At 40.5% G+C, this 288,358-nt stretch overlaps 2 protein-coding genes across 3 annotated transcripts; one reads left to right on the forward strand and one right to left on the reverse strand.

Annotated features, from left to right (window-relative positions):
• Positions 1 to 50,440: 50,440 nt before the first annotated feature.
• SHISA9 (shisa family member 9) lies at positions 50,441 to 226,731 on the reverse strand. Of its 2 annotated transcripts, XM_063414593.1 has the most exons (5): positions 226,483 to 226,731; positions 225,053 to 225,652; positions 217,898 to 218,025; positions 70,370 to 70,525; positions 50,441 to 53,071 (listed from the first exon to the last, which is right to left on the reverse strand). In XM_063414593.1, exons 2-5 carry the CDS (start codon positions 225,574 to 225,576, stop codon positions 52,704 to 52,706), a joined length of 1,176 nt encoding a protein of 391 aa, XP_063270663.1. In that variant the 5' UTR covers positions 225,577 to 225,652; positions 226,483 to 226,731; the 3' UTR covers positions 50,441 to 52,703. The 2 variants fall into 2 exon arrangements, with proteins under 2 accessions (XP_063270663.1, XP_063270661.1); XM_063414591.1 differs by lacking the exon at positions 226,483 to 226,731 and having other exon boundaries at positions 225,053 to 226,116.
• Positions 226,732 to 243,730: 16,999 nt separating this feature from the next.
• Positions 243,731 to 283,101, forward strand: CPPED1 (calcineurin like phosphoesterase domain containing 1). The gene is made up of 4 exons (XM_063414096.1): positions 243,731 to 243,996; positions 253,975 to 254,193; positions 269,017 to 269,439; positions 281,817 to 283,101. The coding sequence occupies exons 1-4, from the start codon at positions 243,930 to 243,932 to the stop codon at positions 282,038 to 282,040; spliced, it is 933 nt and encodes a 310-aa protein (XP_063270166.1). The 5' UTR covers positions 243,731 to 243,929; the 3' UTR covers positions 282,041 to 283,101.
• Positions 283,102 to 288,358: the final 5,257 nt, after the last annotated feature.

Raw genomic sequence — 288,358 nt, forward strand, 5'->3', positions numbered from 1 at the left:
GGTGACTGCTAGGAATAGCTATGCCAGAACAAATGAAAAATGTAAAAATAATTTACTCTGCCAGAAAAAAAGTTTATATGTTTGACTTATCTTCTTCTCTTAACTACTGCAGTACTAATCCAAAGCACAGATATTTCTGCCCTTTGGATGCAGTTTATGTGGGTCATAGATTGAGTGTTTAGGCTTCCAGTTTATTTTTTGGGTGTTGGGGATTGGAAAGTTATTGTGTGTGTAAGGGGAAGGCATTTTTGTAGCAGGTGCTATGTCTGTGCATGTCCTCCCTATCTCATTTTACAAAAAATAATCTGGGTTGCTTGAGCTCAAATATCCATCTAGAGAGGCCAGCAATCTCTGTAAGTGGTGCAAAACCTCGACATTACTCTTAGTAAGCATTCTCCTTAAAATGCAATCTTATTTTGGAGGGGAAAAAATGTTACAGTACAGATTTTTGTTACCACAGGCAGCGTCAGAAGCAAGAGGCCAGATCCAATCAAATGAAGTAAATGGAATTACCCTGAATTTACTCCTGTATAAGTGAGAGCTTGTTTCAAGCCCCAAGCTACATGAAAATGATTGCTGTTCTCTTTGCCCATATGAAAGCTGACATAAATACAACCTACAGTGAACTTATTTAGCAAGTGATAGGGTACATTTTTTCATCATGATTGAAAGGCCTTAAGAATTCAAGTCTCAGATGCACGAAAGTATAAAGGTGCCTGAGCTTTGTTAAGATCAATAGGAATTAAATGCTTAAGTGACTCAGGCCTAGGTACCTGAAAACATTCAAGCATTTTTTAGCAGCTCAGGGATCATAGTTCTTTCTTTTCAGTGCCGCCCTGGTGGTAAAATTTGATTTCATTTTTAAAAAATTACCTATGAAGCACAGGTGATGAAAATGAATATCAGAAGTTTATTTTTTAGATTAATGTATTTTACAAGAAATTAATATTTGAGTATTGCTAGCCTAATACTAAGTGAAATTTTATTACAGTTGTAAACTTCACTAGTATCTGTTTGTAAACCTTGCAAGTATCTGTAGGGGTAAAAGATCTGAAAACTAATTTAATTACAAGGATGTGGGACACCTGCAGTCAGTGAGGAGAAACCCCACACAGACACTCAGGTGCAATTGGAGAACAATGGTCTTGTATTCAGCTGCTGTATTATAACTTCAAAAGCATCCAGTACTTCATAGCTTGGGGGAGTTTGATTTTTTGCTCCCCATTGTAGCAGAGTCAGAAGAGGTTTTGGTTTTCTATCAATCTTATTGAAACCTTTTCTATGATTTCAGCCTACTGAAACTGAAACAGTTCCTTTTCTGTGTTGCTTTAGATGCTCTTTCAACACTGCTGTGCATAAAGATTAGGAGAATGCCTTTAGAAACAAGCCCACATGGGTTAGATCAATAAGAAACCAATAGGAAAACAGCATTGTTGTGATCTGCATGTTCCAAAACACGATGAGGAAATGTGTGCATCCAACGATGAAGTAGCTTGCTAATCAAACAAGTGATATGTGGTTTATTTTGCTCCATGTTTTTTTCAAGCTATGATGATTAGATATCAAGAAGGAACTGGAGGTTTTACAGATACTAGATTAAATAATCCAGCAATTAATATCTGGTAATTTTAAGTTTGAGTTGGGCCTCTGAATTATGATTAAGTATGTAAACCTATTAAAATTTTTATATATATACTTGAAGAGTATGCCAAAGATTTAAATATTGTGGCAGAACCCAGCTCCAATGGGTATAGAAGTATTTGCTGTGTACCTCCCATTCTAATAAATCCTTCACAAACAAATTAAGCCACAGCTAAACTGTAACTAAAGCCAAATGATTTGTGGCCCCAGCAGTGTTCAAATCTTCACATCTCAAGACACTGTGGAAAATGTAACTCCAGCTGAAACAGTAAAAAATATTATTCAGATCCAATGGTGGATAAGCAGTGGAAATATTTGAATTAGATGGTTTTCAAAAAGAACTGGGGAAGGTTTCTGCCCCCACACTTTTACCTTAAAACATGCAGTGTAAGGTTCAGCAGCTCAAGGCTTGACATCTGCCAAATTTTCGGGTTTGATTTTTGAATTTGAGCTTGAATTTTTGATTTGTTGTTATAGGTTCTCTCAACTGACTTCTCTTCTGTTGGAGCCTAACAAGCACCAGTGGGGAAAGAGGGTACAGATATTTTTCCATTTGCAGTTTCTGCAGGAGATATGCTACCACATTAAATTGGCACAAATCTCACAGAAAACACCTAAGGTAACAAAGAACACTTAATCATACACAGCACCCTATAAACTAATACTTGTTGAACACCAGTAGATGCCATGTCCAAGTCTTTCTGTCAGTCCAAATGGTTCAAGATGAGCAAATTCTGTTGCTGTATTTCAGAGCTTCTCCTTATAAGTGATTGATGCTTAATAAGGCCTAAATTCGCACCCCTATGGGTTGGGGTTATTCCTCAGTTTTCTTAGGTGCAGCTGAGAATCAAAATTCAAATAGTTAACAAGTCCCTAAAATTTAATTATTGCCATCTAATTGTTTTTACTTGACTTCTCTTGGAAGGAATTACAGCTAAGGGAGTGAAAGGCTGAATTCATAACATTGAGCATGATTGTCAACTTATAAAGAGCTTTTGGGTGACCAAAATATCACATAGCTGTAGCTGGTAAAAAAACTTCATCTTGTGCCACCTTTAATGTTTGATGCACTTTTCTCAGATGTAGACTAAACTATATTACTGTCATATATACCTTCAAAAGAACCACAAAAGGCCCCAGTCAATCAGGCCAGTGGAAACAGGAATCTGTTTTTTGAAAGGGAAAGTTTGTGCATAAAGAACTTAAAGGTGCTCAGTGGGTGAAGCCCTATTTAGGTGTGGTTTTTACTCTCTAGGACAGAGGTATAAACAGTTTGCAGTATAATCACCAAAGTAAAGGGAACAGTCCTATCAACATGTGTGCAGATACGGCACCCTCCAGAGAGGTTTAGAAATCTGATTCCTGTTCTGTTCCCGTTCTGATCTTTAATTGCATGCTGTTTGTCAGAATCTGGGACAAACTTAGAGCTGAAGGCTCAAGAGGAGGCTTGTATTTTTTGTTATTGTTAATAGGAGTATGCAGGGATATTTTTATGTACAGCAAAATCTAGAATGGCTTCTCAAAGCTTTGAATTCTGATTCTTTCCTGATGCAAAGTTTAATCTGTTTCTAATATACAGTATGTAGATTTCTAAAGCCTTTAGCAAGTCTAAATGTTCCAAAAGATATGTATAGAAAACAGAGATTAATCTGTGCAAAGAGGAATCCTTTAGAATGTAACAGCAGGGAACTACAGGAAGCATTTCCCTGTGTTACTGCACATGCTGCTGCCTCACAAGGCTTCAGGCAAGTTAGAAACTGTGATCGAGAATGGCTTCATGGAAATCCAAAAAGATAGGTACAATCAATGTCACTTAGTAACAAATCAATTCTACAAAGACCAATGTTCCATTACTTTATTGTGTCTAATTTGTTTCCTACATATTTGTCATCCATTTGCATTCTTAAGCTTCATTGCTGTTGGATTTATTACTGGTCTAAGGTCCCTGCAGATATTTCTCTGTACTTCAGGATCACTTAAACACAATGAATAAAATAGAGACAGACAGTTTTTAATACCATTGAAGTGACATTTCATTCTGGGCTTTGGCCATACTCCTATTAGTCAGATCTGTGTGCCCTCATGTCGTTTCTGAGGGGCTTATTAGGCAAGGGGCATGACTGGGACTCCAGTTATATGTAAAACCAGTTTAAGACTTGCCTGGTTTTTAGCAAGGAAGCAAGTTAAGTTTTATAATCTTATCTAATACTAAAAGGTGTATAAAATTCCTTCTGGAAATCCTCTGCTGAAGTTTCTGTGCATCCATAAATGGCTGTGGGAGGCATCCTTTCTTACAGCCTGTTCCTGGCTGCTGTTTGCTGCTGTTAGATCTGCTGTTCCCTGACACAGGGGGCATGATTAGGAATTCCCAGTGCACAGCCAAGCAGTACAAATGATGCTGCTTCTGGGCACCGAGAGCAGTCTGATAATAAGGACACCCTGCTCTGCAGAAATCTCTCCATATGGGAATTGTTCTACCCAAACTGTGCTGGTATTCCATTTCCAGTGTCCATTTCTCCATTAGTTGCAAACTGTTTGCTTTCCTAGGGGACGCATCATGTTTCAGTACTTCAAAATTATGCATGAGATTTACTGCTCTATGAAAACAATGGTTATTTGCTCCTCACAAAACCAGGAGTCCTGGGACTTAGGTGATTAGAGGGTTGCAAGGCTGCTTTATCAGCCATGTTATAGGCTGAGTTACTGCCTTCAGCTGTATCTGCTGTTTACAAATACTTGTTTGCTTCCATGTTTTCTGCTGCTTTTTAATCTCCTTTTTATCACTGTGTCACTAAAATCTGGTTATGCCACTCTCCTCTAGTTACACATTTTCTGCATCTCTTGATTGGGTAGTTGTAATAATACTATTTCTGTGTTAATGGAAAGCAACTTTTTTATTCTTTTTCCATTCTCTGTCTCCAAAAAGCAATTCTGTTGGGTTTTTATTTATCTCTTGCTGCCACTATTTGCATTTTACTGGGAGTTATTTCTAGATTTTCCTCCTTTTTTTTATTTTCCCATTCTTTTTTTAATCAATATAATCATCATCATCAGTCAGCTCCTGTGAATAGGAAGCTCTTTTAATCCATTGCTTTTTATTGAAACGCTTTCAGTTTGTTTTAGAAGGTATTGTTCCTTGCCTTTGGATTTAGAAACAAAGAACACTAACATCTGTTATCAAAAAAATGCTTTATTGAAGATTTGAAACAGCTGTTGAAGTGTTAGAAAGCCTTTGAAATCTTAAATCTCTACTTGATCTACACTAATTGAAAATCTTACCTATTTTTCAAAAACATGAAAAGCCATATTGCCAGATTTAATCCTTGTCTTAGACTGACAGGAGTTTGTGACTGTCCTTCTGCTCAGTGAATTAGTTCATTCTGTAACAGGAATTATTGGGAAGGCACCTCTTGGGCATGGTGTGATGAGACTGTACTGAAAGGTGCAGGAGGACTCAGTGATCCCATCACATGTAGATGTTAACCCGACACTCGTTCTCCATATGTTTCTTATGCTCCTTTCCATGAAAAGCTCAAAGATACTCAGTCATCCAAATTGTATTTCCCAATCTTGATTAACCTGTAAGTCTTTCATTGGCTATTCTCTCTATCTGTTCCTCACACAGGTCTCCTGTGTCAGCTTTTTTCCTTTTAGCATGGAATCATTCTGTGTTTAGAAAGCAGAAGGAGAGTTTTTGCATTTCGATTTAATTTGATATGACATTTCGACTATCCTCCAGGATAGTTTTCTACTGGTCTTTTAAAATACATTATCAGACTGTAGCATTAATTCATTACCTTAAATAATAAAATGTTTAAGTTATTTACTTTTTTATCATGAGGACTTTGTACTTCCTAGAACTGGGAGTTTCTTACAAGAAAGCAATCCACAAGAGGCGGTGGCATTAGAGCTAAGGCAGAACAACACAAAATTAATTCCCACGTTAGAAAAAAAATCTCCAACTAGGATGAGACTCATAGGATGAACTATTATTTTAAGTATGCAACGAGAAGAATCTGCTTGCTTAACTTGTAATTTTGGGGGATACTTTGTTATTCCTAAAAATTTGAAAACAGCTTGTGGATTTTCATGCAGCGTGTCCTTGTATAGGCATCCAAAGATACCTTGTGACGATTCAAGTGTTAATAATACCTGTAAGGTGCATCCAGCATGGTTGAGTGCACTGAATGTCTTGCTGCAGAGAATGGCCAAAGCTCATATTAAAAGAGCAATCAGGTCAGCTGGCTGAGGTCCTGACTTGGAGCTGGTGGCCACTGAAAGCTGGAGGAAGATCTGTCACACCTGAGACTGGATGCATTATGTATTTCTTAAGAATGTGTAATTAAATTCAAATATTGTAAGTTTCTTACCCTGCTCACATGAATCTTTGTTTATGAACACAGCATGCTCAGGCAAAGGGTGGCAATGTAAGGTAATATATGTTGTGGATGCGTTTAACATATCAAACTTCACAACTCATAGTGTGAAACTTCAGTGTGGTGACAAAATGTCTAACAATAAGTGCTGAAATATGACATCAAAAAAATCCATGACTCATATCCTGCTGGTATTGGATCCCATTTTAATGACATTGCATCTATTGCAGTCCCCTCTCTGCAGTCCTGGTCCCAGGTTACCTTCACCCATAGCTGGAGCAGCCTGCTGATAAATATTTCCTTGCCTCTTACTCCAAACATTGATAGTCTGTTGAAGTTCACATCGTTTCCAAAATGCTTGAGCTCCTCTGGGAATTGAATTCACAATAAAAATGTAAATAAGTCCAGAAGTTACATTGAAAAACATACTAGGAACAATTCATCTGTATTTAAAGCTTGGTGCTGCTGTAGCCTGGCTTAGGGCCTGCAGTAGGAATAGCTGATACCAGTGGCAGAGAGGGGGAAACAGCCTCTGGCACATGTCCTCTGTGTCCTGTTGCTTCTCTAAAGCATACCAATGTTCTATGGTCACAGATGTCATCAGAAAGGCTTTTTCTCCCTCAGCAAATACTTTTTGGGGAAAAGCAGTTGAAATCACTGGTGACTGGGAAATTTTAGCCTGAAGTAAAATACAGACGAGGCAACAAGTTCTGTTTTCCTTTCTTGACTGTGTTACATCAGAAATATGGTAACAGTCATTTGATTAAATAGAAGGAAGGTGGGGATAGGAAACAATCTGAAATACAATGGACCCTATTTTAATCTGAGATTGTCCTGAGAAGAAATCGGTTTAAGTGTTAATTTGAAACTGCAGGCTGACAAGGTGTTCCAGGGGAACCTTTGGAATCAGACACCTGTTTCCAACACATTTTCAGTGAGAATTTGATACTTTGCTATCCTGTTGTATCTTTGGATGTTTTATGGTTTAATTCTGTGCTATCTCTCTCCAGATTTGTTACAGGGTTGGTATTTTCAATTTTCCTTCATAGTTCTTGGTATCCATTATTGCTGGTCAGTCGCAGAGCTGGTATTCTGCTGTTGCCTTTAATAGCTCTATTTTCTCCTGGTCTTTGAATAAACTACAGGCTCCCAGATCTTGCTGAGTTCTTTTTGTTCTCTACCTCTTCCTTTGCCTGACTGTATACTAGACAGAAGCTTCCCTCCCTGAAAATGAGGTAGCTTGCAGAGGAAGAACAATTTTCTTCTCCTCATTAGAAGTTTCCACCTGATCCAGTCATGGTCCAAAGAAATGTGATTTTGTGCCATAGATCAGTAGTTTTATGTATTGTACCCCTTCAGGTGCATATTCTGAGGTGTCTGTAGTATCATGGATTCAGTCTGGGAATGTGCCAAGGCTTCCCATACTTCTGTTTGTGCATTTGATATGTCTACTTTAAATTGTTAGTTTTGAACTTCGGTGTCCCTGTTTTCTGCTATCAGCTCCAGTAATGTCATTGTGTTTTCTTTGGTTGGTAGCAGGAATCCTCTGTGAGGCACTGCCTTGTCTTTGTTCTCCATGCAGATTTAAATCTCAGGCATTAGAGACCAGTCTATGGAAAAAATGCAGCTTAGAGAATTGTTCTCTGATTTGACACAGGAAAAGCTAAAATCTAGTCAAATAAAAAGGAATCAAGTTTGATTCAATCAACGTATTTCAAGGCTTTTAAAAAAAATTAACTATGATAATTTGGTATGTCTATTTCAGCCACAATTTCACAAACTTTTTCTTTCTTAAACAAAAATTTCCAAGAACATAACTGTTATGCTAAAAGGATGCCTTTTACACCTTCAAGCCCTGTTTTCAAGGAGAGACATTTAATTTTTTTTTCCAAACAGAGAATTTGGCTTCAATTATTTGGTGTCTTAAATGAAGTTAAAATATTTCAGCCAATATTTCAGACATTCTAAGCAACTGTAATTACTTTCTAATTTCTAGTGTATGTTAGGGGCTGATGCACTCAAAATGCAGTTGGTTTTTTTAACTTTCATTTTCCTTTCCTTAAGGGAGTTAGTGGAGCTGAATTATTCTGAATATGTTTATCTCCCTTAATGATAGTGACTAGGCATAGCTGCAGTGTTAAATAAGTGGGTAAGAATATTTCAAGAGCTTCTTTCAGGGAATAGATGAGAAACATGGAATTATATATGGATTACATGTGAGCTCTTTAAAACTTCACTTAATTCTACTCCTTGTCATTTCAAGTCTGAACAATGGCAGAAGCAGTGTTAAGTCTTGATTGTAAATACAATTTGTATAGGTAGGATTTTCCTTTGTCCCTTTAACTGAAGTATTTGTTCTGAAATTCTTTGATGTGGCCTAGAAACCATGACCAAACGCAGCTGTGTAAGTGCCCGGACTGTGCTGTTTTATAATGACTGAGGTCACTCCATGGACCCAAGAATATTGGACTATTCCAGTCTCACAGGCAGTGATTTTTTATTGCTGTGCTTCCTAACAAGCCTCTGATTTGCCACTATAAAGATTTATATCAACTGTGTAAGAAAATAATTAGTTAATCACTTTGTATTTACAAAGCTTGCATTTATTGAGATAATGTTCAGTGCTGCCTAGAACATGGCACTGACTGTTTTATCTCCTGCTAGTGGGCAAAACAAACACCTGCAGAGGTGGGCATAATTTAGCAGATACAGGGCATCAATATTTTTGCAGTAAAGGGAGAGATTTTCCAGTCTGTCAGTCTTGATTGTTTTTGTCACAGAACACATGGAAAGAATATAGTTCTCCAGTGAACAGCTTTCAAAACAATTTTTATTCTGTCCCTTCAGAGTGTCTTCAAACTGTTTTGGATTAGTGACATCTACAGCTTTATAAATGCATCATGACTTGAAATCTGCACGTTGTTAAGATTAGATTGACTGTCTGTTGAGGTCAGACTGTGCAAAAGTTTCTTGCATATGACCTCATACCCTGAGAGCAAAATATTCTTAATGGTTCTGAATGCTTCACAGCTTTGGCACCTCAGCCCTGCATGTCTCTGATCTTGGACCCCGGTGCACATAAAGCAGAAGGCAGTATCTCATGGGTGAGTTATGTGGCACTTCTGTTCATGTCTTACTGTGTAAGAATCTGCCTGAAGAGCTGCTCTTTAGATTTGTCTTTGACAGAGCCTTTGGTGCAGTGTGCAGCGCTGTTGTTAGCACATAGGAAGCCTTGCTTGTACTTCATCTCTGAGCAGGATTGGCAGGCAGAGCATGACAACTGACAAACCAGTTAAAGGTGACATCTGTGAGTCAGGCAGTCTAAATAATCATGCCCAGCCCCTAGCACGTGTATGTATTCTTTGAGATAACCCCTTTTGAAACAGCATCTCAACATCAGTAGGAAAAATAGACAAGCTATGCTTTTTGTTCTTTCTTTGCCTTTATCTTTCACTTACCTTCAGCAGTTTTTGATACTTACTAGTGGTGTCTAGAAAGATTCTCTCAAAGCTTTATTTTTGTAACATTTTCCAGCACCTCTTTCAAAAGGAGGAAATAAGCAAGGTGATGGAGTTGAAGGTAAGGCTGCTGCACATTTAGGCCGTGGGATTGGCAGGGACTCGGAGCAGATCCTGTCCTGTTGCACCCTGGCAGCTGGGCTATTCTCACCTGTGTCTCTGCCCGTGGATTTTAGCAGTCTCTGTGCCAAATGTCCAAGGGTTACTTCTCCCCCTCAGGGGGGAAATACAGAAGGACATTTAATAACTCCTGCCTTCCAATGACAACAAGCCCTAGAAGAATAAACTCATGCATTTTAGGTAACCTGGGCAAAAATATTATAGAGATACAGGTGAAACCTAAAGCCTGGACACAGCCATAGCACAGCAGTTCTTTATAGAATAGTCCACAGTGATTTGGATTTTAAAGAGTTGTAGACTACTAGTTTACTAGTAGTCTGCTAGTAGTCTACTAATGTAGACTTTGTTTCTAATTCTAGAATCTTCTTCAAGCTTGGTTTCTTTATTTTTTTTCCTAGACTTGTTTGTTTTTGCTCTGCCTTTCTTACTGCGTTTTTCCTTTGGACTGTCTCTTGTGTTCTAGTCAAACTGAGAGATGCTCCAGATGCTTCAAATAGCCTCTCCATGACTCTCTTGGCACATTAACCCCACCCAGCAGGTTTGCCTGTGCCTCCCACCCAGGGAGAACTTGGCATACTGATACCTTGTGAAGCCAATGTCAATATGGCCAAGGTATCCTTTGAGCCAGAGCTATTTATGTTGCTTCCTTCACTGGGGGCAGCATTACTTCTCACAGTCAGTAAATCTCAGCCGTCTGAGTGCTGGAATCTAATTATCCTGCTCTATTCAACCAGCTGCTACAAAGAGCTGCAAAGGAGAATTCCCTTTGGTACACAGGTTTTGCAGAAGGGTTCATGTTTCGCATAAGTAACAAAGAAGCTCAAACACACACCCATGCTGGGAGGTAGCATGAAGTTCTGTAGGAACTATGACACAGTTGTGTGGATAAGCCAGCACTGGTTTTACTCAGACTAAAAGGATTATTGCTGATGGGCTTTGGCCTGAAACCCTCCAAATGCTGCCCTGAAAATTTAAAAACAGCCTCTGACCCTTGGTGTGTGGCAGGTTGTGTACCTCACTGTCCCATCCCGTTGTAAGTCCGTGTGACACGTGAGGCGCTGCTAGCTCAGCTGCTGTGGTGTGTTTTATCAGCCTCTGTGACTGATTTCCAGGGAGGCTCCAGGTTGTTCACATGACACTGTTAAATATCTGGGTTAGCGAAGAAAACAAATTCCACTTCTGTGCAGTGATGCTGAAGGCACTTTTCTCTGATGCTGTAAGTGCTCCAGTATATGGAATTATTAAGTTTTCTGGAAAAAAAGCCCAGCTTCTAAGACAGGAGGTTTGGGATGGTATTACACAGCTGTAGAAGGAAATCTGCTCATTGCCCTCACTGGATAGAACTGCCAGGTATAACAATAATTTTGAGCATCAGGAATGTGTCTATTGTGTTTGTATTCATATATCATCTTTTTTACTTTCACAAAAAGAAATACAAAAAAAGCCCCAGCTGGTCTCTGCCATAGCTCTGTTACTGAGCAGTGAAATCATTAATTTTCTTCCAGCTACTGGCAAGACTGCTTAAAAAGTGCTTTGCACAGTCCCAGGTGGGAAATGAGGAATCAGAAAGTGGATGGAAATCAGTTCTTTGACACAGCAGTGCTTATTCAGAGTTTTCGATATAGAGGGCTCAGTGCATTTCATTTATATCTATTTGTGCTGCAGAAGGTGATCTGAAACCTGTGGTTGGAAATCTGCTGTGAATCAGAATTCCCAGCATCAGCTTTCTCCCAAAATTTAAATGAATCTATAATAAATCAATTTTCTTGGGAATAAAAACATCAAATGTTGGCATTTCTAATTAACAAGGTGTGTCAGTTTTTTAAAATTTAATTGTCCCATGTCTCTACCAAATAGTCTCTTACAGCTGTAATACTGTTCACTTGACACCTCATAAATAATAATTTTCACATGAGGATCTCTGTATGGAAGACTTTTCAGGTTATTTGAATGAATTAATGCGTAAGAATTTTATGCACTGCAGAGAAATGGGTGAAATTAATACAGAGTTACTGAAGTCATCAAGAAGAACTATGTAACTTTGGTAGTAACTCGATGTTGTCAGGCAATAACCTCCCTTCTGTTGATATTTTATGTAATTGGGTCAGCAAACAAAGACTATTCTGTTTTATAGGAGCTCCCTATGTGAAAGCAATTTGCTGATTCCCTTTAGGTTAGAGAGAAGAAAGTAAGGTTCAATAGCAATAGAGTGACTTCCTGGCAGTTTGCATGTGCATGCAAGTTTAAAAAATAAACACAAACAACCCCAAAGAACTCTTATCAGGTGCATTCAAAAATCCTGTTTCCAAGAGGTGATAAGGCATCACAATTTGCCAGAAGTTACATGCTAGGAAGGTTCAGTGCATTTCTGAAGTTAAAAACATAAATTCATGTACAGCCAGATAATGTGGAGTAATTGAAAAAAGAAAAAACAAAACCCAAACACCCAAATAAAACCCCAAACCAACCAACCAAACAGAACCCAAACCCACTTGTTTTCCTTTGTAAATGCTTTCTCTGAGTTCAATAAGCAGGATTCTCTTAGGAGAAGCGCTGCTGCCTAATCACTGTTGCAGGCCCTCAAGGAGAGCAGGAGTGTTGCAGTGTGGATGAAAACCAGGCCTGGGCTGTTTGGATGACTGGAGCTAAGCCCTGGTCAGAACCAGAGAAAAGAATTCCCCTTCTCAGGAAGGGTGTCCTGCCTGTGAGTGTGCTCTGACAGAGCTGAGTCTCCAGCAGTTTAGTGAAGGGCTCCTTTCCTTGGGGGCAGAAAGGATGTGAAGCTGGGGCTGTCCATCTGTTACTGAGGTGTTCTGCATTCCCCAAGCAGTGACACAATTGCATTTCCTGTATTTTTTTCCCTCACTGAGAGAGGACTGACCTCACAGATAACATATTTGATGTGGGCTTGGCAGGAGGGAAGGGGTGGGGCAGTAGTGCTTGGTGTACTTGTGTGGTGGTTGGTTTGTTTTTACACCCTGGTGTCCTGCTACTGTATTTTCTCCATTTTCAGGAGGTTGGCTAAGTGCAATCTCAAATTCCTGAGGCAGGCATGCTCTGAGTTTCCTCAGGGATATTTCACTTGCCCAGACTCTACTCTGTAAGCTTCAAGTGTATTGCACTTTTTCTTCTCTAACTACCTCCCTCATGCACACGCTTATCTAGTTCTGTTCCAGACAGGTTTTGGATTATTTTAGATTAGGTTTAGCAGTAACTAACCTTTATTTATCCCAGGAAACTGGCTGCTAGCTTAAGGCTGCATATTGCAATGAACACACCAGCTAATTTTTTGCAAATTTTCTTTATCCTCGGGACCAAAGCTTGAGGTACCAGGCATTCTTCTGTTTACTTGGCATATGTGATGTGGGTACATTTTTATTGCCCACATTCCACCTCTTCATTAGTCTCATTCTCTGTTTTCAACTAATTTAAAATGTCAGGATCTGCCATTTCTCTGCCAATTTCATGATGGCCTGCACTGGCAAACACCCTGAATTGCACTACAGTCATTTCTGCAGGTGGAGAGGGCAAAGTCTCCTGAGGTTTCTTTTGGATGATGTCAGTTTTGGTGTTTGAAAGCTGTGTATTGAAACTTTATTTTCTAGCTGTCTTAATCTCCAAATAATTATTTGGGATGGAAAGAGAAACCTGTGACTGAAAGGGACCTATTTTTATAATTAAGTTCACTCAGTAAATGTGATGTTTTGTTAATTATATTTTATAGAACATACAGTTGTTTTGTCTGTTCCTATTTCTTGGTGGTGTCCAAAATAAGGAAGCTCAGTTTGAGGTCTAGCCATGAGTGACAAACCAAAAAACAGTTTGGTTTTTGCATGGACCTATAAACTTCTGTAAAACTTCCAGCAGCTTGCCGTGCCCAGGAACATCTGAATTAGAAACTTTCTCAGCTTGGCATGTGATATTTGCCATTTCTGCTTTCCAACTAGGCTGTTTTTTTAACATATTATTTTTGCAAAGTTTTTTTATTGAATTGACTAAAAATACTTTAAACTTACCTATCAGACCTTTCTTTTCACTGCCTCTTATGTAGCTGTACACAACAGCACAAGGATTTGCACCTTCCTAGGAATGGGAACCTCCTTTATTCTGCAGTGAAAGTACCCCAGATGTGCAGTAGTGGTAACTGAAGAACATTACAGCCACACAGGAATTCTCACACTTTGGAAATCCAGGGGTTTTCCTGATGAAAACCCATTGCTGTTGAGGCATTGCAGGACAAGGAGGGCAGCAAACTCTCCTGTTATTTGCTGAATCTTGGTGTTAATGAATTGTGTGCTCTTATAAAATAAGATAATGCTCAGGCTTGCAGTTAGCCAGCTCTCAGCCAAAATCAAATTTCATGCTGGTCTGGTGTGGCAGCCTTGCAGCAGAGATCAGCTGTGAACCTTACTACCAACACCACATGCTGAGATCCCTCTTTCATGCAAATTATGACTTTTTCTGTGAGCAAGTGATAAGCTTTTTCAAACATGGTAACCCAGCAAATAAAAAGCCTCTGTATTCACTTGAAGGAGTGACTCTTTCTGTATGCCATTTAGTGACCTTAATTTCCATGTGATTAAATATTGATCTGTTAAAGATTTCACTCTGATGGGTGACAGAGAAATGAGGGACAAGCAGGAAAAACTGACACATCAGTGCTGCAAATGAGCTCATTTGAAAAGTACATGAAATAGATTTCAAATTTCAGCTGAATTGTCTTTCTCTTCCAGTTAAATTATGTTGTATTCTCCTTGTTATTATTTTGTTATAAAGATGTCTGGATTTCTGATTAGGAAACAGTTTCTCAAATACAACTTGACTGAAGTATAGATTAAAAATAACTGAAGAATCCCTAGAAAACTTGAGCAATCTAATGTGTCCTCTGATGCTTATTACACATTAAGTATCTAGAGAGCACTATTAGTACTTCATAAAGAACCAGTATTGGCAGAGATGCCAAAATCTCAAATTTCTTATTGTCCTTTTATCCTCAGGTGTGTTCTCCCATAAAATAAAAGTTCTAATGAAAAGGCAAACACTTATCTGAAAAATGTGAGCTTTGGACATGTATGTGACAACACCTGCAAAAACTCCAAAAATGCATCACTGAGTGGGGCAGAATCCATCAGGGGGAAATGGCTCCAGCAGCTACAGGTGGAGATTCAATGGTGGTGTTTTACTTGAAGTTCTGAACTAACATGAACAGAATGATCATGTACTCTGAGCAGCTGCTCTTTGACAGATGTAATTTCTGATATTTAGTTACATACTGCCATCAGTTGTGGCTAGTTGTAAATTGTAGAGCGGTATAGGCTGCAAAGGGCCTCTGGAGGCCCTTCCAACTCTGTGTAAAGTAGGACCCCTCACATTCAGCCTGCAAACAACCTCTGTGCCTCTGCATGGCACAGGCAGAGTTTGGCACTTATTTAAACCTACAGAAAACACTTGGCCTTGATGCAAACTTGTAGCTTCCCATAAAGTACTTTTGTGCCTGACCTGGTCTAAAACTGTGTGGGATGAACATTCAGGCATTCACATGTGTATTACTGGAGTTACTTTTACCTCCATGTTTGTATGAAAAACATCTTTTCAATTTAGGTGTGAATGCAGCTCTAGCACAATATAAATCATGTCAATCCCTGAAGTTCATCCAACATGGACCAGAAGTATCAGCATAATCACACTGCTCCTTATCAGATTTCAAATATGAAAACATGATGAGGCAGAGTATAGAATCCTACTGTGTGGTAGAATATACTGTGAGATGAAACTGAAGAGGTTACTATGAATGTAGATTAATTCCCACACCTATTCCAACAGAAATCAAAGCTTAGCATCTTTATTTCCCATCTGCTTTTGAGCTGACTCTTTTAGCTCTAGTCAGGAGCCCCTAATCTGGCAAGCATGGTGTCTTATATATTTTGTCATCCACATGAAGCTGTGAGCTAAAATCAGGTATAACTTCAGTGAAATTTGTATGTACTGTAGCAGGTGCCCCAGTTCAAAAAACAATGTGTTTGAACAGACCTTTGAAGCATCTCTGGCAGTTACAGGTTAGAATGTCACGACCACTTTCTATGTAAAAGGGTCCTCAACTGAGTGATTTGAAAACACACGAGAATTGCAATACTAACAGCAACCACAGGTGATTTTGTTCAGACAGTTCAATATGTTTCAAGAGCATCATACCCTGGATGTTTTTCCCAGTGATCACATGCACTAAAAATGGCTTAAATCATCAGCACAGCAGCTTGTGGTGTAGCTGTGGTTAAACACAGGTGAGCCCAACAGGGTGGCATTTCCTCTGTTTCCCAACACATCACAGAGGCTGCTGAGTGAAATGAGAAAGCTGTCAGCAGAATGGAGGGGGTAACATCAACCAGAAAAAGCCAGTCAGCACAGAGGAGGAGGTGCAGTGGATGGTCAGCCAGCTGGCCTGTGTGACTGCCAGTCTGAGGCTGTTTTTACATCTTGCTCCTGGCAGCAGCTTTGCTCCAAAAGTTATTTTCACTTTGAATCACTTCAACTGTGTAACAAACTGCATCGTGGGGGACAGGTACAGTGGCTGGGGCAAAGATGTCAGAGGGACATGGCCACAGAGGAACATGGCCACAGAGGGACATGGCCACAGAGGAACATGGCCACAGAGGGACATGGCCACAGAGGGACACGGCCACAGAGGGACACGGCCACAGAGGGACACGGCCACAGAGGGACATGGCCACAGAGGGACACGGCCACAGAGGGACACGGCCCCTTGGTGGTGGTTTTGCCACCGGGGAGCCTCTGCTGTGCCAGCCCATCCTGTGAGAACAGCAATGCAAGCACTGAGCTCTCTGCAGCAGCCTCAGCAACGCTTAATCTCTGCACAGACAGCCTTATTGTTAGGGTGGTCTCAATTTGGTTTGTCTAAATTACAGTCAAGGTGAATTAAGACACATGAAATGAGTTATTTAAATTCTGAATTAAACCAACTACATCGTTTTATGCAATTTAATCAATGTCCTTCATACTCAGACACTGAAATAGTTAGCTTTTCTAAGATCTTCAAGTGCTGTGCTGGAACTTTGAGTCTGAGAACTCTTGTGGGGTGCAGTATTTGGGGAGTACAAAGGCAATATCTTTCTAAAATCACGTTGGCTAAATTTAAATAGTTCATATATTACCTTTACACACAAATGCCATATTGAACAGGGCATGAATGAATGTATTGTGAGCTGACAGAAAGTGTTTTTTATGCACCCAGAGAAAATGACCAGGAGAAGTTTTTGTGTCCACACCAAGGGCAAAGCTTTCTGATGAATTTTATTATAGTTTGGAGTGAATAGAATTCTGTTACCAAGGCTGAATATTTTTTGGTAATGCTTCAGGGCAAGGCTAAGAGATCAAGATAATGAAGTTTAAAAATTAAAAATGTTTTGATTCCTTCATTGGAACTGAACTGAATTGTACACTTCAGTTTTAGATTTAAAAGAAAACTCTGTAATTTAATTATATCCTCAAGAAATTCAGAGAACTCAGTTTTCAGAAGCAGGAGGGTTACTATAATAAAAATTATTTTAAATGTATACTATTATATAGTTTCCCTTTGATATAGAGCTTTGATTTAGCCAGATAGGTTTTCTGATTTTCTTATAATGTAGCAAATTTAAAATTACTTCCACTATTGTCTGCTTGACCCTTGCCTCCTTCCCTTGCCTATTATATGTGGTAATCAGAAACTAATTGCCTCTGCATTGTCATCATTTCTTCTTTCTTTCCCTTTCTCCCCTTGAATGTATTCTAGCACTTGTAGGGCATGTACTCAACAAGGTGAAGGGAAAAATGGAATTAAGTCTATGATGCAAGGTTCCACAGGGGCTCTGCAGGAATTTCCCCATGCACTAAACTGATTTCTCTCCTCGTGTTCCTCTTGCTTGAGGGAACCTTGCTAAGGTCTCAGCAATGTCACTACAATATCTGTCTTTATTAGAAAACAACAAGAGAAGATAATTTAAATGAGAACAAGGTAAATTATGGTAAAAACAACTTGAATGCTTTGACATGTGTTATTTTAAAGGATTCAAACCCAAGCTTTATTACTTAATTCTTTTACTGTGGCACCTTGTTTGATGCCAGAGTGTTGGAGTAGGGCATGTGTGGGTAGTCAGTTACTACTGAAATCACTTGCAGTGTACAGAAATCTCACTTAGAATGAGCTACAAATTCGAGATACATGTTTTTGAATATCAGTCCCAAAGTGTCCTCACAATGTCCCTGTGAGTAATGAAATGTGTAGAGACATTGGGTTTTTTAAAGCAAGGATTTGCTCAAAGCAGTGACTAATAGTTCAATCTTTGTAGATTCTCTCTCAGTTATCTCACAGCAGTCCTTCTTTGCTTTATTTTGTGAAAATGTTTGCACTTTTTCCAAGTGAGAAACTCCTTTTGAGAAAGTATTTTCCAAAGCCCTTTGTTTTGAGAGGTTATGTGAACTGTAAGCTTCAAATGGAAACCTTTCAGAGGCTTTTACACCTGCAGAATGTTTTCGTCACTGTTTTGCAGGCTAGAGTTCATACTAGTTTTTCACACCAGAGTTCAGTCATTACAGGACCAAGAACAGAACAGACACTCCTTTAGTGCTGACATGTTTTTTCTTAGAAGGAATTACTTCATAAATTAAACAGCAAACCACCTATGTTTTGTGTAATCTTTTCCTCTTTTGGGCTTGTTTCACCCATCTGATATTGGAAATAAGTTCAGAACTATCTTGAGCTCTCCATGTTGTAGCTCACTAAACATCATTATACAGTCTGAATCGGCCCACCCTGGGCAGCTGCCTGGCTGGGTTATAAAAGCCACCAGATCTCTTGCCAGGACATCTCCTGCCAGAGGGTATTACCTGCTAACTGCTCAGACAGGGGATTTTTGGTTCTGGTTTCCTTCCTTAACAAACACAGTGAAGGTGTTAAGCCACTGGTTTGTGTAGTTTTTTCAGCTGCATCAGGAAGTGGAAATAAACAAAAGATAAATTAAACCATAAAGAAGAGAGATATGAGGAGGTTTGTTTTTTTCCTAGACAAGAGAAACATTGAAAAGAGTGATTCATTTCTCAAGTCTTTGCAGAGTTCTGATTCCCAATAGTTGAGTTAAGATTTCCCACTGTGCGTGTTACCTCCAAGTAATGCTGTTCATATGCTGCCTATGGTGTTCCTACCAGTGATATTTTCTTTTGACATGTGCAGTGTTCCCAAATCCCCGGTGACTAAGATAGCCAAGCACGACAGTTGTGTTTTAGGGACATAAACACCAAACTCAAAGGAGGGTACTGCAATTACAGTTCTTTTACACCAGAAAAATCTCCCTTCCTCTAAGCTGGCAGCGGTTGATTTAGAGGTCAGAGTTAGATTTTAGTCCTTTCCTTTACACTTCCAGTAAATATTCTCAGTTTCTAATACTGTGTTTTTATCTGTATCAGCAAGCTTGGTTTTTAATCAAATATGGACATAGCTGACTTGAATTGCCTCAAAACGCTGTAAAATGTTTATGACTTTTTGATCTTTATATCAAAATCCTTGAATGTGCTGATCATTTTTCCCTTGGGAACCATTTTCTTCCTGCAGTAATGAAGCCTAGGAAGTTGCTCTCTTTTCTCTTCATACCATCCTAACAGCTGAGAGAAAGGGAAGCTGTCACTAGGTGATAGACTTCTGCCAGACTTGACTGCCAGTTGAATCTGTGATGTGCTTCTATGCATATTTTTTCTGTGTTTTTACCTAACATTTCACAAGCGTTGTGTTGGAGTAAACTTTAGTGTCTGTGTTGAATCTGCAGTTACAATGCCAGCTTACATCTGTGATCTTCGAGGCAGTGCAGATTAAACAAATACATTCCTCCCTGCAATCCAGTGCACTGGATTATTTGCAGGTTCCTCAGAGCTGTTCAAGGATCATTCATTCCAGTTCCATTCCATTCCATTCATTCCTGACTGACTTCCACCCTCCATCCCCTCCAGGTTTTATGAAATAATTCACTAGAGACAAACACGGACTCTCCCCACAGGACGTTGGTATTTTTCATTCCTTCAAATGATCACTGAAGTGAGTCTAAAAATTCTTTTAACACAGCAGCCCTGGCACAAACCAGCAAATTTCTGTTTCTGCCATATGGCAATTAAAACTTGTTTGGCCAACCAGCTGCAGATCACCCAAGCCTATCGGATATTGATGGAGACATTCACAGAAAATCTGAGTTAGGCATGTTGTTCTGAAAACTTTAGGTGAAAATGCAGCAGAAGATTGGGAAAGGCACCTCTATTAAATATTCAGGACCTATGAAATGATATGCTGAATATCAGAGAATTTTCCTGAATCAGAGCTTAAAATGTCTTTTTGAATGGTTTTATAATAATAATGAGAGTCTGTGCTGACATCTATAGTTGATAATTGTTTTGAAGCCATAGTCTATCACTCCAACAGTTTTCTCATTGATAGTCCGCTTTTCAAGTTGAGGAGGAGGATTAGTGGATAATTTCTAAAACTATAACATATAACTATAAAAATATTATTTCTTATCCATTTTCACTCTATGCAATAATCTTTAATTCATCCTGATCTAGTATTTTCAAAATGCAGTTTATAGATGATTCACAGTAGTCCAATTTCATTTTAACATTTAAATATCTTATGTTAAATGATATCACTTAAACTTTTAAGCAACTTTCTGGTAGTTTTCTTGAGTGTTAATGCAGTGTTTGCATGTAGGATGCGTGAGACATTTTGTGTTTCTCCTTTGAAATAGTTTGTGAACCAAGTTCTGTCTGTATATGATTTGTAGTGCTGAAAAAGATTTTGGAAATGAATTTCCATTTTGTTGTGCAGAAGTAGAGAGAAGGTGACAGCTGGACACCCATTCTACCTGCATCTGGAAAGACTCATTAAATTATTCCAATATTTGTGAAATTTAGCCTTGTCCCTTTAGGTTTGGTGACCTTGGCAATGATCACAGCACCAAGATGTTCTGATTTACTCCAGCAACAAAGACAGGAGTGCTTTGGAAAGTATGAGGAAAGAAAGGGCAGTGCAATTGACACCACTGTAATATATAATAATAATTAAGAACATAAAATAACGTATAAATTATGTAAAATGGAAGTAATTTTTTATCTTAACTACTATTGTTACCTTCTGGTGTCAAAATAGAGCTTGGAAAAGAACAAATATTCAGATAAACTTTAATCAAGAAAACATTTTCATATTAAAATACTTTCATGTGCAGCTCAGATGTAGAGGAAAGCATGTATTCTAGTACTATCAGCATATTTGAAATAATTTGAGTAATATTTCCTTAGGTATGTTTTGTCAGAAAAATTTCTATTCGGTGTTCTGAAAACACCACTGATTACAAAATTCCCTGAAGAAGCTGAGCTGAAGTACAGCATAATGACTGGGAGCTTGTAGGCATTTCCAGTATTAACCTGGAGATTGTCAGTGAAGCAGTGGGACGGTCAAGTTCCCAAGAAGTGAGAATAGGACTGATGAGTGGAAATCACCTGTTCCAGGTAATATCCAGAGCTGGTAAAAGAAACTTCCTGAATAGCAATTTTTAGTGCCTGTGACCTCCTCATCCTCCTGCCACCGAAGAGCTTTCAATAGCCTTGGAATATGCTACAGGAACAGCAATTTTAATACTCTGTATTTTAGCATATTTGCATATTTTAATACTGTATTTTCATACAAAGGCATTTCAATAATAAGTAAATGTGATATTATGATAGATTATTACTGTGAGTTATGTTTTTTTGATTACTCAAAGTGAGATGACAATGTTAAAAAACCAACCAACCAAAAAACTGAATAAGTTTTGACAGGGTAAAACAGCTGAAATATTTAGTGTGAAAACAGATTAAAGAAAAAAAGCAAAAATTACTCCATATTAGTAATCCTAGACATGACTTATCATAAAAGAATCCAAACAAGTGGATGGAAATCTTGAGGGGTTTTATTGACTCCTAGAGTTCTGGGTTTCTATTATTTAACAACCTCTGCTTTGTGGACTGTAGGCAAATTAAAAGTACTTTTCAGTTAACATGAACTGGTGAACTTTACCAACAAAAAGAAGGAATTAGTCTAGTTTCTTGTTAAATGTTTAATGTAGCTGTAGTAAGCTTTCAAGGTTTGTTATCCATTGCACCAAAGAAATGTCTGGGAACAGTTTGTGTCATTACAGAAGAAACAGCATCACATCAGTCTGGGACTCCTTCCAAGGGCACCTTTCAGGTTTTGGGCTCCACATCCTCCCTTGCCAGTGGCAAATGGGAAATAGCTGTGGTGAGAATCTCCCTGCTTACTGAGGTGGGCACTAACAAATCATCAGTGCCAAGACTTTCTGTAAAGGAATTTGTGAGGCAGGGAATATTCCCCACGTTCTCTGGGAGCAGGTCTGGCCTGCCCTGGGGAAGGCTGGGATTTCCCTGTTAGCATCACCTGGTAAGGGAAGACAAACACAAAGGAAGCAGGAGGGTCACAAAATCCCAGGGTTTTCTATCCTAACCTAGTGCAGTTTAGTAATCACTCCTTACTTAGAATCTGGTGTAGAGATAGAAAGTAGGTCAGAACTTAAAAAATACTTTCTTTGCTTGTTCCCAAATCAATGAAGATTCCTTTTCTGTGGTACCCAACTAACCAGAGTCATTGGATGAGCTGTCTTTTTGCTTCAGAAGAAAATTCTACCTCTCTCTCCCAGTGCTCTCGGGTCTGACATTACTTTGCCATGACATAAAATCTTCCATTTTCTGCTGGGCAAATAAAGCAAATTCTCCAACTTCCATCAGAACATGTGCATGAATGCTGGCATATCTAATGTTTGACACATTTGTTATAAACAAAGTAGCAGATGTTACCTTACCCACGTATATTAGTTCATTAGAGAGCATATTTATTTCATTTTCATTTTTAATGTTAACTCTTATGTGCACTTTTGCTGCTAGCAGAAAAGACAGCATGGCTTTAAAGCTAATGCTTTATGCTCCATGTTATTTTGCCTCAGAGGTTTGGTTGTTTTATTCTTTTTCACAAGACAGCAGGTCTGCTTTTTCCTTAACTCAGAGCAAAATAGTGTCCTTAAGTGTAATCTCGTTTTTGACCTGGTTTTGCTTAAACATACGGTTATGAAATGTGTTTATATCTTACATATATATATATTTATATAAGGTGTGAAAAGAGGAGAAAAAGGAAGTTTGGAGCAGGGAGCTGGACTAGATCCTCTCAAGATCCCAGCCTGAATTACCCTGTGGTCTGTCGGAGGTGGCTTACAAATCCTGGTGCCACAGGGAGTCTGAGTTAATGAGTCACTTCTGCATCAAAGTTTGACTCAAGTCATCCATGAAATGGGTTCATTGGTGCTGCCTGAGGGCACGGCTTTGATCCTGCAGCCCCTGTGCTGAGGCCTCATCCCCTGAGCTCCTCCAAATGACACCAGCCCCGCTGCCCCAGCCTGGGAGCTGCTGCACCCCCTTCCCCTGGAGCCTCTCCCTGACCCTAGGGCTGTTCTAGAGGATTTCACTGCTAGTGGGGCGTGTGTCAGCACACCTCACCCTAAACTGTCTTACCCTAAGAACAATTACTTGGGTTTTAGGCTCATAAATCCATATACTTCCACAATCTGCTGCAAGAAGCTGTACCTAGGAAATGGCTAGTGAACATACAGTGATCGAAACTTCAATTCTAGTTGATGAGATCTAGTTATGACTTCTTAATTATGCGGTATCAGCTGTATTTTATCTTTGAAATTTCTCTGTGAATCATCCATGTAAACTATTATTGCCAGAAAAATCTATTAGGAACAAAGTACTAAACAGTATAAGATTTACCAGAAGTTATTCCTTCAGTGGGTTAAAAAATAAACCAAACACTGTATTTTTAGTTTGTACAGTAAAGAAATCATTTTTCTCCATAAAGTAAATAGTTATCAAAACATAAAAATGGGTTCTGCTTCCTGAGCATTGCCAGTGAATATGGTTTGGCTGCAGTGGTTGAAATCACAGCTTGTTTCCCGCTTTCCTCCTGTCTGCCTGTGGATTGGGTACGTAAGCACACAAACATTTTTGTTGGGTTTGTGTTTTCTGATGCTCATTCCCAAAGGTGATTCCAAACTGAGGCTGTAGACATAGCTGTGAATATACCTGTATAATATAAGAGCAGGATGCTCTTTCAGCTGGAGTTAAATGGAGTTAACTAGATAATGATCAGAGCCTGTTTTCTTTGCTCAGGAGCAAGAAAACCGACCTGACACACAGAGGGGATTTTATTGTACTGCAGCAGTTCAATTACTGTGGGAATCACTTGAATACGTCTGTGTTTAGTTAAAAATGAAATCTTGATTAAAAGCAATCAGCAGAGTAACAAAACTAAGGTACACAGGGAATTGCAAAGTAGAGAAAGGATATAAATCTTCTTGCACCTGTAAATACACAAAATACAACTCTTGCAACTCATTGTGTATACAGTGACTTCAGAGGCAGATTATCATCACATGTTGGGTACAACAGAGGAATTCCGGGGCTAGAGCTTTGTAGAATGCCAAACAAAGTTACCATGGCAATGAATTTATACATCAGTTTAAGACAAAAAGATTTCATTATTTTAGGTCTGTAGCTGATGATTCTGTTCCAGGAGGTGCCTTCTACATCAGCATCAGGAACAGAAAAGCCTTTGGTCATTTTTTATTCACTATTGATTGATTCGGATAGCTCTTATCCAAACTATTCTATAACATCACAATATTTTATCCTACTCTAAACTGAAATTGAAATTCAGCCAGAAAGTACTGCATGAAGAAACAGAGGAATGTCTGTACTTCTAACTTGAAATTGAAAACTGTTTTCTCTTATAGTTAGAGATGGAAACCTCTGAGATACTTTGACTAAAATGAGTAATATAAAGCTGCAGTTTAATCTGTAGCCAGGGAACTACAAAATCGTAGTTTTCAATCTATTCAACAGTATTTGTAACCAAAAAAATTTACTCCCTTTCATTCTTTTTGTCAAACACTGAATGACAAACCTTCTACATACCTGAGAATAATAAAGACATCTCACAAATTTTAGAACCTATCAACAGTTTTTGTATGATAACTCTTAACTGCTCATTACCAATCTTCTCTCAGGAACAGGCTCTATCTTTTTTCCTCAATTCCTAGTTTTGAAAACAGGCCTAGAATTTTACATACCATTTTGCACTAGAGTGTATAATTCATCCTATTAATGTTCTCTCTTCATTCTTTTAATTACAGTTTAAAATTTTTATCTATATTCTAATTTCCATGGAATTAGACATGCTAATCCATCCTTTAATAATATGTTTACATTTTACTTCTTTCAGGATGGGAGTAAATTTAGGTGCACTTTAATTTATCTTTCAGTTCTGCATTTTCTGAAATCTGCATTGCAGATTGATATCTTTTTGAATATATGCATAGATATGTACCTATATAGATATGTATCATAACAGGCATACTGAGGATCAGTGAAACCTCAGTGTAGTTCTACAGCTCCTCAGGCATTATTTCTTTCAGAATTAATTATTGCTGCTGTCACTGCAGGGTAATAAAAAATACTAAATGGATGTCTTAAAAGCTATTGGTATTGTAGCTACTCCTGGAAATACCAGAATGTATTCCCTTGCAGCACAGCAGGGAATTGAGTCTGGGACAGCTCCCTGTGCCAGTGCCACAGTGGTCACCTGCCCAGTGTTTGCCCATCCTGCAGGATGTCTCCGGCCAGCTCCTGAGCCCTGTTTTTGAGTGCATTTCTGCCCCAGGATTAGGGGTGATTATTAATAGCTGCACCTAGACAAACCTTCTGTCTCCCAGCAGTCTGAACTGCCCCCAGCATTAATCACTTTAATGGGAATTCTGAAGCCATGTATTAAACACATCCCTTAACAAAACAGAACGCAGGAGCTGCTGCAAAGGGTCAGGCCTGCTGGACGTGGGTCCCTCAGCTGTCACCAAGTACAAGACACCTCTCAAGAGCCATTGGGTGTTCAGCTCTGAGGGTAACACTGCTTTCAGTCCTGAGACTGATTATTTTGTATCTGGAAGTGCCAGGGTCTGTATCTCTATTCTCTGTTTAGCTGGCATGCCTCGTTAGGAACAGAAGCCGTATGTTAACGCGTGATTGTTTCAGTTAATGCCAGCTCCCAGGAGAGCTGTGCTGGTATGTCCTGGCTTTTCTTCATTGATTGCTGCAGAAATACCAATATGGAAGGTATTAAACACCAATTCAGCAAAGTACTTAAGCAAGTATCTTCTTTTATGTATATGTGTGTAGTCACTCTCAGCCATGTTGTTCATAGGTGTGATAACTTGCTGTACCAGTACCAAAGCCAATGTTTTAAATCCCTTTTGTGACAAGGCTGCTGTTTGGGGTGCAGAGCTCCTCTGAGGAGTGCTGCAGCAGTTTGTGGCACAGTTCCCCAGCTCCCGTGCCCCAGGTTAATGTGCCCGTGTCAGCGCTGGCAGGCCAGGGCTGTGTGCACTCTCTCCCTTCTCTGGTGACAGGCTGGCACCTCCTGTTAAGCTGTGCTTGTGAGCGACCTCTGTGGAAGGTCGAGGTTGACAGCTTGGGGCAGTGATGTCTTAAGCTGCAAAATTCCTCCAAGGATATGTCAGTACTTAGAGAATGACCAGGGAAAGATAGGAGTGATCAGAGCTGTAGACTGAGGGCTGTTGTGTAAGGAAGGCCTTTCCACATTTTTCAGACCCTGCTTTTTGACACCCAGCACAGCAACAAGCATTTGCAGTTAGAATATGCCTTGTACCTTTTGCTTAGGCTCAAGGAATTGTGTTCTGCTAAATCTGAGCTCCAGGATCTAGCGCAACAAAGTGTGCCAGGACATCAGGTTGCTACTTAATATGACTAAAGTGTGGGATTCAATTACTCCCTAAGAATTGGATTTTTTTATTTCCCTTTTTAAGTTACAGGGGTGATCTGCAGTCCTGCTTTTAATTTAGAGCTCTGCTTTCTTATATTAATTTTCTACATTTTGCATGCTTTTGCAGTGAGGAGCTTTTGCATATTTTTCTTAATTTTGTTTTTAAAGAAAAAAATGTGGTAAGCAAGGATAGAAGCAATCATTCTCTTCCTCAAAGGGGTAGGCAGCAAGATAAGTCTCCACATTAAAGCCTAAATTGTAGTATTGCAGTTATAAAAGACAATGAGCCATTATAAAATCTTCAGGAGTTGACGACTGCCCCTTTTCCTTGAAGCCTCACTAATTGTACTAGATCAGACCCGTGAGGCTGAAGCAAACAGATTGTCTTCATGATGGACAGACTCCCTGTTGGACCCTGACACAAAGATCTGCTAAGCCTTTGGTTTGGCAAAGTTCATTAATAAGGAGGTAAAATCTGAGGTATCTTTAAAAAAAAATAGTAAATCATAGAGAAATGCCACAATCACTGGTTCACAGAATGGTTTGGATTGGAAGGGACCTTAAAAATTATCTTGTTCCAACCCCTTCCAACTTTTCCTTCTGACACCTTCCCCTGAGAGTCTTCAGTGCCACTGTCACCAAGTGTTCCACAGTGCCAGCCCAGCACTGATCCCTGAGGAATGCTGCGTGTCCTGCCCTCCACTCAGTGTCCTCAGCTCTGAGTGAGACCCTGCAGCCACTTCCTCACCTAAGTGACCCCATCAAACCCATGTCTGCCCACTCAGAGACGGGGCTGTCCTGGGGGACAGTGACAAATGCTTGGCACAAGTCCAGGTAGATGACATCAGGTGCTCTTCCCTTACCCACCAATGCTGTAACCACATTGTGGAAAACATGAGCATATCCATGAACTGTTCCCATTTGTGTGTGTGCTCTGTGTTTTTCCAGCAGTTCTAGGAGCTGTGAGAGGCACAAGATTTTGATTACAGCATTATGGTTGTACACACATCACCTCACACACTGTTGCACCTGCCTTCCTGCCAGAAGCAAGCTTTGTTTTCCAGGGGGAGTGAATTAATATCTCAGACTATCTCACTTTGCTTTTAAAATTATTACCTAAATCTAGTTTCCTGTTCCTTCCTTATATTGTTCTATCTTTGATCGCATCTATATCTGGGGAAAAATGGAATGGGAAAGATAGGGATTTAATTAGTGGTGATGGCCAGAGGGTATAGCTGTCATCCCCAGAATGAATGGCTGCTTCCCACGGTAGCAGCAGTGCTAGCAAAATTGTATCACACAATCTATCTACCTGTTGTTATTATTATTGCACTGGGAATTCCCATGTGTGTTGATCACATACTTAGCAGGTGATTGATTAGTCTGCTGCAGAAGTACTGAGCCTTTTCACAAACGTTTTCAGTTTTTTCCTTTGCAGCCCTTCCATTTTGTCACATCTTGTTTCCTCTGACTTGGGCTCTGGAGAGATCTGTACAAGCCTATGCAGATTAGTTTTGCCACTAATGCACAAGTCCCCTGTAAGTGATCTGTCCTTCCATTCTGACTCAACTGCTGCATTGTTTTCAGTGAATTGAAAATGAGCTCTGCTGCTATTTTCTCTTCAGTAGGGATGCACCTTTCTAATTTCCTGTTAGAGAAGTTGTTTATTAAAAAATCTGTCTGTTCATTATTTGTGCTCATGAAGGTGGAGCACCTTCATATGCAGAACATAATTAGCACTTGGAATTGTTTTGATCTAGTTTTCTCTAGGTAAACTCTTCACTAATAGAAGGTTTCTACTGGTGAGAGAGCTCTTTAAGACTCCTGGCATCAAAGCCTAACTAAGTGAATGTCATTCAGCTGGGTTTTCAGTGCAGTGCAAATAATTTGAAATACCTTTCCCAAACACCGCTTTTTATGCTGATTTTGCTTGGGGTAATTTGGAGGGGGAGGGGAGAGAAGTTATGAAATGCAAAATATTTCGTGAAGAAATTAAATAACTGAAGCATAGAACTTCTCCCTCAGTTTGAGGTCTTTATAGTAAAGTGACACACTGAAAAAATCCTCTTTTGGCTGCGTATTAAGATAAGGAGAAGCAAATGGAAAATATCTGTCATTTGAACAGCTGCAAACATCTTAGGAAATGTTCCTTGTGGGAATCTGTCATCTGTTTCTGGTACCTCAGGTGGTTGCAGTAGCTGCTCTGAGGCAGCTCTTTCATTTGCTGACCTGCCCATCACACCCAGCTCCTGCAGAGGCAGGGAACAGGACCCGGTTCTCCATCGGGGACCTTGGCCGGCTCCGTTTCACCACGAATGCACATCAGGACTGGGCACCTACTGACAGCATCAGACACAACGTTTTGAAAGCTGGTTGTGTATTTTATCTGTTACTGGTAATTAAACAAATCTGATTTAGTGACCCTTTGAAAACCAGACTACATTTTCAGCTGCTGTGTTATAAATCTCTACTTTTTTTCTAATGTTACATTTCTCTGACTCCCAGAGCTCTGCATTCCATGTTCTTCGTTCCACCTCATTTCTAAAGAGTGGAACAATCTTCTTTATGTTGCTCTTGCTTTGCTGAAAGTTGATATGAAGCCAGATCCCTTCAAATTGTTACATTCATATGATAAAAATATGTAGAAATACACTCATAGACTCCTGCTCCAGGCTGTATTTTTGGATCTGTAGAACATATTTGAATATCAACCATGTATCTTCCATTTAACTATCACCTTTATTTAATTTCACTTAAACAAAGGAGGTGACAGCGTTAATCTTCCATATTGATTAACCAGACAGAAAACACTTTTTCACCTGATAGTGAGGTGGCAGATTTATATCCAGAGAATGAGTACTGATGTGTTTAATTTGCCTCCAAATTGAACTGATAAGGTACAGATTATACAGACCAAAGCTGGAAGTTAATTCTCATAGGAGTCCTCCTTGTTCAGACCAATAACAAAGACTTCAGACCACTGATAGTTTGGTGGATTTTAAATATTATTTCCACAGGTAAAACAAGTGGTTTCCACACAAAGTGAATAAATTTATATATATATATATATCCATCTATACACATGTATATATTTATACATATGTATACACTTTGCATACTTCTAAGATTTTATTCAAATTTCATTTTACTAGCAATGTAATAAAATATACAACTATCGAATTTTGTTTAAGTCTAGGCTATTATTCTCTCACTGTGTATTGTATCATCCTCAAAGAGGAGCAGGCATCTCCAGGAATAAATGTGTACCTGTGCCAATGGAACGTTCAGCCCCCTGAACTTGGAATTAAAAAGAGCACCACCTGATATAGTGTCAATAAACAATTTGCAGAATTGTCTCCCTCTCCCATAACACAGAAAGTCTCCCATAACATGCAAATTAGCAAATGCAATTGAAACAATAACATGGTGTCTGAAATGAAAAGAGAGTAAGAACTATAATCCTTAACTGATCCATTATCACTCTCCCCCTTCTGTTTAAGCCTCTTTGCTGCAATAATCAAATCTGCAGTTAGTCACTGATAAACACACATCGTAGACTAATTCCATTATTTTCCTGCAGGCCCCAGAAGTACCTTTTGACCATGATAGAACTCGTCCAGTGATTGACAAGGGTTCTGATGGCTCGTTTCACAGCTTTTTTGCATCTTAAGGGCTGAATTGCTGGAGGCAAAAGCTATGCAGGGAGAAAATCGAGCCTTATCAGTGCTTCCCAAATCCTTGTTTGGGTTTTTCCTCCTGAGCTTCTGCCTGCCTTTACTGATTTAATTAATGCCTCTCTGTCCCCAGGTTACATACCTGCTGACTTTAAATCTGTTGCCATTTATCCTTTATTAAAGCAACATTCTATGCCTGACGATTTGGCTGACAGCAATAGAACTACTGCCAAACTCCCATTCCCATCAGAGACCCTTGGAAACAAGGACATTAGATTTTTATTTTTAATGAAAAGGGATAAAATTTGTCTTAATAGTTTAAATATCCTGAAGCTCTTTAGAAGGTAATTAACTTAGATTGACTCGGACATTCTTATTTCTCCTTTCATTCATGTCAGTGTTGCTTGGAAAAGAAACTCTTCTAAAAGAGCCACTTGCCTCTGCTTGTAATGGTGACATTAAGGAAGGTATCCAGTGGAACTTTAACCTGAAACTTGTTTCTCTTGCTCTGCATACCTTGCTTTGAAGCTTAAATTCACATCGGTTCTCAAATACTGTCCAGGGGCTGACCATCTGCTAGAGCAGAAGGGGACCTGCAGCAAAATGGAGAGGAAATCATTACCAGCCCTGTGAGATTCCTGACACTGGTGAAGATCCATTGTGCAGCCTGATTTGTGACAGTTTGTCTCCTTCTGAATATATAAAAAAGGGTCTTTTAGCTATTATTTTTATTTTAAAACAATGATGTACAATATTTTTCATTAGTGCCCTGTAGCTCAACAGATTAATATCTATTTCCTCTACACAGTTGTCTGGTCTGCTGTGACTGCAGTGGGGTTTTTAGTCCTTTTCAAGTCATAGATTAGCTTTTTTTAAGATAAATGGACCTCTGCATAATAGATTTAAAGCTATTGATGAACCTTGCTCCTCTTAATGAATTCTTCCCGAGGCTGTAGAAGCAGCCTGTGGGCCCTTATGTGTCTGCAAGCCACGAGAGAAGTTCTGGGCTAGGATCCTACAGGAGCAGTTTAGGAGCCAGCACGTCCCTGCCTGTCTCCCTCTCTCTGTGCCTTTCCTCAGCAGTTCTGTTCTGTACTCCTCTCTCTGTAACCTTAAGCTGTAATTCAATTACCCTACAAAATGCACAAGTTTTCATTTACTGACTGCTAAATGTTAGGATAACACACTAATAAATGGATGTAAAAGTCCCATAAAGAACAGTTAATCTTGTGTTTACAACTTCATTTTAGCCTAAATCCAACTGATCCTTTAAAATACTCAGAGGGCATCAAATGAAATTAGCAGGAGGTAGATGCAAAGGAGCTTATTCTTTATACAATACAAAATGGTACAGAATGTCTGTCTGAGGGTATTGAGAGTTCCAAAACTTCACATGTGTAAAAAGTGACTGAGAAATATAATGAAAGGAAAATAATCCAGTGGGGATCTTTAAATAGGAAATGCCATAGCTGACTCAGAAGAGCCTGAACTGCAAAATGCTGGAGCCCAGGGGAGCACAAGTTCATTTCACCTGCTCTTATTCTGTTCTCAGCCTTGCTCCTGCTTTGGAGATTTTTACCCATTGTGACAGATGAGATTCAGGGTGATCCTATATTATGCTTCTTTTCCTATTTAAGTGCTTTTTCCCCTTGACCCTGTCTTTCTGTTGGACTGCTTCTGGATTATCTCCTTGGTTAAACATTTGCCATCTATAATGCTTTAATAATAGGTTTTACTCTGGATGTATTCATTCAAACGTTAGTACTCTAGATGGCACAGGTGTTTCTGTTGAAATTTTTATGCCTGATTTGATTTAATCTTTTTAACAATGTTTGTCCAAGATTTAGCATTTCAGTGAACAAAATTAAAATTAACCTCAGCGTTTGAAAACTAAGTTTGGGAATCCCATCTGCCATAAAATTTTTTTCAAGCACAGCAAGTTTTGAAAGCATTGAAATGCCAGAATTATGGCTTTGCTCCCTAAGATTTGTGTCCTTTCCTTTCTTTTCTTTTACTGATCTTAGACGTTTTTAAGCTCCAATTGTAGCTGTATTTATACTTTTGGAAGATGACATGCAGCTAATCTGCTGTGATCAAAATTGTAAGAAATTGTCTGAAATACACTGAATAATTCCTGCAAATATTGATGTAAAGTCTCTGACTTCCTTTTCCCCCACTATATTTGGGCATGTTGTGGAACAGGTTCTCAGAATCTTCTAAATAAGTATTTTTGTCATTGTAGAAGGATTTTTAAATAACACAAAAAGTCACCTCAGCTGACATCTAACAGTGTGAACCAGATTGCCGTACAAATAAACAGGGAAACAAGTACAGCTGGAGTTAAAAAAGGGAAAAACAAAATTATAAGTTGAACTCTATATATACTGTACTGCAAATGAAAGCTTTTAGAATCCTTTGATTCTTTTGAAAAGTTTTTTGTATTTCAGAAGGGTTGAAAGAAGGCTAAATGGGTATGACCTGCTTTCATCTTTATGAAATGGGTACCCTGCTCAGGTATTAAGTGTGCCCATGGAGACAGGTTCAGATATTAATATTGTTGTGTCAGGAGCTGGAGTTAATTGTACATTTATCAAGACAAAACTATAGGCAAATGTTGCCTGGATATCAAAACAGAACACTATAGGGAAATGCTGTTTAAGAACAATTGTTCAACTCAGGTGTTTGGGGTTTTTTAAGTTCAGATTCATCAGTCTTAATTAAGCAGAGAAAGGAAGATCTAATTTTATCATATGATAACTTTTCATTTTTAAATTTAGAAAATTAAAATACTTTGAAAAGTTTAAATGCCTGGAGCAGAAATATTTCAAAATTATTTAAAAAGTTTTCTAACATGCTGAATCATAAGTAATTATATTTAATAAGCGAAAGTTAGAGTCTGCCTTTTCTTAAAATCTAGTTTCTGCTCCTTGTCTGGTGGAGGTGGAAGAGCAGAGGGAAGCTGTGTCCAGCTCAGCTAATCTCTAGAAATGTGGCTGTGGTATGGACTGACAATTTAATTAATGCCTCTCTGTCCCCAGGTTACATACCTGCTGTCACAAATATATCCATCCATTATTCTGGGCCTGCCACTGCAGATTCCAGTGTGGTTTTCTGGGGATGGGGTGAGATCTTTCTGGCTCCTGCACCCTCAGCTTTGCTGCTGTCTTTTGTTATTAACATTGTCCTAATGGCCATATGGGAGGCAGACAGCCTGGATGAGCCCAAACTCTGCTCCATACAGAGATGCCCATTTGGAAGAAGACAAACAGTGGTTTTTTTGTGGTTTGTTTTTGTTGGTTGTGTTTACTACACCTGTTGTGGGCTGCTCTGTTGTTTCTGTCGTGCTGAGCCTCCCATCCCCTCTGTCCTGGACATGGAGCACAGGTTCCCTCCCCAGCCCAGCTGCCTCAGGCCACATTTTCTGCTGCCAGGGCTCCTGGCAGTTTCTGTCCCGGTGCCTGCCGTGCCAGTGTGGTGGATCAGGTCCCAGGCTGACACAGGGCTGCAGTTCAGGTGGATCACAGCACGTATTGATAATCTGCATTTGCAGCAGCTGATATCTCCCAGGGTTTAGGCCTGATCCTCTGGCTCTGGGTTTGGCACCAGGGAATCACTCCTTGAATGTTGCTGCTCGCTTGGGTTTGCTCCAAGTCACGGCAACACGCTGACAATGGCAGATTAAATTGCCTTCTGTTCCTTGTTACAATTTTCAGTTAATAATCAACATGCTGAAGATGTGGCAGACCTGGTTGATGCCTCTTAGCACCACTGACCTCAGTATTAGATTTCCCTTGGCACAAAGGGATATGGATTTGTGAGGGTTCTGCAATCATTTATCTTCCTAAAAATCACCAGTTTTTCTGATACAGTTTGAAGCAATTTCAAAACTCTATTTAAAAGAGGCTTAGGGTTCCACTGGCAATAATGCTGGGTGTCAAGGCTGAGGCACGTTGGCAGAATGGAATTTGGAAACCCTTTTCTCCCTGCATTGTGCTCCATTCTGGCTACTGTTATAAATCGGCTGGTTTAATAATCATTCGTATTCATACACACAATAAAAGGAAGTGCATCTGACTTCATCATTTTAATTTTAGGGGTTTTTTGTTTCTAGTTTCAGATGCTTCCTTTATCTTCACTTAGTCTCTTCATTTATATTCAGAGAAACCCCATTCAAATCCAGCAAGCAATTACACTGTGGTGTAACCATGAATAATATTGCTGTTTACACACACTTAAGATCTCTCATTCCTTGACAGGGAATGATATGATGTAGATTGATACTGTCTATTTTTTAAAAAGTTCTATCTGACTCGCTATCCATCTTTTTAGACATTTATGAAAGATCTGTCTTCATTGCAACCTTCCATTAACTGAAGATCATGTTTTATCCACTCGTGTATTCTGCCACTGCTCAAAAAGCTGGAGGTGCATGCAGGGTGCACAAAGTCACTTAGAGAAAACAAAGAATGGAGAGAAAATCACGGAGAGCTCATCTACAGATAAAGTGTGGAAGTGAAAACATGTTATTAAGGGCAACCTTCCATCCTTTTAAAACACAGAACCAATACTGAAATCAAGAGCAATCTCATATCTAAAAGCTTACAAGCCTCAGATGGCTCTAAGTCATTCTTGGGGGACTGTTGAAACAAGCTGTTTACCTTTATTATTAGTTACAGAAGAAAAACAAACAATTTTTTTTATTTTTTTTTAATGACTAGAGTGAGCATGATTTCATGTCTTCTACTTGAGGGAGCTCCCTCCAGCAGTAGACTACAGGTTTTCTTTCAGTTCAGTAGCCAAAAAAACAATTTTAGAAAAATCTCACTCTGAAATGAAACTTCCTTCCTTATATATTTTTTAGTGGTAAACCCCTTAGTCTGCAGCAGTTTAACAGAGAATGAGGAGACTAATTAATGCTGTAGTGACAATTTTCTCCAGTAAAGAAGTAAAGATTGCACTTCCAATCTGAAAATGGATTTGTTTAGATTAAATTGTTACTACCAAAATGAAAAATTCGTACAAATTGACAATTATGGAGAAACAGGAACAAAAAGTTAAGAAATTATGAAAATCTATCAAGATCTACTAAGGGATCCCAAGTCATCTTAAGTTGCTCAGGCCTTTCAGAACCCACCCCTTGCTACCAGTGACTGATTTTGTTTCAAAAACTGGCATTAGCTATTGCTAGAGCTTGAAAAAACTTTCTTTTACTTGCTCTCTATTTTTGCAGTCAGAGATTTGCTTTCCCTTTTTTGTTTGGTTGGTTTTGTTTGGGGTTTTTTGTTGTTGTTCTGTTTTACCTTTTCAGAATATTTAAGGAATGGCATTTTATTAAAAAAAAAAAGAGAAAATATTTAATAATAAGTCTGCAACTGTCCTACAACTTGGTAACTTCATTTGCTTCGAAGATACAGAGCATTGGAAAAGAGAAATGGTACATTAGAAATGGAGAACTTCATCTGCAAGCTAGGATTTTCTACTGTATGCTATTTTAGATTATAAATATATACATTTATGTAAATTTATGTAAATAATGAACAAAACTAATGCAACAACAGCTAGCATGTTAGGCTACAGAATAAAAGGTTTTGGGCAATTCCTCTTTTTGTTGAGGTTAGGACTGTTACTGCAAGAGAAGAAAGTTGCCAGAGAAGTCAGTCTTGGGTGGAACAGCTCCAGCAGAAGGAGCTCAGCAGGCTGTGCTGTGGGGCTGGGCAGTGCAGCACATTCAGGTGTTGTTATCCTCTGGATCTGGATGTCCCCATGGGCTCAGGGTGTGGGGCTGGGCAGTGCAGCACATTCAGGGTTATCCTCTGGATTTGGCTGTCCCAGGGGCTCAGGAGGTGTTTGGGCCCAGAGCCCCGTGCCATAAATGCTCAGAGCAAGTCCAGGTGTCAGCCCAGAGCATCCCCAGTGTCGGGGCAGGTCAGACACGGACAGAGCCTCCCCAGTGCCCTGCTGGGCAGAGGGGCTGGCCCTGGGCAGGCCAGGGGCAGTGCCTGGGGGGTGACATCTGCCCACAATGCTGCCTGTTTGGAGTTTAACCCCTCTGAAGGGCTCCTGCTGCTACCCGTGCTGAAGCATTCGACTCGTTCCTTCTAGAATTGACAATGATTCTTAGACTGTTGATCCAGTTTATACTTCCAGCAGTTTGTTTCTCTTCAAGAACCAAGCTTGTGTATACAAACTTCAAATTATGATTGCAATATTCAACAAAAATCACCAATTTCCCTGTGAAATGGCTGAATAATTGCTTTACATTTACATTTATAAATACTAAATGACCTATTGCATAGTTTAATGAGATCAACAAGCTATCTCTACATTGCAGACTGAATTGTAGGGGTGCTATTTATATTTTATATCTCATTTTATTCAACCAGGTCTAGAGTGTTTACAGAGTATGGTTGTCTGTGGTGGGTGATACTAGCACAAACTAAACAGATATGTGGCATTACTTTGGCACTGTCTGTCAAGGGAGAGGGATCCTCACCAGGAGAAGTGAAAATAAAAATCTGGTTTAGAGTTCTTTCAACACACTTCACACTTTACCAATAAAGACCATAATATGGGTTTACAATGATTCTCATATAAACAACATTAGCAGGGCAAAACAGTGGCAAAGTAAGTATTGAGAGAAGGTAGAAAATTAGTGGCCCAACTCATTCAAAGTTTTATGCTAGATAATTACTTTTTTTTTAGATGCATGTTTGCAATTACATCTGTAGTTTCTGTTATTTAGGCCAAAGTGTTTCACATTTTAAAGATAAAATACCTTGAAGGAAACAATTCAGCCTAAGAGTTGTTTTTGTTCTAATTTTTTAGAAAAGGCTTTAAGAGATGAAAGGGATAGCATTAAAATCACTGCTGCTGCTAATTTGAGTTTCCTAGAGAGGTCTTCATTTGCTAATGGTGAACTCACTGAGGAAAGAATTAACATGCTTGGGGTTTTTCTGTTGCAAATGTGAGATCTTTGCAATTAAATTTTTAAACAGTTTTTCTACTTCATCAATAAAAGTATGTATAGGCTTTGTAAGTATGGCTTTGGGCTATGCTCTTTACGTGCTCGTCTGTATTGTTGATATAAATGCAACTTGCATTTATTTTATAGTGCATTTTCTCTGTAGTGGGTTAATACCAATAACCTGGATTGCTGAGCCTCCTGACAGGGGAGAGAAGTCTCTTTTGTGAGTGTCACTGGCTTTTAGAAATGTCTCTGTGCAGCTGAGAGCCTGATGTTGGCAGCAGCCCACAGCTCCAAACCAGGTCAAAAAAGTGAATCCTTGCAGAATGAACCCCCAGGGCGTTCTCACAGAGCACACGGACAACCAACAAATGCCATAGCAGGAGTTTTAAAAATATTATTGACATGCCTCTTGTGCCAGTGCCTACAGAGGTAATGTTAAAGAATTTATTCATACACCTTATGATCTTGTCATAGGAAAATAGAAAGACTTTTTCATGCTGTCCCTTGTAGGGTGATGGCAACATTTCCTCAGCTATAATTTAGAGTTGTTTTCAAGTTACAGACATAGCAGTGCATAACATTTCCTATTTTTTCCTCATACGTTTTCCTTGTCCCTCGAATCTTTCTCAGAGGAATCTTTGTAGATGAGTCCATCCTCTGTGGTGACTTAAAAATAGCTGATTATACTTTAAGTTATTCAGTTACACTTAGAATCAATCTTTTGTTAGTGGGATTTGGGTTTGTGTAATTTCTGTGTGCCAGAGCTATAGAGTTTCATGGTTTTGACATTGTTGCAGTCTGACTAATTTATTTTGAAATCCTCCTCTTTCCGTAATTTTCTTTTTTTTTTTTCCCTGGGAAAGCCCACTGATTTAACTAATGAATCCAGCACTGATTTCTGAACAGCTGCTAATAATAAGAAAATTGTCTTGATGGTTATTCTTGACTCTGGAGAATGAGCATGAAAGCAAGTTGTTGGGGGGTTTTTGTTTGGTGGTTTGTTGTTTTTTTTTTTACTTTCCAGGATGTTTGGCTTGTTTGGAGAGCTTTCATGTCAAATCCCTTTTATCTGTAATTACAAAGCATTATGATTTCATCTTGGTGCCAAGGGACAGCAAATGCCTGAAGGGAATAGTAAAAGCCCATTTATTTATCTTAAGGCCAACTTCTGGTCATGGTGACATCATTGCCTAAATTCTCAGTGAATTTATGTTTGGAGCTTTAACCCTGTGTGTGCATGCCAGGCCTGCCTAGAGTTTGTCTATGAACTCTGCTGGGAGCAGCTGGGAATGTATTCCTTTCCTTACCTTTTCCCCTTAAATAGTGTGGGCTAGATTATTTGGCCCAGGAAACTGAGAGTCAGATGACAGATAGGTTGTTTTATACAAATAACTGATCTTTTAAACTAAACTAATTAACTTTTTAACTGAACTGATACCAGTGAAAACGAACTGTTTCATCCTGAATGATGGAGGAAGTCCAATGGAACCTGTGGTTTTTGGAAGCCCCATCTTACTTCTTGGTTCAAAGCCTGTCCTACCGCCCTTCTCTGTTCTCTTCTGCCCTTTCAAGTGCTTTCACGGAATTCAGAGTCATGATTTATTCAGACTGTAGCTCTAAGCTGACTTGCAGAGGCAGGTTCTTCCCTTACCTCTGAGATCACGTCATCTGTGTGGGATGTTATGTTGAAGATGAGGATTTTGACCTTTTAAAAACTGTGGCTGGCTGCCAGGGAAGGACAGCAATGAAAGAGCTCCCGTTAAATGTAAAAGTGAAGTTGATATTGGTAATGTATAATAAGACAGTTGGAGTAGTTTGTGCCTCGGGATTCTTTGTTCCCAGACAGTCTGTAGCGTGTCTGAATATATGTGCTTTTAGCTGCTGTGTAAATCTGTCTAGGCAACATTATGCACTGATTTGCAATTGCAGTGTAACAACACTGAACTTGGGGGAAACAGCAGATACCTTTATGCTCCTAATTACAGCTTTCATCTGCTGCTAACTCAGAAAAGGACGTGAGGAAAAACTCATTCCTAGGGAAAAAGTCTTTCTGCCCCATCTTTGGTTTCGGCCTTGAAGAGAAAATAATAGGAGAGCTGTAATGGCCCTAGAATGGTCCATCTTTCTTCAATAAGAGTTCAAAAATATCTAACCATTCTTGACAGAATCAGTTCAACGGTTCTTTAAAATCATTTAGCAATGGAAACTCCATAGCCTCTGTATATAATGCATTTCATTGCTTGTCATTCCACGCCATTCAAAAGGGTTTTCTTCTAATACTTGACTAAATAGTGCTTACACCAACAAGAGGTTTTTTCCTGTCTCTAGTGGTGTACATTATTTTATTCTTTTCAGCGGCTCTTTGCATAGATATAATAATGTCAGCTAAAACATGATTTGTTGTCAGTTGCTGACTACATTTTGTCTTCTGAAAAAAAAATCCTCTGTGTGTTTTAAATATCAAGGGATCAGTGTCAGCCTCAGTGTTTATGTATGTCACTCCTTACCTGCACTGCCAGTGGTATGAGTGGAGAAGCTGAAAACTCTCAGAATAACCCAGGCTGGAAGGGACCTTGAGTGGACACCTGGTCCAATCTTTAATGGAAAAGGGAGCCTAGATGACACGATCCAGGACCCTGTTCACAGGTCCTGAAAATCCAGGGATGGGGATTCTGCCACATCCCTGGCAAGGTTGCTGCAGTGTTCAATTGTTCTCACTGTAAAAAAAAAAAAAAAACAAAAAAAAAGGTTTATTTTATTGAGATGAAAACTCTCCCAATGCAACTTGCACCGAGCTGCACCTTGCCTTCTCCATGTGGCTCCTTGTGAGAAGACAGCATCCATCCCTTTTTAGCCACCCTTTAAAGTACTGGAATTCTGTGAAGTTCTTCATGAGCCTTTCCTTCTCAGGGAAGGTTAGAATGAGACCTAACTCTTTCCATATTCTAGACATGAACACTTTTATCCTCTTTTCAGTGGCTCTATTGCAAAATATGTAATCTGTACATGACACCTCTCTTTAATTATCTGTTTTGCAGCATAAAAACCTGCAGTTTCTTCCATTGTTTTCCTGTTTGTTTTCTCTACACCTTTGCTTATTCATACTGATTGTTTAAGTAATAACAGGTTATAATAACCTTTACTGATTTTTTTCTTCCCTGATACTTTCCAGTTGACCTTTGTACCTCTGGAATAATGATGGCCAAGGCTTGGCACAATATCCTAGCTGAGGCTTTATTACATCTGAGCAGAGTGGGAAGATGGTGATTTTACTGTTTGACCTATCTGAATTTCTTGACTCATGGGCAGCTTTTACAGTGTCAGAATTCCAAGCCCTGTGTTTTGCAATTCTGCTGCCTGAACTGTTATTCTGAAACTTGTCTGTCTATGCCCTCATTCCCACCTGTCATACAGAATAACGGTGTGTGTGGTACTGTGCAATATCCTCAGTGCTCCACCCTGTTTAGTTCATGTCTCCGTGCTATGTGCTGAACACTTTTGGATTCCTATATGGTTTTTCCTTTTTTTAAGCTGACAGGAGGTACATGTAAATTTAATACTTTTCCTCACTGACTTAGGCAATGAAACATAAATGCATTTTGATAGTTTAAAGCAAACTTTTGAAGAATGTTGCCTGATTCCTCTGTGTGGTTTATTATAAGGTTACTGATAATTGTGTTCTTCCATTAGGGTCTTATTTAATTGAACCCACATTTCCCAAATTTATTATGAAAATGACACAACCCAGAATAAGAAATCTTGATAAAGTATATGATATCTGCTGCTTCTTGCTGTCTTTTGAATTGGAGACCTTACCATTAGAAATGAGCCATCAATTTTTAAGATGTCACTGAGTGAACTCAGGGCAGAAATCTGCACCTCTTATCAGGAAGCTCCGGAGAAATCCTCTCTGCTTACCAACAAAGCCCCAGAAGTGCCTTTCCTGCTAACATTCCAGTTGGTCTGAAGTTTTGGATGAGAACTTTATAAAACAGCTTTCTGGCAATTCTTCTGCTGAAAGAAGAAGACAAAAATTTATGAAAGCATTGAGCTCCTTTGTATTACAACTTCAAGCCTTACATGCAGGGATATGCAGAGAGGAATTAGGATTCTGGGTGTATATGAAATAGTCTCCCAAGGGAAACAGGCATGTCATGCAGCTTGAGAGATTGTACAGCTTGAAAATAGTAGAAAACACGATATGGAATCGTATGCTAGGAGATAAGATGCTTTTCTATTCCCATCTCTGCTTCAGGGGTTGAATTGGCAGCAAATTCAAAAACCTTTACTAGGCAACAGAAAAGATCAAGAAATACAGTATATGCATAGCAGGGCTTTTGGCAGAACCGAGTGTATGTCCTAACTGGATAATAGAAGCAGGGGCTTAATGCAAAGCAGGCACTTTCCAGATGTCTTGTGTTTTGGGGTTCTTTTTTAAGATCTCATCCCATGTCTCTTTTGCAGAGTCTTTACAGTTTTATATAGTCCTGTCCACCTATAGGACAATTGTTTTCTGACCTCTAGTTAAAATGCTTTTCTCCAAGAAAAGCCACTACCACTATTATTTTTCTGGCATCTATTCTTGTGTAACATATGGATATGTCCCTCTGCGGAGGTTGTGTTGTCTGTCTCAGCTGCTATTCCACATTGATAAAAATACTGGTTCTCTTCTCACTTGTATATATTAACAGCTTGGGTGTAAGTGAACATATATGCCACAGGTTCTGGAGACTTATGATCTCCAAGAGAGAAAAAATACCTCTGTTTATTATGGTGTCTCTCATGTGGTTCCCTTATGCAGCTGACAAAGGGGAAATTAGCAGATGGTGTAAAACTTCTCCAGTTATTAGCAGGCAGCGCTATCAAGTCTTTATGTTTTTCTTTACTGCAGCTAAGTCACTTCTGAAGTTTTGTAATCTTTCTCTTTATCTAGTGGATTTCTTTTTGATAATCTGGTTTTTCCTCTACTTTGTTTGACGACAGGAACATGCCCATTCCGACATTAACAAACCCCAAATTTACCAGCCAAACAGAACCAACCAGCCAATCCCCAGAGACAGTGCGGAGAGAAAGGAAAAAACATTTCACCTTTATGAAGTAATGTCCCCTGGCTCCTTAACCATATCAATGCCAGCTCACTTCTGCTGGTGTTGGTAGCTGCTCCCTGGGGAGTGTTCTGTAATGCTGACAGTGTTAACAAGAGGAGTTGCACACCAGGATGTCTTGCCCATGTTTTCCCCTTTTTTTTTTTGGTTGTTCTTTTCTTGTGTGTTTATGTGTAAATATATATCTGGGATACAATATGAATTCCTCCCATTGTCAGATTAGAAATAGAAAAGAGTTTTTAAGGCTGTTGATTATTGTAATATTTTACACAGAATAGCAGTTTGGTAGCTCTCTGTTTTTTTCAGAAGCTTGACTTGTCCTCAAAGGTCACAGTTGAAGAGAGAACAAATGTAATAGAACATACTGGAAAGTCGACTTCATCTTTCCCTGATGTTGTTTAAATGCATTGGCTGCATTTCAACCTCTGTAGTATTCTTGTATGAGAAAGTATTCTTACACAGTGGTTGTGGCTGGAATATTATAGATATGGGGAATGGGATTTGAGCTGGTGAAACACTCAATATTTGCCCTTTACTGAACTGTAGCATCTCCTCTCTTCTACCTGTTTACTCACAGTCCATAAAGACACAATCTGTTTGAAAATACACGTGTATTGTCTTCCTATTTTGAAAGGAAACATGTCTAAAATGGGAGAATAGATTTTACAATGGGTTATATAGCTTTTAAAAATGTAAATTTTTATATTATTAACCTGTCAAGAAAGTGCAACCCCAAAGGTAACTGAACAGTGATTATCAGTAGATCTGGGGGTGATAGGAAAATTTCCTGCTAACACTCCTCCATACTGCTGTCTTTGGAGAATATTTCACCTAACAAAATTATCATTTAATAAGAAAATACTACATTGTACACAGTGAAGAGCAGCCTGAGGAATACCAGTATTTATTGTGATGTTCATTTTGTGTAGAAACATGAAAAATATCTTGGTAGGTAAGCAACTAAATATTAACTAAAAGTCAAAGAAGCTAAAGATTGTGTAACATGAGGGGTTTGAAGAAGCTAGGCAGAAATTCCTAAGGGAACTGGGGGACTGAGACTCAAAATTCAATGTATTTTGCTGCTGTTTGTAGAAAGTTGTAAGATTTATACCTGGATTCTGACTTTATGCAGACTTCAGTATCCTAATGGCTGCAGTAGCTGTCTTTCACAAGGACTTTGAATGTGCACATTGAAGCCAAGCAACAGCCTGGGAGTGGAGCCCTCCCTACTCATTATGAGCTGTGTCAAAGGTACAAGACATCCAGGGAGATGAGATGAGGTGAGATGCTGGCAGGATAACTGTGATTTGCTACAAGGCAATGTTGCAGCAGTTATTTTGTTGAGCTGCAGTCTCAGCTGTAGCTCAGTCTAGAAGATCTGTGCAATCCTGTGGTGTATCTACTACATTTCCTTTTCTATACCATTTAGTTGGTGTCAGGTTGAGAAAAATCACCTGTAGTGGAGTCTAAAAGTTCTGCATATCAAAGAGTGAATGTGTGTTGTCTGTGGGTTTTGGTTTTCCACACGCTGACAATCCTGCCACTAACTCAGCAGTGTGGGCTCAGGGCCTTTGCTGTCACAGTCATGCTGTACAATATTGTGCCACTTGCTGTTTTCAACAGGGCACCTTTGTTATAAGCACTCTCAGCATTGTGCTTTTTAGATTCATCTTTTAGAACAGAAAAAAAAAAAGACAAACCCACAAAAACAAACTCATAAATCACTGTTAGTAAAAACCAGAACAGTTTGCTCTGCATAGGCAGGCTTGTGCAGAGTCCTGTGCATCACAGCATACACATGCTGTCTCTGCCTTAATGAATCCTGGCAAGTTGCTCTCTATCATCCTTAGTATTATTCCCCAAGCAGTAATGGCAAAATACATTACAGCCCTAAAGGACACTTTTCATGGCTAAACTTTAGACTGTCTCTTTTTTAGAATGTCACATTCTTTCGTATTTAATTTTCAAATGCAATAAAGTAAATTAGGGACATAGATCCCATTTTCAAAACTGAAATAAGGCCCCTAAAATGTAGTGGGGCAGTTAGGTGGATTTTCCAAATCAGCGTTACCCTTTCATGATGTTGCAAACACAAATGATTTAGGGAGTCAAGCTCCAAAGCTCCAGTGGTGTAAGGTGTGTGTGTGTGCAGGCAGGTGTGCACAAAGCAGGGCTGCTCCCCAGCACTGCTGCTTTGGCAGGGAGGCTGAGAGCCCAGGCGGGGTGTGTGAGGGGTGTGTGTGAGGGGTGTGTGTGAGGGGTGTGTGTGTGTGAGGAGTGTGTGTGTGTGAGGGGTGTGTGTGTGAGGGGTGTGTGTGTGAGGGGTGTGTGTGTGAGAGGTGCTGTGTGAGGGGTGCTGTGTGTGGGGGTGTGTGTGAGGGGTGTGTGTGTGTGAGGGGTGTGTGTGTGAGGGGTGTGTGTGTGAGGGGTGTGTGTGTGAGGGGTGTGTGTGAGGGGTGCTGTGTGTGAGGGGTGTGTGTGAGGGGTGTGTGTGTGAGGGGTGTGTGTGAGGGGTGTGTGTGAGGGGTGTGTGAGGGGTGTGTGTGAGGGGTGTGTGTGTGAGGGGTGTGTGTGAGGGGTGTGTGTGTGAGGGGTGTGTGTGTGAGGGGTGTGTGTGAGGGGTGTGTGTGAGGGGTGTGTGTGTGAGGGGTGTGTGTGTGAGGGGTGTGTGTGAGGGGTGTGTGTGAGGGGTGTGTGTGAGGGGTGTGTGTGAGAGGTGCTGTGTGAGGGGTGCTGTGTGTGAGGGGTGTGTGTGAGGGGTGTGTGTGAGGGGTGTGTGAGGGGTGTGTGTGAGGGGTGTGTGTGTGAGGGGTGTGTGTGAGGGGTGTGTGTGAGGGGTGTGTGTGTGAGGGGTGTGTGTGTGAGGGGTGTGTGTGAGGGGTGTGTGTGTGAGGGGTGTGTGTGTGAGGGGTGTGTGTGAGGGGTGTGTGTGAGGGGTGTGTGTGTGAGGGGTGTGTGTGTGAGGGGTGTGTGTGAGGGGTGTGTGTGAGGGGTGTGTGTGAGGGGTGTGTGTGTGTGAGCTGTGTGTGTGAGGGGTGTGTGTGAGGGGTGTGTGTGTGAGGGGTGTGTGAGGGGTGTGTGTGAGGGGTGTGTGAGGGGTGTGTGTGTGAGGGGTGTGTGAGGGGTGTGTGTGTGTGAGGGGTGTGTGTGAGGGGTGTGTGTGTGAGGGGTGTGTGAGGGGTGTGTGTGTGTGAGGGGTGTGTGTGAGGGGTGTGTGTGTGAGGGGTGTGTGTGAGGGGTGTGTGTGAGGGGTGTGTGTGTGAGGGGTGTGTGTGAGGCGTGTGTGTGAGGGGTGTGTGAGGGGTGTGTGTGAGGGGTGTGTGTGAGGGGTGTGTGTGAGGGGTGTGTGTGTGAGGGGTGTGTGTGTGAGGGGTGTGTGTGAGGGGTGTGTGTGAGGGGTGCTGTGTGTGTGAGGGGTGTGTGTGAGGTGTGTGTGTGAGGGGTGTGTGTGTGAGGGGTGTGTGTGAGGGGTGTGTGTGAGGGGTGTGTGTGAGGGGTGTGTGTGAGGGGTGCTGTGTGTGAGGGGTGTGTGTGTGAGGGGTGTGTGTGAGGGGTGTGTGTGTGAGGGGTGTGTGTGAGGTGTGTGTGTGAGGGGGGTGTGTGTGAGGGGTGTGTGTGAGGGGTGTGTGTGAGGGGTGTGTGTGAGGGGTGTGTGTGTGAGGGGTGCTGTGTGTGTGAGGGGTGTGTGTGAGGTGTGTGTGTGAGGGGTGTGTGTGAGAGGGGTGTGTGTGTGAGGTGTGTGTGTGAGGGGGGTGTGTTTGGGGGTGTGTGTGAGGGGTGTGTGTGAGGGGTGTGTGTGAGGGGTGCTGTGTGTGAGGGGTGTGTGTGTGAGGGGTGTGTGTGAGGGGTGTGTGTGTGAGGGGGGTGTGTGTGAGGGGTGTGTGTGTGAGGGGGGTGTGTGTGAGGGGTGTGTGTGTGTGAGGGGTGTGTGTGTGAGGGGTGTGTGTGAGGGGTGTGTGTGTGAGGGGGGTGTGTGTGAGGGGTGTGTGTGAGGGGTGTGTGTGAGGGGTGTGTGTGAGGGGTGCTGTGTGTGAGGGGTGTGTGTGAGGGGTGCTGTGTGTGAGGGGTGTGTGTGAGGGGTGTGTGTGAGGGGTGCTGTGTGTGAGGGGTGTGTGTGAGGGGTGTGTGTGAGGGGGGTGTGTGTGAGGGGTGCTGTGTGTGAGGGGTGTGTGTGAGGGGTGCTGTGTGTGAGGGGTGTGTGTGAGGGGTGTGTGTGAGGGGTGCTGTGTGTGAGGGGTGTGTGTCAGGATGGCTGCAGGAGTTCACTGGAGAGCCGCAGTTGTGAAAATACCACACAGCTCTCCTGACCTCTTCAAAGGGGTGGTGGAAAGCAGCTGCCAGCTTGCAAAGCCAGTACTGATGCCATATAGTCCAGTCTACCTTTATGTCTTTCAATTGCATGTTTTATTCACTCTTAGTACATGAGAGAGTCAACAGGCTGCCTCTGTGCCCAGCAGCTAGTACAGTCTCCTGCAGGATTAGAACTGCCTTGTAAAGAGGAAGAAAAGCAGCCATCCTTGAGCTCTCTTACCCCTGTAATGACAAAGCAAAGCCTAGCTTCTCTTCACCAGTGGCAGAGAAAAAAAGCACAGTTAATTATAGAATCATAAAATGGTTTGGGTTGGAAGGGGCCTCAAGGATCATCTAGTTTAAACTCCCTATCCGAGTTTTTGTGATGTTTCTGTTGCTTCAAGAAACAATATGTATCAGGTAAAGCGCTCTTTCCTCTGGGGATTAATTACTTCAAGGAACATATTCACTAAAATTGGCCAAAGTCTCTCTAAAAACAACTACTGTGATCCAAATGTCAGTGTTAGCCCCAATCTCAGAGAGTGAACTTCAGGCCAACTGCAGTAAGAAGTAGAACGTGCTCAGGGAGTGTCAGTGGCTTCACTGACACACTTGCTGCTGAGGAGGACTTGTTTCCTTATCAAATAGTGCTGCCACATAGTTCAGTGACCACTTGAAAGCCTTCAGTGAAAGGCTTGTGATAATTAATGGTTTCCAGTTCTTGTTTGTAGCCCAACCTCAGATCAAACAGCAGCAACACTACCTCACGTTCTCTCTTGATCTGAAATAATCACTTTTGATAACATATTCTTCTCCCAGCCTTACATATTGTGAGAGATGCACACAAGGCTTGGTGTGCAGGTTCAGAAGATTAATTCTGCCAGCACATCAACCCCTATTAAGAGCAATAATACCTCTTACCATGTAAATGCAAAAGTTGCCAAGTGAAGGCAGCTAGAGTTGACTTAAACAGACAAGATGCAACTGTGTGTAGCAATGTATTACAAAATGCATAGACAAAAACTGGATTATAACTCTGAATTCTAGCTTTACTAATAAAAATTAAAACCTTTCACAGAATGGTTGCTTAGGGATGAAAAATTAGCTTCAAGTTTCCTGCAGAGAAAGAGACATACAGAGCCTCTTCATGCATCCGTGAAGGACCTGACTTAGTACAGCAGTGGTTCATGAACTGAGGTCCAAATTGCACCTCATTCTTTTCTGTTATGTGAAATGGGAGCAATAGATGAGGATTCTGAACTTATCTCAGCCTCAGGTTAGTCTGAATCCAAAGCTCCCCCTTCCCTGAATAGGTCCCTTAGCTCTGAAGGTGAAAAATGAAATTTAGAGAGAACCTTGCTGTTGAACACTGCCATTATCTTGTTAGAAGTGTGGCTGTGGGATGAGAAGGGCCTGTTCAGGGAGCATGGCCTGTTCAGGGTTCTTTATTTGGCAGATTCTGACATAGGAAGAATGCCCAGAACCAGGGTCAGGCTGTCACAAAGGGCTGTCACTGGGGACAAATACATCTCTTTTACGCTTTGCTAACATGATAGGGCCTGCACAGCTGAATGAGCTGTGCCAAACTCTTCATGGTGCACCTTCTGCAGAAGGGTTTGCTGCATCCACCAGTTGCATTTGTATGACAGCAGTTTGTACAGATATGGGGTGTAACCAGTACCCTCATTTGGTCCTGGCTTTCATTAGTGCACCTGGATGGGTAGGAAAGGCCTGGTTTCATGCTAACGTTACTGATTAAATTGTCAGGTAATGAGGACTCAACTAGTTTGCAGGCTGAGCAAAATTTGAGTCTGGAAATGTCTAAAGCATGAAGCATGAACTCCAAGATTGTTTTTACAGACACTTTTCAAAACAGAGCTGTATGACTTTCCCACTGATAAAAATAACAGCGTTCATTTTTGGTAATGTGGTACTCACCTATGATCACATTTTCAGCAGCAGATGATATATGAATTATATAGTTTAATACAATAATATTGCCTGTCATAACTGTTTTTAGCAAAATAAAATTATCTATGCCAAATAGAAAGATGATATAATTACAGTGAAGACTGTATTTATCACTGGAAGTCCTTCATGTATTCAAGTATAGAGACCAGGATTAAATAAAGTGCTCAGGATTGTGTGCAAAAGGGATTTGTGGACTAGGGTTATTTATTTAGTACCGAAAATTCAATAACCATTCTATAAGAACAGAGCAAAGCATGAATCTTTTCCCAGATCTATTAAAATCTAAAGTTGTGAGTTGTGGAGACACCTCGTAGTGGGAAATCTCATGAGACTTGATCCTCTGTTTATATAAGCCATCACATCTCCAGTTTGTGTAAGCTAAGGATCATGCTCTAAAGATTTAGTCATGAGGAGAGATGTTTCCAGGGTAAAGGGCTCTAAACCAGAAGCCTTTGGGCTTTTAGACTCCGTAGCTCTGTGCAGGAACATCATCCTTTCTTGGCAGTGCACTTTTCTGTTTGTAGTCAGTGCCTCTGTGTTGAGATCAAAGAGCCTCATGGAGGAAATGCTGACGGGAGCCCAGAGCCGTTCTTGCTAGTGGTGTCAAAAGGGTCAGGCTGTCGTAGGAGAAAAAACGTATGGAAATACAAAATCCCATTCCAGTGGGTTTCCTTTGGAGGTTTTAATGTACCTGAAAGAACAAAAGGTATGCTGAGAGACTTCGACTTAGCAAAGCAGCTGGCCCTTTTGCCATCTGTGATTCCAGTCAGGAATTTGCTGCTAGAAACAACACATGCATGGATGGGCTGGTGGTGGAGCTGTAACGGGAAGCTGTGTCTGCTGCAGGTGAGCCTTGTGTTCCACTGAGCTCCCCAGGCTTCCCTGTGGGCTGCAAGGCTGCCCAGCATTTTCCTGGCACTGACCAAACTGTGTTGTACCTGAGGCAGGGAAATGCTCCTCTAACAAAAAATGGGGCTTTTATGAACTATTTCCTGGCACCCATAAAGGTGTATATTGAAATGAGATTTTTCTACTGTATAAAAAGCTAACTCTGGAGACTTTTGGATTGATGTTTTGCCTCTGATAATGTGTCATGGCTTCCAGAGGCTCATAAACTGTCTGAAGAGTTTGCACCAGGTCATGCAGTAAGTGGATTCTAAAGCTGAGTTTCCTGACTCCCTGTTTCCTCTTCTGAAATTTATTCACTATCATTTTAGCAAAGAAAGAAGAAGCTACCCAAGCCCTCTCGAAGGTTCTGTCAGCTTTACGAGCCATTAGCACTACTAAAAGCCTGTAAGGACTTTCTTTTCCAGCAGACTTGGTACACAGATGTTGTGTACAGGATCCTCTCCAATGAACATATAAAAGTTTTGAAGCAGTATCCATCAGTGTTTCATTTGCTCTCGCTGGGTAGTTGCAATCCTTGGACATGTCTGAGGCTTGTTGCAGAGCTTGTTGCTTATTGCATTCATGAGGATCAGCCCCTGCCCTTGGGCATGCTTATCTTCTTCTTGTTGTTCCTCAAAACATTAATTAACTGATCAAATGCACAAGGTGTGTGTGTGGTGCCTGGAGACTTACAGGGCACGTGGAGCTTTGCAAGGCCAGCAATCCCTGTGTATCTGTGTTCCACTGCATGTAACAGGCAGCCATAAAATCACACAATGGTTAGCCCTGGAAGGAGCCTCAAACACCACCCAGATTCTCTGTAACGCAGATAACACCAGGGTGATTCCAGAGAACCCCTTGTTCACACTGGCAAACCATCCTTTGTGCTGACTGCAGTGAGATGTTCCAAAAGCTCAGTTCAGACTCAAAAATTGGCCCAGTGATACAACTTTAGGAATGAGCCAGCAAGTTGGATTCACTTAGAATCAGTTTTATTGCCAGGTAAGAAATTCATAGTAATATAGTGAATACATATGTTTACAAATAAACATTCTTAAAAAACAAACAAACATTTTATTGTAGGAAGTATTATTGGTATCATAAACTCTGTAGTTAACAAGTATTAACACGGGTTTACTTACAGAACATACAGTTACTAAAATATTTCCACATAAAATATGCTCAAGTTACACGAAACCTGTGTGAATTAGAGTGCAGCTGTAATGTGTATCTAAAGCATATGGATTAACAGCAACATTCCATAAAGGGTCAAATTAAGTCAGCCAGTTGTGAAGGCAATAAAGATTAAAGGAATAAAAGTAAGATAGTGGAGAGTCTGGGTTGTGTGCAAAGTATTTTTCTTGTGGGCTTTGTCCACTTCTGATAGTCTTAAAACATAGGATCATAAAATTTAGCAGCACGCTTATGGAGAGATACCGGTGCTCTCAGGATGCAAATCAATCTTGATATAGCTAAAAAAATGGTATCTCTATTTAACCAGATTTCAAAATCTTAGCCCTTGCATCCTTGACTAAGCAGAAGCACTGACAGTCAGTTGAGTACAGTAAGAAATGTGCCACTTCCAATTCTTCTCACGACAGTTCTCACTCCTCCCTGAATACTCTTCCAGACCTAATCTCCCGAAGAACTGACAACTGGTGAAAATGCAGCTGTAGTAGGACAGCTAGCTGGGATTTAGCCAAGTGACTGGTGTTGGGGAAGGGCAGGAATTTACTGAAAGGCTGAATGCACTGCCTGCCATCCCATCCCAACTCTGTCTCTGTGGATTTGCTGACGCCTTTACTGGCCCAGGACTGTGAGTTTGCTACCAGTGCCCAGTTCAAGAGTGGTTTTACTCACACAAACAAGGCATCCTGCTCATCAGAACTACAGTCAAGACCATGAGTCCAATTGTTTGTTTAGTTTAACCCCAGATCTCTGATGTTTGAGGCTGGACCAGCCTCTTCCACCACACAGCCCACCAAGAGGGAACGCCACTAGAGAAAGCCAAACAATAGAGACAATATACCAGATAACATTTACTTGAACTACAGAGAACTGCCATGGCTAAAAGCAAATACAAAATGAGAGACTAGAGGGGAGAAGTTGAAATTGGGAAAATGAAGGGGCTAACTAAATGGTCTTGACTGTGCAACCACTGCATGGAGATGTAGTCCAGTTTCCTTTTGGAACAAACAGAGGAGGCTGAACAGGGCAGAGCCCTTGTCATCCTTAGCAAAACATGAGGAAATAGCTTAAAGGAACAGAGGGGTCACTTTGAAGAACAAGACTGTCATTGAACAATAGTAATACAGTAAAGGCACCACCCACGCTTAATTTCAGTCTGAAGAAGTTGAAGATAGGCAAAACATTTAGGTGAAGAAAAAATCCTGACAGTCTGCAAAGTGAGAATTGTTACCATCTGCCTGAAAACAGGAGGACTGAGAGGGAATATTCTGATGCCCTTTTCCCCCCAGCAGCTTTCTGTGTCATATGAAGTGTCTCTTCATATTTTGGAGGTTCCCAAAAATTTCAAATCAAACGAAGTAAACTGAAATGAAATCTTCTGCTATTATCATCCTGCAGAATTCTCTACCAGCCAGAAAGGTCCCATATGCTCTTAATCATAACAGTCTTCATAAATTCCTTGTGAAAGTGTCTTTGTCCCTTATTGTATATATATTTTTTGCGTTCTCTATAGGATGCTGTGAAAGTACAATATTAGATGTTAGGGATCATACCAAGATGTTTGCTCTCGGTTTTTCACAGGTCTAGTGATTATTAATAGGTTTTATACAAAATTCCTCTCTGAAATAATATATTACAGTATATTGTTCTCTCTCTCTTCCTGTGTCTCAAGGCAGGAACATAGTGTAAATGTTTAAGCAGACATAAAGTTTCTCTAGATTGTGCTACTTCTCATCATGGATTTTAGTTTCAAGTAAAAAAATTTAGTCACACGGGTTTGTGTTCCATTGTGAAATACAAATGGAGTTTATAATTCAACCTTCAGTGTGTATTGCTGAATGGTATTAACCCACTCTTCGGCCTACAGCTGGCTGGATACCAAGAGCGTCCAGGTGGAAGTTCCTTCCTTCTGTTTCCTCTTCTTTTTTTGTTTTACTTCCTATTTTTAATTTTTTTTTTTGCCTTTCGGTCGAGTGTGTTGTGTATACATTTGCGTGTGGTTTTTAAAGGATTTCATTAGAAAAAAAAAAAAAAGAGAAAGCAAACAAACTCAAACAGTTACTTCTGTCTTGCTGTTGGTTATGAAGTATGGCTGTGGGCCCAGGTAGTGCTGGCTGCGGGTGGTCAGCGGGTCACTTAGCGTCGGGTCTCCCATGCCGTGCTTGCCCTTGTTTGTGAAGGCGTGCCGCCGCAGGGACGGGTCGTTGGGGTCCCAGGTTTTGTAGTGGGAGTTGTAGCCCAGGGGGTGTGTGTGTACCTTGCCCATCCTGGATTTGCCGTTCTGCCGGGTGAGCCCGCTGTCGATGGTGTAGGCGCGCTCCTCGTCCAGGCGCACCGGGTGCAGGGGCAGGCTGCCCTTGGCCGCCAGCTCGGCCAGGTGCCGCCGCTTGCTGTAGAAGTCGTCGTTGACTTTGTCAGCTGTTGGGATCAAAATAGGGGAGGGGACAAAAGGAATCAGTTGGACACGAGAAAAATGGTGAACAGTTTACAGCAGGTCTTACACAGTTCCATCTGCAGACCAGAACATTTACAGGTACATCAGTAAGAGAAATCCACACCACCTCCCGGCCCTGATTTTTGCTCTGGAGGAGAGTTTTGGATGCCATTGTGCCAGGCTTTCATACATGCAGACAAAACCCTGTTGCCCTTGAAGAAAAGACAGTCCCTGCCCCAAATCAGTCAGATTGTGCTGACATTTACATTATGGGGAGAAATCCTATGAGTCTCATCACTGTTCATGGCACACAGCACAGGAAATCCGGGCAGTCTGCAGAAGTACACGGCCTTTCCTAGGAGCACTGCAGCATCTTGGGTTGCACTGCTGTGTGAGAGCACATCCCTTTAAATGCAAAGTGACCTGTGGGTGTTTAACCCAGCCAGCTGTAATGTCTGCTGGTGTGTGTTGAGGTGGACCCATTTTTGTTCAATAATGCCTCAGGGCAATATTAAGAATGGGATCTGTTCTCCTAAATGGTTGGGAGTTCACTAATGCTTTATGGGGTTGAAAATACTTGGGGTTGTTGGAGGTTGGGTATTTAGCCTGTGATTGTACAGACCATGAAAATCCTAAATTCAAGGTTCTGACATCATTTTCTGGGGTCAGTGCCACTAAGAAATACAGCAACCGCCCTGCCAACAAATACTGCATTGCAGTTCTCAAATCAGGATTTTGCCCTCTGTGATTTCCTAGGCAAATGTCTTCCAGGGCACGCTTTTGCTCAAGTTTGATGTTATTGCTGGCATTCATTTGGCCTTGCTTGAAAGTAGGAACCATGCTTAGGAAGCTAAAGGCATTCTGCAGTAATCCAGCAACTCATTTCAATTTTGAGATTGAGGTTTAAGGGAAGCTTAACTGAATTTCATTTTTGAAGATCTTTCCTTTTATGTAAAGGGTGTTTATTTTCCCCCTTCAAAAATTTAGATGTTCATTTAAGATAGTGCCAAATACGTAGATCAGCTGGCGCTGTGTTAATCAGCAGTGGTGTGCTTGGAATATATATTGTGTCAGCCTGGATTTGACTTCTGCTGTGCCCTGGCTGGATCCATCCATTTTCCTTGAAGCCATGCCATGTAAGGCTTCTCTGCACAAGTCTGGTATGTGTAGCTGTCTGTACAGCTCAGCTTCTCTTGCCTTCATGAGGATTTTTATTCCCTGCACTGTTTTTTGTGTCGCTTCCCTCTTTTGCACTCGCCCAAGTATTCCTGGGAGGCTTTTGTTGCACTTTGAATTTTCTCCCTGTCTCTAGTTCTGAACTGGATCTTTATGCAAGGCAGAGAAATTCCCAGGAGCATCATATTAATCTTCAAGATCAGGCTTTAGCTGTGCATCCCCCTTGTCCTGGCCCCTCCACAGGGAAGAATATTACCAAAGGCAGTTGTTATTTATTATCTCATGACATTTTTTGTATAAATGACTGTGTAACTGGACTCTGCTCTTAAATGCTTAATTTTGTCATTAAAGAGGTGTTTCCTCTCCAATGGACTGAAATTGCTCCTTTCTGTGCTGTCAGATTGGGCTTTGTGCTTTTCCCCCAACTCCATCTGTTTCCTTTTCCATTGAGTGAATGGTTTTCTATAGCATACAGGTGTCTTCTGCTTGAAACAACTCACAGAATGCAGATAATGGCCTGCTCTCGTTTCAGAGCAGGGTGTGCAGTTGCAGTCGCTGATAGACCTGTCATGTGTTACAAAGAGACTCTGTGAAGCTCTGCTTTGATTTTGGAGTGAGTTGTTTCATTTAGAGAGCTGTAATCTGAATAATCAAGAATTTGTACCTATTTCTCCCTGAAAGAACTATTTCCAGTTCTGCATGTGGCTTGTCCTTTTAATTTGTTAATATTGCCTGAATGTCACAGAACCATTATGAATTAAAACGGGGTGGAAATGCATTTGCATTACTATTATCTCATTAACCTGTTATCAATAATTGGAAAAAATGGTTGCAGAAAAGGCACTGTGAATATTCACACAAGTCTTCATTTTTATAAATTTTTACATCAAAGGCACTGCAGGCCAGCTGTTAGAGCAGTGAGTTTCCATCTCCTATGACTTAGACCTTGGCTATTTTTGAAAAGTCATACGAGCTTATATAATTTAAATTCAACACAGTTAATTATGTCCAGCTTTAATAGGGATACATTTGTATGCTTGTTTCACATTTAAATTAGTTTAATTTGCATACAAAAATTAAAAATTTAGCTAATCTAAGAATAGAAGAAATGTATAAGTTTGTAGTTTTAATTTTGTCTTAGTTAGGTTGCAGCTATTTGTCTTCTGTAGCCAAGATCTTTAATCAGCTGGAAGGTAAATAATTACTTCACTTTCTAGAAATAGCAGTGGTGATCCAGCTATGTAAATAATGACCAAAAATTGCATAGGTTTTTATTGTCTGGCTTTTCTTGCCATTTTTCTCTTTGAGGCCACAACAAGCTCAAGCTACGTCCTCAGTTTCTGTTATTTTTTTCTCACTTGTACCTTTTCCCACTGCAATGGTCCTGGGTCTCTGAATTTTATCAGACATTAGATATGCTACTGAGAGCTCCAGTCATATCGAGGATGTCCTACAGCAGAGTAAATTGTATTTCTGGTGTACATAAAGAAAACCTTCACTGTTGAAAGAGGGAGGAAGAAATCTGCCTCACAAAGACTGTGCCTCTGACATGTCTGAAGTTGGTTTGGCTCTTGTTTATGCCATGTTATAATGTCAGATTTTCAACTCTTTGTTTCTTATGGAAAACCACACAGAAAATGAAGTTATTAATTCTGTAAATTTGGTTCCATTAAAGTTGCTTTAACTCACACAGTCCATAGTCCCTTTCTAGGGACTTCTCAGCAGTTCTCTGGAAACTGGGCTTGGAGAGAACAAACCAGGACGTGAACTGTGAATCCTCACGGGCAAAGTCAAGCAGAAAGCTGGCAAACAGCTGCCAAGGGCTGATTTTGTGTTTTGTGTGGCAGTGCCAGTGTGGGAGAGCTGCTGATTGTGTTTGTCCAGGTCCAGGAACGCTCTGCAGGCTCTCCTGAGGACTCTTCCCCGTGCCCAGGGGTCAGTGCTGGCAGTGAAAGGGAGCCCTGCACTGAGCATTTTAACCTCCCTCAATCCTGTCTTCTTTCTGCTTGCAGAGCAGGTGTGCACATAGGCACAGGTACCAAAAATGGGGAGGAGGAGATTCCCTGGTAGCAAATATGAGCAAAATCAGCAGTGATGGAACTGAATTGTTCAGTTGTTCAAGAGGGCTTTTGGCAGCTCTTAGCACCGTCCTTGTTCTTCCGTGCAGGTTTCACAGCAGCAGTGGGCTGTGCCCTGTGAGTGACCTGATCCTACTACAGAGTAGAAACAGGGCTTTTAACTTCTCATTTTCAAAGCAGAAAATATTCAGAACAGTAATATTGAGCACGGTTTTGTAACAAATGTTTTACCAAGAAAAGTATATTAATAGTATCCTGAAGCCAACTACTTTAAAAATCAACTGTGAATCTGAGGGAGTTTGTTTTTCTTCTTAAGCAGACCCTATAAATATGTTGTGGACTTCAAACATCCAAAGAGATATTTTGGAGTTAGAGGATGGATTTGTTATGTGACCTTAGGTACATGACTCAACTTCCCTCTGCCTCGGTTTCACCTGCTGTAAAATGAGCTGTTAGCACATTGGAGGAGGTACTTGTGTTAGGAAGTTGAATTGCTATTTGTAGAGTATTCTGAGAGTTTGGATGAAAGGTGCTATAGGAGTGCCTTTTGCATTGGCTTCAGTATCTTGATCAGTAAAAATATGACTTAAAGATATCACTGTTGTGTTTGGAAAAGGAGTAAAGAATTACAATTGCAACATTGCCAAATAATAATAGAGGAAGGGCTTTAATTTTGAGTGTTATTGTGTTCCTTCTTCTTGGTAGCTAATTATAAAAATATTCTTAGTTTCAATGTTTCTGTAAGGTACTGCACCCATAAATTTAGTTACCATTTTACTGTTCATCTGGAAAAAAAAAGTTGACATATGAATATTTTTCCCAACATTAAATGTGAGCCTGGCATGACATGGAAGTTTCACATCTTTCTACATAATCCATAACAAAAGCATGGAAACCAGCTTGCCAAGTAAATACCGTGGATGAAAATGTGGTTTCTTGACTATCAATGGCAAAAATCCTTGTGGCTGCCAAAGGGCCAAAATTTCTCAGTGAGCTTATTTGAATATAAGCTCTATTTGAGAGGTGTCCCAGGAACTATGTGATGTTCTGTTCCCCAGTTTAAATAGTCTTCAACATCACTGTGTAAGCACTTGTGGCAGAGTCATGTGGCCATGTCTTATCACTGTGAATGCTTTCTTTTTCTTGTAAAATATTACAGGGGGTTTAACTCCTTGTCTTACTGATCATGCTCTTATCTCTGTGGGTCCATAACGTGGCTCTGAATACTCACACTCCTTCTTACAGCTGTGGGAGAATGCAGAATCACGTCAGACTACTCAGTCCTACAGCTTTTGTGAAAACAGGCTCCTAGGAGTGGGAAGAAGCCTCTGAAGTGAGAGAATACACAAAGGAGTGAGCCCTTATAAAAGGTCTAAACACATTAAAAAAACAAAACCAAAACCCCAAATCAAAACTTCTGTGTGAGCTTCCAGTCATGTCAGAAGCCATAAAAATATGTGGGGACACTGCTTCTCACAGATGTTTACAGAACTGTTTGTTATCTGAATGTATTTAAGAACTAGTTTGTGAAATGCAGAGCTTTACTCTAGCCAAAAAGACTGTATTTCCCCCGAAGGGCTAGAGATGCAGAAAGCAAGGCACTGGGAAGTGCTGGGACAGGACAGCAGTGGAATTGCTACAGTGACACACCAGATTAGAGCTGAAATGAAGTGGGTCTGTTTGTGGGAGGTTTCTCTGTGAGGCTGGCCCTGTGTGATACACTGCAGTCTGTACCAAGGCTTTGCTTCCACAGCCACGAGTTTGCTGAGGTGATGGTGTCATTACCTGAAGCTGTGGGAGACTTATATTTCTCTAAGTAATGGAAGTGAAAACTCAAGGAAAGACAGAAGGGTAATGAATCCTGACTCACAGACAACATGAGAATTTTGCCCAGGGAAATACTGGGCTGCTGCCCCTGGTGGTGCTGTTGATCCTTTCAGAATGTGTGATTGCTTATTCATTTGCCTTTCCAAGCTAGCATCTAAAACAATGTGTTCAAAGGCTTCCAGGACATAAACCAGCTCTGTGTGAGAGTTCTTGCAGCATTTCATCTGCAAATCAAAGAAGTATCATTTGTACACTAGCACAAGTTTATTCTCGGGTGAGGGGAAAAGCTCACACAGACAGAGGTTGTGTTAGCTGCCCCTAGGTATGAACTGGATCCAATAAATTCACAGAAAAATGTGTTCCATACAGTAAAACAAATAACTAAGGGCCTGTGTTTTGAATTAAGGGACTCACCAACTATCATGGACCAGAGAAAAATTTGCTCTGCATAATGTGAAGTGGGTTGGAAAACAGAGTTCATGGGGAAATTTCAGCTAGACCGGATTCTGTGGGTAGAATGGGGAGCGGGCAGGACGATGTGAGAGATCTGTCTGTGGCCAAGAGAAGGGAGTGTGGTTATTTCATGGCTGCTCACTGTTCTCATCTCATAGGCACTGGCATAGATCTATACAAGTTGGGGCATTTTTAAACCCTACTAAATTTCAAGAAAGGGCAAATGCCATTTAAAATCATTTTTGCAGCCCTCCTCATTCTGAGTTTTGGAAACGCAGATTTCAGCCTATGGCCTGCATTGATTTTTGTCCTAAGTATTTCTTCATATGTTTTCTTCTAATACCATTTTGCCTTTATTCAAGACATTCTGAAAATGAAGACTATTTTATGTCTTTGGATTCTTTCCCATGGTTTTGATTTCCTACTGCTGACAGAAGTAAAGAAAAACACATAAAGCATAGAACCCCACATAATTTTTGTAGAACCTACTTTTTGTGGCTCAGTGTTATTCGTCTTCTGGCCCCCTTTACCACTTCATCTATTGACTGATTTCTTACAGTGATCTGGAGAGAGACCAAGCACGAGAAGACAAACCACATCAACCTTTTCTTCTCAGGCATTGTTTGAAAAGAGCTTGTCCACCTCCAGACACAAGACTACATTTTGTTTTCCCAGTGAAATAAAATTATTTCAAGATATGAGACATGAAAAAAAGATAAAAATGTAGGCCCAAACATTTCTTCTCCTCTTTTGATTATTTTCATGACAGTTTATGAAAGGCTGAGGAGGCCAGAATATTTCTGGGTTTTGAGACACATTAGGATAGGAATGTAATTAGAGTGGGTAAGTGAAGCCTCCAGTCTCAGCAATGCTCTCTAACCCCACAGCAAGCTCTGCTGCCCAGCTGGGAACTCTGGGGCAGGTTCTGATGAACTCCTCAGGCACCACACAGGATTTTTGCTTCACCAGGAGCAGGGCTGCCCTTCCCTGGAACACAAGAGCAGCCTCATGTCTGGGAGCAGCAGTGCCCCTCCTCTGACAACGTGCCAAAATGCACAGCACTGCAAGGTCTGGTTGGTTCTTTCTCTTTTTCCAAATGTTTATTTACTGTGTGAGTTTAGGCAGGTTTCTCCTTGGACATGTAAAATAGATTTTCCAGCTGGGCTTTGTATACTTGCCTGCATTGATTTACATAGTATTAAATTGCAATATTTATGATTCAGTTTTGCCAAGTGCTGCAGTGATATTGTGATTTGGTTTTGATCTAAACACTCCAGACACTCACATTCTGCCTAACCTAGGGACCAGTGGCATGCAGATATTTGAATCTAACCAGCATAAGAAAAACAAGACTTTTTCTGACTAACCAGAATATAGGCTCTGGTAACCTGCAAACAAATGGTGACTGATTCATGATAAATTAACATTAGAATTGTAAATGTTTTCAGGAAGCCTGAAATCCGTGGCATGCAGATAGACAAAGATCACACTGCTTGGTTGTATCCTCCAGTGATTTAACGTTTTAAATTCAAGCACCAACATGCTAAACTGCTGGTTCAGTGTTGTACAATGAATGATAAATTTTAGAAGGAAGTATGAGCACCAAGTCTATTCTTGATCCAAGGGATGAAATTGTAAAATAAGTTTAAGAGAATTATGTATTTAAATCCCTGAGTTTTCTTTGAAAATGCAGCCAGTGGCTGTCCTGTAACTGTAAATGTGTTTTTTCTTTATTTTTTTTCCTAAAGGCCTCTAAGCTTGTGGTTTTCACAGCATCTACAATGGCAAATAAATATGAAAAGTTCTATGGTGAAATATTTATTTCATTTTATCTCTTTTAAGCATATTTATCAGGTTTTTTTTTACTAGAAACCTTATATATGGTATGAAAACTTGCCTTTTGAAATACAAACTACCCAAGGAGTCATGCTGTCATGCTTAACTTCTGCATAAAGCATGACTGCAGTATAAACTGATTTAGGAAAGGAGGGTTTGGCTTGCTTTCTAAAAATGCTGTCCAAAGCCAAAGAGGTTAACACTTAGGAGATTTGCTTAAAAGGCTTCTTCCACTTCTTCCTCTGGTAATCTTGCTTGCTTTTTCACTGGGTGGTTTTTAATGCTTCTCAGGATAAATCTGATTGTGTCAGAAGTTTTGCAACGCTTCCACACATCAACAATAATACGGAATTGTTTGTAACCTTTTTTGGTTGCTGAGGACTCTCTCTGTAAGGGCAGGGCCTCCTCAGGGTGGCAGGGGTTGCTGCAGGAGCAGGGAGCAGAGCTGAGCACCCCAGCCCTGCTCCTGCAGCCTGCCCGGGGCTCTGCTCCCGGGGCTGCACACGGGGGACGTGGGGCAGGCAGAGCCGAGCCCGCCGTGTCCTGCAGGGGTTCAGCACCTGAAAAAGCCTCTTTGGTTTCCTTCAGGTGTCAATTTACCCCATCTAACACTGACTGGAAAAGCTCTGCCATTCCTGGCCATGTTTATTTGTAATAACTGTTCTTAGCATGAACATAATTGAATTTTCTTTTCACACGTTGCTGTCGGCATTCTTCTGTGCGCTCAATTTTGTTTTCAATTTTAATACTTTTGATTGATACTTTTGTTTCTTTTAGTATACTGCTGGTTATAACTCTTATACCTATGTCTGAATCAGCCACAGATGAGCTGAAAATACCAGATGTGATAACATAGGAAGCTGCATGAGAACACAGACAACCCAGTTCAGAGTATGAACACGTAATTAAGATGCGGTTTTAGTGCTGAAATAAACTTGCACTTTTATGCCTTTCAACTGCCATCATACTAGATTTATACTGTTATTTCTCAACATGAAGAAAGGCCTACAGGCTTTTTGAATTGTACTGGTTAAATGGAGAAAAAAAGTCCCAGTGATGTAATAGATTTTTTTTTGCCTAATTTATTTTTATTCAATCTGTTTCTTAACTGCTTTAATTTGAAAGGATTTTCAGTAATTGTTCCGGACTGAAGTTGATTTTTTTCCCCAAAATAGTTCTGGCATAAGTTGTTTCTATTAGAGAATTATCTTTTTCTACTCCCTTCTCAGGAGGAAAAAAAAAAAGTATTAAGTAATTTCATAGCTATACTTATACATATTGAGTCCTGGATTTTTCTTCTCCTTTTCCTGTCTCCCTCTTTTTAGACTCTGTGGCATTTGTATCATTAAACTCTTGAGCGTGGCTGCCAGAGGTTTCCAGACCAGAGATGTGTGTCAGACTGAAGGAGCTCGTGTTCCCTGGCAAGTCCCAAATTGCCCTGTCAGTGGGAAATGGATTCTTTGGGTTTTCCTGCAGCTTGGGCCGAGTGAAGGCAGAGCAGCAGCTCTGAGCAGAGCCCTCAGTGAGGCAGCAGCACCAGCCCAGGAAGGGTTGGAAATGCAGCTCCCTGCCATGAACAGTGAATGGTGACACACCAGACTGAAGGGGAGGGCACAGCTCCTCTCCCCCTCCCCAGGAACTGCACTCGTATCAATTGCAGGGGGAATGAGCAGCAGCAGTGCTGAGCTGCAGCCCTGCCATAGCCTAAAGAGCTTTGCAAACCTTCCCACCACAAAGCCCACCTGTTGGACTTCAGATTTTCCACAGAATGGAACCAAATGATATCTTTGTGGTGATTTTTTTTTAATGCTGTAGTATCATAATTACTACATATCAGATATTTTTTTCAGCTTCTTTTTTCCCCTTATCCTTCCTCAAATAAGCTGTTAGGGAAGGACTTTTGCAGAAATAAACTGTGCATTGCAAATTATGTTACTTCTCTTCCTCCCTCCACACCTCAAGCCCTTTGTTATTCAAGTAGGAATAAAGCAATGGTCTCTGTGACTTTTATGTGTGTAATTTCTGAAAAACATGTTTACTGTCTTTAGACCCCCTTAGCAGAACCAAAATAGCAGACAGATAATTGCTGCTGTTTATATGATATTTCTAGTAAGGGATTCATTCCTATCAGTGGTCTTACTGTCTTTTGTGTTCATGGGTAATCCTGAACATTGTACTCTGCTTCTAACTTATATCCATGTACAAAGCTGAAAAGTCTTAAAATATGATATCACAAATTAAACACAGGTATGAAACTCTTCCTGCAAAAGCATTGCCATATATTACCTACAAAGGTAATAGTTCAGAGGGGAAAATGGGTGGAGTATGTTAAGAGCAAGCAGTGTAATGTGGAGGCTCCATGGTGGGAACTGTTAAAAGCCACACTTCAGATTAAATCTAGATTTGAGTTGGGATCCCACAGTGTTCCTATTTATCTGCAAGTATTCAGTGTTGTTTTCATATCTTTCGGATCAATCTCTACGCTTAAATAATTGATAAAAAAATGTGCATTGCAGAATGAGAAGTGTGTTTATATTGTGAAATAAAACAGTTACAGAGAGAGATTTTTAGGAAGGGCTGCAAGTGAAAATGCTCAGCATTGTTAGGCTTTGTCATCGCGTGAGCTGAGCCTTGTTTTTATGTTTTTATTGGCTCACTTTTATTGCCTGAGCACAAAGTTTCACTCATGTCTTCACATCACTTAATGTGTAAAAAAATCTCATGCATAATTCATCAGCACTTCACAGAAATAGGTTGGAATAACCCATGCTTGATTTAGATTTACTTGTTTTCTTCCTGGGGCCGCCACTGATCTCAATGGATGGAAATAAACCTGGTTACTGTAAGCTCATTACCTCTGAAGGCTCTACCTTCCAGGCCAGAAGACAAGGAAAAGACAACAAAACCCCATTCTCTAGCAGTGGGCTGGTTTCTGGTACTCTTATTTTAGATCTCTCCATCATATCTCATAAAAAGGAGAAAATAACTTTTTGTTTCATTTTGATTCATTATCGCATAATAATGATTTTAAAAATCAATTTGTTTCCAGAGAACCAACCTAAATTTCTGTGAAAGGGTGTGAGTTCTCTATGGTGCATAACTTTATGGAATGTGAAGTGGTGTTTATAAGTCCAACTTCTATGAATGATTGGTAAAGATTTAGTTTTCAATATTTTAATGTGCTGATAAAGAAAGAGGCCTTTTTTTGTGGTAGGGAGCATAGGTGCAAAGAATATCAACATCAGGATCAGAATTAGCATGCACAGATTTAAATTTGCTCTTTTGGCATGAAAAATTGGTTAAGATTTAATCAATTCTTAGGAATCTTCTTTAGCCATTCTGAAACCAGGGAGTGGACCAAGTTCAGAAAAACCAAATTCACTAGGTGTGAGTCCAACCCACAGAACTAAAAGTTTAAAGTTTAAACCCAAACTAAATACACCTCAAGGTCAGATCTTCTTTCTATCCCAAGTTCATTGTGTTGCTAATGTGTAAGAAATGAGCCAGCATAGATGGCAGTGTTTGAGAGATTCCTCTTTTGGTGCTAAAACTGTTTCTTGTCAAAAAAGGACTGTTTGCATTTTCCTTCCACCTGCCACGATGTCACTTCTGCCAAGACCAACATATCCCTAAAGTTCCCAAATCCATCTCTTTGCTAAAGGATGGAATGGGCAGTTGCTGCTTGGTGATCTGATTGCTTAGAGCACAATTCCCCATCCTCAGAAAGAATATCCTCCTGTAGACTTTACAGTAAAATGTTTTTTAAAAAGCCAAAAAAGAATGTCAGCAAAGCAGATGATTTAGCTCAAAATACTGAGGCTCTGCACAAATGCCATATTTATAATTAAAATGTGAGTACTTCACTGGAAGAAGAAATGAGTGTTCTGGATGAGAAAACAGGGAAATATTTTGATCAAGACTCTCCAAGCATTTTATATTTACCTATGACAGTGTGCCTGTGGGTATCAGAAGCCAATTGGGTAAATAACAGAGAAAATAATTAAATGATTTAGTGGAAGCAAGAAGAAGTCTTGTAATTTCATCTGCATGCACTGGGCAGGCTGTGAAATTTGCTGGGTCCCATCAGAAGATGTGAGTGGAACAAGTGATGCTCCACTTGCTGTGGCTGGGGAATGGGAAGGCTGAGGGAAGGTGCTGGCAGGGGGAGTGGTGGAGCAAGGCTTGCTCCTGAGTTCTGCTTGGCTTTCCTCTTGTGCCTGAAGTAGAAGCGAGGATTGAAATATGAAAGACTTCCCTAACAAATGAACACTCAAAAGCTTCAAATTCTCCAGCCACACTGGGTTGAGTAAATAATAATAATAAAGAGATACCCAGCTTTTCTGTCACACTTCCTTGAGGCAGATCTCTAGCTCCAGTGTTGAGTTAGGCAGATCACCTAGTCAAGCATTATTTATGATACAGCCCATACCTCTGGATATATGAAATCATTATCTGAATCACCCTCTGGATATTACAAGTGATGCTTTAATCTGTGCTTCCCTGTCAGTTTTTTGTGGTATTAAATCCAGTGAGATATTCCTATGTCCCAGATTTTTTTTGATCCATCTTTGTGTAACTGCCTATGGAAGTGGTAATTGAAAATTTCTTTTGTCTTTGAGAAGAAAGCACAATTCCTTTTTAAGCCTTCCAAAGAAGAATGAATATTTACCTCTCAGTCCAACAGTGTGGCTGGTATAGGAAAATAAATTAATACAAGCATATTGTGTCCAATAAATTTGTTGTTCTACTTTGTCTAAAAGTGGACTGTATCAACCCTGTGAATGCATGGGCAGGCAAGTTGTGTGTTTCCATTTTTCCAGTTAGTGTTTCCTTCCAGGCCAGAGCACAATGAACCACAGGGAATGGTACAGAGTCTCGTGGTGACAGACAGATCTTGTACCACGCAGAGTCACAGTCATTTCTATGGAAATTGAATGTCTGAAGCTCGGGAGCAGGCAGCAACAAATTTCCCATCAGACAAGAAGGTGGTTCAAAGATCACAGCCCAGAGCTAACCTTGGGGTGATCCTCCCTTGGATCCCTCTGTGTGTGCAGAGGACACAGGGCCAGGTCACTTTGCTCCTGTGCTTCACTTTCTGGGGCATTGTTGCCTGGTGCCTTGGCCACTTGTGACCACACTGCTCCTGCAGGGACCTAACCAGGGGACATTTATTCTCTGAGTGTCATATTTGCAGAATCTCACTTTGCAGTTTTGCAACTGCAAGCAGAGCTGGATCACTGTCTAATGCTTCCCCTGGGATCAAAAAACTGTGCAGCTTCAAGAAATGCTGGGAGCTGTAGACTCAGAGATGTGATGGTGGGTCTGCTGCCAATTATCTCCTTCTAGCTTCACTGTATCCAATCAATTAGATCTGATTTAATCCCACAGGAGACTAACGACTCCCAGCATCAGGGAAGGCTTCCTGCGTCTGTCTTTCAGGAAGGAATTCTGTCCATTGTATTTTTATTTCTTTTTCTCTTGACAATGTCCAGTCAGTTCCTCAAATGTTTGTGTGTCTGTGTGTGCGTGAGAAGGGAAGAAGAAAATTTATGAAATAAATAAAAAAATCATGGTAAACTGTAGAAATATTTGTATTCTCAGTTTTCAGTTGCATGTCTGTGCAGCTCTCCAGCATCTGAGTGATTATTTCCCCAGTTCTCCAGAGATTTTGAAGTTGAGTTTGGGGTATATTTTTCATTTCTGCAAGAAAGTCTAAAGATATGTAGTGACTTTGCACTCCCTGAAACTCAGAAAAGAAAATTAACCATTACTGAGCTGTGCTTGCAGAACAGTGTGACTGAATAAATAACTAATAACTCAGGATAATGAGGCCAGTTTGAGCTCTAGGAAACTCCTAAGCAACAGGATGGGCTACAACTCCTACAGCTTAGCAGAGTGGAATTTGAAGTTGGATTGTTCATGCTTTCCAAATGAATGTCCAAATGATGTGCATAAAAAGTTGTGATGAGCTACCTTTGTATGTCCTGGGACTTGAATTTCATGAAGGTGTTCAGCTACAAGATCTCCATCCACTTATAGCTTTAGGCATGTCAGTATTGCTTAAGTGAGCAATAACCATTTAAGCATGGAGTAAAAACATGGTTGATGAACTGGAAATAAGAATAATTTATGCAGAAAAACCTCTTTCTGCACTTTTCACATAAATAATCAAAACACTGAAGGAAATCAGGATCATGTAGTTTCAGGTGACCAAAAAATTGGAATTTCTGAACACTGGGTGTTAATTGCCACTCGACATTCAATGACCACTTCTGCTGGGACTGTCTTGGAGCTCATTAACTCTTTTCCCTCAGACAGTCTCTCACATTCTGAGGTGGGAAAAAATTTAGCACTGTTGAAAAGAGATTCTGTGGCTTGAAAATGGAAAAATAATGGATGAACACAGTCTACCTAACAAGAAGTCAGATCAGCCAGACAGGTGGGCTAGAGATACTAGGAGGTAAATTTCTTATCTATTTGTTCAGGAAATGTGCTCTCTATCTCATTTCCAAGTGGTCCTCTGCCTTCTGCTGATCATTCCCTGGTGGTGTGTGGAGAGTAAAATTCTGGTGCAGTGAGGAAAACAGTAAGCACATGTCAACTCACCAGCACATTGCTGTACTCCAGGCACTCATCTGAGAACACAAAATAGGCACAGAATGTCCTCACATCATCCAGAGATGTAAATGCCAGCAGGCAGTAAGGGGAAAAGGTGAATTTGGTCAACAGCCATGGTCAGTACTTAAGGAATTCCGGAGGCTGCAGCAAATAAAGGAATTCCTAACAAGAATTGAGGAAAACATCCTCCTCCACTGAGTGCAAAAGGGTTTGGTTGTGCACTTTGAGTTTGTTCAAGTAAAAATATTTAGCTTTTCAATAAAACACATCCACAGCAGCCTTTTCAACTCTCCTCTCCCCCGTGGTGCTGAATCAGGCACTGCAGTGCACGCATTGCACTGCACACATGCATGAACACTCCAGCCACACTCTGCTGAGCTCTGTCACTTGGAATATGAGGGGCAGATCTAAAATTGCTTCCTGGGGGTCAGCTTGCTTCACTCCAAGGTGTGGATCACTCTTACTCAGCAGCACAATGCAAATGAATAGCAAGGGCACTGTTGTCTCTTGTTTTCACAAGCTCTTGAATCTTTACTGAAGTTAATGAAGAACCTGAACATGATCAAAACAGAGATTAATGTGACTCGCTACTTTTCCATAAACTGAATTTTCACAGCAGACAGTCACTGAGGAATGGGTAGCTCACTTCTAAAATTAGCCAATTTTTTAGGACATCTGTAGTTCAGAAGAAAGCAGCTGTGTAGAAATTAATTTAATACTGCCTCTGGTAAAGCTTCACTTTTTCAGTTATCTAAACTTTTTACCACTTATGGAAACGTTCTGATGAGGGATATTAATGTACTGTAGCTACAGTTGCTACAAAACATTAGAAAAGCTTCCTCCTCCAATCTCTTATTAAAGAAAAGGGTTAAGCACAGTGGGCTACACCCAAACAATGGGATCATGCAGAGTGAGGGGCACTTAAATGAATATGGTCTGCTTCAAATGCATGGAGAAATACAGAACACATCCCTTATTGAGGTTCTCTTGTGGCAAATGAATGCACCCTCAAGCCACTATCAATGAATGCAAAAGGAAATGGACTACACACACTCACTAACCTGCTGTGGGGGTCCATAAATACAAGTCTGAATGTTGGCAGGAAAAAATGCCTTTGCCCTGCTCCATGAGGTCAGGGTGAACTCAGTCTGTGTCTGCTTGTTCAAAAGACGTTGTCAGGTTAAATTTGTATCGGTGGGCTTGATGTTGGCCAGCTCCTCTTTCCTGTCAGAGCTCTCTGAGAGCCAACACGAGCCCTGCAGTCTGGGGAGCTGGATGTCACCGTGGGGACAGACCTAGGCCTGGCTGGCATTAAGGAAAAACCTCTTTGTCACCTTGGGATGTGCTCAGGAGGTGCTCTTGGGAGGAATCAGGGCCTGGAGTGTCTGAAAATGGCTGAAAACTCAGTGTAGTTCTCGTTCCATAAGTCCAGACAGAAGGTGTGAATGTGTAACACTTTCAAAACCTCTCTTGTTTCCTGCTGAAAAGTTTGGATCACAATGCAGCAGTTTTGTACTTGTGAAAGTTCACCTGCATCTAAAACTTGGCTAATGTGGTCTGAGACCAGTGGATCTGCGGGGGCAAAAAAGAGAGAAGGGGTAGGAAGAATAGAGGAAAAGCATGGGAAGATGGTGCAATCCCCCTGGAAGAAAATGTCCCTGAAAGTTATGTTTAATTTAGTTTAAGATTCTGAGAGGCATTATACAACTTCTGGAGCTGAAGTGCACAATCTTTCAAGGTTGATTAAATGGTATGGTTATAATCTAGCTACTTTAAAAGCTTGTACTCAGACACACAAGAAATAGCTAAGTTCTAATTTCATAATATTTTTGAAAGGTTCATTCAGTGGCTCTTGGGCAGATGAGAGAAGTTTTTAGAGTGTTTCATCTCTCATTTTGTTATGCTTAAATACCTTTCAGCTTTGATGATTGGCTTGACCTAAATTGACATCTGAAAAAGAAGCTCAATATCAGTGCATAAATCTGTGATAATCACCACATCATTACACAGTAGCACCTTTTGAAGAAGGAAGTTGTGAAGCTGCTTGGTATTCAAAAGCCAGCAGAAAGCTATTAACCCTTGTTTTTATAAACAGATTTAAAATGCCACTTGTAAGATACAAAACCAACAAGCTAAAGTGAAACTGAATTATTTGAGATGGGACTTGGATGTACAATTTTGTTAGAGGTCTGGTGTCCTGAAATGCAGATTAAGGAATATCAGTTTGTGATGAAAATTTTTTCTGGCATGGTGAATACTCTGTTCTTAAGTCAGAAAGCTCTGAGCTCTTCTGCTCTTTTTCTAGATACATATCTCTGTCAGGAAATAGAGAGAGTGGCATTACTCTAAATTTAAGGGGAAACAATGTTAACATCCATATGTGAAAGCTAAGCAAGGCTAGGTGGGAAGACCCCCCCAGTTTTTAATGTATTATAGTCCAGAAGGGGTTTTCTGCCATCACAGGGTGTGCAGCAGGTATTTACAGCCCCTGGAAACTTTTAGAAGTATAGATATTCAATATGAAAATTATTTTGGGTTTTTTACTCACTATTGTGCTTTTCCCTCCCCACAACTGTTTGTTTGAGGATGTTCTCTCATTGACTTAAAATAATACTAATCAGGCTCAGAAAATAGCCACCACTGTGATCTTTATTAGGAGTTTTATCATGCACTAATTGTTGGAAATCATAAGATCTCAGATCATTTCTTCAGTGAGCTACTAATGTACATCTTGCAGGAAATGTGAAAGTTCTTACTTCAATACTGTATGAGTGCCTTCTCTTTTTGGAAGTATTTAGCAGCTGTCTAAAACATGCTGATGTTTTTCTCTCTCATTTGTGTAGAAAGCTGTGGGAAATACACACCACAATGCATACATGGGCATATTATAGAATATCTCAGGTTGGAAGGGACCCTCAGGGCCCATCAAGTCCAACTCCTTGGTTTGGGGCATTGAGAACTGGGGCTGAACACTGTATGTACAACACAGGGGAAAATTGCTGGAAACTGTCTTGCAGGGGCATGGGGTGGTTTTGTGTGCATGTATGAGCCCACATCAAATCATCACCAGCTCTTGCACGTAGTTCTCTTATCCCTTAATTGCAGCCCTCCCTTAATTTTCATTACATTTCCAACTAACATGTTAATCCATATGAAATTCTACCATGGGACAGTCAATATGGAATTCTGTCATGGAATAGTCCAGGTGAGCAGGACCTCGTTCCCAGCTTTGAGGCAGATCTCAGCTGCCAGCAGAGGTGCCCACGCTGAGCTAAAGCAGAAGCGCTCACTCACCGACTGCCTTCAGAGACGCGTACTTGTTGAGCTCCTTGCCGGGGGGCTGCTGCTCGTACGGGTTTGTGATCTGGCCCAGGCTGGGGTAGGAGTGTTGGTGTGCCATCTGAGGAAGGAGGGGGGACGTTGGCATGACGTTGTTCATCTGTGGTGGATCTGTTTTAAAGAAAATCGACACGCGTTAAGGAAAAAGTAAATTAGTCTTAAGGTTTTCACGTCGTTATTGAGTTCAGATCAGACAGAATATGTCCTGAGATTTAATCCAAAAGACAGCATTTATTATTGGGAGTTTGAGTGCAGCAGACCTGTACTTTGAACAGTTAATGATATGATTAAAAGCTGACAAGTAATTATGGCAACACACAATAATTTTTGTATAAAAAGATCTTTGAACTAAAAAATAGGTTTTCAAAACAATTGAACACCAACAATACTGAATTTGCTGCAGCATTAAGATACAAAGCAAAACATGGAGTTTGTTCCAAGTTAGGCTGAATACAGGGCAGTAGAGTGGTTCTGTGCACTAAAAGAGCCAAACTCATTTAAATTGGCTCAGGCTGCTGCACATTCACAGTTACACTGCTTTTAAAACCAGGAGTAGCTTCATTATTTGCCCAGCATTATGTTCTGTTCTGTAGACAAGCATCACAGTGTGAAATATGCTTTTTGCTTCATGACTATCATTAGGTGATTTCTTCAAAGCACATACTTTGTCCTGAAGTTTTCTCCTCTCCCCTGACACTGGGTATTATAATATCATACCAAGATCGTGTGTTCTGTAGCAGACATACATAAAAACAAGAGCTAATCACTGCTTATGCACAGCTTTATGCCACAACTCACCCTGTATCCTTTCTGAAACTGATTTGTTCCTTTATGGTAGAGAATACAGCCTGTATACTTTTCTTTCTAATATAAAATTTATTTGTTGTTTCTAGAGTTCAATTCCAGCCTCTAAAACATTTGCTCATAATTGTATGATGCACTCAATTTGCAAACCTAAATTTCAACCAATTTCAACATGGTCAGTGTATCTATTTTTTGCTGAGTCTTTCTCTAGGCTATGTATTTTTGTATTTTGAGATATTTGGAGCTGACTGGCAATTCTAGAACCTTTTCATGGCTTCTGCAATTGCAGACAAGCACATTTTTTCTCCTGCAATGAGACCATGGTGCTGTCTTGGTGACAATACAGTAACTCCCACAGCATCAAGCACAGCAGAGAGATCATGTCGACAGAAAGCTGGTCAGTCATGGGAGAGGTGGTTTATTGTGATGGATGGATTGGACCATCCTCCAAGTGCCCACAGGACCTGGCAGAAGCCAAATATCCCTGCAGTTTGGCAGGATTTTAAGGGAATTGAGCCACCTGGCTTTCCACAGCTCATTAATAAGCAGGAGTTGTGAAGTCAGTTAACAGATTTACTGCTGGGAGGGAAAAGAAACCAAAGGTGTTTTTTAACTTCTTCCGTGTCTCTGGTGCCTGCTGCAGCTTCTGCTGTGCTCACTGGGGCTGCCCCTGCCCCTGCAGAGCTCTGTCCATCCCATATCTGTGCCTAAGCTGGGAGGGGACCCCGAGGTAATGGGGAAAAAATGGTACCAGTGCTGTCATTTAATAAAAGGACAATTCTTCTTGCTGTTACTGGTTCTTAATAAGGAAGAACTGAAAATGAGAAACTCTTCTGTTTCAGAATTCCCCAAAAACTATTGGTACACCTTTTGAATCTTTTTTTAATAGTTTACCTTGAAAGGGGAAGTTGGTTAAGTCAGCAATTTCACAGAAACAGTAGTTATTTTAAGGAACTGTTATTGCATTAAAAATATTATGAGCACCACACTCATTGCTGAAATGACTTCCAGGCATGGAGACTTCCAAAAACAATGTAAATAAGGTGTAGCTAACTAGGCCTGGTTTCTCTATGTGTTTTTACTTAGACATATCAGTTTTATTCAGCCACCTCTCTAAACACAGTGGAGAAGGTTACCCCAGGAATGTGCTGGGGAAGGTGAGGGAGGTGAACCTGGCCTTTGTCCAGCTGCTCAGGGACAGACTCAGTTGCTTCTCAGTTGCTGGGTAACTAATGGGGCTGGGGTTTGCTCCCCTGACTGTTCACAAAGATGTAAAGAAAAATGCTTTCAATTTCTAGATCTTCTTTGATTTCTCTCCTATCTTGTTAAAAGCCCAGAACTCTTCTAAATTATGAATTTCAAGCAAATTGAAGACAGTCATTCTTACACGGCCACGCTGGCTAGCACAGAGCCCCCCACTCAAGCCAGATGCTTACACAAGTCTGTCATCACACAGAAGACACAGCTCAAACTGCTCATTCGTTTGGCCATTTGCACCAAGTGAATTAAGCAAAAGGCCACCACTGGCAAAGTGCATTTAGCCATATTGAGGACTGATTCCTATTTATGAAGAGGCTTCCATTGGATGGACTCCTAGGGCCTGCAAGAGAAATCTTGATATATAGAAACTTTGATATATACATCTGTCTAAATCTGAATCAAACTAAATTTTAGTCTAACTTGGGCATTGCTGGTGAATGTTGCATGTGTTCACAGGCTCACTAAAGTATATGATCTGATTCCTTATTTGGTTTTCTAGAAATAAGTGAGCAAACAGGACACTTGTGTCATGTTCTCCCCATGTAGCTAACATGAGGATGCAGGTAAGTAAATTCACCTGTATTTGGATGCTGCTTAGGAAATGTTCATGACTGGAGCAGAAATGATGTGGTGTAAATTCTGCAGCAGTCTGGGCAATGGGCAGTGCCAGTGTAACCACTGCAGGAGCCCTGTGAGCTGTGAGCAGCTGGGAGGTTTTGAGCACCACTGCCCTACCTTGAGCCAATCCACATTTATACCTAAAAAAAGGGATTTCACAAGATGTTTGTGAAACATCCAAATCTGAGATTTTTCTTTTTTTTTTTCCCTGAATTTGGAAAAAATAGTAAGTGTTACAATCCAGGGAGGAAAAAATAATAATTTTGATTCTTCAAAATATTTAGTGATACAAGGGATTGGTTTAAATGGGAAGAAAGTTTAACCAGAAAAATCCCAAACAGCTTTACCAGTGACCCCTTGTGCCAGGTGAAATACTTTGTACTTATAAACCAAATATTCTGTGATTGGTATTTGCAAACAGCTGCTTCACTGAATGGGGGCAACTTTAACCCGAAAGCTGTGGCTGTGCTCACAGATTATTTCTGGCAATGTGACACTGGTATTGTCCACCACAGTATTCCATACAACCAGCTGCATTGTGCCCCTGCCAAGTTATATATTTATTTTTAAAAAGCAGAGAGTATGAACATCACAAAGGCTCAAAAAACTGTTTGTGCCACAGCTTCTAGCATGAATAATCAGACCTGATTAGCAATGGTGATATTGTAAAAAACCTGCAATATTCCCAACCTATCTTATTTTCTGCTGAAGCAAGGAAATGCAATGCCAGCCTGCTCCCTAACCTTCCGAGACTTTGAGGGGTTATTGTGGATGAAGTGTTTGTGGTTTGCTCTCTCTCTTCCTGCTACCAGCCCAAAAGGAAGAGTTTAAATATGCTGAAGCTCACCACACACAGGCTAGATGTCAGATGGGCAGAAAATGAGAGGGGAAAAAAGGAAAAATGAAAAAGTTCTTTTTATGCTGGAGTGTTTTTGACTGTGATTCCTTCAAGACCTCTAGGTATAGAAAAGCTGCTGGGAGACACATGGAGAAGAAAATAACTGGAAGGAAGCTGCACCCAAACCAGTTTATAGCTAGAGAAAGTGGGGTTTATATCCCAGCCACCAACAGTGAGCCTTTGGAAATGTCTGAGGCATTGGCTTCTGGTCATATTCCCAGTAGCTGAGAAATATTGATCATTACCTTATCTCTTTACTACCTCAACCTAAATCTCAGCAATTGAACCTACTGCAGTTAACTGTTTACTGCATTTTTCAAGTGAAAATGCTTTTTGGCACTCGTCTCTGTGAATTTTGGAGTTAGTTTAGTGTGAATCACGTGGCAATAGTGTGATTGGTCACTGCAATTATTCTGCAAACGGTCTACTTAAGATGGTGTTATATCTGATTTATGTACTTCATTCAGGAACCAAGCAATGGGCAGTCAGCAAGTATTAAATATAAATAGGACCTGAATGTAAAACCAGTCACAGTCCCATGTGTGCACAGGGTGAGACAAGGCAAAAGCCTCAAAGCTGAGTGTTTGATTTCTGCAGTTTCTGTAGGATATGTTGTGTGCTCACCTGGTTTGATTAATCTTGTCAAAAAGCTGCCAGAGCTATGGGGGACTGAGGGTTAGAGGAAAGGCTGTGGGGAGGCTGCAGCAATAATGAGCTTGTTCACTGCTTCAGAGCCAAGGGCCTGCCATGGGCATCCCTTCAGCTCAGCCCTTCCCTCCTCCTCTTCAGCCAGGGGAGAGGGAAACCTGCTCTGCAGAGTGGCCTGGGGATTCATTCCTTTCTGTACAGTGAAGTCAATGATTCAGTGCTTGAGGACAGGGAAAATGAACAAACTCCATAGGCACAGAATGGAATCTATTAGGAAATGAGTGGTTACAGGCATCAGGAAAAGCACAAATGAGAAAGGCAATGCAGTAACAAAACAGGAGAGGGTGGGGGGAGGCCAGGAAAGCAGAATGAGATTTTGCTGTAAAAGCCACCTGCAGACACACATACAAAAGAAATAAGAACAAGACAGACAAAAGAAGTCTGGGAAGTCAAAGGGGAAAAAAAGAGAAAATTCAGAGCAAAATATAATAATAGCTGAGCATTTTCAGATACTCATGAGAAAAAGATATGCCCTGAACGAACTAAAATTGAAAATAACAGCTATGAAAACAGGATAGAGCTGAGTGATTAGAGAATACCAGTACAAAATGGCTCCCCTCCCATCCATAACTACACTGACATAAGAAGCATATTTGCCTCTTTGTTATTGAGTGTAATATACTTATTTATAAGACCAGTTCATCCAGAATTCTGAATCCATACTCGTGTTTCTACCAGCTTCACCAAGAGAATCTGCAACTACTCTTTCTGAAAAGTCCCATATATGATGAAGACTGTAGGATTTCAACAACTTCGCTGTGGCTGTAAAGTAATTCCTTCCAGTTTCTTCCTGGATAATAAGACTGTTGTCCATTCAGGGCTCAGGACTGAGCCTCCTGTTGGAGTGACACTCCAGCCTTTGCCCTGTGTATTTGCTCTTTCCTCTCTGTAGGTTGTCCCACTGCAACTGAACTGACCCTCACAGAGGTTTTGTGTTTGTGCATTTTCTTACACCTTTACAGCTTCGGTATTTTGTGTCTCTGTAGGTACTGTGATGCCATTGTCATTGTCTTTATTTAGTCTTTGCCCCTTCCTTCAGATTTGCATTAATGTTGTATTTTAAAGGATATTCCTACTCACACCCAGCCCATGCAGGGGTTTTCTGTGCAGAAGGTGGTGCAGCAAACCCCGGGTGCCATGCCCGTGCCAGGGCCCTGTTTGCTCACACACACACACCCCTGACACGTGTGCTCCCTGCAGCTGCACAGCCTCTGAACGTGTGGCAGGAGCCCGAGCTGCTGATGGGCAGAGCAGTCTCTGAGAGCTGTGTGCCTGTCCCTTCCTCTAGGGGTTATTCCCAGAAACACCAAATCAGGTTATGCCCCAGAACTATAAACTTGAACCCTTTTGTTTGTATTTGCAGTTACAGATATCCATGGCCTCATGCTCCACATAGGTGAAAAATGGTATTTCAGCTCTTAACAAAGTAATGGCATTCTGCTGCAACATTTTACCCAGTCTAGTGCAAGTCCTAAACTGAAAAGTATTCCTCTCATCTAATCTTAATTTCTCTGCCTTGAAATTTAGAGTGATTTTGTATTTTTGCAAGAACAGATGCTTGCAATTCAACTTCTTTATAATTCATTATTTTAAGTGCTTTTTTACCACTTTTCAAATATTTGTCTCTTCTCTGAAATAATAATTTCACTGCTTTCAATCTTTCCAGTCTTTGATCATTACTGCTGCCTTTTCTCAACACTTGTGGCCTTGCAATGCAACTTCTGGAATGAGCTTCTATCCCCAGTAATCCACAGAGCTGAGTTGTTCTGTATATAATGCTCTTGTGAGCCATCCCTCTATATCTTTGTCCCTTTAGATGTGCAGACTTTTCTGTTCCTCATCAGTGATGCACAAGTCATGTGAGTAATTGTCTTGCCCCTAAATGTGATGGCTGTGAGACAATATGTATTTGCCATGGCAATTTATGCTAGTCAGTGATCTGTTCTGTCTCTGCACCACATCACAAAAACATTCTTGTAACACAGACAACCTACCCATCTAATCACAATCACAGAAAAGATCTGAGATGATTGGGATGGCATTTCATCCAGCAAAAAATAATGTTTCTGTTAATGGAAGCGACAGTCTACAGTGTAAATGCACATCACCAAACACACTGACTTCTGCCTCTCCCTGTCCTAGCAAGTCACTGCAGGACTCAGTCCCATCCTGTTGGGATTCTCCGTGGTGCCACTGAGTGCAGGACTCTCTCAGATGCTTTACATTTTATATTCACTTCCTGCACAATGAACCTCTTGCTGTGCTGCTGTGTGCCATGGTGAAGGTGGCGTGGTCCTTCACACACCCATAACCTCCGTGGATCTCTGAGGATCAGGAGAGGCAGGAACACCTCTGCACTGTCAGTGGAGGCACTGAGCTCCCCGGGGCCCTGAGGGGCTGGGGCTGTGCTGGCAGCACAGCACACGGGCAGGGGAAGGACACCACCCCTGCTGGGAGTGGCTGTGCACCAGCAGCTGCTGGGGGAGCACAGCGCTGCCTGACACCACAGAGAGACAGCAGGGCAGCTCTTGACACCCGAGCTCATCCGAGACACCCATGAAGAAAGTTACTGAGGGTGCAGAATTATGGTAGGGAGATCCATGAGCGGATGTTCAGAGACAATGCCTCACATCCTGACATGGGAAAGAAGGTCAAGGAGCCAGGTCATGAAATCCACGATGCTCTGTCTTTGGTGCTTCTCTTAGGTGGAACTGATTTTCCTATGGCAGGAGAGATGAACTGCAGAGAGGTATCAGTGAGCAGGGTAGTGACAGTGCTGCTGCTGCTCAAACAATGCCCCGTGTCTGTTTCTAAATTTCAAAATTCCCAAGTTTCCTTCCAGGGCTGTGGAATCCTCTGCTGCTGTCAGATGAAGGTAATGCTATCTACACACACTCAAAACCAGATGGACTCTTCATTCAGACTACTTTTATCTGAAGTGAAGATGAGGACGGCACTAATTTTACAATACAAATCCTCCCTCCACCCCTTTAATTTTCTATCTAGGTCCTTCAGGCACTTACCTATGTGAAAGTCAGAGATTGTATTTCTTTTAATAATGATTTAAGGGATGGATGAATGGGTGGGAGTGGAGTTGAAATATAAAAGAAGGAAAATCAATAGCAGTGTGGCCAAAGAGGTGCGAGGCTCCACTGCTATCTGTGTCCAGCCAGGAAGAACACTTGGTGTTCCTGTAAATGGGCCTTTTTCTTACTGAATGTGCTGCTATCACTTTATGTTTAAATCTATAAGAAATATATATATATATATATATATATATATATATATATAAAATATCTTATGCCTGTGAGCTCTTCTGAAGTCTTTGTGACAGGCTTCCAATGGGGAAAGAGGCAACTGCATCTTTGCGTATCAGTTAAAATCAAGACCTGTAGACTGAGGTTTCCCACTGTCTTCTAGATGAAGTCTGTGATGCTGTGAGGTGCTGGATTCTCTGTGGTCACAGGGGTTTAGGAGATGGGGCATTCATCATGTTTCAGGTTTGGGCTCCTTTTTCTGGTTGTGCTCCAAGTGTGTAGGAGCTGAGTTCTGTGAAATCAGTTGGCTGTTTGACTGCCATCCGAGGAGGGTGGGAGTGGAATATCACTGGCCTTGTGACTAAACTGGCTGGAAGCCTCTCTCTTCTGCTTTTCATTTCCCCTGGGCTCCATGCTGTGCCATCACACTCTCATCCTTGCAGTATTTTCTGGGCTCTTGCTTTGCAAAAGAGCTGCAGTCTGAGGTTGGTTTTCCATGTAGACTTTTATTATGTGCCACTGGATCTCCTTTTATGAAGGTTATTTTTATGTCCTCTGGAGGTTTGCTTTTCCATCATAATTACTCACAACCTGACAGACTTATAATCCTCTGATAGGATTTGTGACATTGTAATCTTCTCTACAGCTACCCATTGTGGCTTCACAAACAGAGGATTATAACCTCTAAGGAGGCAATAAGCAGATGAACTCTGGAGATATCAGGACCCTGCTTTCATATCAATTTCCAGTGCTTGAGTAGTGGGAGGGCAGGGAGCAGTGCTGTGTTCTCACTCCTGCCCACGTTTCTGGTTTTCCTCATCTTCTTTTGCCTCAAGTAGCAGAGTTGAGAAATTAATTAAACCCACCAGTTATACACACTTTGAGCACTGCAAATATCCTTAGCTATGCAAAGTAAGAAAAGATAAATTCAGCAAATTTGACTTACACAACAGAGTATTTTTTTGCCCAGAAGAATGCTCTTTATACTTTTCCATTAGGTAGCAGTTGTTTTACAAATCAAATACTCCTGCTCCTCTCCCCAGAAATAAAGACTCTGCTGAGATGTACCACCCAGCTCAGATCTGTTGTTTTGACTGCTTTGTCTTTCAATGAAATTACTTTCTTTCCAGCAATTAATATACTTTTACACAATGGGAATGTGCCTGTCATTATAATGTTATTCTAAATATTTGTATGCCTTGTTTATTGTTTTCTTTAAGTGTAATGGTTTGAATACATAAAAAATTTCCTTCCTTCAGGCATCCCATTAATTTGTCTATTACCTATCCATGTACCACGTAGTAACAGTTTAGAAGGAAAAGACCAGACAGAATAAAATTACAGAAGCCAACTTCATGCCTTCGTTATTTACAGTTTTGTCTAAGCAGTAAGCTAGCAGTCCCTTGCCTGTAGCTTTTGGGTAGCAAATTCACTGCAAGATTCTCACATCATTCAAGGGCAAAAGCAATGGGGAGTAAGATTTAGGGAAGAGTTAAAATAGGGAGGAAGTTGCTCATTGTTGTTTCCATTCAGCCAGCAAAGGTGGAGGACAATTTCTCTAGTGAAACATCTGGTTAATGTGAGGCTTAAGAAATATTTTTCTTCAATATTTATCTCACCTGAAGCACATCCCAGTGGCATCTTCTGTCCTGACATACCTGGCCCAGCAATGGAGAGTGTGCTTTTTACTTTCTGGCATAATCTAATTTATTCTTTTACAGTCTCTCTAAAGAGGAAATTCTGTCAGGGGCTACAGTAAAGCTGTAACATCCAGGTATGGATCTCTCCTTTCCCAACCCCCATGTGCATTCCTGCTAATGTCTGGTTGTTAGTCTGTGTTAAGCAATCAAAAGCTCAGAGAAAAAAGACAGAAGGCCAGGGAAGAATTAGAGTTCTGTTCTCAGATAAATAGTCATAATTTGTTATCTTTTAAAACAGCAGAGAACAAAATTTATTGCTTATGAAATAGGTTGCATGTTCTCCTGTTGCACAGACTCACAGGAAATACAAATGACTGGCTTATCAAAGGATGATGACTATTCCTTGTGCTGCAGCATCTTATGTATTTTGAAGTCTGGGCACCACAGAATGAGTCTTTTAATTCTTCTCACATAGAATGATTAGAGGTTTCAGAAATCCAGCCTTTCTGAACACATTTTTCCTGAGGTTTGGCATTTCATGTCTTCTCATATGTCTCATATCTTGCAGGATGTTTACTTAATTATGCCCCCTAATACACAATTTCTTCTCTGGCATCCAGAGTTTTGTTGATCCATTTTGCCTTCATTCCCCTAAAGCCCAGAAATCCTTTTATGTCAGACTGCTCTTCACAGTGATTGTTCTTAAACACATTTAATAGGAATGCACCTTTAATAGGAATGCACTGCGTGTTTCAGCTTGTTACAATCTTTTGAATTCCAATTCTGTACTTGAAAATCTTTGAAACACCTTCCAGCTTGATGGTGTTCACAAATTTAATAAGTATATGTACACTGTCCCATTGTCCTCCTCATTACTGAAATACTGGAGGTAGAACAAAATCACTACAGAAATCACTCCCTTCACTGCATCCTTCCATTAAAAAATAGGAATCATTTGGGACTATTCTCTGAAAGCAGTTTTCAATTTTGCACCAACCTTTTAGAAGCAGCTTCTGAAAGCCTATTAAACATCAGGATTTTTTATATCTACAGCATTCCCCCATCCAAAGGGCCTGTTACATTCACATGAAAAGGAATTGCTCAGGTAAAGCTCCATTTATTCCTGAGAAATCTGCATTAATGGTTATTCATGACCATGTCCATTTCTATTCCTTTCTCTCTTCCTTTCCCTTGTCTCTTAATTTATGAATTAAATGAATACTTAACTATTTTCCTCGTGTTCTGTTCTAACCCTTGACAGCACACCTTGTTTTTGAGTGTTTTACAGAATTTCATCCATTGGGTGAATTCTCAAAGATAATGACACATGGTGGGCCCAAGTCCTTCTTCCCAGTGTGCAGATGAATCCTTCTGGGTCATCAAATATAAACAGAATATAATTTTTCCATCGGCTCTTCAAACCTGGCCCTCTTTTCCTCAGGTGTGATCCCTCCTCTGTTTTCATTTTTTGTTAGTTTCTTAAAATTGTTGTGGGGTTTTTTAGTGAATAGTGATGTCCTGTCTTCCAAAAGGGACAATTTAATTCTTTGAATCTTTAGATATCAACCTCTAATAGCTAAAAAGAAATAATTTTTTAAAAGTAGTATTTTGGAGTCCTGTGTATTGTGGTCTTTTAATCAACGCCAAACCTTATCCAAGCAGGCATTTATGTGAGCCACACTAATTTGGATTGGCCCTTTATGTAGAATAATATCCTAACATTTAGCTGCTTAGTTATGATGTGTTCCACATTGTTATTGCAATAACTTCTAGAGTTCAATTATTTTATATTTGCATAATGTTGTTTTATTCAAATATATGCACAAGAGTTTCAGGGGAAAATAATTAGGCAAGACAGCATAAGACAAATAACTCCTTTTGAGAAAGAAAATGAAGTCTTTGGTGAGGGAATGGTGTATTCCTAACATCTCTCTGAGATTTAGCCCATCTCATTTGCTTTTGGCACTGGGGTGAGTGCTCAAATCTAATCCTGCAGCAAAGCAGAGTGGGTCTGTGCTGTGTGGGTAAATCCAGAGCTGCCCAGTGTCCAGCTCCTGGTTTAAAGTGAATCACGTCCAGCCTTGCAGAGTGTGGTTATCCCTGTGGGGCTGTGCAGGGGTCTGGCTCCCAGCTCGTGTTCCCAGAGCTGCCACTGCCCACGAGGGGCTCCTGCCCCCGGCCGGGGCTGGGCAGTGCTCAGCTCCAGCTCCTGCTGGACTCAGCACATCCTCCCCCTGCTGGAGCACTCCTGCACTCGCCAATGGCTCCTGGTGTGGCCTCTGAGGACATTGCAGCAAGGGGTAGAATAACTTTGTTTCATGCTTAGACACCAGAGACAGAAGAAATAAAAAATGAAGAAATGGAATTTAAAATACATTTTCTTTTTTGCACCTAAAATTGTGGATTTCAGAACCTGTCCTAAGGAACAGGGGATAAATATCTGTCCATTTTCCCCTTGGAATTACCACCCAGGCATTTACTAGGAGAAGAGACTTACTTTATATTTTTAATTTGAGTTTATATTGAAATTTTTAAAGGAAATTAATATAATATTAGAAGCTACAATTTAATTTTAATATTAAAAATAATCTTAAGGATCATTCAAAAGTGTGACTTCACCCTTCAGATTATTTGATTTTCTCTATTGATGATGTACATATCCTTTTGAAGGAAGTGCAAAGTAGATAGGAGAGTGGAGGAAAAGGAGGACAGAAAATCTTTCCATAATTAGGACACAGGCAATCCTGTATCAACAGGAACTTTATATTCCTATTTAACATTTCAATAATGATCCCATTTTATTTTGAACCTCCAGACTTAAAAGACAACTGTGAGAGCTGCTGCCTCTCCCCTCGTGTTATTTTAGGAACCTCTTATGTGTAATTTCTGTGATCAATACCGTCCCTGCACATACCCTGACGTGCAGCATAAAGATGGCCTACTTCTATTTTTGCATTTTAATGGCCTTTTGCAGAGTGACACCTCTACTCTTAAAGAACAATGATGAAGATATGTCTCAAAAAATGAGGAAATCTTCCTGCTTTGGAGAAGCAAATTTCAGCAGCTTTTAAAAGCCTCCCCTCACCTGAACACACGTTGAAAGCGTCCACCCAACTGCGATCTTTGTGCCAAAGTGCAAATATTTTCTTCTAAGGAGTCTTTACATAAAACAGTTCTCAAAATAACTGCAGTAGGCCAGGCACAGGTCCCTGTTCCTCTGGGAATGAGGCTTAATGGGCTACATGATCCTGGGCACTTGGCACAGGCAGGAATAACACTGAGCTGACAGGAGAAGGCTGGAAAAGCCTCCCCCAGCCCAGTGGTGGGATCAGGGTGGATTGGTCCTGTTGGCTGAGCCTGTGGGGGCTGCCCTGCTGCAGCTGAGGGGTAGCACAGGTCCTGTGTGGGTGTGCACAGCAGCAGTGCAGTCAGCAGTGCTGCAGGGATTGCAGCCAGCAGCGCTGCAGGGATTGCAGTCAGCAGCGCTGCAGGGATTGCAGCCAGCAGCGCTGCAGGGATTGCAGCCAGCGGCGCTGCAGGGATTGCAGCCAGCGGCGCTGCAGGGATTGCAGCCAGCAGCGCTGCAGGGATTGCAGCCAGCAGCCCTGCAGGGATTGCAGTCAGCAGCGCTGCAGGGATTGCAGTCAGCAGTGCTGCAGGGATTGCAGTCAGCAGCGCTGCAGGGATTGCAGTCAGCGGCGCTGCAGGGATTGCAGCCAGCAGCGCTGCAGGGATTGCAGCCAGCAGCCCTGCAGGGATTGCAGTCAGTCAGCAGCGCTGCAGGGATTGCAGCCAGGACAGCTCTGCTGGGTCAGTGTCCCAGGGGGCTGTTCTTGCCCTGTGCTCCCTCCTCTCTTACCCTACCCTGACGCCCACAGTTCCTCCTGGGAACTGTACCGCCGGCAGGTTTCTCTCCGAGCCTTTCCTTTTTGTTTGGTTTATTTCTGCTCTACACTAGCCTAAGCTAGACTTTTCCTGTGTCTGGATGGGTGCTGGGAATGTGCTGGGCTGTGGGGCATCTGCAGCCGTGTCTTCTCTCGAGTTCACGGCTGCCTGTGCTCCACTGCCCTCCAAACCCTCTGCACAGAGGTGGCAGTGCTGGCTCAGGGAGGCAGCACCTGCATTCTGATCCACGGAAATATCTCCAGCCTAACCTTCTGCCCTCCACTTGGGTGTGTGCCTACAGCAAAGAAAGCTGCCTCCATAAATTCCTTATTGGACAGTTTCTTTCCTTTTTTCTGGAATTAAAAAGACTCATTCCTGAAGTCTCTCTGCTCGTAGGTTATTCCTTTTATGGCCTCTCTTTTCTTACTGTTCTCTTCATTCTTTACTTTGTTACAAACTCGAGTATTGTATAATTTGTAAACTGAGGCAAAAGTATAGAAATGTAGATCTAATATTTTGAAAACTATGCTATTTATTGTTAAGTTTTGATCAGTGCTCAGGCTTTACTTTGCTCTTGGTGGAACCGACACTTTGAGAACGGCAGAATCAGAGAAATTCAGAACATTTCCGAAGCTCTGTCTGAACGTGTTTTATGAACACCTACTTTAATGGAGTCAGGCCAATATTTATAAACTGAATTTCAGTAGTTCAGCACATCTTCAGTAGTGGTACCTCAGCACTGCTCAATTTACAAATGTGCTGCTGCTAAAATAAATTCAGAGTACCTTTTCCCTCCTCAGCACAGTGCAATGCCTGTTTATCTGCATTTTTCATGACCAGTGTGCCCCACCTCACACAGAAACCCCATAACCCAGTGAACACATCTCACCCCATCCCTCTCCTTGAGCTTCCTGACAAGACCAACTTATCAGTTCCTCTTTCTGTGTTTTATAACGTCACTGAGATCAACAACCCTTTTTACAAAAGCCACTGAATAAAAATGAGTTGTTAAATTAACTCTCAGTCCCTTGCAAATGAACATGGGCCGCTCGTGCACTGGAGCCTTGAAGGTGGGGTGGTTGTTATCCCATGACATTTCCCTCAGCTCTGTCTTTTATTAAGCCACAGGAACTTTATTTCCAGTCTGGAATATAACCCCTCTCACTGGGGTCTGTATTCATGCAGTATTATCATTCCTAAAAGAGGCAGTGACTTCCCTGTCCTGGGGATTTTTCTTCCTTTATTTAGCTGCAATCCAAATAAGAAGCTGTTGTCTTACAGTCTTTTACCTCTCAGCAGGGTAAGTTGGACGGGTTTACAGAATGTGAGGAACCTTTCAAAACTGGACCTTTTCCCTCCTAAATAATTGATACTCAAACAGAAATGCCGGGTGTTGGGTTTCAATAATTTGTTACAGTGCCACTACATCAAATTTAAGTTCCTCTAAGAACCATGATTAGCTGATACAAAATGATGAATGGGGGATTGCTAATGATGCTAATTAACAGTGCTTTTGAACCCAAGTGCATCTTGGCAGGAGAACAACACCCAGGATGGATTTTGAGTGTCTTCCCAACAGTACCTGCCTGAAGTAAAATGTGTTTGAAGTCAGGCTGAATAGGGGACAGTTTATAGCCCTTCATAATACAACCTCTGCTCTCATGTCTGTCTCCTTATTAGCTGGACTGTTGTCACCCACTGGTCTTTCACAGTGCAGTTCTTCATCTCAAAAACTTAACACAGGCCCAGAAGGAAAAGTAAAATGGAAGCTTCTATTCTCAGACATTTCTAGTTATAACCCATTACTCTGCATACATTATTTTTAATGGGTTGCAGAATGCCTCTTTAGCTTTCTCAGAATGTCTTCCAAGAACAAGGCTTTGTGGACTCCTGCCAGGCACACACACGTATGATTTGTATGCTGTCCTTTTCTTTTATTGTTGGGAGCAAAACTGTCTTGGCAGCAGCTTTGCTACTCTCCCTTCCATCCTGTCTTGCTCTGGAGCTCCTAGAAGCCAAAGTCTCAACCTTCTCTGCCTTAGTGTCAAATACAGGCAGGTGCTCAGGGCCTGTTTTCTGGCAGCTTTCACTTATGACAGGTTAAATTACCAGTCCCTGAAAACTGAAATTCCGGGCACAACTTTGTCAACAGGGGCTAAGCATGGGGTCATGTTTTCATCCCTGGGACCGTTACCTGCCTGAAGGGCTTTTGCACCTGGCAAGAACCTTCCTGCTCAGCTGACTGAAGCAATGAACTCTTTCAATGTTACATAGATTATTAAGAACACTTTTCCATGTAGTCTTGTTTATATTTATTTATTCCTGATGTGCTAAGAATTTGCCAGGCAGAAAAAGACACAGTCCCTGCCCTAAGGGGAGCCTGCTGGAAGCTCTGATATTTGCATGCCTGTGAACTTCCTCTGTGACCAAAGGCAATGTCCTTGTATTAATGTATTAATTCTGTCAGAGCTATTGCTTCTCACAGCATGATACTGTAAATAGTTTCTGTCCACAATAATGGATCATTACTCAAACTTCCCACAGAAACTCAATATGCTGTAAGTGGTTTTCTCTTAGTATTTATTATAATTTACCTCCAACGTTAATCAATGCTACCTCAGGAAAATTCTCTTTGTATTATATATTTAGAGCCAGAAATACTGTGGTTAATAGTTTGTTTCCAGTATAATAACAGATAAATCATATAACAATCATTTCGTCTTCTCTTCTGTATCTTCTGGATGTTTTAATCTCTTACATGGAATGTCTATGCCCTATTAAACAACAGTTACATTTTACCCAGGGGTGGTTCTTGCTGATGTGATCCCTTTGCTTGGTTGGTACAGTAACCTGCCTCTTTTTCCATCTTTCCTGGGAGGAAACAAGTGGATGTTTATTTAAACAGTGGTTGTGGACTCAGAGCCCAGTCCCTCAGCTCCACCACAGTGACTTTGTGTGCTCGTGGTGAAGTCACCAGAAGACTTGCAGAGTTAACAGTATGCCAAGATTGGTCTCTGGAAACACTGCATATACTTCTTCCAGTGGGGATGGGTTTGCATTTTCAGTTAGAGAACTGTTATAAAACAAAAACTAAAACAAAAACCCCAAACCAAACAAAAAAAAAGTGGGTTTTTTTCATTTAAACTGGTCTGTCCAGACTTTCTGGGAGTTTATGTTTGCTCATTGCACTGGCCTGGCAGAACAGGTTGGAAAACTAAGGATAAGCACTTAGTATACTAAGTATGAGGTAGCTTAGTAGGAACAGTTTGGTTTTCAACAGGAAAAAAATGGTTGAAATATATATGGTGATATCCTACAGCCTTGTTTTACCAAATAGTTGGAAACAAAAATCAAGTTAGACAAAACATTATAATCAAGGCAGTAACAACAATGTCTCCAAGAGGGATGGATCTGCCATTCTATGACAGTACTCCAGTGTGGAACCTTTCCACATCTAATACAATCCACACAAAATGTAAGATTGTAGCCAGAAACTCAGATGTCTGTATTAGAACTTGTGATCTTAATGCACAGAAAGCACATGGACAAGTAACCTCAGCAGCAAGATCTTTTTGATTAAATTCTGTATCTGGCAGAATCCTTTATATCCACAGAGAACCACTAATGTTTTGTTATCTCCTCTAGTGCTTACAAGAATTCACATCAAAAAGCCCCAAATAAATTTTTCACATCAAAAAGCCCCCCAAAAACTTTGAAACAGAGTTTGTCTTTGGTTAAACACCAGTTGTCCTTGCAGTTCAGAGTGATCCACTGAGTATAAAAGGTAGAGAGCGTTACATGCACAAACACAGGATCAGGTGTCAGAAGAGCTTCTCTTCTGAACACTCTATCTGCCTTAAATTTGAGTTAACAAATACTCAGCAATCCTAATTTCTTTCAGAAAATTGTAGGAGAAAAAGGATTTTTTTTTCTTATATGCTGTACATATTTCGTTGCTAGTTCTGGGTATTAATGATGCAATATTTTCATGTTCCACACAGAACACGGAAATTGGAAGTGTGTCCAGCTTCTCCCCGTGTTTTTATTAGGTTTTGTTTAAATGTTTGCAGCTCAGATGTGTTTCCAAGCCATAGCAAAATTCCACGGTTTGCCTATGATCAGCATAAGCTGGAGAAAGCTGTACCACTCTGAGACTATTGTCCTGCAGATAAATACTGCCAGAATTCCTCCTTGTGTGTCAAGTTATTGCACTGATTGAAATAGATTGTCAGATCTTTCTCTCTTCAGATTGGAGGCAGACCCAGAAGGTTGATAAATACGTGCCTAACTGCCAATTATGAATCTGTTTGCCTTGGCAGGACTAAAAAATGTAATAGGACTTTTCTGTCTCTCTGAAATTCAATAAGAAAAGAAGAAAGATTTTTCTATTATGTTTTGAGTTGTTTTTTTCTTATGGGTGGATGAGCACCCTTTGCTTAGCTATTTCTTTTCACAAAATAATAGAGGCTCAAAGGGCATTTCTGTAATTTATTATACATGCATCAGTCCACTTGACTAGAGATTGGTGAAAGAACCTGACCTTTATCATGATAAAGGGAATATAAGTGAGGAACAATTTGATGTTGTAGGCACTCTGTCTTGTAGGTGTACATGAGCATGTATTTGTTTTAGAACGATAACTGTTGTCACTTCCTGGCAGGGTCTCCTTAGGGAATAATCCTTGTTCACACTGATACTTGGACTTCCTACTGTGCATTTAAAACAAAAGCTTGAGAGATTTGCTCAGCTAAAGACAGTTCTGCTTAAACGTGCCCAGGGGAGGGCAAGAAAGCTGCCAAAGGGCTGGGGGAGCCCTGTGCCAGGCAGATAAGGACTCGGGGAGGCTCTGCTTTGGAGAGAAGGCTGAGGAGGATCCCGAGGAGGGGACATGGAGAGGGAGGTGCTGATCCCTTCTCCTGGTATGCAGTGACAGGATGTGGGGATGGTTCAGAGCTGCACCAGGGGAGGTTCAGGCAGGTCATTAGGAGGTATTTCTTTGCCACAGGGTGGTCGGACACTGGAACAAGCTCCTCAGAGGGGCGGTCAGTGCCCCAGGGCTGCCAGTGTTTAAGGCATGTGGGCAATGCCTTTAACCTGCTTTAACTCCATCAGGCAGGGCAGTGATCACTGCACTTCCCTTCCAACTGGAACGCTCTGTCCAATTCTGTTCTATTATTTTAAGCTGGAAGTTGAGAAAGGGATGATGAATTAACAATTAAATTCTGGTTTTTCAGAGGTATTTTTTTCTGTGAGTAAATTATGCAATCTGTGCTTCAGGGTATTAAAATGAGAGGCTTTTCTGGGCAGCAAAGGTGCAACCAGGTGCTGTGGTTCAGAATGAGTGAGCTGTTCTGCCAGCAGCAGGTTACTGACTTTTTGCTCATTTTATACCAGCTTGCTTGGGGAGCCACATTGCTCAGCCTCTGATGTCATATTGTGTGTGACACAATAGCACAAATGATGTAAAAGCAGGGAAAGAAGCACTACATTGCATTTTAAATCTGAACCTGTAAATCCCAGCTCAGTGCAGGAGCACAGTCTGAGTGCACCCCGATGTCTCGGCGGGTCAGCCCAGCTCTGGTGCCTCCAAAGCCAAAGCTGCCTGTTCCCAGCTAGAGCAGCTACCACACACAATCACCTTGTGCCTTTAGACACATCCCTCATGTGGACTCCTAGACCAGCTGAGGGCAAGAAGGCACAAGAGCAGGCTTTGACCTGGATTATTTTATTTTCCATATGGGACCCATTTGATAAACCTGCTTGAACACAACGTATTAAACATCTAAAGTCATCCTACACAATGGCACTCTGCAGGCACCTTAGTTTTCTTCTGGCTAAAGACCACATATCCTCAGTCTAGTCCCTGATGGTGGATCATTTTTGTTGTGTGGGGGGTTTGGAGAAAACCCCATGTTCCAGCAATATGGTTTACAGAACTGCTGTTTTCAGGATTCAGCCCTTTGCAGTTCAACCTTCAACCACGCAAGCTGATTATGCAGGGGAATAGCCAAGATTTGCATGAAGCACTGGAAAACATGCTATAAAATTTTAATATATCCTCCTCCAAATAGCTTTCGTTCATACCTATTTTTAGGTGGAATTCAAACAAGCATTATCAGAGCCAATATCAACAGCACAAAATGATATAGCTGCACACAGGCGTAAGAAACAGCACCTGTTAATAACCTAAATCATTCCATCATTCCTGTGTGCTGTTGCTGTGGTTGTTTCCAAGAACAGAATGGAGGGAGATGTGCTGAAGTGTAAAGTTTGGGTGATTATTGCACATCAGCAGCAGTTCCGTGTGAGCCAGGACAGCCACCCACTCCTACACTCTTACACTGTGTAAGACTAAATGGGCACCAATGTGTTGATATATTGCAGCCAGTGATTGTGTATGTGTCTGCTTCACAGGGAATCTCTATTTTTACAGTGGAATGTTAGAGTCATTGAAAGAACTAAAAACAAACAAACAAACAGAACCCCTTGTAAAATTAAAAATAGACAGCCTGGAAAAGAATTCAGGTAAAACTACTGATTGCTTGGGAAGGTCAGCCACCCTCTCAAAAAAAAGCCAGCTGGTTTTGGGGTGTAAATTTATTTTTTCTTTGAAAGTACCAAAGCTAGAAGTGTGAACAAAATGTAATAATTCAGAGAAAATACAAGGAAGTATAACTTACGTTTTGTTGAATTCTGAATTCATTTTATTCCCCAAAACACTTGAAGCTAAAGGAATCTGTGCAGAGACATGAAGCCCTGTAGTAAAACTTAAGGCCCATGGCTTAACTCTAATAAGTGTCAAATGAATAGTTCTGATTTCAAAACAAAGTGAGACTAGAACAGCCTCTTGAATGTCAACTAACTACAAGTATTATAAACCTCATGCAAGAAAAATACTGAGTCTTAATTCTAGCTATGCAAAATGATCTCAAATTCAGTTGTGAGTTCATGTTTTCCTGTGGTGATATCAGAGAGAGGAAAACAAGCAGAAACAAATTTCTGTGGGCAATTAAATTATAATTGCTGCTGGCATTAATGACATTTATTATTCATGTGGTTTTTCCCCACGCCTAAATAGCATAGAATTATGAGTATTTTTTGTTCTTTAAGAAGAGTAGAATGAGGACTAAAAATTTAAGTATTGTAAATTTGTGTAAATATAATGTTTTTCTCTTGTCCCAAGTCATCAGAAACAGGCTGCTTCAGAAGTCTCACAGAATGCTGTTTATCTCATGGCTGTTCTTAGTGTGAAATCCATGGGGCTCTAATCCTGAGCACATTAAAGCCTGTGGCACCAGGCCTGTGTCCCAACAATGGGCTGCTCTCAGAGGAGTGGATTTGCAGAGGAGCCTGATGGAGACAGCTTTCGTGGAATCTGTGATTTGAGCCCAGCTAAAGCTGGTCAGGAGTGCTGTGAGTGGAGAGTGCTGCTTGCACAGATCAAAGCAGTGTGGCTTTAACCAAAGGCTGGTGAAGAATGGCCCTGGCTTGGAGGCTCTGTCCTGCTCTGGCAGCTGCCAGCCGAGCCCCTCTGCTCCCTGCCAGAGCTGCTCCCTGCCAGAGCTGCTCCCGGGGCTGCTCCCGGCTCCCTCGGCCGCTGCCGCACACCTGAGCAGCTGCTGGGACACAGCTCCAGCTCCTGGCTCTGTGCAGGGCACCCCTCTGGCACTGGGACTTGGCTCTGCAGCTCCTCAGGGCTTGGCTGTCCAGCCCAAAGCTGTGTCCAGGAGATGCAGGACAGCAGTGCTGGACTGGCCTTTTGCAGGGACCGCTAAAATACTCAAAGTTTTCATCCAAACCAGAACAAACCAGAACTCTGAAGAAAACAAACCAAACAAACCAAACAGGAAATTTGAAACAAACCAAAATCTGAAATTTCAAAGCTCTTTCAAGCACAAAGCATAATCTGTTCCCTCTACTTTATTGCTCTAGTTTGTACCTATAGTAGTGTTTTCTCGTGGTAATAAACAGATAAAAAAAGGAAGCATATTCAGTTGTTAATGAGCAATAATATATATCCAGGATTTCTCTGCCTTGAAACTATCTCCAAAACAAGACAAAGTGCTGAACATATTCTCCTGGAAAATGCATAGGCAGAAAAAAAAATCATATAAACTAAGTTTCAAAAATGTCTTGAAAATCTAGTTACACTAGAAACCATCCTTCAGCAGCCGACATTTTAATAGGAAATAACTCAGTATTCTGCTGACCTTTATGAGTTTAGCGTTTCTATAGGAATGAACTGTTTGAACAATGTCTCCAATTCAGTTGTCCCAAACAGGCACCAGAACATGCTTGATCTGTTTCACGAGCAGAGGAGAGGCTTCATTTTGATTTTTCACCAGCACCAAGTCTGGTCTTATGCTGCCTCCCCATAGTTCTCAACTAAGTGATCACATCTGTTTCCTCACAAACAAAAGGCTGCTTGAAAAAACTATGTATGTGACGGGGATAATGAGGCTGATAAGGGAAAGTAATCTTGGTAATTATTGCTGCTTACACACCGAGAGCAGACCCTGTCTCAATTCCAGGAATCCCACAGTGCCCAGCTGGTGGGTGAAGGAGGAAGCACCCAGAACGCTGCTCACATGCACATTCCATGGATCCAGGAGGGAGAGGGATGCCTTTGATCCATGAGCTGAAGGTATGAGACAATGAGCAAACATTTATGACCCACAGAGCTCAGTAACAGCAGCCCAGACTCCAGCTGTAGCTGGTCATTATGTAATGCCACTTGCTCACCCATTTGGACTCCTTTCGAATCAAATTGAGCTCCTGCTTCATAGCAGCTAGCAGGACAAAATATATTAAATTGTGACAGAGGAAGGAAACATGAGGAGTGACAGACTGTCTGATACTGTAAGTCCTCAGACCAGCTAGGCCTCCTCCAAGCAGAGAATGACAAAGATAAATATGAAAGAAACTAAATACTTCAAATCAAATGTTACTGAAAACGTGTGAAGGGGCATGTAAGGACCCTGTTGTTATTAGAAACAAATAGTGACAATAATCAGCAGAGAAAAATTTCATTAAGAGTATTCTAAACTAGGAACTGACTTTCTGAACAGAAGTGAATTTCATGAACAATTTTCTAGTTCTACTTATTACCAGTTCTTTTCTAAAGAATATTTATGCAGGTGAGAAAGTATAAAAACCCTGTTTCTGTATTTCCTTAAAGGCAAAGGCATAATTGGACCATTAAACTTCATTACTTTTCTGGAGCTAATGTAGTGCTCATTTTGTGGTGGCCACACTGCAGCAGTTGTTTACAGCTGGACTTGCACATCCTACAGGTAGTTGCTCTGAAATGTGCTGTTCTTAAACCTACTATTCTGAAACCTGCTGTTACACTCAGAGATGGGGCAGAGGAGAGGCTCTGACTCCCAGATTCTGCACTTTGGAGGAAGGTCAGTCAAAGCTTCTCTCTCTCTTCCTGTTCCTTAGTCTAAAAATGCACCAAAGGTTGTGCACCGGGGTGAGATCCTCTCTTGTGAATGGAGCAAACAGGTAGTGCATATGGCAAGTGGGATTTATTTACACATAGTTTAAAAGTTCTCAGTACATTTTGCCTGGCGTGCCCTAAGCCAGAGCAGCTTTTCCTCCCCAGGCCCACAGCAGCCCTGCTCAGACACGGGCTCACGAGATCTTTCCTGTTTGGATGGATGTGAGCTCGGTCCTCATGCTCAGGGCAGCCCGTGGGGTTTGTGCTGCATTTTGCAGAACTTTACACCCCGGAGCAGAGCTCAGGGAGCACAGAAGGGATTGCCAGGTTCCCTGAGCCCACCTGGGTCCCTGTGTCCCAGCACGAGGCCAGCAGCGGCAGGAGCTCCGTGAGAGGCCGGGAAGCGCCGGTGGCTGGCGCAGGGCTCTGGGAGGGTGATTCCCTCTGCTGGGAGAGTGCTCACTGCTGCAGAGGCTGAGTGGGAAGGGAGCCAGCCGGGCTCTTCCTTCGCCTGCCGTGCACCAGCACACGAGTGTGAGAGGATTTTCATGGGGTCACAGGCGCAGTAACAAGTTTTATGCCTGTTGCAGTGAGGTGCAGCTACGTTCTGCCCGATTTCCTCCCTCCAGCTCTCTCTGAAAGGAAGAAGGAGAGGAGAGGAAGGACAGAGAGCCCTGCAGCAGCACTGCCACAGCTTGGCACTGGTGTGAGGGACCCCAGCAGGGCTTTGGCACGGCAGCAGAGGCTGCCCAGCCCTCGGGAGCTCCTGGCTCCTTCTCCTGGCCCTGCCGGGCTGCCCGGCTCCAGTGGCTGCTGTGGCAGGGAGGCAAATTCAGCTTTCCCAGCTGGGGCATGGGAATGCCTGTAAAGAGCAAAAGGCTCCCAAGCCTGTTAAAGATAATATTTTTTGCCCTTACAAGTAGCTGATAGGAGTCAGGGAAGAATTGCATTTATTTGTCCCACATGGTGTATATGTGAAGAAGCATCATATAAAGGCTACTGAAAAATACCTTTCTATTTATTTTTTAAAATTTTGTTTCTTTCTCCACTTAGCTGCAGGTTTTTACACCCAGAATTGAAAACATTCAGCTCTTCACAAAATGACCTTTATAAAAAAAGTATAAAAGGGTTTAGGAGCATAAATCTAAGCCTCTCTAATTAATACCTCAGAGAAATGTTTTTATTTAATGGTTTCTTAAAGCTAGTGTACTAATATTATAGTGAAATACGTTAAGTTCCCTACAACTTTGACTTGACTGATGACAAAAAGGAAACATATTCTGTCACCTACGGTAATCATCCCACCTAAAATATAATTATTTTTACATATCTACATAATATGCAGATAGAATGCTCCCTAATTGTACAGATGTTTATAACCACTTGTTTAACAAGTTTATCATAACCAAGCTTTCATCCCAGGGGTTCATCTTTCTGCCCAGGCCCTCCAAAAATGTAGTGGTAAATTTAGGTGCTACTACACTAAAGAAATTGTGGTATTTCTATTAAGTATGTGTCGGATTTCCAGGAAGTGTTACACTTAAATAAATAGCTCTTTCCTTTCAAACAAAATGAAGGAGTCTCTTTTCCGCATGTCCCTTTTTGGTACAAGTTGAAGTAGTGTTGCCTGCCATCCCAGGCCTCTCCTCAATTGAGGGGTAGGAGTTTGATTGATTTGTTAGTAACTGTGCATAGAAAGCAAGGAGATGAATTACCCTTGGAAAAACAACTCGAGCTGCCAGCTCCAAGCTGTAGAGGAGTCACCAGGGCAGCAGAGAATAGTTTTCCAAATGTTTTAGTAAAGGGAGCAGGAGAAAAAGATCAGTAGCTGATTAATCATGTTGCTGGTGTTTTCAGGGACACAGGCTAATAGAAAACCAAATGTTAGGAAAATATGTTTCAAGGAAGGCCAACAAAAAAATGAGAGGAATGCACCCACTGACAGTGTTGTGTAGAGATTGAGAAGGATGTAGGAAGGAAAGAAAAGCAAATGAGAGGACAGCTCATGAAGGAGCAAATGAAAACCACACAAATAATATTTTTAAAGGTCATAACAACAATAGAAGAAGAAAATTAACAAGAAAATGAAAAAATTAGCTCCCTGAAATTGTGTTTGCTTGTGAACAGCTATGGTAGGTGTTGGGAGTTGCTTGTAAATGACAAAATGGCAGTGTCCTCAAATCATCATGTGTAAACTGAATACTGAAAATCTGCTCTGACAATGGACTTTGGACATAAGTTTCTATCTAGGACATTGGAATTTCCTAAGCCCTTACTTGTCAGCTAACTTGTAGAGGCATTTCCTTCAGGCTGGTCTCCTCTGTTGCAGAAATAGGAACTTTTGAAAGCAGGAAAACATCACCAAATGCAGGCAGAAGTGACAGCCAGAGAGAGAGAAGAGACCTTTCCACAAACTGTATAGGAAATTGCCCCACTGCCACTGTCCAGCACCCCTGTGCACTGAGACCCTTCCGTGGCAGTGCAACAGCTGAAAAACCCCTCTGCTGTCTCTGCCAGAGCAGTCCCAGACTCCTTGGAAAGAGTTAATGAACTTCATGGTCCTAGTGAAGAACGGGAGGGATTTCTTTGTTGTCAGGATCATTTATTAATAACCATAGCTATTCCATTTTTAAAAATGTTCAATTCCTACAATACACCTTGTAAATTAACCCTAATAAATATGTGGTAGGAATCAGCTTACCCTAGTAATTGGTATTTAATAGCATACAATAGCTATAATTTACACAGCTAACTTCTCAGCATAGTTTAACTCCTAATTAGCCCTTGGGAAGGACTAACCCTCCAGGTAGTTCTTTGTTTTTAAAAAGTGTGCTGTGAGAAAACATGCCTGACTTTGGTTTTGCAGATTTCCATCAGGGTAAGTTACATCTATGAGAACAGCCAGAAAATGACAAATAGAAGGGGATAAACATATTTTCACTTCAATCTACTGTATTTATCATCTCCAAATTCACAAGTACAACTTTGAGGATTTTTTCCTTTTATGCAATTTAAAAACATATCATTACTTAATTTTACTGTGTGGGCAGACCTGGACTAATGTGAATTAGAGGAGACAACTTCCTCAGCAATTCTGTTTCTGTAAGATTGTTACAGTGCTCTAGACCAATTTTATGGGGGAAACTCACACAAGACTGACTGATGACGATGATGATGATGATGATGATGATGATGATGATGATGATGATACCAGAGCCTGGAAGGAAGCTATGACTTCAGAGACAGATTTCTTCAAGTGTTTTGGCCTCATCCCCAAAAAAGCTTCAAATCTGCTGATACTTAACCTCCACTTCCCAAAATCTCTCTTGATGGTTCTGGAATCTCTCTGGATGCTTATCCAGGGTCACCTCCAAAGCCAGAGGTCTCCAGGAGGGAGGCCATGCTCAAAGGGTTGAATCATTGGGGTGATGCAGGAACTGAAGTCATTCAACCCATGTATAGTTACCCATAATACTCAGAAGTTTCTTTCTAAGCACTCTTAATTCAACTTATTTAACTCATTTAAACAGCTATTGTAATGCCTTTGTTCCTACTGACATTTTAGTTCTTACTAAAGAAATAGACATCATGTAATTACATCAGTGCTATTAATTATTATCACTTCTCCTGTGATTGCTGCCATTTTTGGGCAAGCTGTTTTAGCTACAGTGGCACATCACAAGAGAAGACACTTTGAATGAAGTGTATAGTGCACATGTCAAATTCAGCTTTCAGGTGTTACTGTCTTTTTCTTATACTACCAAGCCAAAATGCTTCAATTTGGTTATGTATAAAATTGTATTTACTATGCAAACCCACTTAACCATTAAGCAAAGTAATAACTACTGTCAGATTACTTAATAATGTTTATTTTTGTTTGCTTCTATTTCCAGCTCCTTTCGTTATCTTTTATGAGGTTGTGCATCTTCCACATTAGTTCCCTGTATTTCCATTGTGGTGATTTTACTTGTAATCTTCCTGCCTTTCTCTGTCCCTCACTTTCCCGTCCCTTTCCTCTTTCCTTTGATTATTTTTCTGGGCACACTTTGCCAGCTGTGCACAACCATTCAATTTCTGAACTGCCTGTTCCATTTAAAAATACATAAATGGCAGCATATTCACTTTTGCCTTTTCTCAGCCTCATGTCAGTGAGATTTTCTTTTTGTTGCAATTACTCAGGAGTCTGAAATAAAGTTCTCAGCCTCACACCATTATAATCTTTCCCTGCCTACACCAGTTGTTACTTTGATACAGTTCTGTGTGATTTAGGTTTTCCCCAGAAAGCATGAAGTCCTGATTTCTTCTACCAGCTCATTTCAAGGTTCAGGGGAACTGCCTTAGAGAACACAGGGATACTTTTAAACAGTATGAGGTACATTTTCAAAATGGTACTTAGGAATTACACATCTCATTAGCAACAAAATGAGATTCATCAGCGCAACTCACTTGCTCCTTGGAAAATGTTCCCTCAAAAAACCTATAATCTGCTGAAGTTAAAAGAGGGCAAACGATGATAGAGAGCATACGGATGTGCCTGGAAGTTTTACCCAGCTTTAATCCTTCAGTGAATGCTCTGACTGTCCCATCATTGCTGCCATCGGACATGGAGTTGGCATGGATTCCTTGTCTTGGAGCAGAAAGGCATTTTGGGGAAAAATGTAGATTTTCTGCCCCATACACACCCGTAACTAAGGCAAAACAAAAAAGTTTGGTCATATTTTTTGCACTGCCTGGCTCATAGCAAATTAGGAAAAGTTTGGGGCTTGAAGGAGATAGGAAGCTTGCTGCTACATAAAATGAAAAACAAAAGTCCTGAGAAAGTATTTCAGAAAAGAAGTGTTCTTCAATATTAAAAATGCTCTGTGAACAGTACTCCCTCATAAAGCTGTTTTCTGTGCTCCTGCTGCTCCTGGGGTTCAAAGCTATCAGGGCCAAACCCTCCCCTCCCCTCTCCCAGGTACAGCCCTGCTGACTTCTACAGTTGCTCCCATGAAGCAGGATCAGGGTTTGGGTTTGGTTTGCTGCACTCCTCACTGGTTACACAGAGTGACATCTCCCTTCTCCACCCAGCCCCGGAGCGCAGGCTCTCCGACAGAACCGGCTCAGGGCGCAGGGCACAGGCCCAGGGGGTTCAGAGTCAGTTCCCACCTTCCTTCTGGACATGCTGCTCTCCTTTTGGCACAGCTAGGTACCAATTCCCAGTAACAGCCTGAACAGGTTCTTTGTCACTGCTGGGATCTGTTGTATCACCCGGGAGGAGCCGCTTACGCACATTCCTGCCGGGTGTTAACTCGAGCACAGGAGTTTCTGAGCTGGTGGCGTCGTGAAGGAAAAAATAGCAACCTTGAGTCTTGATACTATGTACAGAAATATTGCAGAATGACGAAAAAGATGTGCTCAACAAGAGTTTTCAATTTTTCTTGGTAAGATGAGTGGGTATATGGGGGAGGTGTTCCATGACTTTTTCCATTGGGAAAGGCTCTTAGGCTCACATCATTACACTTGTATGCATCTCTTGGTCTTAGCCAAACTGAAAAGATTCATTCTCTGGAATTCCATGGATGTGTTCTAGCACAGTCTCCCTTCAGCTAAAATCAGTGGTTATAAAACTTGGTATGTCAATGTGTGACCAACCTTTCCCCTCCCCATTAATACATGTTGTGTAAAACCCATATTTCATCTAATATTTATTGATAATTATTATAATGATAGCAGAATAGACTCTCTGAGTAGTCCATCTAAGGAGAAGTTTCATTTGGAATACTAAATCCTTGTAACTGGAAAGATAAGAGAGTTCTGCATCTATGTGCAGCATCATGACCTGATAAAAAATGTAGTTCTTGGTATGATAACACAGTTCACTACTGTCACTTCTAGCTTTGAAATGCTGCTGCCCAAACAGAGCAACATTTCAGAAAAGGTGGTTAATACCTATGTATATGTATATTAAATCCTTCATCTGTATTCTCTAGAAAAAGAACTATTATTTCTGCATACCCTGTCCTCAGTGGTACACCCAGGCCTTACCCTCCTTTGATAGGAGTTGATGGGTACAGGTATGTGTGATGTGGCAAGCCAAGAAAAACATCCAAAAGGGGAATTACAGCATCTCTAAAGTGACTCAGTGAACTGAGGTTAACTTCACATCTGTGTATAAATTGACACGCAGCAGAAGAGCATCACACGGGGCTTGGCACGTCTCTAAGTGAGTGGGACAGCTGTCTCAGAGGATAAATAAATACCAAACAATTACATGTGAAAGACACAGTCCAGAAACACCGAAACTTGCCCTATAACTGCTCTTTTATATCAGTGCTTGACATTTTTTGGCCCCAGTAAATATTGCAATTTATTTAATATCCTTATTAGAGATTTTTTTTGAATTCCTTCACAGAAACTGGCAGCTACTCTATCTGGATTGTCTCTCTCTGAGACTGTCTCTCACCCTTGGCATAACTCCCTCTCTTTTCCTTATCCTACTATCTGACTCATTATCTTTTAGGCATAGGATGGACTATGAGGGGACAGAGAATTTATATAAAAGTCCTGAAATGGAAAATATCTTTTCATCTTCAAACTTTGTTCAGGTTTTTTCTAACAAAGTATTTAATAAGGTTCAGCATTAGACAATATTCTACCTTTTCTTAAATTAAAAAAAAAACCAAAACCCTCTTGGCTGTCAGAAAAGGGGAGAGTGAGAACTGCAGGTTATGTGCTTATTCACAGACTACAGAGGGGGAGGAGGATGGCAACATGCTTAAACCAAACCTGACTTTAAAAGAGTATAATTGATTTTTTTTTTTTTTGGAACAGGCAGTTTATAAACTTGCTAGGATAGTATTTTATTCTTTATTCTTCCATTGATGGTTCCTAAATTTGTTTTCTTTGTAATCTATTTCCCTAATTTCCCTTTATGTCAAAAGGGCAGTTCTGTGTCAGAAATGTGACCGCTCTCCTTTGTGTGACAGTCTGTGGGCATGTTCCCAAGGCAGGTCCACATGAGCTCCTTCAGAAAATCTCTTTCCCTCTGAACCACATGACTGCTGCTGAAATTAAGCTTAATTGCTTAAGTCTGGCTGCTCTTTCATGTGCTCAGATGGAGGGATGTGGAAACCCTTGCTGCTTAAAAGCAAGAATTGCCCCAGTGACTGACCTCTACTCCCGGTGAATCTTTTCTGTTCCTCCCAGGAGAGCAGAAAAGCGTGTTAGTTTTGCAAAGTTCCCAGCCATTCCTGCTGATCTCTAGAGAGGGGAAAGGGAAGCTGTGAGGATGAAAACACGGGGGACACAAGGTGCTGCAGTCACCAGTGGTTGTGGCTCCGATCCTCCCAGCAGGGAATGACCCACTGGTGTCGTTCTCCTGCCTGCTGAACGTTCTGATCCCCTCCTGAAGTGCAGCCACTTCAGCTCTGCTCCAATTCCTGCTGGTAAGTGGCACACTACACTCAGGTAGCTGCTATTGTAAAAAAGCAAAGTTGTTTTAATTTTTAAACCACTGCTAAATAATTCCTAAGTGCTTAGGATGTGCTTGACCAGACCAGGAAATGGTCAGCCATCCCCTATTCTGCAACTGACTCAAAATTACCATAGTGGTACAGGGTGAGAGGAAAGCCCTGCTGTTCTTATGCAGTCTGTTCTTGAGAAATGTCTATTTTATGTTGGAGAGGTGTATCTTAGTATCAAAGCACCCACAGTTGGACATTGAGGATTAGTTCCCTGAGTTAGGAAAAGAGTTTTGTGGATTTTGGATTATTTTTATAAGAATTACCTTGTGTCACAGGTAAGGAGAAATGTAATCAATTTTTTTTTTCTTTTTTGAAATACAACATTTATTTCAGTGAAGAATTGCATTTAATTCTTACAGTTCTAGAGTAGTTTTACTTGCTGCACAGGTCCAAAGACATGAAGCAGGCCAGAGTTCAAGGGCCTGATGCTGAAAGCAAATTTGTAATCCTACAAATTCTCATTGCTTAGGGTACTTCTCATGCATTTCACTTGACAACAATAAGGGCTTCTCCTAGGAAGTCTGTATCAAAGAGAGTAATTGCAGTGCTACTCCTTCCTGTGCTGCTCCAGCCCAAGCAAGGCAAGGGAACAAACTCTCCTCAATATTACCAAGGAGCAGAAATTCCCTTCTTGGCCAGTCTGTTTTTTTCCATCCTAAAAGGGATGTGTAAAGCAGAGCCGCTGGCCTGGTGCTCCACCCTAAAAGGACAAATGTCTACTAGGGATCTCCAGGAGCTGGAATTAGGGAGGCAGAACACTCAGCTCTGCAAGGAAGGAAAAAACAACTGTTTCAGTAAACCTGTATTTACTATGGTGAGGAATATTAATCAGAATTAAATAAATACACCAAAAGCTACCATCCAATTAAAAATGACCCTCCCCTGTCACCAGTCTAGTGGATAATTATACAATTAGAAAAGTTGGAAATGTCATTACCAGAATTAGATTAGGGAAATTTCACTTAATGGAATAAGAGTGTCCCTGGTGATGGAGGCTGAGGGTGTCTGTTTGGGCAGGGAAATGCCCTGTCCATGCCTCTCTGTCCCTCAGAGCTTTGCTGGGAGAACCCAAGGGCATTCCCAGGGTTACATCCCCAGACACTCTGCATGGCTTTACTCCAGGGCATAAATTGTTTTTGCTAGCACGGGTGTCTTGTGAGAAATAGTGCACTGGCAGTCTACAAATCTGAGTCAAGTATTCTCTATATTTAGTAGGATAAATATAGCAATAAAGTCAACTGGGAAATCTTAAGTTCTGCTGTGGAGAGCAGAGCCATTAGGAAGCAACAGAGATGTGCATATAAAATGGCAATACACTCACCTATAGGACCTTCATCTCATTTGCTCAGCTATCCAAATTTACAGTAGAGCCACAATGCTTCTTCTCTTTGCTCATATGATCTTGTTATTGAATATGTTCCTTGACAAACCTGTCAAGCAGATTTGCTCATCCACAGGATGCTGGAGCCCCTGGTCAGTGTCCCTGTGAGCATCCCCTGCCCATGTGCCTGTGTCACAGAGGTGAGGCTGATGGGGCTGTGGCCGAGCCCTCGGGATGTTATTGATTTCTGTGATCACAGAGGCAATCAGGATGTTTGTGCAATGCGTGTCTTTGACAAATCAGGGCCACAGGGGTGTTGAAACTGCAGCAGCAGAGAGAGTCCATCTGCTTTACAAATTTCATAACATTGATACAGGATGTGCACAAACTGCTCCCCAAACGCTGGTACTTGCCAAGCACAGCTTCATAAGTGGTGGAAGAAAACTTATAATCAAAATAAATTACCAAGGCCATATATTTGTTAGCCAACAGAAATAAATGGCACATCTTCTCAGATTTGTTTTTGATGCGCATTTGAGAAAGGTATTTACCTACTGGGCTATAACCCCTTCAATCTGAAACTTCTTCACTGGAAGGCCTGTACATTACTTTCCAAAGAGCTGTGGTTTTCTGGGAGATGCATCAGATAATCAATGTTCTCCCTGAGAGAGGTCAGTGCACTTAGCAAACAGAAACTTCAGCACATGTAACAGTTCTAGTAGTGGTCCTCAGTATCACTCAGAAAAGTTTGTTTAGCCTCCACAGAACTCATGAAACAAAATGTTCCAGTTTCACAACATTTTCTGAGAAAGCAAGTGCTCTCCTATACCTGTTCTGAGCAAATAATGAACTGATACATTTTTCAGTTTCTTAAGCATTCCTTCCTATAGCAATGTTCATATCTGAGTTCTCAGCACTTGTTTACTCCCCCTGAGCTGTGTGTTAGGATTTGCCCTGCTGTCACAGCTAATGCACAAGGACTGTAATTACCTGTTTTCCCTGGTTCAGTTTTCAAATACTTGCATTTTAGCATAGTTGGAAGTTCTCACCTATTCGTCTTTTCACTTCTATAATAATTCACCTCAGTAGAAAAGATAAAAATACAAAGTAAAATTCTGTACTATTTAGTGTGTTTCCTTGCACCTCTTATTGCCACCAAAGCCTATTTCAAATGCTCCCACTCTTTGCCAGTCACTTACTTGTCCTGCCATGGTGCAGCTTATCAGCCACGCAGTTTTACAGATGAAACTGTTTATGGACACAGTAAAATGGGTCATGACATTCTAGGTTTGTTTGGGGTTTTGGGGTTTGGTTTTGTTTTGCTTTGCTTTGCTTTTTAAAGAGCAATAGTAGAGAGAAGAACACGTGACGAAGATGAGAGCAGGTCAGCTGTGCTTCTGAAGGCAAAATTCTTTATCAAGTGTGATTCTTATCAGCTGTAACCCTCCTCTTGTGCTCCACAGTACAGCCAATGCCATAAGGGCTGATACAGAGTTGTACAATAATGGCACAACAAAGTGCTGTCTCTTGATGGTCCTGAGGCTCCCAACCAAGCACTCGCCTTTGGTGCATATTCCCACTGCAAAGATCCAGGCCTCAGGGCAGCAGCAGCTCCCTGTTAGGTTTCACCTCTGTGCTAAGCAGGTTCCTCTTGGTGGCACAAACTGAACCCCCACTCTGCCAGGGAAGAGCCACTGCAGTTGTACAGCCCAGGGGAAAGTGAGGCTGGGGATGACAAACTTTGGGCCTGGTTTTGGCCTCAGGAGACACCCAATCAGAAGGTGTCTACAAGAACTTCACCTTCCAGCACTGCTTCCTGTCTTTCACTTCTGGTATTTTGTCATTTTCTTTCTCACTTTCCAGTACATGTAAATACTGTGTGTTCCCAGGGGTGCTCTATGTACTGCATACCATCACAAGTTCTCACACAAAATACCTGCAGGACTGAGTCTATCACGCTGTCATTCATTTATTCGACTTTGTTGAGTCATTTCCCTTTTAAAAAATAGAATATTGCTTTAATTTTTTTCCTTCACAGAGCTCTATCTAATGAGGTTATTTTTTGTGGTGAGAACCCTGCTATGATAAGGAAGACAGCAGCAAATCAGCCCAACCCCAGTGAGCTCTGCTCATCCTTGTAATTGTGAACTTCTGATTTTCTTGAGCTTCTCGACTTTGCAGTGCTCTCTCTGGCAATCCCATCAAGCTTTGATTTAACAGCCAATGATTTTTTATTTGTTTCATGGAAGAGTTTCGAGAGCTCTGTGTGCAGGTTATTGAGGACACTGAGCTTTATTGCTCAGAAAATACTGACACTCTCCTTTGATAACTTTCTTTTGTCTTCTGTCCAATGAATCATATGACACAGGCACTCTTGGCAGACAAAATGCTGTCACAGGTGGATTTGCAATTAAATGTTGATAAAATGTCTGGGTGAGCAACTACGTTGGGTTTTAAGCTGTTACATTTTAAAAGGGAGGTTCTAAAACATTTATAAACCTTGAGAGACTCGTCAATACCCCTATTGCATCCAGACTTCTACAACAGTGCCACATTTACTGCTGTGCATTTGCTGTTCCATTCCTCCATCAGTAAGAATGGAGAATCTGTCCCTCCCATTAGCCAGACAAATGAAATGGCTGCGTGGAAGTGATATTTATATTTCCTTGTGTTTTGTGCATCTAGAGTGCATTACATCAAAGTGAGTAAGGAGTGTGAATAGAATGGTGTTAGGGAGATAATGAAGACAGTCTTTAACTTGGATGGTCACTAAATGTGTTGAATTCATGACAGCAACAAAAAGAAATGTTCCTGTCTACCTTATTGTTTTATCTTTCTCTTTAGATCAATAAACTCACTCTAGTTGCTTTACTCTGCTTTGGACTGTACAATTGAATTATTATCCTGTGCTTCCCTCTGTCTCCCAATGCAAAATGCAGAAGATTCTCAGGGTTGTTACAGGAAATTCTGCTTCATTTAATTCTCAGATGATTTGCATTCCAGCACCCAGTCTCAGTGCCTTGCATCTGCTTTCTTTTTATTCCTCCTTTTCAGAAGGCAGGAGGCTCATTTTCTACCTCAGTTTTGTGTAGTGACCTACATCTTCCCTTACACAGAGAAGAGATTGAGGCTCTCTACTATTTAGTCTTCATCCTGTTTTGATTTTTTACTTTCTCTTGATCCTTTTTGCAGGTCCTTTAAGTTTTTTAGGGTAACAATGGCAATAACACACAGAAATACAGATCTGTTGTAAATGTCCATGTCTGTAGTTCTGAATTCTTTACTGAGTTACTAAAATACTTCATAGTTCATTGTATTTGGAAAGGTGATGCTACAACATCCAATATTTTTGCCTCAGTTTTTATATCAAATATATGGTATCCAACTTGCAGTATGAATCAGAAGTTGTTGGGGTTTTTTTTATCCACTAGACCTCTACGAGCTGTAAACAAGCTGGTTTTATCTGCCTCAATGGTTGCAATAGTTTGTTGTGGCAGACTGAAGTCCACGTCACTGTAACTTCTGCAGTGCTAACTCCTGCAGGCAGGTTTGGGGGCTCGTTGCACTCAAACAGGCATCTGAAGCTCTACTTATTCTGTTAGAAGGAATTTAGTTTCATGTTCACTGACAGTGGCATTGGGCTTCAGTGTAAGGTCCAATTTAAGTTGAAACGGCTTCACCCTCACCCCATGTCACAAACTGGAGACTGAGGGATACGAGGAAAGCAAAACAGGAGAGGTTTCCCTCTCTTTCCTCCATCTCTGGAAGGAAAGGTGGAGGGTCCCCAGCTATTGTTTCACCTCTCATTAGGAAAAGCAAGCAAAAGGATCAGCCCACACAGCTCTGGCAATGGACACCACTGCACAGTTCCAGCACCGGGGCAGGCACAGCCAGGACTGTGCACAGCAGTGCAGGACATCCCCCACGGGAGCTAGGGGAGAACAGTGAGCCCTCCTGGCTTTGTCGGGGTGGTTCCCTACCCTGGGGAATTCCTTTCCCCCTCCCCTGTCCTGCCCAGCCCCCCTGTGCCCCGGAGCAGAGCTGACCCTGCCCGGGAGCCGTGGCAGGGCTGTGCTGCCCATGGGTGTGGAGTCCCCAGGTTCACCCCGGGCTGGGTGTCCTAGAGCTGGGGCTGCTGGGGGCTCATCTTTTGTCCTTGCCATAAATCCTCTAAAGTCTGCCAGGACAGAGCACATCTCACATATTGATCTGGCAGTGGTTTGCACCCAGGGCTTGTTGTTCTACTGAGTGGTGGGGCAATTTATCAACCTGTATCTAAAGTACCTTCTTCCCTGGAGACAGATGTTTAAATTCAACTGCTTAGAACATTAACTTCTTTCACTAATACAAATGATCAAAACATGTAACTGCTGGAGATATTTTATTTTGAGAAATGGTTAATGTGTGTGTAATGTCACTAATTACCTATGAAATTTCAGATGCATGTTTAATGGTCACAAAGAGGTTTGTTTACCTCAGTATAATTTAGATTCAACACTAAAATACTGAGTTTCCACTCTTTGTTTAATTCTCTCAATACTGCACTAAGGTTCCTATTTCCCACTTGCAGCCAGTCAGATTCTGGCCCACAGAATAACACAAATGCTGATGACATGATTACCATCCCATATGAAATGGAACTGCTGTGGAACTTGTTGGGAATTAGTAGTTGAGAAAAAAATTATTTTTTTTTTAATTTCCTTTGGTTTTACTTAATGCATATGAAGCATTTTCTTGGCTCACTCAATAGAGGCCTCAGGAAAATTGTCTAAGTAGAAATGATATTAAAAAATGTCAAAGCTGCTAGTACAATATAAAATATTTCTTGGAAATGTTAAAACATCCCAAATAAAAAATTTGGAGAACATCACCTTGGTATTCCCACACCTATTTTGCCATACAGGGGGAGTTTCATGTGCTTGACCAGAAAACAGTGGCATACATTTCTATTTATAGTTTTCTGTCTTCATCTCCCTATTCTTCTAAGTAATATATTCCATACAAGATGAATTGAGCAACATACTTCTCAACTCTGACATTTTTCTTCTTATGGTTAAAAAATAAGTATAGACTGGTATTCCACAAAAGTACACACTGAATCATTCTCATTAATTAAGGATTGCTTTTACATCCACTTCAAATTACTTTAATAATAGCCTTGAGATTATCTGTTTTGTTAAGCTGAAATATATGAGCAGCTGTGTTACTCCTACAGCTTTTGGCAAGTTGCAGGAACGCAGCACCTATGTGCAGCATCAGGGTCCTGTGAGAGCAGACTCAATTGCTCCTCCATGCAGTTCTTTCACCTGCCTGGGGCCTGACTGCACAATTAATATTCACATTAGTATTTGTTTTATTGTTCCACCGTTATACTGCAAGCATACTCTTTGTACAGGTTGGTAAGACTCGCAGAGCTGGGTCCTTTGTAGTGTTTTTGTCACTGAAGAGCCTGAAGTTGGTGGTATTAATCACCTGCTTAGTCAAGCATGTGCCTAAACTCCTTGTTAAATGGAAGCTGATTTTATGGAGACCACCATAAAATCCTCCTGGCTGCAGATAAGAGTCTGAATAGCAGCACAGGCTACCTGACCTTTGCACAGTTTCTGTATTAGCAACCATGAGCTGCTGATAACTGAGATAGGATCTGAGTCACTACAATACAGCACTTTTCATACTGAGAGCCATGGTGACACCAGTAACAGCAGAAATGCTGCTTGGGTGGCTGCTTTCCCCCGTGTCCACAAGACTGTCAACATGCTGATGACAGTCACAGCACTACTCACTTTGACAAAGCCCTTTGTGCTGATGCTACAGCGCTTTCAAGAGCTGGTAGGGGCCTGATGTCTTCTTAAGATAGTTTTCCACATGCATCCCACTGTGAGTTCTGATCCAGCCCCTGGCTCCCAGCCACTTCCCCTGTCTGATATTAATCTTGTCAGTGGCCAGCAGGTTAAGCTACTGCAGCAGAGCTCACTTCACCACATCAGCCAGGCCTGTGCCAGTCCCAGAGGCTGCCAAGCCTGAGGTGACAGCGCACAGACGACTGGGCTCACTGGGGAATGGACCCTCACATGCTGATTGTCTTTGAGGCCCTCTTACAACCCTTTCACAGAGCTCTCTTTCTATATCTGAAGTTTATATAACACTCCCAACATAATCACTGAAACGTGCTCAGTTTCTATGGTGACGGGTGCTGGTGGAGAACTCTGAGACAGATGAATTGAAGAACAAAAAGGCGCAGGAAGCCGAGAGCCCCGAGTTCACTGTGCAGAGCTAATTTGTCTGTGCAATGTTTAAATAATAGGATGAGAAACCTACAGGAAAAAGTAAAACAGATGTAACTAACATCACATTTCTTCCGGTACTAGCAAACTTGACCAGCGTTCCTCCCCTGTTCTTTTATTTCTTGAACATTAAAAATAGTTGCACAGGCTTAAGGATGCAACAGAAAAGTTGGCAGCAGAACTGGAACAGAACAGTCACTGAAAAGTGGTCTGAGGTTGAGATCAGGACTGACAAGTGGTAGTGGGAATATCTGTGGGATCACTGGAAATTCTGGGAGGACACAAAGTGGTACAAGAGAGGTATGGGGTAGCATGAAGCAAAATGACATAGCCATAAGGCAGGAGGGGTCAAGCACCCTTCTACCAAGTCTATTTAACATCTTGTCTTCTGCTTTTCTCTTACTCTTCTTTTTGCCAGTATTTACCTGAATGATTATCAAAGATACTAAAAAAAAGGGCTGGTCAAGTAGCAGGGAAGTCCAAACCACTCTACATTCGCTGTGAAAATGGAAAGTTTTTTAAGCAGCTAAAAAATGTTTTCCATGCCTTTGCAGTTGGTGGCAGCAATCATTCCAACTTGCTGTGGTTTGAGCGAAGTTTCAAATATTTCTTTCACTTTCCTTGCCTGGAATCACTTTGTGTTTCCTGTAGCACTACTGCTGTGCCTGTTTGGGAGGCATTATGTGCTTGACTAACCTCCCACTATTTAGGTTCAACAAAATGCATTTCCTCAAGCTCTGTACAGCAAGATCCACAGCTCCTGTGACAAAGCAAGGGGAGGATGAGCTGGAGTTCACTGACCACAGCTCTGCAGCTTTACTTTCTGCAGCAGTTCCTGACAGAACTCTAAGAGGCAAATTGCAGCTTCACTGTGTCACTAGGCACAAGCAGTGCAGTAAACTGGCGGCTTAGCAAAATCCATTTCCCTGTCAGAGGTCAGCAGAGTTTGTAAGTGCATCTGTTTAGAGAACAGCAGCCTAATCCGTCTGTGTGATGCTTATAATTCATTCACAGCTAGAAGTTGACTGTGTCCATCTTATGTGGGGGAAAGAGAAGAAAAATGTTAGGATTTGGAATAAGACATGGGGCTGGGAAAAGAAAAGCTCATGCATTTTGCTTCTAGCTCTGTTGTGAGCTTTCACACAATATTCATTTGAAAACATAAGGCTGCATGTTGTCTGAACCTCCGATATGGATTGAAAGAAAAGGGAAAAAGAAAAAGCATTCGTGCCCATTAGTTTGAGAGACATATAGCAGACAAAGATTTACTGGATTTGTTGCTGGTATTAGTTCCCCTGTGGCAGAGAGGGAGAAGGGATTCTTTGTACTTTTTGTGTCCATGTGCGTCTCTACATGCACCAATTAAATATGTTGGAGGCATTTTGTTGACAAAAGGAACAAATGGTTGAGGCATGAAGAAGGAAAGCCAGGAGAAATACCTCCTGGTTTTCCACTGTTCTGATAGCTGCCTGGTCCCAGATACAAGTCTGAGCTCAAGAACTGATTTTTCTCTTTGGCTAGTGTCTGTGTGTCCTGGAAAGCAGCTCCACCAATGCATGCCACTGAATTTCCTGAAGGACTGGAGTGAATGGGATGCTCATTAGGTTAAGTGTAAGCTCTCTAACTGCTTTTTCATTATTGTCTTCCAGCATGTTACAAAATGTGCAGGACAAGATTTAGCAGCTGTACCTTGTTTCAGAGTTCCCTATTTTATTGGAGGTTGTCAGCCCCTAAACATCTCTGTAATATGGCAGAGATGGGACCAGGAGATTAATAAAGTTTTAAAATCCCTTCCTAAGCATTTTGTAAACTCTAATATGATGTGACTCAGTAATTACTAGAAACCTCAGAGAGACAACTGTTCAGATGGAAGAGTTTTTAATAAACCTATACACTTTGTAAGTGAAATGGAGTGAGCAAAACTCTCAGGAGTTTCATTGATACTTGTCTTTTTAAAACGGTGTCATAGCCTTCATGTTTGGTTCATTGAATGTTTTGTTTTAAAAAGATGCTGATTGTAAATTTGATCCTGACAGGGAAACCAAAATGTCAGAAGATTCACCTAAACAGAGAGTTACACTTAGAAGTGTTCCTAGCTAAGGGGAAAATCACTATTTAAAACTAATCCCGTCTGGAGAGAGGCACTGAGTGGTGAAAGATTGTCACTGCAGGAATGCTGGAGTAAGAAATAAACATCAGGCCTGCCAGACTTTCAATATTTGTGTAGAACCATCCAGAATTTAGTGCTGTTAGAATTCAACCAATGGGTCCCTCCAGGAGGGACAGGGCACCAAAGTCATAGAATGCCCATGGCTAATTCTGGAAACTGCTTACAGTCACATTCCTGTCTTCTGCTCTGTGATGCACCTTTCTGCTCATTTTTACTTTCCTAAAAACATATTCTGGAATTGATTTCAGCTGATTAAAATTCTTTCTCAAAGGAACTAAAACTCTGAAATTAAAATGCTTACAAATCATTGGGGTTTTTTGTGAAATTGAAAAATCCAGGATCAGTGTAGGTATTGTACACTTTTAAAATTAATTAAGACTTTAAAAATGCAAATGCTTTCCTTGAGATGCACTCATGAAAATGTTATTCATGTGGCAATTGGATAAGTCTGTAATACACTTTTTGTTTTCTCATCTTTGTGACTTCTGTATTCCATTCCCCAGGTACAGAGCAGTTTCTCAGGTGGTTGGAGGTGGAGGAAAGGAGATGGGGTTATGTTTTTTTCTCTGAGTTTGTACTCATTGCTTATCTTTTCAATTGGTGGGGCTTTATTCAGGAGTGCGTAGACTGTGAGACATCATATTGTCTGAACTACTTATGAGTCACCATTTGTAAACTGTTTATTGAACTAGCATAAACAATAAGTTACACAAAATAAATGTACAGAATAAATAACTATTGTTATATTGCTGTAAGCCCTTTGAAAATCTTCATTCTACTGAGGTGACATTCTCTTGTAAATGGATATATTCAGAGCACAGTTCTGATACTACTGTCATTTAAAGCAGCATAAAAAGCAGGACTCAAACAGTCAGAGCACTCACATTGCTGTGAAAGGCAAATGTCAAAGGCACTTATGAGCTGCTGTCTTCAGGATGTGATTCTGGAGCAGTGGTTGAATGTACAGGACACACAGGTCTGGCTTGGTGCGTAAAGTCAGCTCAGATAAGTGAATTCCCAAGCTGACAGTATCCCTGTTACAGCCCTTCCAAGGCAACAGGGAAGAAGCCAAACAGACTGAGCCATTCCCCTCCTTCTTCCCTCTTGTGTTGAGTAGCAGTGATATTTGTTGTGACCAGGGAATCGTGGGCTTGTGCATCTGATGTCGTTTATTCAGCTGTACCTGGAGCTGCTGCCTGCCATGTGCTGCCAGTGCTCCACACCAGCCCCAAGCACCAAAGGCAGGCGTGCCTGGGAGCGCTGTGGTGCTGCACAGGGTACAGGTCAGAGAGGTCCTCCCTGGGGCTCTGTGCAGCCACCCTGCCTCCACAGCTGGTCACAGTGACACTGCTGCCACTGCAGGCACCATCTCTGCTGGTAAGGGTTTCCTGCCTTCCTACAAACACTCAGGTCTTGTAAGCCTTTGTCTACCTGCCAGGCTCATGAAGGTGTGGCAGCCACTGTAAGGTGTCTAAAAATAGAGATGCATATGTTCAGGAAGATGAATTCCACCCAGATGTCATAGCTGAGGAGTAGTAGCTCTGACCTTCCTGTAAAGGAAGTTTTCCTGTAAAGGAATCAGTTTCAGAAGTCACACCTTGAGCCTTTTTTCTCCTATTGCAGAGTCTCCTCCTTCTGTTGCTCTCTGACAAAATGCAAAATCTACTGCATCCACTCTTGTTCGGGAAACACCACAGGCCTGGCTTCAAAATCTGCAAATTGCTGCAAATCTGTGACAGATACAGTGACTAAAATGGGTTTTAAGAGCAGTTATTCCTCTCTGTTACACACTTGTAAAGTGTAGCTGGACCACCATGTACAGGCTGAGGCTCCCCAGCACACAGAAGATGCTGTGGCCCCCAGAGTGAGCAGAGCACGGGGGCTGAGGAGACCGCGGGGATGCACTGGGCTCGTTCAGGGGAAGGAGCCTAAGAGGAGTCTGCAGCTCCCCAACAGTGGAGAGAAGGTAAAGCCAGACTCTTGAGGGGAGAAAAAGAGCAAGAGGCAATCAGCAAAAGTTGCAACATGAGATATTCTGGTTTTGAAAAAAAGTCACTGTGAGGGATGTAGTGTAGGAGGATTTCCAGAGGAACTGTGGAATCTCCATCATTGGAGGTAGCTCTGAATTTGACTGGACAAGGTCTTGAGCAATTGGATTCAAGTTCACTCTGCTTTGAGCACAGGGTTAGAGCTCTCAAGGTCATTCTAACCTGACTTACTCTGCAATTCTAATCACTGACCTGAATAAGAATAGGCCTGTGAGCACGCTTCCTTTATTTTACAAATCTGAGCCCCAGAACAATTCAATGCACCTTCGGGTCTGTCAGAACTGGCTGAGGTACTGTTTTGACTATAAATTGCAATCACTCTTTAACTGAGTTTCCCAGGTAAATCACTGCAGAACTGAAGCTTTTAGAGCTCCAAGTTGTCAGTGTTATTCAAATAAGAACTCTCTGCTCGAGCTCACTTGGGAAATTAAGTAACTGTAACTGTGACATGTGTGTTGGTCCAGTAAATCTATTGTAATCCCTTCAGAGACTCTCAGAGGGGCATTATGTCACATAGGCCCTTCATGTGTGATCCTCGGACTCAAAGTTTTGGGGTGAATCAGTAACACAAACCTCAGGACTCGCATTTAGTGGACTTCACAGTTTTAGTGCAGCTGCTCTCTTTCCATGGGTGTTTGCTATGCTTTTTGCAGTGTTTCCATGAAGTTTTAATGAATGTTTGTTTCATGCAGTTTAGTCCTGTCTTGTTCATGATGCAGTTCAACAAAAACACTTCTGTTTCAGTTAAAATCCTAAAGATCTAAGAGCAAAAATGTTTTGTGTAATTGTTGAACTGCAGCATTTGCCCATTATAGTGATCTTGTACCGTTCTTATCCCAAGCGTTCTGAACTGCAGTTTGAAATCATTTTATAAAGGAGGGATTTGTTGTTCCTTGGTGGATGTTGTCAAGGAACACTCCCACTTGTTTTCTTATACCATTGCTTTAACTCTACCTGGGCAAAATCTGAATTTTGCCTCACTGTTCTTATTCAGAAATATTTTGAACAAGTAGTGTTGATAGTATTTAATTTTAAAGAAAGCTTACACAACTTCTTAAAAGCTCTAATCTTGAATTCACATTTCTAAGAGTAATTTTCCAAGTCACATAAATACTATGAGGCCATAATTCCACAGTGTATGGGATGAGTTTGCCACATTATTTATATGAAGTAATGTCCAATCAGTGGTTTTCTCCATGGTACCCAATTTGACATAAACCTAGAAAATTTGATCATTTTTCTATAACATTAGATTTTAAAATAAAACACAGCTTGAGAAATGCAAAAGGAAATCTATACAAATACCACTATTATTCAAGTATATGAGTCCTGACAACACCTCTCTATTTTTCTTCAAAAGAAACAGCAGTAAGTAACTGAGATCTGTCAAATGCTTTTGCATGGTTCATTAGCTATATTGCCTCCACATTTTTACATTTTTTAAACATTTTAAGTGCAGTCAGTCAGATTTTGAAAAATAGAGCTTTGCTTCTCATTTTAAAATGTGTCATTCACTAAGGAAAATCGAATGCTGAGATTTCTGATCAGGCTGAGCTTTTCACAGAGATTTTGGAAATCATTTATTTGTCCTTTGCTTGGACAAATCCATGAATAATCACACTTTCTGGGAAAAATGCCATCATTTCAACTGTTCATCATTTCATGGTAACATTTTGATCTGGTCCCAGAAAAAGCTCCTTTTTTTGAGTAGAAGACATTTAAGACAGCAATACCAGCTAGTCTTCAAAGGACATAAATATCCATGTCCTGTGATGGCCAGCTTCATTTGAAAGTCCCCAGGACCAGCTCAGACAGTTCTGGTTTAACTTCAGCTGTCATCACAGCACATAAAACAAACTCTGCTGATACTTCTCCATTGTGAGTTTCAGCGACATGGCCAACTCACAGCTCTTGTTGCAGAAATTATTAAGGTTCTTTAAGTGGTACAAGAGTATTTTGAAATAAATCTTTTACCACCACTTGCTGTAGCTGAACAAGCAATAATATTAAATCCTGTAGAAGTCCTATAGGATAAATATAGTAAATGATGAAAATAAAATCTTATAATGAGATAGCAGCAGAAATCAATCACATCACTAACTTTCCAGAGCAGATTATGCCCCCACTGGTATTTCAAGCATTTTCCTTTAAAATTAACTGGTAATTTCAAGTCACACTTTATGTACCTTATTTCCTGCCCCATTTGAGCAGGAAACAGGACCAGATGATTCACTGTGGTCCCTTCCAACCTGACCCATTCTGTGATTCTGAGAATTTGGGCTCTGGTTTTCAAGTTTTGGCTGAACCAGTCTTGGAGGTGTGTGCAGCTTGTTTATTGGAATGGGAGACAGAGGACAACGAAGGAGCTTTGATCACATGTTGGTCATTAATCTCAAAAAGGTGATGTGATCATTGTACTGAAAGACACTGAACTCCCCCAAAGTATTCTCCTATGCTAATTTCTAAAATAAATCTGCTCCTCTTTCCCACCCTCTGAATCTCAAATACGATGCTCCAGTGTAGAATATGCAAGTAATACACCTCCTCTTTCTTGGATCTCTTCCAGCTCTAAGCAGAGAAAAGGAGCTGATCAGCTCCTCTGGATTGGAAATGCTGGCTTCAATATTTTAATTATTTCTTTGTAGCACAGGAACCACTGTGCTACAGTTATTGTAATGCTTTGATTTCTTGCTTCTAAACTCCCTCAGTAAATCAGCATCTTCTCAAAGCTCTGCTCTATCCTGGAAACCCTCTGATACAGAGCAGTGCAGAGTCCTGAGAAATCTGGAAAACAAAGCTGAAATCTTGATGAATTCTGGATTTGTAGGAACTGACAATTCCCAGCTGTTTTCCTGTTATTACCAATGAACTCTTACAGAACAGCAGAATATATTATTAAAGGTAAAGGCTTCATCTGTTTATTTTATGTGATGCTGTGGCAGGTGATCCAGAGATGTCCTGTAGAAATAAGGCAAAGATGGGGAGAAATGTCTTGCAATGTGCAGTCGTGGGTCACGGTTATTTTCTGTAGATGTGAGTTTAGGAATGAGATTACACCTATCGTGTGCACGTGAGCTAAACTCCTCATGCCCAGTGCAATGCTCAGTTAGAAAATAAATGGGCATAATTGGAATATTATCCTACTTTTTCTAAACATAGGTGAGCTTGGCAGAACTGCTGCCTCTTTTAACTCTTTGCCTCTCCTTTCATCTCTCATGCTGTTCCATAATCAGGGCTCGCAAAATTAAGAAATCAAGGAAAAATCTCATTCATGACACATGATAAGTTTTTGCTGACCTTTACTACTTTCTTTTTTTTTTTTTCTTTGGCTGTTGGGAAAAAAGAAATCAGGCCCCAGTCTTCATCCCAGAGTCTTTAATAACTGCACAGTGCAGCTCATATGCAGTACCAAAATGCACTTTTGAATACAACCTGAACCCAAGAAACAGTATGAGTTGAAAAAAATCAATAGTAAGGAAGTTTTCAGTGTCATTATAAACATTTTTTTCACAAAGGTCCGACCCTCTTTACTTCTGTTCTTGGTTCCTAAGTTTTCCTAATACAGACTAAAGGGTTTTTTGAGGGGAGACACTGTGCCTTGTTTTGCTATCTGCCTATATTTTCCTAAATGAGTCCTTGGTATCTGGTTAGTTTATTTGAAAGTGTAGATAAAAGCTGAGCTGTTTGGAAAGCCTGGATCCTGGTTTGAAAAAAGCATCTCAAAAGATTTTGGTTTTTTCATGCAGAGGTGTTAATGTCAAGCTTTATCCAGATAAACAATCTCCCGGTATTAATGTTTCCCTGACTTGGACATCTTTGGACAGCTGTAATATTTGTAGCAGTTCTTTTAAATCATCACTTCTGTCAATTTGAAAATGCCATGGTATAAAGTTTGCAACCTTTTTTTTTAGAGTGCCACCCATTGTAAATGCTGCTGCACTAAGGAGTCAGTTAATATGGCATTATATTATATGGTATTTCTTGTGACAGTGGAAGTAGAATAATATCAGAGCTGGAATATGTCACCATGGCCTGAAATTTCTGTGCAGATTGTCACTGTGATGCAATTTGCATTCAACTTCTAACAAAAATGTTAAAGCAGTCATTTTTTGATGTACTGCTTGATTTCAGCACAGAATTCTCAGGAATGCAGTGCTTTGTGCCGTCTAGATAAGCTAAAATCAAAGCAATAAAGAATTATATTGTGTGAGATGGTTACCAGGGAGGTGAGTTTTGCCTTCCTGGGTTTTGGAACGTGTTCCAGTAACACCAAAGAACTTTGCAAAATGAACTGTGATAGTTCAGAAGAGCACGGTGCTTTCACAATTGCTGTTTCAGTCTATCTCACAGACGATCTGCTCCTTTATCTGTCACCTGAAAGACTCCGCGTGTTTGATGAAATGGGTTTCATGTGTAACATTATATAATTGCCAGCTTCTGTGGCTGTACAAGACACCTTGGCACAGAGGCTTTCAAAATGATTGGTAAATGGAAAGCTGGCTTTGAAATTAATGGAAAATTTGCTGCTTTTCAGTAGGATTTTTGCGTAATAGTAATAAACACTATACAGCATATTGTTTGCATTTTAAACTTTCTGCTTAGAAGAGTTCTCATTATGGGTTATACAGGTCCTGAAAACAGTCAAAATGCTTTTAAACTGCATGGAAACAGAAGGTATGAAGTGCTTGTTCCATTTTCTCTCTTCCTCTCAACTCAGCTAAATGCACAAGCCCTGTTCCACAGACCCTTGTCATTCATGTGAAACTAAAAAGCTCTGTCAACATGGAAATTCTCCAGACTGTCAATTCCCTTCACTAATCCAATTTCTACAGACAAAGCATCTGCTGTGCTTTTAGCAAGTGCTGTATTTGCTGATACGAAAGGAGAAAGATATTGGTGGGGGATCAGGTCTGGGATCTTCTGTGGGAATCAGAACTCCACTTGCAAATAACAGCGGGTTGTGTTAAAGAAAAGCCTTTGGAGACACTCAATGAGAACCTGTGTTACAGTTACAAGGAATGTATATATAGCAATATATACCAAGGAAACTGTACAATAAGAACTTGGCCAGAAAGAACTTGGTACTGATGGATCTCATGGGATAATCTTCCTTCCATGGAAGATCCTTCAACCCTTCCCTGAGCAGTTAGCACTCTGCATGCTGCTTTCAATCGTTTACTCATTCCTGTTGAAATGAATAGAGCTTCTGCACCATTGATTTCAAAACCACTTATGGAGCAGGAAGAACATATAATAACAGTAAAAGACACTGTAGTAAGAATAGGTTGTTTGTGTGTTAGACATGACTCAGCAGAGCCCAAATTTTTAACTATTCAAAGTTGCTTGGCAATTAATCCTTCTCCCAGTAAAGCCTTGGCCTCAGGCACCTTGCCATATGTTTGAGGAGGGAGTAGTGCAATGGGAAACCTATAGCTTTCTACAAGGCTGAAATAAAGCAGGAGTTGCAGTGCTGTGATACAGATTAAAATCACTAATTAACTTAATTGTCATTTAAAATTAATTTTGTGTTATGTAGCCTGATCCCAGGAACCTAACTTAGCTGCATGTCAAGAAAGAATAATAAGGGATACACTGAGGGATAAAGTGTATGTACAAAAATGGTTTGAGTTGTCTATTGTGTGGAGAAGAGAGAGGCAACAAGCTGAGCAGGAGAGGTACCTGCCCTTCTGTCTTGTCTTCAACTCAAATAGCCAAATTTCTTCTTTGCCTTTGAGTGATGTCCCTTCCAGCCCCTCCTGATCCTGCAGGGTGAGCTGGTCCTTCCCCACATGGTGCCAGAGGGGCTGTTCTGCCCCTGCTGCCCTTCAGCACCAGTTGCCAGCCCAGGCTGTGGCAGCAGAGCCTCACAGCAGGCTCCACCATGGACTGCTTCCAACACACACTGACTGCAGTCCAGAAGACAGATGACTGTCCTAGAATTTCAGCCTTCTGCTGAACGCAGATACCACCTGGTGCTGCTCACACTTCTGTAGCAGGAATTACTTGCTTTGGTCAGATGTGCCCTTGTCTTTTCATTGTAGCTGTAGCACCCCTGATAGGAGCAAACAGGCAGCAGGGACAGGTTTTTAAAACTATCGAGGTGCCCAGAGAAGTAGAAAATCACATTACATGTTGGGCTTTGTATTGAGGTGCCAAATATCTTAAAACTCTCAACTCCAAAGCTTCAGTTTCTGAAATTGCACTTATATTAGAATTCCAGCTCTTGTCCAGAAGAAACTCATCTAAAGATGTGTGAGGAAGAGGGGTCTTACTTATTCAAAGAGATTGCAACAGAAAGTATATCCTAAAGATTAAAAATGTAAATAGGAAAAAAACCTCCAAAATGTATGCTTTAAAAAAATGTTATTTTAAATTGATCCAGTGCCATTCTTTAGAATTTTTTTGAGGTCTAGCTAATTTTTGAAACCTTGGCTTTGTTCTTCAATAAATACCAGGGCTGAATCATTACTCTCTTGCTGAGGTATATACAGAGAGGGGAAGATTTTAGCACAAAGTAGCAGCTTCATATCTGAGTATCTCCATTTTTGGCAGCTTGCATCTCATTCTATTATTCAAGCATGGAGGCAGGATTTGAATGTAGAATGTCGGGGGTTTATTTTAGTTTGTTTAATTATTAGCTTAGAACCAAAAATAGTGCAAGTCCTGATTTACTTTAACACTAAGGGTCCTATTCATAGAATCCAAGCCACAACCATGAGAGAATTGCATAACTTAGGAACATAATAACTGTAATTACTGGAACAGCAAAGGTCACTGGGTCCATCACTATTATTTCTTAATTTCCCTTCTACTTTTATCCATTTGTGCATCTAGTCTTACTTTATCCATTCCTTCCTTGAACATCTCTTATTATAAGGATGAGTGGATTTGCTGTCTCTGTATTAAGCAGGACACCAACTTTTCCTGAATGTCTTTTTTTCCCCCTAAATGTTGTAACTTTTCAGCACTTCTTTCTTCTGCTTCAAATTTTGATTAGAATTTTTAATCAGTAGGGATGCACTGAGAGTGGTGGCGTTCCTGTCACCAGCTGTCCTCTAAGCGATGTCCATGGAATCCTTCCACTGTGGACTTACTCACTTTGCTCCTCAGAACATTAATCTGGACAATAAAAAATTGCTGTATTTACACTTAACCCTTACTTGTTCATGGCCATATAGCTGTTACCCCTCTATGTTAAATCTGGTTTACTTTGGGGTTGTGGCTCTTTCACCACATCCTGGAGGCTGATGGCTGCTTCCACTTCAGACCAAAGCCTGGTCTCTAATACAGGTCCTGTTCTGACAAGGAGCACTCACTGCCTGATGTGTTTCCAGTACACTGAGGCAGGTTCTCCATGGCACTCGGCCACTGTGCTCCCACAAATGACCATTACCACCACAGGTTAGAATATCTCCTGTACAACAGATTTTGAAATATTTGTCTACTTAGGTCAAAAGCAGTGCTATTAAATCCGGGCAAAACTGCATAGGGGGCAGGTTGGTTTGCATCCTCATTTATCTGAGTGCTGCACTCTGCTCAGTGCAGTTTCTAAACTTGCCTGAGTGAGGGTTCCCTTCCCTCAGACTGAGGCTGAGGGCATTAAATAACTTCTGGTGAACCATAGCAGACCTGCATCTGCCACAAATCAAACAGAAGTCTTCTAAATCCCATATCAGCAAAGCCAGTATAAGTCATCCCTCTCAGAAAAAGTAAAGTTTCTTGGTATTCAGGATTCCTCAGAATTTGAAAGGGACTAGTTTTGGGAGATGTCTGCTTCTATTTTAAAAATTCATGTCTTCCCAACACATTTTATCACAGCATGTCATAGAAACAATATGACTGACTGGCAAAGTGACATTAATTTAGGATGAAGTGTCAAAACAGGGCTTTCTCTCAAACCAGGAACCTCTTAGTGGTAAGCAAACTCACAAGAACAAGGCTAAGAGAAAAGCAGGTCAGATTTGTTTTAGTTATGCGCCAGTTTGGATTAGAACTTTGGAAATAATGCCATGTCATCTTTCTCAATAGTTTGGTTTATCTGGCAAACTCCCCACACAAATGCCTTTTCTTTTACCTGTATTTTGAATGTAAATTTTTCATTTGACCTAAAGGAGGTTTTGTAACATTTTCATATTTGTCTTTCCAAGGAGTTTTGTGACTGGTACAAGTTTTCATTCCTCCTGTGGGATTTCAGAGGGGGGATTCACATATTTTTAACCCTGCCTGCTACATTATTGTATCAGGAGCCCACATGCAGTGGAATGGCCTGGGCAGGGTCATGATGGACCTACCTTACACCTCGGTTTTTCTCCCAGCTGGAAAAGTGCTGGGAAGCTGTGCCATGGAGATTTAGCTTCAGCTGGTCCAGCACTGGTGAGAAAGCTCAGACACCATTCAGTAAATATTGGGGAGAGCTCCCCAATGTCCTGCTCAGCAAAGATCAGGGGACCCAGAGTTTAAAGAAGCAGCTACACAGGAATGGTGGTAGTAAAGTCATTTTTTTCCTGAGTTTATAGCTTAGCAGCAGTCAGGGATCCTAAAACCTCTGTCTCTAATTGAGTTTAAAAGTGCTTGCTTTGACCTGTACACCCCCTCAGGCTCAGTAAATTAGAAGCAACATTTTTTTTCTTACTGTCCTGCCTTACCTGAGAAGAGATGCTCTGAGTACAACCACTTTGTGAATAAAAGTCCATTAATTTTTTATATCTAAATGAATAATAAAAATAAGAATAATATTTGAGGACATGAGAGATTAGTCAAAAGTAATTTAAAATACATGTGTGCATTTTAATGTAAATTAGTAGGAGCTATTATGACTAGTCTGGATAGACTATTATGTCACTGTCTAGATAAACTGCTTTCCTCCAGGTCTCCACAGTGAAATCAGAAGTGAGGAATGGATTAGAAATCACATGGAAGGCAAAGCTCCTTCACTGCTCAGTGAATCTCTGTGGGCAGCTGAGGGAGAAAGGAATTCAGTGGACATGGACATGGGCTCTGCTCTCGATGGAAGCCAAACTTGGTGTTTTGAGGGAAAGGAAAAAGGTTTTTAATGGTTCAAGTTACAGATCAAGCCTGTTAATAATTAAATTCTCAGCAGTTGGTGCCTGCACATTCTGTGACTGCCTTTACCTGCAATACTTCACTTTCCAAGTGATAATATACTGAGAATTGAATACTTATCATAAAATAATTGAGTTTTTAATTGAACCCATTAATCTTTATTGCAAGTTCCAGAAATAGGAGGATTTTCAAAGTGCATTAAGCCACAATGTTTTCTTCAAAATATATGCTAAAATCTGTATACATATATAGCCATATTTTCAAAATTGTGGGGCTCTTATATGGAGATGTGTGACACTCTGCATCAGGAGCTTGGCTTGATGCAGTGTAATAAAGTGTCAAGTTTCCCTGCAAAGGACTTTCTGCCCCACTGGGATGTGCTGACTAGGGAAAGAGTACTTGCTAAAGCCAAAAAGAGAAATATTATATGAAGAAGTTAAAAAAACCCCCAACCTGTTCTAAAGGAGCTTGATTTCTGTCAAAAGGAATTAATTCCCTTTGAAAGGTACTCCCTTCATTGCTAATTAATTCACATGCACCTAATGTGTGATTTCAATTTAAAGAGCTAATCCCCTTGTGTGAGTTCAAAGACGGGTTTTAAAAAATGGAACATTTCAAATGCCTATAAAAATGCAAAGAAAATTGAAAGGGGTTAAAACTCAAATCTGTTATTTCCCCAGAAGTACTTCTAGAAAGGATTTGTATGAATGGGTGTGTATACATGTTTATGTAATACATATTATACATATTTATATAACAGGAACTGAATGAGCTAATCTATCATAATGGAGATGTTAGTGATAATTGGCTAATATTTAACCTTATAAAGACTTTGAATCAATCTAAAAAAAAATCTTAAATTGGGAAACAGAACCACACCAAAATGTGAATTTTAAAACCTTTATACAAAGAATTCTTGTGGTTCTCCAGCATGGTCAGGGAATTTCCTATTGGGAGATTTGAATGGAGCTTCTGCAGAACTCTGCCACTGAGAAATGAAGTGCAGGAGCCACAGCCAGACCTGCACTTAGCTGGGAGAACTAAATGCAGCAAAACTCTTATCCGTATACAAAGCACTTGCATTCCAAATGTTGATCTTTGGAGAATAAATATCCTTTTTTTCACTTTTTTTTTTTTATTTGAAAACTTCAAAGAACAGAATGAGCTAGAAAAGTCAATTTCAATGAACAAACATTTTAAATGGAATTTTTTTTTTTTTTTTTTTTTTTTTTTTTTTTTTTTTTTTTTTTTTTGTATCAAGTGACACAAAACTTGTATTTCTTAATTTGAAAATGTTTAGAAAAATCAGATGACAGTAGCCACCCAGCTATTTTTGGAAAGCTGCATATCTTTTAAGAAAATGCTATAAATCCTCTCCAACCTATTGCATCCTGCAGCGCTTAAATATATTTATTTTCTGCTCTATTATTTATTACTTTTGTCCTTCCTTACACTCTCATGCCAACTTCATTTATCTTTATTCATGATAACTGGAGATGGTGGCAAGGAGTATTTGTCTGAGGACAAACACTTTTGGAAAATAACAAAACTAATTCCTGACCTTCAGCTGGGAAGAGGCACTTTGGGAATAATAGTGTGAGGAAAAAAACCCAAAGAATTAAGAACAGGATTCCCCGACAAGAGCCTAGAGCAAACCTTGGGATGAGAATCCAAGTAATGGGTTTATTTGCCTACCTCCAGTTTAAAAAACTGAGAATTTCTGGCTGCCTCTGTTCTGTCCCTCAGTCAGACAAGATCTCAGTCTATAGATCTTGAAGTCTTGATGTTTGTTAAATAATTTTATTCTTCTATGAATACTCCTTATGTAACTAAAAAAAATCCCAAACCAAAAAACCTTCATCCCTCACTGTAAGCAACAACCTGATTTTTGCTGGTCAGCAGCTGCATCTGAGCTCCAGGTATGCAGGGAGTCTCCAAATATCCACTTATTGCATTGCTGTCCTCACAAAGTGTTGAAAGAGGATACAATAATAGGTCAGGACAGAGAGAATATCAGAAAATCCCAAATAGATTTTTCATGTAGTTTATTGGAATCAAATACATCCTGGGGCAGTGAGAAAGAAAGGAATTTTCAGTCCAAAATAGAACTTTTAAGATTTTTTTCATCCTTTTCATAAAGCATCTGAAAGTTTGAGGAAAAGTAGGGGAAAGGAGGATGAAGTAGGAAAATACCTTGAGGGATTAATGTTCGTGTCTCAAATAACACTTTCATATTTTGCAGCTTTCAAGCTTTCTGGTTTGTTTTCTTTTCTCTTTTTCGTTTTTCTGTTCTGGGAGCAGCAGATTTGTTTGCCGTGGTGCAGTGTTTGCTACATTGGGTGGTGCTGCTCTCCTTGGGGGCTGCCAGTGCTGAGCCAAGGGAAGTCACTGCTCTGGAGCCACTTGTGACACCCTGCCTGGGCCTGGGGCACTGAGGCTGCTGCTCCCGCCCTGCCTCCTGTCCCCAGCACTCCCAGAGGTACCAGCACAGCATTCCCAGAGGTACCAGTACAGCATTCCCAGGTATTCCCAGTACAGCATTCCCAGAGGTTCCAGTACAGCATTCCCAGGTGTTCCCAGTACAGCATTCCCAGAGGTTCCAGTACAGCATTCCCAGGTGTTCCCAGTACAGCATTCCCAGGTGTCCCAGTACAGCATTCCCAGAGGTTCCAGTACAGCATTCCCAGGTGTTCCCAGCACAGCATTCCCAGGTGTTCCCAGCACAGCATTCCCAGGTGTCCCAGTACAGCATTCCCAGAGGTTCCAGTACAGCATTCCCAGAGGTTCCAGTACAGCATTCCCAGAGGTTCCAGTACAGCATTCCCAGGTGTTCCCAGTACAGCATTCCCAGTTGTCCCAGCACAGCATTCCCAGGTGTCCCAGCACAGCATTCCCAGGTGTCCCAGCACAGCATTCCCAGGTGTCCCAGCACAGCTCTCCAGGAGCCTTGGCTGCAGTGCAAGGCATCTCCCGTGTCCTGCTGCGGGTGACTCCTCCAGCCCAAGCCTCTGCCCTGCCCTCGGGCAGCCTCTCTTCACCTCATCACTCTGAAAGGCTTTCCCTGAACTACAGGGGACAAATGTCTGCTGGGGCCTTGTTAGTATTATTTGGGTTTCTGTGTGGCAGCAAGGGGTTCTGCTGCCATTTTAAACAGGCTTTAACTTCGTTTCAGTTGATGAGGTGTTCTGTTTTCTTCGGGATCCTGTAGTGAGATGTCACATGGATTCCTCATGTCCTTATCCTCTCTCTTTTCCAACAGAGATGAATATTTTTTCATGGATATTTTGGTGGTTTTTGGGGGTTTTTTGGGGTTTGTTTTTGTCTCTTTATCACATCTTATGTTCACCTTCAGTAATTTATAATCGTAATAGTAGCTAAAAATCACAGTCTGTACCCCAAGTGTTCACACGACATTTTCTATTTTCTACACACAAACCTGAACTAACACGTGCAAATCAAGACTCTAGACACAAGTGCCTATTATCACAAAGAAAATTGATGCATGTTTCATTCCACCAGTGACTAAATACAGGGCAAAGATTGAAGATGCATAATTTTGGACAATTAAGTTCAAAAAATATCACGTGTTTTATTTTTAACCGCTTCTGATTATTTTTTTTTTAACTAATTGCTCCTGCTCTGATTCATATCCCTGCAGAGCTGTGTGTGTTTGTGGCTCAGCTCTGGCTTCACAAAGTGAGCAGTCAGCAGTCAGCAATTAGTCAAAGTCTGAGAAGCTTGCTCAGGATTTCTGCTACAACCATCACTCGGGGCTGCTCACAAGGCTGTGACTAAATGTCTTTCTTGGAAATACTTCTTAGAAGCATGAGGCTGAAAACATTCTCCTGGTTCATAATAATTGGTTGTCTATTGGTGGAAAGAACAATTTAGGAATAGCATAAATATCAAGCTGGTTTAGGCATAATAGGGCTGCACTGACTGTGACCAGCAAGTACAGGAAGGACACAGTCCCATAAGCTTACCTTACAAATGCCTATAATATCATCCTCACTTTGAAAATTATCACTCAATAGGACATTTTTTGCTTCAGAAAAGGCTACAGGCAAAGATATTAAAAGATGATTAAGGTTGAAAAACCAAGCATGCAGAAATGAAGAAGAACCCTTTGTCTAGTTGGCTCATTGAATGCATTATAAGGTAATATTTAATCACACAAACACGTTGTGTTTTCTGTATTTTCCTAGTGCTAACAATTCATTCAGCTTTTCAGGTGAGGGTGTATAAATACATCTGCTAATTCAATAGCAGAGACTCTGGGGGTGCAGGAAGGAAACTTTTAACTCATTCAGTGCTGTGTTATCCCCATAAGCCTGAGTTTAACCTATCTGACTGCTGGGAGGAAAGCAAATTCTTTTTTCTCTTGTTGCTGAGGAATCTCATTACACAGGTTCTTGTCACCCCTCTTGTGTCATACAGAGTGCTTGGGAGCTGCAGCAGAGTGCTGAAGGCTGGGAGGGGAGATGGGTGGGAGCAGTCTGAGGGTGCCTGTGGGGAGGGTGGCACTGCAGGGCTGTGGCACAGCCTTTGGCACAGACTGTACAGGACAGTGCTGATGGATGGGGAATGTGGCTGAGAAATACAAACGCGGCTGGGATATTTCACATTAGCCAGAGTTCCTCCTAAAGCACAGTAATAGCTCTCTCCCATACTGGATTCCCCTCAGGATGCAAGCAGGTTTTCCTGTGTCTCTTTCTTAGAAATATATTTCTTCAGTGGAAATTTTAAATTCTACAAGAGCTTTATGACTCTAATGTGAATTAGAGAACTGGCTTGATTTATACCAGATATGTATATCAGTCTGAATAGCCAAAATTCAAAAAATGAATAAGGGATTGCAACCAAAGATGAACAGGAAGGAATTAAAGATATGCAAGCCATCTAGTGCATATTAAGTATTATTTATGTTTCCCTTTCCTTTCCAAAGGACTGTTATTTCTGTCCTGTCAAAAAGAAATGCCAGATTTTAGGTATGACAATTGTGTAAAACAATCTCATCAATGTGGGGGGTTTGTAGAGAAGTCACACTCCTTCCCTCACTACATTCAGCAGTCACCTTTAGGATAAAAGTGACCCTTAACAAACACAGGTCTATAAGGGCTGGAAAAGGTGTGCCCCAGGATACCAAGTCACACCCTCACCTCCTCATAAAACACATCAGATCCTGAGTACTCCTGTCCAAGTTGTGGAAAGATAAATGGGAGAGTAGTGCCTACAAATGTATCAAGTATTTGGTTTGAGTTTACACTCTTTTATAAGAATCAGGAAATCTTTTTGTGACTGTTTCTTGTCTAAAGCAATATTACTGAGAACACATAATCATTACTTGTATATGATAGATTTAAAAATCTATGTTTAGATAAATGGTATTATTTTTCTTTTCTTACATCTGACAATATAATACAGTAATGCCAAGCATGACTCAGGCATTGCAATGATTCAGCAAGTTTAGAAAGTCAAAAAGTAGACATAGCTGATTTGAAAATTGGAGACACTGAGCAGAGATAATAATTGGACTGCATAAAACATAAAGCAATTTCAGTGAAACTGTTATGCATTGTGTACATTTACAAAAACGTGCATAAGGTTGACCAAAAATAACACTCCAGGGTCTGATATTGCAGTTATTAAAGTCAGTGATGTGTCTGCTATAACTTAAATGCAAGTAGGACTTGACTCTAACTTCTTATAATATTCCAAATGTTGAATAATATGAACAGCTACACCTGATATATCTCCACAATCGAGACATCTACAAGCAAAACTTACAAAAATCTACAGGATGAAAAGGGACATTTTTACACAGAAAACCCTTTCTGGTTGTCACTGGGTGACATCAGCAGTGGCTGCTTTAGACAGGCAGCTGATGGTCAGTCCAACTGTGCCTCTTAACCTCCCTCAGAACAAATCCTGCCCAAAGACTTTCATGTTTCAGCTTTAGAAGATGAAGTCAGATTTGCAGAGCAAATGCTCCCAAACACAGGGGACCACTTAGGGAGTAATAAAATAACAAGGCATGGCCTTATTAAGGGGGGCCAGCCAAGGAGAGAAATATAAAGGTCCCTGAGGCTGAGGGTGGGATTGACAGGAGGAAGAGGAAGCAATAAAAAAGAACTAAATGGAGAGAGACAGATTGAAATTAGATGGCAATTACTGAAAACATATCATCCATGTCCTTCAAATGATGTTCTCTGTGATCCAAGTGCCTGGAAAGATCTAAATATCCATTTATAGCCATTGGGCAAATTTAAATGTTGAGCATTTACACTTCTGACTCTTCCATATAGTTTGGAACAGTGGAGGTGAGATCTTCAGCAAGTGAAACTCATTTTTGCTCCATTGACAAAGGAGCATAGGATGTATGAAGTCACCAAAGCTGCAACTATTTACATTATCTGAAATTCTGGCAATCTAAGTCAAAATTTGTAAGTCATAGCCAAATCCCTTTTTCATTGGGCAGGCTAGCTTCCAAATTTCTACAAAATTAGCCATGAAATGATACTGTCCAAAGTTATATGTGTATTCCTTCTAGATGTAAAAGTGTTGAAAGATTAAAAAAAAATAAAATTGATACTTTTTTTTTTTTAACTTTCCAATATCTTCTTTATCTGATCTTTATTTAGCTTTATAAGACAGTGTTGAATTGTGGGTGGTGTTAAGGCTTATATGGTAGACAATGGCCTAAAAGCCTCTGCTGGCTGTTGCACAACCTTGTGGCCTGATGCTTTGGGTTTCATCTCCACCTAGCAGGGGTGAAGATGAGCCTACGATGAGAGGACCCTCTGCCATCTCTGTTTCCTGCTTCAGATTTTTAAACCTCTGTATGTGACCTTTCCAAGTTCTGGTTCTGTCATGGACTCAAATCTGCAAGGACTAATCTAAGCTATCAGTTTGAAATTGTTGGCATCATTTTTTATTGTGTGTTTAGTGCCTTTTGCTCTTGTCTGGACTAAAATACCATAAAAATACACCATTTGTTTTATTGCTTCCTTTCAAGCTGCCAATTCTATTCTTAGATGTAGCCTAAAGTATTATGACAGACAAAACAAGTGTTCCATAGATGTTGGCTACCCTCTAAAAGATATTATCTGGGCAAGAAATTCATTTCAAGTATCTGTATTCATTTTATCAGGGCCATTTTCCCTATTTTAGTGCTAGAACAAGGTGTTATTCCTGTCTATGGTGTTGTTTTCCCTCTTTTAGAACTGATGTTTCACACTTTTTTCTTTGTTTATCAAGGGATTCCATGTGGGAAGGCCTTAAAATGTTCCAACATGTATCTCATCATTTTTATGCTGCATCCTTGTCTCACCTGTCAGTGCTGATGTTCTCAATACATCAGCTCCCAACCCCTCCTGTTCCAGTGACATCAGCCTGATAACTCCTCTGTTATGTTGTCAAACACAGATCCTCATGCTTAACACGAGCTTCCTATCAGCAGTCACAGAGCTAATTGTTGCCTGCCTTCATATCCTTCCTAAAGTCATTTTCCCATATGATGACAGAAAATTTTGAGTGATTATGCAGCTGGTATGCTTTGACCTCTCCTTTTCTTTTCACCAAATATTGTCTCACTGTGGCATTTGACTCCCCATGTATTTCCTGAATCCATCTGTTGCCTCTTTCTTACGCCTGGGTGATATTCCCCGTGACAGCTCCTGACCATGATTATGTAGATGTTACAGGAATACAGTGTAGACATCAACAATAACAACATTCTCATCTCTCTTTTTTGATAGAAGCAGTTTCATAAAGAAACGTGCCTTACTTAATTACTCTATCTTAAGAGAGGATTAGAAGCTGTAAAACCAGCAGACCAAAGCAGCACAAACACAAAACTTCAGTGCTTTGGTCAAGCAGAGAGAAACACCAGGCTGGGAAAGTTTCCCAGTTCAACATAACATATTCACCAGCTACTTGTGTATTCATAGCTACCAATGAGTTATAGACAGAATCTGTTGATGTAAATTGGGTTCTGTTTTAAAGGTTTCCTGAGGGAAGGTTGTTCTGCCTCTTCCCCCAGAGTTAGGATGACTGAAGGAGTGAGAAAAGCAAGGACTGTCAGGTGCGCTCTGCAAGGGACATAAAGCTCACTGCAAGAGGATTTACTGGGGCTTGAGCTTTCACCAAGCCCCTGTCAGGCTGGGCGATGTCCCTCACATCCTGAGAGCTGACAGTGACTTTGCTGGCCAGGACGAGCAGATGGAACACGTTTGTGCAGACTTATCCCAGTAGCTGTCCCTACAGCTGCTCCTGGAGACATCCACTCCTGCTGTCCCTGTGTCTGCACGTGGCAGGGGGCAGTTTCCATCTCAGATGTGACCAGCACCCCCTCACCAACCCATGTGTTGGAACCTAAAGGAAACCTTTTCAGCCTACTGATGTTTATTTACAAAAGAGAGAAAAGGTGTGTTTCATGAAATGCAAAACATAATGCACCACCCTCCTGCCTAAAGAGGGAGTCAACAAAAGTGAAATCAGCTCAGGCTTCCAGATTTATCAAAGCATGACCATGGCTCAAAGTATTTGTGTCAGATGCTGCAGATGCTGCCCTGATCTAAGCAAATGCAGAAGAGGGAACCACACAGGGCTCTGTGAAGCTGCAGCTCTGTCCCTTGGGCAGGAGCACATCCCACACTGGCTCCTAAGAACACAAATTGTTTCCTTATCTGAGAGCCTGGTCCTCTCCAGAAGGAAGAGGTGTCCAGCCTGTGTATCCCCCACGGGGCTACCTGGTAGTCTGTAGCCACTGGGTAACTTCAGAGCCTCTGTCAGGACACAGCCTAAGCCTTTGTTAACAGGATGCCCTAATTTTCTTCTTTTGCTATGCAAAATCTGCTGTATTTTCTAATTGACAAAAGCACTTAATGAAGTTCGGTACTTTGTGCTATACACTAATTTCTTTTTTGCATATGCAGCCACTTCAAAGGTCTTTTCTGAACTTCAAAGACTATCTTTTGAAGTCTCTTAAATTGTGAGCTGGCTAAAAGGATTTACATCCTCCATTCAAGGAGTGTTTAAGTAAATTCCACTGGAATACATTTTTTTGTATTTCATCAGTGTCCCTCCACCAAGAATCAAAGATCCCCCACAGCAGGGCACTTGCAACTTGGAGGGTCTCAGCCCAAACCATTCCATGATTCTGTGATAAAATATTTGCTGTACAAAAGATTCCTGTACTGCTCTTTAACAGAGACATATGATTTAGTAAGGTAGATATTAATATACGAATAGTAAATATTTACAACTTACTCTATAAAACAAGAATCCGAATGAAAGAGGGACTAATCCCCCTTCTGATATAGAGAATATTATTTTCTTAATTCCACTGAAATTTAGGATCATGCAAACAGACATTTGCTACTGCCAGTGAAGGCCCTCAGTGTCTTGGCAACTCGACAGTAATTATAAATTGAAGTTTTTGTCACCATCCTTTGAGAGGCAGTCTGTAATCCACAGGCCACAGGGACAGTGTGGATATGCCTTTTCTTCTTCCACTATATTCCTCCACAGCCACAGGAACAAAAAACCAATAATTTCTCAGCAGAAACAATCTTTCTTCTTTTGGTTACATAGATTTTCTATTTTGGATTGGCAGAATAGGATAAAAGATCAATAAGACAATAAGGACTCCTATATCTGGGACTCTGGTTCAAGTTAATCAATCTCAAAGCAATAATTATAGCTCAGGAAGAGTCCCAGGGCAGGCGTTATCAAGCATTTCCAACTAGTTTGTTTTCACTAGTTTATTTCTAGTTTTTGCCGCTGTGTAAACCATGAAAAGTTGTTTGGGCATATTATAGTTTACATTTTCTGAAGCTGCACAACTCTCTAATTCTCAGTATTTGGTGAATTTCATCTATCTTCCTGCAATCCTGGTTATGAACTTGGTTGGAGGTTTTTTTCTTTAAGAGAATTTTGCATCAAAAGCTAAAGATCTCCAATACTGAGTTAGCTTTGACAAGAAAATAAAATAGGAAAGGGAAGAAGCCCAGCAAATTCTACAGAATATACTTTGAAAAGTGAGAGTTTGTTATTTAATTTCATGATTTTAGGTTTTATATGAATTTTTCAATGCACCATCTTCTCTGTTTAAAGACATGTCAATAGCACTGGTGGGGGGTATTCATGTGCCCAGCTATAATGTCTATTATTATTTATATGATAGTTATATGACAGTAAATATCAAGTTATCTTTTTTAAACCAATACCTCGGTAGATACTTAGTACTGACTGATAAAATATCTCAGGCTTTCCTCCTGACTTGTCTTCAGCACTGTTCCTTCTCCATCTAAAGTTACAAGAGGCAGACCCCCACTCTCTCTGTCTCATTAGGAACTCCTGAGTTCTGCTTGCAGTTCTGTCTTGCCATTCCCTTTTACTTTGGCTAAACTCTGCCAGAGCATGTTTACCCCTTCTGATTATCACTTAAGTTAACAAATACCTGAGACTTCATCTCTCTAAGCTCTCTTTTCTGCTGGGTCTATATTTAGCAATAAAAGTAGAAGATATCTTTGATTTCCAAATCACACCTTTGCAGTCACAAGAGGACAAAAATAGCATCTTTCTGAAGTCCTGTCCCAGCTCTGTCACTATTGGTTGGCCTGGCCCCACTCCCTCCAGATGCCAATCCTGAAGCTCCCTTCATAGTGTAGAAATATCATCTTAGGCACCCTAAATAAAAATGATACAACTTTCAAGGGGCTGAGTGCAGCTCCCATTTTATTTCCCTGGGATTCATAAAATGCAATTAGGCCACTCACACAGAAGGATCCTTGGATGTGAACACATCATATTTATCTAGGTTAGACTATTTTGGCCTATTGTTTATTTCATAACCAAGGCTGATCTACTTTTTACATGCACTAAAGGAAATAGCTTTCTTCCAGCCCCCTTTAAACTTGTTGTTTCAGAAATATTACCAGTGTTCAATCTCAGCTGTAAATAATGACTCTCATCTTTAGGTAGACCATAGCTTAATTGGTAAAATTGCTTAATTGTCTTACTTATACACTGTGTTCTCTGCCGAGTTATTTAGAGCACTTTCTATACAAAATGCATTATTCAAAACACAATCTGTGCTCTTGACTTGCAAACTTCACATACATTACAGAGGCTCGTCTGGAACTTTTTTCTTTCTATATTCCAGCACCTACATCTCTTAATACTTATATTCCTTGAAAAAAAATGTTAAGAATTTCTTCACCCTTACAAACAGCTAATCTAAAACACGTATCAGCAGGACAGATAGCACAAGTACACTTCAAGATGACAAAACTCCCTCTGCTGTCCTTTCCAAGTCATTGAGCAATAATGGCAACAACAGCTTTGCTCACCCCTCTGCCTTTCTGCCGGTCTTCAGCGCCTGAAAACAACTTCTGTAGGTTAAAGAGCAGAGGCAAAGGCTCATATGCTGTGTGGGGCCTTGCTTTACCTGGCACATTGCTAGGAAGCCCTGCGTTGCAGTAAGTTCCCTTTTCCCATGGAAAGGAAGGAAAAGGCAGGTGGGAATTCCTTCCAAGAGTGCCAATGGATGGCACCAAGCTGCTCCGGACAGCTGTGACTGCTGCGTGCTCATCAGCAGGGTGAGCTCTGCTGTCTTCAGCTGCAAATGGCAGGAAAGAAGATTCCTGGACTTTATGCCATACCTGCTCTCCCTCAAAAGCACAGATGAGATGCTATTACATGGAAAGTTAATTAATTATTTAAGATCTTAATTAATCAGGAAGCAACATGGAATTCTATCACCAAATGCCAAGAAACAAGTGAAATCCCTGGGACTGCGAAAGTGCCAGATTACTGCCTTGCTCAGCAGTGTCTGCATTGCACCACTCTTCTCTTCTCTTCTCTTCTCTTCTCTTCTCTTCTCTTCTCTTCTCTTCTCTTCTCTTCTCTTCTCTTCTCTTCTCTTCTCTTCTCTTCTCTTCTCTTCTCTTCTCTTCTCTTCTCTTCTCTTCTCTTCTCTTCTCTTCTCTTCTCTTCTCTTCTCTTCTCTTCTCTTCTCTTCTCTTCTCTTCTCTCTTCTCTTCTCTTCTCTTCTCTTCTCTTCTCTTCTCTTCTCTTCTCTTCTCTTCTCTTCTCTTCTCTTCTCTTCTCTCTCTCTCTTCTCTTCTCTTCTCTTCCCCTGTTGCCCTGCAGCCCACAGCTGTCCCACTGTCATCTGCTCTGGCTCTTGGAGATTCCTCTTTGTGGCAACCCTAGTGCTCCCCCTCCCAGAGGTACAGATTGCCAGGGAACTGCTGGTGCTTGGGGTGTTCTTAGATACCTGCTACCTTTACACTGTGCTCTGTTTGTTTGCACTCCAGTTTTATGGATTTCTCCTGTTTCAGTCTTCAATTAATAAGAAATAGTAACAAAACTATCTTTACTCCTTGAGGTGTATGGCAGCTAGCCCCAGAAATAATCTCTTCAGGTCTGAATTTCAGCACTCCCCAAGTGCTGACTTGCTCCAGTGACCATGGGTCTACAATTCTTTTTAAATATTTAATCTAAATACATCTGTCCTAAAGTCCTCATTAGAAACTTAGAAGTTTTCCATGTTATAACAGATGGAGAATAGGAAGAACAGTCCTTGAATTAGTGCTAAAGAAAAGTTTCGCTTTAGTCTGAGCTTCAGGAGAGACTTAAAATACTGACATGTTCCCAGCGGATTTGACAACCTCAACTCTGTTTCCTTCCATCAGAACCTTAAAGCTGTCATTTATATTTTAACATGTGCTTAAGATGTTATGTGGTTAAACCGTGAACAATAAGTCACCTTCAGCTGCAGTCAGTTTCTCTCCCATAACAAGACTTTCATAAATCATTTCTAACAAAGTAAATAAATCTCTCAGTTCCCACTATGCACCATTATTAAATTTCAATCCTTCCTTAAAAATAAAGATCAATGCATTTATTAACTGCAAACAACTAGGACTGCCATCCTTTAAAATATTATCTCCTGCTATAGAATTTGAAGTAGAGAAATGCATTTACTTTTAGGAATTTGAACATTAATCATGTGGCAGGAGTGACATACTATATACATGGAAGCTGGCAGTGGAGTGGAGCTCTGTTTGACACCTCTAGGGACCATCTACAATAGCTTACAAAAAATGGAGGGGAGAAATATGATGCAGCTTCATACTGAAATATGGAAGTGCTCATGATATACAACCCAGTGCTGACAGCCCTCCTGTGCCCTTGGGAATCTTTTGCATTAGTTTGTCAGTTAATTTTTGTACAAGTTCATTTTCATGTGCTTAATGCCCACAGAATCCTCAAGCCCCCTCAGTTAACCTTGCATGGAATCAGCTCCTTTTGGTGTCTTCTTTGTATGACAAATGAGAACTCTTCATTTTTGTTTATGTGGAATGAAACAGTCGCCCTAAGAAGATGATGCTGAATTTAGTTTTTGTAAATGTTTATAATACTACAGCTGTGAGTTTTTCTGGGAGTACAAAGTTTAGGATTTTTAGTTTTTTCTCCTTTGTGTCTTACAAGCAGCCACCACACCACCCACTAGACCCTGAACTCTGGACCCCCTCACCAGCAGCACCTGAAATACCACAACAGTTTCACTGTGCAGGGCTGTGGGGGGGACAGTGAGAGCCTTGCCTTCATCCACATCCAGGCACATTCATATCTGAATTACAACTGCAAGAGAAAACTCTTCTTCATCATTTGACTTACACTTCTTCAAGGAGTAATACAGCCAAGCTAAACTCAAGCCTGTACACTGACTGGCAAACATATTAATTTTTCTGTTACCAAAAGAAATAATTTGGGGATTCAATTTAAATTTGTTTACTGTTTACAATGTAACAAATATAATTAAAGAGAGTCTTGCTGCAACAAGAATCAATGGTGCCTAAGAGGTATGTTACAGGTAATGATCCACACTATAAATTTAGTTCAAATCTCTACAGATATCACAGTTATACCTCTGTGAAGCTGAAAATGCAAAAACCTTCTTTGCCACAGCCTAGCTGAATAGAAAGAGCTTTCCACCAAAACTTTTCAGCATACAATTCCTATTGTATGTACTTTTGCTTGTATGATGCAGCTGTATGTGACACATGCTGTTATCATCTACTATACAGATAACGCTATGGAAAGACATGGAAATGTGACAAGAAAAGCTTCTCTTGCACTTGGTTAAGCTTGCCAAAACCTGCCAGGTTGTGAGTTTGCTTTTTTTTTCTGATGAAAAGAAAATTCATGTCACTGCAGTTGTGGTAAGTGACAGAAATAGCCTAAGGTAAACAAATACACAGAGCAGTTTTACTCAAAATCTTCCACAAAATAGTAATAGCATGGCTCCCTTGCAGTTAACATAAAACCTCTCTGACAACTGCACTGCTCAATAATTTAACACCCTCTGTAGCAGGTGATGTAGTCCTGTGCCATTTCTTCATTTCAGATTTTACAGGTTTAATCCTTTCCACTCAATAACCAAAAGAAAGCATATGTGAAAACGCTGTCCACCCCTTCCTGGTGACATTAGTGAAGCAATCTTTCTCCTGTTTACCATGTCAAATGCTTGAGAACAGTGTGCACGCTCCTTACATCCACTTAAGCACTTAACAGAGTGTTCAGCTATCGATTTTCAACTGTCTTTTAAACTACTCAGATGAATTCATACGTGCACTGGGGCATCTGTGAGCTATCCAAATGGACATTGATCATATATAATGACCTTGCTTCACAAGGATCATTCTCTTTCTTCCTTTCCTTCCATTTTTCTCTGGTTTTCTAGCCAGCACACAGTGTATTACATTAAAATTCAGCCTCCTAGCACCATGTCTTAAACATTTTTATACAAATAAAAGAAATTATATTCCACACATTTGTCCAGAGTTCCGTATTAACTTCACGATACATTTATTTCTCATTCAAATCAACATAAATGAGAACACAAGAGTTTGTCTTAAAAAAAATCATTCACCATGAATATATAAACTGCCCAGTGAGCCTCACTAAGCATGGGATCAGACTGCTGGCAAGAGAAAAGCTTTTGTGTTCAGCCTACACGAAAAACCTACGAATGCTTCACCTTCTAAGGCTAACATCATTGCTTCTTAAAGTATCCTGCACCTGCTCTGCATTGTGAAACAGTTTCTTCAAAATTCAGGAATGGCTCCAAAAAGTTTCTCTGTATTGGGTCAGCTTCCAAAGGTGTGTCTGGCTGAGGTTGGTCCTAAATGCCTGGCATCATCATCATCAGTCTGGCAGCAGCCTCTGCCTCCAGGGGGGTTCCTGGGAGCCCCCCTGCTCTGCCCCCTGCAAGTCCTGCTCCTCCACCCTTCTCACCCTTCACCCTTCCCTGCTCCTGCCTGATTTTATACCACCACAAATAAATACTTATTGGCAAGAAAGCAGATTTGCCTTACAAAAACGGTCACAGAGCCATTAAGAGGCCAAGCCCATACGATTTAAGCCGCAGCCCAGCATGAAACCTTTAACACAACCTTATCTCATGATGTGCAGGGCTGATGGCTGGAGAGTTCTGTCCATTCTCACAAAAAGGTGCCTTGTTTAGCTGAAGTGCTGCAGTTATTCTGAAATACAGAGGGGACTCACACGCTGCCTTTTTCTGTGATTCAGGTTTTACTGCCTGGGCAGCTGTGGTTTGTTCTGGTTAGTTAAATCCACACTTAGTTGAAGAGTCAGAATGTTGATTTACTTTAATACAATTGGCAACAGAGAATTTCACCTACAAAACTACAGTCCTCTGTTAAAAATCTAACCTTCCCAATGGACATTGAACATGACTGCACTTCTATCGTTTCCTGCTGTTATTCAAAGGTAAAGAAATACACTCAAAGATTTTAAAAGATATTTTGTTCTACAAGTTTACTACAGGTGTGAAAGCTAAAACCATATCTAGACAGAGTCACATAAGCAAAATTAGGCCAAATTAATTTACTGCAATATTCATACATTTATTTTAAGTATCCCTTTCTATAATAACAGAAACAAGTTATCTTTAAGTAAATTTCATTTCACTTTACTTACACTAAGGTTTTATTTCTGAATTACAGTATCCACATGAACTCCAGGCTATATGGAAGATACTTTAAAATGACACTGTTTAATTAATTCTGGTTTGTTTTACTGCTTATCTTTCCCCATGTAGACATGGCATCAGTGCTGCCAGAACAGCACCCGGCGGGGCTGACCTTGGCAGTGATGTAAAACCTCTCTGCACAGTCTCCTGCCTGGTACTCCCTGTTCCCTTCACCTCTGCTGAATCACAGCCATGTACTTTGTAACAGGAGCTGATAGGGATCATTTATAACTGGGACTGCTTTTAAACACATAGCACTATAAGATAGGTACATCTATTAAATGAAAAAAAAAAAGGGTGGGTTTTTTTGGTTGGTTTTGAGTTTTTTGTTTGGTGAGGGGTTTGTTTCCTTTTTGGGGTTTTGTTTTGGGAGTTTTTGGTTGGTTGGTTGTTTGGGTTTTATTTGCTATTCAGTCTTCTATGGAGCTGTAATTTTTTGATGGTTGGATTTCTAGATGGATAGCCATCCTGGCCTGAGTGATCCAGAATTGTCTGACTTCCTATGTTACTGTGATATAGTTTGTTTCTTAAAAATAAATCATCTTTTAATTTTAAAAATGCTTGGAAAATACCCGAAGGTTGCTACATTTATGAGAAAAGAGGTCATAATAATAGTTACTAATTCAAATTGTGAGAACAGCAGCAAAGAAACTGAGGGATGTGGAAGCAAATCCATATACTTGGGTACAAAAGGGAGATTTTCTGCCCTCCCTGGAGGTTATGGAGGGCACTTCCCCTCTGACAGAGAACACCTCTCTCCTCCTCTGAGTGAGCAGGAGTGCCAAGGCAGGTGTCAGCCCAGGGCACTGGGTGCTTTCTCTGGCAGACTGGTGCACAGGGTTGGGAGAACATGCAGAGCAACACCAAAGCCCTGTGCAGGGCTGAGGGGGAGCTCCCTGTGCACTGTTCAAAGGTTTGGCCACACCTTTGCTGCTCTGTCCTCTAGGGTGACATCATCCAGCTGTGCTAGGCATGGTTCAGTCATGTAACTCTGACCTACCAGGGGAACACAGAAGATATCAGGATATGAAAACTGGCAAGGAAGTCATATTGTTTGGTATCCCTGGCTTTGCTTTATTTTGGTTTCTAAAACTTTAAGTTTCACATGATATATTTTGTACTTTGCTCTTCTGTGCTATCTTTCATCCAAGGGATCTCGGAGCACTTTACTCACATTATTAATTAGGCCCCAAAACAATCCTGGAGGTAATTAAGTTTTTATGATTGTACAGATGCATGAGCTGAAATAGTGTCTGAGATACAGGGCCTTGTTTACATTAAAGGCCCTTTGGACTGCTCTGTTAGCAGAAAATGGCTTTAAAATAGTTGTAAATTGGATTATTAGAAATGTTAATGCTTCCTAATCCTTGTTATTCTTGATGCTGTCTTGTTCAGTGAATGTTCCCAACCTTACACTGTGAACAGGCAGTGCAGAACTGCTCTGGTTTAACTTCATACATGGACATCTGCACTGAGCCTTTTGGACAGGAAATCCAGCGTTGCTCCCAACACCATTTACATCAACAGCTCCCTCCTGCAAAGTGTGGAACTTACACGTTTAATCACTGTCATGATTTCCCTCTGATTCTGCCTTTCCTATTTGCAGTGCACAGTTCCAAGAGGAGGGAGAACAAGTGTCCCTCTCCTGATCCGTGTACTCTGAATTGCTGAAGGTGACTTACATACAGTTGATTAACCCAGCATTGCACTGAAGTAGAAACCAAATGTCTGTTTATTTCTTTCAGAATACGGATGATTAAAATAAGATTTCCATTTGAAAAATGCTCATTTCTTCTGCTTTTATTTTCTGCTCTTTCCTTTAGCTTTAATTGCTGAAAATGTGTCTAAGTTCTGCTCTAGGTACCTCTGTTCTTCATTTAGTTTGTCCCTAAATTTATCTGCCAAGGATGGCTTTCCCTTGTTGAATCTTTGGGGATTTGGTGGGTTTTTTCATTCTCTCTCTTTTACTCACTGTTTCCTCAACAAGTTTGAAGCAAGAGAGGAAATAATATTGCTGTTTTCAATACAACATAAAAAACCTGTGCTAGAAATTTTATTTGCAGTGTGACTCTGACCTAGGACTCCTTGCAGTAAGGACGGCAGGAATTGCTCCTGCTTCTCACTAACAGCTTAACTGAATCCATACCTTCCTAAAGCTCCCAAAGCAGGTACAGAAAACTGCTTTTTCAGCATAAAGAAGGTAAAATGGAAGTCTGGTGGTAACAACTTTCCTAAGAAACATTTGCAGTAGAAAAAGGAACTGATTGGCCTGGCAAGTCACCAATGATATTTCCACTTCCTCTCTTGTGGACAATGATTGAGCAGTATTTCAAAAAGGTATATTTTTTCCTAATCAGACAAGTAGATCCGTGGACGCTGACTTGGACTATACATTTCAAATGGAAGAATGGAAGATGAATTCAAGTGCAGAACTTCCTTTTCTTGAATTTAATAGGCACATTTCCCTCACCAGTGCAGGCTCAGGTCCAAAATCCCCACATCTTCAGAGGTACCTCTGAGTACCAGCTCACCCTAACCCAGGGTGACTCTGTATTAGTGTGGCACTCTGAAAAGGTGTATAATTTTCTCCGGTTTCGTGCAGAATTGGCTCACAACGTCAGCAGGCCACAATTCCTTCTAGTCCCAGGGCTTGTGTTGTCAGCACTGATTCAAGATCTTTGTGCCACAGACATCCCTTGGGCTTTCTTCCCATGCAGAGAATTCGTGGTGTCAGAAGCTGTTTAGAAATGTATGTAATTCCTCTTTGCTTTCCTGTTTACACTAATGGTGCCAGGGTTGTTTTTTATAGTTAATCAAGGTACCTTCTGCAGCTATTGCAGTAGTAGACTAAAAAATACAAGCAGTGTTTATTGCCAGTTGGTGTTCTCCCTCGACAAGCAGGCTATGAACTTAAAATACATAGAGCTTAAATGTGGAGGACATTCTGTACAAACTTCAAGGTTGATTTGAATTTTGGGCATAAACCACCTGACAGCTTCTGTTTCACATTGGGCTATTTTAAGCTTTTAGTAAGTATAGAGTCAGTAAGAAACATGTATACAGCTCATGCACAAACTAGAAGGTCTTTGTCACTGTTTAATTTGTCCTGACAACAAGTTGCTGCTGTTCAGTTCAGTTTAAGGTAAAATATCCTTGTATCGATCCAAGTACCTATAAGAGAGCTGCAGCTTTTAACTGGAGGTGTTTCCCATTTTCTTTCCTGGGATCAAAACCTTGGACATGAACTTATACATTTATGTATCACAAATATTCTATGGCATTGAAATGAAAACACCTTTCTCATCACTGCATTACCATGGCAGAAAAATGAAAATAAGATAGGACAAGATTTTCTGTATTATAAAATCTTTTTATTTACTTTCTAGGGCAACTCTGGGATAAATGGCTCACATTTGCATTGAGGCCAATTGCTTTCCTTACTCTGAAAGATAAATTGTTTTGACCTCTCACTCCTTTAATGATTAGAAATCTATTATTCACCACCTCTGTATATGCAAGCCAGCCTGTACCATTTGTACTCGCACTGGGTTTGTTCTTTAGCCCAAACAGCACTTCTGCTTGAGGTTTCCTCCCAAGACACCTATGCCAAAAGCAGTTTTGCCTCTTGTCTTCTTGCTTGGGTTGCCACACCAGCTCCTCTTAAATCTTATTCTGTAAAGGAGATATTTATTTTCCTTGACCTCTCTCATAGTCCTTCTTCTCATTGCTGCACTTTATATTGGTGTACCTTGCTTGCTCAGGACCGGATGACCAGAGCTGTGTCACAAGTACCCAAGAAGCCTTTTTCTGCCTTGGGCCACAGCATGAACACATCATGCCTCATTAATAGCCCCTAGATTTCAGCAGAACTTTAAGTCACCAGGTACCAGCATTCTAGTTAATACTGGCAGAGTCTGTCTGATTTTTGTAATTTCAATCCTGAAGGTCACGCTTCTTGCACGATACTGCTCTCTCCCATATGGCATCTATTTCTCACCTTTTGTCTTCTGCAGATTCAATTAGCACCCCTAGACATTTTATATTTTTGTAATGAGAAGATCAAATACAGCCAGCCTTCACATGGGCTCTTACGGAATTTTCCATGTGAAGTCCCTGCAGCCCAATATTTGCTTTCAAGATGACCTGCAGTTCTTATCCACTCTATATTTCTAACAAGTCCTGAGTTGTCCATCTTAAATAGTAATTGCAAACACAGAAACTTTGGTTTGCCTTCTGAAGTCCAGTTTCTTTTCTCTAAAACATGAATTATCCTTTCTTAGAAATCTTAGTTGAATTTAGCAGGCAAATTTGAAAACATTTTTATAGGATTTTTTTTTTTCCTTGCCAAACTGAAAAAGAGACAAATCATTTTTATAACTTGCAAAAGAAACAGCTGTCCTGTGCTCCTCCATAACATCAATGACGACTTTGGGTTTAAAATGCGTCATGTCACTAATTAGTTTTTAGTGCACACCACTCTTGGAAGAGTGAGTAACTGCTTTCATGGGCACAGTAGAAGCTCATGGCTTATGTGCCCTAAATTAGTGTAAGCCGCGGTTCTAGGAGATGTGTCACATCTCTGATCCTTTACAATCTGTTCCTGAGCTGTCCTTTGGGATCCCCGCTGATGAATTACATCCCGGTGCTCAGCACCAGTGAGCACTGGGTTAAACTAACACCATCTAGCCTGGATAGCACTTGAGAGCAGTCAGGGCATTAGTGGATGGTTGCTCCATTTCCCAGCAATCCTGTTGCTCCCTGGTTCAGAGGCCGTTCCATGGGGATCGTTTCTCTGACTCTGCTCTCCGCAGCACGGCCGGGAGCTGCTGAGTGCCGCCGGCGCCGGCTCCAGGGATCAGTCCTCAGCCCTCATTTATTCAACAGAAGCAGATCAAGTGCTTGCTGTGCAAGTTCCCTTAAGACCTGGGGACATAATTACTGTTTAATAAGTCTTTTGCATTCAAAGTGCCTAAAAAGCTCTTAAGATTGTGCTCGTATTGTATGATGCCAGGTGTGTATTACGTGTCCACTGCTGTGAGGGCACGCATTGGCACAAGGGCGATTCCTGAGAATTTGTCCGTGGAGGACTGAACAGAACAGGAGCAGTCTCCACAGGGCCTGTCTGGTGGAGGAAAGAGAAAAATACCATAGCAGCTGTTCTGGGGCTGTTCTCTCTCTTAGAGAAAGCCAGTTGGTGACTTCAGAAAGGAAGCTGGGAGTGAATTAGCACAGGGTGGTGTGGGTGCCCAGGGACCTGCTCCCGGCTCAAGGAGGAGCAAGGCAGTGCAGAGGGGACAGTGCCTGCACCACTTCCACACAGGTGTCCCATCAGACAGTGTCTGGAACACTTGAACACTCTGTAATCTCTAATTTGATGAAACCAAACCAGCTTGGTGTTTTGGAAGCTAATCTGATTCCATTACAGCTTCTAGATCTTGGAAAAATCTAAAATATAATCCTTTGGGAGCTACTTAGTCTTTTGTCCACTGCCAGCTACCTGTGTTTTCTGCACTGAGTATTTCCTCTAAGGAATACAAGGAGACATGTATTTCTGAAAAGCAAACAGGACCAGGATAATTTATTTTAAATTTCAGACTAAAGCATTTGTTTCTTTGTAAACAGGTATTTTAAATCTGTGTACACCAGAACTGTTACTGTTGATTTCAATTAGAAATAATAAGGTTAAAGAAGCAGCCTCAATGAAACTATACAGGTAAGAAAAGAAATTATTTTCAACTAAGTAAGAATAAAAAGTCTAAATGTGGCATTAAATGCTTAGAGTGTACAGTGAGAATCCCCAACACACATCTTAATTTTCATTTAATATCTGAGCTCCTCTGAGTGAAATCCCAGCTGCTTATGAAAAGCGGAGGTTTAAAAACCTCCTGGTGGCCACAGTTTTAAGGTAGAGGGTCAAAGTCTATTACTGAGAGAATAATTAAGGGTCTGGTCTTCACCTTGGCAAATCTGATGCAACTTCTCTGCGTTTAATGAAGCTTGACTGATTTACATGAACTGATAAGTTACATTCAGCTCCATGTTTTTAGTGAAAAAATTAATTCCCTTGCCCTTTAAAAGTATAACTGCAGTTATTTGCTACGGACTATCTCATAGCCATTTAGGAAACATTCCACAATGAAGGAAAAATGCACAAAGAAACTTCCTGATATAAACAACCAGGACACCAAGCAAGAGGGAATGACGACAGAGGTTAAGATGAAGGTCTGCTCAATTTCTAGGGAATCTGTAGGATGCACTTTCTGTGCCCTTGCTTATGACGAGTTGAGTGACGTGCAAAACGTACAGGACTCCTGCTAATTCCATATGTGCTCCTTATGTGAGTGGATTGAGTGTCACTGTGCTATGGAAATACACAGTGTTCATACCAACTAAACACAGGTAATATCTGTGTACCAGTTGTCCACTATCAATGGAATTAAGCATGTCACATGGAAAGATGAACAGCTCCTAAGGCAGGGCTGTTCCAACACACTGCTCTGCGTTATTCCAACTATCACAGTACTCGCTATCTCGTTTGCTGAAAAATTCTGGAGTTGTTAATAATGTATGGGATTATCATAAATCCATCAACAGGTAGTATCTGTGAGAGCTGCTGAATGGAATGAAAAGTAGAATAATTCAGATATAAGCACGTATTAGGAAAGGATTTAAAGGAGCAAACTGTCTCACATGTTTTCCACTGCTCTTTAATGGGGGGTTAGGTTTGAGTTCATCAAGAAGCATTCAAAGTTCAGGAGTTACTCTTTCTTAACAAAGATAGCCAAATTTAGGGTAGGTGGTGGTATTCCATGAGAACAGATGGATGGTTTTGTGATCAAAACATCAAACCACTTTCTTTGCTGTCTTTGCTGTACACTTAACAGGAACAGACTATTCACTTAACATTCCTATATCCAGATTTCCGAGCACTAATTTGCAAATAACATTTGCTTGAAAGCACTTGTTTCTTTAGAAAGAGGAAATGATTACAGGCTTGTTTAATATATAAAATGTATATGTATTGATCTGTTTAGCATGCTGAAATGTAACCCAAGTATGTGCTGTAGGTGGGCACCACAAACGCCAGTCTGGCTGTGGGGGGCTGTTGGTGCCCAAGCTGGCAGCCAGACTGGAGAGCACCTGACCTATTTACAGTGCAGCACAAAGCAGCCAGAACTGCTCCTCCATTCAGACAAGGGGATATAAACCTCAGCAGGAGCATTTATCTGCCACAGAGGTCATTTTCCTCCACCGCACACCGCAAACACAGCACTTGAGGAAAGCTTTGTCATGGTCATTGTTTCCCTGGTGGTTCTGACCAGACCTGGGCTGAGACCCATTCCAGGGTACTCTGGAGAAAGCAGAACCCTGATTTCTCAGCTTACACAAGTTCACCTGAATCCAAATTTTCTGCAAATCAGTTTCTACATAAAATAAAACTCCAGGAATTTAGAGCACAGTCAAAGATAGTTGAATAACCATGCAAAGCTGTGAACTTTTTAAACAGATTTGTTTCCACATGTTATTTGTTTCTAGCAGAATAAGACATCTCTGTAAGAAAGAACTGAGTGCTGTTTTGGCTAATGCATTTTCAGTAGAAACATTATGTTATGTTTAAAGCAACATTTTTCTTTTAAAGTCTGGATAAAGTTTAAAAAACCTAACAGACATATCACGGTCTGAATTTAAAGCACAGAAAGATAGAAAGCCAGCTTGTAACTGAAATTAGGAGAACATAGAAACAATTCACACAGAGCTCCCCAATACTGTTTTTCAGGAAACACTGATAATTGAGATTTACTTGGATGGAGTAATTCTTTGGCTTATACATGGGGTGCAAATAATGCTATTCTCAAATTGCAAACATGTAATTTATAACACTGCAATATTTTCATGCAGAGTCTCAAAGTGAAAAAGCACAAATGTGCTATTGTTTTGGGAAATTACAGACTGGGAATAGGATAATCTGATCCAGCTGAAATACAGGAGCGTTTCTATAAGCATTATTCGAAGTGAGATTGCTGGAGGACCGAAAACTTCTGAGGTTGTCAAAGGCGTTTAATCATTTCCTTTATACATTTCTCTTGAAAGTAGTATTTTTTACTATTAGGTAGAGCAATATAAAGGCAAGACTGTGGTCTGTGGGCTTCAGTCAGTGGGGTCAGACTTGCCCTCAAGCAGATGACAGAGCATCACTGTGCAAACCATGACGATCAATGTCCCTGCACTTCCAAACGTCTTGGAAAATGCTCCAACGTTTTGTTAGGAGTCACAAAACCTGATGGGAACTGGGCTCTACCCTGTAGATTTCCAACTAACAATGTATGAAATTCACACAGTTCTGGAGGATTTTATTTGAGGGATAAAATACCAAATTCTCATCCACCATACAAGGACAAAATAAGCTCAGAGACCCAATGCACAAAATGAGCAATCACTAAGAAATTCAGCACCAGTATTATGTGTGTTGTAGATTCTGAAATTAGAGATAATGGCTCTTAATATCTAAAGCATTTCAACTCTGTCTCCATGAGAAGGTCAAACAAGCCAACATAATCCATGAATAGAAGGAAAATATTATTGCAAAACTCTTGTAGCCCATCATTAAAATTAATCAGGGCATTTTAGTTGCTCAGGTCCACTCTAAAGGAAATCACTGATTAAATGTGAGAATCCTGTGTTTCTGGTGATGGCAAGGAGAAGGAAAATACCTGAGTAATGGTTGAAAAAATGCTCTTTAAAAGATAATGCTCCAATTTTCTATCATGACAGTTTAATAGCCTCTGGCTGATGCAATAAAATTCATTCTCACAGACTTACACCACAACCTCACACGTAAACAGACACCCCAGTGCCTATTGCAGAAAGCAGTGTCTTCCTTGGAAAGAAAAGGACTAAAAAGTTATAAAATAGCAACACTTAAATACCAACACTCTTGTCACTCTTTCAAATTCTTCTTAATTCCTTGAATGTGAGTCTTAGCTTGGCACAATGTTCTTCACAGCACCAGGTAATACGTTGATATATAACAGATTGCAGACCAGTAGTGACTCTTCCTCCTCCCAGATGCAAAGCAGACTCACAATTTCTCAGGACAAAATTCAGTTTTAAAAATAATGGTGTCCTCTCCTCAGCTTGTGACTGGCAGGAATTTTGCTGGAACCAACTGTTTGTTCCCATAGATTATGGGGGGGTTATATAATATATCCAAGAAATATATTTTTGTGGACAATTTTGATCACTCAGGCTTGTGACAATGAGTCCTCTTGCTTTAGAGCTTTCATGGAGTTTTTTCTCATATTTAACATTTTTTTGGAAGAATGACCTTTTACATCAAGTTTCAGAACTTTGTTTCCTTTACTTCCCAAAGCTCCAACTTTCTTCCTCTATACAGATGCCTATCATTGCCAGATGTTTTAAATACCATATTGCTTAATTTGCAGAGGCAAATTTTTCACCAGCACCAGCTCTCACTGAGGCTGCTGTCAGGTCAGTACAGGCACTTTTTAAACCGTATTAAGTGAATCCAGCTCTCATCCTCATCTTCACCAATCGAGTCAGTCTGGTTAGGCACGCTGGTTTCAGCTGGGTCACTTCAAATGGGCATCCTGTCAAATGCTTCACTGGAAAGGCTCTAGTGTGCTTGAACCCTATCTTTGGGTATGTATTCCTTTAAAATATCGTCAGCTTTTAGAGTTTTTATCAACTAAACTCTGTATGCACTGTCTTAATTACAGACCTCTTCTCTTTCTTTTTTTTTTTTTTTTGGTTCATTTGAATGCAAATCCTGTTCCTGCTGCTGAACAATGGAAGTGTCCACAGCCCTCACTTCCTCACATCAGGGTTCAGATTTCAGGAATCAAAAGAAAAAAGCTGTGCCAAGCCTGAAGAAAATGATACTGCTTAAAATGCTTTTGAATTGTAATACTGTGCATGCAATATGATGATAATGGTACTGTGCAGCAATTAGGAAACCTATTGTGTGTGTATGTTGTGCCCTACTACATACAAAAATGTGTCAGCTATTAACTGAATACTGTTTTCATTTATAGAAACAATCTTCTGAGTGGTGAAATAATCTCCAAATACATTGACAGAAAACAACTGTATTCATAACTATTTTTACTAAGCCCTCCAAAGGAGTGGTTCTGATAAACACAGTGCTGGCAACAGATCTGCTTCAGGTGGAACTAGGTCAGTAAGAAATGATAAGCCAATAGTTGAAATAATTGAATAGTTTAAATCAGAAGACAATAATTGAAAGGTTCAGACTTCTGAATCTGTGCACTCTAAGAGTGTCTACGTGACTGTGAAATGACAAAGGCTATTACACTGGAGATCCTCCTTTCTGAAGGGTATGACAACAGAAATTATACCCTTCAAAAGAGAGAGAGGTTGGAAGGTGTTTTCTGGATGGGTGTCAGTATAAAGAGATGACTAAGCTCCCTGTCCTTAGGCATACCTCACACCCATGAGATTTACACCAATATTTACTGGAGAGGTAGTGCATGTTAGTTTTGATTAAGCCTGGTTTCTACCCATTTGAGAGGAGCTTGGGTTCCTGGGAAAGTTGGTAATTCATGTATCAGGAAGGAAGTTGAAGAGAATGTTAATGGGGTTTGGTTTTTCTTGGTTTGATGCTCATGTTTTGTGGAAGTGCATATGGTCCAATTCTCTTTTTATTGCCTCTGTGCCATGCTGTGTGTGGCTTGTTTCGGCTTAACTGGGTTCCAGAAGGAAAATCAGTAATGAGCCAAAGTGGGAAATAGTCCTTGTGCTTACCAGCATTTAACCTGGAGCTGTGTTCCTCTAAGGATTACATGGTTGCATTTGTTTCAGCAGTGTCAACGAGAATCCTGCTATAGAGTGAGGTAAGCTCTACATGAGACCCTAAAAGGGAGGAAAACCTCGCCTGTAGGCTGAGCCACATCCCCATGAAGAAGAAACCTCCTATCCTGCATGTTTGTTTACTTAAAAGTACAGAACTTGATGATTTTCTCAGAAGCCTGTTGACAATCAAGAACACGGACAAGACAGAAATGGTGAAGTAGGGAACGTTGTGATCTCTGTCATTAACAACTCACAGTCCTTGACTGTGTTTCCTCTATGCTTCAGTGGCATCCTTGCCTTTGGGCTAGGATGCTCTTCTTGGTTCTGGAGAGCCAGGATCAAAATGTTTAGTGGGTTTGTATGGCCCAGGGGCTGCCAGAGCTTTGTAAACACACCAGACCAAATCCTTCTGTATTTTGATCACTAACCATCAACAAATGACTGCAACAGATGAACTCATGCAGTAAATGTCTTGGACATTGATACGGTTAAGATAGACAAGCATGTTCAAAATTCAAATCTTCTAAGCTAAAATAAAATATGTTACCAGGTTTATATTCAATGTTTATTTCCCATAATAAATGAGACTGAAGTCCTTTCCCATAAAGAGCATTACTTCCTCAAACTTAAAAATATCAAGTTATAATAGTGGGAAAATAACATGTGCTGCTAGCATATTGTGATTATATTCAATTAAAGCTTTTTTCTCCACTTTCCAGACCCTAGTAAAAAGAAAAATTGTTCTATTTTTGTCAGCACTGCACACAGAACAGTCAAAGTGAATTAGTTTTCACTGATTTTCACAGTAATCTGTAAACAAGATTTATTAAAGTAATTAAATGACAATTTCATAATTTGTAAAGCATTTAACTCAGAATTTGGAATTGTTAAAAGCACTAATATACTTAGAATTGATTCATCTTTAGGTTATGTAAGACTTGCAGATATTGCTGTTTCCTAATGGAATTGTAATCAATTATGAACTATGGGATTCGTGCTCATTTTTGTGAAGTGTACATTTGAGAGAAGACCTGTGCCACTGCCACTGGGAGAAAAGCAATTGTAGAAAGTCAGTCTGTGTGGGAATGCCACACACAGAGCTCACTGGAGGCCTGGCCCATCACCCACCACAGGCAAATCATCGAGTGCTGTTCCACCAGGAGTTCCTTAATCTGAGCAATCAGACCATTGACACTTTTGACTTTACATTTCTTGTCCTCCCCTTCCACCACACAAATTTTCCCTTCACAATAACCTGTCTATAATATGCTAATTGCCCCAAAGATTGAGCTCCCAGTCTCCCCATCTTCCATTCCCTCGTTAGCTTGGTGCTCACCCTGGGTCTCAGTGCAGGGCAGTGACCCAAAGGCTGGAGGCTGCTGCTGCCCAGGCTCCACCAAGCCCTGCCAGCCCTGCTCTCTCCAGCCTCCCAAGGCTGCTGGGGCTGGGCTCTCCCAGCTGCCCTGGCTGCTGCTCAGGTCCAGCCACTGCTGCTGGGGGTGCATCTCAAGAGATGCAGCTCAGGAAGTCACCTTCTGTCTTTGTGTCAGCATTGTCTGGTTATTGTTCATTGGAACTCCAGCCAGCTCCCTTTAGCAGTCTCTTCTAACTTGGTGTGTCAGTGCCAGATGTGTGGCTAATTTGAAGAGATTTTTGATGCTTTCATGGGAAATAAAAGAGTGTTTCTCTAGTAAAAACATGCATTTTTCTTCCATTTCCATGCCTAAGTGGTATTTTTGTCTGTAAAATACAATACGATTCTTTACAAGGGAGGATTGTACTCATGGAATTGGGAAGTTCTGGGAACTGCTCAGTTAGATATTCCTTTTTGTTACTTAATCCATCACTTCCATGAGTTTCTTACTGTTGTTTCAAAACCTTCTGCATGAACTGGAGAACAAAACATTATTTCACCAGAGAACAGTGTTCACTCCAAGTCTTCTCATTTGAACACTGAAAAATTTCCATTCTATCTATTGCTGAGCTGCTGCAGCAGAATTCCCTGCAGGGGTTACATCCCAGGAGGAGTCATTCCTCACCAACAGGCAAATGAGACCCCCCAACACTCACCCCTCTGTCAGTGCAGGAGGCTGCTGAGTGCCATGCAAGAACAGCCTGTCCCACTGCAGCCAGGCTGTGCCTGCAGGATGTCCCTGGGTTCACAGACCAGTGCTCACTTTGTCCCCGCCCGGTGTCCAGGCTCCAGCTGCCAGCCCGGGGCAGTCTGAGCCCACACCTCTGCTGTGCTCAGGCAGGGCTCGGCTGCATCCCCTCCTGACAGCCTGGTGCAAGACACTTCCCATTTGCCAGAACTGCTCTTTGATCAGTGGGAGGTTGATTTAGTCTGGTTTTCTTGGGGGTTGGGTTTTTATCCTTTCCTTTGATCTACCGTGTCATTCACTGTTAAGTAGATCAGTCGAATATCAGCTGGAATAAATACTGACTGGAGACTGTGAGTCCTCTGAAAAAAGCCTATTGCTTACAGAGTGATGTAATGGGCATAAAAATTAAGGGGATTGCTGCTGATTCTTCTCATGTACATCATATGGAAGCACCTTGCTCAGTAATTTTATCTGATTTCGTTCTTCCTTTCAGTAATATTTGTGTAAAGTTATCTTTCTACCTTTCTCCGACCATCTCACCCTTCTATATCCTTCTTCAACTCCTCATCTCCTGCTGTGTCAATTTGAAAATTGTCAGTAATCTGCCACATTTATTTATCTGCCACAGAATTTAGGCAAATTGAAAATAAATTTTAGAAGGGGAAAGTCAGACATCCTTCGTCACATTTATGTAATGGATATGCAAGTAGAGAATAACATCACCAAATTTCTACTAATTAGGTAATAGCTGAGACTGTTCTATCAGCAATGATTTTATTCAACAATTACATTATTCATCATTCAATCTCCATTAGCAAAGAACAGGGCAAGCTGCAGAGTTTTTTTAAAAAAAGAATTTTTAAATATATGGAGCAGAAGTGCTAAAAAGGACTCAGAGCCACATGGAGCAATTGCTTCCAGCAGAAAAAAATACTGACTACTTTATTGCTCATTATTTCACAGATTGCCTTTTAACTGCAGTTGAGAGAATGGGACCTGTGAATAATATTTATATATATATATTATAATGTTGTAGATGTTTCAAGTTGATTTGCATTTTACTGTCTATGCAGCCCCTTTGGAAATGCAACATTTGCATGAGCTACTGCCTCTGATCTTTGTCTGGAGAGCTGGGTGGGACAGACCTGACTAACACAGTAACATAGCTTAGCTGCTCTTCCTGTAGCATCCAGACTTCCAAGCCATGAATAATATGGTGTATACACGTACCAGAATTGCTAAACATGTTTTATTTCTATATGTTTTGCATTCCTGTTCACAGAAACGTAAAATGTAGCATAGTATTTTCCACTACTGTGTCAACACAAGGGATTTTAATTCCATTCCTGTGACCAATGGGTTTGGAGTCATTCTATGCCTTCGTTTATATAATGGTGAAATTGATTTTATTTCCACAATAAGATATTAAACAGTCAAACCCTTTGCACAAATAAGTGTGTTTGATGTATTTGAATGCCAGTATGACTGACATTTAAATTTAGTGCCTTGAACATGTTCTGTTACCCCTTTCAGTTTCCTCTGATCTGCCAGCTGGTAACATTCCCCTAGGGTGGGTCCTGATAGGAACCTGGCCCACAGGGCTCCAGAGTGCTGCCTGAAGTCTTACCTCATTCCTTGTTGACTTGCAATGTTTATTTATTTTGCTTATTTTTACTAATTTATTTTTTCCCCAAGAGAAATGGAAAATACTTTGTTAATTTCTAGGAGCTTTATAGTATGCAACTGAAAAAAAAGTAGGTAACTTGCAACTGTAAGGATATTAGGGATGTGAAAAAAAGATTTAAATTCTGCCTGTTGTAATTCTCTTTCTCCTCCGGGGACCCACAGTAAAACCCACTGGTACCAGCACAAGTAACCCCGGCTGCTTCCCTGGGCTCTGCTCTTGTGCCAAGTCTAGAAAAGAGCAACTTAGGAAGGGATGGACAGAGGCTATGGACAGATAGAACCACAGGCAGCTCTTCCTGGAGCTGTGTAAAGAGGGCAGGACCTGTCTCAGCCTCTCTGTACGGGAAGTAGAACGTGGCCCTTTATCAGTGCTGTAGCAACAGAATATTGTGTGGGTTTCATGCAGAGATTGCATTCTTGATTACCCAGGAAGCCAATTTCTCCCAAAATTCAGACCATTATCAGGCAATATATTGTGGTGTATGTAGAAAAGATTTTTCTCCTCTAATATTCACATTTGCATGTTTATTAGCCCTGACCTCAAAATCTGAATTTTCTTTCCATAGGCTAACTTGTGTACATTATTAACTAAAATTTTCCCTGCTCGCTCTCACAAATCCTATTAGCAAATAGTAACTGTGGTTTCTTGAGTGGTTTTGTTGCTGCTACTGTAGCATACTGGCAGGAATCAATGCAAAGGGTTACAAAATACCAACACATGCATCATAGTCTAAAATTTGGGCTGGTTTCAAAGCAATCACTGTAGACATCCAGAATGTATGTTCCACATCCTGTTCCCAATCAGAGTTTTAAGGATCCCATCCCTCTCTGTTGTCTAGGGAAAGAACCCATACCTTCAGCCAAACTGGGGATTGGAATCTGTGCAGTGGTTTTAAATTGTAAACCATAAGGATTAGCTTTCCTTCAAGTGACTTAGAATGTCTGCTTCTCTAGAAATGTTATAACACATAAAATTCTTAATTTGTTAGCCCTGCAATGAAAAAAAAAGTCTTTTTTTAAAGTGAAGACAAGGTCTGTGAAGCCAAGTCATTCTTCTCTGTAATGACACACACATAACTGTTTTTAGAGCACACTAAAATTATAAGAGCATGAGCCTCTGCTCATTTTCCATTCATGTTCCCATTAACATCAAAATATGACCATATCTGAACTTAGGGGAATATAGTATATAAAGTGCCAATTATTTTTATTGCCATGCGTGGTATTTGCTTTATTTTCCTGTAGTTGCTATTCTCAGATAGGTTTTTGAGCATATATTGCTAAGAAATACCAATGTGAGGATCTAAAAAATGTCCAGAGATGTACTCAGTTTTGTGCAGTGTTATGTAAAATCTAGAGGATCTGGGTTGCAGCCCACTACTCCTGAGAAATGTGTATTTGGTGGTATTTTAGGTCCCTTCCCTGATCCTAAAGTAGAAAAATGAGTTGTGGGGGTGGGAGGAAAAATAAAAAATTTGGATCAGCTACCAGACTTTGAAGACTGGAGCAGAGTTCTGGCTTAAGCCCACTTCAAGTGTGGGGCTACCATGCTGGTCAATTATTTTATCTAGCAGGATTCATTCTTCCAGAATTAGAAGTGGCATTCTGGTACCAGAATTTACAGTGCTCCTTCAGAAGCGGAGCATGTGTGGGTTCAGCTCCTGTCAAGGACAATTTTTAGCATTCCCATAGTGTGGTGCCCCAGAAATACTGCTGAGAGACAGACAGACAGACAGACAGAGGCTAGCACGAGGCACTGGTACAATACTGAGTCACATGTGGGTATTTATTTCCTGTTGACTGCCAAAGGCAGTGCAAGGGTTTGGGGATGGTCTTGTTGCATGAGGGACACCTGCAATATTGCTCTAAGAACTGTGCTGGCTTTTCAAACCAAAATATGAGGTATAAAAAGAACAAGGCTCCAACTTTAGAACACAGATACAACAGTAGTGCTGGACTTTCTGTTGCTGGAATTCATTTGACTCTTATTTCATAATAAACTCAAACTGTACATAAACTGTCTAGTTTTGATTCCTCTAAAATTGATTAATGATCTGTCCTGCAAGTTCCACAAATAGGGACAGTCTTTTTGTGTGTCCTGGAAACGACCTAGGGAGCAGTTTGAATTCGAAGTGGAAATGGTAAGATTATTGAGAATATCCCAGAAATTCCACTGGGGAGGTGCTTGCGAGAATTAAAAATAGGTAAGTATTATAATGTTTGTCCAACAGCATGCAGCTGTGCCAGGACTCAGGGTGGGCTCAGTGGAGGTGGCTGGAAAGCTGGCAAAATCCTGATTGATAATGACTTGCAATGATTTCATGGATTTTTTTTTACATTTTTTTTTTAATAAGCCTTAGTAAGAGTTAAATTATCTATCCAATTTACTCTGGAACACCTTTAAAATACATTGGAAATACAAATATTTACTGTTGTCAGCCAATGTAAATTCTTATTTGAATCAATCTATTTGGGTAAGAAGGAAAAATTGTATAATAATTTTTTTCACAAGAAGTGGCAGCTGCGACACCATCTCTAAGTGCAGCCCTCATTATCCATTTCCTTTGCGGAAGTTACCTCACCTTGCTCTGCTCAAAAGCACTTCCAATCTGTTGTTATTACTTATCCTGACACCACAAGAAGAATTGTCAGAGCAATTAGGAGTCCTAAGCTATTTTGAAGGCTCATTGCATTTGATTTTGTAATGTCTTCCCCAAGAGTTTGCCATCCAGCTCCACTTTATTGTCCACGGAAACTTAGTGGAAGCAACGGAACTGCTCACAGAGAAACCTCGGGCCAAGGAAAGATCACATGACGCTCTATGCAGCTGCTTGATGAGACTTCCTGAAGATACCCAATATTTAGTGCGTTGTACAAAAATGTACAAAAGCACGGCTAACCTGCCTGGTGTACCTCTGGAGGTGATCTCAGGCAGCGTCGCTGCCTTGCGGATTAATCCTGAGTCCTGCCGAGAGGCAGAGCGTGAGCCGCAGCCTTTTTGTTTCCCTGGGCTGCTGCGGTGCAACCTACGCCTGAGTATTGCTTTTTTATACGCTTTTCAACATGCTTCTGCTCACTTGCCCAGTTCTGGAAGCAGCATCCCATTGTAATCCTTTCAAGCACTACTACAGAAACGGGCAAGGCTTTCAACACAGAAACCTGCACCGAGTCTGAATCATCACAACACTTCTGTGCAATTCATCTCCCCGTACCTCCTGCTCCCTGCAGTCGGGACTCTTCTGCTCCTGCAAAATAAATCCACTAGCACATGACTCACTTCAAAAGAAGCACCCACTTAATTTTCAATTAAACTTCTCACCCATTACAAGTGCCAGACCCCCCCGCGCCGCCCCCCGAGCGGGATCGAACCCCCCCAGCGCCGCGTCCCCACGGCAACCGCGCAGAGCGCATCCATGGAAACGAGGGGGCCGGGGAAACAGAGCCGCTCTTCCACTTGTGAAAATACTTTAAAATTGCTAAAAACACAGGGAGGGGGGAAGCAGAAAAGGCAATACTGAAAGCCATTGCCGTTTGTGCCAAACAGCGCTCGAGATGGATGGCGCAGAGATAATGGTCCTGTCTCCGCTGTTTGGTTTGTCAGGGAAACAGCTCCGTGTTTATCTTTTCCTTTGCTTGTACAACAGGATAAAAATAGGACGCATATCTAATGCATATGTGTCGAAATTATGAGTACAAAACTGTGCATGTACGTCACAGTGGACTGGATAGTGCACCATAAATACTGGTGTATAACGTGCCTGGTCTCATGCTTTTGATTTAGTCTGAGCAATTGAAAGAAGTAAATGCATAAGATAGTGGTTTCTTTCTTTATATATATTGTGTTCCTCGTTTCTGCATCTGTTTGAATGTCTATATGTACTTATTTCACTAGTCTGCTTGAAAGAGATTACTGATTTAAAACAACAGTATAGTAACCTTAAAATATGATATGCATTTTGCAAGGGGGAACATTCATATTACATTTTGCTATTACAATTATTATTATTAAAATTTCCACATGGCTGTTCCTTGTCTTCATGTCCTTGTATAGGAGCTGTTTCTCCACAACAGAGGATAAAGGGAAATGAAAGAATCTATCAGCCAGGGCAGGAGAGAAGGATTTCATAGCTGATCACTGAGGATCTGGTAAGGATGAACTTCCTCCCACTGAGGGTGGCAGAGATGTCCAGGCAAGTTCCAGAGTCTCCCTCTCTGGAGACATCCCAAACCCACCTGGACATGTTCCTGTGTCACCTGCTCCAAGTAACCCTGCCTGGATCTCCAGAGGACCCTTCCAACCCTAACAACCCCATGATTCTGTGATTCTGTGACCCTGAATGAACTGAGGAGTGTCACATTCATGTCTCTCCAGAAGGACTGAGGGCAGGGATGAAAAACAGGGTCTGCTGAGCACAACAGAGGGAGATGTCCTTTCATCTGCTCTCAGTTGTGCCAAGATTTCTCTTCCCAAGGAGCTGGACACATGGCCAGTTTGACAAAGATGCATTGCCATGTACACGTTGGAGGGATTATGCAGGAAGTTGGAAATGGAAGACTAAAATTACAGACTATTTAAATTACAGACTAACCTGGGACTGATTTCCACCATACCTCAGGGAAAAAAGGCACAGTTTGCAGGTGGTTTGTAAAGGAGAGTCAGTTTTACACTGCCCCACCAGCTCTGCAGCTGACTGGGAGCTGCAGAAGGCCCCGGTGCAGCTGGGCCCTCCTCCAGCCTGCTGGGACTGCTGAACGCTGAGCTGGATGGAAGGTGCACTTCCAAAAATGACTTGTTTTAAAAGTTTGGGGAAATAAAATACCAATGCAGCCATTTCTGAGAATTGTGGCCATAAATAAAATACGTCAACTCACACTTTTGAAGATCTGTTCAGTTTCTTTCTCCTGTAGAGAATAGAAGTGTCCTTGGTTTAATACTTCAAATACAGCTGCATGTAGCTGGGAAGGGGCTGTTACAGCTTATACATATTTCATAAAGAAATACAAAGTTCTGAACTTTTAAAAACTTCCTGCCCTCCTAAGCATAGTTTTCTTCTACACAATCATTGTTGTCTCTCCTCTCTTTTTTTAATTTATTCATCTGTGGGGTTTTTTCTTCTTTTTAGCTGGCATGTATGTGTTCAAATAGAATTTTTAAAACTTTTTCCTGCTTCTTTCAAAACACATGATCCAAGTTTCTATTGTTTTTACTATAGCAGTGTAGAAATTGACTTATTCAGACCAAATATAGGTTGCACATAATCAGAAAAAGTTGCAGATTATCAGGTAACAAGGTGTTTTCATCTAAAAATATTATGCAACAATGCACAGCTGTAGGCCAGATTTCCTTAATTTTTTATTTTTTAATCAGAATTGGAGTAGACTGGGGTAAATTAGGACAATTGAGGGAATTACTATTGATATTCTTCCTATTGTGGTCTCTCTGCATATTATCAGATACTACTCTTAACTTTGGTTTGACAGGAAACTCCTTTTTTCCTCAAAATCTTTGTACTCCATTTTTATACAAAATGTTCAAAAGAGGTTATTTGGATATGTGTGAGTTTTTTAGTAAATAATTGCTATACACATCTGCTACAGGTAATGTCTTTTACTCACTATGCAGAAATTGCCACTCCATTATAATCAGTACAAAGATAGAAAATAAAAGTTTGTCTCAAATTGGGCATGTCCTGGCAAATTTTTGAAACACATTTGAGATGGTAATGTATATAAATGGTATATGCATATATTCTGAAAGCGAAAGGGATTTGTAATTCTCATTTTTCCAGGCACACTTGGCATTCTTATTTTTGTCAGATGTCTGTGATTAAATGCAATGTTTTATATTTGTCTGGTAATAGAATCTAAACTGATCTCTTACAACCTCATCCTGTGCCCTCATCTCTTAGCACTGTTCCACACAAGTCTCCCTGATTCCAGCAGAAGGAAGGGCAAAGGCCATGGTGTGTGATTATAAAAATATCCTGTACTTACCCAGATTCTAAATGCTAAACTGCAAGTCAAATCCAAAGTTCTACCCAAGCCAAGAGCACTTCTCTTCTGTGGGAGTGCCAGTGAGCTGTGGCTGCATCCCCTGTGGCTGCAGCTGTAGCAGTGGCTGTCTCTGGATGGATGCTTGCACTCGTGTGTGATGACTTTATTGTATCTGCACAGAGTCAGCGTTACAACTAAAGCCATCCCTACCTCTAAAATGATCGTTTTGTTCTTTTCAGTTATTAACTTTTGGGCACATTTTTGTCTCGTGTCACTGGACTGCAGTAACAGTGCAGTCCCTGTTGCTCTCAGACTGACACCAGACCTGAGCACAGGCCTCCAGGAGCGTTTACACCTGCTTGTAAGCTTTTGGTGGAGATTTAACCTCACTTATTAGCAATAATTGGTGTTTAGGTTTTATCTTCACAGGGGGTATATCACACACAGTCATTAAATGAGTACCTGCTTTTGAACTAAATGATTCATAAGTATTGAAAGTGAATATAACCAGTGATTTGATTTATTTTTTCTTTAATTCAAATATTTCAGAGCTCTAAAATATAGCATATAGACCAGGCAACCTTAGAAATTCTATCGGCAAAGTGCTACAGGTTTAGGTTGGTACTCTAAGTTTGTTTAGCACCTTTTTCCCTTTTCCAAAGCAGTGTTTACATTTGAAATGCTAGTTTCAAAAACTGATGAAACCTTTTGAAAACTGAGTAAATTCCAGAAATATATATACAATATGATGGATCATAAAGTAGATAACAGTGTATTACAGGTGTGTATATATGACTTTAGTTTGATATAGGAGGCCACTGTGCCTCATCCACAAATACTGTACAAATGTCCAGAATTTTGCTGGAGCTTTTGAAGCCCCTGATTCTGACAGTGACTGCCTGTGGGTTCTGAGGGGTTTTTCCTTCAGGACTTGGGTATTTTGGTCTGGCTGACTCTTGAGTCAATGTGGAGCCAACAGTGCTGGTGAAAGGAAGCACATCAATGTGACTCCTTTTGCTGTGGCCTATGCAAAATTCCAGGTGAAGGTACCCTGCTGCCTTCTGCTGCTGCCCCACTCGTGGATGCACAACTGAGTCCATAACCTTAGAAGAGGCACTTCTTTGGAAATTCAGGGAGTTTATTCTTTCCAATAGCACTGCTTGGCACACATTAGCACTCACAGAACAAGCAAGGAATTGCAGGGCCTTCTTCAGACTATAAATGGATCCAGCTCACAGAAAATACTGTTTTGAGCTTTGTTTCCCCTTTCCCAACTGGACTCAGACTGGTGTGACACTTCATTTTAGCTAGTGATATGCTCGGGATGGGTACACTTCTTTCTGTGGTTAGTTAGAAAGCATTACTGTGTGTGCTTAAAATGCTTGCTTAAAAGGGATGTTAATTAAAGTTCCTCTTTTCTGGTGGGAGCCATTCAGCTCTATCCCAGACAAAGCAGCAGTATGGACATGCTGCAGGCATGCCAGAGGTTTAGGGGCTCTCGAGTCCTTGGAGAAATTCCAGGGCACAAGCCCATGTTATCTGTTTAAGCTGAGCCCCAGAATTTCTCAGACTTAAAAGCTATACAGACAATGAACCTTCAAGTTCAGACTCGAGGGAAATGCTCGAGCATGCCAAGAGAACAAGGAAGCCACCAGCAGTGCCTGGGCACGGTGCCCACAGGTTTGTTCCAGATGTCAGTAAGAAAGTCAAATGGGCAGGAGGCAGAGCCTGGTGCCCGTGTCTGCTCCAGAGCCTGCTATTTTCAGAGCAGCACAGACCTAGCTGAAGTGCAGCCCAGGCCTCCAGGCTGCTGCTTTCCTGGGAGAAGGACCTATGATGCCATATCTCAGTAATTCGTCAGAGCTCTGCCTTTTGCAGCAGCAAAATAGTGCTCAAAGCACCTTACACAGCCCTGTGCAAAGATTCCTCCAGCACATGGCTAGGACTCAGCAACTCAGATTGCAAAAGCCCTGTGTTAATTTTAATTTGTAATATCTCATTCAGCTTACTACAGAGCTGGACTACAGATAATGATGACACTTTAAGTGTAACGTGCATTCACTTGGTTCAACCATTTCCCCATTTCTCACTGTAAAGGAATAGGTTTCGAAATAATATAGTGGCTGCTAAAATGTTTGTGACATCTGTGCTTTAAGTAATATTGCAAACATCTGAGACAGACTCTACTTCTTTGGGGTGGCTTTTCATTTGTCTTTACAATTCACACATAAGTGAAGGTGGCTCTGTGGTACATAACTGTAAAAAGTGCTTTTAAGTATGTTATAAAATCTCACCATGGCAACATCTTTCTGCTCATCGTATTTATAGTGAGAAAAAGAAAACAAGCAAAACTAATATTAACCCTGAAACCTTTCTGAAATTTAGAGGTTGAAAGAGTAACCTAAGTCAGAGGGGGTGGGGTTTGTAGCCTTCTATAAAAATCCTTGAAAATGTTACTGGGGAAATAGTAATTGAAGGTAGGCTTTCAACCTCAGCTTTATATGAAATTACCAAATATCTAGCTTTTGTTTGGGTCAATGTGACCAAATATAACTGGATTTTAATAGAAGAAAACCAGAAAAAAGATGGCATATTTGTTTAGCTCTAAGACCTAACCCGAGTGGGGATGATGCAGAAAATGGTCATCTATGAATTTCTAGTATGCATTTCTAGTCATAGAAAGAGGTTCCAGTTTGGAAATTACCCCTCAGACATCTTCCTGTGCTCCTGTCACCCTGTGCTCCGGCGTTATATAAACCTGGCTCAGCAGGGATTGACACTCTTCTTCAGGGGCTTTATGTGCCTCTAAAGAGTGGCAGTGTATTCTCCATTCCCTTGCTACCTCATTGCTGCAGTTTTTCTGAACGCTTGGAATTGTCTGAGTAAATTGGGAGGAATAATTGTAAGAGTGTGTCAGGGTGCCTGCACTAGAGAACAGCACTTAAAGTGCTCCTCTTGGTATCATCTAGTGGGTTACAGTTGAAGAGATCTTCCAGATAACATGATTCAGAATAACATCAATTATCTCTGTTCTTGAATTTCTCCATCCCTTTCCCTATAGTCTCCACAGCCCTGTATTATAGGAACACTTTATTTGAGCAGTGTGAAAGAGAAGGCATGCAGGCTTGGTGAAAGGCTTGGATAAAGCTAAATGCAACTGCACTCTCTCAGGCCATCACTCCTCAGGTAAAAAGTGAAAATAGACAGATTGTCAGGGAATTTGTCACCTACAAATTCCTTGTAGCTGTGGATAAATCTGGGGATAGTCTGAACATCTGAACAAACCATACCACTTCAACACTTGGGTACAAATGTAAGGTCTAGAGTTCAACCACCTACTTCAGGAATTATTGGATTTATATCTTATCTCACTCTAGTTCATTCCCATTCATCTAACTTTTTTAGAACAAGTTCTTTGTTTATATTCAATAAAAATAGGGAAGGAAACTAAGGGAAATATAAAGAGATTCTGAATTAAACCCAAAAAAATCCAACTATTTTTAATCCTTCATGAATTTTTCATTACTACTTCCCACAAAACACCTCCTGCCTTCTCCAAATGTTCTAAAAAGTGCTGCCATTCTTGGTAGATAAAAGCAGTATAAAATTATTAAGCAAAATTCCTTCTTTATTTCTTTTTCAAACAACTGCTATGTAGTGACTTTCCATCCAGTGTCTTCTGCAGTGGGAATAGGTTCTTTAACCATGAGGAAAGTAAAGTAATCAGTGCTGCTTACAAATCTGCACAGGAACTTGAGCACAGACAAACTCCAAGGGGCCCTTTGCTCGTTTCCATGAGAATTACAGCATAGAAAGTTCACTCTCAATCACTTCTTTCTGTTGCTGTTTATAGAGGAAAAGTGGCCCTGGTACCAAGGCAAGCAGCAGATACTAGTCACTCTTTACATTTTTTTCTAGCCATGGTACCCTGAGTAAATGGGAACTGGAAGAGTGTGGAGAAGAGGCTGCAATGGTACTATACTACATGTCTCAGGCTGAGAGAAAAAGCCAGCCTCAAATCTAGTAGAGATTGAATTTATTAAATTCATGTTGTTTAGATATGGTTGAAAAACTTGTCAAAGTTTGGCTTTCTTCCAAAGATGTTTTCCCATGGAAAATCAGGTGGTCTCACAGACCTTATCTTGTTTTGGTTTTACAGTAGTACAATGTCGCCAATTTCCCAGAAGACTTTTCAGAACAAACAGTAAACTTTGGAGACCATCTTTTAATTCTGTATCATTAATATTGTTATATTGAACCTAGAACAACTGTGGACTATTTCAATCTAGTCAGTTTGGATAATACACATTATTATATATGGCATACACCTTGGAGCAAATCTTTCTGCTTGTACACACATCCAAAGCTTATTTTCTGAGGCTGCCTTAGGCAGGAAGGGGATGGCACTGGCGTGTGCCTGAAGGGTGAGTCCTGTGCTGGAGGTGCCCATGTGAGAGCTGACGTGGCACACGGGTATCCCACCACAGAGGGCACCTGGAGTGCACTGACCCCTTTATCACACATTCTCTGGCTGCTGTGCTGCATCTGAACCTTCCCTGTTTCAGGTTTAAAGGCACAAGGTGCAGCCAGTGGTGACCCAGTCATCTTTGCCCATTATACAGGCCCTGGCAAAAGAAAGAGTCAGCTTGCATTGGCTGAGAACATGAGGCAGGGACCTCAGTTTATTTTGGAAATAATGAGTAACGCTGATCAAATCAGTTGCTGTGGGGGTGTAACAACCTTGATCAGAGATCAAAACAGACTGTGTTAGGCATTGAGCAGACATGGCCTTCCTCAAGGAACACCAAGTGTAAAATGACACCCATCTTTAATCCTTGCCATAATTGCTTTGCTCTTAGTTCAGAGCCCTGCTACACCTGAAATTAAGTCCTTGCTAAGTACAGGTTGCCCTTGACTACTAATCCCAGGAACCTCAAGCTGCCTAATGCCATGGCTTCGGAAACAGTGACTATAAAAAATGGTTTTGTTCTGGGTATCTTCTAGGCTATAGAAAAAGTGCACATTTTGCCACTGGGGTGTTCAGAGTGTTCAGCAAAGCTTAATTGTTTGCTTAAGCAGCCTCCGGAGCTGTGCAAGCCAACAGAGCTATAAATTGGCAGGGCTGGCCAATGCAGTTGAACAGCAAAAAGACTTTCAAAGAGACAGTTTTGCTCCCAAGTGCTTAGTGTCAGCTCTTTGAGTTAAACAGATTTTAACAACCCAAACAAAAACTCCACAGGGGAGCTTTTTACAAACAGAAAACAAAGGATCCCTGCTCCAGCTACATCAAAGCTTCCTGGCCGCTCTAACCTCTGGTGGCAGATTGTTTCATCCGAGGCCCCTAACTCAATGCTAATGTCAGTTTTCCCGCCCACCAATGAACCACTTCTTGGAGTTTCCTGATCTGGCTTTCAGCTGACTTGAGACAAGAAACAGGATTGCTGCAGGCAAAGCTACAACCATCCCCATCACCCTGCCGTGGTTACCCCCATGAAAGGCGTCTCAGAACACTGTGTTGTCATGAAGTTTGAAAGCCTTTTGAGCCTCTGGATTTGTTCATGTCGAAGCCCTCCTGTTCAGGAGATTTCCCTTCCTGTACCAGCCACGTTCTCTTGTGCAGGCTGAGAGAAATGAGAGGCAGATTTGGGCTGGTGAATCTGAAGATAAAATGATGAAAATGATTTTATTCTCCTTTTTCAATTCCATCTTTATCTCCTAGCCCAATGTAAATAAAGGATAGTAATAAGAGATCCTAACTGATATAAAGTTCATGGCAGTGAAATTCCAAGCACGTTTAAGAGAGAGCATCATTACTTTGTGTTTTGAGTGGGGGTTTTAATGCAGTTTTGTTCAGAATATAACAAAATTTAACAGTGCAGTTAAAAAGGGGATGTTCTCACAGCTCTGGATAATTAATGACGGAGTAGAATGCAGCCTCCTCTGAATAAGAAGCAGAACCATCCTATGGCTGCTCCACTTCGATATGATATAAGGAAGTATGTGCTGCAGTGGTAAATCCACACCTAACAGAAAAAAAAATGCAGTAGTTGCTAAAAAACAAGAAAATAATATTTCTGCAGAGTGGGGGAATGAAAATATGTGGTTGTACATGAAATGTTGAGATTTAAGTTGTATGGAACCAACTCAAAGTTATGAATCATCAAAACCTACAACATTACAGATCATCCAAAAGTTACAATTTTTTTTCTTTCAGCCAAAAAAAAAGCTGTGCACTTTTAGCCAAAGAAATTAATGCAAACTGAATAATTAATTTCTCAAATCTTTGTCCCACTGTATAAATTGGAAGAGGGAGCACTGAAAAGGAGAAAATTGCGAGATGGATCCCAACACAATATAACAATCTCAGATTCACTGGAGTCATCCTGATGCCTATATTATCACTTCAGCTTCCCTGCTCACTTTAATTACCCAAGCAGTCCCATCAGGATGACATCTACTTCCAAGCACATTGTGTTGCCTCCTCCTACTCTGCAGATCCTCTCCTTGCTGCTGGAGTGCTGTGTTCAGCTCAGCACAGCACAGGCTTGCAGCTCTGGTTGGATCCAGCTTTGACAGTAAATACAAAGCGACAAAAAGCTGGACTGTGGAGTGCTGTGGTGTCCCAGTCCTGCACTGTGCTGGGAGTACATGACAATAGTTTTTAATACTTCACTGTTATTAACAAAATCTTTAAAGTCCAAGTTATTCTGGACACGTCCATTTTTGGATTCCTAACTCAAAATCCTCAGAAGAGACATGAATTTGAGACCTTTATGTAGGAAAAAAAGGGGAGTTCGAAGTGCTTTCAGGTGAGGGATACCTGAATTTTAATCTTAAATCAATATTATCTGTTCCCTTGCCTCGTAGTCTGTACTTTTGTCCTCAAGAACAGACAGCAGGGGCACTAGGAAGAGCTATGGCCGTGTCACTGTTCTCAAGATCAGCACTTGCATTTGCTTCCCCTTGACAGTAGGACTCCTCTCTTCGCTGGGGTCTTTGTGGTTAGTTCTTCTTTCAACAAGTGTCTTTAGATTATGACAGACTGATAGGAGGAGTAAAGAGTAAGAAATATTCATCCTGTAACCTCCCTAATCAAGGGAACAAGTGAATCTGCTGAGCAGGAGGAAAGATAAGGAAGAAGCTTGTAGGTAAATCATGCAGTGGGGTTTGAAAATGAAGAGGATCAATCTGGATTGAGTGACGGATTGGAAAGAGGAATATGGAAAACCTATTTTGGGGTATCAACATTAGATCAAATAACTGAGTCACTGACTAAGCCCCAGCCCGAAGTTCAGTGAGGGAACAAGATGTGGAAAATTACTGGACATTACATGAGAAAGTGCTGGACATGGTTGATAAGAAAGTGAGAAAATGACTAAAGTTACAGATAGCACCATGCAGGAGGGCTGGGTTTCACAGGTGGTGAAGGGGGAGTTTGTGAGAAATGGAACAGAAGGCCCAACTTCACAGATAATCGGGCAGGTGTTCTGCAGACCTTTGGGGGAGTAACATCTAGCAAGGCACCAAGGTAACTGCTTCACTAAGACCACAGAAGGCCTGGGTGATCGTATCAGAACCGACAAATTTGGGATGGATGCAGCAAAACTGGGAGCAATGGGGAAAGAAGTGATTAGGTGAGTGTTGGGAAGGAGACCAGGGTGGAGGAAGTGGGTGGTAAAAAGTCTGGGAAATGAAAAAGGGATATTAAGGTACAAACCACAGGCACCATCTGGAACAGCCCTGTACGTTAGCACCAGATCAAAACAACAAACCAAACCTTCCCTCTGATCATCTCACACAAGCAAATCCTGCTCCTGCACCCCTGGAGCGAGGCGAGCAGTGTGTCCTCCTGGGCTGCCATGGGCCACCCCCACGCCACGGGGCAGTCCCAGTCCATGTTCTCTGCCCATCCCTCCCTGACAGATGGCACAGAACAAACTAAAAAGTACTCCTGCAAAATCATCTCTGACTTCAACAAAATTCACTAAAACCTGTTGACAGCAACAAAATGTTTTTGCAAAGGAGGGTTGGGTTTTTCCCATAGAAGAAATGTGTGAACATTTAGAATACTTTCCTGAAGACAGGACTGTGACCTTGCTGCCCACAAGACATGTAGTTTTGTCAGGAATAAAAATAATTCATTAAAAATTGTTAGAAGCCCCCATAAAGGAAAGTTATTTTACACAACTGTTAAAAGGGACTATGAGGCTTGTAAAGACCAAACCATTTTTTAACTAAATTCACTGTTCTCTGATTCTCTTAATTGTATTGCTTTTTCAGACAGTATTTTGCTACTTTTAATAAACCAGACAGCTGTGAAGACCTCATCCCTTCCTTTGGTCTTCTCTTCTCTGCACCTCTCAGTAATTCGTAAGTCAAATGAACGATTGTGTAATCCTGAATAGTGGTACAGACTTAAAAATATCATCTAGGATCATCCTGCTTTTCATTGTGTCTGTGTAGGCTGCAGAATTCTGCCTTTGACATTGTATGTAAAAAATTTATTTCTGTCATCAACTGAAGCACACCATACATACAGATTCCTCTTGAAACTTCCCGTGGTTGGTTAGATTTTTAACAATATTTCAGATTACGAAGTGCCTGACACATCTACCAGATACTTCTCGTCTTTAATGAAAAATTATTTTTCATGCTGTCATGCTAAACTTGCAGGTTCAGGTTCCAGCTGCCTCTGAGTACCACTTTTTCTCTCATAAAGAATCTGATGAAATTAAATATTCGCTTCTCAGGAGGGGGCAGAGACGAGCGAACACAAGTGCAAACATTCATTTTTTCTGCTACATTGAGCCCTCTTTAATTACGTGGAAATTGACAGTTGTCATAATTCCGAATAATAGTTTTCAGTGTGTAAATGACAGAAAAGTGTAAAGCTCCCATGGTGGCGATTGCTGGGTCGCAGGGAGAGGTGCAGTCAGTCCTGCAGCTCCTCAGGCATGCAGAGCTCACAGAGCTCACCCAGGCCTGCTGCCAGCAGGGCAGGGCAGTGCTGGTGGGCACTGCGAGCTGGACCATGGCCAGGCTGCCTGGGGAGCTGTGCTAAGCATGATTCTGATCTCCCAAAATTTAACAGAAGCAATGGAATGTGGATCCTGCTCCCATCCCCAGCATTCCCCACCTCCCCAATGCATTTGGCAGTGATAGCCTGGCTTTCTGTAGGCTCATTTCTAAAATTTCACCCTTACCATTACTAGGCACTAAGCATAAATTTTCAGAGGGATTTTAAGTATTACAGAATATTCCTATAGGTTATCTGATCATATCTTCATTCCCACTCTTTTTGCAGTAAAGAATGAGTTGCTTTGACTTTGGTGAGAAGAATTTTGGTCTGGTTCAGAGTTTCACTGCACACAGTTTGTGTTTCTGAAAGCTTTGCTTTAAGGTACTCTCCAGTGTCCTCTTCTCTGCTGGAGTAGCAGATGAGCAAAAAGATGTGTCAAATTTAGGATACCTGTAAACCTTCACATGCCACTGTTGGTGAAAACATACCTTTTACGAGGTAGTGGAGTGTTTGCAAGTACAGATGAAATGTTTTGCAGCTGGAAAAGGGCTACTATCACTGTTGCTATGAGAAGTATTTATGAGAACTTTCACCACACTATTGTTGTGGAAATCCATGTCAAAATCTTGAATTTGAAACAGGGGACATGCAGAGAGGGCTTTCCAACAGAACAGGTACACAGTCTAGACCGTGAGAGTTTAACAATTAAGGCTCCACAAAAGAAATCTGAGAGTTGGTACAATTACTCTTGGAAAATATACCACAAAGTAAACAGCACAGAGGAAGAAGGGACAGCACTAAAGCAGTTGTGGCAACAGAGGGATTAGAGGCAGTTTTCCAGCTAGCAGAGCAGGTTGGTTGTGGAACAAGCCCACAGTCGTGTCAGACACGTTTCGACGGACACGAGAAGTGCCAAAGGTCCAGCAGCATGTGGGCACTGTCTCATCCCATTTGTTTCAGCCTCAGCTTTCTGTAAAAACATGCTGACTCCATGGTTTCAGCTGGGTTTTAACCACAGCAAAATTTCAAATATCTTGTATTCTCAGTTGTGAAGTTCATTAATTTTAAATCTCTTTGAAGTGAATAGAAGCAAAAATTCTTTGCTGTCTGAATGGCAAGTACTGGATCAGAAGGGCATGTTCCATCTTTTAGAAAGAAGATAACTTTGTGTGGTTGGAACTTCAAAAGTTGGCACTAGAAAATCTGATTTTTGGAAAGATAACAGGAGAGAGTGTTCACATTTTAATTTTTTAGTTTAGGCTTATAGCCAAGCTCTAAACTTGTGAAAATAAAGGAACATAACAAAATATGTGACAAAGGTGCAGTGGTTTCAGAACCATAATTTTATAGAAAGCCTGTTCGATTATGTTAATGAAAATAGGAATTTTTCCTTGCAATATAGATGTTTTCCATCATGTTTTTTGTCAGTAATCAATATATGCACTGAGTGAAATGTGTGATTACAGACCATTTAAGATATATATTTCACTTCAGAGAAAACCACAGATAATTACCTATATAGTGAGTTCAGTATTATGTCTAAGAAATCTGTTATTTCTAATGAGACCATTTCTTATTCTAGCAGAGACTCTCTTGTCGTTTCATTAGTGGAAAACCTTCTGAGTGTTAATTTAGAGAGCATACTAATGAAAGTATGAGTAACAAATTAAAGAAAAACTGTAGGGCTGTGACACACAACAAACCCTTCTGATGTCACCACCTGTTCTGCTGAGGTACTGAATACACTGCCATAGCTGTGTGTAGAAATGCTTCAAAGTTGGCAAAATCATCATTTAAAAATTGGGAAATGCCAAAATTTAAGATTATCTGCATAGCTGTATTTGTATTTCCTACACATACACTTTTCATAATCTCTCAGCACTTTTTGCATAGGACGTTGGCCTTTTTAAGTGCCAAGGGTGAGCGGTTCTCACAGAGAGCTCCTCGGCACCCTCTGGCACAATTTCTATGCTGTGTGTGGCACCAGTCTTGTTTGTTTCTCACTGTTCAAACCCTCTCAGAAGAGCAATAGTTCCTGCATAGACTTTTCTGTCTCATTTATCATGGCTGTCTCTGAGGGCTTCACAATGACTAATTAATTTAACTTCACAAAGTCTTGTGAGATAAGGAATGGCATTTAATTGAGGCACAGAGAGATGAAGGTCAAAAGTATCCTTTAACGTGAAGGTGTTGCTGAGATACTCTGAACGTGGTGCTTGAAACAATAAATCTTTTAATGTTCAAATTACAAATTATTCATCTCAGCTGCAATAAATAGTGCTCAGCATTTCTGTCAATCAGAACTTAAACTCAGGATAAACACCTAGAAAATAAATGAATGGCAATGAAAAATTTGGTTAAAATGCCTCACTTAATGAGAGGAGGACAGAAAACCCTTGACAGATGCAGAGCTATAAAATGTGATTTTTCTGAGGCAGCATTTAACATTTAGGATCTGTTTTCTCTTCCAACAACTCCTCTGCCACATTTTCAAAGATCACCACCTCCAAATTAAAGAATGGTCAGTCCATTTCTGCGAGCAGAAAATTAAGCAAAGGCAGCAGGAAGCCTACATCGATGGTCAAGGAGCTCCTGATAAACACAACCATAAAGGAGAGGCATGCAGGAAATGGAAGCAGAGACAGCTGACCCAAAGAGATTCTGTCCAAGCTTGTAAGGCTGGGGTTAGGAAAGCCAAAGCTCACCTAGAGCTCAGTCTGCTGAGCTACCTGGAGTTTAAGCAGAAAGGCTTCTACAAGTACCTCAGCATGGAACAGGAGAAAGCCTAATACCAGCACTGAATGGAGCTGGGGCCCTGGTGACAAAGGACATGGAAAGCCTGTTGTGTTCAATAACCTTCTTTGCCTCTTAACTTTACTGCTGAGCCCTTCCCTCAGGAATCCCACTGTGAGACCACTGGGAAGGTTTGGAGCAAGGCTCCCCCTTGGTGGGGAAGGCCAGGTTAGGGAGCACTGAAACAAGCAGGGCATGAGACAGGACAGGCTGTGGGCACGAGCGCTGAGGGAGCACAGAGGTCACTGCAAGGCACTGCCTGCCAGCCTGGAAACACTGCAGTGGGCAGGAGAGCTTCCCACTGGGACTTTTTTCTCTTCAAAGAAGGATGATCCAGGGCGTTACAGGCTCACTGCAATCCATGGAAAGGTCCTGCAGCAAGTCCTCCTAGAAACCACTTCCAAGGCTTGCTCTGTCCTCCAGAACTTGCTTCCATGGGTTCTGCTTCCTCATGCAGTCCTATTCCATTTCTGTCAGCTCACTTTCCAGGACTCCAGTTTAAAGTCCTTTATTTTAACACAGACTTCACTGGTCAGTATAACACCTTCCTCCATAGTCCTCTGAGCTGCCTTTCCTCTTCCCAGTAATGTCTCCCAAATTAGTTTCCTTCCCTCAAGTTCCCACTTTTTCCCATCCCCACTTGCACTTCCTGTGCCTTTCTCCCACCTTTTAGCTGAGCTAGACTCTGTCTAAAGCCTTCTCTAGCTAAAAATAAGTCTTCTGAAGTCGAGTAGGGAAAACACAACTCACGTGGTTGAAGTTTCTCAGTGTTTGCAGTAGAGAACACACTCACAAAGCAGAATTAAACAACCCTAACAAGAAACAAACCCACTAACACACCAATAGCATCCCTTCAAAAATGTCCAGGAGTCCCAAATGTTGTCCCAAGCAGCTGATGCCCACCATAGCACAAGACAGCACATGTACTGACCGTCCAATAAAACACCTGAAGCAGGAATTGTTCCAGACAATACATGAAAATAGTTAAAGAATATTTTAAGTATGCAATGGCTCTAGTTATAATAATCGTCATAAAGCTTCTGTAATTGTAATGTTCAAGATATTGACAACCAAAACATACAAAGAAATATTGCTCAAAAATTAACAGCATAATTCTGCCTGCAGAAACACACAAATCCCATTGATGTCAGAGCATTGTTTCTAGAGTCCATTCTTTGGGGCTCGTGTCTGCAACCATAAAGTTGCATTAATAGTCTATTTGTGTGAAGAAAATTAACTCCCAACCTAAAGAGTATAAATTGCTCTATTAAAATTTTATAAAGTGTTTGTGAGAGCAATAAATGAGTTCAAGAATAGTCAGAAAGCCACAATAATTTTTTTAAAGAAGACAGTAAATTTATAGTAGAAATTATTTCCATGGTGCTGTTTACACGAATACACATATATTATGTATATTATATATATATGTAAATGTTGTGTTAGGGACAAAAGAAGATTTTTAGGATGTTGTTCACTGGCTGACAAGGATGAAGTCAACTGAAATGTATTTTGGACCAGAGGATGAATCTTGTTTGAAGGCTTTCTAAAGTAACCTTATAAATTTAGACCAAAAGCCTGGATTTATTTTATGTACTCTAGATGTCACTTTGGCTTCTGATCACAAGGAAACTGGTGTAAATCCATAATATCTCCTTTGAAACCAACTAAGGTTTTCAGAATCCATGCTCCTAAATCCAGGAGAAGAATTTAACCCAAGGGCCCAAAGCCGGCTTTACTGAGCAGGAGACATTTGGTCTGGCTGCAGGGGGGAGAGCCTGTGGCAGCTGCCCAGTTTTTCTCCCCAAGAAGTGATGTCAGACTAGTCAGTGCATCCCTTTGGGCATCAGACATCATGGGAAAGAGCCAGGCTCTCTTCTGAATGGGAGCTGCTAGAGCAAGCCAGCTGGCATCTCCTTCCAAAGGCTCGGGGGACATGGCCACCACCTAAAAGTGCCTTCCTGGCTACTGGCCTCTTGTTTCAGGACTGCTGTGACTTGCTCTCTATCCTCATTCTTTTTGCAACATAATGTAATTTAATTTATGACCACAAAAAAATGAAACAAGAAAGGGAAAAGATGAAAAATGTTATGCTAAATACAAGCAGTCGCACACTTGAAAATGTAAACATCAAACAATTCCCTGGATATGTAATTACAGGCAGCTTCAAAGAGGGAAAGGCACATTTTTTGCAAATACATCATATTTTGTATATGCTGCTTTTGCCTGAAGGATAGTCTGGTTTTCTAGAGGAGTACAGCAAGCTGCTTTTAAAGGCATCATCAACCAGAGTTTGTGGCTAATCACTCAGTGATCCCAGGAGACATACAGAGGCATATCATGGAAAAGAAAATTAAAATACAAAAGCCAGTGTAGCACATCTCCAGCATGCTCCTTTTTCCTTCCCAAGAAACTGAAGGATGACGTACCAACCCACACACTGGGGTGGGAGGTAGCAGGAGGAGCCTTCCTCTGATACATTCTCCCCTCGCAGCTCTGTGAAATTAGAATTGGAAGTGACATCAGGAGGAAACACGTCTGCTCCTGCTCTGTGGTATAGTACCAGAGAGGGAGCCACAAAGGCTGTGCTGGGAGGCTCAGTAAATAGCACCAGCTGTGAACAATGTCCACAGCAGGTTCCCACCCTGACCACTGCTGCAGTCCCCTCTGCTGGGAACTGCCCTGGGCTGCTGCAAACGCCTCCTGCTCCGGCCACTGCTCCCAACCAGACCCCAAGGTCCTGCCTCTGGAGGGAGATGCTCCTGGCCTCCATGAAGCCCCATGTCTCCCTCCACACATTTGGGATCCACTGACAGAAGGAGCCCGTGGTGTTTCATGCCAGGGTGGGTTTTCCAGAGTGCCCACTGCTCCCACCAAGCCCAGCAGCGCTGCAGCGGGGTCTCTCTCCAGGCAAGCTCCAGTCTGCCCAGCAGGAAATTCTCTTTAAACCCCAACCTGTTGCCTCCTTCTAATGGGCTTAGTCCTCTTCCCTGAGAAAGGAGAGGCCTCCTGTGTGGTGGCTGCTGTAGCCTACACATCAGTTTGTCAAATCTTTCTCACATTGCTAAGAGCAGAGCCCGCCTGCCTCTCAGAGCTCTGGGGGAGGAAAGTGAACAGGAGGGACACAGCTCTTTTCTTGTCCCACTTTGCTGCCTTGGGCAACTGTTCAGCTGCTCCATGGAAGAACCACCTAAAAGCAAGCTCTGATGAAAAGCTCCCTGAACAGATATCCAGGCAACTTGTTAATCATTTTCACCTCAAATAAAAGAGCACAAAAATTTCAATACTGACTAACATCTGGAAAGTTTGAGTTGTGTGCACTTTTGTCCACCTTTCAGTCTGTGAAATGTGTCAGCCTGCTGGCGAGGAAGGGCAGATCCTTCCTCTATTGGTATTCTTTGTACCAGCTAAAAGGATACCTTGGCCAAAATATGCCAAGGTCAGGTTCTACAGGGTTCTTTAAGGAAGAAAGAATATTTTTATAATTTCAATTTAAATTATTTCTAATTTAATTTTTCCAAACATTTTTTCTGGATAAACGGAGATACAAAAGCCAGTAAAGATGCAATAAAAAAATCTGACAGTACAAGGTTGAGCCAAGACCAACTCTCTTTTGAGTTCCAGTGTTCATGTTTGAGCAATACAAAGAGAGTCAGAAACAAGAGTCCAAGGCTTTCTCTGTGAGTAATTTAAACTCATGTTTAAATCTCCCTTGTCTGTGGCAGATCGTTTTACCTCTGGCAAGAAGTTTCTGGTGTCCTAATTCCTAAACAGGCATGTATTATCTCCAGGCCTCGATAATGATGTTCATGTCAGAGTGAGTGTGGGGTTCTATGTGGCTGCATTTGATTTGTCTGATACTTGAAAGTAAAGAGACTAACATAAAACCACCAAAACTATTTTCTTAGAATTGGGACTAAAAACCCAGTAAAATTCTACTGCTTACATATTAGGAATACTTCCTAAGTCATTTTTACTTTTAAAAGGTAGCAACTGGATACCAGTTGTCAGTGATTATATCCTTGGCATAACATAGCACTTATCTCTTTTGAATATTTGCTTCCATTAAACGACTGATTTTTTTTTTTTTTTTTTTTTTTTTTTTTTTTTTTTTTTTTTTTTTGTGGGCAAGAATAGAGCAACATCAATATTTTACATTTTAGATAAGTGAATTGGGTTATTTTTTATTATTACCCCAAAACATTTGTTGTGCAGAGGACCTAAGGGTAAATTTTATAGCAGATAAAATTAGTAACTACAAATAAACTGCAGGCTTGAAGGGCAGAAAACTCTGGAGGTAATGAATGAAAAAAAAAATGTTATATGAGAGAATCCACTGCTAGCCATATCAAACATTCATTCTGTTGAAATAAAGATTTTAAAAGAAAAATTAGCATGAATTAATGGGAATCTCTATGCAGCAGTTGGATAAAATCCATATTCTGGTTTACAAGTGCATTGCCATATAAACAGAAAAACATATGCTAGAGAACTATAACAACACAGGTAAACAAAATACAGTAGCACATACACACAGATTTCTTCGTTCAACATGCCTAAATTTGATGTGATTTGAAAATAATATTTGCCATTTATCTACCTTTTTTGTTGATTGGAGGATTGGTTATTTCCAGTAGTTAAATGCCAACACTCATTAGATGATTCATGAGTTGGAAAATAGTGTCTTCTTTCCTTATACCATCACCATATTTCCTTATGTGTTTGGCTGACAGAGTTCCCTCTATGAAAAGGTGATGGATAAATATTTCCAAGCAATGGTGCTGCCCCCCAGGCGTTCCAGCCTTTCCTCAGGCTGCGGAGTGAACCGGACCGGGCTGGACAAAGGCGCCGCGGTCACCGCAGGGCTTCGGCTGGGGCTCCGGGGACACAGCTCCTCAGGGACACTGAGAAAGGGCACAGCACCGCCTCCCTGGCGCCAGACACCTCTCCTGGCTGCCCCATCGGGCAGGGGAGGAGGAGGAGGAACCCTGAGCATCAGGGAGGGACGCACCAGAGCTGTGCCAGGGCTGGAAGAGCTCCTCAAAGACACAAGCTGGGCAAGGAAAGGGTCACTTGACCCCATCCCTTCTTCTGTCCTGCAGGTAAAACAAGTCTGTTTCTTTACCAACACAGATTTCCACCAAACAGTTCTGTAATGCAGCTCTGATTAACAATTCCAAGAAAGCAGTGATTCATTCATGTGACTAAAACATGAGTTGATCTTGTCCACATTCTCTGCACTCCGGCTTTATTGCATTTACTGAATAGCGCTCCCTGGTACTTACAAAATCTACAAGAGGTGAGGTATTACATCCATTATTATGCTAAAGATGCAAAGCAGCAGAGTAGGGAAATGTCTAAGGGACCCTGTGACTTGTCTTTCTGCAAACAAATGCAATGCAATGCAGCCCAGGAGCTGCATTTCAGAACAGCTGCAGCCTCCTGCTCTCACTCTCCTTCCAGAGGAACTGGATTTAAGGACAGTTTTTCAGAAGGAGTTGTTCTTCAGTTAGATTAAACATAGAAACTCATTCAGTCGTTCCTACCATAAACCAGTCTTCATCGGCCTGTACATCCTTTGAACCAGTTGAACTTTAATCCCAACAACACAGGAACTAAAATTAAAAACATTTTCCCCTTTTTGTTTTTGTTCTTAAAAGGAAAATCACAGAACACATTTAAAATATAACATATGCCTGCAGATATCAATCTAGAGATTTTTTTAAATTTTGAGAAATTATACAAGAATTGCACCTATATATGCTCTATTATACATCTAGTACAAGATGTACATCTAGTACAAGATGCAACCAGAGGAACTTATGTATGTTTTAAGAATAAATTCTCAGTTTCTAAATATCCCCATTACTCAGAACATGGGTATGGAGCCTTTGGTGATTGAAAAACATTCTTTGAATAAAGACTCTAAATATCAGATAAAAGAGCCCAAACACCTTGGATATTACCTTATTTCTACACTGCAGGTTTGTTTTCATATAGCTTTTATACTGCTTTTTATCCTGTTATATCTCCGTTTTGTGACTCTACTCTCTTCCAGTATCTCTCAAATCTCAATAAAAAGAGAGGAAGCCCAATGCTATTTTGATTTAATTACTGCCTACCGAGTTCAGAGTCCTCCCATTCATTTGGCTGAGTCTAGTTCCAGGTGTCTGGGGGGTGGACCATGAGGGGAGGGTGAGGAGGGCACTTTGTGCAGGGCTCCCTCAGTCAGGAACAGGTCATGGAAGCTCCAAGTCAGAGAAGCAGCTCTCAGCAAAATTCATCCCTGGTGGGGTATTTTTCTTATTTTGCCTTTGTTTTTATTTTAGTTGTTTAGTACTGCAACACCTGTGCCAAAACACTATCCCTCTATCCAAGTGGATTCTGAATATTTCACCTATATTTAATTGTGAAAACTCCAGAATACTATAGCACTTCTTTTACTGGTTGTTTGGGATTTATAAGACACTGGAAAAGTCTTATTAACATAAGCACTATAACTGTGATCTTAATGTACAGAAAACCAGTTTGAGGAATGCCTGGTATCAGGACTTGCTCGAGACTGCTGGTGTGGAGTCCTGGGAAAGACAGACACAGCAGCAATGTGAAACTTTAAAATGGGGAGAGGAGACAGGAAAGGGACACTTCTGAAACCAAAGAAATACAGTAAAGTAGGTGCAGTCTGGAGCATGCTGTTGCAAGAATTAAAAGTGTGCACATGCTTTCTTTAAAGTCTAGTTCTAAGTATTGTTATGACGAGTGCAGAGAACTCTCAGGAATTAAAACTCCATTAAAAATTCAGAACGTCCAGTGTCAATATCTATTGTTTGATAAAACACAAAACTGTGATTAAAGTATGATTGATAACATGCAACTTCAAAAGTCTATTTCCTGAAGATGGAAAAAGCAGTGAACACCCAGTCAATGGCATTACTTCCTATGGCAGCTGTGGTATTGATTTCCAGTCATCAGTCAAGGTGCTGAAAGCAAAGCCAAAGCATCTGTTATCATTATTCTTCCTGAGCCTCTGTATCATAGTTAGTCTGTCAACTCCAGGGTACACTCCAAAATTGCATATTTGAATATACACTCTTCAATTATCAAGCTGTACAAATAGTTTTGCTTCTAATAGTCATTTTTGTTTTCTTTAATTGTGAGACACCTAATCAGCAGGTGTCACCAGCTCGTCTCTTTTTCACCAGCCCACTGAAGGTATAAATTAACTCCTGGGTGAAATATAAGAAATGCAACAGAGAATTTTAATTTTGGTTTGTTTTGGTTTTCTTCTTCAAGATCAAAGTTACCCTCAGTAAACAAAAGAATTCTTGACAGAAGACCCTTCGTGTTTTATTTTGGCGAATGTAGGGGATGCCAAAGTTAGCAATTAAATCCTTAAGGATACTGTGCTGGATCAATGTGCTTCTCCAACGAAATGCAATGAGACAACTTGTGTGTACTACAGCCAGCTGCAGACAGCATTCCTTTCAGGAGCTTTGATTAATATGCCACTGGATCCTGGTAAGATTAATGAACTGTGAAGGATATGTGGACACTGTGTCTTCATTTCAAAGAAAGAGTGTGAAGAATTTAAATAAACATAACATTTAGATGGTCTGCTTTATGAAGATCTGATTGACTGTTTCTGCCTTTATAAAGCCTATGGGGCCTTTACTTGTTCTGTGAGTGGTTTTTGAGAATGCAGTTTTAGTTATGCTGGTCAAAACCAATGACAATCTATTATTTCAATAAGCAATTAAAATTTATGCCACATGAGCGGAATAGATTTGTATCAGCTACCAGGTACAACATTTTAGGGGGACTCTGAAAAGATGGATTTATTGTAATATGATTTCTCTGAGAGCTGCTACATAACAGAAGTAAACCAGAAGGGTAAATGGAAAAAAAACCCTGAAATTGAAAAGAAAACTTTAAAAAAGGTCTGGACGCAGCAGTAGATTTTTCTGTTACATAACAATCATAAAGAAAATTTTAATGTCTATCAATGAATTGTAGGTCTAATACCAAGTATTTTTTTCACCTGTAATTTTTGGCTCAGGTATTTTTTTGCCGTTGGAATCTTCCACAGTGCAATCTCGAGTAACTACAGTCAAAATACACTGTCAAGCACAGAGAACTAACGAGGTTCATTCAGTGACTAGGAACTGCCATTGTTTCCAATGCTTGTGACAAAATATTACAGCCCTACTGGGCTTAAAGCAGTGCAAATATTCATGTGTCTCTGGTTAGAAACATTTTAAACTAATAAATATTTACTTTTTAAAGCAAAATCTTCTTTCTATTGCTTTTGCATTTGCCATACTACTTTACTCCTCTCTGTAGGCCTGCTTTACATTTGAAATATGTAGGCTATACAAGACTAAAGCATGACAAGGAGCCTGGAGACTAAAATGATGTTTCTCTCTATGATCAATTGTATAAAATTGACCAATAAGCAGAAATTTCTCATCTCTCTAATAATTATTCATTGTTCTACATGGGCTGACCAGGTTTAGTTGTCACTGGAAAAGCTTTCATATCTGAAAAAGCAGCACATGCATATATGGTTCTATACCTTTTATTGGGGCTTTGGTAGAAAGCTGATCAGGTCAGGGATTGAGGATGCAGAGTTACCTGCTCTGAGCTGCTGGCTGGGGGTCCCACACAGATTATTTACTATCATAGTATGGGAAAACCAGTCCACAAGCTTTCCTCCCTAAAAGCTCCAGCAAAATTTTGGTCCATGGTTCCAGTTAATCCAGCTCATTGCCAAAGTTATAGAATAAACTTCTGTGTAAATCTAACTTCTACCACTTTTGACAGATTCAGTCATTCCCGAGTGAAGCAATCGATCAAATGTCACAAACAGCTGAAGGGGTGAGAGCCCCTGGAACCAGGAAGAAAGATTTTCCATGTTCATCAGAGCTTAAATCTCCAGCAATCAATTCAATATGGCTAAAGTGATTTTAGACTTATCAGTGCTTTTAAAATTATTATGTTTTAGCTGCATATGATGATCATCAATCACAAAGCACAGACCACAGTCAGGAGAGAGGTTTAAGGTCACCAGGCACAAGACCAAAACCAAAGGCCTTTAGACTAAAAGTTAAATATATTTGTAAATTCCCTTCCCCAACAATCAGCAATATATAATCATGGAGCTAGTTACATAATATTTTGAAAGTCTGATGAGACACTTGTCCTGAATTATCCTATATATTCAAAGGTTGGCTCTCTAGGTAGTGGTGTCAATATCACAGAGCAAATAATTCCTCTGGTCAAAAAGCTGAAAGGAGGAAAGCTGGGCTGTATCAAGCTTTGAATAAAGTTGGACTTTCTTTCCTAGAATATTCTGACAGACTTTTTTTTTTAAGTCTTTGCTAACTTTGTAAAAATCCTGACATTAAAGAGAGCTCAGTTGTCAAATTAGAAATATTTGCTTTGCACACTTTCAGGTGAGTTTGCCAGAACCTGCCTTTTTCCCCTCAGGCTGGTGGAACCCCTGGGCCAGCTTTTTGCTGTCATCTACAACGCATTTAGTGAAATAGCACATGTGTCACTTAGTCACTCATATGAGCAGTGCCTGATGGTGCAGAGGCAGATAAAACCTGGGGAGTTATTTCACTTGATGCAAACCCGCCAGACTGAAATTTTCCCTCCATTTTTCTGCATATTAATATGTATTAATTGTCACATAAAGCCATCAGTGAAAATTTGGCCCTTGGAAAAACAAGGGTAAAATTCTTGCTGACTTCAGCAGAGCTGGGTTTTCAGGCAAAGCGAGTAGAAATCCAATCCAGTGGTGATGCTGATACTCTAAGGGACTGCTCTGGAATAGTGTGAAGAACTCCAAATGGTTCTGTCTAAAAAAAAAAATGCTTTCTCTTCTCTGTCTGTCCCACAGTATGTTCTTTGTTATCAACTGTGAATCACCAAACATCCTTTGTGACGTTTATATGGCATAGTTATAAATAACTCTAACACTTGCACGTTAAACAGAAGGTGATTTACAAAGTGCTGCTCAATCTGACAGCTGTTACTACAGCACAGTCAGAGTAGATTACTTGCAAGTTTATTTTAATTATAGATAGGCCTAGACTGAAATACTACAGTCACCTATCCTGTACTAGGACTGCAAAACAGTGGTAAATAATAGAATGAGCTCTGTTTGCCTGTGTAAAAGATAGAGCCTTCACAATGGTAACTTGTATTCAAACATCAAATTATCACCTGGCTCTTCTTAGCAGATTTCTGATCAAGCAAATCCACATACAGAATAAATTAGACAAATGTACTCAAAATGTACAGACTATTCAGGAAAAACACATTTGAAAAATGATGAAACAAATTTCAACCTTCATGAGGCAAAATTTGCCCTTCAGTCTAGAATCACTGACTGTACTTAAATACTAATCCCAGCAAATTTTTCTTTGAGGAAAAACTGTCATCAGTAATGAGAACAGTTCTGGATTCATCCTATGAAAACAAAGGATGAAATGCATCAAAACTCTGTAAATTGCATAAAGCCTTTAAATCACCTGGATTATTCAAAATAAGAACATTATGTCGTAGGGATCATAACTCTGACCATCAATAGTGACAGTTATGAGACCAAGTTTTGAATAGTCTGAACTCTGATCTCTAGAACTTCCTTACTTACAGTAAATACTGAAACTTCTGTAGCAGTCAGGAAAAGTTACATTGTTCTTTCATGAATATGTAATTATAATAGCAGAATAATAAGTACTTCAAAAATAATAATGAAAGACAACTTCTATAATACTGTATATAATGCACTGTAATACTTGTACTCTGTGTTTCCTAAAATAGGTCACAGACAGAGAATCTCTGGTTCAATATTATATGGTAAACCTTGATAGAAAGTGCTTTACTTCTCTGAGACGATGTGACCTTCTAACTGAAAATTACTCAAGAGTAGTTTCAGATATTGTTTTCAGTGACTCTGTACTTGGACAAATTTTCTCATGAAGTGATTCTTACATTTGAATAGCACAACAAGGTTCTATGTGTGTTTTGGATTCAAACTTGAAGCTACAGTAAGTTCTCTGCAGTAGCCTAACTTGCACATATGAATGTTCTTATGGAAATTCGTGTCAGTCTCTCCACATCCCTGTGGCCCATCAGGGCTGACTTGTTAATCTTATGCCCTCTGCTGCTTTGTAGGGATGGTCATTATAAATTACTTTCTGCCCCGATGTAGATACAGATGGAATCAATTAATTACTGCTTGCCTGCTCTGAGAATGATCAGCAATGCAATATAGCTGAGCAACACTAATCTCCAGTAACCATCTGGAACCATTAACACAAACTGCATCTTGTTGCCCAGGACAGCAAAAGTTTTGGGAGCCCTTGAGGGAGGTGGCCTCCCTGAGCTGCCCACAGTCACAACCAGCTGACAAAAAAGCCAGGAACAAGAACTGAATCTTCAACAGAGCTTACATCACTTACTCCTTTTATGAAGAGCTGAATGGGATTTTGTGATATAGTGTAATCACCAAACTTTTCATTGAAGGAAGTAGCAACTTCCAGGATCAGCAGATGAAACAAAGAGCCTGCTAAAAGCCTAGGCGTGACCCTGGGTGGTCCAACAAAATGTAGAAGGTGCAAAAGCTTGGGTTTTTCACCCTAGATTTGCCTAATAAAAGATATAGTTTAGTATTACATGCTCTGATAAACCTCTGGGGTTCTTGAGATCAAAACTGGATTTCACACAGCAGACAAATCCTGCTGGACTCAAGTATCTCCAGATGAAAGGAATGCACACCAACACAAATCTGCTCAGAAAGACAATTTTAATGCACTCTTTTGAGGGTTTACTGCTCATTGCAGAAAGTTGTAACCCTTTATGTTTAGAAATGTAGCTGTTTGCAGTAAGGTAGCAATAGAGTCCCTCAATAGAAACATTTCCTGTTTCCAAACTTGCAGTGAAGCCTGATCCAGAGCCTGAGGGAGAGATGCATCTCCAAGCTGAAGAGCTTACTTTTGAAACCTTAGCTAAAAGTATTCCTTTGTATTTTAAGCCCTCTTCTTAAATAAAGCAAATCCATATTATATCTAATATTTAGAAAATTTAAAACAAGTAATTTTTCATTAAAAGGATGGGAATTTTTAAACCTTAGTCACATTTTCAAGTGCTTGGAAAACAACTTTATAGAATCGGATATGGATCTTCGAAAGCACTCCCATTTTCATATTTCTTTCCAGGATCAGTAGCTAAATCTTATTTTTGGTATTAGAAGATTTGTTTTCACCTGAAAAGGGTAATACTGGAGACCTGAAAACTGTATTGTTCTCTTGACTATGGATTTTATCTCACAAGGCATCTCTCTTTTTTTACAGCTCACCATTTCATTTCCTTGGAAACTTCTCTGACACCAGTCTCTTCACAAGCAGAAACAGGAATTTTCTGTCACTCAGAAGAGAAAGGGCTGAGGAAAAATCTATTTTCATTCATAAATGGAAGGTTGGATGAGTCTTTCTTAGACAAAGAATTCCAGTTTAGGTCAACCTTTAACGAAGAGCTTCAAACACACAGCTAAAAGGAAGTGTCGGAGTCAGGCCATTGGAATGAAAGGAATTATGAAGACCTCAAAATGCTGCAAATGTGCATCTACCTCACACAATGCATACTAAAGATTTATTTTATTCTAATATTTCAGTGATTTGGGTAAAAAATATTCAAATATATAATTCAAATAATCAGAAAATGTTCATACATGTATATTTCTGTTTCAAACATGCAGTCCTGAAAAAGATGGAATACCTTTCACATCACCATCACATCACTACACCTCTCTGTTTTAATTCTCAAAAATAAATGAAGCTTCATAAATCATTTAGCTGATTTTCTTCTTTTCCATGAAAGAAGTTACATGCAGCTTCACAGGTACAATTCTATCTGCCAGGTATGAAGGCTAAACTTTTGTTAAGCAGGTTTATTGTTGGTTTACACTATGCCAATAAATGTATGAAAAAGAGCAAGATCCATCCATAAATGGAGTCATACAAGGGGAGGTAAAACCTCCCACCTTGTGCTTTATTTTCATTTGTTTTATTCTAACCTTGTTGCCTTAAAAATATTTAGAAGGCTCAACATTTTATTTTTAAAGTATTAAAAAAGGGTCTGTGTGTGTGTGGTAGGGGGACCTTGCTGTAGCAGACAGAGACTCATGGACTACACAGCATCTTGACAGGGCTTGATTTCCGTCTGGACAGTTTGTGCTGCCAGGAGAGAAGGGGTCCAGCTCCAGCTGAACCTGCCTTTAGAGATCCCTGAGGCACAGACCCTGCACTGGCCACCAGCACGAGCCAGCAGCCAAGGCCATCTCAGTGACAATTATTCTTTTTCACACCAAATTCAAGATAAATAGGAATTTTGTCCAAGTGAGCTACTGCTACTCCAATGGCTACTCCACCTATGTTTATGTTGTCTTTAAATTGATCTCTCTGTGTTTAGAAGTTCAAAGAAAATTTTGCAGGTGCTAAGAGGCAGGCAGGAGAGGGAGAAAGTATTTAATTTCAAGATCTGATTGGGGCTTCAGCTACTTTTTTCACTCTCACTGTACATGATGCAACTCTTTTCAGGCTTTCCTTCGTGTATAAGGATGACATCTATAAACTGGAGTGGCACAATGCAGGCATTTGGATGAAAGGGATTAATTTAGTCTTGGTCAAACCTTGTGAAATGCTGAGCACCAAAAGCCAATGGAAAGGAAGGATGGTTGACACTTTCAGGCCTAGTCCCTGTTTTCCTAAGCAATTCCTTACTGCTTTTCATGTTAATTCAGTGATGTATTTAACTCTTAATTGAAGGAAATTCTTTGCTATTAAAAAAAAAAATCTATTGGCACATTAATAATGGCATCTACATCTTTGTTTCTTTCAGGGATTTTTTTTTCTTAAGACCTATCTTGGCCCAAGGCTGGTAGCTTGAAAATGTACTGATATCTTTTCTTTCAGCAGCTTAACCTCAGAATCTGGAAGTGTATCCACGTACAAGTTTTTCCAAGTACTTTATAAAAGAATATTGAACTCCCTTTGGCACTCAAGAAATGTAGAGGCAATTTTTGTCTTTTTAAATACATAACTATAATGGACTGCTTGCTCATAATTACAGTGATAAGGTCATCAGAATCTGGAAGAAAATCATACACTTCCTCTGCTCTGCTGTCTCCACACTTATAACTTTTTATTTCAAATTTAGAATGTTCTATATAATTCTTTGAGAAACCTCTACATCTCTCTAAAAAAACCCGAAGTGATCATAAGCCTCGTAAGACCCTGAACTGCTTGCAAATCTAATGCTGTATTGGATTATCTCTTTTGTCTCCCTTTTGCTGATTGGAAAGAATCATTTGTCCCTGTATGCCAAGGACAGTTCTGCAAAATTGGCTGAACAAATGAACCAATAACCCCAACCTGTAAAAGAAAAGAATATAGAGAAAAATGGTTCTCTGACCATGTATACAGAGAGACAGGGAGAGGAAAAAATATATATTTTTCCTTGGATATTGTCTCTGACATTTTCAAGTAACTGATACTTTAAGTGAAAAACCAAAAAAAATGTTGCCTTGAAAATTAAATAAAAGCTATTTAAATGCCAAGTCCTAGTCACAAAACCTTAGTGCTTCTGAGGCTGGATGGCTGACCTTGAGAGAGGCCGTGCTGCAGCACCGGGGTGGGAGGAGGGAAGGGCTGGAGCAGCACGGAGGAGGCACCCTCAGTGCTGTGGTCTCCCTGGCTTGTCCTGAGCCAGCCCCAGAGGGCAGTGGGAGCCACAAAACCTGCTGCTGTTAATAGAATAATCTACCAAAGAGGACCCGTGCTGGCGCTGGCTCTGGTTAATTTGGACTCCTGGGTGTGAGTGCCCTGGGACACCATTTACCACAAAATCTCCACATGGAATTCTGAAGAGATTAAAATTTACTTGGGATAATATTAGGCTAGTGTAGTTATACTTTGTTGTGAAAATCTGCTGGGGCTTTCTGCTTAATTCTGTGAATGCTCTGTCCATAGTGGTCACAGCTTGCACCGAGCTGCCCTGGGCAGCAGCACCAACACTCTGTCTGGGCATGGCCTGGGGACAGCCCAGGCCACACACTGCCCCCAGGATCAGTCTGGATGGTGCCACTCCAGCTGGGATGGGAGAATATTGAGCTGTGTGGGTGTGGGTTTGATCATCCCATTGACCTCAAGGCAGAAAATTATTCTCAGTTCATTCCATTTACTGTAGAGTTTTAGGGTTAAGGGTTTTGTCTATGCTGAACATTTTTGCTTTCCTATTTGGCAGCTCACCTGCATTATTCTGCCTCACCTTCTCTACCACTGCAAACCACAGTGAAATCCTGTACATCAGTCCCTAATCCACACAGGATCTTCTAGAAACCTGAACGTTGAGCTCTCTTTGTGCAAAATTCTGCTGCACATTGAGAACAATCACTCTGTAGCACAGGCAGGGTGGTGCACCCTGTTCCACTGGTGTGCCAGGAGAGCTGAAGAGCACCTCAGCATATCTGGGGCATAGCTTCAAGTCTTACAGTCCTAGAGAAAAAGGACTGAAACTGGCAGGAGAAACACCAGTGGAAAGGGTTTCATTCCTGGACTTAGAGGAAAAAATCAGCTGCAGGTCTAAGAGCTAAAGTGTGGAGAATATCTTCCTTGGGCATCAAGTTCCCCATTTGAATCAGAATCTTCTGCAGGGCTGAGATTTCTGGATACGGTTTCATGGTATGAATAAGAAAAGAGAACCCAGGATGAGAGAAGTAAAAAAACCCAAATAATTTTTCTGGAAAGGTCCGTTTTGATCATGCAGGAAATCTGGGTTTTAATTAAGTATGACTGCTCAATATTTTGTTAAGAGCCATTATATGCATTCATAAATCTGTCACAAATTGATTCTCTTTAATTTACTTTTGCAATTAAATTATTTATGCTTTTTATTTACCATTGGAAGAAGCAAGGGAAAATGAATTATATTTAAAAGTTCAATTAACAAAGCAGTCAAGTGTTTAGTTCTGAAGTTTCTTGCTTTTATTTTGGAGGAATAGTATTTTGGTTGTTTTAATTTAATTGACAAATTCCAGAACTATCCTAGAACTATATGAAGCTGTCTTCATTTCTTGACATAAGTGCAGGGGAAAAGATTAACTTCCAGTCTGTGTATTGATTCTTTGGTCTGAAAACAACGGATAATTATTTCATATTATTTAGTTTACATTATAATTAAGACTGATACACAAATCAGTCTGCTTCGAATCCTCTTCTAAAGTGTCTCATAAATCCTGCTTACATTCCTTTTCTAATACTGATAGGAAAAAATAATTACATTTACAAAGCAATCTATCTGAATTCAAGACATTTAATAAAAGACAGAAAATCTATTGGCAGATTACTTTACTTTCTTTATAACCTGTTACGTTCTTGTTTCCTCCCAGACACGTGCAAAGGAAGTGCAATGCCCAAAGGCTAGATGAAAGTTACCTTTTACCAGATGATCCAGCTTGTGAACCAAATTACCCTCAAATTAGCTTTGTTTGACAAGCTACAGTTTCCCCTCCCTAATTAATGCCAAATTTCCACTGTGAGGCAAGAGCTGAGACTCCCCCAAGTTGTGGGATCCTCCTGTCCTTTGCAATGAGCAAACTCCTGTGGGGTAACTCCAGTGTGAGCAAAGCCCAAAGGGCTCCATATCCCAGAGCCAGCCAGTGCTCCAGCCAGGGAAGTCACTGAGAATCAGCAGGTAGGGCTGATTATCACCATTTAGCAAAGGCTGCCCTTGACTTTGAAACATTTACCTCGAAAAAGCCTAATCAGACAAGACACTGGCTGAAAGCCACAGGGAGCTCACTGAATATATTTCACTAACACAATTAAATACTTGTGAATTTTACAGTATGTCAAATATATGCACCCTACACTGGAAACATGCCTCCTCCAATTTTTCCTTTGTGGGAAATTTCTGTCACAAAACATTTTATTCAGTACCTAAAGTATTGTTCAGAGTTTTTTTCACTACAAGAAGATCTGTTGAACTTGAATATATTTCTGTCACCTTTAATCTCCTTACAGTATTGTATAGACCATTTGCATTTCCCATTTTGTTGTTAAAACTGTCCTTCTAAATAGAAGGTTTTTATTTGTTATGAAGAATTCTGGTCATCTAGCTAACAGATCCATACCCCAGAAAGCAGAATTCCTGTGGTTTTGCATAAGGGCTGTAGAAGTGACTGTGGAATAGGATGGCTGACAAGACACCGAGGCACCAAGACACTTTTCCTCCTGCACTCTCTCATCTCTCGAGTTCTGTTTGCAGCACATTTTTCACCCAGAATTCCTTCATTCAGTTGGTCCCCTTGTAAATTTTAAGAATCCTTTGCCCTACTGTGGCCACGTTGCAAATGACAATAACTAGTTTTGTCTTTGTTATTGGGTGTGAAGTATTCATAGTGTTTAGCCTTTTTCATGATGAAAAAGTGATAAATTCTTACATCTATGGTGTGTAAGGTCTGTCACAGTTTTTCCTGTACTGCTTTAATCACAACTTCAACTGTGTAAAAACAACAGAGCTGTTATTCTGAACACTGTAGGGAGTCTTGGTTTTTTTGCTGCAGTAAGAATACATTTCTATTTTGAAATAGGATATGTAGGTATTTCTTTATGTATAAGGATTATGCTATTTGCATATTTGAAGAACACATGAAGGATCACTTAGACAGACACCCATACTGTAATGAACTAAATAAACACTTTGTGTTTCTGGCAGAGGAGAGAGATTAATTTGAAAAATAACTTCTTGGCACTGTCTTAGACAAATAGCACTTTAAAAAATTGCCAGATGTCAAAAGGACAAAAAGTAAAAGTAAGTCATTACACTTAAACTACATTATTATGTTTGGTTATGTTGCTTTATGTTTAAAATAGCCAATAATGTGCAATTATCCAAAGCTATCTAGTGGAATGTAGAGTATAATTCTAGAAGAGGAATCCTTGTTATGAAGGCAACCTGAGTTTGCAGAAGGAATGAAAAGTATTCTTATACCACTGGACACGTAATTTTTAAAATGCTGGGAGACTTGATGATTCCACCACTTTAACTCCATCTATACACAAATATCCATCTGGCAATTCACTCAGTGAGGTTCCTAGAGACACAGGAAAATATTGTTTAAGAACAAGAGAGATTTATCCTATCATCCTAGATCTTCAGATCTCTGAAGTCAAGTAGGAAGTCAAGTCCACAGTATGTCCAGCTCATGCTGAAAGGAACTCAGGAGCAAACACAGAGCAGTAAATTGCACTGTGACTTCAATAGATCTTAAAGGCATCAAACCTTTAAGAATGTCCACCTCTACGCTTCCCCTCAGGTTTCCAAGACAGCTTCCTGCATCCCTAAGGTGGAATGCATCAGCCAGAGGGAGCTGGGGTCTGCGTGCCCCTCAGTTCTTCACCATTATGTGCAGTGGCTTGAATAAGTGAAACTTCACTATAATAGGATAAAAAACCTTAAAAGTCAAAAATATTGAGACAGCAAATGAAACTCTGCAAGTAAAATAAGTACAGAAAATAAATAAAAGATGTTAATTGTTTGGGATTTTCCCATCTAAAAGTTAAAAATGTACAGCACCAATTTTTCAAGAGATTCCCATCTTTACCTTTGGATTTATCATTTGTGACAGTAATAACCAACCTTATCTCCCCACACATGGTTAAGAATATCAGGTGAATATAAATCAAAACCTCCCTGCAAGGTCTGAGTTCCAGAGAAGTTCACATTCAGCTTTGATCCAAACCCTGGAGATAAAGCTCACCTCCACAGAGGATTATTTTTGGTCTGAGTTTACAGAGAACTACTCACATTGTGTAGAATAGAACATGCAGGAGATATCTAGGCAAAAAGAGAGACTCCAGATTTCCAGAAGTCCAAATACCAGCACTAGTGTGAAGTACCAGTGTACAGTTAGTGAATTAGAATTATTTTGAAAGGCTTAAAAGAAATACTTGAGCACCAGTAGGTGTTCAGTACAGAAGCAGTGAGACCTGTCCTGCAGTATGTGAGGCATTGCAAGCTCTTGGACATGTGCTGTTGTCTGGCAAATGGAGTTTCAGATATTCCAGCTGCTAAGAATTATTTAGGAAAAAAGTAATCTTCGTAACATTGCCTTCCATTCTAGAATTATAGGAAGCCACTGAATATTAAATGTATATGAATCAGAAGACTGGAAGATTCGGTTTATTAAATAAAATTAATGGTCAGCTGACATATAACTAATTATTTCATTTTAGTCTACTTGAATTTTGAAATGCCAGCTCCTGAAAGTGGGCTTTAGGAAATGATTTGTTGACTATTGACTGTTGATAGAACTGAAATGAAATGAGGCCAGAACAATTCTACAAAAGAAGGTTTTCTGTGTAAAGTGGAATTCTCACAGCTAACAGTTGCTGACAGCCATTCTGAACACTCCAGTGTGCACAGCCTCGGGTTCCCTGTCAGGTTAAAACTGCATTGGGCTCATTTGGGGTTAGTGTGCTGTTTGTTGGTTGGTTAGGGGGTTTTCCTAGCCATGGGCACCACACAGGAATGGAGCATTCCTGACTGGCACAACAGGAGGGGTCTGTGTCAGCACTGACTGCACGGCACAGCACCCCCAGTGCCCCTGAAGGAACAGCAGGGGCTCCTCGGGCTGCTCAGCACCACTGCAGCTCTCTCTGGGACTGCTTTGGGACTGCTCTGGGACTGCTCTTGGACTGCTCTGGGACTGCTTTGGGATGCTTTGGGACTGCTTTGGGATGCTTTGGGACTGCTCTGGGACTGCTTTGGGATGCTTTGGGATGCTTTGGGACTGCTCTGGGACTGCTCTGGGATGCTTTGGTACTGCTCTGGGACTGCTTTGGGACTGCTTTGGGACGCTTTGGGACTGCTTTGGGATGCTTTGGGACTGCTCTGGGACTGCTCTGGGACTGCTTTGGGACTGCTCTGGGACTGCTTTGGGATGCTTTGGGATGCTTTGGGATGCTTTGGGACGCTTTGGGACTGCTTTGGGACTGCTTTGGGACTGCTCTGGGACTGCTCTGGGACTGCTCTGGGACTGCTTTGGGACGCTTTGGGACTGCTCTGGGACTGCTCTGGGACTGCTCTGGGACTGCTTTGGGATGCTTTGGGACGCTTTGGGATGCTTTGGGACTGCTCTGGGACTGCTCTGGGACTGCTCTGGGACTGCTCTGGGATGCTTTGGGACTGCTCTGGGACTGCTTTGGGATGCTTTGGGATGCTTTGGGACTGCTTTGGGACTGCTTTGGGATGCTTTGGGATGCTTTGGGACTGCTTTGGGATGCTTTGGGACTGCTTTGGGACTGCTTTGGCATGCTTTGGCATGCTTTGGGATGCTTTGGGACTGCTTTGGCATGCTTTGGGACTGCTTTGGGACTGCATTGGGACGCTTTGGGATGCTTTGGGATGCTTTGGGATGCTTTGGGATGCTTTGGGATGCTTTGGGACTGCTTTGGGATGCTTTGGGACGCTTTGGGATGCTTTGGGATGCTTTGGGATGCTTTGGGACTGCTTTGGGATGCTTTGGGACTGCTTTGGGACTGCTCTGGGACTGCTTTGGGATGCTTTGGGATGCTTTGGAATGCTTTGGGATGCTTTGGGATGCTTTGGGACTGCTTTGGGATGCTTTGGGACGCTTTGGGATGCTTTGGGATGCTTTGGGACTGCTCGGGCAGGTGGTTCTGCTGTAGTGAGGGGAGGCAGCTTAGGGGGCACTGCAGGACTGCTGCACCTGGCACAAATCCCCCAGAGTTCCAGGAGGGAGGGAGGCCAAAAAGCCACAGCCCCCTGTCCTCAGCTGATCTCAGCCACAGACAGGGAAGGTCTGCACCATATTCCATTAAAGAACCATTCCTACTAGTGACATGCCAGGTTTGGATTCAAAGTGCATTTCACTTTAGATTAAGTGGTACAGACTTTAATGATTTACTTCAAAAGAGTTTGCAGAATATGAACATTAATGCATTAATTAATAGAAATCATAATACAATGCAAATACAATTAGTTTAAAGCCAATCTATGTTTAATGACATAGCAGTTATCAAAGCTCAATTACTCTAATTAGAATTTTATTCACTGAGGCACATTTCATTCAGTAAGTGTTTGTTCAGCACTTTACAGAATGAGTCCCAAAGACTAACAGTGATTTAGGTTGGATTTTTTAACTGTGTTTCCTATTTACATATCCTCAGAAAAGAAATGAAATGTTATTTACCTGCCTTTTAATACAGTACTCAATAATTTTTGCACACTAGTAGCAAAATACCTCCATTATAACAGTCTGTGAAATAACTGACTCATGTATATTTGTATATTTGATAATAAGCTGCTTCTGTCTCTCTTCAGTCAGGGAGATGTTTCTCACTACAAACCTGTCTGTAGCTTTTTTATATACTCAAAGCCACTGATGTGTAGTACTAAAGCACATTCAACTTACCAGGAACTTATTCAGTGTCAGATTTAATTTTTTCCTCTTTACTGAATGCAAGTGAAACAGTAACAACTCAACTTATTGCAATAAAATCATGATTTGCTTCATCCTGGTAAAGTTACAGCTCTTAAGGGGATTGGCTCTTTCTCAGACAGGGTTACCAACCACGTAGAGCATGGGAGGACAGTGGATGTTGTATGATTTATTTTCCAGCAAGGCCTTTGACCCAGTCTGTCATGGTGTCCTTAAAACCAAACTCATGAGATAAGGATGAGACAGGGATGGGGGAAAAACTGGCTGCAGTGCTACAAGCAAAGCTCTGTGACAAATGGGGGGTCCCTTGAGGATAAGCAGTGGGATCAATGTCATTTAATGTGTTCAGCAGTGAGCAGGAGAAGGCGATGGAGCGCCCTCTCAGCAAGGATGTGCATGGCCCCAGATCAGGATCAGCAGTGAACTCTGGAGAAAGAGGCTGCCCCTCAGAGACCTGGGCAGGCTGGGGAAATGGGCTGAGCAGAACCCCATTCAATCCTGCAAGAGCAAGGAGGGTATCTTCCATCTCTGAAGGGATCTCAGGCAGCAGCACAAGCTGCAGATGCTGCTCTGCAGGAAAGTGTTAAATATTGCAACAGGGTTCCCACCAAGGCTGGAGAATCTCTGTCCCCTGAGGTGCCCAAGACAGCTGGACATGGCTCTTTGCAACCTGACCTATTTAGACTTGCTCTGAGCAAAGGATCAAACTAGCCTCTAAAGGTCCCTTGCACAATAAATTTTGGTTCTATGACTTTGTATTGCTTGTTGTATAGTGCATTTTGTATGCATGAAGACTTCAAAGAATGCAGCATCTTCGAAGTTGATTTTAGTTTAAGTAGTTATTATGCACAGATCTATGGTATGGCTACTACAATGTAATTTTATTTCTTTTTTTTCTGGGAGTTAGAAAACTCTTCCCACTCTGAAAAAGGACCACTTGACTGACTTTATCTCCAGGGTAGTGGCATAAACATTTTTTATAATTTCTCACTAAAATACTGATCGGTGCTTTTGTGCACCTTTGATGCAATAAAAAGGCAACATAACATTAACTGTATGAGAAGAATGTGAAAGAAATATGAAAAGCCTCTAAAATCCACAGCCCTTGAAAATGGACTTCTCATTTTAAAGAATGAGCTTTATCAATTTAAAGATTCTCCTTTAAAATAATAAGTAATGAAATCCTGAAATAAGTGACTTCATGGCAAGTTTTGGTGCTATGACCCTCCAGGTGTTACTCTATACCACCAGAAGTAAAGGTCTTCTTGAAACAAGTGACCTGTAGCAAATTGTTCACTACTCTCCTTTCATCTCGTAATATTTGATCCCCACTTGCAGTGCTTTGTGCAACTCGCCTGTGAATATTCTGAATTGATACCAAGCAACCTTTTGTAATACAGCCGACATCCTTCTGTGTGCTGTGCAAATATAATCTGCTCATCCAGGTGTATCTTCAGCCCAGCCTGGCAAGGTTTGGGTCTTTTCCTCACAGAAGAATAGCGGATTTAAATATAATGCCAACTGGCAGCCAAAGTCCTGGGAGGTGGATCTGGCAGCCAGGGATTACTGAGTCACGGGGATGTTCTGGCCACACACCTGCTTTCCCAGAAATGCCATCTCCAGCTGCAGGAGCACAGGGACACAAACCAACGGGAACAGACCTGAAACTGTGCCCACAGAATCCACATAGTCAAGAAAAAATAATGAAAGCGTTCAAATTAGTGTACCTTGAAAAAGAGAGCTGACTAATAGGATTACAAGCTCAGCATTACTAGAAAGCATAAAGCCAGTTATAAAAATTTTAGGAACTGAAGTCAACCATTCTAACTTTTTCCTATAAGCTATTAAATCATTTATTAATTTTACGCAGCAGCTCTGCAAAGTTGTTAAATAACAATCAGTGGTTTTGGTCTGCTCAGCTACCTAATGGGCCTGAATTGGATTTTTTGACTGATATTATGGGCATCTTCTGCAACAAGTAGAGCCTGTGAAAAAGGAGAATTGAAAATACGTCTTAAAACTAATTTGCTTTAGTTACAATGTCTTTAAGAACACTGCAAAAGACAGAATTTTGTATTCACAGGACAGGCATGGAATGTTACATCACCACTAAAAGATAACAGAAAATCTATTAACAGTAATAACAAGTGTCTTACTTTTAAATATATGTATCTACTTTCAATGTGTGCTTTTCACACTGTGAAAAAACTTTTCTAAAATGCATGTTTTGACCATGGATTGATAACTTTTCTGAAATTAAGTCCATCCATTAAAGTCTCAGTAGGATTATTTTCATATAAATTTATGCATAAATCTATGTCTGTGTACACATATTAAATTAGAGTATTTAGTAATTTAATATATTCTGCACAGCTGATAAACATAGTATCAAATAGCCACATATAATATAAAAGAATATAATATTCAAGAACTTTTCTTGAGAGAAGCTGATCTAATTCCTTTATACTAATATATAAAATGAGAGGGAAAATTATACCTGACTACATTTCATGGTAATTGAATATATTCCTGTTTCTACTCTTATTGTCACTGTTGGTGCCAAAAGACCTTAACTGTAGGCAGCTTTTTTGACAGCAAATGCTGTATGTCTGCAATTTTGGTTTTGTCAGGGTGATGCATCTTGTAGCCTGACAGCACAGAACAAAGGGGACTTTCAGTTCTCTGGGTTTAAATTGGTCTGAACCCGACTTGAGTCATGAATGGCTTATTGGACGTTCTCCATTCATCAGATGATTGTATTTAATGCTCTGCTATTAATCTTATCAATTAATTAAAATCAACATCTTTACAAAATTTGCTACTAGAAAGTATAATGGAAAGAAGATCCTCTGTCATAAGTATGTTCCTTGGTAATAACAGCCATGCTGCAAATGCTGGGGTAGAATAAGTCCAAAAGTTACCAACACTTTCAAAAATGTCATTAGAAAGGCTTGTCTGACAAGAAGAAGAAGAAGAAAAAAAAAAAAAAAAAAAAAAAAGAGAGAGAGAGGGGAAGAGAGGGGAAAGGAAGGAATCTATTGTTTTTTGTTTAGAAAACATTATTGTGCAAATCATTATACAGGAAAGACTGAATATCTGCTTTCCACAGTGTGGTCATTGAGATGTTCCATTCCTTCCATGATTGCCTGATTGCCTGCAGGGCTGAGAGAAAAGACAAAAATAATGAAAAAGACCAAGTTTGCATCTTCCAAAATAAAGGGCAACAAGGCTGACAGTTTTCTTTATGCACGGGCTGCACAGCAAGGGCACTATTTACTTATTTTCAGTGTGTTCTGTGAAAGCTTCTGATGGACAAAGCCTTGTCACACTGAAGTGTGCAGCCCTTCCACTCCTTCCTTGGGCCTGCACCACCACTGCTGGGGCTCTGCTGGCCATAAATAAAAGGTCATTGGCTGTGAAAGAAATAGCACTTTGTTTCCCACTCAGTCTTTTATGCCTTTTGGATTGAAACTTCATTTCTATTGACCACTGTTTGGAGGATTCTTCATGTTTTTCAGTTACAAAAACAGGGTTATTTGCGGGGTTTATTGCACTCCTTTTCCCAAACCTGCCTTGCAGAGCTCCTAGGAGACCCAACAAAACCACTGCATGGTAAACAATTTATGCATCTAATGGGAGTTATTTATATTGAAAGGTTTCTAAGCCAATATCAGAAAATTAAGGGAGAAAAAAACACAGGCATCACATTTCTCTTGTTCGTCCCTTGTTTTGTTGAGGAAAGAAACTATTTTATTGAAGGCATAGAATGAAAACAGTTATTTAAAATCCCTGTGAGGGCAAGCAAACATGTTGTTTCATTTGGCTACGTCCATCAATCAAGTACTTGTAAAACATTGGTTCACATTACTAAAACAATGAAGAGATTAAATTTTTAATAGGTGTATTAGGCTGACAAAACAGAAAAGATGAGTGTAAAATGAACTGTTTAAATTAGAACCTTTGATTATCTCTTCTAGGAGGAATTACTTGCTTAGTCTATTATGTCTGTATACATACTTGAAGAACACCAGATTAATGTACAGTTTCTTTATTCCTATACAACTTCTGTTGGTATATTGAAATATGTGAATGGATTTGCTTTGGTTTAATTCTGAGCTATTGAGAAATCAGTAAGAAAGGAAAACAGAGGTCCTTAAAGGAATTAAGAGTCCTTTAGAAAATAGCTATTACTTTAAGGGTGCCCACTTCTTGCCTCAAATATATTAGCAAGCTTATTTCTCTCATATTTCAAACTCAGAAGGACATTAATTGTTGAAAACAAAGCTTGTGTCTACAGAAGAAATACGAGCTGGCTGCAGCTAGCAGTGGAGAGATGCCACAAAGGAGCTGGTTCATGGCCCCAGGCTGCAGCCAGCTGCCCCAGTGGTCCTCCAGCCCCGCTGTGGGAAGCCACCCTGAGGACTCTGCGAGGGGAACAGAGCTGACTCTAACTCACACACAGCAGGACTGCAGTTATTTTGAAGTCATTACAGTCTGACTCTGAAGAGAGCCATGAAGCAGTGAGGAGATTGCAGTGGGGGAAGGAGGAGGGTGACGCTCTGCAACAGGAGGCAGAAAAAGGCAAATGGCCAGGGCTTGAAATGGGCACACTGTGAGTGGTGCCACTGCTGAAAGTGCAGTCTGGTGATACTACAGCCGTGAAGAATAGGACACAATTTGCCCAAACCACAGGCTTCCTGGCATGTACCTGAGCCACGGGCAGCCACTGAGCTCTTAAGAAAAAAATGAGCCAGGCACACATAATTTCAATATTTTTTCCAGGTTTCTCTCTTTCTCTGTGTTAAGAAATGTCAAAAGAGCTCCTGTGGATTGTTGGACTCACAGGATTGTAGAAGACAGTGTGGTGTATGCCAGCATAGGAGTCAGGAGGCAGTGGGAGCAGGCAGGAAAGCCTGGAGTTCTGCCTGTCCAAGAAGCAATGGGACTGCAGGATGTACAAGAGGGCAGCTTGGGGGGAGCTGTCAGAGACCCATCACACCCCACACTGCTGCAGGCTCACAGCAGGGTGATGGAAACAGGTGATGCAAAGCCTTGTGATGCAGAAGAAAAGTGGAATGAGCCAGTGGCAGCAGCAGGGTCTGGCAGCTGCAGGGCAGCACCAGCACTGCTGGTCACCCCTGGACCATCACAGCATGACGCTGTCTTCTCCTTATGCAAGAAATCATCTGCACAGTTAATGATTCCATCCACCCTGCCTTTAATAAAAGAGCAATAACAAAACCTGTGGGTGTACTATAAATGGAAGGCACACTACCCCCTCACAGTCCTCAACAAAATCTACATCAAAAATAAAGTTCTGCTTAGCTTTGCAGGAGGAGCAGGGGAAGAAGCACTGGTGTTTCAGAAGGACGGCATTCTTAAACCCAACTTAGACACAGTGGTTTTACTCCCTAAGCTGTGTTTTCTGCTTCCAGCTCAAGTTCTTAACCTGCTCCAGACTGAACGTTTTGGTATGGGCATCACTGGCTCCTGCTGGGCTTGGACTGGCTCCTGCATATTCCCATGGGAAGCACCTGCAGTTCTCCATGAACCACTGGCCAAATTGTTTGAATTGAAAAGAATTCAGTTATTGAAAAGAACTGGACAGAAATGGACTATGGAATTAGATATGCTGAAATATTTTCAGTTACATTAATTCACAACAAAATTCTGCTGAAATGTTAGTAATTCATGGCTTGATTAATATTTTTTAAAAGCTGTCAAGTATCAGTTGCTGTGAAGCAGAGGATCTTTTAGCTAAACTTACAAGTTACATGTCTGAGGTTCATGTGATTACTGATTTTATTACATATGGACTTGCTACAGACCTTCTGAAAAGTCTCTTAATCATTTGAGAAACATTGGTGCTTGTTCACCTTTCTAATTCTCTGATATTTCATATTTAAAACACTAACCTGACCACTGTAGAAAGAAGCAATTCACTGATATGTCACAGATGTAATAAACTATGGCCATAAAATTATTGAGAAGTACAAGGCATATGATCATAAACTGATTATTTGATGTTCCCACTTCTGTAATTACCCTGCCATATAAAATTGTTATTAAAAATATATTGCCTTCAAAATATTTTTAAATCCAGTGATCATTCATTAAATGCAATTATTTGCTCTTTTTAATTCAAACAATACATTACACAATACAGTACATTTTACATATATGTTGGAATAATAGACTATATTTGTTGTATTTATTTGTGTTTACAAAATCAAGATTGGTATAGACTCAAAACACTCTTCCTATTGTTACTGAAACAGCAGCATTGCTCCTGCTGTGTATGTTGCTGACTTGTTTAGTTCCCTGATGAAGCTGTGTTTAAAGATGTCAGAACTGTGGAAGCTCTAGTATATTTCCAAAACTCAACAAAATTTTCTAATACACTGCAATAGAAAATAATGAATACCATTCTCCTGAAGTTCCCCATCAAAACAAAGAGCTAAAAGGGCCATGAGCCATATGCTACCTAGATCTGCCCTTATGCTTTACATTTCCAAATATTACGTGATGTGCATGAAACTCCTATTCAGGCCTTCAGCAGGGATAGGATTAATACAATTCATGTCAGGAAACTAAGCAATAATAATTAGCACACTTCCTAGGTAGGGGCAACGCAGACAAGGAGGTCATTCCTCCAGGGAATGGAGAGAATAAAAAGAAATTTGTGGCTACATGATACAAAGGTAACAAAAACTACTTTGCACTATGTGGTTGGTGTATAATTTTGGATAGTTGCCCAAAATTGGCACTGGCTGCAGTCCATTTTTGTAAAGCTCGAAGCAACATTGTGGGATTGCAAATTTATTTGATATTGAATTCAGACAGCAGGGGAGAAGAGAAAATAAAAACTAGGAGCCATATAAATTGTAAATAAAAAATAAGTTACATCTATCAAGAGATCCTATATGCAACTTTTCCTGTGAGTTCACTGCACATTCATCCTATGTGCTGAAAAATCAAACAGCCATTTCACCAGATTTTCAGAAAGTATGTGGAGTGTGTATATTGTGTTTTCACACAATATATCACACTGACCAGAGCACAGGCTTTGGAGGAAAGAAAATACAAGAGATCAGAAAATGTAATTTTAATTTCTTCCATTATTGATAAATTGCTTGATTTTGTATTTTTTCACTGTAACTAAGTAGAATGGACGAGGGAAGGATTAGTGTTGTCCTTTGAAGAGAGTCTTCTATTATTTTTGCATAGAAAGAACTACAGCTTGTGTTACTCTTTATACCAAGAGTGTTAGTAAAACTGGAAAACAGAAAATGTCATCTCTTGCCTTTCTCTTACAAAGCGAGTAGACTCTTATGAAACTGTAAAATACTCATTGAATTGCACTTCAGAAACACCTGGGGCTTGTACAGTAAAGTACTTCAAAACCAGTTTCATCATAAAGATAAAGCTGTTACTTAAATGCTCCGTAGCCCTCTCAAGAAGTCCATCTAGTGCCCAAAACAAACATCAACGATCTTGTTCTCTGGTGACCTGAAGTGAGGTTTCTGATACTGGCTGAGACTTTGTTTGTGTGATAACATTTGGTGTTGTTAGATAATGACCTTTGCCACAGGTGACATCCAGCTGTGTGACACAAACCCTCACAAAATTCTGTTTCATTAACAGGGAACAGTTTTGGCAGGGGTGACAGGTGCTTCCAGTAACTTGTATCAACTTATTAGTCCACAAGCTGTGTAGAAGTAAACTTAACGACTTGCAAAAATATGAAAAGAAAAAATATTCCAGAAGTATTCATATATATTCATTCCTTTCCAAAGATTTGATTTGTTCCCATAGAGTGTGCTTTACTTTGCTCATCTTCCATTAACCTCTATTTGGCTTGGTAATAAATGAATGGTATAGATTCCCCATTTTTAAATGTCAGAGACAAGGCAGATTTTAAATCACTTTCTACACAAAAAAGGCACGTGAATTTGAAATTTTGACTAATGGAGAGCATCAGACTGAACTACTAAATATTTTTTTTCACACCTATGTACTAATAACTTCAAGCAACAATGAAAAATCCTTTACAGATTTAGTGATTTTGTTATTGGCCTTGTGATAGAAGACTAACCTAAGGGGCCTGAGTGTCTAAGACACATTTTTCAGTGACAAGGACAGATGATACACGGTCATTAGGCATTTTCAGTACTTAGTTTGTATTTCATGAAGATTCTCATCTCAAAAATGTTAGTTTTGTCATCTGTATTTTTAAGTGAACATGTGGAACATTGTTTGCCAAAGCACTATAAACAGTTTTTTCTCTCCCTAAAAGTAGTGCTAGATCTGGTTATTAGAACTTCAAATTATACATATTAATGCCATCATATACTATAACAAGAACGCTGCACCCTCCTGTAATAAACAGGTCACTTTCTATCTGTAAAAGCTTTAAAATGCCCAAGGAAGCCATCAGACTATGGCTCCCTGTCCATACCTGTATCAGAAGAGACATTAAACAAAAATGCAACCTTGTTCCCAGCCTGCAGCACAGCCTTTCAGGTGTGAAAGGATGAATTTGAGAGCTGCAGCAATTACCTGGGCCCAAGGAGGTTGGTGAAAGTTCCTGTAAAAGCAGGTAGGAAAAAGGACAGAGAGTCTATTGCAGAAGCAGAGGATTGACCAGGGCTTTAGAGATCACTGCTCACTTTCTGCTCTTCTCCCTGAAAGCCCTCCACAGTACCACGTGAGTTATGACAGTGATGTGGGCACAAAGTAGATATTATATTAGATCCCTTTATGTAGGAAGCTGAAAATTATCTGACTCAAGACAGCTGCCTTGACTGCCTGGACTTAATAGATTCCCTGATCAGGCAAAAAGCTGCAAAGAAAATGAGATTCAGTGACTCGCAGTGGTGCAAGGAGATGTCAGTGGCGAATAAGGGATGTGCACAGATAATGTTTTTATGGCACTGACTGTCTCAGGCTTGATCAAGAGCTGCTAATCTTAATATACCTCTTTTCCTTGACTTCAATGAGCTTTGGATTGGGCCCTTTGAGAGCAGATATAAGCTAAAAATATTGCAGCACCAAGACCATGCTAAATCAGTAGAGAAATATGATCAAATTTATCATTATAATACTCAGCAGTTTGTAAACTCATTAACATTTGCAGAGAACATGCTGTTTTACCTGTGACCTATAAATTCTGGAAAGCTCAGGAGAACTGCCACTCTGGGAAATGTCGATGGCAAAGGTATTTTGGGGGAAGTATGATGAAGCCATGTGGCATAGTTTAATTGTAGCTGTTATGGGATGCAAATGACAAGTCACTCTGCATCCAAACAATCAGAGAGATTCCACAGAATGGGGTTCAGATTTGTGAAATTCCATAGGAAAGTGGGAGTCAGGTTAGCAAGATATTGTCTGCAGATTAAAACACATTCCATAGAGTAGGGACCATTTATAGGGTCAATGACCCACTAACAAAAGGGCCAATGATATTAATGTCCCCTCTTCCAACTATGCCAAATGTTGTTTGAAACCTGCAAGTGAGGACGAAAAGTGTAAATTCCGGGTTAGATCAGTAGTATCAGATGCACACAGGGATCTCATATAGGCACTAAAAAGAATGTTGGAGGACAAAAAAATGATATAACAAGCACGAAGCTATTTACAGACTGAATAGAGAATTGTGGATCTTTTGCTGCAGCAGAAGGCATTTGAGAGTCAGCAGCCATTGTCTCATGAGAAAGAAGAACATATATAGTGCTTGAAACATTTTACAGGAAAAGAACCTTTCCATTAAGAATCTTTTTTGAAACTTATGGTTCTACTAGTATGTTAAGATTTTTTTTCAAAAAGGCATTAAAGACTGCTAACAGCTTTTGTTGTTGTTGTTGAGTTCCATATCCCTATCACGTGTATGAAATATTTACAGTTCCTTGTCATTTACAACTGTCCATAACTAAAGAAAAAGCTGAAGAGACTTCTGTATTTTCACAATGTGCTTTATAGCAGCCTCAAAGTAACGCCATCCTGGCTCCTGGAGTTAAAGTACTTCCTGGGGCTGCCGTTATCAGGTTGGCAAATGCATTTAGGAAAACCTCAAAGTTAAGGAATATCAGAATAGATCTCCTAGAATAATTTGAGGAAGGCATGTGAATTGATCAGTCATGCACAGAAGTTCAGGAAATCAACTGATATCCTGAATCTCACATATGTAATAGGAATGTATTTATTGTGTGCATACAGTCACCTACAAAAAAAGATAGAGAAAAATAAAAGAGCTTTGAAAATGTAGCCATGTCTCTCTTAATTCAGCTCTTGGCTTCACTGCTGAAACTCCCAAATGTGCAGCTGGAGGAAGGGAGAAACAGGAATTTCTGATGTACACATTTGTCCAGTAGGAACTAGATGGAACTGTCAGCTTATTACACATGGACCATTGAACACCAAGCAAACACTACTCCCTCCTGCACATTTGCACTGTCTGTGGATTTCCTCATATAGTTACTTATCCTATTAGCTTAAGGGAAAAGCTCTAATTGCCTTCACATGAAAGCAAAATCTTCAGTATATGCTCTTTCCATTAGCATTCTTCTCCTTTTTCCTGTTATCACTTAGGGTTTAACAGAACTCTCAGGATTATAAGTATATTTTACACTTCGAGTTTGTATTATTATATTCTACCAAAGGAAGTAAAGAAAAAATTAAACATGTATTTATGAAAAAAAAATTGTCACTAAAATCTGACTCCTGGTACAGAAACATAGCAGCAGTCTGGCTTCACAGCCCACATCTGATTATAGGAGCTACCGGGCAAAATTATAGGACTTGGGAATTACAGAGGGTATCTGGATAGATCACAGATCTAATGGAACTAATTTCTCCCTTAATCCCATGAACCCACCCAGTCCATGTGTTTGGGACGTGGTCAGAGATGGAGGCTGGCCAGTGTGAACACACTGCTGTGCATCACAGCTCTACCCATTCACTTTTCCCTTTTTTCTCTTCCCAGCAAGGGAATTCAGTGCTGAAATTGCTTTAGCTTAAAGCCCATTGTAACAACAGGGAGAAGAGAAAGCACCGGGACTCCACTTTCCCCAAGAGCCCAGGGACTCTGCCAGCCTGCCACAGAGCCACTTCCCCCAGTAACAACTCCACCTGAAATGCTGTCCATCAGTAAAGATAGCATGCTTCTGTTTAAAAAACCTCTATTTTCTTCAGTAAGACAGAGTGTATTAATAAATTAAACATTTACTAATAAACATTCTCACCCCTGTTTTAGCAAGTCTGTCTGCTTAAGAGAACAGGTTACTGACACTATTAAGAAACTGGGAAACTCATTTCTTTCCCGATTATTTAATGCTCAAAGGATTGGAAATCTAGTGACACATAGTTTAGGCTGCAGACTTACAAACTGGCCACTGTTATGCTCACTATAACTGTTTTTAAACTGGGGATCCACACGTTCTATTTCATCATCCAGTCTCTTAAGGCTCTTTTTTTCCCTGCAGCAGTAAGACAATGCCTACATCCATTGTCAGTGCCTATATCCATTGCCAATGCCTACATCCATTTCAGTGGTAGGATTTTATACCTGATTTTTGAACCACCAATAATAACTAAGCTAATTTCTTCAGTGAATCGCATAAAAAGTAATAAATTAGCCTTGGAAATTATTTTACACTTTTAAAATATTATAATACTCTTATTTGAAGTTTTATGGATATTGGAAAACTTAAGGTTCTCCCATTCTCACCCTAAAATGAGTTCCTGATTAGTACCAACTCCTAATTTTTTGACATTTTTATTTTAATAACTGTGTTAACCTGGAATTGCAAGGAAACTGCAAAGTGTTCTCTAGTCAGCAACCGTGATTGTGGCAGACTGCCAGGATGTTTGTGACCTCTAGAAATCCTTAAGGTTTTGATCAGCATTTCCTTATCCCCAATACTCTGTTGTTTCTGTTTTAAATTACATTTCAGTGTCTCCAGGGTAGGTGATGATGTTAATGTGAGTTACAGCAGATTGTTACAAGCATCCTTGGATTATGAGATGGGACTATCTTGACTTTCTAAACAATGATAGTGTTTATTGCATTATAGTTCTGGAATTATTATAGTATTATGCTGATACAAATTACACAGCTGCACGTCAAGCACATTTTTTTAAGATACAGAGAATGGAATTGAAAGACTGTCAAAGGCAAGGAAAGACAATACCTGACTGTCCTCGGTTTTGTATCAGGATGAGAATGCTATTGTAACCTTCACATTATGCTGCACTAAATCCTAAAATCAGATGACACAAATTTCTTGACTTTTCTGTGCCTGTAGAGTTAATAGTTACCATAATTATAAAGCATTGTAAATAATGGGTGAAAAGATCACACTGCTGCTGCTGCTGCTGCTAAAATACATTTGTTTGCTTCAAAATGTGCAATGAGTTCATCCAGGGCCTCTTGTGATTGTAGCAGCAGAATATAACAGAAAATTTATCTCTCAGAAGGCACTTTTGTTTATATATTCATAAAAAGGTTCTTTCCCCACTAACACTTTAAGCCAAGTTGATAGCAAGACAAGGATTGCTTCCATAGCTGAGGAAAAATGCTCCAATGTCAATGCTGCACTGAGAATGTAACGTGCCCTGCATGTTACATATTGCACAGCACATATGGGGATATAGATCAATGAATGCTGCTATGTAAACTGTGGCAGCTTAAACACACCTTGTGTGTAAGTGGCCTAAATTCAGAAATTTGAAGTGGAATGTCATATTCTATTGTAGAACACATATAGACTTGCAGGTATCCTGAAGTGATAAGAACATTAAAATGTGTAAGAAAACACAATTATTTGTTTAAAAACTCCATATTTGTTATTCCAAGTCAAGTAGTGCAACTTCAAGCTTTTAAAAATTCGTAACACTTTTTCAGCTAGAGTTGATGTTGAAGCTGAGTCAAACATATGCTGACTCTTCCCATATCACCTTTATGGATCCTTATGCTGCAATGACATTTTAATAAGAAGTTGTTTTCTTCCATGCATTTATAAGTGTTTTCACTGTTTTTTTAAATTAATGGTGACCTCTAAACAAGTATGTTTTTTCCTGTAAATTACAGAGCATTACATAAATTCATATATAGGCAATCACTTCCAGAACCCAATGTCAGGTATTAACTATTTCATCTCTTCTGCCAGGATTTCTCTAGAATACTTGCCTTGTCACCAGAGTGGCATGAATTCATTACAACTGTCAGGCACAGAAAGGCAGAATCACAAACATGAAGGCAGGAAAAGCTTTGATGGGCAAGAAAGAGACTGGGAGAGAGAGTGCTGAAACAATGGCATCATCCACGAGATACTCTGTGGGGTGTGGAGAATGAGACTTTGCCTGGCCTGCTGGCTCAGTTATTATTACATTGTATATATGATGATGCTGGTTTTCGGGCTTATTTTTGCTTACTCATTTTCTGGTATTATTGAACTGTGGCTTAAAAAGAAAAATATAATATCGCTATTATCCTAACCTCTACTGAACGAGTTAAGTTGATACAGGGTCAAAATCCAATCCAATCCAGGTAATTTTACCCATGTGGGTAATGAATGTTCTGCAGATTCTCTCTGTTCTGAAAGTTCAGTGGGCTGTGCAGGCTGCTCCAGGTGCACCGCACTACCTAGCTCTGAAATTTTGAATGCTTTCTTAAAAAACAATCCCTGGAACATCCTAAATAGAACTGACTCCCTCCGTGCGCCTTCTGACATCTCCTTTGTGAATCGTGGCTCTTCATTGTCATCTTCCTTTGACAGTTTCTCTCATCTCGTATGTTCAATACATCCGCTCTGAGCAATTTACCTTTTCATCTGGCACTCCTTTATGTTAAGGCTATGCTGATCCTCATTCGTGAATTGGATCTGCCAGGCTGGCTGATATTGGATCCTGCAGTTTGCCAACCCTCGTTCGCTCTGACTGCTGGTGATAGCAGAGCACACCACTTCAGACAGCAGTGGCAGCAGCAATCTATGCAAGCCAGTTGTTGGTATCTGAACATAAATATGATAATGCTGGACCACAGCCAGCTCTGCTCTGGCTCTGCAACACTGTTCTACAATACCAGGCACAAAGATAATCTGATGCTCAGAGATATTCAGCTTGCAGGCAGGCAAAAAAGCTCAGGTTTGCTTAAATTGCCACAGCTCCAGCTGTAGGGCCTGATCATTTCTTATATGGAGGGGGTGTCAGGAACTGTTTCAACATAGGAATGATGTACGTTTTTTAGTCCTGTGCATGATGTAAAAAAGCTCTCCATGTCTTAATCAGGGGATAGCTGGTGAGAATGGCAGTTAGGAGCTTTCACTGATAGCAATTCCACAGAACAGAGCAAGCAGTCTCAGGCTGCTCACAGTTATCTCACACAGGTCAGGTCTGGGGAAATCCAAGGCTGCAAGTTACAGTGAGAATAGTTCAAAAGGATTCTTCAGATGATGCAGTATTGATCATGACATCCTGACTGCCAGGATTCAGTCATGCATGTGATGTTGGACTACAACATGCATACATTCTACTTTAAATTTACTGGTCTGATAATTTAGATTAAATTATTCCTCTTCTTTTAATTCCTTCCAATCTGACAAGCCTCATCAGGATCTGTATGAGAAGAGTTTTCTTAATGTTACCAGCTCATGGTCACCAACTTGCAGGGTCACCAACTTGCAGGGTGCTCTGATCTCAAACTCTGAATAAGCTACAGGTATAGAGGCGAAGTTAATCCATTTATAATACAGAGATTTTCCATGGGGAAATATGCACCTAAGGCCTTTGCCCTTTGTAATTTGCTATTCAGCCTCAGGTTGCTTTACACCTTTGCATCCTTGAAGCTGTGCAGAACTTTCCTTCCCAAGAGTGCCACAAGCCATAAAGGAGAATTAATGAAGCCTTTGAACTCCATTAACTATTGTGAGTATTTTCCACTTGGAAGCTTCTAGCACACACTTAATATCATGTAAAGTAGAAATAAGAATAGTTAGCAGCTAATAAACCATCTGTCAAGTTTTGAGCTTGTATTTTCCTCCATGATCTGACCTTCTGACATATCCTGACCTCTTCCAGACTTTTCTGGACAATTAATTTAGACACTACAAAGCAGGTAGAAATGTTCCTGAGAAGTAAGTTCTTTGATCCACATGGAAAAGGATGTACCATGGATTATTCTATCCTTCTTTTCTTGTTTTCCTGGCATTCCCAGACTTTGATGACTAGATCTCAGTGTTTGATGATTGCAGTCTCTCAGAGCAGCATCTCAATATTTACGTGATTTATAGATCCAAACTTCGTGCTAGCAATGCCCTGTAGCATTTTATTGTGCTCACTAAATAACTCAAGGTTTGTTGCTCTTAAAAGAGAACAAGAGTAATGTGATTTTTATTTTGTCTAGCTGTCTGTTACCCCCTCTAGTAGCTTTTAACTCCTTTGCCCTTTTTGGTGTTATTGAGATCTCAAGGATGAGATGTTTCTACAGCTGCTAGCAAATCAAATGCTCAACGGAGACAAAAGGCTGAACCACAGTCATTGAAGTTGTTTGCCTGGCTTGTTCTGCTTGTTGATCAGCCAGGATATGTAACCTAGGATGGGCAACTCTGAAAGAATCCGAGATTATTCTTTGGCCAAACAAAATCAAGGAACACAGGAGGAACCTGAGGTACTGCATGTGGGTTATTGAGAGGGGCTGACGGGAGAGGGACAATCCTCCCTCCTCCTGATGAACAGACCTGAGAGGTGGCAAACAAGAAAGGGGAACTTTAGTGTTATTCCAGTGGACAATTTCAGCAGAGCAAAGCTCTAAGTTACAGAGACCAGATTTTCATGGACCACTTGTCTTCCTTTCTAAAAATGTTTGGGTGATTTTGACGTTTATAAAATCTGAAAATCCTTCCTTATGCATAGGGCAGATAGGTGATTCACACTTTGCAGTATAGCTCTAATTCTGTGTCTCTGGCTCCAGAAACATCTTCATCTATCTCCCTATGTTTGTAGAAATGATGGAAAAGGTGTCACCTAGCAAACAAAGTGTAGCTTGCAAATAAATATTTCAAAGCAGATTTTCACAAGGAAATGTTAATGGCTCTAAAATGCTAGACTATGACAATACGAGATCATCGTATTATAAAGTGTGTCATTTGTATGTGTTTGAAAGGAACCCCACAGCACTGCTGTTCTTTTCTGTAACTTTCTTACTCTGAGAGGAAATAAACCTAATATATTTGCATAAAGTTATTTAGACCTTGTTATGAGCGGCATAAGATCACTGTCAGAAAAAATTAGTCAGCTAATTATTTGATTAGTGAATAAAATTATTAATATAATGATCAAACTGTAGAAAGAGACAGCTTAATAGTATAAATTGTATTTTATACACTTATCCTCTATATCTGCTCAAATTTGGACATTTTCAAGGAAACACCAAAAATTTTAGTTTTAATATTCTTAACGATTCAGAAGTTTCTGGTATTTGTTACTGGTTTTGCCACAAATGTCTTTATCCAGACTTAGTGTCTGGTCTCTCCATCACCACAATAATACCTTTGCAGGGTTAAGGTAAAATTTGAATTTATTGACTTTGATGCAAAAACCTTTAGACACAAGATTAATCCCAGAAACATAGTAAAGAGGTGGCTTTATAAGTGAATTTTGCCATTATAGGTCTTAAAGAGACCTTGATTCTAGTTAAACATTTAGGAAGAAATCCCCTGCAAATATCTTATCCCTTCTGATTTTCTATGGATTCTTGAAGAAGTCCACAGTGCTCAGAGCCCTACTCACACAACATTCCAGAAAGATTTCCTACCGTTTACAAAAGGGAAAGCTGCCACCTGTGACTGTATTTTGTGCCAGGGTTCAGTGGCTGGGGATTCAGTATCAGCACAAACTCTCCAAGGGGCCTGTCCTGCCCACTGGGGCTGACAACAGTTGTTCAACTACAGCAGCTGTGCTGCCAAAGGGCACGAGCATGAAAGGGGAGCACGAGAAGTTCCCTTGCCCCTGTGTGCCAAGGGCATGGACTTTTTCCTCATTTGCAGATGCCCAAATTTCCCTGAAATCAGAACAAAAATGGAAAGCACATTTATCTGAAAACTCCTTCCAGCCTCCTGGCTTCTCAAAATGCTCTTCAGGTAGGTCCAATTTGGTAAATTATTTGGTAGTTTTCACTGCACTTTTCCTAACTAACTTCTATTGCTCTTGGCAGTGAACATTTTTCCTTTTCCAACACTGAACTGTTTCAGCTGTGTCTCTTTTTTTCTTTTTTTGCAAAGCTGTAAGATAAACTTCCTGCATATCCCTTTATCTCACTCCTTACTCCAGATTAGCAACAAAAACACAATTCCCCTCAATAAAGCACATATGAGGTCCTAAGTGAATTGTAATGCCCCTGGGTAAAATCCTTGAGCCATTAAAGAGGATGAGAGCTTTACTAGGACTTTTGACCAATCACAATTTAATCTAATTGGCATAAACTGGCCATTACTCTAAGCACTGCCAAAATCCTGGTTTTGTTGCAAGGCTCAGAGACTGTTCCTACCCCCACATCAGAGTCACACCCACAACCATTCTGTGCTCCAGGGCTGGAATCACTGGTTTGCAGTCCCCTGCTGATAAATGAAGTGCTGGCGGGCATCCTCTGCACTTTCTGTGCTGTGGCATTCCTCGCTGTGCTGGCCAGAAGGGCTGACTGCAGGCTGCCTGAAACAATCCAGCCCAGCACCGGCACCCAGGCTCTGAGCAGCTCCTCACAGCCACGGGGGCACGAGGGTCAGGATGTGCAAAGAAGGTGGTGAGAGAAAATAATAAAGCAGCTCAAACGTGATCAGATTAGCCCTTGAAGAGCAAGGGTCTACACGGCAAAGGCTGGAGGTTTTTTCTCTTGGCTGATGCTGTGCAGTGTAAAGGGTGAACTAACACAACGAAAACAAACTTTCAGGGTAAAAACTGCTCCGCTTTAGAGTTTATTGTGGACACCTCCAGCTTAACAAGTGCTAACTCAAATAATGTCCAAACTTTGTTATGTACATTCTCTTTTGTGTATGCTAATGGCTGTGTATAGACAGCTATTTATCAAATGTGCATTTCCCTAATTGACATGGAGTGAATGGTAAAAGGAAATTGGATTATTTTGAATTATGTTGCAAGTTCCCTACAGATTCAGAAGTATAGTTATAGCCTTAAGCTGGGGTGAACAGACATGTTGCTTAAATGTATGAGCTGAAACCAAAATTATGTTACTGAATGAATCTTAAAAGCTATTTAGATGTGATAACTAAAAGGTCAAGATTAAATTCAAATCCACATTGTAATCATCTGGGAATGATTATCAATGCAGTTTTGAACATGGTTCCAAAGATTTTTTCCAACTATTTTTTCTATTATAAAAATCAACAAAAAAGTTAGTTCATAAATATTCAACACGCTCAGTTCCCTTCTTGACTTTATCTTGTGATAATAAAACTGGAATCAGAGCCAATATGTACATTTCAAGGAGATTTATAATGTAAAGCAGAGAACATAGAACAAAGTACTGAAAATCATTTATGATTGAAACTGTAGATTGAAGTTGGTCTTCCAAGTCTCTCCCTGAGTAGCATCTCACAATTGCATCATAATATTGGGATTTGTATTCATAAGCTTTTTAATGTATGCAGCCAACCTCTTCTTCTTTATTGTGTAACCACTGCACTGATTCTGCTTGGGAAAGTTGGGATGACTGATTGAAAAATTAGGAGGGAATTGATTTTACAGAATGTTACATTTCTGATGAGAGCATTTTAACATCTAAAATACAGTATCAAAGATTTACACAGCCAAAATGATAAAAAATTATCTTTATAGCTGTGAATATACCAGTTTAATGCTTGCACCTGCATATGCAGACAGAACTGATCTATTTGTGAATTTACATTTTTGCCATTTTTATTACAAATCCATGACTTTTGAGACAAAATATGAGGGTGAAAGTTCAAGGATCTAGAAAGATGATTAAGCTCTAAGTCAACAGTTAAGAAAAATATTGTTTTGGCATGAAAAATGCAGACATAGTTTGTGTGAGGGCAAACCAACAACGAAAGCAAAAGGTAGTTTTTGTTTGCCTTTCAGTGAGGTGACTCTTACCATGTTAAAAAATAAGGTGTACCAGTCTATCCTTCTTCATTTTGATGAGCAGAAATCCAGATGAATGCAAACATAAAAAGGTTGTGTTGATCATTTGTGGTGTTTTTTCAAAATATGATTCCTCCTAGTTTGGCAGGGTGTTCTGTACTAGTTTTTGACATCAGGAATCCCAGTGACATGAAAGATTACAACAAGCATGAAGCACTGATGATTGATATTGCTGACAGCTGTGGTTAGTAGTGGGAATATTTGGCACTGGAAGTTACTCAACAAAGAAAAAAATACTGTTATTTGGGGTGCCTGTCTGATGACAAAATACAATTTTATATATTAAATTCAGTAGTATAGAATAGGAATAGTGCTGCATTAATCAAATTTAAGTAAAATTTAGATTGCAGAGCAAAAGTGAAATCACAAGGAAAACACATCACTGTTTTCCAAAGATGTTGAACTTTTCATTTTGTGGATGGTAAATACATCCCTGCACCATCAGGCAACATTTCAAAGCACAACTCTGCACCCCAATGACAGCAAAATGAGTCTCATCCTTCAGATGTGTTATTGAAGTCTGCTGGTGTGTGACTCAAAGCAGCTATATAACAGCCCAGTACAGCAAGGCTCTCTTTTGTCATACCAATACTTCTATTTTATTAAATAATCATTTTGCCTTTTAACTGCAGTATAAAATGCAAAAATATTTTCTTAATATTTTTATCGGCATAATGTTAATTCTTGCAATAAAGGATAATGTCAGTGACTGACTATATTTCTCCCAAATACATTTCACATTGATGAATATGTTTATTAAGATATGTCAAATGATTTCTCTGAATTAAAAGCTGAATAGAAGTAAATGATAGGATGCAAGGCAGTAATCCAATCTCATTGTTCTTATTGTACAATAAATGAAGAAAGATGGAGCAAAAACTTCACTGTGCAGTTCTAATGGAAATCCTTTATATGCAGCAGAGCTTATGAAGACCTACCCAATACAACTCAAACTTGCACGTAGGATCCATAACAGAATTTCCAATAAAATCTAACAGGAAATATTTTAGAACAAAGAAGAGACCTACTGGACATATGGAATGATGTTAAGTTCACAGTTTGATTTTATTACAAACCAAATTCCTCAGTCCTGTTCACCCAAAAATTATATTTACTATTGCTTTTACTTTCCATTTTTTTCATTTGCCAGATGAAGCAAACAGGATGATTCCAAAGGCATGGAATTAACTGTTTGGTAGGAGCAATGCCAGACATAGTACACTTTATGAAGGTTGGTGTGATTATAAATAAATAGATATTGTGTATGATATATGGTAACATTTTCAAAATCATCCTGTTTTTTTAAAAACTTAATTGCAGAAATCTACCAACAGTCAGTGAGAGATGAGATATTTCATTTGTTTAACTTTTTGTCTCTCCTAAAGAACCCCAGAATCTCTTATTCTCAGGTTGTAATTAACTTCCTTGAAAATATTCATTGGTGTTTCAAGAAGTTTCAGAGCATCTTCTCATAAATCAGCATCATGCATCTGAATTAAAATCTGAATGTAAATTAGAAACATTTTATATTAATGATTGTGAGGCTAAACACACATTCAGAACTGATTAAACATTACTGTCTTTCAGTGACTGAGTTGCAAGAGGAATGGATTTTCAGACTCTGTATTTATATGGGAAATTTGGTTTCCAGCATGGAAGCTCTGGATATCTGGAATGCATTGCTATAGCTGTGCTTATGTTAACAAAAATTCTATCATTAATTTGCTAATGCCTTGAAGTTGTACTTGTAGCAAGATTTCAGTTTAAGTCAGCAAGTAGAAATTAATTTAAAGGTTTAAAAAATTCTTAAGATAGCTGTGACAAAGCAGCTTGCAGCTTTTAAACTCAAACGGAACTTATATTTAAATATGCAATATTTCTTTTGACATGGCTAGTGATAGTAGTGTGGGCTTTTACTTGGATGATTAGTTTGTAAAATGCATCATTTAAATGTGGACTTTGTCCTCTTAGCTGTGTATTACAATCAGAATGCCATAAGCAGCTCTCTCCCATGGTTAGCTGAAAGCTAAACTTGTATTTAGCTCAGGATTTTAATCTAAATTATCTGATTATTTTAATGTTGTTTCCTGTTTTTCAACACAGAAACCCCAGTAAAATGAGTTTTGCACACTGGCAGTGAATAATAAGTCTTTAAAGGTAATCAAGTTCCAGTACTGCTGACTACAGTCCCCTGTGTCACAGCACTGCAGACCCTGTGCACTAAGGACATCCCCAGTTAAGCTGCCCAGTTTATCCTCCCTCGTTCTTCCCTGGAGCGCTCCATCAGCAACACTTCTTCACTCCTGGCAATCTGCTCAAACCATCTTTTTCTTGCCTGAAAACTCACTGGTGCTGTCCATCTTTTAGAACACGGCCCTGTCTGCACAGCTCAACTTTTCAGTCTCTTTTCTTTCTAAGCGAGCAGATTAACAACCAGTTAAAGTTTATGAAGAAAACAGTGCAACTCCTCGGGGCTAGACCCATGCACAAAGCCAGGCCTAAAAAAGCATCTGACTGTAATCAAACAACCCAGACACCAAAGAAGCCAAACGATGTTATTTGCTCAGTTCTTTGCATTTTGCAGCCCTCTGTCCAAACAAGGGGTTTGGTGGAGTTGCCAGGCCCCTGCCACCATTGCTGCCACGTTACAGCAATGCTGCACACCCTCAACAACCTCTTCTTCAATATCATGCAATTAATTGTCCACTGGGTAAGCAAATCAGTTCTCATTTTTGATATGTTCCATGAGCTTTACATTTTGAACAACAGGACTTCTCTTTACTGAAGTTTCTTAGTTAGTCTCCCTGCTTATTTCGAATGACCAATGGTAGGAATTATATTTAGGCAATACAAAACAATGAATCATCTGATTTAAACACGTTATTTATGTTAAACACAAAAATAATTAGTTTGCCAAAGACAACAACAACAAAAAAAGCTTATTCACTAGTGATGAAAGACTGAAAAATATTCTTGAAAATTCTGTTTTCACAATGTCAAACTTGTGACAGTTCCTGTCACTGGAAAACACAGGCTGAGCTTCTATGAGAAGAAATGGGGAGAAGAACAGGGATATGCAATATAGAATTTTTATTCCAATGTACAAGGATTTCAAAAAATACCCTCCTATTTAAATGCCTACTGTCTCAACACAGAAATAAAGAAAAAACAAAAGTTAACTTATCATAAGGCACCAGTTATAGAGATGGTATAGTTTTGTTTTCAGCATTAGCATTTGTTGTTAGTCAGTATCCAGGACAACTGACAATCAAATGCAGCAGCAAACACAACTCTGAATATATTTTTAAAAGGTCATTTTAATCACATGTGCTGCAAATCTTTAGCCAGTATTAAACTTGGCCATTTGAAACAGTGCAACACTTCTCTCTTTGGATCATGTGTTTAAAATCCACTTTTTAAAAGTTAAATTCAAAATAAAGAAACAATTCATACATGTGAAACTAACTAAAAGCATTTTTCATCTTAAAAAGCTCCTCAATCTATAATTGGCTTACTATTAAAATCACCTTTATCTTGGGAGCCTGCATAAATTGCTTAAATTTACTAGTGCAAGGCTGGTTCTTGAGAAAGAGTAACAGAGCTTTTACTGATCATTAGGAAAAGTGACTGTGAATTGCACCAACTGAAGCAGTTTTTCACTCTGCTATCACAGATCATGAATCAGAAATAATAGCAGTAATCACGTTTCAGAAATGAGGATGTAACTATGAAGCCTCCTAACTCCCACTCCATCAGTGTTATAATCCCAACAAGTTAAATAAATCCCTTGCTTCTAACACAATAAGTAGAAAAAAAAAAAAAAACACAACAAAAAACAAGAAGAGAAAATAATACCTTGAATGCTGCTGGTTTTTTAAGATACCTTAAAGTCAGAGATTAACACAACAACTCAAATTCTGCAGAAAGGTTTGCTTTTGGTTTGATGTTTTTAACATATTTTTTTACTTTCTTTTAACACCTCATGTTAGAAGACTTAAATGCTACATTTTGATAGATATCTGCTTGTTTACAAAACACCACTGCATATATATTCTAATGTGTATGAATGAAGGAGAATAATAGAAAAGCAATCCTAAGGAAAGCACAGAACTGGAAGATAATTATGACAACAAATACAAAGGACAAAATAGCTTTTACTAAAAATCAGCTAGGTTATTTGGATTCACATGTGCAAAGGAAAAACCTGTGTTTTTTGGGAATCTCCAAAATGTCTGTTCTTTTCTGAATATCAAAAAAGAGAGGACAAGTGTCTGGGTAAACTGCAAGACTCTGAAAAGAGCTTTTGGTCTTCTACTGGCTGTGAATTCTGGCAAATAGCTGCAGGCACCAGAGAAAATCCTTGTCCTCTGGTAACAAACAGTCCAGAAACAGAAACACACTCATTTTCAGAGTCAGAGATCGTGTGAAGTTTGTCATTTTGACAAAAGAGCTTCCCTTCACAAACACTTTCAGAACGTGTTGGCAACATCAGCAAAATGTTTTCAAGAGGACAGAAAGAGCAAATGAACATTCGAATTAGAACATTTTTAATAATGTTTGGCTTTCAACAGTTTGTCTGAAAGACACAGTATGGAAGGGATATGTAATGACCAAGAAATTCCTCCTGCCCTCTTCGTATTTATGGATCAGTGTGAGAAGTACATCAGCCTCAAGTATTTAAGTCTCATTATAAGATAGCAAGTAGGTACAAAGTGGTAACTTAGAAAACTTTAAAAATGAGTATTAACATTTATGATGCAATAGTTTTACACAATTTCATTTTCTCCGCATAAATAAACATCTGGAATAGAATTTCTATGAAAGCTGTGATTCAGTTTGGTTTATTTGGTTATTTTAAAGTACCCTGAAAAAGCCTGCCATTTTTCCAGTAGGCAGTAGGTAATGCTTCACTGCCAAAGTTTCTGTCTGTAATATCCACTCCTGCAGTATTTCAGAACTTCCCAATAAATTCTGATTTGCTAAGATACTGACCTTGGAAATTTTGTCTTAATAGTTTTGTCTTTATATAAAGATTTTTTTCCTATGCCATAAATGAACATTTTCAACAGATTTCAATCACTTGTGATGTTGTGGCTAATTCTAATAGGTCATTTAGTCATGTTTTACATGCGTTTATGAGAATAAAATGGCAACAAATACAGAAAAATCCACTTGCTATGAAGTAAATGTATGCAATACTGGTTATAAAATGCCCTGAGTAATTTCACCACTTGAAGCTTTGCACTTAACAATCTAAAATTATTGACTTAATGCATAAAGTTGATTAAAAACTGAAACAATTACCATCAGAGCTGCTGGCTTCTGAGGTTTCCTTCTGTAGCAGGAACGCCTGAGATGAGTAAGAAGCATTGGTGGGACTGCCCCTCCACATGATCCAAAAGATCAGGACAGCTCCAAAGCAGCAGCAGTGCTTCTGTGCTGTAAATTGCAGTGGTGCAAGAGCTGCTTCACATGTAATTCTTCCCTCTATGCAGAGGGCCATATTGTGAGACAGAGGGGGTATGGATGTCTGGGGTCAGCATGAATCAACATCCCATTAAACATGTACTTTTTTTTTTCCTTGATGCAGTACCTATGTGGCTCTGAGTTGCATTTATATGCAAGAGGTCCTAGAAGCAAGGTTTAAATCTGGATTCAAATCCAAGAAACAATGAGTTTAAAGGCTTGCTGTGTTATGTTGTACATTGTAGTATATACAAAGAGTTTTAAGCAAAATATATCAGTGTGATCATTACAAAAATCTAGATAAAACCAATGCAGCAAGAACCTCTTTACTTTCTGGCTCCTTCCGTAGCTAGGATTCTGAATAAACACTTCACATGTGAGAGAAAATGATGGGCCCAAACTTCGTTAGTATTTGGTACCATTCCAACATGGTCATGGGAAGGATCAGACATCAGCAAGGAGCTGACAGAGCACAGAGATGCAGTGCACATTGCCATCCTCATTAACCCTTCAGAGGGCAAGCTGCAGGGTGCTAGAGCAGCTCTGGCTGAGGGAGCAGCCTGGGTTTCCCTCCAGAAGGGATATTTTTACACAGGTAGGGTGTGTGCTTCCCTCTCTGCACTGCACATCTGCGGAGCCCCAGGTGGGAGCTCTTTGCTGGAGAGCAGGGCAGACAGAGGAGGTGCCACATGATGAGGTGTCACATCTCCCTGTGTGTGGCACCTTTATTGGAGGGCACAGCTTTAATTCTCTCCCATTGCTCTGTAAGGATGCCATGAGGAATGGCCATCAGCCTCTCCCACACAGCAGGCACCAGCAGTGCAGGCCGCACCTGGAGCTGCTCCTTCTCCCATTGTCTTTACACCCTTCCAAAAAACAAAGCACCAATAACTGCACAAAGCAGTCCAAATAAAACTCCAAATATAAGCAAACTTTCCTTCTATAGTTAAGGAAAAGATGAGTGCACATACTTTAAATGTTTCAAAATGAAAAATACCAGTGCAGTAAAAGTATATTTGTAGTAAAATGCACATCTACACTGATCTGCACATCAAAAAGCCACCCACTGCCTAACAGTCTAAACTTTCCTGAATTATACCTTTTTATTTTATAAATATATTGAACTTGATTTTGCCAATATATACATAAATTAAGCATTTCTATATGTATGTTTTAAAGATATAGTTGAATATAAGTTACAAAAATAAGTATCAGAATTAAATTTGCAGTGGCATTGTTTATCACAAGAGGAACATATATCCTGAGCATGAGAAAGATCTGTACTGTGCTCTAATAGAGACTGGGAAATAAGTTATCTAGGACTTCAGAACCACTTGGAATCTAGCAGATCTCATCTGAAGCTCCAAGGTTCACTTTTTTCTTGCCTTCAAAAACACAGACATGTAACAGCAGATATAGAATAAAAATATTATGTAAAACTTCAAATAATAATCTTCTCATCTTTCCCTTGAGAAAATGAAAACCGCATACAACTTGATGCTATCTAAGGAAGTATTTAATTATTATACCAGTGGATATGATCTAACAGCCTAATGAGGCCACTTTGCTACTGGATGTTACAGCCCTATGAAACATATTGTTAAATTCAGCTGTAACCGTAACAGTTTGTATTTTGGTATAGCAAAACACAGAATAAGACAAAGGCACAAAACCAATAGTCAACCAAGAAAACTAATTTCAACTAAATATAATAACTGATTTTTCTATTCAAAATTTATTTCTCTCACTGTTGCACTAATTTGCAGTAGGAAACTAAAATTTTCTGATTCCGAGAAAATGCATATTTCTAATTTGCAAGAACCCCTGTACTGTTGATCCTCATTTGACATTCAGCAATATTCATTTCAAAATGCTCTTTTCAGTGCCAGTATTCCAGCTATTGATAAAGTTAAAATGCAACTTACGTAAGTTGTTTGGAGGAGGTCTCGTCTCCATGTTTTCATAATGCTGCACGTGTACTACAATGTTTAGATCTCTTTCCATATGATCTGTTGTACAAGGACCTTGAGGTCGCATAACATCAGCAAGAGCCCTGAAAACCAAACAAACCAGAATGAATCTGCAAAATCTCCAAGACATTAACAATATGTTCCAAGATCTATTTCAGTTTGCAATGCAGTTGATCATAATGTCTGCTGGAGGAACCAGCCCCCCTCACAGTAAATGCAGGGAAGTAAATTCATTGTGAGACTTCACACCTAAGGCTCTTTTTAGGTTGTCTTACTGTGCTAGAAGTAAAATACAGAAACATATTAAGCTCTTTAGGTGTCTTGGCTTTGGAGGAACATAATTTAAACTCCTTGAGCCTTGTTGAGTTCTGCCACTGCATGTGCTCAGTAACATTATTGATATCTTGGTTAAGCTGAACACCTCAGCACCTGGCCCATGGCTACACCTTTCACAAACTGCTTATCTTCACACCTAGATTACTAATTTCAAAGGAAATTCTCACACGTGCATTTGCAGTTAGAATATACAACACAGCGGTCTCCACAGTTTTTATTCAAAAACGTCACTCAGGTTGAAAAGTCATATAACTTCCATGCAGAAATCCAGCAAGCATGGAGTTTAATGATTTCTCATCCAGATGGGGAGATCAAAAAAGTCTTTTTCTAACTTCTGTGAGTGTCCTAGTCTTTAACATAGAGCAGAGCTTGCACAGGAGCACTCCCTGCTCCTTTGAAGGCAGTTCGGAAACAGGATGAAAGCTCTGTGCTAGCAAAGGGGGAGTAAGCAAAGGTTCCTGCGTTAGGGCAGGCCCAGCCTGGGGCTGGCTGTGGGCCTGCCCTGCAGAGCTCCAGGCAGGCTGGCAGAGCCACCCTGCCCTGGTGACTGTGCAGGGACCATCCCACTGCCGGGTGTCCTGTGAGGGCAGGGCCATCCCTGGGCACACGGATAAACACACACACACACCTGGATCAGCCCTGTGGAGCCAGAGCTCCTGACCAAGCCTTCAGCTCTGAGACTCCCAGCATGGCAATATCGAACCGTGTCTGTGAGTCTGTGCTGCTTTGCCAGAGTTCCACAGGAGCAGGATGAGCCCTCAGCTATGTGCCAGAACCACTTGCTGAACTACTGTGCACTAGGAAATAATTGGCCCACCTGCAGAAGTTGTTGCCTTAGGCAAGGAAAGTTGTAGTATGTGTTACAGTGTCTTCAGGGCTCAGTGCAAATGTTTTCTATTCAGGTCAATGCACCATGGGCCATTATTTACCTCCTTTTTGTTTTATTGTTTTTAATTTTTAGACCTCTTGAGCAATTTCTTAAGGGTGTGGATACATTTTCTGGGCACTATGTCCAGTATAGTTTAATTTTCTGCAAAATTATATACAGTGTCCCAGATGCTGCATCAAGAAATACTAGTTTATAAACTAATAAATAAATAAATAAAATAACACATTCTATGATGAAAGCCATGGCAAGTGCCATGCAGCTCCTCCACTGTACTTCTGTGACATTATGATTTCTCAATCAAGCAGCACTATACTTTTAAATATTTAAAAGCAGGTAGCTTTATTTAAGTCACAGAGAGAAATCCTGAGCTGGATCTTGCTTTCAGATTGGGTACACAGCTGAACAATGCTGATATTTTCTTTTGTTTATGTCTAACATTATGTTATTAAAATATTAGTTACAGTTGTGATCAACATGTTAGAGAATGATCTGTTGATCCTGGAAAAGGTCAGAAGACAGTAACCACATGATTAATGGTATCAGAGTAATGCTCCCATTTGAAGCAGTGCTTATACAGCACAAATAGCAGAGCTGGCCTACATAGCAGAATAATAAAAATTCAACAGAAGAGATTTCACAAAGACATGTAGAAAGGAAAAGGATGCAAAAGGAAAGCATTATATTGCAGAAACAATTTAAAATAGGTGGGGATCAAAGCCATTAATATGTAGCTGATTTATGCACATATGTTTCTATACAGAGGAAATTACTGACATCAATATTAATTCTAATTCCAGAGGCAGCTGGACACATTACTAGGAAGGGAAAAAAAAGTAAATGAAAATTTCTAACTCCAGTGTAGGAGTTAAAACTGTGAGATCTAAGTATTTCCCAACTTTGTGACAGTCAATTTTCAGAAATCCTTTCCTCATTGCCCTTAATCTGATGGTAAATATTGTTTGCAGCAGACTTTAAATAACACCCTATGTGATGACAGATGAACTACTGCCTTTCCATGAAAGTGCTAAGTTTTCTACCAGTTCAGGGTGGCCTTTTTCAAATGGTTTTCAAGGAATTATATGTCCAATTCCTTCTTCTGTATTAAGAAAAGATGAACTACCATCTGTTTCTAATAACAGAGCATCTCTACAGTGTTAGCCAAAGTTGTACAATCTTCTCATATAACCGAGAGCATGTCCTTATCCTCCACTGATGTCAGAGAGAGTCAAAAATGTGTAACAGCTTCAGACTCACTGAAGTACAAAGGAAATGCTGTACCTGCATTTTGTTCTTTTAGGGATTTGCCCATATAATGAAATGGATAAAGGTAGGCTTGTTCCCCAGTACATGACAAAATCCTTGAACAGATGTTTGCTTTGAAAAATTCCACATAGGCTAGGAGACTTTTAAAATACTTTCTTGCATTTGTCTCACCTAAGTATAGTCATATAGATTTTGTTTATTTTCTGAAGAAATTGTCCTAGTCAGTCCCACTGAAAAATTAAACTTACACAGAGGGTCTTTACCTACACTTATTGATATACTGGATGATTTTCTTAAAGAAATGCAAAATGCAAGATAACCTTCTAATCAGGGAGCAGTATCATTAAGACCTGTGCAGTGATATTGATTGTAGTATTACAAAAGTGGAGAGGTGTTACCTACATAGGAGTTCATGACCCTGAACTATCCAAATATCACAGAACTTCAGCATTTCTCTTGCCATAGGATTTTTCTTTTTGGATATGTAATACTGGTTTGGGGTGTTATAAAGCATGTGGAGCCAGGTATTTCACTTATGGGTACAAGCTGAAAGAAGCTGAAACACAAGTTATTTCATAAAAGGTCACTTGTCATATTTTGTCTCCAAAACTGGGTCAAAACCCATAGGGAAATAATTTCACACATAGGATTCAGGATTTTGGCAAATCAGGCTATTTTTGGCCCCAACTATACGTCTTTGAAATTATCAATAAAAGACTTCACTCTTGAGCTCAGCACTGGGCACTTTCTTCCTTGTGAAGGAAGGAAGAAGAGCTCAGATGGTTCACAATATTTGGAAGACTGCTACCACACTGTCAGAAGCACTGTTTTAAAAAACTGGAGTTACAGCATAAGAGCACGATTGTAAACATCGTTCTTTCAGTTCTTGGTTTGTTTGCACATTTTTCAAAAGGATTAAGGAAGAAGACAAAGGCGCACTTGTATTTACAGAATAATCTCCTCCATGCAACAGAGGTAAAGCTTTTTCATTTTCTATTCATTTTTGAGAGAGAATTCTCCACTTGAACTGATGGAGCCTGGCAGGCCCATTGGTGTAGTCTCAAGCAGCAAGAACGTGCTGCCCTCATATGCCTAACAAAGCTCCTGGTCTGCTTCAGCAGGCAGATCCAATCTGTGTCCTCTCATGCACAACACTGCCACGTTCCCTCCTCTGCCACAGCTCCCTCCTACACCATCTGATTTCCTCATTGTCCTCAAAACCAGGAGGGGAAAGGAAGAGATACTCTGGATACTACTATTGCTGCTTAGTCTTGGGCACTGTAGCTGAAGGGAATACTCATCTCCTTTTAACATCAAGGAACAAATTTTAAAATGAGGAGAAACAAAACATGCAAGGTCTAAAATGAAATACACCATGCAGAGTTAATTCTGTACTCCCCTCTCCATGGTCATCTTCCAGATTTACAGCTCTGTGCCAACAGAAAGAAAATGTCAACAGTGCCATACCTGGCCTGTTTCCTCAAAACAAAAGGAAGTAACAAGCTCTCTAACAAAGGACAAGTCTTGACTTTTTTCTAAAGGGACTTGCACAATAGAGACTTTTTCTAAGGATTTTTTCACTAATTAAATACATTTCCACAATGCTTTTTTCATTGTCAAATATTTCACGAAAATTCAGTGAAGTTAATGGAGTGTTCTTGACTCGTTTTGGTATAGTAGTGAAAGGCATCTGTATGGAAACTATGCTCAGTTAATAAAGAAAGTTTTCTTCATTAACATTGTACCACTCTTACACACACCAGTGTCTTACTTCAACAGCAGATACTGACTGCAAGATGAAGCAATGGAAAGAATTAAAAATTGTGGCACAGTTTTGCTTCCTATTTAGAAGTCAATGTTTTTATTCCCATGTATCAGGTCTCTGTTTATATTTTGAAATATTTCTAGTAAATCAACACTGGAAATATATCATTTACATCAGTTGTACTCAGTTGTTCATTTTTCTTAAAAAACCAGCCCCCATAAAAAAATCAGTTTCCATTATGCATTGTCTTTTTTGATAAGCAGTACTATCCCTTTCCTAGGCGAATTTGTTTATAGAAATGAAGGGGATTCAAATGTTTTGTGTAGCCATTGGTTAGGCAAGGGAAAGGAGACAACCTTAGCTAAGGAAATAGATGACAAATCATTCTCTGGGTGTTTCTTGCTGCCAGCCAAAATGGAGTAACACTTAGCACTTTTGCTTTGGCCTACCTAACACTCTCGATGCATTAAACTTCTGCTTATTAATAAGGTTCAGTATAGAAAAAAACGTAGGAGGTGTTCTTTTTTGTTTTGTTTTTCTGATATTGTAGTGATGTTATAAAAGAAGGTGACGATGAACACAGCCTACATATTGTATCAATTGTTGGTACTATTAACTGTTTGAACAGATAAATTGTTTTTTAAGCATTGCAGCCTTTTTTCAGAACATTAGTTGTGTAAAATGAGCTAGAATAGAATATTTTAGTTAACCACTCACTTGAGGACTATAGGGTTACTTCAATTCTCCACTCAATGAATATATTTATAGATTGCCAAAGGGATTTACAAATCTAATTCCTTCTCAAATTAAGGTTAAACTCATCTCACAATTGGAATAAGAGAGAACTTAAAAAAAAAGCTATAGACCTTCTTTTCCAGAACATGACTAGCTATTATGTGTACTGAGTGGGTGACTGTTTTTCCATGTGATCATGACTTTCCAAGTTTCTATATAATCCTGCTTGAACAGTTTCACGTACAAGATCACAGACGCTGTTAAGTAATCAAGGTAACAGACGACCTTTGCTAAGACCCACTTCAGAAACCTAATCTTTATGCATACATGACTGAAGGATATAAGAATGATTTTCCAATCCCTCAGAATTCTACTTCCATAAACTGAGACAGATATCCTTTCAGAATACTTCACACCTGTACTTTACATGGCAAATATTTCTAGTCACAGAAGCAGGAGCTATTTAAGCCATAATTTGCAGGGATGGCTATAACTTCACTCTGTTCTGGGCTTTGTGACTGTTACGAGCCCTCCTTTTTTGCCTGCACAAAGACACTATAGAAAAGGACTGAAGGTAGGGTGAGCTTTTTGCAAACAAGTTCTGTAGATTAATTTAAAAAAAATTGGGACCCATGTATTGTTTTTCTCAATTTATATTCAAAATGTCTAAAGGATTATCATACTTTCCTCATCAAAAACCACCTTTGCAGAAGTATCACTGACACACGCTTTTGACTGAAATTTCTGCAATGTGCTTTTTTCCTCAATAGTAAAGCATATCCATATCAGCCAGTTTATAAATAGCAAATAATAGCTTATAGACTGGTGATGCATTTTCAGGTGTATTTCTGTGACTTTCTCTGTTCATTTCAGGATAAGCAGTTAATCAAAAACTCATGCAGAAACTTCAGTAAAAATGAGGCTCCAGATGTTGAGTTGATCTCTTGGACTGTCTTTCAAAGGATGACTCTTCATCTAAGCCTTGAAGATAGTGAGCTACACCACTAGCAGTCAGGGCAAGAGCAAGTTTTCTGCCACACTGCACATCCAGTAGAAGGTATCCTTTCATTGCATTTCATCACTACAGTTTCCCAATATGCTGGAATCTATTTAGACTCTTTAATGGATCTGTTTGCCTTTTTTAATGCCTTTCCCCCATCTGCTTTACTTTCATGTGCCTGGGATTAGCATAAAGAATCAGACAGGCTGCAAACTTGACAAATGTGTTATGCCTTGATTTTGAACTGCTGTGACAATCTGGCTTTGGAATATGTTGTTAAAGACACTGGGCTCTGTCCCGAGTTGCCCACCTGCCTATCCACCACTAGGCAGCCAGGAGCTGGAGTAGATGGTACACAGCATGCCTAACTCTAGGTGGGGGAGGTTCTCTTTGATATAACTCAGCCATTACACCGTGGAGACAGAGTTAGAACACACACACACACATGGATGAGGCAAGACTTTCATATTCCATTTTTTACCTCTCAACAGTAACTGAAAAAATGTTAAGAAATTCTACAATAGCTTTCTCTTTTTGTGTCTTCCTCTTCCCTTCCACCCTGACTCATTTTCACAGCTTAGAAATTTTACAAATAGCTCGCACACTTGCAAGGGCTGGAGGAGTAGGGAAGGTCCTGCCAAAACCATTTTGCAGCTGGAGAGGGAGGGTGAGATGGCATTTGTTTACATCCTTCTGTTGAGAAGTAAAAACATCTTCCAATCTTTGAAACTGTTGGAAGAGGGAATGCATCAGGCTTTCTATAATTCAGTGTTGCTGGTTTCAGAATTTTTTTGTTTTTCTATTTATGCACAGTATATCTGGGAACACTTGCTGGATCTTGTTAGGGAGAGGGTCAGGCACTGCAGATAAAAATGGACTACTGTCTGTGCAGACTCCACAATTACCCCTAGTCTTCCTCAATATGCATGTTCTGCGATAACCCGGGCTGGGGGCACCACAGGAGCTCTGCTCAGCAAAGTTGGTCTCTCTCGGTCGCCTCGCAGGGGAATGCAGCCTGCCTGGCAGGAGCTGTTTGTTTGGCAGGGACACATGGGCTGCTCTCTAGGGGCTGGGCAGGAGGTAGGGGGGAAGGGGACCCTGCTGCCTGGCACCCAGCCTTACCTGGACATGTGCTCCCGCTGGGGTCTGTGTGCCTTCTCCAGCCCTAGTTTGGTGAAGATCCCCACCAGCACCATGACTGCTACAACCCCACAGATGATGTAGACAATAAGGTTGGTTTTATCCCGGGTAGGGTCATGCAGAGGGTCGTCTATGCGGGAAGGAGGCTTCCCAGTGTTCATCCACAACGGCGTCTCATAGTTTGTGCAGGTGCTTTGATCCAGCCTTGTCTTCTTGAACTTGCAGCAAAACCTGAAGCCACAAGTGCCACAGCAGAAGATGAACTCCCCCGAGCTGCAGTTAAAGGGGGGGTCCCACTGCCCCATCACGTCAAAGTAGCCCCTGCAGAAGTCTGGGGTGGGAGGTGGCTCGGAGGGGTCTATCTGTTCCCCGAGGCTGGAGTGGTTTCCTCCCGAGAGCACCACAAAGCTCCCCAGCTGCTGGCCAGCTTTCTCCTGAGCCCGACACACCAGCGTGAGAAGGTCCGCCACCAAGTAGCCGAAGAGCAGCCGAATAAAGCCTTCCATTCTGCCTCCCAGCCCCGGCTCAGCGATGCTGCTGCCGCCGCCGCTCGAGCTGCTGGATGCTGCGCTGCGCCAGGAGCTGAACATAAAGGGGCTCCGTCAGGGGCCGGGCGTCCGCTCAGCCCGCGCTCGCCTCCAGCACCACGGACAGCCCCGAACGGGCCGGGCAGGGTCCGCAGCCCCCGCGCAGGGTCCGCAGCCCGGCCCCGCTCCGCTCCGGAGCAGCGAGCGCACGGCACTTGTGGAGCGGAGTGCGCGTGAGGGGGAGCGCGGGAGGAGGAGGAGGAGGAGGAGGAGGAAGAGGAGGACCGAGGGGTGGAGGTGGCGGCGGCGTGCGGGGCACAGCGCCGGGCTGGCGAGAGGGGCGTGGAGGGGCCGCCAAGCGGGAGGGCTGAGGCGAGGGCGCCGCAGGGGCGGGAGGAGGAGAGAGGGCGAGCGAGGAGCCTCCCCGCGCAGCCCGGGGCCGGCGTGAGGCGCCGGGGGCACCCACCTTCCGCTCCCCCGCGGAGCCCGCCGCGCTCTCTCGCACAACTCCCTCAGGCAGCCGCGGCGCCCGCCGAGCCCCGCCCGGGGCCGGGCTGCCAGGGCAGGGCGCGGGAGGCTGGACGGACCCGCGGCGGCATGCAGCCGCCGGGGAAGGGAGATGCGCCGGGGCGGGCGGGCGAGCGCGGAGAGCCCAGCCCGTGCTCTGAGGCGGCCGCGGGAAGCTGCGTGCCAGAGACGGGGCTGCCCGCCCGCCTGTCCCCTCCGGCAGCCCCGCTGAGGGGCCGATGACTTCTCCCTTTCTCCCTCCCTCCCTCTCTCTTCCTCCCTCCCAGCCCCTCTGTGGGGCTCTCCCTCCTCGCATCAGCCCCGCCGCAGAGCCGACCCCCTCCTCGCCCCCCTCACCCGCTCCCCTCCATCCCTTACATAAGAGATTTCCCGCCCGGCGGGCGCTCCCCACAGGTGCGTCCCCAAAAGCGCGGGAGCTCCTCCTCGTCCCCTGCCTCCCTCAGGCCGCCCCGCGCCGAGCGGGGTAGGGGGCAGCCGGGCTGGGCTGGGCGAGCCAGGGGCAGCTCCGCGGCAGGAGAGCTCCTCTGCCGATAAGTAGAGCGCTCCTTCTCCAGGGAACTCCTCTCCGAGCGCTCTCCGGAGGCGCACTCACCTGCGAGGCTAAGGCAGGTGCCGCGGGCGGAGCGGCGCCCATGGGGCCGCGCCTCCGCTAAGGCCGGGCGGGAGCGGGCGCTGCCCCGGCCCCGGCGTGCCGAGCACAGGTACAGTGGTGCTCGCAGTGTGTGCTGCCGAGCAGGGCTTTGTCTGCTAAACATGAGCTGCTCCTGCACATCATTTATTTAAAAATCTCCTTAAAATGTCAGTCAGTCGGCTCCAGAGGACACGGTGAGGCAGCGGGTTGTTCGCGAGATACAGAATTGAAATAACTTCCCCCAAACATAGAACTGACTCTGGGAAAGACTTTAGTGATTCGCTCTCCATCCCTGTTACTTAACTCTCTCATCTCTGTCGTTTGATTCGGCGGTAACCTGTGCAAGTAGCAATAATATTATCCTGAATACTATGCTGCCACCAAATGTAGGAACTAAGCCCACTGTGGCGTGATTTAACAGAGTGGGCTGGTGCTGAAAGCCGCTTCCCTTTTCCTCGGGGCACTCTGTGAGTGCCTGGCCGCGGCCCCGTGGGCTGCCCTTGGCTCTGGGGAAGCCTGGGGTGCTGGGGCTCTGCCATGCCAGGCTGCCCTGCCTCTCCCCTGCCTCTCCCTCTGCATCCCTGGCGCTCTTCAGGAACTTGGGCCAAGTCCGTGTGGAGTTGTTACACGGTAAATAAACGGAAAGGTGAGGCAGAGGACAAAGCAGACGTTTGGAATCGGAGAGGGCTGCAGTTAGCTAATTGCGATCCTTTGTCTTCTCTTAAAAATAGACTCTAAGTACAGTGATGATTCCACTGAACAGTTTGACAGTAAGCCTGGCAACTTCGTCCAGGAGATAGGTTAGAAAGCCCCTTTATTTCTCAGTGGAGAAAAACAATCAGTTCCAGCCAAAACCCAGCCTTTCTGGGTTTTAATATTTAATTTTAAAACCTCCACCTCATCAACATCCCCTTTCAAGTCTCCTCTGAAATCATATCATTCCTCCCTTGTGTATACTTCTCTCTGCTATTATTTATTATTTAACACTTTGTGATGCAGTTTGTGCTGAAAATACTGCACAAAATGAATCTTTCCCATACTTATTATTGCACCTAGAGACATTTAAGGTCCAGTCTGTTAAGCACTTAAGATTATGCAAGTTTCCCTGTTGATTTGATGGCTAAAAAGCTGTTTAAATATTTTGGATGATTAATGCTATACATGTGTGGAAATAGTAACATCCAAACCAGATTTATTTTATTGTTTATTAATCCTGAGTAAATATGGTACAAGTTTCTTGTTTTGCTGAGTTCTTAGGGTTTTCCTTAACAATTTCTCGACAAAGAAAAAGCCCAAAGGATTTAGGTTAGAACCTGACATCTGTGGGACTCAGGTCCATGAGGTCAGAACTCAACCCTAGGTGGCATGTGCTTTGGAAAAAACTATAAACCCATCAGTTACAATAACGGAAATAAAAGTAGTTGAGAGAAATTAGTATTACACACAGTATTGAGTATCTTGGGTCATTGTGGGATTTTATAAAGCTTTTCACAAAAACGTCAGTCAATAAATGTCTCATTTATTGCAGTTGTGCTGAACAAGTTGAGAAACATCCACACCATCATCTTCCACTTTGAAAACTGCAAGAATTTCAAGACTTCTCTTTTTGACATTGCTTTAAGGCAAGTGATAATTACCTACTTTTCTACAGATTTATCCCATAAGGAATGCTCTTTGCTTCTGAAATAACTGAGAGGATAAATGCTTCAACCTGAACATAAAGAGTTCTCTTTACTCAAGTGCATATCCATTTAATTAAGTGGAATTCTTATTTTAGGCACTATCTGTATACAAAATTCTTGTTATAGTTTCCCTCTAATTTCTTTGTCTTGTTTTCACTAAGATGATGTAGATCAATGGCAGTGCTTGTAGTTCAACTTTAACCTAGAAAATAGGCACCTTTTCTGGTAAATTCAGTAGCAATGTATACTCATGACACGTGGAAGCTGCAAATACAGTCATACTCTATTTCTTGATTTCTGTGTGGAATTGTACATAGAACTGATTCCTGCAGGTGTTTTTATGAAAATAAGAGAGTTTGCAAAAGATTAAAATTAGGAGAGAAAGTCAGTGAGTTAACCTGAATGTTGAGGTGGTGGCAAATATGAAGAATGCAGAACAATTAGACCATACGGAGCAATTGCAATTATTATGTTCAAAATTCTGAATTTAATTTTTGTTGATAATAAGTGTTGATGCAACCTTTGAGAATTTCTGTGGGACTGATTACCTGACAGAGAGAATAGTCCTTTGCTGAGTACTGAGTCAATGGAGCTTTCTAGCCAATCATTAATTCCCAAGCAATGCCCTATAGCTCAATCATTATTATTAACAGACATTCCAGAGCTGTGAATATCTGTCAAAAAAAGCAGCTAGACAGGCCTGATCTCAGGCAGTATTGATGTGAAAGCTATTTTGTGATAAGAATGTCATGTGGAAACTGGAATGAAGCAGTCAATGTCTGTTTCCTTGTTTCATTTCATGCTGTAGTGGGGTGTCTGGATGTAGATACAAAATGTTTTGTGGCTGGAGAACAGAAGAGGTGATGATTCTCCTGTGCCAGGCCAAGTGGCAGCAGGTTTGCAATCACTGTGTTCAAAAGAACAGTTCCGTGGTGGAAGATGTCTTCTGGGCAGCACTAGGGAAGCTTGAGACCTGAAGAAGTGTTTTAGCAGACATGAGTTAAAGAACTCTTTCAACAGTGAGTTCAAGAAGTGTGTTTTACCAAGGAGGCTACAAGCGACGTAATGTTTATAGATACTGAAAAAAGTCCTATGATTCACAAATACTGTGAACACCCTGAATCACACAACACAGGAGTTTGTTTTGAGCAGCTCTACGTTCTTGAATTCACATAGATCAGACAGCCCCATTTGCTTCTACCAAGTTCTGTCACTCCTCTATGAGCAGTGTCCTTCCCCAGTGGTATTAGTCTTTCTGGGTGGTTAAAATGCACTGGTTTTATTACACAGGAAACACTTCATAAGCCTTTGCTCTTTTAACCAATAACTGCAATCATTAGTGTATCAGTACAGCAATGTGTGAAATCCCAGCCTGCACTGTGTTGACACTAAATACACTTCTGCTTTTATAAATAGTGAGCACTCATCTTCTAAATAACCTTTCCTTTTCCATTAAAAAAGATGCACATATGGACTAGGACAGAAGCAGCTTGTTCTTATAATTTCATGGATTCATTGCAATTTTAACAGGAACATCTCACAAATATTGAGCACTTCTTTGTTATTGTCATCAGATCTCAAATAATACACTTTGCATGTAGCAAAGGGATCACCATCAAGAGATTTTAATGAGCCAAGAGGCATAGCATGAGTGAAAAACCATGAGAAACTTCATTTTATGGTTTACTGAGGAAAATATATAATCTATTGCAACTCTATAATGTAGAAATTACCTTTATAACCTAACATTTTTCTCTTCAGTTTTCTTGTAAAACTTAAACTGTAGTAATTTCATGGGTTGGGTTTTGAGGCAGGCAGTAACAGCAAACACATTTGGAGTGGACTTCATGAAATCTCAAGAGTTCTTGTAGCTTCAGCTTAATTCAAAGGAAATTCAGAAAAAATGAGATAAATGTAGAAGGTAAACAGAGTACTTGCAAACAAATATACAAGAGGAAATACACATATAGTGTAAATGTCTTCAGTATACAGCAGCGGGAAAAACATGCCAACATGTCTAAAGCAGCTTGCAGCAGTAGCTGAAAAATGAGCTGTGCCCTTGGGTTTGCCTGTTGCACAGCTCCTGCTCTGATCCTGAACAAGGGAAGCTGACAGCCACTTCCTCTCTTTTGCAAAATTGAGGTTACTTGTGAATTGTAGCAATATTGCAAGTACCTGTGAACAAGGTAGGTTTCTGCATGTTATCAATTAGACTGACACAGAATTTAGATCTGGAATGATTGAGGATTACTGCAGCTGACAAAGAAGGCTCTACAGATCATTGCAAACTTTTGCCAACAAGATCTTGTTAACAAAAAAAAAAGCGGGGGGGGGAAGAAAAAGGCTACACAGGATCAAAAAAATTTGAACTGCTTTTGTATCTTTCCAGCTGAAAAGAAAACCACCTTTGTTCCCATGAGTTCAAATTTTCAAGGCAGAAAGGAAGTCTTTCTAAACAGGCCTAAAATAGCATTAAAAATTGTCAAGGTTAAAGTGAGTATCACAGGCTGTATACTGTGCCTGAGCATAGAGAAGCTCTGCTTGGATATAGAACAGGACACATAGGAGAGAAAATTTTCTGATCCTCTGCTCTTTGACTCTGGCATACGTTAGACCAGCTGAGGAGCTGATCTAACCAATACCTCTTCTAAAACTCCTCAACAACTGAGATCAAGAGGTAGACAAGTTTAGTCTACAGTGTGCACTCTTCAGGCCTGAAACATCCATGGATGGAAGGCAGAACAAGAAGTCAAATCAATGAGTCAGTGAAGTCTGCCAGTTTCAGCACTAATAACCCTCAGGGGCTATAGAAGTGAGCTGCAAACCTCAGAAGTGAACAACTTGCCCTTCCCAGAAATGTAAAGTTGCTGTATTACTTAACTAATAAATATTTTAGCCACCATATATTTCACATGTCTTCCAAAATGTTCCGTCAAGCAACCAAAATCAAAAATTCTTACTGAAAATTAGACCTTTCTAGTGTGCTTCCCTGATAATAAGCTTTAATGATGTCTCCCTGTATCACTGTCACAACATGCCCATCAGGAGCCTGATGTATTTTGAGTCTTACATATAGCACTAATATATAGATGCAGGAACTTTCAGGTTTATGAATAAGAAAATTTCTCTTGACAGTTCCATTTTTAAAGGATGCTAACTGTTAAAAAGATGCTCAGGATTTTAAAATGCTAAGTCATGAGACAGATTAAATAAGTGGTACAAACTAATACTGGTCAGAGTTCTGTGATACCTTTTCAGTATCTATGACACAGTTATCAGTGTCAGGTGATGCTGTCACCAGTTTTCACGTGGCTGTCAGGTTCACTTATGTGACTGTGGGCCCGGCCAAGAGTGTCAGATGTGGTTGCCAAAGGTTAAACATCCACGGAACAACTCAGTATCTACTAAATTTGACAACTGTCTTCTCACTGATTTAAAATGGAAACTGCGCTGCACTGAGTGATTTTGCTCAAGAGATGCTGAATAATCACAGTTTCCATGAAACCACCAGATGTCTGAGTGGTCAGTACAACTGAAAACCGGGTCACATATTTGAAAGCCCAGTAATGAATTCAGAAACTAAATTTAGGCCCATATGTTGGAAAGCTGTTGACGTGCACAAACACACACACAGGTTCCAGACCACACTTTTAGGCAGATGGTAGCAACTGTCCCTTCTTGACTCCACTTGACAGCCAACTATAGAGCAGTGCTAAAACTGGCTCCAAAGGGATTTGCTTCTCTGTCCTTTAGCATGATAGCCAGTGAGAAGAAATAACCTATTAACCAGGTATACTGACAAATGGGTCAAAAACCCAGGAAGGTTTCAAGGTGGAAGAGTAAATGCCATTCCTTATGTTTTCTTTCTAGACAGCATCCTGATAATGCTAACAGCATTCATCCTTGATATTTCTGAACACTGTGCAACTATGTTACACCTGCATAAATGCAATATCTAGAACATCTGTCTAGGTACTCTGTTATACTATCTTGAATGAAAAGGCATCAATCTAATTTCCTTGCTCTTTGCATAAAGCCAATATGAAATGAAAAATTAATGTTTAGAGTAAATAATGTGTAGAAGAACATTTTTAAATTTTTGGGTTTTTTTGTTGCTGTTGTTTTTTGTTTTTTGTTTTTTGTTTTTTTGTTTTATAGCATATATTTGCCTGAAGATTTTTTTTATTCTTGTGAAAGTGCAGTGATCCCACAGCTGGCTAAATAATAGGACAAATAAAAGGATTTTAACTGCAATGTGAAATGCACATCAGGGAGTCGTAACAAGAGCTGCAAAAAGGTGCTGACAGCAGATTCTTGTGGTATCTTTTTGTTGTAGTGCTTACTTAAATCTGCAGATTATCTCTAACCTGCTAAATATAATCTAATGTTAATAACATATTTAGGATATCTGTTCCCTAATACATATATTTTGGAGATTTTTGCAGAGTACAATAATGTTAAACACAGTTTTATCACAAAACACTGGTATCTGAGAGTAAACTTTCAGAATAAATAGTTTAATCTGTAATCAATATAGGCAAGTAACTCAGGAGTAAAATGTAAAGAAGCTGAAAAAGAAATATTTCAGTGAATTATGAAAATGATATTTATATGTATATACTTATATATATAGTTACATATCTATATATACCCACAGAGACACATCTATAGGACCAGTTGTAACAGAATACTTGGTAAGAGGACAACTCACTATTTTCTTGGGTGTACGTGGTCACTCACTCCCACACACCTGACAGAAAGCTGGTCTTTTTAAAAGCAATTTTCTAATTTCTATACACCTTGAACCCTTAAATAAGATTTTCCAGTTTAACAAATTCTCCCTGTGAATTTAGGGATTGATCTTCTTTAAAAAGAAAAAACAACAAAATGTAAAACGAAATTGCTCATAATTTCCATGCAAACTAGAACAGTTGACATGGGCCTTGATAATATGATTAACAGAGATAATTTAGATGGCTGAACAATAGGATCACATCCCTACATAAACAATGCAAATATTTCAACACATAAAATGACCATAAGTGAAAAAGAGCAGATATCTCATAATACCCAATTATTTCACTTGTTTCTGTCATAATGTTTAGCTGAAGTTAACAAAAAATAGAAAACACTAAAACACTTGCACAGCAAGATCAGAAATAGATCTTCTATGTAAAGGATGGAGGATCAGCCTAGGTCCAGTTTCCAATTTTTTTTTTTGTCTCATTGCACAGGATGTTTTTAGTATTAGCTCTGTTGACTATCAATAATTAATTATTGATAGCTGTATGCAAAGTCTTGATTCATTATTAGCAGGAATTATTAGGATTAAATCCAACTGAGTGTAGATTTTACTGTAAGGAGCAAGATTTTATACATTTATTCTCATTGAGATGTTCTTGATAGAACATAATATTCTATTTGTTTCAATGGGGTAATTTTATAATGCTAGTGTTCTTCATAGTGAAAGCAAACTCAAAATCTAACATTAAAGGCTGTAGAAAAAAAAGATACAGGAAAAGTTAAAGACAAAAATACAAAGGCCACAATCTGATGCTCGTTGTGTGAGAAAATGCAGAAATATTTAAGGCAGTAATATTTCCACATACAGTACAGCTTTAAGCTGCAGTGCATCTGCTGTATGTTCCTGAAAATGTATTCAGCCAGCTCTCAGGTGTCTCTGTGCATCAATCCCTGGAAGCCCAAGGGAGCCCGTTCTGCTGGCACAGGGACACGGAGACTCTCTGGCACATACGCTCAAGGAACCGCACTGCTGGGGAAACCAAGAAAAATCAGCAGTGTACTCAACAACTCTTGTTTCCACCTCCCTGCCTCCAGCCATCCTAAGCATCTTCTCTGTGCCCTGTGTAACAGGATGAGGGCTCCTTCATGACCTTTCACTAGGTCCAGCTGGAATTTTCTGGGACAAGAGAAGGGCCATCTCTCTAACATGTGCAGATACAATTTTCTTGGCAACTGACATACAGCTGTGGAGGTGATTCCCTGAGGAACCTCAGCTCCTTAAGAATAAAATGTAAAATCTCTTATTTTCACTTGCGTGTTCAATAAAAATATCAATAGCAACAACAGCAACAACAACAAAGCCATCCCTCCTAGGACTCAAGGAGAAGCTACAGATCCTTTACTGTGGTTACACTTAGAACTTGTAAAGGTGTTTTGATACCATGGTGATGAACACAGCATAAATGCCAAGATAGATGATGGATCCAGCTGGCACCTCTCCCTCCTCCCCCACACATCATGGTGTTCACCACAACAAGTTTATGATTTTGTCCTAAAAATCTGTTGAGTCCTGTTGGTCTTTATGAATTTACTTGCAGAAATCACAAAATGCTCTCTTCACTTTGATTTAGTCTAGGCTGTATGAGAGGTGCACGATTTTCTTCAGAAATGACACCCATATGATATATTCTCTTGAAAAAAAACCTCCTCTAAAACCCTAGCTGATAAATAAATGTGAATTCTCCTTCATGGGGAAAAAAATATATACCTGTCTGCTCAGTCAATTTTGAAAGTTTTACCCAGGATGGTATTATTATATTTGTTCTGGTGAGATTTATTGTTCAGAGGCTCAAACAGAAAATCTTCAAAGTTAACTTCTACCTTGTACTTTTTCTGTTTACATCAGATTTACTTAAGGATGAGGGGGCTTGATTTTTTATCTAGAAGATGAAATAAATACTTGCTAGACTAGGTTATGTAAGAACCCAGAAATATTACAATTCTCTTTTCTTACAGGAAAAGTGTGAAAAATAGTAACAGTCTCATCGATTCACTACCTCTTTCTCAAGATATTTACTAACTCTAAGTTTTAAATAGTAAACACTGCTATTTTAAACTTACAAGGAGGTAAGAGAAAAGACTGGAAATTCTAGTACCAGCCTCCTTATAATATAATTATTTCTGGCTGACAGCAAAGTAACAGATGCTTCTTCAGGTCAGGGCTTCCCAACCTGTTCCCAGGCAAGCTTTCCATCCTTTTTCACACTGGCTGGACTTCAATTACTGTGGCACATCAAGGGCAGGAACAGCCCACGTGCAGATCTCTCAATCCTTTAAAATGCACAGTGGGAGGGGCCCTACTTCAGTTTAACAGTACTGGCTTACAAAACTGCACCTGCACAGGAAAGAATTTAGCCTTAAAGAAATAGTTTGTTCAACCCCAAAAAATTTGTTGGAGAAAACTCAGGGCAAACAGAAGTTACAGTTATAGTTTGCCTGAAAATAAATATGTACATCAACCTGGTTTTCAGTTAAGTTTGACCTTCTCTGGAGACAAATTGGTCTTGAAGGTTTTTAGAGAAGCAAATGGAGTATTTGCTTTCCCACCTGCCTGTTCCAGCAAGGAATGCAATGATCTCCATCTAGGTAACCCTGGAAGTATAATAATGAATGCTCTTTTGCTAGAAGTTCAGCACTGGCAAATTCTTACCAGTTCAGAATTCTTTAATACTTTTTGCAGAAATTATCATAGATGAGACTAAATTAGATTAGAATTGCTTGAGAATTGATGAATTTTAAAGGAACTGTCATAAATATTGTAGTGAAGTGCAGCTTGTTGATACAGTATTACATCACATTTTGTACATCAAATAGGCATAGTACAGCCATTGAATCCAATTAATCACAGTTTTTATAATATACATATTTTGTGTATATATACATTATATATGCATAGATAAGCTTCATCCCAAAGTCAGTTGCTCTGTTCCAAATGTCTTATTTTAAAATGTTTTTCCGTAGTGCTTGTCTTGGAGAATAAATGAAGTGCAGATTCAGATACATTATTATATTCTTCTTAGCATGCTGAGGTCTTAAGATGTTTAGAAATATTGTGGAACTGCAAAAAAGGCACAGTCAATTAATTCTTTCATTTGAATAATTAAACATTTTAAATACTCCCTCCATACCTTATGTTCAGCTCTAGATATATTATTAATAGTAGCTTGTACTGTGTGCTGCAGGAGACTGTTAGGCACATGATTCTTAGAACCTGGGGAGGAGAACATTTCCTGGCACTGTGAATTTACCTACCCAATGACAAAGTCATCTTGTTCTAACTCAAACGTGTTTCACACCGCAGTAATTACTCCATATGAATGTTGTGCTTTTATTTTAATGAAAAATTCAGAACTATTAATTGTTCCAAACAAATTGTTACGGCTGATGAATCCATCCAATTGCATTCCACAAAAATGCTAATCACACTTCACTGTTTTTGAGCTGTTTCTGGTTTCCCACTCATTCCAGTACCATGGTCTGTAAAGTAAGTGCACAGGATAGGTTAACGACCATGGGTTTGTGGCCAGACTTGTGTTGTCAAGTGGGCGCTGTCAGGATGTCATGGCCAGAGAGGCTCTGTTCCATCTCTGTGGTGAGGACATCTCCACAGGCAAACGGCCTCCAGTGTCCCTGCCCGGTGGATTGGCCTTGTGCCATTTGCTCACTCTCAGGCCCACTCTGGGACAGTGTGCAATCTCCACCCTGCTTTTTGAATAAACCTGACTACGCTTCATGGCAGGAAGGTCTTAGTTCCATCTGATTTTAAAGCTAGAGTGTCTGAAGCAGAAATGGGTGGCACAGTTCATTTTGCAAGGAAACTGGGTTTATTAGCCACAGAGTAGATTTGGAAGGGTTGGATGCAGCATCTTCTCATTTGTAGCCTACTGTTTACACAGCATTCTGCAATTCCTTACTGTGTACTCCTGCAACCAACTGGCAAACAGCAAAATGATCTTTAAAGGTTCCAAATCATCTGCAGAAGAGGCACTTGAGTTAATTTCTGTCTTTTGCCTGAGGTACAGGGGACATATCTTTATTGTGATCATCCTGCAGCAAATGTAGGAATGCATCAATAAGACCAAGCAATATCTTCATGAATAAAATTTTACTTCTCCCCTGTGTCAAAACCAGAAGAAATTCAAAGAGTGGGAAAGCCACTGTTGTAGTGTCAATTAGTCTGGATTTTTATGCTTGGACATTGGACTCTGTTACATTTGTAACAGAGATTTGAAAATTACTGGAGCGTTAAAAATTTGAAAGAACACTCTGGGAATACAGACAGTGTTTTCTGTCATTGACTTAGTTGTTACGAATAAGTACAACTGGAAGAAATCTGAAAAAAATCATTGCAAACACGGGGAAGGAGGCTGGTAGTCAAAGTGAAGGGTAGTACAAAACAGGTGGATTACATCTGCCTTGTAGGGCATGCAGTCTTTTCCTCATCCATTATTAATTTTAGAAGTAGAAGCTTTGTGGTGCATGTTATGTCTTCACTCATAAATCAGCCTCTGTGTGCCTCTACCTGGGTCCAAATTTTTCGTTATCTCTTTTTACCCAAGCCCTGTAAACCACCTACAGATCTTTCGACCAGGAATCTGAGGGAAGTGGAAAATATAATTTATTGCTGAGATAATACTGTTGAAAAATGAATCCTTCTGGGTATCTAATACCATCATTAATGGGAAAAGAAAGGTCCTTGAAATTCTGCGAAACAAAAGTGCTAGACACAGCTAAAAGAGAGTCCACACTGAAACCTAAAAAAAATCAAGTACTATTTAATTTTCAAATCACATTTCCTACAAATTAAAATAAGAGGTTTGTAATAGCGATAATTACCTATTCAGCATCCTTCATCAGTCTCTGAACTAATTTTCTTCAGTCATTACTTGAGTGAAAAAAAAAACTCAAATGGGTCATTTATGGTTAAATTAATCTGTGTTTTTCCCAGAGTACCTCCTTTGTTCACCTCCAGCTTTAATTACTGAAAAACATTTTGTTTTATAGAAATCTGTGGCAAAATAGATGCATCCTTCATAGTCATCCTATTTCAGGAGGTTCAGTGACTGCTATATTAGTGACATCACAGATGGTAAAGTCAATTTTAAGATCTACTTCACATGCAAAACCTGGCACACAGTATGAGTGAATACTAATGTGTGCAAGAGTTCTATGAAGAGTTTAGAGAACATAAATCATTCTCCAAAGTAGCAAAGATTCTCTGAACCATTGATGCAATTTATTAGGCTCTATTTTGAGGGGAAAGTAGTGGCAGAATGGGACTCAGGAATCAACAAGAGGATTTATTTGCCTCATTAATATACAACTACTTTTTCCACTTCAGAAAAACTAAGTGGAACCTTGTCCAATTACAGGACATTTCTGTGGTGTCAAACTTCACTCTGTAGGAGAAGCTGATCTTTGCAAAGTTGTAGGACAATGGGTTCTGTTTCACAGTTTTTTTGTAGTCACTTTTTTCTTCTCAGAGTCATCTGATGTCACTGTTTCTTTACATCCAGTTTGTTATATCCTGTCAGATGGTGATGTACATGTGCTTCTGAAAAATATACTTGGTTAAAATTTAGGTGAACAAAGAAAATTCCCCTTTTCTGAAAGAGTATGAAACCCCTTTAGAGAAGGAAAGAAAAAGGACATATCAGGTTTTTTCAAAACACCCAAATTGCTTGTATGTCACCTCATATGCAAAAATGAGGTTTTCCAGTCTGAAAAAAAAATGCTTTGAGCAAGGAAACAAAGAGATTCACCCAGTGTATTTGCAACACATTCTGGATTGACCAGTGTAACAGGAAAAGACCAATTACTTTGTTGTATGCCTAGCTGAAAAGTATCAAAGTGCTGTGATTGTTTATTGAATTTTAATACTTGAAAGATTGTTTTGGGGTTTTTTTTGGCAGAAATAGCAACTGTGGTCAATGATCATTGGAGTTTTATTTTTTCTAATAAAATGTCATTTATCAGCAAAGGAGAAAGGAATCTCAAGAGTCATCCATACAGATGCATAAACTAAATACTAATTTTTCTTCCAGTTTTCTGTTTTGGTTGTACATTAATGGAAAATCTATTTGTTTAAAATAGGAAAAGTCCAACAAGTCCAAATGTGAGACCACGTTGTGAAATAAAAGTTTTTAAACCTAGATTTTCTTCTTAGACCATGTCAAACCTGAAACCTGTAGTATTCTAAAAACACGCAGACATGTACGTGGACATATATAATAAATAGTTTATTCAAATCTATTTATATTCCTAATTCCCTTCCATTTGTGACTAGACAGGTCTTGATGAGCAGCAGGAATCATAAACCTTAGATAGTGGGCAACTGCTGCCCAGTTCCAACTGGAAAGATTCTGGAGAACAGTTAAGTCAGAAAGTCCTTGGATAGTTCAGGATGAGGTGGCAATCAATCACAAATATTCTGCATAATTCTAAAAATGGATACTTCCATTAAAAGACTGATTTTTTTTTTCATCAGCTCTAGCCCTGCCGGACTCCCATGAAATCTTTCTCTCTCTAGAAGTTTCAATACAAACTCAAATATCCAAAATGACCCAAATATCCACGACTTTTCAGGAGCAGACGCTGAATGTGTCAAAGATATGCACCAGATCAAATAACTCCTCCTAGTCTGGCTCCCTCATTTACTGGAGTCTTACTAGTCACGACTTTCAAATTTGCTGGTAGCCCAGATCTCAATCCCTCAATGAAAGGTGCAAGTTCTCAGGGTACCTGAAAACGAAATCTCAGGACAGGGAATTCTAAAATCTGAGGCACCCTGAATAAAGCAGAACTCTTGAATATTTGGGAGCACAGAAAATTAAAAAGACATCTTAAAAAATGAGCAGTAGCTCTAGATAGAACCTGTATCTGTGTCAGAAATTGGAATTCAGTATGCAAAACAAATTGAGTTAAATAGTGTGTTTAACTCATTACATCAACTTTTATATCTCTCATAGTTACAGTGATTCAAGGAATATATTACAGGTTTCTTGAACAAATGGAGCCTGCCCACACTAAATGAGTCAGATAAAAATCAATTACATTGTGGATTTTTAGCTGTGGAAATAATCAATGTCATCATTCTTCCCTTCCTAGCAACAAAATGTTGGTCCTGGTCAACCAATCCTTTTAAGCTGGTTTGTGCAAAACATTTTTAATATATTTGATATTATTCTGTGGGCCCTTTGAAAATGGAAGGCCATTTGGTATCAAGGCCAAATATTAACAGAGCCTGTTTTTTTAACATTGCTAGCACTCATTGCAAGCAGAAATTACTTTTTAGTGTAGTAATTCATTTTTGTTTGTATTGAACATCAGATCTTATGTTTTATCATACTCTGTAATGTTTTAGGCTCAGATTGCTAAATTTACCTGTAATGGCATAGCCATCCTGGAGCCTCACTCTCAGCAACGCAGCAGGACATCGGAGTTTACTCGTAAAAGTTACTACTGTGGGTTTTCAGAACTTACTGATTTTTATCCATTAGCTCTTCTTGGGGAAGTAGGGGAGCTGTATCCTATGCCAAACCTTCCAAAATGTTGCATCTGCTATGACTGCTGGCCTGTTCAAGGACATACAAGGAGAAGAGGTTCTTAAAAAACAGACAATATATTGTATGCACTATTTATTTTTAGTGTGAGTAAATCCATATTCTTTCTAAGCAAATACTATTATGTGTGATCCTTTTTATATCATTAGGTTGTATCAATTTCCATTATTTTCTCCAGCTTATCCCTCAAGGACTCATATATCTCAGCAGGCACTGAAAACAGATGTTGATACTGCTGTGTGTGTTGTTTACACCTCCAACTTTCATTGGATTCCCTGAATTCCAGATGGTACATAGTCATTCTATTCTATATATAAGATTAAAATGGTTTAGTTTCAAATCTGCATATCTGCCTGTGCTTTGTAATTTTAAGTTCAATATCTAGACCAACCTTGTTACGTCCTTTTCACCTTTTGTATTCTTCCAGTTTTTTTTTTGTCGTCTTGTCATTTGCTGAGATTAGAAAAAAGATTCCCCTTCTTCAACCACTGCCTTGACTATTTTGCTCTTTATTTTAATTTCTCAATAGAGATAGTAAATTCTGGAATCATTTACTTGTTTTATTAGTACTTTATCTAGGTCTCTCAAGGTGCACACAGTCTTACTTTAAACTGCAGTAAAAAATAAGGTAGCATGTCTGTTACTGGATTTTTCAGAACTTCCAAGAACTGTAAGTGTTGGCAGCATGATCTAAAGCACACTTGAGTAAGTCTTACAAGATCTGGACTCCACAGATCTGCACTATTCTATTCACAGTCCTTACTAAGCTAAACCTTATATAAGAATTTTATTTTCAATGCCTACATTTCCCACTTTTAATCTCTTATTTTCAATATACTGCATGCCCTCCCAGAATGGTACATTTCCCTCTGTATCTTCACACTAACTTTATAAAATTGGTAAAACTGTCAATTTATACTCCATAAATAAGAGGAGACACGTGCTACTGTAAATTATTTATTCAGTGCCATTATATTCATGACACTTTGTGTAACAAATCAAGTCCTATGACAAAATTCTGATGCTTTATCTAGGCCCAATCTGGAATGAGTCCATGAAAATCTATAATTAAACCAACATAGATCAGTAGTAACTTTAAATGACTTAGTCATAGTAAAATGAGTTTAGCTGCATAGCATTTGGTCCATGAGCTTGGCTTCAAAAATGCATACTTCAAATTTGGCAGAGTAAAAGAAGCAGGAGAGAGCTGAAATCCCCCTCCTGCACACACAGTGCTGATTCCCAGTTCTCACGTTTATAAGCAAATGTTCCTTTACTTCGGCAGATGAAAACACTTCTGCACTCAGGCTGTAAAATCACAAGAAAATGTGTTTAAATTACCAAAATAAAATTTCTCGTGGCCTCCTCATTACCTTAAGTAATGCTCAAGGTGATTTAAGATCAAAGGACTCCATTTGAAGAGAAGGCAACACGGGCAGGCTGCACACTCACCATCATCATCACCTAGAAAGAGCTGAGCATCCTGAGGCTCATCCATGACCCATCCTGAAAAGACATCAAATACTGACAGTGGAATTGTGTAGAGGAGAGCACCCTATACATGTCTAGAAAAAAAGAGCTGTGAAATTACAGACTCAGATAAATGTAGAAGAACTTACAATCCCCGTCTCTGCCAGGTCTGATTCAATCTTTCAGACATGCATAACTTGACAAAGAAATGTGGTTGCCTTTAGCAACACATCCAGGTTAAGACAAAGGTAATTCAGGTGTTGATCACAATCTCATGTCCTTGTGCTCCAGAACCACACTATGTTGCCTTGCCAAAATAACCTACACATTTTGGCCTGATCTTGATGTTATTTCACTTTCAGAATTAATCCTGAGTTTAGCTGAAGTCATGCAGCAGTCATATATTCTGGTTTATAGCTGCTCAGCCCTATTAGGCAGATGAGAAGAAAATGGAAAAGAAACAGAAAAGGTAAAAAAATTCTTTGCATGACTGAGGTAACTGCTCTTATATTAGCATGAGCATTTCTACCATGAGACCATGATCACCTCTTCCTACGATAGTAGTGGGATATTTAGATAGGCTGCACCTGAGACTTAAAAATGCACTTTAGTTTTTATTTGTTTAATATACCACATGCTGCCTCATAAAGAGGGGAATTGACAAAAACTACTTAATAAAAAAGACTTCCCCTAGCGCTTTCCATCTAATAATCATCAAGCAGTTTACAAGTAGGACTGAAGAAGCTGGTTTTACTTGTGGATAATACCCACATTTTACAGATGGAAAAGCCATCTAGCCATAGGAATGCCTTTTAGCTGACAACATTAACCTTACCTAGCACATTGCTGCAGATTTCACACGATGAATAGAGGCACTCAGAACTCTGCAGGTTGCACCACACAGAATAATGGGGTCCCGACTGTTCAGCTGGGAAACTGCAACCATATTGCTCCTCTATGGCCGGGTCAAAAAGAGATTCTAGGTCTGAAGAGATGAAGAAAACACTGCCTTGTAAGGGTCACCCACATGTTTCAGTCATCACCTCACTGTGCAGCTTGGTTCGGACAGAAACAGGAATTGCGTGGGCGCTGGCCATGCCCGCCACAGTCCCCACGGGCAGGGCAGCGCAGGCCGAGCCGGGGGCACCGGCAGCAGGGAGACACTGGGCCTTGGCTTTTTCTGCACAACTTTTCTTTTTCAGTGAGAAGTTGCTGTTGATACCTAAATTCGGGAGCACGTTTAAACATTGAGGAAACCTGACGAGAGCAACCTATGAAGGAAGAAAGGAAGGCTGCCAATGCTTTTAGACACGGGATCACTTCAGTTCGCAGGTTAGGAACAAGCTGCAAATGATGTAATCTATTACTTTATTATAATTCACTTAAAAGCCAGCGCACCTTCGGGGCAGGTTCTACCCGAAGCCGCCCCCCGCACACGGGGTGCCAGGAGCCGCCCCGCAGCACCGCCCGCTGCCAGGGCCATGCCAGGGCTGGGCCCGGAGCCGCCCGGCCGCCGCTGCCCGCCGCCCCCTCAGAGCAGCCCCCCGCGCCTCCAGGGCGGCCTCCCGCCCGCGCCAGGCGCCGCCCCCGGCGGAGGCGGTGCCGCCCCCCCGGCGGCCGGGCCCGGCGGTGGCAGCGGCCGCGCGGGCCGGGGCGATGGCGGCGGCGGAGGAGGACGTGTTCCTGAGAGCCCGCGGCAGGACTCTGAACGCCTTCGTCCCAGGTACGGGGAGCGCCGGCCGAGCCGCGCCATCGCCTGCGGGCTCTTCCCCGCCGCGCTGCCGGGCGGGAGGGGCGTGCGGAGGGAGGCCCCGGGCTTCCCCGGCGGCGGCGGCGGCGGCGGGAGGAGCTGTCGCCGGGCACAGGGAGGCGTGGAGCGCCGGGGCCTGGGCCGTCTGCCGGCGAGCCCGTGGAGGGGAACGAGGGACACGGGGCACTGGGCCGCCACAGCGCTGACGGACCCGGGGCTGCGGCCGCCCCCTGCCCCCGCTGTGCCGGGGCGCGCCCGGAGCTCTCCAAATTTGTCCCTGCACTCCGGCTCCCGTGAAGATGCCAGCAGTGTCCAGCTCCGGATTCGTTTTAAAATGCTTGTCCGTGCTGCTGAATCGGGTCTCCATAGCCCATGAAACTCTTGGTGCCAGCGCTGTGCTGTCCTGCTCCTGTACCTGTAGGGGTGACCTAGCAGGTTACGGCTGGGTCCCTGTTCATGGTGCTCGAAGCAAAAGCAGCCGTCGGGTGGTTCACAGCTTGGTGTACGATGCTGCTTTCCCTGGGGTGCTCGGCCTCGCTCAGGGCGCGGGTCAGTAGCGCAGGTGCTCCGCTGGCCCTTCCCGCCGTGCAGAAGCAGCAGTGCAGACCCAGCCAGCCCAGGCAGCCGCGCTTCCACACCCGCCAGGCGGGCGAGGACGCGAGGCCGAGCCTGAGGTGGCTCCCGCCTGTTACCGCTGGTTCTCGCTGCTGGCTGGACACAGAGGAGCACATTGAACACGTTGCCTGTTTGTAAAATTCTCCCAAGGGTGGAGGTTCTACAGCGTGCTGGGGTTTTTCAGGGACACAGCTGTGTTAGGAAAGCATTTCCTATGGCCACACATAGAAGGTCTTCTATTTCTCTGTATTTATGAATTTCAAATTGTTTTGGTTTGGTGAGGTCAGCAAGGCTGTTCCATCCCAACTATTTTGTGGTCTTTTCTTGGGTTGCACTGGAAATATTTGGCTTTGCTTGTTGCCAAATAAAGAAAAATCACCAACTCAGAGCATGTGAAGTATATGTGTACAGCCTTTCTGGCAACCTATTAATTGCAGATGGTCTGGTTGGTTTGGAACAGAATGCCTAGCATTTGCTGAGGGGACAGATGGCAGACAAGCCATCTAGTTAAATCAACTGTATAGTGAAATTTTGACAAAAGGGGTGTTCAACAGCAGTGTAAAAATTTCTGAATAAAAGCTGTATCTAACTCGTTGAAAATTTCCTTAAACATGGAAGAAAACATCATTTTGGAATCTGTTTTCCATGTGTGCTTCTTCTTCCTGAAGTATCCTTGTTTGGAATTCTTTAAATATTAGTTTTTTCTTACCAGTTGGTTGTTTTTAATCTTGTTCAGATTTGTTACGCTGTCACAGTCCAGCTACCATCTTCAGGTGCAATATTTTTTGTAAATAATTTACTTGGGTCTTTCTTAAGAGGCTAAAGTTCAACACAATGTTTTAATAACTAAATGACAGGAAAAAAAGAGAACTAAGGGTTTTTAAAAGTGAGGCAAATTTTCATGCAGTTGAAGAGGAAAATCAGTTACCTCTGTTTTGTTGCTTTTCTCAGTCTTAAGGTTTCACTCCTGTTAAACATATATCTACATAAAGCATGTACTGCCACTGCTATGGCTTGGCACACTGTTTCCTTTTAAAATTTGAAAGCCACTATTGAGAGCTAAATTCCCTTTTTTTCTTACTACCCTTTCTGCAAAGTCCCTGTTCCACACCCTCTTCCCCACTGGTATTTTTTCAGTCTGCTTTTACATAATGTGGAGGTTATATGCATAACCTACTCTAATTTGCCCTTTATATGGGACATGTGAATGAGGAGCTTGAGGTGAGGGATTGAAATTATCAATATAACCAGTGAGGCACACTAGTAAACAGTGTATAAATAGGTAGGGACTTTATTGGCAAGAGACCTTTGTATACTTTGGCTTTATTTCTAAAAGAAACTGTCTCTTTTCTACCCATGTGAAATTTTGCTTCAGCTGTCTACTCCTTCTATTAGTATTTGAGTGAAGAAACGGGACCATATGTTTGGGTGAGTGCTGTCTTCACCACTTCTCTCCAGAAGTCAGGGGGTTATTTTGCTTTGGTTTTTTTAATTTTTTTTTCGTCCCGAGTATGTCAGTAGCATGCTGTGCAAAGAATTTCTGTGAAAAGTGATGGAACGCTTTTTTCAAGTAACTAAACAAGTGATAGTCCTGTCAGTTTAACTGGTTGAGAAGTGTCTGTTTGAACCTGTCTTTTGCTAGTTTTAGTTGATGGTTCCAAAACCTTTATGTGGAACAGGCGAATAACCAGTATTGCATCCTCACAGTCTCAGTTCCCCATGTGATTTTGTGCTCCTCTGTTATGCTTCCCATACCAATCTTTTACATGCCCTCAAAGTTTATTCAGTTACTTCTCATATTTTCATTTTGCTTTGTTCTCTGTTCCTTTCCAATCTCTGATTTTTTTGCCATTTTTGAGTGTTGAGGTGACTTCTTGGTTGTACTTGGCAAAACTCGTATGAAGTTGGTGGTGTTTTTCCCATGTGCAGCGTGCTGCACTGTTTAGCATGGAGTTCTTCCTTTTTTGAACAGTCACTGCATAGGAAGTCTTTCCTCAGCTCTTTACAACCAGGCCAGATTCTCATGCTGCTAAATTGCTTAATTTTAGCAAATGCCACTTTCTCCCCGTTCATTTGCTGTGAGAGGTTGTTTTCAGTTTGTTGAGCAGTACAGGTCCCCGTACAGATCCAGGTGGGATCTAGATGTCTTGTCCATTTCTGTTTTTCTTACCAGTTTTCTATGCAGGCAAGGACTTCAATCCATATTTCCAGGCAGCTTGGCATCCTTAAGAGTCTCTGGTGAGTAACTGTTAGATGCCTCTTGGAGATGGGATGGAGTGAATCTCCCTTGTCCCTGTGAAAGCTGTTGGTTGCTCTCTCTTCAGAACCGGTAAGCACAGGAGCTGTTGTCTTGTTTCCATCACTTGTCTGTGCAGGTGCCCCTTTGGCAGTCAGTTGTTACCACATTGCTCAGGAAACCCCTTTAAATGTAGATGTAACAGTGGCCGCCTCCCTGTTCCTTTCGTGCAAGGGCAGTTTTAAGGATAACTCCCCAGAAGTTGACTGGTTTTCACTTTTTGGAAGGTCTGTGGATTCCACCTGAGTGGTTTGCTAGTGCCTAGGTCTATTTGTTGAATCATCTACTGGTATTTTGATTTGAGACACATCTGTGTGCTGTCTGCAGGAGGAATTATCACATTAGATCTTCACAAGTTCCCTCACAATACAAGTGGATACAAAAATGTACCTTGTTTTTCTTCTTTTCAGCCTTTATATTTGGATGCATCTTGCATGTCTGGAACATCTGTTAATCTTAGTGAGTGTCTGGCAGGCTACCTGCTCCTAATTCCCCTACAAAGTGCTTTATTAGTTCTCAGATTTATGCTGTTTCCAGTTCTTCACTTTTTTTTAGCTTGATTTCTTGGGCTTTAGTATCTAACCTTCTCAGTGTATAAAATCTTTCCTATTTTTTTTATTTGAATGCTTTAGCTTTTCAAAGGATGCTATCCTGCTCTTAGTAGCCTCCTTATGGCTGTTACTTAAGTCCTTTAGACAGTCTGGATACTTTCTGGCCTTTCTGAAGTCCTTAGTGAATGCTGTACATATGGTCTGAGCCTCTGGGATAGTGTCTTTGAATAGTTTCCACGCTGCCTTCAAGGATTTTTGCACTTTTTAAAAGCATCATAATTATATATAATTCGCCTTCCTTTGAAATTAAATACAACCACAGTTGATTTCTTGCTTTCAGAAGAGTGTTGGATCTTGGCACATTATGATTACTGTTCTAGAGCTCTTCAACAGTAATATTTTTGAGCACTGATCAGAACTGCTTCCCAGCTTGCATATTCCATTCCCAGTACTGTCTCCAACTCTCATATGAATTAGGGAAATTTTTATGTGGGTTTTGAGAAACTTTCTGTGACTTCACCTTGTCATTATGCAAGCCACCCCCCTTCACACCTACAGTTCTGGGCTGTAAAGTTTTTGTAATGAGTTTACATGTTAAATTTGGGAGTGGGCATAAGGCATGACTAGAATTTAGCTTCTGTAGCCCTCAGTACAAATAAACTGTATCTGAGGGGGCATTTCTTACCTTGATAGTTATCTAAGAAGTTTAAAACTATGTCTTTTGATCACAGTACCAGTGTCTCATTTATTTGAGAAACCATATTGTCATTTAGTGTTTCTACTGACAGTATTTTTGTAGTACATAATTTCTAGAATAATTACTCTTTAAAAGGTAATTATCTTTATTTTCTCTCTGAAAATGTATTCTAATACCTGTTTCAAAGGTTTGGGTTTTTTCCCCTGGTACTTAAAATTGTATAATTCATGACAGGTTGCCTTGGTCATTCAGCATAACCCTCCATAGTCATATCTTTGGTAGACTCCTGGGTACGCATGGATAAATACAGCTGAGAGACATGCACATTTCTTTGGACTGATATCTTTTGTATTTAGACATACAAAAATGATCAGTTTTCTAAGCCATATCTATTGATAATATTTTAATATATAACAAGGACTTATTTAAGAATGTAGCACAATTCCTTTATTGGTTCTCAAGCTATTTCAGGACTGAGAGTAATGGACACAAATTGTTGCTGTTTGTGTTGTCTATGATGCATACATACTGACTTCACTTAACAGATTCCATTTTCCTTCATGCATAGAGCTTATTTGGAAAACCAAGGTTGTGCTTCCTTTTCTATTTTACCCAGAAAGAGTCACTGGCACACTTTGTAGGCAGAGACAACTCAGAGCAGGCAACCATGTTCCTATTTCTACTGTGCTCTGATTTTCAGAGAGGTGGTATTGATTCTCCTGTCAAACCCAGCGTGGCAATGAGGGCATTTCTGTATTTGTTACTGCCCATGATGGACTGAGCAGGCACTGGAGATGTGTCCATGCCCAGACTGCTCTGACACAGCAGTGTCTAAAGAAAGATTATGGACAGGAGTAACTTTCCATAACTAATTTGTTCCCATTAAATTCTGCAGAGTGTAGAGGAACACCAAAATACTGTTGAACCCAACCAATGTACTTATGAAAAATCCCACCAGGGAAATCCTGGAAGTCCCACTGGTACTGTCAGAGGCCAGCGGTTTCTGTGAGCATTCTCAATAGATGTGTTTGTGATCCTTGGAGATGGGGAAAGAAAAGAGAGGTGAAGCTAAGAAAAGCAAAAGGGGAAGAAATGAAGGCACAGCAAGAGATTAGCTATTGTCCTTTAGAAGTTGGGAGATTTGGCTGAAATCCCACCAAAGTCCTTGAAGTGTCATTTTGCCTGTGATCACAATAGATGGCTGAGGTTTTCTCTGGTGAGTTGCTGCTGACTTCTTCGGTCCTTCACAGAATTAATCCTTAGATAAAATTAGAAGCTGGCACTGTTTTTCAGCCAGTGCTACTAAAAATACATTGCATTGATCCTCTGTCTGTACTTTGGCATGCATGGGAGCAGAAAAAGAGTAGGAAGCTATTGAAACTGAGGCATAACAACATGTTTGGAAGTTGGACTTCTTCTGTGGCGATCGGCTGTGCTTTTAAGGAGGTCTGGAACCAAAACTGATTTGAAATAGGAGTTTTGTGTTGCTTGGTGTGTAAGAGCAGCTCCACAGACATAGTTCGTCCTTCAGAAATGGAAACCATATGTACATCAGTTATTGGAGAAATTTGTCAACCTTGTTCTGCATTTGTGTTTTTTCATTGTTGTGGCAAATTCTGTAAATTGCAAACAGCTTCAATGTCTGTAGGGGTGAAGAGCCAATTTTCAGGTGTTCTCAGATTCATTCAATTTTGTAATGGAAAGGAGAAGACAAAAAAAAGTTATTAATTGAATCCTAATCTTCTGCTGCTTTACCTAGCATGCACTTCATCTGATACGACCACATAGCTCATCCAAAGGCTTGAAAATTCAGACTCCTAGTGAGAAGGATGCCTTTGTTGTTATTCCCACAGAAGTAATTTGCTGTGTTTGACGGGATGATAGCCTTTGTCCATGTTATTTCAGAAGTGGCAGCTGGGATCTGGATCATGACTAGAGGATTGCAAAAGCTGCTGTTGGCCCTCCCACCACTCCTGCCCAGTGGTGTTTGTTAGTTCCCCTCTGCCAGGCTTGGCCAGACCCCCAGCATGGGAGCAGAAGGATCTCCTTGAGCCCTGTTCTTGAGATCCAGTGCAAAGGCCAGAGAAGGGGGCTTGTGGGGCCTGACAGGGCACACAAGGTTCCTTTGCTTGCCCACAGTACCTGCTCTGGGATGCCAACAAGCAGCTGGTGAGGGAGGAAAGGAGGGTACAGAATAATGATCTGAACAGGGTCCATTGATAAACCATTTCATTGTGAGGCAGAAGACTTCTGGCTCCATCTGTGGTAGTGGAAGATGCTTTTCCCAGCTGTTTCTCATTCCCTCTTACCGTATTGGTGTGTTGGAAGAGCGCTCATGCAGACCTACTCCTGGGGTTTCCAGCAGAATTAGTGAAATTGCACTCATAGCAGCACTTGAAACTTTAGCTGGACTGGTGTCATGGCTTGCACAGATGACAGAAAAACCTGCAAAAGCAGCTCTGAACACACACTAGTGAGGGCACTTTCAAGAATTACCTCCTGGACAAGCTGAATTCAGAACAGGCTTCAGATTGGTGCCAGGTGCAGGTTTGCACCAGTGGTGCTGTACTTCTACAACTCTCATCATGATATTCTGTTTTTATATTTATAGTACTTCACAGTAATTAAAGCACATTGATGATTTTAAGGAAAAAGTTAAATTGTAAGTTTAAACAACATCCTTATATTGTTTTGTTCCTATATACTTTTGTTTCATGGAAAAAAAAAACCAGTGAGTACCAGCTGATAAGTAATAAGCTAAAGGAATTTTGTTTAAGTACAGTAAGTACTTAGGGTTATTTGTTTTTAGTGTTTCTGGTTGAGTGATCAAATAACAACACAAAGGTAGAAAATATGTATTCAACCTTACTGTTATTTTTGTAACTATTTGATTAGTTATTGAATACCACAGAAATAGCTATTGACGGAATTATTTGACTAAGACCAGTTAATTAAACTACCATTTTAAGTAAATGTTATTTATGTAGTCCTGATTCCTGGCTCTCTTCTGATATCCCTGCTTCACTTTCTTAGTTTTATCTTTTTCTTTCCTACAGGAGAATATAGCATATACCTTTGCATCATTTTCAGTTCCTTTCTTTTTTCACCTCCTATCTCCTTCCTTTTCTCCCCACTCTTCACCACCTCCACCCCTGCATCTTCTGTTTCTCCTTTCTTCTGCCATTTCTTGATTCTGTCTGTGTACTGAACTTCTCTTTTGAAATTCATCTTATCAGTCTCTCTCTTTGCCTCACATGACCATCACTCACCCACTCAAACCAGAGCATCTGTGCACAGTCTTAGAAACATTCAGGTACTTAAAACCGAGAGAGTTACTGCATTGGCGTGAATATAAGTCAGGAAAATAAAATATCCCTGAAACATATATTAGAATAACCTCTAGTCTGGCTTTCCCACCTGCTCCCTGACTGTGCACTGTCTGCGTGCCAGACCTGTGCATGTTCAGGTGTTCTGTCTGAAGGGCCCTGGGCCAGCCCTGCTGCCTCTGCCACCCAGCCAGGACTGCTCCAGGTGCTCCAGCTGCCTGTGCCCACCACACACCATTGCTGGGGCTCTCAGAGGGTAACACAGTCTGTCCATACTTGAAACACAGCCTGTAAAAACAAATACTAGCTCTTTATTCAAAGTATTCTCTGTAAAAATAAATAAATGTAACTATATTTTACTTAGGCTACTGTGGTAAAAATACTGGCTTCAGATTAAACACTACAAAACAAGTAGATTTTGCTCAGCTTTGATTTATCATTACTGTCAAGTTGCTAGAAAAGGGACAGGTATTAGTAGTCCTGCCATATTATTCAGAGGTTTGATCTTTTTTCCCCATTTAATGAATAAACTGTGCCACTCCTTTAAACCAGGTTCCTGTTTCAGACATCCCCTTTTCTCATTTTTGTTTTGTAGGGGTTGTAAAGGGTTTCTGATCCAAGCTTCCTTAACTGATTTTTTCCTTATAGTTTTCCACCTATAAAAACTGTAAGTTGATTTCTCTGCACAAACAGTGTCTTTACTGCATCATGTAAGCTGCTTTTATGACAATGGTATTTTTTCATGAAAGTCATAAAATAAAAACCTGAATTACTTTGTGGCCTTCAACTGGTTCCATAAGGCTTCTACTGCAAACTCATGGATAGATGGATCATTTCACTTCTCTGAACAGTTGTGTAACTTGAAGAATAAATTTTATTTCAGAATTAAAAACCAGTGAGTGGCTAGAAGTTTCCATCTATAAAAGACGTGATTATTATTTAGAGTAAGTCAGTGCTGGTATATAAATAATTTTGTTTAGAAATGAAATGTTAGTTTAACTAAAGTGCAGAAGCTTTCATTTGGCAAAAAGATCTGATGCCATAGCAACAGATGACAATTACAAGCAGCTTCCGGGAGCTGCCTACATTCCTCATCCCTCTCTCCAGCCTATCCATATCCATGGTGCAAGAGATGAATTCTGAGCTCTGTTTCCTAACCTTCCTTGGAAGAAACACACTCCCCTTGAAAAGTGTGAAGCTTCAGTTCTAGAGCTAGTGGAAGGAAATCAAAAGTACATCCATGTGTTGGACATGCTACTTCTTTACTGTTACTAGAAGACCAGTTTTGCCTTAAAATGAATGTCAGAACAGACTGACATTGTGTGAGAGTATATTTATGGATTATATTATAATTTTAAATAATTTGTATCTTTTCTTTTTAGATTCAAAAGCTGGGTGGATATCGATGGATGTAGTCAGTGAGTTTTTAACAGTTTAAATGCTGTTTAAAAACCTCCAATAACAGTAAATGTATTAAGCCAAATAGAACTGTCAAAACTAAAATATTCAGGTTGCAAATGAATGCATATAGACAGCTGGAGAAACCACAGTGTACTTGTGTTGGTACGTCAATTCCAGCTTGAGACATAAGTGTAGGAAACAGGCTACCCATTTTTGTTTCAAATTTTTAGCCAACTGTTGTTTTATTTGCCCAGTGTTGGGATTTTTTCTTCCAATAGGGCTTGTAGTCTTATATCACCCTTTGTTTGTTGTACTTGGTTTTACAATACTGGAGAAAGAAGTATACCAAAAATGGTACCAGTACAGATTCTGTCCTACCCTCTGCCTACACAGACTCGAGCCATGGAAATTTGTTTCTGAGTTCTCACTTTTGTGTCATAGGTCTTGGGAGCAATTGTGGCAGCAGTGAATTTGTATTTTCATTGTTTGCTGATGATTCTGGTGTTGCTGGGTTTAGTGTTTGCTGACCTTGGTCCTGCTGAGCAGCTTCAGTTTTGACTCCAAAGAATGGGCTACATCCAAGTTTCCTCTAAAACTGTGAGAACAAACAGCATCTAACTCCTTAATAATTTAAGAAAAAGTCTACTGAAACTGTAAAATGTGAAACTTGTGTATGTTTTAACTTGTTAATTAAAGAAGCAATAATTGGAATCTTAAAAGAGTCAACTGACATCTAATGTTACACACTTGTGCTGTGTTGTAGTCTTGTAATTTCCAGCACTATTTGCTGAATTCTTCACATACTTCTCCTCTAATCAGTCTGTAATTACTATGTGGTATAATTAGATTAATATACTTTCATTTATTACAACTACACATTAGAGGAAAATTTTGTACTTCTGCCTTTATATTTGTCCTGTATGAATGAGTATGGAATTCTGTACTTGCGTTAGAGCAGTGTCAAACCACTGAGGTGAAGAACAAACAATTTAATGATGCATAGAAGCTTTCATTCTCTTTTCAGTGTTCTCTACCGGGGATTTTTTTCCTCTTTTGTCTTCTTAGATGCTGAGTACCAATGGAAGGGGCCCTTCTACTTCATCCAAGGAGCAGATCCTCAGTTTGGGCTGATGAAAGCTTGGACACATGGAGACACTAACAATGGCGATGACGAATGGGGAGAAGAAATTAAATTAGCAGAGCAAGCAGTGCAGGCCGTTAACAAACTGAGCCCTAGACCCAAGTTCTTTGTGCTGTGTGGAGACCTTGTCCATGGAATGCCAGGTAAGGCAGTTAAAAGTATGGAGGTAGTAACTCCATACTAACTCCATTCCTCCAGAATGGAGGTAGTAACTTCATTTTCAATATATTTCAGATTGGCAATAAGGCTAATTTACTTGACTTGAAAATAGCCTTTCATAAGTATCATTAGTATTAGTTTCTGTTTTGGAGTTTTGGGGAAAAATCCTGTGATTGTAGATGATTCTTGAGATATTATTCTGATTTCTTCATCTGACTCCTTGTAGCATTCATCTTAAGGCTGTACTTTCATTAATTAATTGCTTTCTTTTCAGTAAAATAAATTTTCTTCGAAGTAAAAGTCTTTCTACTAAACAAATTGCTTTGAGATGACACAAGGGCTTTAGCCACTGTGGAAAACTAATGCCAAGAAAATAGCAAATACTAGATATGGCTTTTTGAGTACCTAAAGTGTGTAAGGCTCAGAGATTTCTGTATGTTTCTAGTGCTTAATAAATTCAAATATTTAAGTTATTAAAATGCTGAAGGTCAGTGAGTTCAAGCTCCAGCAACTCTGTCCTGTGGCTGTGGGACTCTGAGCTCGGTGTGTTTCTTTGTACACTGAGGTGAAGAGCAACAAACCATCCAGAAAGGTGAGTTACAAGAAAGAGAAGTACTTTTCTTGGAAGTGAAATGAGAAGTGGTGTTTCCTGCTGAGAAGTGGTCTGGAAAGCAGATCTAAGCACAGTGGCTCACATTTGTTAGCCCTGATAAGCAGCAGAGCTGCAGACAGCCCTGGCTGTGTCACTGGGAGCCTGCAGACGTTCTGTGCCACGCGCTCCCCTCTGCTTCACACTCCACCTGCACCTGAGGAGCGGCTCCCCAGCCCTTGCTCACACAGCAGGGCTTTGAGCACGTTGGGGACCTTTCACTAATCCCTTCAGTGTCCCACAGTGTTAATTTTAAGACTTTAGCTGTCAAATTGATTGACAGTATTTATAGGCTTTCTTTTGATCAGAACACAGTTTTGCTGAAAGAGTGGGGAAGTGTAAAAACCAACAGATTTGAGCTTGATTGAATCTACTGTGTAACACTTCAGTAGCTTAATCATAAAGTATGCCATGATGCAGTTTTATTGACTTATGTGCTTTCATTAATTTTGGAATCATCTTCCTATAGCAGAGTTTTAATAAGTATTTTTATTAGGACTTCTAATTTGTGTAGGCGTTCCAAATATTTTGGTTGCAGTATCCCTTTTAAGAGTATCCCTTGTAAGAGGAAGAAAAGTCAGGACAAATAATGAGTGTTACACATCCCGTTGAAAAGGATCTTTCTCTCAAAAAATTTAAATAATCCAGGAAGCTAAGTTAGTTTCTTTTTACCTGGATATTTCTCAAATATTCATAAAACAGTGCAAAGTTCTGAGTACTTTTGTCTCTTGTGACTTGAAACAACATTATTCTAAGGCTTCTTGCTGGTAGAGTTTAAATGTGAACTAGAGAGCCAGCAATCTTATGACTTCCACTGGGCACTGAATGGCTGGATATAGTAAGTCTTGTGCGTGGTACTTCTTGTATTTGTTTTTATTTTCCTAGCAATGGTTCTCTGTAGTCATTATTGTCCTTTTGCTAGTGTGTGTCTCAGACTTGGTAATGTTTTAAATACAAACCTGTCAGGGCTTTGCAAAACATTAGCATTATTCATTCTGCTAACAGGCATGTGAAAGAAACTGAGTGGATTGTACTGGTGAGATCACCTACATTGTGTGATGGGTGTGCTGTGCCTTGTATAAATATTTGAAGCTGCCTTGTGCAATTTCCAAGAAATTGCAAGAAGGAGCAGTTCATTACTCAGTAAACTTAAGGGTCTTTTCCAGGCTAAATGATTCAATGATTCTATGATTACCTCACTTGAGCCATCATTTTTTAACTTCTCTAATAATTTCTTGGTGATTGAAATTATGTTAATAGTTTTCAAGCCTATGTTATCATGTAGTTATATAAAGTGGTTAAGGAAATGCACTATTAAAAGGAACTGTAGAATATTCAGCTGGAACAATTACTTCATTATTGCCTTTGTGTTTATACAAATGGCTTGCTCTGCCATGTGTTGATAAACATACAAGTACAATTTAACCATTAAGCTGTACATAAAAGTACAATTTTACAGCCCTTTGTCTTTCTGTCTAAACTGAAGATAGAGATAACAGTGACTTGCTCTGGTGCAGTTACCTGTGGATTAGCAGTCTTGGGCTAGTTTCCTAAAAGGACAGAGAGATTATACAGCTTTTTATTCAGTGCCTGTCAGTAAAAAGCAAGTGGGGAACACAGATCTTCCTTTTTTCTCTTAAAACGTTTTATCATGGAGTACTAAGGGTAAAGTTTTTGATGGACTGTTTTAAAGCATGCACTGTAGCCATTTAGGTGAACCAGTGCCGAAGCTTTTTGCAGAGGAACTCCAAGAAATCTCAGAATTCCAGCAGCTAGAAGTGATGAACAGAATCCTGATCAGCTGGGAAGCAATCAGGCACAGCACTTGGAATCCATTACAGATGTCATTAGAGCAACGAAGTAATCATATCTTGGTATTCAGCTGCTGATTAAAAGTAGTTTGTACTCTGAATATTATTTCCAGAAGTTTTTCTTGATTACATAATCAAGAATAGGATATCTATTCTTGGTAACACTAATATTGTGGTACAATCACATCAAGAATTTAAAGCAATACCTTATAGTGCAACTATGTCACTGAATATAATTTCTACAAACTCGATGCTTACACTTGGATACACCATGACAATGAAGGACTTCCTTCTGAAGGCATTTGTATGCATTAAGTATCATATAATTTGGTATGACAGAAATGGTAATCTGTAAAATGTTGTTGATCAGATTATGTGTTTATTTGACTGCATTTTTCTAAAACTCTGGAAGTTTATTTCTAAAAATATTACTCTTCTTATATAAAGGTGGAACCTTCTGTTTGGTTTTATGAAAACTTCCGGTATTGTTCCATTACCAATACACTCTGAGTGTATTGAGTATATCTGAGTGGAACAGTCTGGTTCCAGGCCACAAGCCAGTTCCTTGTCACAGTGGACACGGGAAGAACTACACAAGGACACGCTGGTGAGCGAAGCAGGAAAAGAGAGCGAGTTTATTTACAAAACCCAGTTTTATACATTTGCCATGGTGCTCGTGGATTGGAGGATGGAATTCCACCTCTCAATCCACGTTGGTCGAGCTAACTGTCAATCACATTTCTCTTCTTACTTAGAAATATGTAAACAATAAAAGACAGTTAGCAAAACATGGCCAGTGTTTATAGTAGAAGGTGTGATAAGGTGAAACTTCTGACTCCAATATGAAGAACATAACAGAAAGCTTAAAAAAGTCTTCAAAACCAGGGTGACAGTTCCTCACCTATCTCATTCTCCACTCATCCAGACTGCAGCATCCCGGCTCCACAGCCCTTTGATGGTTACAGAGCAGTGCCTCACAGTGACATCAGCCAGCACTCTCAGTACTCTTGGATTCATCTTGTCAGTCCCATGGGCTGGCCTGGGTTGCAGCTTCCCAGGAGATGCTGGTTCCATTCCTTGTGTTTCCTGTGCTCCTTTAGCTCTGGGAGAGCATTTCAGTGCAGGGAGGCAAAGGAGGCTATGAGTACTGTCATTGTCACTGCCTCACACAGCAGTAGGCTGTATTTTCTTTATTGTTTTATTGCTAAATTAGCAGTAGAAGCTTTTGCTGCCCTCTGCTAGTTGCAGCCCTCAGAGCGCTTTTCCTGACAGCAGCCCTGCATACCCAGGTACTTTTTCAGTGTTCTTCCTTCAAGTATGTCTTTGGTTCCAACTCCCTTCTGTGTGCTTTTTTTTTCATTCTCAGGCATGAGTTCCTCATTTAGCCAGATCATTCTCCTTATAGCCTACATCTTTCTCTCTCCCCTTGCCTTCCCTGTGTATCCAGAAGGACCATCCTTGTGTTCGTAGGACGTCTTTGAAGACTTGTCAACCCTCTCAAAGAGTTTGAGAAGGTTGACAAGAGTTTTCAGAGTTGCAAAGGCCTTCTGAACAGCTTTACACAGGATCCTGTAGCTGACCCCTGAACAAACCAGTCTGCTGTCCTGAGGCTCCAAATGTGCTCAATGCCTTTCCTGCTCCCCTTGGGATCTTGAACTGCACCTTGGAGGCTGCTACAGCCAAGGCTGCCAGGATTAACCTACAGGAGCCCCCTGCACTCCTGTAGCAGTAGGACCAGGAGAGCGGGCCTTGGTTGGCCTGTCTGTGTCAAGGGAATGTCCCAGACTGCCTGCTGGTTCCAGATCTGGATTGCTGGCAGCAGATGTCAGGGTGGTTAGTGTCCCATGAGACCCAGCGTGATCTAGAGACTTTTCCAAGTTGTTCATAGGAGACTTAATCCATTCTTTTGCCCTTTTTGAGTGGTCTGTAGCAAAATCCCGCCTTTAGTGGCTGAGCTCTTCCCTGATTCTGACTCAAGTTCAGTGAGGCTGGTGTCTGTTCCATAGAACAGTGCCCTCCAAACATGGGGCAAACTCCCCCACCTCCTTTCTTGCCTGTCCCTCCTGTTCCAGTTTAACATGAGCACTGTGCTTCCTTCTCCATCCCATACTTTGAGTGCAGGTTGGTGTCCAGGGAACAGCATCAGCATTTCAGCCCCTTTGGTTACAGCAGCAGAGAATTCAGCTTTGGCAGCCAAGGTCACCCTGCTGAAGCCACTGAGAAACAACACTGACTGTGAAGCTGAGAATCCAGCAACTATTTTTAAATGGCCGAATTCCTTCAGAGGAAATTGTTTAACTGCATTTTTTAATGATGCAACTGCTATCAGTAACTTGATAGCTCTGGCCAGGAAAGTTATTTATGTGATGTTTTTAGTCCAGGTGTTTGGTTTTTTTTCGTGAGTTGTTCTGGCTGCATGGGTAAAAGAACAAGACAGCAAGTCTCTTGCAGACTTACTTAGCTCTGACTGTAATAAAATGTAACTATTTAGAGACTAAATGAAATGAGACTTGTCTAATAATGTGTATAATCACAAAAAACCTGATAGAACTTGATTAAGCTTGATCTGTTAACAGTGTGATAATGGATCAGTAAGCAAGTAATGTTTATGCTTGCAGTTTTAAATTCATTTGTGTGTATATGTTAATTACAAGAAATCAAAATCGCTGGAATTTACTGTTACGGCACTTCAAATACAGTGTGAATACTTGTACTAATTCTTTTAGTTAATGTGAAGGTATAATAATCTCTAATACACACATTCCCTAGCAGGTCATGCAGTGCTCTATAATCTCACATCAGCTTTTTCTGTCAATTAAGCCCAAGTAGTGACATTTTTCTACTTTTTTCCTACCTTTGTTTTATATTATTAAATTGTTTAATTAAGGATTTTCAAATCATTATGTATAACACGTTTCACCATTTGTGAATTCATAAATTTATCTTTTCTGTGTGGAACAAGCTAAAACGTGATTGTTTCAATCAGCTTTACAGAGCTGCAGTCATATTTAATAATGTTTTCTTACTGCTCCTTGGTGTTCTTGCTGTCTGTGTCTCTCACTCTCGTTGTTGGGCCATACTTGGATTGTAAGATCTTCCAGGACTGTGTCTGTTACATATTTTCATGTTTTTACTGTGCCATCTAATGTGTGTTTCAGGCTGTGAGCCTGAGCATGTGTTTTTGCTGTGAATAGTTTAAACAGGAGGTGACAGAAAAGGCCCTGACAATAGACAAGCTGAAAACAGAGGTGCCCAAACTATACACAGCTCATTGCTGATGTGTCCGTGGTCATTGAGGCACCGCAGCCTTCAGAGCTGCCAGAACATGACTTTGAGTCGTGGGGGAAAAACAGCCAGGCAGGCAGGCAGGCAGGGTCCTAGAGCTGCAGCAGCTTGTGCAGGTGAGAGGTACAGCCTCACCTTCGGTGTCTGGCTTCCTGTAAAAAGGAGTCATGAATTTGGGAAAGAATTGTCACTGACAGAATCACTGTGGGACTACAGGGGATGCAAGTCCTCTCCCTGCCCCAGTGTCCTTCCTCTGTCTCTCTCCCTGCTTTCTCTCCAAGCATCGAGGGCCCCTGCCTGTGTGGCTGTTCTGCTGCTGCCTCCAGTGGCCCCAGCTCTTCTGGGACGTTCTGTGGTGGCAGCCAGCTCCCCCTGCCTGCATGCTGTGCTCTGTGCGTGTGTCTCTGGGTGTGCGCATCACCGGTTTGCGTTTTCCCCCAGGAATTCGCACATTCCGCTAACGCTCTTAACTCCTCCATAAAGCCTCAATAAGGCACATCGGCTCAGTTCAGCTAATTACAATTTGGGGCAACAGTATGTTCTTTATGTGAAGAGCGAAACTGCTGGCTGCATGTCTCCTCAAAATTATATACCCTATCCTGTCTCCCATGCCGTGTTTCTTCATATAATAAAGCAGGCAATGATGCGCAACAAGATTTTAAAAACAGGTGCCAAATGTTGGGATTCTGAGTTCATATTTAGACAGCAATTAAGTGACAGTTTTTCAAATCAGTATTTCTCCATTTGACTTCTGCTTGACAATTTGGTGATCAGAATATGAGATGAGATGGGCATAGTGGCTTTTATACAATTAGTCCCTCTTATGAGCTGTGACACATCCGCAGAGGAGAGTGAAGTTATTTACATTCAGAATAGACAAGCTGCAGAGCTGAAGAACATCAGAGCTGATGGTTCTGGTGGCCAGACAGCAGTATGGCTTCATTTCTGTTTATAATCACTGTAGCATCTGAAGGCATTCTCTCTCCTGGGAGAATCACAACTGTATTAGCTTGAACTTCTTTCCCATGCCCAAATTGGATGTGCAGCTGCTATGGTCCAAAATATTTGTCTCTTGTTTCTGTTAAATATGGAGTGCCTTAACGTGACTCCCTCCAAAAGTGCAGTTTTTATTGACAATAAATCTTGAGACAAAGGCTGCAGAATATACTTGCTAACACCTTACAAGATAACTCTTAAAAAACCCTCTTTGATTTGCTTAATTTTCTAAACTGGGAAAAGCACACACCACAGCAAATGTTCCTAGCCAAAGCATTATTGTATGAAACCTGTTTGTGAATGTTCTGAATTCTCTTACTTATAACACCATCTTGGGCTGGTCAGGAAAGGTCAGTGAATACTTGGTTTGTGTAAGAGCTGAAGTTGGTACGTCCCAGGAAGTCCTACCTGTCTTTTGGTCCAGGATCCACTGAAAAGGAACGTTGAGGAAAAGTCTGGTTTTATCACACTAGGTAAAGTCCACAGTCACTTGCCCATGTGTGTTCTTCCTTGTTGGGAGATACTGCCCAGGCGTTTGGTGTGCAGAGCTGCGCGTTTGCAGCTGCCTTGCAGCCAGCTGAGCTGTCCCTGGCGAGGCGGGTGCTGCGCTCGTGCTTTGTTGCGTCACGCAGGACTGGCATGGTCACACTGCAGGCACCGAGGTGTTGGGAGCTGCAGATCTGCTGCTGGTGGGTTTTGCACACAGGATGAGATAGGAATGTAATGCTGAAATCTGCATGCAAATGCACAAGCTGCCATTTATACATTTGTGAACTGAATAAATTACAGAGAAATGTCAGGTCCAATTCAAGTTCTTAATGCTATATACAGTGATCTGGTAAGACATTCCACAAAGGAAAAAAAATCTGTGAACTGCTTTTAATACTGCTTTTAAACTACCATTAAATAACCAATTTTGATAAAACAAAGGATCATTAATTTTTTTTTAATTGGCCACATAAATTAGGCTGCACTGCTAGTCCTTAAGTGAGGTATGTATATAAGAAGATATTTTGTCAAGTTTTAATTTTAACTAAAAATATAAAAATTCTCAGAAATATTTCTTTCTCATCTAGAAGGCAAAAGCATGAATGCTGATGTTTGATTTGTCCATATAGCAGGCATATGAGCAGGTTAAAAAATAGTGTCATAAAATAGGATTCCTTTAAAAATGGCTGTAAGCATTTTACCTTTACTGTATTTGCTCTTTTTTTGCCATTTGAACTGGCTGCTTGGTTGACTGACAAAAGCAAGTTTGTGTATTTTTTTAACTCCCAGCAGTGTGGCACAGCTGGGGAGGAGGCAGCTGTATTCCAGTGTGACTTGCAGTTTCAGCAAAATTGTCAGCTGAATCCCAATTCCTGAATCTTTGTCAGTGGAGAATTGTAATAGAGCATGAAGTAGAAAAGACATAGATTGACTTTTTAGGTGCAAGGCAGAAGCAGAGGCTTTAAAATGTTTATACTGAATCAGGGTATAGGTAAAGGTTGCATTTGTTTGAAGGCAAGGTAACATTTCATTAATATGTCACTGCCTGATCAATAGGGGAGTGTTAGATGTGACCTAATTTCCTGACCACAAGGTAGCTCAATCTGAATAAACTCACTGCATCTATTTCTTCTGCTGTTGTAACCTGTAACTCTGATATGCTTGGTAGGATGGAATCCAAACCAAAATGATTCTTGGCTATTTTCTTCTCCAAACTCTTACACCAGTGTTAATTACCAATAGCTAAGAATTTGGGTAAGCAGCACGTTATTTGTTAAATATCTAATAACTGTTTCAAGAAATGCCACTGCTGTTGCATAAATAAACGTTTTGTAGTAATTATCCAATTCTAGTAAAACCTAATGGAGCGCTCAAAGCCTCCAACAGCTTTCTGTGAAATTAAATTTGCTCTAATCGGCACAGAGTAGGGTAACATCAGAGGTCTCCACACACGTCAGACAGGCTCAGATTGCAGAGACACCACTGGGCTGTCAGAAGCAAATGTTTCATCTTCACCAAGTATATATTTATTTGTATTTTCTATGTTCTCTAGTCTAGTCTACAGTTGAAGTTAGAAATCCAACTGGCAGATCAATATCTCTTAATATTAAAATCTTGGATATGTAATTAGTTACACAATTTTCTCAGATCTTATATTTTATGATACAAGTACGAGAGACAGTACTAAAAATCTAGTACAAGTGCTAGATCTTTGTCTGAAGTGCTTTTAATTAAGTTTGGGTTTGGTACTGTAGCGTTGAGGTATTTTTCCTGTTTGTGATGATTTCATCAGAAGCACAGACCCAAAGGCCGTGGTGGCCTGTGCTTGCTGTGACAGCTCAGCGTTGCTGGGAGATGAGTAAGGATAAGAGCAGAGTTGAGCTTAAGTGAAGGATAATACTTATTTTCACAGCAGAACGTGGAGCAGTAAATGCCATGAATTAGGTTGTTAAGTGGGTACCTGTGTGGCTGGCACTCAGAAAAATGTCAGCATTTGCAGTCATTATATTTAATGTCATGCACTGAAACCAGGAGCAGTTGATCCCCTAATAGGCTTCCTTGTTCAGTTGGGGATTTTGTCATTGCCTTAATGTAATAATTGTTCATTATTAGCTTAAACTAGAGTTAAAATTTCTTCTTGTTTTAATGCTCAAAGTAATATAATAAAATTAATTTGTGTTTTCATGTAAGAAATTTTTGTGTGATCACTTTTTGAGTCTCAGAACAGATTATTACTTGTTTCGAATGTTCTGAAAAAGTCACTTACAGCTGTAGACAAATGAGTTTTCCAGATTCTGCTTTTCACTGGAACTAATGAAATGAGGTGCTTTGTAAGTTAGACTGAGTAGTCAGTCAGTTTGTTCAGGAGTGAATATAGTCATATTTACATTATTTTTAACGGCATAATTTTTGTTCATCATGAAATTGTCTTCAGGCTATTTGAAGATTAGAAATATATATGTCTAAAGAAGAGAGAGGAGACATTTTAGCTATTACAGCACAGACTAAAGCAAAAAACCTATTTCAGAACATGACCATAATGGGTTTATTAAAATGGATCAGCTTATTCGTGCATGTAATAATTTGGTATGACGCAGTGTGTTGCTTTAGTTCATTACAGCAGACACCAGAGGGGAAGTTTTTGAGTTTAAAGCAAGAAACAACAAAGAGCACCAGTAAGGCTGAATGGGGTGGCCAGAGAGGTCTTTCCTTTCTATGCAGTGCCCTGTCCATGGTCACATTTCTGTAGCATCCTGGGACAAAAAAGAACGTGGTGTTTTGTTCTCCTCATGGCCCACGAGAGAATCGCTGCTTTTATGAGATGAGCAACTGTAAACAGATGAGTAGAGGGAAGAGTCTGGCCCTGGCAGTCAGGAGGAGTCACCTGTATTGATGAGATGGGAAGGGCAGGAAAGGAGGCAGCACAGTGAGAAGCAGTGTCAGAGCTGTGGGGTGGGGAAGCTCCATCTGCATCAGTGCTCTGAAGGGATGCTGTGGGTTGGTGTTTTGAGAAGTGGCAAGATTAGAGCTCAGAGTTTTGTTCACGTTGGTGCATAGCAATCAGATGCAATTGCAGAAGGAGCCTGGTAAGGACAGTGTGGTGTTGATGATACACTGGGTTTGGACTTGTGACAGGGGCAGCAGTGGGGCTGTCCTTGGGCAGGGGGGAGCAGACAGGGACAATGTAGGATCTTGCTTGTAGCCCTCTCAATCTGGAGCAGACAGCCAGGTATCCAAGTCAAGAGCAGAGATGAAAGGCAGTCCTGGTTTCACAGGAGGAGGCTGCTTGCCCACAGAGATGGAGGTAGCAGTTACATTTCCTCCAGTGCAGCTAAAAAAAAGAGCGTGTTTGAGTATGGCTTTGGACTCGCCTCCTCCCTAGAAATTTAGGGAATAGGGCTAGGGGAGGTCCTCTAAATGGAGGAGTAGGGCAGCTGCAGGCAGTCATGAAAATACACGAAACAGGACATATGTCTCAAGAACAGGAACTGCTCAAAATAGATAGACTCTTTGATTTAAGCAATTGTGATGCACTGTAAGGCCCAGGAAAATACACAAATCTGTCTGTTGTTGTTTTTTAAGTCATGTGATTGCTTTCAACAATAATTAGTTGTCTTTTAATGTCAGAGTACTTCTGGTATCATCATAAATTACAGAAAGAATGGGCCCAGTGTTTTTCTAAATCTTGTTTTCATCAGTAGTGTTTTGACTTTTCTATGTTGCTTTTATCAAATGTAGGTACAATTTCTATTTGATATTTTGTGTAGTATTTTTGTCTGCAGTGTAGCTTTACTTGTTCTTTGATAGTCAGTCTCTTGGGTTAAATGTTAAACAGATTGCAGTTACCATATCAGGGCCTTTCATGAGTGTTGCTGGCATAAAACTTAATTTTTCTTTTTTTTCTTCTTCAAACTGAAAATTTGTGCTTTCCGTTAAAAAACAATGTGTTTGCAGCTCCTCTAAGTTTGAGACACTTAAAATACATTAAAATACTAGACCAAGTAATGAGAAATACAGGAAACTATTGTGCCACATTTTTGCATATTGTTAAGTTATTTGAAGATATCTGAGCTAAAGGCTCCTCCTGCCTTGAGGGGAGTACTTAGACTTCTCTGAACACCAAGCCAGGAATGCCTGGGGGTACCACCTCATAATGCCATCATAACTCCCCCTCTTCTCCCCTCCTGATTCACATCAGTAGAAAAGCTGGTGCTATTGTTAATTAATTGATAATTTTTCAATTGGAATACTTCTGGAGGAAAAGTTACAGAGTTGGTGGAGGTTACTGTATGGGTAGAATTGTGTTATACAAAAATTGCCATCAGCAGTGCAGATACAGCTCGGGGGGAAGCAATGCTTTAAGTTGTTTTTAATAGCTGGTGCCTTACAAAAATGAAACCTAACCCGTTCTTAGAGAGGCGCACCCTTCTGTGGAACACCAAAGAAAACTGTAACTAAGGATTAGTAGCTAAAGGATTATTTCTTTGTCATAATAATCTGTAATTCTGCTGACTGAAGGCAGCTCCAGCAAAAATGCTGTAAAATACTGTCTTGAAATGTGCTCTTTCAGTGTGTGAAGAAGGCTGGTTGTCTTGGCTCCTTTAAGCAGTGCAGCACAGAACATTGGAGCTGTTGAGGCAAACAGGGAAACACAACAGAAAACAACAGGCACGGTGACTTTGCACCTTCATGCTCCTGTTCACATCGCTCAGCTTTCAAAAATGATAGACTGGGAAGCTCTGGGAAATTGCACACAACTGCACCAGCAACAGTTCTCACTTTCATATTTTTCATAAAAGCCAAGCTGCCCTTTATGGGCTATTAATTTGTGAAGTCATTTATCTCAGGGCAAGACTTTATTTACACAGCCTAACATAAAGACAGAAAATTGTCGCCTGGGATTTAAAAATGTCACTGCACATGATGCCAGGATAAACATCACAGAAATTTATTTCAGTTGCATGTACCATGGCACTTCACAAATATTTTTTTTGTATTGCCTTTTGCCACTATATTATTTCCCTATTTACCTACAACGAAGTTCCCTCTAAGCCAAAGAAATACATGTCCATCAAACAGAAATGTTTTTCATGAAAATTGGAATAATTAGATATTATAGCTCTGTGCCTGAGACCAATTAAAAGGATATCTTTTATGCTGTGACAGGGACCACTTTAATTTTCCAGTGGCTTCCTTCTTTACCTCTGTCTTTTCCTTCCTTACCTGATACTTAGATGTAAAGTCGGGGGAGGTGCCTCAGGAGGGCTCCTTGTGGCACACATGGTGTGTGGCACACACGGTGTGTGGCACACATGGTGTGTTGTGTTGTGGTCGTGCAGCTCAGAGCCACTGGGACATCCAACCCTTCCTCTCCAGCACTGCACCAAGAGGTCCTGAGACATCCTCCACTTTTCCCCACTTTTGTCTCTTTAGGATTCTCTTCTTTGAAGTTGTTTTGACCTTCTGCCAAGAAAGAAAGAAGGCAAAAGTTTAAAACAACTGCATCTCGGCAATTGTTCTAAACCAGTCCCTCTTTAGTAGGATTTTCTAGGCTCTTGGGCAGAGACCTTGTTTTCCATTTTTTGCAATCTGTTTTCTGCAATAAACACTGAATATGTTTCTCTGTTGCTATAGAAATAATATTTCATTAAATGAGGGAATCAGTGCCCTGCTCTCAACAAATCTAATCTAAGTGTTAGTCTCTAGAGCTTGAATTTCACCACTGGGAAGAGGTATACATAATTCTGCAAATTATTTCTGTAACTTTTGCATAAATGTCTTTATACTCTGCAACTGTTAGCTAAATTTCCCAAAGTGATAGCATGGAGTTTAACATGGTGTAATGTGTTTACATGGATCTAAACAGAGCCTTCCCCCTCGCATTTCCCCGCCCTCCTCCCCCAGACGTTTTCATATTCAGAGCTTGAAATTTCCAACTCTTGCGTAGCAAAATGGGAAGTGTCAGTAAAAGCAGCACTCTCAGCCAGGTTCCTTACCCTGCGGGCAGCAGTGTGCCAGGTTTATTTGAATTTTTGGTTTTATTTTTTAAAACTCAGCATCTCCAAGTAATATAGATATTATTTGTCCAGTTTTTTTCATGGGATTAACAAGAACAGCCTAAACTGACCATTAATGTACCTCAAAAAGTGATCTGCTCTCCACTATGTTCTGGACTCCCCTGGGTATCATATGCCCAGTATTTGTCAAATTACTCAAAGATTTTCCTACAATAACTTTCTACCCTCTGCAGCAGTTAAAACCAAAGAGAGCTGTGGATTTTGACTTAATGCACCTCATATCAATATCCTTACATTTAACTATAATTTAGACCTAGTATGTTTTTTTTCTCAGTATTTTTCTAAAGCTGTAGAATTCTGGTAACAGCAATGAGGTGGTACTGAAGCCTGTAATTGTAGGGTGTGTAAAACAAAATATTTGTTATAAAGGGTCAGCGTTTGTCAACATATTCATCATAAGCATCTTGAAGAAATTCTAAAAACCTCTTTTATCTCATAGTTGCAATACAGGAACCCATTTATGCATTTCTGTGTGTAAGGTATGTGTGTAGTTAGGAAAATAAACACAATTTTAAAGTATACGTTGATTGATTGGCATAGACCTGTGTGCAAGTGTATGTTAGAAACCTGAATTCAGAGTTCTTGTAAAAATCCTGTTACAGCTTTTGGTTAAAAAACAGAGTTATTATGTGTGAAATGGGCCCATGCTAGATGTGTGTTATGTATTGCGGGACAAAACTAATTTATACATGTTCATTTAAATCATTAATAATAATAATCATATCGTTGGCCTCTAGTTAAAGATTAGTCTTTAGAAAACATAGGAAAACCTCTGTCATCATTGGAAGAAAATAGCTACCCTTTTAAAACTTCCTTTCTGAATTTTTTCAGTGATTGTAAATCAGTCTGTCAATAAGATAAATCTTTGTAGGTAGGGACAAATCCCTGACATCCAGAAGAGTATCTGGATGGATATGCATATTAATATAAAGGCAGAGATGCAGGGAAAACTAGCAAAGTACACAAACACTTTTTAATTTAATAGCATGCTTATTATTAAAAGAAACTCATCATATAAATAAGTCACCACAAGACACTGATTAAATTTTTGCTGTTAAAATAGTTCTTATAATGAAAAAAACCACAACCCCTCAAACGTAGCAACCCTTAATTTTGTTGCACAGCCATAAAATATAAGTCACAAGTTGACCTGGTTTTTACCCTTGTGCTGTTACACCATCCAAGGCTGCTGCATTTTATTTTTTCACCACATCAGTCTGTAGGTGAAAAGAATCAGCTGAAGCTCCTGGTGCAAAGCAGTGACCATGGCATCACCCAGTGCTGTGCTCTGCTGGGTCCTGCCTTCAGGCCAGCTGCTGGAAATGGCTGAGGCCTTGGGAAGAGAGGGACAGCACTGCCTGGGTGTACAGGGATAAAAGGGAGATGTTTTCGTGATCACATCTCATAGACAGTATTTTCTTACTGTGCATAGTTCCATAAACAAAAGCTAAAAATGAAGAAAACAAACACTCTAATGTTCTGTATTTTTCTTTTTTTTAGGAAGCCGATGGAAAAAAGACCAAGAGCGAGATTTAAAGAATGTTCTGAAAAACACTGACCAGGACATACCACTGGTATTAGTCAGTGGGAATCATGATATTGGCAATACTCCAACAAAAGAAACCATAGATGATTATTGCAAGAACTGGGGAGATGACTTCTTCAGCTTTTGGGTTGGAGGTGTTTTCTTTCTGGTGTTAAATTCTCAGCTATATTACGATTGTTCCAAGTGCCCTGAGCAAAGGCAAGCTCAGGATGCCTGGCTCGATGAGCAGCTGGCTGTTGCTGCAAACCAGAAATGCAAGTACATAATTGTATTTCAGCACATCCCTCTGTTTCTGAGCAAACCTGATGAAGACGATGATTATTTCAACTTGCCTAAATCCGTTCGTCAGGAGATAATGGAAAAGTTTCATAACGCAGGTATTTCCTCAAACTTTCCTACTCTTTTTTTGTTTCAAATTGCTAATGGCTCTCCTGCCAGACAAAATTGGACTTAAATGGGACTGTTTTCAAGGAATTTTTGAATACTGTTTATAAGCCTCATTGTTTCTCCTAGATCAAAATCATCAACTGAATCTACTCACCTGTAAAAAGTACCAAACAAAATTTAAAACTTTGAGTGAAAAGTAAAAAGCTAAACATGAAAAGTTCCTTAACATAAATAGCAAGGGTTCCATTTTGCAAGTACTGACAACCTGAGTTTTTCCTGCCTACAGAGGGGAAGATCAGGTATTGCCATAGGAGAAAAATACAGAATTTATGTTTTACATAAAACATGGAAACAGAATTCACAATTACCTTGGAGGTTGCTTTCTCCCACACTGAGCCAATTTTAAACCAAGAGTGTAATGCACCCCAGATTTATTCAGTGTTAAAACAAGTCTTGCTCTGCTAAAATCCATCCTTTGCACATCCGTTTCTAATAGGGGCCATGTCTGGGATGAAGGGCAGGTGGAGCATGTGCTAAATGAGTAATTGTACCAAATCCCTCAGCTTTGCGTGATGCCACTTGAGCGCCATGGAGACAGACAGAGCACACAGCTACTCCTCCATGCTGTTCCCATTGTTTCTGGTAATTGCCTTCATGTTCCTGGAGTGTGCCAGTCCCTCAAAATTTCCTGCCATCTCTGCATCAGAATGTCATTTTCTCTGTATCTATAAGAGAGCACATTATTTGGATTACTGAACAATGCAAATTTTTTATGATCTTGTTCCTAATTTACCATCTAAGTGTTAAGCCTGGCCTCATCCAACTCAGCCTAATTTCCAAGCTCTCAATCTCCTACTGTTACCAATCAGTGGGGCAAAAATTCACAGCTATCTGAGGGCTCTCCAGGGCAGTGATATACTTGCAGATTCAAGATTTACAAGTGGGGTTTTTTTCCCCATAAGGAGACATGCTGAGAACACTTCATATCGTTTTCCATTTTTCTGTCAATGTTAATTTAGTGGGAAGTGTTGCTCTTGGAGAGCTGGGCAGCTGTGACTGCTGTGGACCATGGACTGCAGCACATCCCAGTTCATGGGTGTATCCCAGGAAACTGGCATTCATGTGGGAACCAAAGCAGTTCTGTTCTAGGATCTTGTGGCATCCAGTTGATTTACTAACATTTGGCAACACTCAATACTGGGAACATAATTAATCAAGTGGTAAAAGAAACATTATCATTGTAACGTTGTTATGTTTTCATGTTTCTTAGAAGGTGTCCAGAGGCTTAACCAGAAGTTGGGAAGGCTTTAAATGATGGGGAAAGGAATGGAATGGGAAGTGAGCAATATAACTCTAGGGAAGAATTCCCAAACTCCTTTCTGTGCCACCCTCCATCATTTCTCCTTGTGTCCCTCATTCCCATCTCTAATAAGTTGTTTGGTTCCTTAATGAGTGTGTTTAAACACTGCTCTTTGGCATGCTCGTTACTATACACTGCGTCAGTAGGTAACATTTGCAAGCCAATAATCAAACATTTTGCTAATGAAATGAATACAGAGAACAGGCAGCTCAGTAACTCAGACTGCTGAGAAAAATGAGCTGAATCAAAAGTTGGCTCAGAGTTACCTTAGTAACGGGTGCATTCTGTTTCCATTTTATTATTCCATTTAAGAGCAGCCTTTGTGAGACCACAGAGGTCTCAGCAGGTTGCAGAGAGGCTGTTGGCATGGTGGGGTAGAGGCAGAGAGATGCAAGGACACCACTTGCTTTCTCTGCTTTGCCAAAGAATAATCAAGTTTAGCACATCATTAGATGTGAACTTGGTTTTCCCCCAGTTCACTTCATACATTCTGGGAGGATCAAAACACAGAATATTGCTAGTGAAATCCCACATACTTTGCTTTTGTTTTTAATTTAGAAATTTGGTGTAACTATTTATTCTGGAAAAAAGAAAGTCAGTCTGCCTTTTTAGGAGACCACCAGGCTGCCGCTATTCTTCTCCTCCAGCCTTCTCCTTCCTCTGCCTCTTGCTGTTTCAGCGCTTGTAACCGTGTTTGTTGTGTCATTATGTCAGTAACATACATGGTTTAGGGTGTTTGGCAGAATTAGATGGGCATCATATTCTAGTTATTTATAACCCAGGGTCAAACCTGGAATTACCCCAGTTCCCATATTTATACTTTTTCTAGAAGTGTCAAACGCTTCTAGAAAACTCAGCAGGTTACAGAAGTACAGGAGAGGAAAGATAATCTGGTCATTCAGGTCTTCATGAGAACAAGGAAATTCATATGGATCAAGTAGGAAATAGTCAGATACTTAGAGTATGGTCCTATTGATCATACGGTGATATGGTTACAGGTGCTTTAAACTGAGGTATGCAACTTCAGAAAATTCTGATTTTAATTCCAAAGCCCAGCTCTTCTCTAGTTATTCTCTTCTAATCACTCCCATGTTACATAATGGTTTTGGTGTAAGTATCTGCTCATTACAAGCAGAGATAAAAGACTAGCTGTAGAAGCTACATCTGGTATGAAATACTGAATTGCATTTCTCACATTAGAAGTGTCCTTAACAGTTGGGCTAATTAAAGATAAAATCATGTCCTTATGATAAATATTTATAATTGAAAATCTGGCACTTGTAAATATGTATTACTACTGTGCAAAGTTAAACCATACTTGTAAGCTGCATGTGTAAGAAATCCTGCTAGACCATATTTCTTTTAAATGCATTATAACAACTATTGTCCTTGAAAATGTGATTTCAGTCACAGTGAAAACCAACTCAGTTGAGAACAGAGTTTAGCATTTCTGCAGAGATACCTTTCTGAAGGTGTATTGGTGTAACTTCTGCAAGTTAAGCCTAAGTTGTCAAAGGCTTAAAGGCTCTGTCTCTGCTACATGCAGACATTAAGTACAGAAAAAGCCCGTGTGCAAGAACTGTGAAAGAGCTGACCTGACGTTCTCATCTGCGAGATCTGCCGGAGTCACTCGACTCTGCTGCATGAAATGCATATTCAGCTTTTAAGGATTTTACAGTGCTGATATAAATAGGTTTCCTCATAGCATTGTAGAGGAAATCAAGAAGTAGTAATGGTCTAGCCAAAAATCTGGTCTGCAAATTATGTGTCATTGATAAACATAAGCAGCAAATTAAGTTTTCAAATTAGGCAGTTTATGTAATAGAAGACCTACTTTGTCTTATATATCTCATTCCAGTAAAATTTTCTTAGGACATTAAATATTTTTTCTATGACCTGAAAAGTATGGGTATTTTTGGTGAGCTGTAGGCAATCTTTTAAAGACTTTTTGTCCTCAGAACCATCATTGACACACTGAGCAGTACTTATGTTAGTCAATACAATATAATAATAAATGTTTCTTAATAGCACAAATCAGCTAAAGCATTTAACTGAACTTAGGAGCTCTGTTGAATAAAATCTAAATTAATAGATGTTTTTTCACCAACAGGGCTGAAAAAAGATCTTGTTTCAGAGTATAGGTGATCTATGTAGCTGAGAGATGATGTATCTTAGAGAAAAATAACTAGACCAGAAATAGAAATATACAGAAGGAAATTCCCTACAGTCTTCAGTTTATTTTAATTAAAAAGTTTTAAATTCATCCCAGTGTCTTCAAAGCAATTTTTCAGATGTGGTTAAAAGTACTTAATATGTACATAGGGGCAAAAATAACAACCTAATTTCATTAAATGTGTATTTTTTCATTATATTTGTGACTGGAGGTGCTGTAACTTCTAACACCTTTACTCATTAAAAGAGTGTGATATATCTATATTCTCCTCTTAGAAATGTTGTGACAGGAGAGCAGTGTTAAAGGAAGAAGAAGCTCTCAGAACATCCACAGCTGAGATATATTTGAGCACAAAATTAAGACATGGAGTGTTGAAAGCTGTTGTTTCTAAAATTTACCAGACAACATATGCTATGTTTCATTATTTTCTTTGTTGTGTAATCAGAGTTGACAGGGGAGTAATATTTTCATCTTCCTGCCATTGAGACCTTGATTTTGGCAAAGCCCATACATTGAGTGAGTAATCTCAGTGCTTATGTGTCAGTATTGAAGGTAATTTAAATACTCTCAGCTTCAGTGGTTTAGATCAACCTCCTTCAGAGTTGCAATTATGCACTTATGGCCCAGGTAGAGTGACCACATTTGGCATATTCTATGTAAGAACAGTTCCTGAGGTATGGTAATGTAAATCTTGTGTGGAGATACACATAGACATAGATTTTTAAAATTTTTTTCAGAAATTCAGCAGTAAGTACAAAATACATAGTCTGTAAGGACAGTAAGTAATGTTTGTTCTCGGATAAATTTTTGAAATCAGTTTTGTCCACTGGGCTAAAGCTTTCTCTTGATCCGTAGAGCACACAGCAATCCAGGACTGTTTGGGGTTTGTGTCAGCTCTCTGAGAAAGCATCGCTTTCAAATGGAAAACAGCAACAAAACCAGGAAGTAAATTCCACTGAAAGGTCACAGAAGGCATTCACAGAAATGAACTTTTAAGGACAGAGTGACCCTCTAGAGACAGGACCTCGAAAGGCTTATTTAGAGCAGTGCTCTAATTAGGTGATCTGGAATCACCCTCTGGCTGTGCCTGTTGTTTTTCCTCTGATTATACAGGAAAAACAAGTGACACTAAAATTCTTTTCTATATAGCTCTATTTAGTATTGTCTTAAAGACAGTTATCTTATAGAAAGAAGCTTTTGACATAAATATACTTCTCAAAATAATATTTCATCTCCTACTCACACAGACCCACTGACCACCAGCCATGGCAAATTCCTGATTCTTTAGGGTACAAAGCAAATTTAAGGCAGAGGCTCCCTGCACGTTTGCAGGATAATGTTTGCAAAAAAGAATGCATGGGATTTTTATATTGAGATGCTTATAGAGCTGTGCAATGTAAATTCTAATTACTGAGTTCTCTTTTATTCATACAGCTCTTCTGAGGAGGAAGGATAACAGAGAGCTTCCAAAGGGTTACACAAAATAATTCTGTATGTTACTGAGGGCTGGCCAAAGAGCTCATGAAAGGGAGGATGTTGATCCCCAGTGCTTACCAGTGGAACTGTTCCCTTCTGCTTATGCTCTGTTGGGAAATTATTGAGGTTTTTTTGATAACAGAGTCTGAGAACTGCCTGAACACTGAGCAGTTAACAGTGACTGATGCTTTCACATCTTTGTTTGCTGCTCTAACACCTGCTTGGCAGATGAGGCAATGCGAGCACTCTGAAATTGCAATGAGATAAAATCAATTCTATTCTACTGAAGAGATTTTGTTTTCAAAGACTTCTAAATATTATCATTTCTTGTGTAGCACTGGAGTCTTGAAAAGATGAGGTACACCACGTGCCTGAGGGAGTAAAAAGGTGCAGCAAAAAATGCCTATGGTAATGTGGCTCTTGTAGGGAAGCTGAAAGAACATCATTTTGGAGTGCAAAATTGTTGTGAGAACAGGTATTACTCTTGAACCAACCACATTGTTCAGCACTTCAGACAGCAGCTGTAGTCTGCAAGTGAAAGGAAGAAAGAAAAGCCAGTTTGTGCCTGATACTCCAGGGAAAATGTTCAAGATCAATTTATCCATATGACTTAAATGGTTGTATTTGCCAGAAACACTGCCTTTTACAAAATACCTGTGTGCTCTTACCTGTGTGGGGGTGTACACACACATCTCAGAGTGGCATCTCCCTGTGCCTGGACAGGGTACAAGAGTGTTGGTAACATTCAGATTCTCCAATACAATTTAATGTCTTTACAGAACTGCTTCTCCACCTGTTAGCTTCCACTTCAGCTCTACTGGTGCTCCTCTCTAGCTCCTGCACTTTGGGGACAAATGTATCTAGGATCAGCTTTTTCTAGTCTGTCCTCTTTCTTCAGTCCTTGACTGAGAACTAGAATTGTGTGATGACTCAGGGATTTTTGGATAAGCATAGCTCTCTTTAAAATCTAATTTTACCATTAACTGAAAAGCAGAGTAATGGGACCAGAATGAGGGTCTCAACAGCCCAGTCTGCTGCTCCCCTGCTCTCCAAACTCTTGTGACGTGCACAGGATAGAAGAGTGCATAATGGTATTTCTTTCCAGGCCTCTTCCCACCTCCAAGATTTTTTCTTTCAAGGACTTACTGTATCATATTGATGTTGTCAATATAATGCAATTTAGTGATTCCTCTCTAGATTTGTTCAGTTGATTTGTGAAAACTGACAGCTTTCACAATGGTCTGCAGGAGGGAATTTCATGTTTCACAGCTCTGTGAAGAAATATCTCCTTTTGTTTGTTTTGAACTTCACCTGCAGTCTGGATGGAGAGCCATCAACCTGAAATGCAGTGAACATTGATTCATGTATGCACTTACTGTAAAAAATAGTTCATTAATCACCACTTAAAAGGTGATAACCTGAACCATGTGATAAATTTCATTGTTCAGTAAGAACCACTTTTTTTCCCAAAATTCTCTACAGAGAGCATGGGAAGAGAGGCAAGGTCTGTACTGTACCCATTACATATTTATTATGTCATTCATATTGCACTAATTTAGCCTTCTCCTTATTTTACAGTCTCATTTGCTTTTGCTGAGAAAAGCATTTATTTAATTGAAGGCTCAGTCTAAATAAAGCATGCTACTGATTGCCTATGCTGATTATTCCAGGCATTCTCCTCCTAATTTGGAAAATCTGCTTGCTTTTCTTTGGTTTATTTTTATGTTGGTAATTTTTTCCTATATTTTTACTCTGTCCATAGTGCTGGGTTGAGCAGTTTGATTTCCAGCCTAGGCGAGGTCAGTCACAATTTGGACACAGCAAACCTGCCTCAGAAATGGGGTTTGTATATTTGGAACTAGAGTTGGAAAACAGCTTCTTCTGAGTTCAGGGGATTTTGGAATCAAGCCACAGAAGTGAGTGTAATTACAGAAATTGGAGTCAGACATCCCTGGAATTTCAACTAGTTCAATTCAATTACAACCCAATATTATCTGATTATGTGAGAAAAATAGTTTTCCAGGTGCATGCTTCTTTGGGGTTTTTTTATATTTCAAGGTAAACGTGGGTGCATTGTTTTCCATCCATGTCATTGCAACTCAGTTTCCCTAGAGACTGGGGCTCAGTCTGTATTTCTTGAATTAAACTAGAAAACAGTAAATTCTGCAAGAAGTCAAGAGGTGTTACCTGTTTCACAAACTCTTACTGTTGCATGGTTACAGAATACACCTGTTTGTTTAATAAAGCAGAGAGATTATTTGGCTAGCATTTCTTGTTTAAAATGGAGACATTAACGTGATTTAACTATTCCTAAAATAGAAAGGCTGGTCAAAACACTGAATAGAAAAGGTGTGGCTGTTTGTGGGGCCACACAGACAAACTGCCTCCTGGACAATACTCAGTTGTAGTTTCTTTTTGTGCAATGAAGTATTTTCTCACTTGGTTCTTGTCAGAAATAAAATCAAGTGTGCTAACAACACAGGGATAGCTAAAATTTTCTTCTCGTTTTCTTCAGTATCTCCAGGGTTGAAAAAGGTGGTGAATATTTCAGTGAGGACTTGGTTTCTTTCAGAACATTCCTCTGTTTTGGGTTGCTTGGGAGCTCAGAGGTGCTGTAAGATGGCCACAGTTACAGAGAATAATCTGTATAAAATCCGAGCTGCTGCAGCTTGTGAGGATGTGATGGTTGTACATAGGCAGCTGCTTCTGAGCCTGCTCGGATCCCCTGGAGCCTCCTGATCCCTTTCTGTGCCAGCCTTTTCTGTGCAGCATCCAGAGCACGTCTCAGACACTTGTGTAGACCCCTTTCCCTGTCAGGCCAGCGAGGCAGTGGAACAGTACCTGTTACACCCTCTCTGTAAGAAAAGCGTCTTTCAATACATGGTGCTGGTGTGGGTCATAAAGCCGAGAGAGAGAGAGAAGCAGCAGAAAAAGTGAAGATGGGAAATGCTGCTAAAAATTGTCCAACTTCCCAAAGTTGTTAAAGTGAGGAAGATGCAAATCAAAAAGAGCTTGGTGAAGCTCTACTGCTGATTTGGTGAGCTGGTTTTAGAAAGCAGACACAGGAAACTAAAGAGAGGGGAGGAAGGTCTTCAGAGGTGCTTTTGAATTTCCTTTTGAAAATTGTCTGCAGTAGAAGTCATGAGTCAAGTGTTCGTAGTGTAGTTTAGAATTGGAAAAAGATATCCAAATTAAAATAGGAGCTTAGTTTGAAATTCTGTTAAAATTGGGCTGTGCTGTAAAGATTCTGCCTATGAAACAGGTAGCATCAAAGGCAGCATGCTGAACTGCATGAGCTGGTAACTCCCCTCGTGCCTTGCCACAGCCACTGTGTGGCCTTACGCAGTCTGTGAATTAGCATAAAACCAAAATGTTTATATGCTTGTTTCATGGTTGAGCTGATGTAAAGTCTAAGGCTTATAAACATATTTAAGTATTGTATCTCATCACATGACTCTTGAACAATCCTTGTTTGGGTTTGTTGTTACATCATGAATTATTTTTGCTAAGTAGGCTGCTCTGGGCTCAAAGAACTTGTACCAAAGTAGGTATTTCATTCTTTAGTAGGGATGCATTATTCTGAAGGGGAAAGGTTATCATCAGATCTGGAGAAGGAAAATCTTTCTGTCTTTCAGATTCAGCTTTTTCAGATCAGAACTAAGAAGGACATTTTGTGCTTGATCAGAAAATAATGGTAAATTGCATGGCAGGAGAACAGTTTTGGTTTATTAAAATCAGAACTGATTCCTGTATCTAAACCTGTTTTTACAAAGGCACTGACTTTTTTCACATATTGGCAGATTCATAGACCTCATGTTTGGTAGCAGGCACGAAGCTGGGTGGGTTTAGGTGTTTCCATGACCCAGGTACAGTTTTAGCACAGACAGAGGAAGACCTGGGAGCCAGCACTGGGTGGAGCCTGCCCTGTGTCTCTGGCTTCCAGTCCTGCCCTGATCAAAAATTGATTTGGCAGTTCAGACCTTTTTCGGTAGCAGTTACTCTGTAATCTGTGGCATGTTTTTATGCAGTCTGACATCAGATGAGGATGTGTGGATTGTTTTGCTTTTTTTTTAGCGTAACTGTCTGCACAGTTTTTTACTTTATTCTGCTTTTAATCCATTTTTTCTTTAATGAATAATCCATTAAGTATGAATAGTGTCTTGCAGTAATGGATCTAGCTGTTTTTAGTAAATGGATACTGTGAAACCTCCAGTCATGTTTAAATTCAAATAGCTGTATATTTCATAAAAAATGAAATAATGAACGCTTGTGAAGGTGCCATTCTTTGGACATTTATTTACACAGGAGTTTTTTAGTATTTCATACAGCTTTTATATCAATGCTTCTTCCAGCTGCTCTGAAGAAGCATTGATTCTTCTGTTCAAGAACCCAGCGGTAAAAGCAAATCACTGCTCAACCTTTTTTCTTCTGTTGTAGTGGAAGGGAATGCATGTTTTATTGTACAGCTGGATGCATTGAACTGACCTGGGGACACATTAAAGTGGGCTATAGAAAGGGGGTCTGCCAGGACACTGTTCCTTCCTCACAGAGCTGGGGGGAAGGGGTGGGGGTGTCTGTTGCTAGCAACTTGACATCATTACTTCAGAAAAACATCTGAAATTAATAAATTAAATTGGAGTGCATACATCTCTAAGATTCTTTTTATGTTAAAGATCAAAAGCAAGAGCAAAGTAAATTGCCTGCTTCTCATCTTGGTATTATTGCAGTGACTGGTTCAGCTGGTGCAGTGCAGCTGAGTGAACAGAGCAGTGCTCCTGCAGAAAAACCCCAGCAGTGAGCATCTCTGAGGAGCTGGGACCTGTTTGTCTCCTGTCCTGTAACCCAGCAGTAACAAGAGTTAATACTGGCACTAGCACTAAAGACTATCTGAAAACTGAAGTCTGTCTCTGCCTAGGGTGGGTTTCTCAAAATCTTTCCTAGAATTATCAGACAAGTGGAACATTTTTTCTTTAGCATAACTACAATTCCTTTATGACTTTTGTATCCTCTGTCCTTCTAATTGCACTTAGTCAGGGTTTGGTTTACATATATGATGACACAAAGTCTTGGCCCCTTTTCCTGTTCTAAATCAAAATGTTAAATTCTCTGGATGGTGGGAAGATGCTACTTTAGGACACAATTCTTCCAGTAAAAAGAGAAAACTTAATTCCCTTCCAAAGTACTTATTTCTGTTACTAAAAGTGTGTCCCATGGGTTTGCACCTCACTATGGGTTTATGATTCTTACTTGTTCTTAATTTTTCCATAGACTAAAGTAGTTCTGCTTACCCACAGCAAAAGTGGAAAATACTGAAAAGTCCCTGTTACCTTGTTACCGTATCGGCATCACTGACTTTGGTATTCCACTGCTGCCTTTGAGGACTCTAGCTGGGCTTCTCCCACCATGTAAAAACACTTCACCAGTTTTGCTGGGTTTGTGCAGCTGAGTCAAAGCAAGCTCCCAGAGCTGTCCTGCAGTGCAAGTGTACCTCCTGCAGCATGCAGAGCAGTGGTTCCAGAGCAGGATAATCAGCCCTCATACACTGGAACAGGGGAACAGACAAGCTGGAGCTGACAAAGCCCATGTGCCATTGCTCAGTGCCAAGGTGGCTTCACTCTCTGTTTTCTACCTTGACTCATTTGCTGTTTGAGAAAGGCTTGGATTTGAAATATGAAAGCCCATGTAGCTCTTACCAGACACACAGCAGAATAATTTATATTTTGCTTTCTGAGCTGCTTAATTTTTAACTATACTTTGAGCCAAGTTTATATATTTTATAGCAGTCTTCAGATCACTCACTCCCACAAAAGCAAAAGACTGATGTCAGCCAGCTGTCTTAAGATGGGCTTACCTACTTCCCTTTTCATTTTGTCTCTCTGAAGGAGATCTAAATCTACTGCAGGAGAAAATATGGAAGGTTTTTTCTGGCTGGAGAAATCAGGATTTCCATGTTGTAGTGTGTTCCTCATTACAGCTCTGTGGCTTTAAATTGCCTCTGCTGTTTTCCAGAATTTCTGCTGTCTGAAGGCAAAATCCATTGTTGCTAGTTTTTTATTTTTTAAACATCATGTAAGGTTGTAGTGTCTCACTAATTCCCCTCTCTGGCCTGCCAACAAAATTTCCAGTATTTTTAGCCATCTGGTCCAGTAATTTTCTGTTTCACAGCAGTATAAAGTAGCATTAGATGCAGCTTCAGGAGGCTCTAAGGGTCTGGACCAAAGGTCCAAGGACCTTAGACAAAGCATGCCAAAACATAATCCCAAATCCTGTTTGTAAAATTAGCTGTTTATACTGACTCCATGTTTCCATTCAAAATAAAGCATGCACTACCTTAAATTAGCAAGAAAACTGATGAGTATTTTTTTACCAAACTGTGAATGTTGTTCAGTGTGGTGCTCAGCTGTACCTGTGGGCAGAACATGGAAAGGCCGAATGGCAAAGGAGGGTGGAATAAGCTGTGAATTAAAAGCTTTGTCTAGGGCAGAACGTTCTCTCTTGAGGAGGAAGCTGCATTCTCAACTCTCTTGTGAGGGGGTTTGCAAACTTTGACAGGAAAGAAAAGTACTTAGCAACAGATGGCTGTTTTTATTCAGACTCAAGGAGATTTCATAGTTTTGTAGTAATAAAACCATCTCATTAAAATTTATCAAATATGGGGAGGGGAGGATAATCTATTTGGCAGCATAAATCTGACATGTACAGACAATCAAAAAGGCCATTCAGATTAAAGAGTACAGCTTCTACCCATTTGTTTGTTTATATTTGCAAGACAGCAGAAACAAAAAGTAGAAATTACTAGTTTGGAGGTGAGCATGACACAATTCATTTCATTTCAGATTGTTTCAAAATTTCATTAAAGCTGTATTTTTTACTCCAATAAAGTCCAAAATATAAGTAACCTTAAACAAAAAAAAAGGAAACAGAACAGCCTTAAGTCATTAAAAATTTTCTTCATACTGATAGACAAATCCAGATCTGTTCTCTTTGCCTTTCAACCTGTGTTTCAGTGCCATCATTCTCAAGGCAGATATTTTAATCAGCTGCTTCTGGAATGTCCCTTCTTTCTAGGCAAAGGAGTGGGGAGACAACAAACAAACCTTGCAGTGGGCATAAGGAACTCAGACTTCAGTAGCCCTAAACGCAGCTGGTGGAGCACAATGAAGTTTGATTAATCATTTATTACTATTAGAATTATGTACTACTGTTTACTAATTATATATTTAAAATGCAGTTTGGGTAAATGGCTTAGTTTTAACTTCATGCTCGATGAGCCATTAAAGAATGAAGGTAAATGTGACACCTGTAAGGTGCTAACTAAATACACACTCTTTTTTTGTTTGTTTGTTTGTTTGTAACAGGTGTCCGAGCTGTATTTGCTGGGCATTACCACAGGAATGCTGGAGGGTCCTACAAAGGCCTGGAAATGGTGGTGTCATCAGCCATAGGGTGTCAGCTGGGACAGGATACCCACGGCCTTCGAGTGGTGGTTGTGACAGAGGAGAAGGTGGTGCACAAATACTACAGCTTAACTGAACTGGGCAGCCACGGCATCGAGAAGGAGCTGCTGGATATGCTTGGATAAGGAAAAGTAGGCTGTGTCAGGAGGTGTTTTTCCATATTAGATAAACAGTTCCATAAAGTTTCCCCAAGCAGAACTACACATTTCTGACTGCAGTGTCCCAGAACAGCTCTCAGTTTGTTGTTGTCCTAAATAACAAGGAAGTTGTTGACACGTTTTTCTTTTTGAAAATGAGACCTGTGAGGGATATGGGAGAAGAGCAGAGCTAATATGGTAGTGTGTCATTGAAAAGTACAGCTCTGAGAATTTCCACTTTGCTCCTAGATAATACTTTCTTATTACAGAGAAACTGGTGTCTGTATGACCCTTTAACTAACTTGAGAGGTATTTCAAAATCAATAAATTTAGTAATTTCTGATACCTCCTGGACAATATGAAGGGGGTACATTTTTACAGAAACATCTTTAAAAATGTGAAATTAGCAGACTCCTGCTGACTTTTAGAAACTTTAAGGTCATACCCTGTTACCTTGGGGTCATATTTTCTCCCATTTCGCACACTTTATTTTCTTAGCTCTTCAGAGCCAGGAGCAATAGGAGAGCAGACACATTCTGGTTTGCAGTCACAGCTTGGGTTTCTGTTATATTATAAAGTTATAAAGTTTATATAATGTTATATAGTTTTATAGTTTCCATTATATAGTTTTATATAATGAAAAGTTTGTAAATGAGGCTGATATAAATGTCACTGACGGAAACTAAAGGTGAAACAGTTACTTCTATTTTGAAATTTCACTACCATTCCATTAGCATATATCCTGGCTCTTGCTGTGGAACTTGGAATAGTTGCATGGGGGAATATTCTGCACAGAATACTGTAAGCAGAAGTCACTGTTGATTCCTGGACAAGCAGAGATCTTTGATTTCCAAATGCAATGTAGAGTGCCTTACTGTAAGGCAGTACAGAATACTACAGAATATTGAAAACCCTAAAAAGTATGTTTTCTTCACTGCAAGAAGTCTTTAAAAACAAATTCTTGAAATAGTTGGTGTGCTGCAATCCACCTTTTTTTAGCAAGTGTATCTAGTTTGTTGCAAATAAAGTCTTCATGCAATTAACTCATACCTGCTGGAGTTGTAAGTATGTAGTTGAACACATTTCAATCCTTGCCATGGGTTATCTAGAACTGGAGCAGCTTTGGCACCTGAAGAGGGAGGAACACAGTGAGCATCATTAATGCCTTCTCTCATGTTTTATGTATGTACTCACATACAACAGTGTTCCCTAGAGGGTATTACAGGTATTTAAATATGGTGAGAGGTATGAAATGCTGTGCTGAAGAGTCAGTTTAATTACGTTTTAGTCACAACAGTTTATCAAGGAGTCTCCTTCAAGGCTGATTTGTGGAGCTGCTGAGCCTGTAAAATCACCTCTGCAGCACTGCCCTGCAGCAGTGCCTGTACCTGCAGCTGGACAGGGCCACCTGGGGACTGCAGCCCCACGGCAGCAGCTTGAGCACAGGTAATGCTGGCTTGAGAAAAGAACTGATTTTGCTTTGATTCTTCATCTGCCTGTGCTTAGCTGAATGTTTTCACAGTCTCATTTTCAGCAGAATGTGGAAAATGAGAGAACATTTTATAGCCACATAAATACAATCATGAGAAAAATAATTAACCATCTTTTGTGGCTGGACATTCCTGAATGTAGTAAAAAGTCACAAAAATAAGCTGGGCTTGTGGGGTTTTACCAGTATAAATGACAAATTGTGTTTCCTCACTTTTCACAGTGTAATTAGCTAGTTTAGAATTAATACTGATGCTTTAACTAATTTGAAATGGCAGAGGTCCTTGCTGTCACTGTTCTTCATCTTGTTTATGTCAAGAAAAATAAAATATGTTAGATTATGAAACAATTCACCCAGGGAGACCCTAATTATAATTTAAAACAACATCTTTTGATGTTGAGGACATTATTTTGGTACCTCCAGCAGGGCTGGTAATTGTAACTCTCAGTGTCAGCATATGACTGCCTTTAAAGATGTCACTAACAGTTCAAAGTGCTGATGAAGCAAGAGAGCAAGGGATTCCTCGTGTTGCTGTGGGCTGGGCAGAGACTAAAAAACATCAAGTGACCACAGTTCATTTTGGTTTCTCTTAGGCTGCTAAAAGGATGAGGTAGGACTTGATGACTCTTACTAAATGAGGAAAATTCACATTAGAACACCAGAGCAACCTGTGAAGGTAACCAAATACTACATAATTACAGTCTGAGGGGGAGACCTATGAACATGAGGCAAATGATTGAAAACAAAGTCTTTGAGAGAAATCCTGGTTTGCCAGCTTCAGTGTGAGCAACAAATTTAAGAACACACTATTTCGAACCTTTCCAAAAAGTCATTAAGACTTGAGTACACTCTGTTTGCCTGCTGCTTGCCTTAAGTGCATTTGGGTCCAGCATCTCATCTTGCAGGTTTTAATAGAGGTAATATTTTTATAGGGCTACAGTATTCAGCTCCTGGAGATTAGAGACAGAACTGTAACACTTGATTTCTCGTTAAAACTTAATCACATTTTACACTGGCAGAAGTAAAGTGTCCCCTGCCACCCCTATTTGCAGACAGCCTGTGCCATGGTCACTGCTCAATGATTCCCTTCTTACCTCAGCTCACCAACTTGGTTCCTGGTGTCTGGTTTTTCCAGACATTATCCTCAGATAGCTGGTTTTATTCTGCTATGAAAAAAATAATTGAAGACACATCTAACATAAGGAAATCCAACAGCAGCAGTAAAATCTAAACATTTCACTGCTTTGAAGGGCCCAGCTGCCCTGTGTGTCATGGCACAAGTGCGTGTGTCACTGCAGGCTCACACTCATCGTGTCACTGCCTAAGGCTGGCAAAAAGCTGCTTCTCCTCGTGCCCTCCCTGAGCCTTTCTGTGCAGCCTCCAGCTGAACACAGCAATATCCTTCAGAGCAAGGGCAACCTTCACACACCCAGCAGTTCCCATGTGCCTGCCAAGCAAACCCAGACATCACCTGGCACCTCAGGATTCCCCATCACCAGGGAGAAAAGCTGATTGGGGTCAGAAAATTGTAAGGAGGGAATTTCCATTTCACTGATATCCTGCAGTTACCAGCAACCACATCACATCCCTGGCACGTATGGAAGTGCAAAGCCAGGTGGTTTAAGCTGCACTGTGCTTGTGGACACTTCATTGGAAAATGCTCCCTAAATAAAGTGCAAAAACAAAACATATAATAGAGAGAAAGCATTAGACCAGCATATTAAACTAGCTTCCAGCCTACATGAAATACAACTGTGCAGCAGCAGATTCAGAAGGGGCGGCCCCAGAAAGCCCCCAACACTCACAGAACTAAGGCAACACAGACAAACCAAAAGCTTTTCAAGCAATACAGAAAACATACCCAGCACTTCTCTTCAAGAAAAAAACCCAAAAAACAACAACCAAAACTCCAAAACCACAGCCCACAACTCAGAGAGCCATTACTTTTTTTTAATTGACATTTTCATTTGTTTCTCTAGAAGTAATTTGCTCCACTAGCACTTTGTCAAGTGCAGATAGTTTAGTACATTTCTACTAATAAACACCTTTTTTTTTCCTCTAGGAGACCCATTAAAGCCTCATCCTATTTAAATTTATAATGTTGTTAGGTCACTTTTGGACAGCCAGAAATTGAAACATCCATCTTCTGAATATATCCTTATCTTTCTCAAACATTGCTTAGAAAGGTCTAGCATTGTTAAAAACCACAGTTTGGCCTTTTAAATTAACTGGTAATGGCATTATCTGTATTCAAATCTTTCTCACTTTCTTCCAAGTAAAAAAGACCAGCCGTACAGAAAGGCAGCTAATACTGCTCTAACAAACCAGGATCTACAGCCCTACACAGGGCACCCTGCCTGTCCAGGGATTTCCTGATCGTGTCACCAGCACTCCAGGTAGGACACCAGTGACAGTATTTGTGAGAGACAAAGATAAAATGACCACAGCAGAATGGGGTTTTTGCAGTACTCTGCGAGTACTGAAGCCAAGGCTGTTAAAAACACAGCACAAAGACAAGGATTATCTTCTGTCACTGTTTTACAAAGCCTGAGCTGAACTTAGTCTCTCCCTTTTATTAATTCTAAGTCTTGCTCTGTGTTAGCCAGTGAGGAGGAGGTAGGGCCACCTTACCTTGCTTCAGCTGTGTAAGAGCTGCTTCCCCACTCTGGCCAGCCAGAGCTGTAGCTGGGGACAGGTAACTGCAGCAGGGGATTCATCCTGTCCTTCAGCTGATGCCAAAACCAGGGGGACTGAAGAGGCCCCTGCTGTGTAATCCATGGGATTCACTTCCCAGGATTCCTACAGTAACTCCGTGCAGTAAGCCTGGGGCAGAGGTCAGGGCCTCAGCTGTCACCCCGTGAAATCAGGAGATGAAGACTTGGGTGAGAAATGAAACAGAAGTGGGAAACAACCCACCAAGAGCTACTGGCTCCCCTCCTTGGCTGAAGCTGGCACTGTCCTCTCCTGACACTTGAGGACTAGAGGACACTCCTGCAGACTATTCACTCCTCTGCCTGTGCTGGGTACTCACAGCAATTCAACATCAATACATTTTCACTGTTATCCAAATCATAAATACCAGCTGTGTATGATATTTTTAATATTATATATTCAAGTGTCCCCTAGAGGAAGGTTCCCTGACTGCCCTGGTGGTCTCTGTATTCACAGCGGGCAGAGGATCCTTCAGAGGGCCATGGTACCTTTTTCAGTGTGCACATACTCCTGTAAAAAGGCTGATTCACAGCATTCCTGCTCTGGCTCACAAGGTAACAGCTACAGCCGCCTAAAAAGCTCTTCCCAACCTATTTAATTGTTGGAGCAATTGGAGATATAACTGCAGAGAAGTGATGGGGCACATGAGCTTTGTAGAACAGTATTGTCACCTTCACCCCACCCTCAGTCTTTTTTGGGGATATTTAGAATGTTAATTGGCATGTTTAGGAATGTGATGACTGCAAAATAGTGTAATATTAATATTTCAAATTTATTTCACTTTAGCATACACCATACAGAAGGTGAAGTGTTTATTACCAAAAATAAACTCCAGCAATAACTGGGAGTGCTGTACTCATTCAGTGCATTCCAGCATATTTTGTTGAGACTGCAGATTTCTACATTGTTCTTTAAGCTATTCTACAATACAATACCATAAAAATAGGACAAAAGAAGAGAATCTATCATTCATGAAAAACACTGGTTTTTTATCAGTACAGTGCCTCAATGCAGTAATGATTACAGTTTCAATCACTCTTCCAAGAAAGCAAGGTAAAAGAGTAAGAGAGAAATACCAGAGCATTCTGTCTGTTCTCTGTGACCCAATTTGAGAGCTGAGACAGACCAATTATTGTTCAGAGAATAGCATTCCTTTTTACTGTGCAGCAACTTAACCAAGAGAATCAATTTATCCATATTTCAAAATCATTTGATTTAAAAACATAGATGCTGCCAATCTTCCCAATCAAAGGACTTTTCATATTCCCTTTATTTGGTACACAACCATTACAGGATAGCTGTAAAAAAATATTTTGTAAAGTCTATTTCTGAGCCTTGTTCTCCATAGAATTTTGTTTGCTGTGGGCACAAGAAGAGGTAGTATTTTATATGTGGGTCATTCAAAATTAATTCTACATTTTACAGCCTGCACTTTTTATATAAATTAGTTTGTAGTAAAATCAAAGTTTAAGAAAAACTAACAGTTGGAGAAAAATAGAGAAACATGGATACATATCAAGGGCTGAGTCTATACAATCCAAAGAGTGACAGGACTGTGTTAAAATTCACCTTGCAATAAGCTTTTTACAGAAAGAACATGTACAAATGGGTTTGTTTCACTGTTTTTCTTATCTGTGCACTAGACTATGTAGAAGTTTCCTATTTTTTTTTCTAGAAAAGCAGCTCACAGATTATTTCTAAGCCCTCTATTATCAATGCAGATATCTAACAACTCTCCTTATCCTAAGAAACAATGCAATCCTCATTTATTTCTCATTAAAGATGCATTGTAACACTAATCAGCTAAAGGTATTTTACTTGAAGCTTCTGAAGTTTATTTTTAAGTCTTCAACATGTTAATTGCTTTGCTTTGCCCTTGGGTTCCCAGAAATTAAATACAAACACAAACTTCCTGTGGAAGTAAAGTAAAACCCATGAAATTTCTGTACTCTTACACAGCACTACAGCAGCGAAAATTTAAGTATGTGCATTTATTGCTCACTATTTCCATTTGATTCTCCTTCCTCACTCCACTCCTCTTTCTTTAAAGCAGCAAGGTAAATAATTGTTCACCTTGTTGACTCAATGATCAGTTGAAACTGCTG

This window comes from Prinia subflava, chromosome 17, assembly GCF_021018805.1.
Source record: "Prinia subflava isolate CZ2003 ecotype Zambia chromosome 17, Cam_Psub_1.2, whole genome shotgun sequence".
Classification (NCBI taxonomy): domain Eukaryota; kingdom Metazoa; phylum Chordata; class Aves; order Passeriformes; family Cisticolidae; genus Prinia; species Prinia subflava.

What these genes read in the sequence shown, in the direction of transcription:
- SHISA9 (XM_063414591.1), bottom strand. Translation starts at nt 225,660, where the DNA reads ATGTTCAGCTCCTGGCGCAGCGCAGCATCCAGCAGCTCGAGCGGCGGC. An exon ending in CAGCGGGAGCACATGTCCAG is followed by an intron (nt 218,026 to 225,052) that starts GTAAGGCTGGGT and finishes TTTGGTTTTCAG; the next exon opens with GGCTCTTGCTGATGTTATGC. An exon ending in CGCGTCTCTGAAGGCAGTCG is followed by an intron (nt 53,072 to 70,369) that starts GTGAGTGAGCGC and finishes TGATCCCAACAG; the next exon opens with CTGACAAAGTCAACGACGAC.
- CPPED1 (XM_063414096.1), top strand. Translation starts at nt 243,930, where the DNA reads ATGGCGGCGGCGGAGGAGGACGTGTTCCTGAGAGCCCGCGGCAGGACT. An exon ending in TCTGAACGCCTTCGTCCCAG is followed by an intron (nt 243,997 to 253,974) that starts GTACGGGGAGCG and finishes TTGTCTTCTTAG; the next exon opens with ATGCTGAGTACCAATGGAAG. An exon ending in GGAAAAGTTTCATAACGCAG is followed by an intron (nt 269,440 to 281,816) that starts GTATTTCCTCAA and finishes TGTTTGTAACAG; the next exon opens with GTGTCCGAGCTGTATTTGCT.